General features: G+C 42.0%; 1 protein-coding gene, 1 long non-coding RNA gene and 1 other non-coding gene across 5 annotated transcripts in view; all 3 read right to left on the bottom strand.

The window, feature by feature from the left end:
- Window positions 1–8083: 8083 nt before the first annotated feature.
- E2F3 (E2F transcription factor 3) lies at window positions 8084–98136 on the bottom strand. 3 transcript variants are annotated; one of them, XM_036448132.2, is made up of 7 exons: window positions 97297–98136; window positions 21433–21544; window positions 20044–20245; window positions 18596–18754; window positions 15082–15196; window positions 13707–13842; window positions 8084–11603 (listed from the first exon to the last, which is right to left on the bottom strand). In XM_036448132.2, exons 1-7 carry the CDS (start codon window positions 97705–97707, stop codon window positions 11341–11343), a joined length of 1398 nt encoding a protein of 465 aa, XP_036304025.1. In that variant the 5' UTR covers window positions 97708–98136; the 3' UTR covers window positions 8084–11340. The 3 variants fall into 3 exon arrangements, with proteins under 3 accessions (XP_036304025.1, XP_036304024.1, XP_045440279.1); XM_036448131.2 differs by having other exon boundaries at window positions 20044–20263; window positions 97297–98135; XM_045584323.1 differs by lacking the exon at window positions 97297–98136 and adding an exon at window positions 96060–96341.
- Window positions 98137–130331: 32195 nt separating this feature from the next.
- On the bottom strand, window positions 130332–130516 carry LOC118724956. The gene has a single exon (XR_004989742.1). It is a non-coding gene; the product is annotated as a U2 spliceosomal RNA (small nuclear RNA).
- An 81774-nt stretch (window positions 130517–212290) lies between these two features.
- LOC123652789 overlaps window positions 212291–220000 on the bottom strand; it is a 9093-nt gene continuing 1383 nt past the window's right edge. Inside the window, exons 2-3 of the long non-coding RNA XR_006742280.1 lie at window positions 218051–218055; window positions 212291–212301 (exon numbers count right to left, since the gene is read on the bottom strand). This is a non-coding gene — a long non-coding RNA (uncharacterized LOC123652789). The remainder of the gene's footprint in view (window positions 212302–218050; window positions 218056–220000) is intronic.

The following is a 220000-nucleotide window of genomic DNA, read 5'->3' as shown; positions in this document are numbered from 1 at the left end:
GATGCCTTGTTCAGAGAGGACTGCTCTTCAGAGAGCCAGGGAGATGGCAACCACCTGGAGCACTAGAGCCTTCTTCCCATTGCTCTGACTTCATCTGGAACTTCAATCTTCCTCTTTTTCTCAGTTGCAGCCACAACACTGGAAATGAAATCGGGAGCTGTTCTTAGGTATCCTGTCTTTTCTCATGTGCATGCTCTTCAGTTTTAGTTTTCACCTCAGTTTTCTTTTTTACACTTCTGGCCTTTTGGATTTTCTAAAATGTTAGCAACACAATAAGATTATTTTTCCCCCAAACAGTCTAGATCAGGTGTCGGCAACCTACGGCTCCAGAGCCGCACGCGGCTCTTTTGAAGCTTTACCGCGGCTCCGACAACTTGCAAGCCTGTGTGAAAATGAAGGTAAAGTCTTACAGCCCTGATGTGCTGACACTGTGCACTGAGGTTCAGGAGCAAAAATCCCATTAACCAGGTAAATTAAATATTTTAATTAGCTATTAATTTGCAAAAATATATTTTTCATTGTTAAGTGAAAAAGTCCTTTTTTTCTTCATATTGACAGCTAACTGCACGATCTGGTATATAGCATTAAGGTAAGAAACAATATATGCAGTGTTATATTTGTTTTAAATGTTGCAATGGTTTTGCGGCTCCCAGGTTTTTTTTTCCTTCGGAAATGGGTCCAAATGGCTCTTTATGTCTTAAAGGTTGCAGACCCCTGGTCTAGATGTTTTGTAAGAGGCGCTATCTAATCTGCCCTATTGACTGAGCAGAGGTCCGAGCCAATCTTTCTTCTGCACTTGCAACTAACTTTGGCTGCTCCATTTGCTGGTTTAACTCCTTCCTGGGACCAGGTAAGTGAATTATTTCTATAGTTTCTACTTTCTCATTTCCTTCATTACAGTCTTCCTGTTCTTCTCTGTAGCACCCACTTCATTCCCTTGATACCCAAACCCTGAGTCAATGGTGATGGCACTTCTCTTTGGCTAAAGGAACACCTCTCCTTTGGACTCATCAATGACAAAATTTAGCTTGTGGCTCTTTTGGAGTATCTTGGGTCTCCTGTCTCCTTCTATTTCTAAGTATACAGACCTTTATTCTTATGCCTAACTCATTTAAACAAGCTCTTTTTTGTTGACATGATTTAATTTTTATTTACTGATTATATTATTTCAGGTCACTTCTGTGGAATTGCTTCTTGGGTCTCCAGAGTATGGTTTAACGCTAACTGCTTTTCTTCCTCTGTTTACATCACTGCCCACATGCTGTTCTGTCATTTTTTAGATTGATTAGCTACTTCTGCAGCTGTTGCATCAGTTACAAATGGCTTTAGATGAAGAAACAAGGGACATAAAAATACTTTGTCAACTGTAAAGCCCTGTACAATGCTGAGGACTAGTCAAGGATGAGATACACAGCGTTTTAAAAGGCTTCTGAGGCTGAAGAGTGGTCTGTACAGGAAGAGAAGTCTGAGTTTTTTATAGGGGGAAATGGAACATCCTATTTAGAAGCTGCTGCCAATTTGATTCTTCCTCTATTTAAATAGAGCACATCTATTTTTAGCAAAGACTGGGAACAAAAGAATCACTGAGAAGTTCTCCAGATTTACATTTCCAACAGCTTCAATCTCTCCCTATTTGTTGTGGATGAGAGCATGCACCCATGACATGTGGTATGAACAGTGCTAGGGGACAATATGATGGGGATCTTTCGGAAGATATGCTAATTCAAAATGATGAATTTCCATGATAGCCGGTCTATGGTTCTAGGGCCAAGACTGAGAAGAGGTAGGTTTTTGGTGTGCATATCTGAGCAGGGAAACTAAGAGACCTTATGGATACAGCAGGAAGAGTGTTGGTCTAGGGTTCTGGAGACTATTTTCTTAGAGTGGGGGCGGGTGATAACTGAATTGTCACCTGATGAAACCAGCTTCTTGTTGAATATGAGGTTGCCTTCCAACTCAAATTTAGTGATCCTGTGATCAGTACCAGGAAATGGCTTAGGCTGAGTTGAAAAACTAGGCCTTGATTAATGTTTTGGTTTGTCTACTAGAATTTTAATTCTGGGGTTTGAATCCTATATTTCTGCGTTCCTGACTTGAGTGTACTTAGCTACTGAAGTTGATGTAGGTAAGAAAAGATACATACATCCTCCCTTTTCCTAGGAACTCATGATCTACTGTGTTCTAGGGTATACACCCAAGTTCTAAAACATCCCAACAGAAACACCCCTGGCATTTCATGCTGTTTTTGAGGCACATCTCTCAAGACACAGGACTTTGTCCCTCCTGTTTCCCAGCACTTCCTGACACTCCTGCACAAGGAACTCTGCCACTTTTTCATTATACTCCTCACACACAGGAAAAGCATGATAGTAATTTCTGATCTTATAAACATTTCAGAATACTTTAACGAATTGTTCTGTTTGCTGTTTGTCTTTTAGTCTTCAAGTCCCAGATTTCAGGGCACAACGAAAAGTTTTCTTTTGCATTCAACTTCCTGCTATGCATGTCACTTCTTTTAACTTCTGATTGATTCCTGGCTTATTAATTCGAAGTAGCCAGTGCAGGCATTCTCATTAACACCCCAATGCATGATCAGGATGGTAGGCTACACCTAGAGTGAGGCCTCCAGCCCCCTGGCTCCTAGAACATGCATTATTGATTTACGTTGGAATTGTGCCTACTCCGCAGGCTCCTGCAAGCGCGTGTGCATCCAGCTGCACAGGTCCCCATCTGCACCCCAGTCTTGCCTGCCTTGCAGAGGCTTCATCCTTCCTTCACTTCCTCGTCTGCCTCTAACCATCTGTCCTTCCACGTCTTCCACACATGGCTTCAGAAAGAAAAGTCGCTTATTCAATATCCGGCCCTCAGTATTTACTTCTCCTAGCTAAACGTGTTTCTCCCCACTAGACTGTAAGCTTCCTCTTGCTGACAGGAACTATGACTCTATTTAGACTGCAGCACTTACAACAGTCCCTAGTATATCGTAATCACCTCATGCTTGTTCAAAGAATAACTGAATAAATAAATGAACATGTTTCTCTCTCTCTCTCTCTCTCTCTCTCTCTCTCTCTCTCTCTCTCTCTCTCCTTTTACTTTTATTAGTTTTTATTTCATGATGAAGTTACTCTGAGGCCATAAGTTTTTGTTTCTTCAGTTTCTTCTGGGATATCGTTTTCTTCTGTGCAGCTTCCTCTTCTGGTTTAGGAACCACCTGCTCTTCCTCATGAAGGATCCTCTCAGTGTAGAAGGGAGTGCTCCTATGGGGTAACCCACCCAGGAGCTCTGTAAGTTCTGCGTTGCATCTTGGGAGCTTTATTCACCTGGATGTACTCAATGACCAGAAAGTCTGCCTCTAAACCCTTAAGCTCAGCATTGCTCTCTGCATTTTTAAGCACGTGCAGCAAAAATTCAGCACATTTTTTGGGCCACGATCCTGTGTCCAGTCCCACTGTTTGGCCTGGGCAAACCTACTGACTCAGCCATTGTAACGACGGAATGGCATGCTCTGCTTCTTTAAAGTGACATCCTTCAGATGCTTGGTGACTTTTCAAATATGCATACCCTTGATGGCCTGAATTTCATGTGTGCTCTTAAAGTGAACACGAAGATTTGAACCTCTTGATTTGCATGATTATGTGTAGTTTTCTGGGTCAAGTGAATAGCAAACCATTTTCAGAGGTCACCTCTGGCTGCTTTAGGGAAGAGCTCTCTCTTTTTTAAGGAGTTAAAGGAAACATTTATGGTGTGCTTACAATGTACCATGTTTTCTTTCTTTGTTAGATTTATTATGGTAACATTAAACTGGATAACATAAGTTTCAGGCATGGATTTCTATGATATAAGATCTGTATATTGCATTGTGGGCCAACCACACAAAGTCAAATCTTATTATGTCACCATATATTAGGTCCTTTCCACCCTTCACACCCTTCCTCTGACAAGCACCACACTGCTGTTTGTGTCCATGAGTTTCAGTTTTATATCTCACATTAGAGGCCCAGTGCACAAAAATCATGCACAGGTAAGGCATCTAGGCCTGGCCAGCTAGCAGGGCCGATCTCTGGGATAACTGGCAGGGCAATCGGAGGACCCCTGCTTACTCCCACCTTGGTTGGCCTGGGGCCTGTGGGCTGGGCGCAGCTCCTGAATTGAGCATCTGCCCCATCATAGTGACCAGTTGTTCCATCGTTGGTCAATTTGTATATTAGGCTTTTATTATATAGGATGAGTGAAACCATATGGTTTTTAGCTTTTTCTAGCTGACTTATTTCACTCAGCATACTATTCTCAAGGTCCATCCATGTTGCTGCAAATGGCAGTATTTCATCCTTTTTATGGTTGAGTTGTATTTGATTATGTATATGTACCACATCTTCTTTATCCAGTCTATCGCAGGACACCTTGGTTGTCTCTGTGTATTGGCCACCGTGAATATGCTGCAATAAACATAGGGATGCATATGTCCTTGCAAATTCATGTTTTTGGGTTTTTCAGGTAGATACCCAGGAGAGAGATTGCTGAGTCATAGGGTAACTTTATTCTTACTTTTTTGAGGAATCACCAGACTGATTGCTATGGTGGCTGTAACAGTCCACATTCCCACCAGCAGTGAATGAGGTGAACATGTTTCCCGTAATGGACATTGTATGAGTGAATACAATTAACTTACCTATAATGGTTTTCTTTTCTGTCTCAATAATATTATTCCCAGAATAGAATTGTTCCCAGAATAGAATGAGCCCATTTCTGAAACTACTCAAGTAAGGTTCTGAATTATAAAATATTTACATAGCTTAGTCATACATTCACCTTTTTAAAGGATGCAGCCCTAACATGACTCACATTTATCTTGCCTGCATTTTTCAATTGCTTTTGTATATGGGGAATTCTTGTTTTATTTACTAGCTCTCACCATCCACTGCCTTCAGTTGTCATACCTGGAAGAAGGAATACATCTTTGTATTATTTTGTTCAGATTTTGTCACTGGCTTAACTATGGACAACTGCTGACCAAAGGTACAGATCCCTGGATAGACAGTAGTTATGTTGGACAAGAGAATTCAGGTTCCCAAATTCTGGGAAAATAGGACTCCTAGGCAAAACTAAGGATGAAAGCAAAAATGCAAAACAATAGTAATAAAAATTTCAGTACAAGGTACAAAATGAGGAAGGTGACAGTAAAGGTGAAAAAGCTTTGAGCTCATTATATCACTGTTGCCTTTGGGCTTTAAAAAAAAATTCTTAAATCTCACTCTTCATCTACAAAATAGGAATAATTCATTAAAAAATGTATTAGGTATTAGAAATATGTATTCTAAGAACTGCGGACACAGTAGTGAACAATACAAAGGACCTCTCCTCACTGGGCTTACATTCTGGGAGAGGCAATAACATGTAGCTAGTGATGTATGCACTCAACAAAGCACTTACAATAGTACCTGGCATTTCAATAGCCAAAAGGTGGAAACAACCCAACTGTCCATCCACTGATAAATGGATAAAAATGTAGTAGTACCATACAATGGAATATTATTCAGGTGTAAGAAGGAATACAGCACAGACACATGTTGTAACATGGATGAATCTTGAGGACATTATGCTAAGTAAAACAGACACAAAAGTTCACATCTTATCTGATTCTTTATAATGAATGTCCAGAACAGGCAAATCCATAGAAACAGAAATCAGATTAGTGGTTGCCAAGGGCTGGGAATAGAAGATGGGTAGTGATATCTCAAAGGGTATGGGGTTTTCTTTGGGGATGAAAATGTCCTAAAATAGTGGGGATCTTACACAATATTGTGAATGCATTAAATGTCATTAATGGTTCATTTTGATATATATATTTTTTTACCTGGCTAATATAAATAGTACCTGGCACTCAATGTTATTATTTTATAGCAAAACAAAATTGCTCAAGCCCTTGACCAGTGTGGCTCAATTGGGTGAGCATCATCCTATAGACCTAAAGATTGTGGATTTGGGACACAGACAATAGGGTGCTCAAGGCCTGGGGTGGGAATGAGGGGAAAAGGGAGACAAATATAATACTTTGAACAATAAAGAATTATAAAAAAATAAAAACATTAAAAAAAAAAAAGTCATGGATTCAATTCCTAGTCAGGGCATGCACCCACTAGATTGCAGATTAGTTCCCAGCTGTCATGCGTGTGGGAGGCAATTGATCAATGTTTGTCTTGAGTGGATGTTTCTCTCTCTCTCTATCCCTTCCTCCCTCTACAAATCAATAAAAGCACGTCCTACGAAATATTTCTTTTTTAAATCGCCCAAATAGGAAATTACTAGGTTAATAAATTTTTAAATTTTTAAATTACTAAAATGTTATAAAGCCTTTGAAGAGAATGAACATGATCTAGATGTACAAATATGGAAAGATGTCTAAGATGTAGCTAATAAAATAAATAAATAAATAAATAAAAAGCTAAAGATCAGTATATACTTGGTATGATTTGTTAATACACATGCACATGCCCTAACCGCTTTGCCAGAACATCAGCCTGCAGACTGAAGGGTCCCAGGTTCGATTCCAGTCAAGAACATGTACCTTGGTTGAGGGAACCTCCCCAGTAGAGGGCATGCAGGAGGCAGTTGATCAATGTTTCTCTTTCATAGATGTTTCTAATTCTCTAACCCTCTCCCTTCTTCTCTGTAAAAAATCAATAAAGTAAAATTTAAAAAATAAATAAAATACACATACACAGCTCCACCATCATAGTTGAGTGGTTGAGTGACCTATTAACCAGGTCACAGTTCAATTCTTGGTCAGGGCACATGCCCTGTAGGGGGAGCAGTTATAGGGTTAAGCCTGGGACTGATCTGATGGCAAAGCTGCAAACAAGTCCCAGCTTGGAGGGCACAGCCCTCTAAGCATAATTAAACTTGATCTTGCAACTGCTCCCTAGGTCTTTCCTGGGAAGCTAATGGGCTGTGGGAGGTGCAGCAAGTGCTGCCAAAACAAGCGAAACTTATAAGAACACTGTAAATTACCTTGTTTACCTCTGACTATAAAATAAAGCATTAGCTTTGCAGTCTGAATCTGTTCTGTGGCCTCAGGAAGGCACATAAGATCCACCTAGACCCAGCTTATTCTCTTTGTCTGTCTTTTCTTCATCCTTCACCAGCCCCTCCTCAGGCTCACTGAACCCTTGGCTGTGCTGGCGCGGCACAATGCCCGAGTTGCGGGCACAATCCTCAGTGTGGGGCATGCAGGAGGCAGCCAATCAATGATTTCCCCTCATCATTAATGTCTCTATATCTGTCTTCCTCATCCTTCCTCTGAGATCAATAAAAATATATTTAAAAAAATACACAAGCACACACACGTTTATATATGCCTAGGAAACAACGGGATGTGAAGAAATATGAAAATAGCGGTTACTTCTGAGGTGAATAGACTAGTCCTGGGTGGGGATTCTTTTGGTACACATTTTGAAGTTTTTAGGTGAGCTTAGAGTTCAAGGAGTGACATAGCAGTCAAAAAAGCATTAATATGGCATTGTAAGAAATACAGAATCTTGAACGAGGAAGGTCATTATCAAAATTGAGAAAGAAAATGTATTGCTTTCATATACCTTATAGAACTTGACTTGTCACATTCTGAGTGTAAAAATCCTTTAATACCTGAGAGTGGTCTCTGCAGGTGGTCAGAGACTTAGCAGGTTCTTGTGCTTCCCAAAGTGGGGAGTACACCACAAGAAGATATTTGTTCAGTGTTCCTGAGGTCCCAAATAGCCCAGCGGGTGTGGCTCAGTGGTTGAGTGTTGACTCTTGAACCAGGAGGTCATGGTTCAATTCCCAGTCATGACACATGCCTGAGTCATAGGCTCGATCCCTAATGTGGAACGTGCAGGAGGCAGCTGATCAATAATTCTCTCTCATCATTGAAGTTTCTATTTCTCCCTCCCTTCCTCTAAAAAATAAAAAAAAATTTTTTTAAGGGTAAGGTATATAGTATCTTAAGCTTTTGTGCAAACTTTCCCCTTAACTTCTTAAAGCATGTCTTTAAGAATGAGATTAATATAGAAGCTTCAGACCATTGTAAGAAAATCCAGCCACAAATCTCAACTCTTAAAAAAAAAAAAAAATCATTTTATTGATCCGTTACCATACAAAATTTATTCAAATTACACCCATTTGAAGTGGTAAGATCACAGCTAGAGAACAGGTTACCCTGTAACAAATCTATTTACAAAATCCATCATAAAAGCTTTTTTTTTTTTTTTTTTTTTTTTTTTTTCATTATATTACACATTTTCTTTTTTTTTAAACTAGCATACAACACAAAGCTAAATTGATTAGTAGTTTGCCTTCTCCCAATCTTGGGAGAAATATTTCCCTTTGACAAAATCACGTACCCCACAGGAAAAGAAATTCCCACACTCTGACCATTGCCACCTGACTGACTCTACAAGGCATCTTCCCTCAGACCTCTCACACACACGAGTTGCCATGCACACGCCGAGTTCTTTCTTCTTTTTTCCTGACAGCTAAAGCTTTAAATACTGCAATTCTATTTACAGATCTACACTTGAAACAAAAATGAAAACAAGAACCACAACAAAAAACAACAAAATATAACACTCTTAAAAAATTACAAACCAGCTAGAAAACATTCTGGCAGTGTTTACAAATTAATTGCTATCTTTGTACAAAATTGCTAGATAATGAAAATGTGAGTAGACTACATATCAACTTAAATAAAACAATTGCTATGCACAAGTCTGTACATATAAACACACACCTTAACACTGTTTGACAGCTCATGTGTTGCCCTTTATACAGTTTATTTTCTAAGGCTCACGCAGTCATAATTCGCACACTTGTAACTTTTAGCCATTTCATGTGTGAGCTTTAATAGCAGCAACTCAATGGTACCAGGAAACCGGCATACTCTGACTTAAAGTAACACAAATACTGGAGAATTAACCCACTTTGTGTGCCGGATACTATGTTTAAAAAAAAAAAAAAGACGAATGCAAACAGAACGAAGTATGGACATTTCATTAATGTACCCCAGTTAAGCCCATTAACTGGAGAAATCTTATGCACGAAGGAACTTTTAAGACTTATTAGTATTCCTTTCATTCTAAAACAATAAATACGGCATTACATTACGAAAAGTTTAAGGAGAAATTCAACAAAACACATAACAACCTAGCCAGGTGAGCTCAGTCGTTAGACTTTGGGAAAAAAATGAGCTTTGTGCAGCTGGCAGAGAATTACACAAAGCTGGAAGCAGAGGCAGCTAACCAGATGAGATAAATATGGGAAACGGGGGAAAAGCTTGGCATAAATGGTTTCCTATACAGGAAAACACCCCACAGTGCATTTCCAGTAGGCACTTGACACAAAGCTCCCCTCCCCTCCCCTATCCCAAAGCTTCATCTCGGACCACATATTTGTACCAAGTCCAGTGTGTGAGGGGAGGAGGCTGGGGATGGAGGCTGAAGAAAAAGGAGGGTAATCTGCACCTTTTGTTTTTCTTCCCAAACACACGTCCACGCATACCTACACAAATCGTTTAAAGTGCTGGTGTCATGGTTTTGACCCCCACCACCACTTTGCATATTGTGGAAATCTACCTAGAATAAACTGGCTGGGGTGTTGGTGGTTGACCGTTTTGTGTTTTTCCTAAGGGATATTTTCAGTTCGATTACACACGTGAATAGAGTGCCTACTATGTGCCTACCAGTGGGCCAGACACACGGCACTTCAGTTTCTCTGTTCCTGCTGAGGTTGTTTTTTGTTTGTTTTTAAAATAAGACTCCCTCATCCCCACAGTCTTTAGCATCCAAGGAATGGGTATGAGGTACTAAGTCCCATTCCCGGTGGGAAATGGCCACCTCCCCGGGGCCAATGGGAAAGCCGCTCTTGGACATAACTGGTAAGATTTGCAGCTGACACAAAGCTTCCAACCCGGGACACCATTCCTGAAGAGTCGAGTGGGCAAACACCCCGGCATTCTATCGCTTTATTTTCTACACCTACACTTCCCTTGGTCCAACTTACTCCTTCATCGAGGAAGGGGGACGGACGGGTTGTGGCCAGGGGTATTGCAACCCCACCCCGCACAGTGGGAGCTCCCTGGTCTCACCGACCGGAGCCAATGCCGCCGGCAGAATGCCACTCACACAAAGGGTTGTCTGTGTCCCTGGGAGCCTCTCCATCTGACCGCATCCTGAGAAGTGGCCTCCCTGAGTGCAGTGGTAAGAGAGCCCTTTCCCCGGTCACGGGGCCACGGGGAGCCCAAGGACAGAGGGACCCACACCTGCTGCTCCTTGGGGCTGCTATGTCATCTGACCTGGTTCTCCTTTCCAAGGGGCCAGTGCTCCCGCAGAGGCTGTTAGACCTTAGGTCACACTCATTTCGATGCTCTGATCAGAGAGGTTCTCTATCTCTGCTTAAATAATTCGAATTCGCAAAAACCGCTTCAAAGTAAACAGTTACAAACTGTAATGGTGATGGGTGCCACAGGAATGCTTAAATGGCAGCTAAAAAGTAAAAATAAAAAATAAAAAGTCTAAAACAATCCACAAAGAACTCCTCAGTAGGCAATTGCTACAAATCAACTTTAAACTCACAAACATGTTGGGGGCAGGAGAGTGGGAGTGGTTAATGGAGACAGGAAAATCCACAACAGCTTACAGTGGCAGATCTCAACTATTCTTCTGTATCTGCAACAAGTATTCGAAAACAGGTTCTTCATCCGCAAGGCTGTGGAGGTTCTCTTGACCTCCACGTTGGACCCATGGCCCATAGCTTACACTGAATTATGACAGTAATTTAAATATTCCTAAGAAGAGCTGAAGACATCCGTTTCATACTTTTGCATGACTTCAAGTTTACAGTTCCTGCAGTTCCATTCCATATTAGCAGACCCCAAAGACATGCATTCTGCAGAGAAGGCACGGCTTGAAATGCTATTAAGGAAGATTGCTGTATTCCAGTGGCCCAGGTGGCCAGACCCCGTCCTACAGCCCATCCGTCAGGCACAGCAAGCCAATCCGGGAGGGAGGGAGGAGGAAAAGTATGGGCGAGAGACACCTGATTGCACATTTTCTCACTTGCTGACTCATCCAGGAGATTTTGGAGCCTGGGGCAAAGCAGGGTTTTCCCAAGGGAGCCTGCAACTGTGCGTTTAGACAATTTCTATATAGATATATAAAAAATTCGTTAAAATGTCAGCTTTGTTCTGAAGTTTGTCGTTTACTTCATGATACTATCTCGGAGGAAGAAGGTAGGAAGGGACAACACTGCATGACAGATGTTCTGGTTCCATAATAAAAAAATATCGGTTTGTAAGGAGTTCACAAAGCATAATCAACTACACATGAAGTCTTCCACCAGCGGGAGCTTTTCCAGATCGTAAGCATCAAAGAGATCGCTGATGCCCTCTTCCTCCCCGAGGCTTAGGAGATAGTCTTCTTGGAGCAGGGGAGGCAGTAAGTTCACAAATGGTCCTTCAAGGTTGGAAGGAATTTGGTCCTCAGTCTGCTGTAAGAGGTTGGCTGGGGAGGCCAGAGGAGAAAGGTTTGCCATAGAAACTGAGCAATCACTATGTCCTGAGTTGGTTGAAGCCAAGTCTGAAAGGGGAAAAATGGGTGGAAACACAAAAGTGAGTTAGGATATAAAGTTGCTGTTCTGAAAGCTTTCACCCCCTGCTAATGACAATCAGGCAGCATTATGATACAGATCACCTGTGGGCAGTCTCTAGTCGCTCACTCATCTTTTAAAGTACCTACTGTTGGCAAACAAGGCTTTAATTAGCTCCGAAGATTAGAGGTTAACAAGTTAAAAAAAAAACTTTTCTCTGATATCAACTGGTCATTATTTAAGGAAAAACAAAACATAAGGTAAACACTATAAAGTTGGCTCCCTAGTAGAAACTCACTGATTTTTACTTAGTCTTTTTGAACAACCAGCTTATTTTATTTAGTGATTTTAGAGAGAGAAAGAGAGACAGAGAGAGAGAGAGAGAGAGAGAGAGAGAGAGAGAGAGAGAGAGAGAATTTGTTGTTCTACTTATTTATGCATTCACTGTTTGATTCTTGTATGTGCTCTGATTGAGAATTCAACCCGAAATTTCGGCATATTGAAACCATGCTCTCACCAACTGAACTGCCTGGCCAGGGCGAGCAACCAACTTATCAAGGTTACCTCTAAAATTGCAAAAAGGAAGATATTTACTTTGAATAATTATGGGGGGAAATGGTCTTTTGTTTTACTATTTGACGTGCTATATAGTAAGCAGTTCTACCTTATCTGTGGTTTTGCTTCCCCCAGCTGCAGAATTACCCATAGACAACTGCGGCCTGAAAATTTCAAAAATGAACAACTCCTAAGTTTTAAATTGCCACAGTTCTGAGTAGGGTGCTGTCCTGCTCCATCCTGCCTGGGATATGAATCATCCCTTTGGCCAGCATCTCCTCACCTTAGACACTTCATGCCTGTGAGCCACCTAGGAACCATGTCGATTACCAGATGGCAGTTGTGGTGCCGCCATGTGCCTGACGCTACCTTCCAATGCCTGTCATTCTCCTCCCTTCATCTCCTCATGTAGGCACTGTATCATTTCACATCATCACAAGAAGGCTGAACACAGTATACAGTACACGGTAGTTTGCGAGACCACATCCACATAACGTTTATCACATTATATTGTTATAATTGTTCTATTTTATTATAGTTATTGTGGTAAATATCATATCAAGCCTAGTTTATTAAGATTTTCCATAGATACCTATATGAAGGAAAATACAGTGTATATTTGAGCCTTGAACAACATGGGTCCACTCATACTCAGATTTTTAAAGACTTGTACTGCCTTCAACCCCCAGCTGGGAGTCCACGGAGGTCCCACATCCAATCCTCCGCATCCCAAGGAACAATTTAAGATTTGGGGGCGTCAAAAGTTATAGGTGGATTTTCAACTACGTGAGGGGGTCAGTGCCCCTAACCCTATCATTGTTCAAGGATCAACCGTATAGGGTTCAGACATCTACTATGTTTTTTTTTGCTCAGTATTAAATCAGTCCTGTTCACTTAAATCACTGCTATTCCTGCTGCTATATTGGGAGGTAGGGGAAAAACGAAACACATCCCCCCCTATCTGAAACAGAAAAAAAAAAAAAAAACCGCAAAGAGCTTCCTTTGCTCCAGGGACAGGGCAGGAAGAAGTTAGATTTATTTGGTTGGGGATTTCCTACCATATCTTCTCCCCATCACATTGGGGGTGGGAGGGTGGAGGGAGGAGAGAGGAAATTAAGACAAAACTTCTTTGATAGAAGGCTTTTCTCTCCAAACACTTCTCTCTCTAAGGATCTTGTAGCATCATGGAAAGGTGTGTGGCCAAGGATAGCTGATGATTCACTCAGCTTCACTCCCCACTTCGGGTGGGTTTCCAAACACTGTAAGGAAATGGTTTCTGCCAATAGCCAAATCCTGAGGGACTCCATTCGTGGGTGGAGGAATCATTAGCCCAAGGTCATTATTTTATTCTGCAAACCAGTGAGAGTGCCTTTAAAAGAAAGTTCCCTTCATAACAATAATAATAACAGAAGGTTTTGTGTCTTGCCTAGACTTGTGGTTCTGATACAGAATTCTTCCTGCCTGGTTGGCATGGCTCAGTGATATAGTCACCTTCATATTTAACATAGTTTTCAAGTGACAGAAACAAGAGTTTTTACCTTTGGAAGTGGGTTTGGAGATATTCCCATTGTGGTCTTGGTTGTTTGTTTTCATTGGACTGTGTGTTTCAGTCTCTTCTGGACACAAGTAAACCTCAATGGGCCCTTGAGTACTTGCCAAGTGTATTTGCAGGCTCTATGAACAGAAAAGAGTGAGAAAGGTTCAAAATGAAAGTTCTTTGGAAATGAAAGCAATAGCTATTTTCATCTAAACATGTAAGATAAGGGTAGTTTTCTTAGTTCATTTTGCTTTGTCATAGCTACTCTACCTTTAACCAGTGATTGCCATCCCCAGAGGACAGGTCAGCAAACTATAGCCCAAGACCCAATCCAGTCCAACTGATTTTGTGAAGCGTGTTACTGGCACAGCGTCACGCCTATTCCCATTACTGATGCATGGCCTCTGGCTAGGTGGTGTTTTTTTCTCACACACAGAGTTGGGCGGTGAGCAGTCCCAACAGAGACTGTATGGCTCACAAAGCCAAAAATATTTACTGTCTGGCCCTTTAAAGAAAAAATTTGCTGACCCCTGCTCCGGAGAAGGTGAATTATGCTCTCTAAATATATATATTTTTAAAAAGCAACACACAAACTATTAAAGGGTGCTTTTAGTGTTTCAAATACAATATTTCCATGTTATTATTCCTTTATGGCAGGGCTTTTTTAATATTGAACTTTAATAACCACTGGAACTGAGTTTAATAAGAAAATGCAGCACACTAATATTTAAAATTCCTCTTCATCTAGGTCATAGAGCTATTATTATCACTTAAGGTGAGAACTCTACCCTAGATGAGAGCTTGCAAATTTCATTCTCTTTTTACTTTCTATGCATATTCTTTTTACTACATTTCTTTACCTTGGAGTTATAGTCTGGGCCTATTATTAAACTATATCTGAAACCAATCACAAAAATACGCACCCTACTTTCTTACAAAAGTCCCATTTCATCTCTTTAAAGTAAACAGGATACAAATGATAAATTCTTAAATGTGCTAAGATAAGTCAGAGAGATACTTTATAGAATTTCTATCTCTTTTTGTAGTGGGAACTATATTTAGAGCAATCAACATAAAATTCTCCAAAATCTTAAATTGATTGGAAACATCAAATTATGAAAAAAAGAAAGAACAAGAGGGACAGGACATCGTATACCACCTTGAGCTGAGTGCTCTGCTTTGTTAAAATTAGATTTTTTGGACACTCAATATATATTGAACCGTTGAAATATTTTTAAAGTTAGTGTTAAGTAAAATAGATGGGGAAAGAACTTTCTAGTTTTCAGGAGAATATGAACTTTAACCATGAATCAATGATTCTTTAACTTTAGGCATTCTAGAAAGATATCTGCAGATGAACAAAGATGTCTCCTTACCTCTATTGGGTCAGGCACTTCAAGTCTTGTTTCTGGAGGGGCTTTCACAACTATAACAGTTTGGTCTTTAAGGCCACTAATTTTTCGAATATCTTGATATGTAGCATAAGCTAACGTAATAAGTGTTAAGGAAATCTTTCAACTAATTGTCTCAGATGTAACCATTATGAGATTAACAAAATAGACGTGTGGAAAATTTTGAAGGATTTTGTGATTTATAAGAATATATCTGTCTTGCTTTCTAGATCTTTAAATATATGGGATCTTCCACAAATCTTTTTTCTGGGTGATATCTTAAACAAAATAAATGCATACCTTTTTCCTGCCTGTTTTTAAAAAGCCCATGGCTATTTGAAATATTAAAATAAACATAGAAACAGCATAGTTAATTTATTAAAAGAAAACCAAGACCCAGCTGCGGCAGTTCAGTGGTTGAGCATCAGCCTATGAAACCAGGAAGTCATCATGGTTCGATTCCCACTCAGGCCATATGCCCAGGTAGCAGCTAATCAATGATTCTCTCTCATCACCTATTTTCTATCTATCTCTCCCTCTTCCTTCCTCACTGAAATCAATAAAAACATTTAAAAATAAAAAATAAAAACATTAAAAAAAAAATAAAAGAAAGAAAGCCAAGACCCATTTGGTCCAGGATTTTCAAACCAGGTTCCTCTGGAATGCAAATATTCCCTGAGTTTCCATGAAGTATGCTATCATCCAAATCGAATGACGGCAGATTCCAATTTACAGGGAAAAAATTTAAGCTCTATTAAACATAATTTTTTGTAACTTCCAATAACTTCTATCTTTTATTTGACTATTAGCAAGTGTCAGCAGTCACTCAAATGCATGAATGAATGAATTAGTAGCAAATATCAATAGATATATTAGTGGAAGAACTCAGAATACTGCAGAAGCAGGCAACATATTTTCTTAAGTGTGCCTGGGCTGGTTGTGATTATATATTAAGAGCGCCAGTCCTTCTCAGTTAGAAAAATTACTTTATATGATATTATTAACTCTACCAATATTTCAGTGTTCACTAGGAAGAAAGTGGCTTCTAGATGGTCTGCAACCTGAATGAATATGAGAAACACTGATTTAGAAAAAGAGATTAAAATAATATTTCAGTACTCTAGGTTGTTACTTCTGAGCACTGAACAGTTTCTTTAAGGGCCTGGGCAGCCAAACCTATAAGGATGTCATGAAAGAATATGGTACTTTTTATACGATAAAAGTATCCATGCAAGCTTGCCTAGATAGACAAGCTTTTTACTTGGCACTAAGAGAGAACATGGCTTTCTTATAAAGGGACATGCAGTAACATAATGTACAATGTCTTTAGCCAGCATTTAAAAAATAATAACCCACCAAAAAATGCACATAATAAAACAGCAAATCATAATTCAATGAAGGCATTTCTATGGGTAATATAATATAGCTAATAGAGTCTGTGATCTAACATGTTTAACACAGAAACAGGACTTAGTGAACCTAGAGAAAATAATATCCCTTAGAATAGTAGCTTTTTATTAGAATTGAAGGAAGCTATGAATCCATTCATCGGGAAAAAAAGCACATCCACCCCAATCTGCACATACATTTAGGGGCATTTGTCAAGACGACCTTCTTTAAATCTCAATAATTGAGACAACAGCCAATTCAGAGTTGAGCTTAATTGGACAGCTCAAGCAGGATTCCGGGTTTTAGGTCACCATTTATCTCCTCAGGAAAGACCACTGGTACCGTTATAAAGTCCTGACATGCCTGCCTGGATGGCTCAGTTTATTGGAGCATCGTCCAGTATACCAAAAGGTTGCAGGTTTGATTCCTGGTCAAGGTATATGAGGGAGGCAACGGGTCCATGTTTCTCAGAACAATGTGTGTGTGTCTTTCTAACAAAAGAAACATATCCTCAGGTAAGGATTAAAAAAAAAGAAAAAGAAAAAGTCTTAGAACAGCTCTGAATTTTTACTGAGAACACTGGGAAAACTGATAACCAGGTACTTACACCATAGCCCGCTGTCAAAAAACTACGTGACAAGAACTCAGTAAAATAAAAACTCATCTACAATTACTCAACATGCTGCAGGAAAGAAAATTTCAACACATCTGTGAACAAGCTGTACCAAATTTGGAACTGAATGGCAAATGGAAATAATGGTGCAAACATAGTCTCTAATCTTATAAATTTAAAAGTGCTTCCACTGTGGCTCCCTCCTGAATTTGCTTCTTGGGTTAGCAGCCCCCTGCAAGGAAGCTTTCATTCCCTGCAACAAAGGCTGCAGAGAAAGCTAATGGAGGTGACAATGCCATCAAGTACAAGCTGCCCATCATGGGAAACCGCCATATCTCCTCGCTGGGGCTCCCAACTACACAATGAGTGAAACAGTCCAACGACAGCCATTCTTGTTTCTTCCCTGTAAGCCCACTTTGGCCACAATTAGGGGTTCATATCAGCACAACTTTCTCCCTCTCACTAATCATCAGCTGACAAGGTTAATCTTTTGGTCAAAAAGGAATTTGCTGTTTCAAAAAAAACAAACAAAAACGACCTGAACTGGAAAGTAAATGTTTTCACGCCCTCCAAGGGAAAGCCTGTTGGAGAGGAGACACCAGAAGAAAGTGGGCAGGAAACACTTTCTTCCCTGTCTCACAAAGGTAAATGTGGAATAATCAAAGTCTGGAATTAAAATTAGAGATGGGGTAATTTAAAATATTGCATTTGCCGTCCACTAATAACTGAGCATGTTGCAAAATCTTTTTGCCAAAACAACAAAGCCATTTCCCCAATCTTTTGTCTGAAGTGAGATGATGAACAGTAAGCTGTACTGAGATGGTCACCAGACTGTTAGCCTACAGAGAAGAGGATGTGGCTTTCTATATTTTTATTTCCAAGAACTTACTGTTTACAGATGAACAAATATACTGAGATTTGTTGGGCCTTGTGGTTCTTTTGAAATCAGTTTTTGATGTTGTGAATCAGCTTAATGCTTTTTAAAACGTATAGAATAGTGTGTTTTTTTTATATTCAATTCCTTCAGTTATGTATCTCAATCAGACAGATTTAACATATTCAATTGCTCCAATAGCTGATGAAAAGAAATGTAGAATGTGAGAACCACAACAGTGACAGCTAACACCCACCCAAAATCTGGGAAGCCAAAGATGAATCTGTGGAATGTTGTCCTTAATATTAATACTGACACCATTTGTATCTTATAATAGTGTTGCCTTATGCAATGAATGTACCATATGTGTCAACCACACATGAATTTAAAAAGTTCCCTCCTTGCTGTAAACTAGACATAATAGATGATTATCTTTCCATAACTACTGACTTCTAATACAAAGTGGGTTCACACACACACACACACACACACACACACACATGCCTCACACATGTGCATAAAACCAAAGTAAAAGTCTACCTTGTGCATAAAAGTCAGATTGTCAACCCTGGAAATAGTTTAGAAAGCACTAACCCCCCATGACCAGGTGGCACAAAGGATATCTTTGATTCTCTGAATCCTCGGTTAACAGTTTGAGGTCCAGGGTGCAGCTTTGGATCAGTTCATCTAATTTCTTCTCTTCCTGACTGAGCTCGGTCACTTCCTTTGACAGGCCTTGACACTGGGCCAGCATGCCCCCATCCTCAGACAGACTGCAGCCCCTAGAAACCCAAACAGACTCTTCATGGCTACTCGAGAGGCCAACGGGAGCAGGGAAGTGAACAAACAAGGGCGGGCAGGGAGAAATGATACCTAGGGGAGATATCCCTTTCTTGACATAGGAGATCCCAGGGATTGTTTGCTAAGTGTTAAAATTAGAACATTTATACATACATATATTTATACATATAGTCCTTCACTTTTCATATCATAGAAATTAAGTGAAAAACCACTAGTATTTCAGATTTCTTTCCTACAGAGGAGGCCTGTGTCTGCAGAAGGCTCAAATTCATAGGCAAAGAGGCAGCTCCTTTCTGCCACATGCCTCCCAGGGGTGGAAAGCAGGTAGGAAAACACAGAAAGATAGAAAAATTGGAAAGAAAATATAGAATGATTCAAATTCAACAAAACATCATCCAACAAGCACAAAAGGCCTAAGTAATTTATGGGAGTCTTATGACAACAACTGAAAAGGAAAAGCAGGTTAAGGAAACAGATGTACGTGCTGCTTGGAAGAACATAGACCAACAAGTTTCTCTAAACCACAGACCAAAATGGATTAATCCAATTGTCAAAATTCCAAAAAGAGTACAAAAAGTTACCTGTTCAACTTATCATGTTTGAAGTAGTATTTTTTCAAGCCCCATAATGGATTTATTCCTTCCAATATGCTTTAATAGCTGCTTCTAAAATACTGGCTATTCAGGTGCTCTGTTCATAATTCACAAATTTAATCACATATGTGGGTATATAGGTGATATGCATTACCATCTCTACTTTCTAGAAGGAACTGAGACATTTGACACTTGCTTTAATTTATTCAGAAAGTGAGTTAATCTGCTCTGAGAACCATGGTTAAAAATATTGGGTGACTGTGTGTATACAGAGATGTGTTAATACACATCCATAGTTAATTTCCAAATTCCTGTTGGAGTTAAGACATGTGCAAGCATTTATGAGATTACACACATGGTCTTCACCGTATTAAATGAACAGCATTCTACTTTACACCTGTAGGACCCTAATTTATCTTAGGATCCCCTTGCTTGTAGCTAATGGAACAGAAACCCCTTTTTGTTGTTGTTATCTCTGACAGTATCTAAATAGGTCTCTTCCTAAAGAGACTTGGAACTTGTGGCTAAGGAGTTGAGAAAGGAGAGAGAGGTGAGAGAAGAAGAGAGTAGGAGAGCAAAACATTTTCATGAATGTGAAAGGATGGAGAGGGAGCTCAATGTTTGAACAGACCCCCATCAGAGCCAGGGAATGGGGTGGGGGTGCGACTCATACTCACATCCATTGCACGTTGTTTTTAGACTTCTTCTTAATGAGGTGGATGCCTTCCAGTACATTGGTGATATCATAAATCCTTCTCTTTTGCACTTTCAGCACCTCTGCTGCCTTGTTCAAATCCAAGACCCCATCAGGTGACTGGCTCAGTAGCTGAATGAACTTCTTGGTGAGCAGACCAAGTGATGTATCATACCGTGTTTTTTCTGAGGGAGATTTTGGAGCTTAAAGAAAAACAAAAACCCGAGCGGGTGGGGGGTAGGGGGAAAGGTAAAGAAATGAGGGGTTTCTTTGCAGCTGAGCAAGCCCCCTCTCCCAATGCAGCCCAAGTATTAGTATCAGAAGCAAAGCTGTTTCTGTGCAGTTACAGAGAAAGCTACGAAACTGCTTTATTAGAAAAGGAAAGGTCAGTTAAAATTCCTGTTTGTGAATTTCTCAGTGGTTTGTACTTTGGTTCATCCTATTCCCTGAAACTAGTAAAGTATCTCACACACAGTAGGTGTTCAAAAACATCTGATGACTGAATGAAAAAGTACGGTAGCCCCATGGGATCAGCACACGTGGAGTCTAACCCCATGGGGACAAGTGATGAATCCCCCCAGCATTTCATGCCGGGCTCAGACAGACCCACTTCAACTGGCCTTCCAGGCTCCAGGGTTGTGTGTGTATGTAACTTGTTCACCAACGTATCAAATGATGCTTCATTTAGATGAGTTTTTCAATCAAGTCTCCCTATCCCACTTGAATAAAATTTCTTTATTTAATATTGTACCTATTCTCTTATAGGTCACAGGTCAAGGATTTAATGGAGCAGTACACACAGCCTGTGGATTTTGTAATTCATAAACTACAGGAAAGGTGAGAACAAAGTCTAACGAGGCCAGAGCCATAAAGGACTAGCTAGCCATCTCCGACCTACTTTCCTCTCTCCCAGAAGAAAACGATCAAATCCATTGAAAGGGAAACTAGCAGCAATTCATTGGACTCAACCAATTCTTATGCTGAGCTAGAGATTTAGACCGACACACATTTGCGACTCCAGCACAGTTCGTCTACACTCACTTAGCCTCGGTCTCAGAAATAATGTGCGCTAAAGAAAGTTAAAATTAATTTGATTATAAAACGGAACAAGGAGCTTATCTTCTGAGTTGAAAAATGAAACTGCACACATTTCAAGAGGCCTCCCTTAAGTCAGTACGTAGGCACTGGAGTGACTCGGTAAACCTTTAGCTGGGTGTCTGCAGACACTGTATTTACTTTTTGGATAGGCACAGAAAGAAATGACAAAGAACAAAACATGGCAGAGTTATTCACACCTTGGCATCCTTCCAGCCGCAAGCTTTGAAAGTTGGGAGCCCACACCACAGAGAATCAGTGATGAAAGAATCCTTACTTTTGGGACTGTCTGGACTTCGCAGTGCAGCTCTCCCTTTGCCCTTTGGGGTTTTTAAACCATCCGAGAGGTACTGATGACCGCTTTCTCCTAGCTCCAGCCTTCGCTTGGCCTGGAATAAGAAAGTACAATCATTCGTCCCGGTCACATGGACAGTCACAAGCGAGGCTGTGTGGGATCTGGCCCCTGCCCAGTGCTGCAGCCTCATGCCTGCTCTCACACCTTGGCTCCGCTCGCTCAGGGTCTCGCCATTCCCCAAGCTCTCTCTCCATCTGCAATGATCAGCTGTATACACTCAGATGGACAAATCCAGCAACCCTTTAGGATTAGATCCAGAAGCCACGTTGTTCATTTATTCATCGATTCAACACATGTGCCAGGCATGAGGCTAGATACTGAGAATCCAGCAGGCACCATGGGACTGAAATTAACTTTCCCCCATGAGCCTTTGTTGCCCCTCTCCATCTCTGAGCTGGGCTGAACCCCCTTCGTCCGTGGTGCTTCCCCAAACGGCCTGTGTTTATTTGTATCATAACACTTATTAGATAGAAGACTTATTTTACTAATCTGTTTCTCATTTCCTTCCAGGCAAGGACTGTTTCCCATTTATCTTTGTATATACCTAGTGCTCAGCACAGAGCCTGGGTTTCTGTAGGTCTTCAATCACTAAGTGACGGTGGTAACACAACTCGTCACAGATTACAGATGGTCATTCGTCACAATAACAAATATTGCAAATACTCCATCTTGGGCTTCAACTAGTATTATTTCCACCATTTAGTCACCAAACTTGGCATTTAAATGAGAAGTACTCACAAAAGTTTTAAATTTATTTTCATGTCACTTTAAAATTATCCACTTAGTGTCTTCTATGTACTGGGCACCGGGCTTAGGGAACAGAGGTAAGGAAGATACATGAGGCCTTGCCTACCTAAGGCACAGAGTCCACAAGAGAAGACAGAGAATTAAAGAAATGATTGTTGAGTACTAACTGTATGGGCGTGATGGGTGTTTCAGACAAAAGTAACACCAACAAGACACTATACACGGCAAAGTGTATTTAGGTTTATTTTAGGGCTGGTTCTCCTAATGAGTGGTTCACAATAACTTCCCATGACACAGAAATGGAAATAATAATTTATCAACTGATGATAAATATTCAGCTTCTCTATGAAAGTTGTCAGCAGTTTGTGTTGTTCACTACAGTAAGCAACTAGCCACACGTGACTCAGTTATTAACACCAAAAGGTCACTGGTTCAATTCCCAGTCAGGGTGCACACTTGGGTTGCAGGTTTCATCCCTAGTAGGGGGGGTGCAGGAGGTAGCAATCAGTGTTTCCCCCTTTCCCTCTTTAAAAAAAAAAAAAAAAAAAAAAAAAACAATAAAAACATATCTTTAAAAAAACTGGGGGAAAAATAAAATGCTCACTGGATTTTGAAGACAGTACAAAAAAGGGGTAAAATATCTTAATAATTTTAAAACTGATTTAAAAAATGTACAATAGTATTTTGACTTTATAAAATAAGATATAAATAAAGTTATTATTTTACCTCTTTCCCTCTCTATTTTTTTTTACTATGTGGCTTAGATTACCTTACTATTGGCAAAACATTACTGTAAAGGCCTGCTAGTAAGAATGAAAATTCACAAATTTTTTTCAAATTCATTTCCCCCTCCCAAATACTGTCCAATCCTGTGTGTGCTTGTTGTTATGTTTGGCCCAGGAAAATTCCCTCTTCAACAGGCAAATGCCCCGATTGTTCTTCGGGGAGTTCCCCTTCCCAGCCTCAGTGCACACAGGTCTGTCTGGTCAGTCACTGTGGTCCGTTCTCCCTTCCCTCTTCCCTTTACCCACAGTGGCTGGTTAAGGCGGCACGTGACCAAAGCCAAGTCCAGGCCTTGTTCTGGAACTACTGGCAAGAAGGGGGGGATCTTCCCGGTCAAGTTGATAAGCTGGAAGCCAGGAGCTACCTGAGAATGGAAGCCCCACGGGGGAAAGCAGAGTGGAAAGATGGAGGCGAGGGGGCCCCACACTTTTCAGTTAATTAGTCAATCAAGGTGGCCTTTTTGCTTAAAGCACTTTGAGTTGAGAACCTGAAAGTGTGGTGTGGTAAGCAATAGCCTGTGGATTAGCTGAGTATGGTGGGGCTGGCAAGGCTGTTAGAGTGGCAGTTGTGCCCGTCACTTCATTGGAGGCTGGCTTACCTAAGAGGAGAGAAGAGCATTGCCATGGAGGCCATTTTTCTCTGTAGAAAGTAATCCAAGAGAGAGAGAGAGAGAGAGAGAGAGAGAGAGCGAGCCAAGTTCTCTGCCCATGCTAAAGTCCACAGAAGGGAGGCAAGTGGGAGCAGCATTTGGGGCCTGGAACTCTTGTGCCCCTAAGGCTGTATGCTCCTGAATCCTCACAATAGGGAACTAACTACCACTGGCCAGCGCTTTGGCAATATTACTTTTGCCAAAGGCCTATGGAAGCAGTAAAGTGTAGGCTAGAAACTGAGATGGAACCCTAGGAACCAGGACTACTCATGATGTATCCTGGTCACCAAGCACCGAATGTCAGAGTTCACCAAATCTAAATAACTAGACCGAAAAGTCTCCTTTATAAAAGCACTTGTATCGCCAGAGAATCTCTACATCTAGAGATTCTCAGCTTCCAAGACCATCAACCACCGAAGCCTATAAATCTATATAAAAAAATTCCAAACTTTGTTTGAGAGGGTAGAAATCAAGGTGGCCATATTGATTCCACAAGCAAGCCACATCTCCACCAAATCTCCAAGTGCCAGCATTTCCTGATGAGGACATGATGTGCTACAGGAGGCGACCACTGCGTGCTCCTTTTCTTTTCCAAATGGATGTTTCTTTGGCTTTCCTACCTGTCTCCCACTGTTCAGTGAGCAGGAGCTGAACGGGACTTGCGAGGACACACAGTACTTGCAGGTCCTAGATCAGAGGATGAGTGTAGTAACTGGATTCTTTGGGGAAAGGCTAAGAATTTTTACACATGCAGGAGTGGTATTATTTTAACTTAGCAAACTCAAGCACAAACACTTGCTGAGACAAATCAAAAACTAGGCAGGAGGATTTAAATAGTGCAGGTAGTCTCTGCCTACACCTCCCTGCCCTGGGCTGAGCACCAGGTCAGATTAAAATCTATTCTCCTTGGTCATCTTATTAAAAAAAAAAAAAAAGTTTATTGATTTCAGAGAGGGGGAGGGAGAGAGAAACATCAATGTGAGAGAGAGTCATAGATTGGTTGCCTCCCCTAGACCAGGGGTCAAACCAGCAACCTTTTGGTGTATGGGATGACATTCCAACCCACTAAGCTACACCAGCCAGGGCTCATCTCAAGTTTTGGTTGCTCTTAATGTGAACATCTTGCTGAACTGAGTTACCGTATTTTTCGGACCATAAGACGCACCGGACCATAAGACGCACCAGTTTTTAGAGAAGGGAAATGAAGAAAAAAAGATTCTGAAACAAATAGTGTCCTAAAATATTTTATGTGCATTAAAACCCAACATCACAGTCATAAACACATGTAATCAACCCTGTGAAGTAAACAGCAGCATTTAGAACCATTTTAGAGCCGGGCAAGCACACAGAGACCACACAGAGCCGGGCAAGTAAAAAAACTTTTTTTTTAAAGTATATGTGTAGGCTATATTTGGACCATAAGACACAGGGACTTTCCCCCCCCCACTTCTGGGGGGGAAAAAAGTGCGTCTTATGGTCCGAAAAATACGGTACTCAGTTTACAAACAGATTTTCATATTACATGCTCCCAACTAGTCAAGCAACTAATCTTTCTGGTGCTCCACAGAAGGCCCAGCCATTTGGTCTTGAGCAGGAGTCAAGGCTGGACATGAGAGATAATCTACATGGCACCTTCCTGGACCTCAGCTCCAACCAAGACCACCTTCCTCAGTAACGAATGATTGCACCGATAAGCCTTTCTGAAAACACAAATATGAAAATAACGGGTTAATGGTCAGGGGGCCAAGCTGTGGGCAACATCCCGCTTCTATCTGCCCGGCATTTGTTGCCCCTATTTTTGTTGTTGTTGGGGAAGGTTTCTATGTCTCCAAGCCTGAAAACAAAGGTTTACTATGACTCAACATCTTAAACTGACCCTTGCCATCAAGGTTACAAAGGTGAGGACTGTAATCTGGACCTACCAATCAGTGCATTCCAGTTCCTTAACTAGGTGACTAGCTTGGGGATGGGCCCATGAACAAAGTGGACGAATACATCAATCCTGGAATTTTTTTTTGAAAAGTACCAAGTTCTTCTCACTTGGAGCTATTAGGCAGAATGGTGTAAGTCTGGAGCTACCTGGCAAGTGAGCCAATAGAGAAGGAAGTAAAAAGCTGGAGAAAGGCTGAGCCCCAATACCTTTAAGGGAGGTGCAAGATACAGCCATGCCGAAAAGCATGCAGGTTTTCATTTCTGTGAGCCAACAAACTCCTTTTGTTAGAAGACCACTGAGTTAGATTCCTACCACTGGCCACCAAGAATCTGCATAGATATGGCTCTTTTATTAACTATAACACAATGAACATTTGAGTGCTTACAGTATTTCAGACACTATGTTAATTGCTTTCCAAAGGATTGTATTATCTCATTTTCACACAACCTCACAAGGTAGTTTCTATTATCTCCTCCTATTTTGCAAGAGAAAACTAAGGTTTAGAGTGTTTAATAACTTTTCTAAGACCCCACAGCTAGTAAGTATGCCTACACCAAAGTCCATGCTTATAGCCACTTTATAAAAATTATTGTAAAAAATTTCTATATAAAAATATTTGAGCTCAGCCTATGAAGCTCAGTGGCTGAAGGTCAACCCATGAACCAGGTCTCAGCTTGGTTCCCAGTCAGGGCACATGCCGTACAACCGGTACTTATGACGTGCACTGACCACCAGAGGGCAGACACTCAACACACAGGCATGAACAGACTGATGAATCTCAGGGAGAAGGGGGAGGAAAAGATTAACCAAAGATCTTATATGCATAAATCCATGCACCAGTGGGGTCCCTAGGCTTGGCCGGAGGGGATCGGGCCAATTCCATGCACTGGGCCTCTGACATCCCCCGAAGGATGCCGGATTGCGAGAGGGGGGACCCCACTGGGCCTTTAGTGTGTGTGTGTGTGTGTGTGTGTGTGTGTGTGTGTGTATGTTTTTAAGTTATTATTTTTTTAGTATTCCCCTTACACGTTGGTAATGTTAGAGTTTTGTGATTTACATGCCCAGAAACTTTGGGAATTTATTTCTTGGTTTCATTCGAAATAAACAAGTTAATTTGCATGAGTTCATGCCATATGCAAGGCTCTGGAGAAATTTAGCTGCTAAAAGACCTGAGCTTTTGGTCCAGGGAGAAAAACTGGAGCATGTGTTATGATTGGCAGTCCAGAAGTTGCCTTGACAGCAAAGGAGAGGGATCCCAACCAATCTAGGGAACTGCTCACTAACAAATTATTTGAACAGACATAGGTTCAAATCTTGGTATGTGTGACTTATAATGGAGATTATAGGCAATCTTTCACTTACCTGCTTAAGTACAAGATAGGCTATGCCATCATGAGTATTAATTGGGAAAATGATTATAGAAGTGTTGAACATCCATTAGTAGGATTCTCATTAAGTAAACAAGTCATTGTATAGTAATACAATATTATGCAGCTATGAAAAATAAGGTCATTTTAAATATTACTGCTAGAAATCAAACCTTAAGATGTGTAGTAAGAATAGTATGTGGTTTACTACCATTTGTGTAAAAATTTTCTAAAGGTGTGGTTGTGTATATTTTTTTAAAAAATTGTTTTAAGGTGTGGTATGTGTATTTACATAGACTATCTAAACAAATACCAAAGTAACTTAATAATGCTTGCCTTTAAGTAAGGAAATTAGGGATCAAGATTAGGAGAAAAATATGCTCTGTGTATACCCAGTTGTGTTGTTTGAGTTACAATGTGCATTTATTTTTAAAGGAGAGGTATTTTTTTAAAATAATGAAAGTTTTAAAAAATATCATAAAGATGATATCAATATAATAAATTGTTCAAATATTTTTAATATGTTTTATTTATTTTAAAGTGGGGGGTGGGGGAGAAACTTCGATGATGAGATGAGAGAGAATCATTGCACATTTCCTACTGGGGATCAAGCCCACAACCCCGGGCATGTGCCCTGATTGGGAACTGAACCGAGACCTGGTTCATGGGTTGACCCTCAACCACTGAGCCACATAGGCTGAGCTCAAATATTTTTATATAGAAATTTTTTACAATAATTTTTATAAAGTGGCTATAAGCATGGACTTTGGTGTAGGCATACTTACTAGCTGTGGGGTCTTAGAAAAGTTATTAAACACTCTAAACCTTAGTTTTCTCTTGCAAAATAGGAGGAGATAATAGAAACTACCTTGTGAGGTTGTTTGAAAATGAGATAACACATAATAAATGCCAGAACACTTAGCATATTAGCCTTTCATATATATATAGATATGTGTGTATGTATATATAGGTAGGATATATATTTATATGTCCTGGAGATTTATTTCTAGAGGGTGGGATACAAGTAGGTTTACAGGTGTATGTAAAACACAGTTTATTCTTGTATTATTTTCCATATGAACACTACTTTGCCCTACCTTGTATTTGGAAATACTTTCAAGAAATATAAAGGGGAAACGTTAAATTGTAGAAAGATATGTATAATATGATCACACAGGGATAAAAATTATAAAACTACAGATCTCCTGACCTGGCTGGTTTGGCTCAGTGGATAAAGCGTTGGCCTAAGGACTGAAAGATCCTGGTTTCGATTCTGGTTGGGGGCACATGCCCGGGTTGTGGGCTTGATCCTTGGAGGGTGGTGCATGCAGGAGGGAGCCAATCAATGATTCTTTCTCATCATTGATGTTTCTATCTCTCCCTCTTTGAAATCAATAAAAAAATATTTTAAAAAATTAAAAACAAAAAAACCCTATAGACCTCACTATAAAATTTTCTGTATCTAGAAGAAACGTCTGAAATGATCCACATAAATTGTTAGAGGAGATAATCTCTGAGAACTAAAATACGGGGTGTTGACTTCATGTTTATAGTTCTGTAGAATTTGATTGTATTTTTAAGTGATGTGACTATTATATACATGTTACATTTATCCCTTTCATCCTGGCAATTCCACTTCTTGAAGTACAATATATTCTGGGAACATTTGTGTTGTTTCTAGGGCTTGTTTGCTAAAAAACAGCACAGACAAGTGAGTGTTTTGAATATTTACATTTTTCCTCATGTGTCAAAAATATCAGAGGAATAATTCAGTATGTAATTGTACATCTATGTACTAGAATGTTATGCAATGATTGTCAGATATAAAGCTATACGTAAGTTTTTTGTTTTTTTTAAAATATATTTTATTGATTTTACACAGAGAGGAATTGAGAGGGACAGAGAGTTAGAAACGTCGATGAGAGAGAAACATCGATCAGCTGCCTCTTGCACACGCCCTACTGGGGATGTGCCCGCAACCAAGGTACATGCCCTTGACCGGAATCGAACCCGGGACCTTTCAGTCCGCAGGCTGACGCTCTATCCACTGAGCCAAACCGGTCCCGGCTATACGTAAGTTTTTAAAAAATAGATGATAAAGTAGTAAAATTGTATTTTTGTAGGGAAATTAAATACATAGAAATAAGATATTAAGAATACATACCAAATAGTTTGGTTATTAATCTTTCGGTAAGATTATGGTTTTATTTTCTTCTTAGCTTTTTACATTTCTAAAGGTACACATGGGTTACTTGCTTTACAAGACAAAAACAAAAAAACAAAAATCATTCCCATTTGAGGTGAAACGAAACAAGTCTGGTGATTTACTTTTAGACTTGAAAATTTTATGTGCCGTTCAATGTGCCCAACAGAAATGGGCTGTGATTCAGAGAGAGCGTCCCAGCCTCACAGGGAAGACAGTGTTGTTTTCATCTACCGTTCAACGAAGCCGCCAGAAGATTAAGTCAAGAAAAAGGCCCGGCCTGCTGTAGGTTAACAAACTGTGAACACTAAAATAAACTCCCTTTACCTCAGTTAATAGGAGAACTGGGCAAGGGAAACAACTAGATATATGATACATTTCTGTCTCAAAGCCAAACATGAGACAGGCATTTTGAACTAGGAAAAAGGGAAGTAGAAGAAAATGGGAATTAAATAAAAGGAATGAAGAGCAGTTTAAACACATTAGTGAAATAATCCAAAGAAATTTCCATTGGGAACCCAGGCCACAGCTGGATTTCTTTTGGATTCTGGCTATTGGCTCAGCAGGTTAGGGTACAAGCAGTTTAAGAAAAGAATATCTGGCTTCCAGTTGTGATTATATACTATTAGGTCTGCACCCTCTAGCAACCCGGGACCCCTCAGGGGATGTCGGACTGTGGGTTTCCACCTGATCCCCGCAGGACAGGCCAAGGGACTCCACTAATGTATGAATCCATGACCAGACAGCTAGTCTATCCATATATATAAAAATCTAAGCGACTCTTACAACCAGCTGACTGGTCGCTATGATGCGCACTGACCGCCAGTGGGCAGATACTCAATTCAGGAGTGCTGCTTAGCCAGAAGTCAGGCTCACAGCTGGCAAGGGCGGCTGCGGCAGCAGGAGCCTCTCCCGCCTCCTTGGCAGTGCTACCAAGCAGTGAGTGGTGGCAGCGGAGGCAGGCACAGCGGGGGCTGGGATGAGCAGGAGTGGCACGGTGCCTGGCCCTGGCTCCTCCCCTGCCACCTGCTGCTTTGTGCACTGCTGCATCCCTCAAGGGATGTTGGATGCACTACTGCATCCCTCGGGGCAGTCTAATACCCCCCAAGGGATCCCAGATTGCAAGAGGGCACAGGCCAGGCTGAGGGACGCCACCAATGCACAAATCTGTGCCCCGTATATATATATTAGAGGCACAGGGTCAGGGGCACATGCCCAGATTGTGGATTCGGAGGCAGCCCATCAATGATTCTCTCATATCACTGATATTTCTATCGGTTGCTTAGGCTTTTCATATATATATGAAAAGCCTAAGCAACCGTCTGTCCCTTGGTGGTCAGTGTGCATCATAGCTAACAATAGAAGAGTGGCTTAGACTTTTATATATATACCTGAGGCCCAGTGCACAAAATTCATGCAATGGGGGGGGGGGGGGGAGGTTGTCCCTCAGCCCAGCCTGCACCCTCTCTAATCTGGGACCCCTCGAGGGATCCGTCTCACAATCTGGGTTGCTGGCTCCCAACTGCTTACCTGCCTGCCTGCCTGATTGCCCCTAACCGCTTTTGCCTGCCAGCTTGATCACACCCTAACCACTCCCCTGCCAGCCTGATTGACACCTAACTGCACCCCTGTCAGCCTGATCGCCCACAACTACCCTCCCCTGCCAGCCATTTTGTGACCACATGGGGATGGCCATCTTGTACAAGGGTGTCAGTCAATTTGCATATTACCTCTTTATTATATAGGATATATATGTAGATATATTAATGTGGCTAACCATTTTTTTAAAATATATTTTTATTGATTTCAGAAAGGAAAAGAGAGGAAGATAGAAATATCAGTGATATGAGAGAATCATTGATGGGCTGCCTCCTGTATACTCCGAATCCACAATCTGGGCATGTGCCCCTGACCAGAATTGAACCCCGGACCCTTCCATCTGCAGGCCGATGTTCTATCCACTGAGCCAAACTGGCTAAGGCACTGACCATTTTTTAAATCAATTCAATTATTTATTAAGTGCCTGCTGTGTACCAGGCCCTGCAAAGGTGACAACTACAAAAGGCAATACGGTTGTCCTGCTACATAAGAGGGTCCAGGCAAATAAATAACAGGAAATGCATGACCAATACTGAACGAGCCCATGGTTGGGTTCAGGAGGGCAGGAAGACGGGCTGGGAGGAGAAGTGGGTGGGGATCTGGAGAGAGCAGTTAGAGGTGGCGGTGCTTGCGCCAAGTCCTGGAAGGTCAATGGGCTCTGTCCTACAGAGAAGTGAGTGGAGTTGGGGGGCTGAAGCGGCTGTCCAAGCACAAGCAGAGGCACTGAGACTTAGAGGAGCCCTGGTTCAGAGGTCCTGGCTGTAGGGAGAGACCTGCTGCACAGGATAAAGAAGGGCCAGACCATGGTCCCTCACTCACCATACTATTAGCCACACCCCCAACGTCAATCTTTCTCCAAGATGGGTTACCTAAGATGAAGAGCTCTAAGGCCATCTCCGGCTCTTGAGGCGAGAGGTCAATTCATAACCTAACATGAACGGTGTCTCTATGAGCCAATAGGTAAGAAGCCTAATCAGAAACCCAATTATTTCAGAAAACATTTTATTTCACTGCCCAGCCTCTAAACTAGGGGTGTCGAACTCAATCAGAGAAGGGGCCAAAATCTAAAATCCAGCCTAAATCGCGGGCCGAATGGTTTACTGAACAGTCATAAACTGTCATTGTGATGGAAACGCAGCAGAGTGCAGTGATGACAGCGCGGTGCGGGCCACATTGCAAGGCCTGGCGGGACGGATTTGGCCCGCGGGCCTTGTGTTTGACACATGTGCTCTAAACCTACCCCCCTATCACTAGAAGTTTACCAGTTTGTCTATATTGGTGGGAGGCACAGCCACCTTTCTATCACAGAAGCTGAAGAGCCAGTGGCATTTCTCAGCTTCCCTGAACCTTAGTCCAGAGCCGTTACTTAGGCTGGCACAGGCAGGCACGCAACCCTGGACTTGGAGTCTAGAGTCACTCCTGCAAGGAAGCAGACCAGTGGTGATGGCTGGGGAGCCTGGGAAGAGAGACTGGTGATGCTGGACTAGTTTCTGTGATTTGATGTTTTAGATGTGGTTCTGGTTATTGATCCTTCCTTCTTCCTGCCTATTCTCCAAGCTTGATTCTTTAATCGTCTTGACAATTTAGTTAGTTATTCAATATCCTCTAAATAAATTCCTTTTCTGCTCAAGTCAGCCAGAGTTGATTGCATTTTTATCAGTTGTTTTTCTGGAACACATCTGAACGATATGGAAGAGAAAACTTGCATCCTTATACATCTGAAATCTGTATTGCATCCACACTGGATAGTTTGGCTAGGTAAAGAACTGAAGGCTGAACACCACTTGTCTCAGAACTGAAAGCACTGCTCCAGTGATGAGAAATCTGCAGCTAGTGCTTCTCACTCCTTAGAGGCTATTCAATTTTTAACCTCCCTGCAACCTCCCAGGCCTGTCTTACCTTACAGTAAAAATCTCTTATGTATTCAGATGTGCGTCTTTTCTCACTCACAGTGTGAGAAACTCATGGGCTCCTAAACACTACGTTTGGATACTTATGTTGTAAATCATTCCTTCACTGTCTCTGTCTAATCTTTCTAAAATTCCTATTCTTTTTGGATTGATACTTTAAAAGTTCTTAGCTTCTATTTCTTTGTTTGTTTTTGGTTCTATTTACTTGTGTCCTTACATCAAGTTCAGCTTCCACTTTCTCACTTTAAAAAAAATTGGGGTAACTATATTTTTAATTTCCAAGAACATTTGTTTTACTTTCTGCTGAATCTATTTTATTGCATCTTGCTCTTGTTTTATGAATAGGACAGCTTCTCTGATACCCCTGATTATTTCCTTTAAAGTTTTCTTTTGTTTCCTATTTAATCTGTTTTCTTTATTGTCATCTTTTTCTAACCATTAAACAAAAACAAAAAACAAACAAACCAAAAAAAATCTTGACCCCACTATAGAATGTTGTAGTCTTTTCTCAAACATCTAGTCAGACTTTGTGTCTGTTCATATTTAAGAATAAAGCAACACACTGACATGTGGGAGCTGCATGATTCTAGTTGAGGTGATAATTCTATGCCAGGCAGAATGGAGCTAATTCAGCTATTCTGAGGTTTCTCAAAAATTATTTGTCTCCTGGATTCTGGACATTTATCCTGTATGAAGACCTTCACATGAATCCCTCCTGTACTCTTGGTTTTGCCACAGGAGATGCTGTAGTTTTCCAGAGCAGACCAACACTCTCTTTGGCCGCAGCTTCTGTTCTGCTAGACTGCTTGTCACGCCCCCATTCATTCTCTATATTCCAGAAATCTATTGAATTATCTTGTTCACTAAAGTCCCCACTCTCATTTTTAATGACGGAAGCAAAACAGTTTACTATTATTTTCATAGGGTTTCCAGGAGAAGAAGATAAATATGCATGACAATCTGCCTTTCTGAGCCAGAATTGGCCCCTATGTATTTAATTCTCATTTATCAGCAAGTGGTACTGACAACTATGTGTAAGGCACTGTGCTAGGCACTTAATATTAGTAAATAAAGTAAACAATGGTTTCTTTTGCAAATAGAAGCTGAAGCCCTAATATTTTTCCTTCCGAGGTCTCTATTCCAATAATTGAATATTGATCTTAAAAAACAAAACCCCCTGAAAACATATATATACATATATATACATACATACATATATATATATATGACTTTAGAGAGGAAGGGAGAGAGAAATCAATGATGAGAAAGAATCACTGATTGGCTGCAGCCTGCACAACCCCCACTGGGGATCAAACTCGGGACCCTTCAATACACAGACTGATGCTCCATTCACTGAGCCAAACCAGTTAAGGTCCTCTGAAAACCTTTTATAGGTTAACTCTCTATCTATCTATCTATCTATCTATCTATCATCTATCTATATTTTTACATATAATCTATACCAAATTAAGAGTGAAGAAGCACATGAGAAAGGCATGATTAATAACTTAGACCTATTGTTACTCAGGTCAAGTAAGAGAAAATGAGTAATATTTTTAATAAAAGAAATGATATGATAACTCTTTATATCTGTGAGTCAGAGTGGTCTCTAAATCTAAGCGGGCTAAAGTTTTTATCATCCATATAATGTTTAAGCTTTATTATTCCCTTTGAACTTTAAATTTTATATTCTTTTACAGAAAAATAAAGAGCAGGGAAAACTGAAATTAAACCACTAATTTAAAAGAGGGTTTTTAATTTATTTATATTACCAAATTCATAATGTTTCTTTTATTTCAATTATTGCTAACCTTAAATACGTAGTTATTGACCATAAAATGGAATTTAAGAATTATTCCCTTGAGACATCTGAATTTCCAATTTGGAGGTTGGCAAAAACATTTCAAGTACATTTAGTGATCGGTTATGAAGCTTAGGCTCTAATTCAGCTGCTCAGATGCCTCCCACAATAGTATACTTGAATCTCCCACCAGAGTATTATTTAGTTTATTTCTACTTCCCTTTCCAATTTCTAGTTTTCAGTCTTAATATTTTATTTTAAATCTGCACGTAAGGACATGATTAGAGAGAAGAAGACAGCGGGGAGAGAGAGAGGGAGAGGGAGAGGGGGAGGGGGAGGGGCAGGGGGAGGGGCAGGGGAAGGGGGAGAGGGAGAAAGAGGGAGGGGGAGGGAGAGAGAGGGGGAAGCGGAGAGGGGGAGGAAGAGAAGGGGAGGGGGAGAGGGAGGGGGAGGGGGAGGGGGAGGGGGAGGGGGAGGGGGAGGGAGAGAGAGGGGGAGAGGGAGATCAGTTACCTTTTGTATGCACCCAACCAGGGAAACCTGCCTCTGAGACTCAGGCAACCTTTTGGTGCACAGGATCATGCTCAACCAACTAAACCACTGTGACTGGGTTTGGGCTTAGGCTTTTACCTCATTTCAACACCAATGGAATACATAAGTTCACAAACATTTTCTGTAAAAGGCCACATATCAACACTTTAGACCTTGTGGGATATAGTTCGGTTGTAGTTACTCAACCCTGCTATTGCAAGAATACATCAGTAAACGTTCTCCCATTGAGGTATTAGTGAGTTTACTTTAGAACCCAGTTGCTAAAATGGCTTTCAGCATAGTGCTAGCACCTGAGGTCTCGGAAAAAGCATGTATTTAATTATCACTCTGGCTCCAAGGGATAGGGCACCTGGTCCTGGTGAACATAGTTTCACAAACTATCTCCTGGTGCAGGAGCATGATAAATGAAGTAAGAATACTCTTGAAAGACTATCAACATAAGAACTAATATGTTCTTACATTTAAATATCTTTAAAAGATAATTGACTATCTAAACCAAAACAGTAAATTGTATTGTGGAATTTATAACAAAGCAAAAAATACAAGATAGTAATAACATAATGTCCAGGAGATGAAAAATAAAAGCATTTTATTGTAAGATAAGTGGTATAACTTAAGCATGAATAGGTTAAGTGCAAAGAGCCAAGAATAACAAAGACAATTTTGAAGGAAAAAAAAATGATAAGAGTAGGGAGACTTGCCCTACAGATATCCAGATGTTTACTATAAAACTGTATTAATTAGTGAAATGTGTACTGGCCAGGATTAGGCAAATAGACCAAGAGATTAGAACAGAAAACCCAGAAACAAATTCACACATACAAGTTTAATGTCAGATATTACAAATGGGACACTGCAGATCACTAGAAAGGATGACTAGCTAATAAATGGTGCTAGGAAAATTATTTATCCGAGAATAAAATATGTAATTGTACCCCTAACTCAACCCACACAAATTCAACTCCAGACCTATATAAAGTTTTGCTCCAAACTTTAAAGCTGAAGTTATGAAATAAAGAAAATATTCCACTTCATAGGAGAAGTTTTCTTAAAACAGAAATGCACAGATCACACATGCACAAAACTGTTAAAATTAATTGTGATTATCAAAAGGCCATAATAAAATAATGAAGTCAAGCCACAGATTTGAAGAAAATATACAGGGTGGACAGATTATTATGATCTCTGAACGCATAATAATCTGGTCACTCAGTGTGAGTGTGTGTGTGTGTGTGTGTGTGTGTGTGTGTGTATTAGAGGCCCAGTGCATGAATTCGTGCATGGGTGGAATCTGGACAGCTTGGCCAGGGAGAGGGAACGTGTCTGGTTGTCCAGACTGCCTGCTGGTCGAACTCCTGGTCGAGGAGATAATTTGCATGTTAACCTTTTACTATATAGGATATACACTGAGTGGCCAGATCATTATGCGTTCAGAGATCATAATAATCTGGCCATTCAGTATATAGAATGCACATAACCTCCTTGGATTTATTATCCAGAATAGATAAGGAATTAGTAGAAATCAAAAAGACCCAAGTGAAATTAATAGAACCCAAGAGAAAACTAGGTAAAAGATGGGAATTAGGCCAAAGATGGTACTGAAGAGGCAAAATATTAAAATATGTATTCTGGGAAATGTGAATTAAAATTAAATAATTTTCATACTCATCAGATTGGCAAAAATTGCAAAGTCTAAAAAGAACAAGTGTTGAAAACATGAAAAACTTCTACAACCTGCTAATGGGGTGGTGGTGGAACCCCTTTTGAAAAATCTTTCACTAATATTTAGTGAAATCATGTAGCAAAAGAACACAAGTACAATACATATACAGAAAAGCATAAAAATACAGGGAAATAGAGAGAAAAAAGGGACCATACAATTGGGCAAGGAAACAATCTTCAACTGTACCGTTAATGTCATTGCATGGTGCTACTCTATGGAAACACATGATGACGGAACAGCTTCCATTTTTCTAATTACTAAAGAGGCATTCTGTTTCTGGAAAACATTTAAAATGCACTACACACAATACAAGATTAACCCCGTTGTAATGAAGAGTTTACCAACATGCCTACTATTTTTGAGAAATCTAGGCTTTAAAGGATGGAATGGAATCCTTGGAAAATGAGTCAAGTAATATTGATAAGACATGCACTGGTTCTCAGATGAGAAGTGAACACACAAACACCATACACGCGCGTGCGCACACACACACACCTTAAATTGGATTTAGAGAGAGAGAGGAAAGAAGTAGAAGCATCCATGTGAGAGAGAAGCATTGATCAATTGCCTTCTGTACAGGTCCTGACCTGGCACCAAAACTGCAACCCAGGTATGTGCTCTGGCCAGGAAATGAACTGGCAACCTTTTGTCATGCACAGTATGACAGTCAACCAACTGAGCCACTCTGGTGGGCAGAACACTAGTGAACTTCCTAAGTCTGAGGAAATGGATAAGGGAGGAGCCACACCGGGTGAGCGGGCAACACTGACAGCTGCAGTGATTCCACTATTAGGTTCTGCTTGACCCAGGATTTAAAGACCCCTTAATCTGGACTGCATGAAGTATGCATCCTCTCAGTTTAGATCTTCAGGGCAAAACAACACAGCTATCGACATAGAAAAGGCACAACTCCTTGAAAGAAATCCAATTCCTCCACTCTCATTCTGCAGTTTTATGACTCCCCAGGTTCTGGCACACAAATTGGACTTGAACTCCCTGTTATACTCACGTGGGCCAACATTTTGATAGAGATCATGATTCAGAAGCCTCTCACCCACTAAAGATTCACAATAAGATCTTGGCTTTTTTCTACTTCATAAGCTACTGCCTCTGAGGCACACACATGCGCACCCATGCGTACACACACACACACACACACACACACACACACACACACACACTAAAACAGAGAAGCCTATGGCAGCGATTGCTAATGAATATGAAGTTGTTTCATTTTCAAGGGCACATAAAAAAAGCTTGGAAACATACTAGGAATAAATGCTATGAAGATGTGGGATGGAATAGTGGTGCTACAATCACTCTGAATATATACAAACAAATTTGATGATACTGAACTCAATGAACAAAGAAAAAAACGTTCTTTACCTAAATAAGCTTTGGGGGGAAAAAGCTAATATGTTGTATAGGAAAGGGATGATGATAATGCTAACCTTTATTAAGGATAAAAATGAATAACAAACAATAAAGTTTATCAAGGACCTGACTTGATTCAGCAGCTCAATAATTAGAGGAAGAGCAACAGCTGATTTGAACAGGACTTTCACTCATGTGGAGCGAATCAGGTTCTTTTAACCAGCAATGGTGAGTGGCAGGAACAGCTAAGTTGCTACACTTATAGCATGTTTCCTTTTCTTACCAGTGGTTTTTTGTTTTTTTTCTTCTTTCTAACCATTTATCTCTTCACTCCCTATAGCCTATATACCTTAAAACATTTCTAGGCACCAGCTGTTACCTCAATAGGTATTTATTTATTAATTGGGAGACTAAGGATCTCCAAAATACTCTAGGTGAACCTGTCACTTTGGAGGACAATTTCTCCCTAGTCTATCATTATTCCCAGATGCAGGCGAGTGAGTGAAGGGGAAACATTCTCCTCACCTCTGAAGCCCCACATACATCAGATCCTCCCTCTGCCTCTCCTGCCACTGGTTCTCAACCTGGAAATGTCACCGGTGGGCAAAGTGAGTTCACAAACTGGAAATGCATTGCTTTTCTTGATGAATAACCCCAAGTGAACTTCAAAGAACACAGCAGGAAGTCTTACCTGAGAATTCACCTAGAGGATTCCATTACCAGAGTTAACGTTTTTGCAATTAGTCATTACAAATGCAAAGTAAGTACCTGGTAATTAAAAATAAAAAACAAATGTTTATCTGTGTGATAAACAAAACGTCAAGATCTCTACAAATCAGTTAAAATTTACAGACCTGAGAATATTAGTGGCTTTATAAAATAACTAACCAATCCAAAAACCCTTATTAAACATATGATTAAAGAATTTGGGGATTACTTTGGTACTTTTTTCAATTAATAGCCTGACATTACCTTTTTACAAAATCTATTTCTATCTGTATTCAGACATTGCATTGCTCATTAAAATGTGTGTTTGCAGTTAATTACTTCATAAAAAGCAAGGAGGAAAACAGACAAGGACCATTTGAACCACAATTTAGGAGAATTCTCTTTAGGATGTTCTCAGAGTGCTAATTCTTTTTCTCACTTTGCAAAATATAACTAAAAATGTATATATATTTTAAAGTGAGATTGTGGAGAATGGCAAGAAAAGTTGGCCAGGTTACAGAGCCAAAGTGAGTGGAACTAGAAAAATCCCCAGAATACTTTCTAAGACCCAAACGCCTATGAGGGCCCCTGAAGCCTCACCTGCTAATCAAAGTTTCCCACTTTTGTCCACTCACACACCCCTCTGAGCAACATTCCCTGGCTGACCAACACCTGACAAACACTGAATTCACCAGAAATTTTTATTAGAATACAGTTAAAAACACAGGGAAGGTAAATACACTTCAAAAACCATTATAGAACCTTAAACAAAAGTTTAATACCAAAAGACACGATTTCTTCAAACACATAAGCTCCATCCCAAGCCCCTGCAATTGTTAAACTGGCTCTCCTGTTGCCTGGAGTTATAAAAGGGATGACAGAAATTCTTTCTCTCCCCACCCTATTGCCACTCTGTTTATGACCCACTGGCACCCCTGTCAAAGCATCTGGGGCACCCTGCCCCGGGGCCAATGCGGAAGAATGTTCCCTTTATGATGAGCAGGGCCCTGCCTCCTTCAGAAAGGGTTGAACTCAGTCCTCATCTCCCTTTCAGACAGCTGTGACTTGCTACAGGGAAAACTGTACAGCAGGGTCAACTAATAAAACGATGGGCTACGAAGGAGGGTTTGTCAACTACTGCTGTGGACAAAGCAATATCTGATGGTCCGGAAGGCAGGAAAGGGTCTCAAAAAATTCCGTTTCTTTCCCAGCTCTCCAAGACAGCAGAAGCTTCTAGAGGTCCAAGTTTCCAAAGGGGATTTGAATCAATCTGCTAAATGCATCAAAGCAGAGCCAATGGGGAAGTCTAATACTGACGGCTCTAGGACCTTTGTCACTTGCTCTGCAGCCAACAAAATCCACAGATGGTGACAACGAAACAGAGGATGCAGAGAATCACATGCTACAACGTGGGTTCTCCACACAATGACAAAGTCATGCAACTAGGAGGCAATCTAAGTTTCAAGCTAGCTGCTGGTTAAGCAATAAATTTCTTGTTCTGATTGTATTGGATATCTTCAGAACCACCATCTTGCATGTTGTAGTCCTCTTATTATTTTTTAAAAATATATTTTATTGATTTTTTACAGAGAGGAAGAGAGAGGGATAGAGTTAAAAATATCGATGAGAGAGAATCATCGATCAGCTGCCTCTTGCACACACCCTACTGGGGATATGCCCACAACGAAGGTACGTGCCCTTGACCGGAATGGAACCTGGGACCCTTCAATCCGCAGGCTGACGCTCTATCCACTGAGCCAAACCGGTTTTGGCAAGTCCTCTTCTACAGTGCTTTTTGTTAGAACTGAAATCACTTTCAAACAAATGCACACATCCTGGTTCTCAAACGTAGATACACACTGCAATGGAGTGGGAAATTTAGAAACTTCTGATGACTGGGCCCTAGCCATGAGATATTTATTTAGGATAGGAGTGTGGTCTGAGTGGCAGGATTTAAAGCTACTTGGCTAACCCAAAGGTCCGGCAAAATTTCAGAAGTACTACTCTAAGCTGGTTGGCAAATAGATTTAGAAGATACTACTATTTCTGGGGAGTCTGCCATATCCTGCCAAGCACACACACTAATTATGGTGTGGCTAGCAATCATAAAAGGTAAATATGATTCTGTTCTAATATCAAATTATTTTCAAAGGCAGAGGGGCAAGTGACAAGAAGGAACAATGATGCTTTTGTAGGGTACGAGAAAATTTCAATGCTAAAAAACTTCCTAGCATATCATAGAAACCAGTTTTGCTGATTTTTTATTATATGATAAAGGGAAGCTTTGACCCAATCTGTAGAATTTTAGAGGTATGATGTACTGGTCCAAAGCACCAGTGAGATATCTTTGTGACTCCTGGAAAAACCCAGAGAAGTTTCCTACGCTAAGAAAACTGCCGCCAAAGAACAGACATTGTCATTTCCTGAGAGTCGTTACATGTTTCCATATCAAGAAGATAAGGACCTCCAGCTAGAGGGCAGCACTCTAAAATTGTAATTTGCCATTAAGAGATTAAATATAACTTGCAAGGTCATGACCTCAAGCTTCAGTAGCTCAGAACCACCTGCAGGGCTGTTAAATGCAGGTTTTGGGGCTCCACCACACGGTCTGACTCTGTAGGTCAGGGATGGGAGTTTCCGCCATGTTCCCAGGGGAAGCTGCTGCCGGCGTGGGGACCTCCCTGAGGGCTGCTCTACGGCCTCACAAACAACGGCATCCTCTTCGAGTGACTAGAAAGGTTTCTATCCTGCTTTAGGCTTTGTGATAAAGGGACAAATTGCTTTGAGTTAAGTGAGACATTGTCTTAAGATAAATCTTGAGATTTATGTCATGAAGAAAAATTTTATCATCACTCTAGAGAGGAGCAGATGGGTTCAGTTAAATTCTTTCATTCACTCTGTAAACATTACCCTTGGAGGAGAAAGTTCAAGAACTGCCTTAAGTTAAAGAAGAAGGACCTAAACAGCCCTTACCTCAAAGCTTGACTCGTGGTTTCTTGTTTCCCAAGAAAATAGTGGGTATTTTTCATTTATAAAATGTTTAAATGGGGGTAAAGTTGGGCTTTATCACTAAGTAGTTAGGTCAACTGAGTAACATCTGGAAAAAAATAAAGTTGAACCTGAAGAAGAGTATAAGCCTCAAATAAGCCTCAAATGGAGCAAAATTTAGATCCTATATATTATAATAAAGAGGTAATATGCAAACTGATCCTCATGCTCTTGCATCACAGATGGTCACCCCATGTCATCACAAGATGGCTGCCTCCACATTGTCATAAGATAGCAAGCAGGGGAGGGCATTTGGGGATGACAGTATGGGTAATCGGGCTGGAAGGGGAGCAGTTAGGTATCAATCAGGCTGGCAGGGGAATGGTTAGGGGGCTAGTAGGCATAGTGGTTAGGGACAGTCAGGCAGGCAAGTGGTTAGGAGCCAGCAGTCCCAGATAGGGATCGTGCCTAAACTGACAGTCTCTCCCCAGGGGTCCCAGATTAGGGAGGGTGCAGACTGGGCACGAATTTCGTGTGCCAGGCCTCTAGTGTAAAATAATACAGAAATCCTACCCAAAAAAGGGTTGTTTGTGTCAATTTCTGCATGTAAGGGGAATAGTGGAGGATGCTTTCTATGATTCAAAATCTGAAAGCCATAAAGAGAGAATAGAAAAAACATGCTCTGTAAAAATAAACTTCTGTATGGGGCAAACAAAAAAACTTCAAAGATTGAGAAGAATGCTAACCTGGCATGGCTCAATGGTTGAGTGCTGACCTATGAACCAGGAGGTCATGGTTTGATTCCGGTCAGGGCACATGACCAAGTTGTGGGCTCACTTCCCAGTGGGGGTGTGTGTGAAGGAGGCAACCAATCAGTGATTCCCTTGTATCATTGATGTTTCTACCTCTCCTTCTCCCTTCCTCTCTGAAGTCAATACAAATATATTTGGGAGGGGGGTAAGGGAGGGAGAGAAACACACACAAAAGAATGCTAACCTGAGAAAAATATTTGGTCTCACGGTCTTAGAGCTAATTAATCACCCTATAAATAAAGAGCCCTACAAATCAGTAAGAAAAAAAAGACCAAAAACCTAATAGAAAAGCAAGTTAAGTTCAAGAGCATAGTTTGAAGAAAATAAATACAAATAGCCTTTAAAAGTATGAAATGTCTGACCTCACATTTTTAAAAAAGCATGCAAATTTAAAACATATTGGGATATTATATTTTGCATGTCGGATTGGCAAAAATCTAAAAGTGTGATATCCACTCTGTTGAAGTTCTCATAACTTGTTGGTAGGAGTATAAAATGAAACAAGCCCTAATAAGACAATGGATAATATCACAAGTACATATGCATATGCATCTGGTCAAATTAGAATCCTCCTGTAGGAAGCTACCCTGCAGATACACATAGACATGTATGAAGTAATACGTGTGCAATTTTGTTTGTACTAGCAGAAGACTAAAAGAATCTAAGGGCCTATTCATAAAAAAATTGGCTTAATAAACATCGACCCACCCACCCATATGATGGAATATTATACAGCTTGGAAAAATACAAGGCAGTACTGTATGTTCTGACATAGAAATCTTAAAGTATATCATTTAATGTTAAGAACAGGTAAAGAATAGTACACATCTGTCATCGTTTTTAAGGAGAATAAGATTTAATTTTTGAATTTGAATAAAGTGAAAAAATTCAAAAGAAACTAATGGAAATAATGACCAATAAAGAGCATAGGAGGGTAGAGTGGATGGGAACTGGCCTGAGAGCAAGATTGTCAAGTATACTTTCTTATAAAACTTCCTTGGTAATTGCTATTGAGATAAAATTGCAGAACTATATAAAAATATGAATATTCCATAAGATGGTGGCATAGGTAAACCTGGTGCTCACCACCTCCCACAACCACATCCAATTACAACTAACACACAGAATAACCATCATTCAGAACCACCTGAAATCTAGCTGAAAGAAAGTGCTACATCTAGGAAATTAAAAAAGCACATCAAGACTGGTAGGAGGGACAGAGATGCAGCACAGAGTCGCTGATCCTGCAAGAGGGATGTCTTGGCTGTGAAGGTTTCCCTGAGGAGTGAGGAATCCCAGTCCCACACCAGATCCCAAGACCTAGGGTTCCAGTACTTGGAAGAGAAGTCTCCACAACTTCTGGTTGTAAAAGGCAGTGGGAATTGTGGCTGAGTGACACAGAGGCTGCTGTCCCAAGCAGTTCCTCTTAAAGGGCCCACAGGGACTTACTCGAACTCACTCTCTGCGAACTCCGATGCTGGGGTAGCAGCTTGAAAGTAACCAGGGACATTTGGGGAGGAATAAGGGCAAGAGCTGGAGGGGCAACTTTTCCCCAGAGAGAAGTGCTGGTAGAGGCCACTGTTCCTTTGCTGAGCCCTCCCTGCCATAGAGCCGGCAGGTGGTACACCACGTTTCCATCAACCTGGCTCACACTTTTTGCCCTGCCCTGGTGATCCCCTAAGAACCGGCCTCTCCCTATTTGCAGGCTCATCCAAGCCATTTCCAATGGCTTTTCCATGCTACTAGCCTCTTTTGCCTCATACTTCACACTTCCCTAAAATCTCTCAAACAGGCAGCAGCTGGCCTCAGCATGTCCTTTCAATAAGTGGCTGAGGTCTGGCACTACCAGCAGGTTGCTTTGGTTCATAGCTTGGCCTCTCCTGTCAACCTCCAAGCTCAACACAAGTAGAGGCCATTTGCAGATTGCTTTGTAGCTGCGTGGCCCCGGACAAGGCACAGGCAGTGTGGTTAACTTTGCACCTCCAGGGAGGCTCCAGAACCAGTGTACCGTGGTCAGTTTCAACCACATCGGATTACAACTCTATCACCACCTCCATGAGTAACACACTCAACGGGCAGACTCAGTGAGCACCACAGCCCCACTGAAGCAAGCCCGACTCCATAGGTCCAGTTCCGTTGTTATTCCAGCCGATCCACACAACTGATTGGCGGGTGTGTGTGTGTGTGTGTGTCAATCCTTCTCAATGACACTAACATCAACCAAGGCTCAACTACAATATGACAGTGCACAGAGCTCACACAGGGGTGCACCTGGAGTGCCCAATTCAAGTGACTGAGGAGGCTGTGCCGCTGGGCATTACAGAACACCTACTACACAAGGCCACTCTACCAAACCTGGGAGGTACAGCAGACCTACCTAATACATAGTAACAAACACAGGAAAGCAACCAAAATGTGGAGACAAAGAAACGTGTCACAAATGAAGAAACAGAATAAATCTCCAGAAAAAGAACTAAATGAAATGGAAGCAAGGAAAGTACCAGATACAGAGTTCAAAACATCAGTTATAAAGATGCTTAAGGAACTTGTTGAGAACTTCATGGAAATTAGTGAGATCTTCAAGGAACTTACATCAACAACATAAAAAAGGGCCAGTCAGAAATTAAGCAGACACTAACTGAAATAAAGGATAATTTATAGGAATCAACAGTAGAGGACACCAAGAATCAAGTCAAGAATTTGGAATATGAGGAAGCAAAAAACATCCAATAGAACAACAAAAAGAATCCAAAAATATAAAGATGATGTAAGGAGCTTCTGGGACAACTTCAAGCCTACCAAATTCGTATCATGGAGAAGCCAGAAGGAGAAGAGAGGAAGCAAGAAATTGAAAACCTATTAGAAGAAATAATGACAGAAAACTTCCCCATCCTGATAAAAGACATAGTCATATAAGTCTAGGAAGTACAGTGTCCCAAACAAGAGGTACCCCAAAAGGCATATAATCATTAAAATGCCAAAGGTTAAAGACAAAGAGAGAATCTTAAAAGTAGCGAGAAAAAAAGCAGTTAGGCTGAGACTGGTTTGGCTCAGTGGATAGAGCGTCGGTCTGCGGACTGAAGGGTCCTGGGTTTGATTCCGGTCAAGGGCATGTACCTTGGTTGTGGGCACATCCCCAGTGGGGGGTGTGCAGGAGGCAGCTGATTGATGATTCTCGCTCATTGATGTTTCTGGCTCTCTATCCCTCTCTCTTCCTCTCTGTTAAAAAAAAAAAAAAAAAAAAAAATTTTTAAAGTAAAGAAAAAAGCAGTTAGTTACCTATGAGGGAGTACCCATACAACAGTGAGCTGATTTCTCAACAGAAACTTTGCAGACGAAAACAAGTGGCAAGAAATACTCAACATGATGAAAAGAGAGGACCTACAACCAAGATTACCCTACTCAGCAAAGCTATCATTTTAGAATTGAAGATCAGATAATGAGCTTCACAGACAAGAAAAAGCTAACGGAATTCATTACTACCAAACCATTATTACATGAAATGTTAAAGGGAAAAAGAAAAAAGAAGGAGAAGCAGGAGAAGAAGAATAGAAACAATAAAATGGCAATAAATACATATCTATCAACACTTGAATCTAAAAATCAAAATAAACAAACAAGCCGAACAGAAACGGAATCACAGATACGGAGAACATTTTGACATTGCCAGATGGGAGGGGGGTGTGGAGATGGGAGAAAAAGGTGAAGGGATTTGGAAGTACAAATTAGTCATAGCCCATAGACAACAGACAGGTGAAGGCCTGGGATGGGGTGGAGGGGGAGTGGAGGAGGGTAAAGGGGGTACATCTGTAATACTCCCAACAAGAAAGAAAAATTTTAAAAAATAAGAAAAATTTTGTATGTGTGGACATTTTTCCTTTGATTTTTTTTTTTTAGCACAATTCAAAACCAAATTTTTAAGAAGTACTTAGTAAACATGAGTCAAGTAGAGCGAGGCTGAAGTTATGGGCCTCCAGGGGCCAGACATCAGATGGCAAAGTCCACTTTGGAGGCCAGGGCTTTTCAGAACAACATTTACTACAGCCGGTCTCTGAAGATGGAAGAAGCCAGGCTTTAGTTTCACTGGATCATTCAATTTCTATAAATACCCTCTTCCAATTAAAGCCAATGAATTTACATTTCTATGCAGCCCTCGCTTTTAAGAGAGGTTCACGTTTGCCATAGAATGTTTCATTCTGTAGCAATCTCTCCCACCTTTGTTTTTAATAAATAAACTATAAACATAAGCACCTGAATATAGACTTCAGGAATATAAAATTTCCTGGACAAAACAAGACATACCCTCTGTCTTTCCCCCCACTGCTCAAATCTGGATTTTATCTAATTCAAAATGAGAAAACAATCTTAGGTGCTGTGCAAAGTAGACCCATGGAGTGTATACAAAGTCATAGTACCCTCGGGGTTTCTGTACCTCAAAGTCTACCTGCAGAGATGCCAGCCTTTATAGGTTTCCTAAAATATCATTCTTTAAAATCACCGCTTGTGGTCAGACTGTTGTTAAACAAAATTTTTGAAAACTTAATATAAACTTTATATAAATGTTATATACTAAAAAATAAAGAGGAATGCATTTAACTTTGTCTGGGTACATCCCAAGGCCCCAGAGTTATATTTCTCTGATTGCCTATCAATTGTCAACGAAAGAAAACCAGTCTGCTGATCTCTCCTGTACTGACTCTCGTTGCCAGGAACTTACAGAAGGCCATTTATCAGCAAGCACAGGGACATACCGGTCGGAATCACGCACCTTAGAGAGTTGATTATCATTTCTCTGGAGGTGTTTCTAAGCTATGCATGGAGAGCACTCATGGCAACCAAACCAGAAAAAGCCCAGGGCACAAATGAGATTTTCAGCATCCCTGGCTCAGTTTCTGAAGTACCACCTGTAATCTACTTTGGAAAAAATGATGGTTTGGGCAGTTGGAACACCTTGTGGGGCAGGGTTTCAAGAATCACTGGTTTTCTAGTCCTCATTATGCCCCTCTCTCTGTGTGACCCTGGGCAAGTCACTTCCCCGCTCTGGGCCTTCATTTGCTCATCTCCACAATGTGATGGTGGCACCAAAGGTCTCAAAAGATCTTTCCAAGCACTCATAAACGGGGACTGGAACTTTAGGCTACTTAATTCCAGTAGCTTATTCGTCTCTTGAAAACCCAATTTACTGGCAAGAATAAATTACAGCGATGACTGTGGGTTCTTCTACGGTGAGTGCTTACAATGAAATGAATGTGTTATAACCCTACTCATGGACAAAATGACTTCACGGCCTAATGCTTTAGATTTTCTGACTCTTGATTATATAGCAGTCTCTGTACAAGATGATATGACTTAAAAACACATTCTCTATTTCATCTGCTCCCCTGTTCTTAGAGCCTGGATCAGTGCAATCACTTAACATTCAGAAATAGAGAATTGCCAATGACAGCGTGGGTCTCAAGTCTGCTGCACTGGAGAACTGCCTCCGAGTTCTGCTCTAGTTTAGGGCACCTAGCAGAGAGCAGTGTTGTGGGTTCATGGCAATGTTCCTGTGCTGAGGGCTGGTTATCGGATATAAAGAAAAATAGTAAAACTTGTGTTTATGCCTGTTCTTCTCCGTCTTGGCGCGCGCGCACACACACACACACACACACACACACACACACACACCCCTAATTATGCAGTACTGCCTGGCTCATTTGTCCTTTGGGCAAAAAACCTCAGGAGAGGCGTGCTCTTTCCCCTGTCTGTCAAAAGCTGCAGAACACCAGGCCCTGGCGGGTCCTAGCCCCTTCAAAATGTCATTAAACAGGATAACTAAGTTCCTCGCTCCTCTGTGCTGAGGCCCTATCCATTTTCCTGACATGAAGACACAAGCTAATACGTTAATCTAACTTATTATACTGCAGCCTGATATCACCCAAGAAATACGATTTAAAAAACTATCATCTTCTGGGTCCAAGGTGGCTGTATTTCTTTATAAAGATGCAGTATAACAGTGACATTTTATGAAACTGCTTTTGTTACTGTGATTTATTTTTTACTTTCCACTTCCTGGGTTCCCTCTAAATGTATGAGTTGTCTATCCTGTCAAAAATAATACAGAGGGCAGATTACAAATCTCACTTTTCATATCCCAGTCCAGGAACAGATGTTTACATCAGGGGTCAGCAATGCTTCCAGCCAGGGATGCCGCTGTGGCGTCACACAGCACCTGCGTATGAAGTAGGGTCTCCTAACGCCTTCCAGTGTCAAGTCCCTAACCTTGCGGTGAAATAATTATACATACTAGGTATTAAGTCTCTGCTGAAAGTCGAATTTCTGTGCTAAGCAATATCATTTCATCTTCCCTCAACTTCTATGTCACAGATGAGAAAATCTGATGTCATCTAGAAAGTGGCAAAGTGGAGACTTGAAAATGATCTTTCTAATACCAATTTACTTCCAAGAGTGATGAGAAAAATTCCTTGGCTCTAACAAGGCACTGATTACAAGATATAGTAACAACGATGTGCCACCATTTTATAAACAAATGTAGAGGCAGATCAATGGTAAGATGCATATGAACGTGTGAAAGAAAAGCATGTCTTAGAATACGGAGAAATACACCCATTCTTACACAAAAGGAACAATTCATCAGGACCTGCTCCCCGCTTCCCACCCTGACTGAGGAGGAACCTGAGGCCAAGGTGTAGAGGGGCCAAGGCAGGTCAGTTCAAAAGTTGGCACTGAGCACCTGCGAGGTGACAGGAACAGTGCTGGGCCTGGGTCCTCAGCATGATCCCCACCCTGGAGGAACTCAGCATCAGAGCAGAAGCCCGGAGGCCCTAATGCCAGAGGCTACGCCTCATCCTCCCACCCTGTCCATGACTCAGGGGGAACTTCCCAAGACCTTTAGACTGACTTGCAACATGTCTCAAGACTTAGTAATAAATAAAGCCTTGAATCAAATGGCTGAGAAAATATGTTTTCTCTGTTCTTTTCATTATTTTTTTTATTTTGATATAACATTTCATTTCCAAGGACAATGCATTTGAATGAGATGTGAACATTTGTGCAGAACGATAAGGACAGCATTCACCCTGCTTCCCTGGGTTTTCTCCCAGGTATACTAGGTGTACCAGTTAATAATGGCGGATCTTGTAATCAAAGAAAACAAAACACGATAATTTCAAGAGAAACATCAAAAGTGCTTATTCAAAGCAATGTCCATTGCCAGCTATACATTTCCCCCCATCTTTCAGGTAATTTGTGAATACTCTCCCAATAGAACTTTTCTTGTTTTGAGGCAAACCATTCAGAGACTCAACTTTTCACTTCTTCATATGTTTTGAAGTGCTGCTCAGAAGTGCATGTGCCATCAACTGGAACTAGTGGTAATCTGAAGGAGCAAAGTCTGTGAATACAGCGGGTGGGTTAATACTTCCCAGGCAAGATCTTTTAATGTGTCTTTAACTGGTTTTGAAGTGTGTGATGGTGTGTCATCAAGCAAAATTACTTTGCCGTGTCTTCTGGCACATACTGGTCGTTTCACGATCAAAGCGTGGTTCCAACTGATTACTTGTTGACGGGAGCGATCAGTATTACCTACACCACACCTTCCTGATCCCACCAAACAGAGCATTGTCTTCTTTCTGAAGCAATTTGGCCTTGCAGTTGATGTTGATGGTTGACCTGGATCAACCCATGATTTTGTGCATTTGGGGTTCTCAAAATAAATCCGCTGTTCATTGCCAGTCACAATTCAATGCAAAAAACTTTCTTTAATGCCGTTGAAGCAACATTTTACTGATGACTTATCGGTTTTCCATTTGTCTTTTGTTCAGTTGGTGTGGCACACATTTTCCTTTAAAATCGTTCCCATTGCTTGTACATGATCAGAAATTGTTTGCTGAGCAACATTTAATTTTTCTGCAAGTTGTTTTTGAGTTTGACACACATCTTCATCCAGTAATGCTTGTAATTGTTGGTCTTCAAACTTTTTCTGTTGACCTGGACCTTGTCTTTCACATTGAAATCATCACTCTTAAAGTGTTTAAACCAGCGTTCACAAATATCTTGAGATGGAGCATGTTCACAATAAGCTTCCCAAAATATATGATAACTTTCAGCAGCACTTTTCTTCAAAATAAAGAAATGAAATCAAACTTCCTGCAAATGCTCTTTTTTTCGGGCTTGACATTTTTATGTGTAAGATGTTAAACACCAACAAATTTGCATTATGAAGTTTTGAAGCTTGCTGTCAATACAACAAAATAGCATACCTATCAACTCGCATATATGTCAACATATGTATAACTCCATCTATCTAAAAATCTGAATTAGCCAAAACCGGTTTGGCTCAGTGGTAGAGCGTCGGTCTGCGGACTGAGGGGTCCCAGGTTCGGTTCCGGTCAGGGGCATGTACGTTGGTTGCAGGCACATCCCTGGTGGGGGGTGTGCAGGAAGTGGCTGGTCAATGTTTCTCTCTCATTGACGTTTCTAGCTCTCTATCTCTCTCCCTTCCTCTCTGTAAAAAATCAATAAAATATATTTTTTAAAAATAAAAAAAATAAAATCTGAATTATTAACTGGTACACCAAGTAGCTATGATAGGGAACTCACAGACCAACAACTTGACTTGAGGTGGAAACTATTATTTTTTGAGAGTCTGCTAGGGATCGTACTAGATTCTATATGCTTTGAGAAGGAATGAACTCAGAAACAGACAAACTTTTAATTTGTAAAAAATTGTTGACTAGATTGCTCTACTGAAAAATGGACATCTCCAAGATTTAAATAAAGTTTATTTCACGAATACTGAATTTGTTATGACTCACAAGTAGCTAGTAAAAAAAAAATCTCCTTATCCAAAAGCAATGCATCCAATCATAAATACATGGTGTGTACCTACAGTGTACAAGATACTACAGGAACACAGATACATGTATCTCTGAAAATCTTTCAATCTAGCTGCAAAGAGCATTCTATGACTTTAAAAGCAGACCAATAATAAAATACCTGATAGAAAATTAAAGTAAAATAAGTAAAAATAGAACAATTAATTTCAATTTGATGGAAGATATGCAGTATAAGTAAACACAATTAACTGTCAAATAATTTCCATAGGCAATAAAGCTGTTGGAATCCACACAGGCCACGACAATATGAAGAATGGCATTTTTCAAAAAATGTTATTTATAACTCCACACGGGATACTGGATTAAGAAAGTGTGTATTTTTTAAAAAGTGATGATATGGGGAAATTAGGAGTTGGTATGCTGGATAGGTAGGTACACACCCAACACAATAACTCCATTAAGAGAAAAAGAATGAGGATCTGTGAAGGCCCATTCATGAGGAGAATCACAGAAATGAAAGCAGACATCTCTGCCCTAACCCATGGCCCCATATTAGGCAGCAGTGCCCCCCACCCCACCTCATATTGGCCACTGAGCCATTGTACCCAAAGGGGACTTCGTGGGCAGGCCCAGCTTTCCTCATTGACAGACATGTTCATTTCCTTAACTGCCAAAATAAGATAATGGTACTCATGAACCACCTATTTCACACAACTATTAAAAGGTTGAAAAAATGGATTTGAGCTTTTTACAAAAATGATTATTCAAGAAACCTAAATGTTTACTAAAGATTTTTGTCTATATTAGTCAATGAAAAGAATCATGTCCAGATATAAACACACACACACACAAAGGGGTGAGAACAATTCTAACAATACTAAATTTTGCTTTAACTTTGTTATGCTAAGTGTCTGTCCGACCAGTCGCCATGATGTGCACTAACCATCAGGGGGCAGACCCTCAAAGCAGAAGCTGCCAAGACGTGCACTGGCCATGTACAGAGAAATGGCAACACAAACCTGGAACCCACAAAGTAACACTCAGCTTCCCCCAAGTGGGACACAGATCCCACCATCACTCTGGAGCGACAGCCCACCAAATCACAACCAATGCTGCCGAGACCCCATGGCAAAATGTGGCCCACAGCCCAGCCAGCCTGGAAATGGTTGTTTTGGGCACTGCGTAATGATGTCTGTAGCAATGCCTGGCTCCCTCTCCCTAGCAATTACTAGCCTCCTTGGAATTTCTTCAGCCCAGGAACACGACTTGCTTTAAATCCAGCTGCAAACATTTCACACTTTAACCAAATGTCTTTAAGTGTTTTCCCGTGCCTCATCTCATTTGATCCTCACAGAAGTCCTAGAATAAGTAGATAGGAGACTCGGTGGAATTCTATTTTTTTTTCATTCACCGGAAAACAAACATTTAGAAAGTTTAGATTCTTAACCCAAATGAAAAGAAGAAATAGTAGACCTTGAAAATTACTTCAGATTTTCTCACTGTGCAGAATATAGTCAAACACTGCTGCAGTTAAATATTTTACCCTTTGTTCTCCCTGCATGATCTACAATAATAATCTGCTTCATGTTGATATTTACTGTTGTGTTGCTAACAGTTACCTGAAAGAGAAGTTGGGGTGTTTCCCTGGGCTGGAAAAAGTTTAGCTACATCAGAAAACAGGTCTAATTAAGCAAGTTTATTCTATATCTAAAAAAGGCTAAGTTGACTTGCACATGCACAATAATAGAAAGCTCTTGCTGGCACCAATCGCAACTGTGTATTTTGATCTGTCATTGTCAATCATGAATTTGGTTGACACTTCTATTGTAAAGATAGGGCAAACAGCAATATTAAAATATTTCTTCTAATAAATTTCCTTTTGATGTGTACAAATTTGTTGCCCCGGGCCACTAGTATAATGATAAAAAGGGTATTAGAAAATTGAATGTAAAGAATTGGCATTCTCTTAAAAAGCTGAACGTTATTGAAACTCAAATAATTCTAAACTCTGCTTTAAAAAAAAAAAAACCACAAAAATTACCAAGATAATTGGTAGAACAATATCTGACATGTGAGGAGCCCTTCCTTTGGGTAGCCAACACAAATAAATGTTTCCTGCAGCTATTGGGTTCATCTAAATGAATAGATGGCTACCAGGAGAATGAAAAGCCTCCAAGGCAGACTCGCTGGAGGCAGGGTGAGCGCCCATCCCCATGCTGGCTCCCTTTACTGCATGTAACACAGAGTGGCCCAGTGCTGGACACTGTGGCCACAGGAAGCCTTTCTGTACACCTCATAAAGAGGCTGGCACAGCCAACCAGTAACACAAAAGAAAAAGAATCCTTCCCCAACCAAAGTGAACTCATCAACCAGCAAAAACAGTCACTCATGGAAGACCCCGTAATGAATGACACTACGGTGAGCAAATTAAGAGTTAGGTGAGATTCGGAGGGGTCAAAACAAGCGTCTCTGCCTTATACACGGCTGGCTTGGGAAGGTAAAATGGTGCAGCTGCTGTGAAAATGTTTGGCACTTCCTCAAAAAGTTAAACACATTAAAGAAAAGTTAAACATGGAATTACCCTATGATCCAGCAATCCACTTCTGGGTACATACCCAAAGGAATTGAAAGCAGGAACTCAAACAATGCCTCGACACCAATGTTCAGAGCAGCATTATTCACAATTGTCCAAAGGTGGAAACAACAGAGTCCATCAACAGATAAATAACCTGGGGTATATGTACAAAGGAATGAAGTTTTGATATATGCTACATACAACATTGATGGCCCACACAGATATGCTAAGTGAAAAGAGGGCAGATTCCCCTTATATGAGGCAGCTAGAATCAACAAATTCATAGAGAAAGTAAATAAAATAGTGGTTACGAGGGACTAGGGGAGGAGAGGCATAGAGAGTTTCTGATGGGAATGGATGGAGTGGTGATGGTTACACAGCATTATAAATGTACTTAATGTCGCTGATTACCTACCTAAAAATGCTAAATTTTTTTACATATACTTTATCACAATGAAACAAACAAAACAAGGGTTTCCAAAGGATGCCCTCACACTGGATTTGCAGGGTCTTCCCATTCCTACCTCTGACTGCTTTCCCTCTCCTTGACCATATGTATATTTCCCCCTTTAAGATGTCCACTGAAATTACTCCTGGCTGAAATAGGTTCAAGTAAATATGGGGACCAGAGTTAAAGAAGGTTTATGAATCTTACTCTTGATGTTTTACTGTTAGCTCCCCATCCAAAGGAAAATCATTCTTAATGAGTTTCCACAGAGACAGTAACTACCAACAGTTAAGAACATTATGGAAAGAAAACTTCAGTTTCTCCAGTGGATTCCAGAGAGCAAACCAAATCCCAAGGAAAATGGACTTTTTTCTACTGACTTCCTACCAAGAAACCCAAGAGAGAGAAAAGAGACAGCACATGATCATATCAATAGAGGCAGAAAAAGCATGTGACAAAATCCAACACCCATTTCTGGTAAAAACTCTCAGCAAACTGGGAATAGAGATAATACCTAACATAATAAAAAAAATAAAAAAAAAAAATCACATACGACAAACCTATAGCCAACATCATACTCAATGGCAAAAACTAAAATCATTTCCCCTAAGAATAAGAACAAGATAGGGATATCTACTATCACCACTCTTATTCAACACTAGGGGCCCAATGTACGAATTTGTGCACCTTGAAGGGAATTGTGGGCCACGAGGTTGCGGTGGGCACAGGGGCAGGTCTCGGCCCATCCTCTGCACTCCTGCCTGGCCCTCTTCCCGCCACCATCTACCGGCAGCCCCACTCCCACCCACCGATGGTGTGGAACTATTGGGGCTGGTGTCAGCAGTGGGTGCAAGCAGGGCCAGCGTCACCAGCGGGTGAGAGCACCAGGAGGGAACACGGCCCCAATCGCCCGTCAGAAACAGGGGGAGGTGGAGAAGCCCTGAGGGACGATTGGGGCTGGCAGCCGCCACTCACACCCACTGATGGCACCAAGCAATCAGGGCCGGCACTGGCAGCAAGTGCGAGTACCTGGTGGGGCCATTGCATGTGGGAGCAAATAATTTTCAGTAACCACCAGAGGCTAGCCCTGATGACAGCAACCAGTGGCCCAATAACAGTAACCAGTGCCCTGCCTTGATCTGGTGCCCGCGCTCTCCTGCTCCATCATCTTACCGCAGCTGATGCCCGCCATGTTCTGCACGCTCCCCCTGGCGGTCAGCGCATGTCATAGTGACTGGTTGTTCCACTGTTCTGTCTATTTGCATACTAGGGTTTTATATATATAGTCTAGAGGCCCGGTGCACAAAATTCGTGCATGGGAGCAGGGGAGAGGGGAGAGGGTGGTCCTCTCTGCCCAGCATACACTCTCTCCAATCTGGGATCCCTCTCACAATCCAGGACCACTGGCTGCTAACTGGTCACCTGCTTGCCAACCTGATCACCTCTAACTGTCCCCCCTGCTGGCCTGGTCATCCAAACTGCTCCCCCCTCCCCCCCCACTGCCCTGGTCTCCCCTAATTGCCCTCCTCCACTGGCCTGGTTGCCCCTAACTGCTCACCCCCCCACTGGCCTGGTTGCCCCTTAATGCCCCCCCGCCACCCCCAACTGCCCCCCCCACCCCTGCGGGCCTGGTTGCCCCACACAGTCTGCTGCTTGGTCATTTGGTTGCCTCTCATTTAACTCCCCTTGCCAACGTGGTCACCCCACGCAGCCTGTTCGGTCATTTGTTTGGTTGCGATGGTCACTTAGAGGCTTTTATATATATATAGATAGTACTGGAAGTACTAGCCATATTGATAAGAATATAAAAGGCATCCAATAAAATTCTCATTACTCGCAAATGACCTGATATGTAAGCAGAAAACCCGAAAGACTCTATAAAAAAACTACTCGATTTAATAAATTAATTTGGCAATGTAGCAGGATACAAAATTAACACCCAGGAATCGATGGCATTTTTACAAACCAATAATAAATTCTCAGAAAGAGAAACTAAATAAACAATCCCATTTACCTCTGCAACAACAAAAAATTAAGATACTTAGGAATAAACCTAACCAAGGAGGTAAAAGATCTGTAATTGGAAAACTACAGGATATTGAAAAAGAAATAGAGTAAGATATAGATAAGTGGAAGAATATACCGTGTTCATGGATTGGTAGAATCAACATCATTAAAATGTCCATACTCCCAAAGCAATCTATAGATTCAGTGTAATTCCCATCAAAATACCAACAACATATTTCACAGATCTAGAACAAATACTCCAAAAATTTATATGAAATCAAAAAAAGCCCCTAAATAGCCACAGCAATCTTGAAAAAGAAGAACAACGTTGGAGGGATCACAAGTTATACTACAAAGCCACTGTAATTAAAATAGCCTGGTACTGGCATAAGAATAGACATATAGATAAATGGAACAGAGAACCCATAAATTGATCCAAGCCATTAAGCTCAATTAATATTTGACAAAGGAGGCAAGAACATACAATGGATTCAAGACAGTATCTTCAATAAATGGTGTTGGGAAAATTGGACAGACACATGCAAAAAAATGAAACTAAACTAAAAAGGAACACCACACACAAGAATAAACTCAAAATGGAAAAATACTTAAATGTAAGACGTGAAAGCATAAAAATCTTACACAAAACTATAGGCAGCAAAATCTCAGACATATCTCGTAGCAATATGTTTATGGATATATTTCCTAGGACAAATGATACTATAGAGAAAATAAACAAATGGGACTATCTATAATAATAAAAGCATAATATGCTAATTAGACCGGATGTCCTTCCCGACGAAGCCAGGGCTGTGAGGGAAAATCCGGTCCTGGGTGCCAGAGAGAAGCTGGTGCTGGCAGCCACGGGAAGGAAGGCCTACTCTTGCACAAATTTTGTGCATCAGGTCACTAGTATCAAAATAAAAAGCTCTGCAAAGCAAAAGAAACCATCAACAAAAGGAAAAGGGAGCCCATTGTGTGGGAGAACATATTTGGCAGTGATACATCTGATAAAGGGTTAATATCTGAAATATATAAGGAACACATACAACTTAACAAAAGGAAGACATACAAGTCCAATTAAAAAATGGACAAAGGACCTAAATAGACACTTCTCTAAAAGGAACATACAGATAGCCAAGAGACATATGAAAAAAATGCTCAAAGTCACTGATCATCGGAGAGATGCAAATTAAAAAGACAATGAGCCCTGACCAGTTTGGCTCAGTGGATAGAGCGTCAGCCTGCAGACTGAAAGGTCCCTAATTTGATTCTAGTTCGATTCCGGTCAAGGTTATGTACCATATTTTTTGGACCATAAGACGCACTTTTTTTCTCCCAGAAGTGTGAGGGGGGGGGGGCGGGGGGGGAATCCCTGCGTCTTATGGTCCAAATATAGCCTACACATATACTTTTAAAAAAAAGTTTTTTTACTTGCCCGGCTCTGTGTGGTCTCTGTGTGCTTGCCCGGCTCTAAAATGGTTCTAAATGCTGCTGTTTACTTTATAGGGTTGAATACATGTGTTTATGACTGTGATGTTGGGTTTTAATGCACATAAAATATTTTAGGACACTATTTGTTTCAGAATCTTTTTTTCTTCATTTCCCTTCTCTAAAAACTGGTGCGTCTTATGGTCCGAAAAATACGGTACCTTGGTTGTGGGGACATCCCCAGTAGAGGGCGTGCAGGAGGCAGCTGATAGATGTTTCTCTCATCAATGTTTCTAACTCTCTATTTCCCTTCCTCTCGTAAAAAATCAATAAAATATATATATTTTTTAAAAACCGATGGGGGGCGCAAAACAAACAAACAAACAAAAACAAACAAACAACAACAAAAAAACAATAAGAGATCACCTCACACATCAGAATAGCTACCATCAACAAATCAACAAATGACAAGTGCTGGTGAGGATGTGGAGAAAAGGGAACCCTAGGAGACTGCTGGTGAGAATACAGACTGATGCAGCCATTAGAGAAAGAGTATGAAGTTTCCTCAAAAAATTAAATATGGAACTGCCATTTGACCAGTGATCCCACTTCTAGGAATATACCTTCCCAAAGCCAATCAGAAAGAATGTATGGATGGACCCCTATGCTCATAGCAGCACAATTTTATAGCTAGTATCTGTAAATAGCCCAAGTGCCCATCAGTAGATGAACGGGGGGAAAAAGCTGTGGCAAATACGCACCAAGGAATACTATGCAGCAGTAAAAAAGAAGGATCTCTTTTGAGACAGTGTAGAGGGACCTGGAGAGTATTATGTGAAATAAGCCAGTCAGAGAAAGACAAGTATCACATGATCTCACTCATATGTGGAATCTAATGAACAAAATAAAGTGATAAACAAAACAGATCCAGAGACAAAGAAGCATGAACTAAACTGTCCAATACGAGAGGGAAAGAGGTGGTGGGTGGGTAGAGAACTTGTATGCAGATATGCATAACCCATGGACACAGACAATAGTGTGGTGAAGGCCTGTGGTGGGGGACAAGGGAGAGCTCGAAGGAGTCAATGGGGGGGGGAAGAGGACTTATGTAATGCTTTTAACAATAAAGATTATAAATAGGTAAGTCAGTAAATAAGTAAATAAATGGGGGGAAAAAGACCAAGGCTCCATGTGCACATGGGTGAATCATTTGCAGCCAAAATTTCCTCTCTCTTCTTTGGGCTGATGGATACAATTCTCCAATTATAATTGCCTGGATAAGAAGCAGGCTGGGGCTCAGTGGTTGAGCGCCAGCCTATGAACCTGGAGGTCACTGTTTGATTCTGGTCAAGGCACATGCCAATAGGGGGCGTGCAAGAGGAATCTGATCAATGATTCTATCATTGACATTTTTATCTCTCTCCTTCTTCCTTTCTCTTTGAAATCATTAAAAAAGTATTGTTTTTTGTTTTTTTAAATCCACAGCCCCTATTTGTTTTCAATGACTAAGTTTGGAAAATGTTAAATGTAAGATACTGTGAACACCACTAATATAAGTTATTATAATTTTTCTAGACTACCAAGTTAAATTACTATGATTTCTTTGGTAGTAATGTGCCTGTCCCACAATATTCAGTGGCATGAGGAATACAATAAAATCAACTCCCTCAAGCAAATGATAAGTTCAAAATATGTGATGAAGCTCATAGTTCGGTAGCACGAGTAAATCCTGATACATAGTAATGGGAGTTTGAGAAACTGTGACGGGCCTGGTAGCATGTAATGTGTTGATAAGGAGAATTCATGACTGGCAATGAAGAAGCACTGGCTGGGCTGAGGTGCTACTGCTTTCTTCTCTAGAGTTGATCAACACGAACATAAACATACAGAGAGAAAAGTATCAATACTGGTCATAAATTTAAATATTTTATTTATATTATATATATTTAAGTAGGATGACATTTGTGAGCTAGTGAAATGTGAATTCACCTTTCTTTCTTACTTTTTAAAAAAAAAAAGAAAAAACAGGAGCGCTGGCCGACGTGGCTCAGTTGGTTGAGCGTTGCCTTATGCACCAAAGGTCACCCACTGGTTTGATCCCACCAGGGCTGGACCTCCAGTAGGGAGCAGTCTATAGATGCTCCTCCTACATCAATGTTTTTCCCTCTCTTTAAAAATATCAATAGAAACATATTTTTAAAAAATGAAAAAATAGGACGTAAAAATAAGATGGTTGCAGAGGGACACGTCTCTGCAGTTGAGAGTATATGGAAAACCTGCACTATTAAAATTGGAGAAATTGGCAAATAAATTAAGTAGAATAAAGTCGCAAACAAAAAGAAACACCCGAGTATGCTTCCTCCTCCTCCCCAAAGGGCAGTTTGCTTCATCAGCCAGGCTAAAGGGTGGTCTCTACATTCTAGCACTGGGTTTAGACTTTGAGCAATTCTGCATTCTGCTTCATACCGACAAAGTAGTTCTTTGCTGCTACTTATTTATAATTTAATTCCCCCGATAGTTCTAAAAACAAGGGATGAAATATTTTCAAAGAAAATCATTATTTATACAGCTGGCGTTTCCATTTAGTTAGGAAAATTAGTAGAGAAATGTCTGGTCAGAATTTAAGGTAAGTTTTTGCATGTTTCACAAAACCTCATACTATCACAACCCCCAAATCTCTTTTACTATGGTTAAGTTTTTCCCAAAGTCAACAAGGGAAGCCCCAAATCAACTAGTTAGTGGGCTCTGAACTAGGCACTCCTTTGGCAAGAGGTGGAGGACCTTTGAGTCAGCAGCAAAAATAGTTCAATTAAAATATCACTCTAATATGCAGTTCGTTTTTTGTTTAAAAATGGAAACCAGCAACTGGCTTGCATGAGTAAACAGAAGATAGTTATTCAGGCTGGGGTCTACAGAGCAAGAGCAAAGGAGACAGATGGCAATTATCTGGCTAACTTAACCGGATAATTCATGCCTAAGTATCCACTCTGGTGCCCAAATTGGCTATATTCATAGAAGAACTAAAGAGTGTAATTACCAAATCTCCTTCCAATCTGTGCTGCCAAGGCCTAGGTGGGCTGTTTTGAGGTGACGATTGTATCACAAACTGTTCTCGATCCTCTACATGCCCAGTGAAGAGTATGCTAAGATTTTCACAACATAAATTTGGATATTTGCTTCAGGGTCCTATGGCCCTAAAGGATGCAATCATCATATACTGAATCAAGTGTCAAAAACTTCATGATATCATTCCTAGCACAAAGAAATTCTAAAGGGAAAAAACACTCAGTGTAAAAACAGAAAATTTTAAAGAATATGCAGATTGGAGAAACCAAAATTTAAATGTCTTTTTAGCCTATCACCAAACATGTGTGAAATCAACACCCTTATGTTTATTCAGCACTTTATACTTTTACAAAATCCTTCACAATTGTGTAAGGTAAATTGAGTGAGATTATTATTCCCGTGTTGTGGATTAACAAAATAGGGCCCTCAGATTTGCTGAAGCCAAGCTAATGTCAAAGCTGAAACCTGAACCCAAGCCTTCTGGATCCAAGTAGAGTGCCCTTTCCATCGCACCATGCTAAAAACTAAGGTTAACTAAAAGCTAATAGAAAAGATCACATTACCCAGTCAAATTCTGCGGTATTCACCATCACAAACAGTCTTAGTGTCAACACATGACATTAAATAAATCTGATAACCAAGCTTGGCCTGAGAATAGACTGCGCGGGAAGGTAGTGCTGATGAAAAGGCTGCTTTCCCCAGGCTCTGTGTGAGCTTGGGCAAGGATTTCTCGTAGACTTGATTTCCTAATCAGTAAAGTGAAAGGACTAACTAGAGAACCTCTAAAGTCCCTTCAACACCAAGCTGATTAGGAAACTAAGTGGCTTCAGTTTTTTTCTGTTCACGCCTACTCAGAATTCAAAGGGTCAACTTGCTTCCCCCTCGGATATCAGATGCTTCCTCAAGTCTCTCCACTCTCTCTAACTAAATAAAGACAGGGTCCTAACATGCATTTTACCAATGTCTGCCAAGCTTAAGTAAAAACAATATATAAACACTTTAGCACAAACATGTTTAGAATTATTTACTGTTTTCTGTAGGTTACAACACCGCTTAGTTCCATTTCCAAATGTGGTTTACATCAGCCAATCTTTCTACTCTCTAGAATAGATCAAGGGTATTAGAAGACAGAAAAAGAAATAATCTTGCCCTAGAGACAAAAACTACTCAGCTGAAGCTGATGATAAATTCATTTCAAGTGCCGATTAATTATATGCAGAATTTTCAATCACCTATAGTTGGCCATTACCAATATTTTACTTTCCATATAAGCTAGGTCCAACCAAAAGACTTTTATTTCTCACTTGGAAATAGTGGTTTTTGATGTGTTAGAAGTTATGAAAGACTTCCCCACTCCCTAAATGGGCTTAATTGTTACACTTTCATAGAAGTTCATATCAGAAGTTTACTGTAATTCAAGGCCTTAAATTACAAGCAAAGTATTCCTTTTGTCTGTCCTAATTCCTGTCAGTACTTCTATTTAAGGAAGGAGGGAAAAGGGGCTACTAATGAGGGAGAGCATCTGAAGCATGAAAATCGAGAATCTCCATTCTATCGTAATTGGAGAAAGTGAAAACATTCCTTTTTCATAAAGACAATTCTGGAGTTTGGTGAAGGTCTATTTTTCCTCCAGGGTAGATTGAAAAGGAGACAAGAAATCAAGGAAAGAGCTGTACTGATACTAATTATTATTATTATTATTATTCTGTAACAACAAAAGAAGCCCATTCTTCTAACCTCCTGTATCCCTTTAATTATGGCATTCAGCAATTCAGTGAATTTTCGTAATGTTCATTATTTTTTAAATTTTTTTAAGTTAATAAATTGGCTTGGTAAATAAAGTTCTAAAACTTTTATTATGCTATAGGGGTCTGATCTCATTATCCAATACAAAGACCGAGGAATACTCATCTTCCAATATTTGGAGTTGACTAGGTATTAATTTTTTACGTAACTTTGGGCAAGTTATGGCCAATCTAGGTCTCCAGTTCTTTCTCTGTAAGTGGACACACCACTAAACTTCAAAGAGCTATAGCTGGGAAGAACAAATAAAAAACATCTTGAAATATTCTGAAATAATCCAGCAGGACCTCACTCATGTGAAGCCACACCCATTGACACGAGTGCTGTACAGAGCACCTGGGGCAAGTGCCAACTGTTCTGGCTCTGTCACCATATTGCTATGCCCTCCTCTTCAAGCCTATGCCTGGAACTGGTCACTCCAGATTCTCCACCCCCTCTCCATCTGCCAAGCTGACAATATATGCATGTGCTTGTGCTAACTTATTTTTTGACGAATAGTTCGTTGATTTTTAGAAAGAGAGGGAGAGAAATATTAATGTGAGAGTACAGTGCAGGCCCCCTACCCGGATCAAGCCCACACCCTGGCATGTGCCCTGACTGGGAATCAAACTGGCAACCCTTTGGTGAAACCAACCGAGCCTCATCGGCCAGGGCTGCCTTTGCTAATTTTGAAGAGCCGAAGTAGTTGGTCCTGCTCAGTGAGTGTTGCCCATGGTGCAGTCCTCCACTCATATCAAGGATAACCACAAGCATTATAGAGCTTGCAGCAGTGGGTGAGCTTTCTGGGCAAGGAAGGCATATTCAGCTACCTCGTCCTAAATGAAATAAAGACATGACTCTCCAAGGTGCAACAAACATAATAAATAAGAGCATTGGAAGAAACATGTGTTCCTCTATATACTTTCTAGAAAGAGCAAGCAGTACACTGTTGGTAATGCTGGAAAATCCAGATTCATTTAGACGCTTTCAATGTTTCTAAGATTTAAGTGGCATAGGAGAACCGAATCAGATGCATTAAAATTTTTTCTTCTGGCCCTAGCTGGTTTGGCTCAGTGGATACTGTGTCAGCCTGCGAACTGAAGGGTCACAGGTTCGATTCCAGCCAACAGCACATGCCCTGGTTGTGGGCTGGGTCCACAGTGGTGGGCGAGCAGGAGGCAGCCAATCAATGATTCTCACTGATGTTTCTACCTCTATCCCTACCCTTTTCTCTGTGAAATCAATAAAAATATATTTAAAAATTTTTTTTTCTTCTGCCCAGCCAGCATGGCTTAGTGGTTGAGCATTCATCTATGAACAAGGAGATCATGGTTTGACTCCTGGTCAGAGCACATGCCCAGGTTGTGGGTTCGATCCCCAGTGGGGGCCGTACAGGAGGCAGCTAACAAATGATTCTCTTTCATCATTGATGTTTCTATCTCTCTCTTCCTCTCCCTTTCTCTCTGAAATCAATAAAAATACATATATTTTTAATTTTTCTTCTGACACCTTGATATCACAGTTTAAACTATATCCAAGTATGCCACAAAGGGTAGTGTCTTCAAGTTCAGAGATTCTTAGATCTTAGTGACCAGACTGAGATCTCCCTTGGGCCAAGTTCAGAAATCAAACCTCCCGACTCCCACTAGAGTGTTCCTTTCTTTATATCACAACAGCAATTTGCTCATGGTTTTAATAAATTCTTGCCACAAGTGAATTTAGGCTGTTTTTAATTAAGGTCTTAACCAGAAGATCACTTGAAAAGCTCTGGCTCTCCCACAAAGCAGGACAAGCTTGTTTTGACCAGCTGTCTTAAGATTTTCCTGCTCAATCATCAAAGCTTGCAATATCTTCTTACAGTTCTGACAAGGTGAGTACCTTTTCCAAGCAAACTGAAAAAGAATCTCTAAAAAAAGGCACATCCTGAAATTTACCAAAGATCCAGGGGCTCATATTCAACAGAATCGCTACTAATGCAGTTTAGGCTAAGGTGATAGGACCTCTCTTTCTACATAATTCTACCAGGGATCTTAACCTTTTTTGTACCACAACTCGGTTCCCCTATGGACCCCATTCACAGACTAATGTTTTTATATACCCGATGTTTGCATATACTAACGCTTTTCTTTCTTTTGTAATGAAGGAAACACTTTATTAAAATTTAGCTATTCCAAGTGTTAAAAAAGAAATCTATAAAACAGTAAGTACTCTGTGTGCTTTAAATAAAAAGATCCAATAAAGAAAATAGATACAGAGACATAGAACAGGCTGCAGAACCTCAGAGGGTAGTTGGGGAAGGGTGGGTTGGTGGGAAGAGATCAAAGAACTTGTATGCATATATGCATAACCCATGGACACAGACAATAGGGTAGTGGAGGCCTGGGATGGGGGGGTGGGGGCAGGCTGAAGAGGGTCAATGGGGAAAACGGGGACATACTAATACTTTCAACAATAAAGATTTAAACAAAAAGATCCAATAGTGGGTTAAAAAATTTACTGTAATTTTGAAGTCGTGATGAACATATGCAAAGTTTTAATATATCTGCAGTGTGTAACATGATATGAAAATATCTGGAATTTCTGTGGGTGACAAAGTTATAGGTACTACAAATCCTACTGTGGTTTATTGCCTATCCTCATAATGGGAGGAAATTCTAAATTTCCGTTAGAAGGTGGTAAAAATAAAAAAGTAATATCTAGAACTCTAATCAGGGACCCAGGCTCAGAACCATACACGGATATCCTTAAGGCCTTTAGTCATCATCGATTCTCTGAGATTTAATCAGTATCAAGCATGGCACAAACTAGGCACTCAATCAAGTGAACTGAGTCAATCAATAGAGATCTTGACTTAAAAAGCCACCAGGAAGGAACTGAGGAAGCCTATTGTGACATTTCAAGCTCCCAAATCTCAGCCAGTCCACTAGGACCAGTCTGCTTGGAGCTGTTCATTCATTTAGCAAATATTCACAGAGTGCCTAATAAGTGTCAGGTAACATTCTGGGTACTGGATGAACACAGATCCAAACTTCAGATAGTAATAATGTTAAGAAAATAAACAAGAAAATAGGATAAAGAGTGACTGGTGGAGAATGGGGCATTGTAGACTGGATGGTGGTAAAGAACTTTTTGAAGTTTCAGCTGAGTCAGTGCTGATAAGGAGCCAAGAGAAGCCTGCGACTGGGCCATTCTAGACAGAAGGCACCACATGTGCAAAGACCCGGGGGAAAGAAGCCAGCCACAGATCTCTCTCATCTCCTAACTTACCGTACTCTCAAGAGCCGCAGTCCTCCCGGGCCCTGTCTTCCCTCCAGCACAACACTGTCCAATACATCTTCCTTAAACACTGTGGGGCCCTTGCTGAAACATATAAAATGTTCCCTATTCCCCAGTACACCTGACCATACCACACCTTGTTCAACATTTCCTCCCAGTCCTTTACATAAGCCCTCTGTGAAGACTCTGGAAGAGCCAGGCCTGTGTGGCTCAGTGGTTGAGCATCAACCCACGAATCAAGCGGTCACTGGTTCGATTCCTGGTCAGGGGCACATGCCAGGGTTGCAGGCTCAATCCCCGGTAGGTTACATGTAGGAGGCGGCCAATCAATGTTTCTCTCTCATTAATGCTTCTATTTCACTATCACGCTCCTTTCCTCTCTCTCTAAAAATAATGATAAATGAATAAAAACGTGACTTTAAAAAAAAACAGACCCTGAAAGAGGTGCTATTCATTTCTCCTATACCATTCCTTTCTTTCCTCCACTATCATATTTTCAAATACTCCAGACCACACTGATCTCTCAGTAAATTTCAGGGCAGAGATTCCATAAACTATCTAATTTTTCCACACCCATAATAATCTGACCATTCTTTCAGTGATAAGCAACTCAACCCCACTGAAGCAGTACGTCTCCTCTAAACTTACAGTGTGTGCCCTATAGCTTATCTCAAACAAGCCTAAACTGTTCTCTGCTCATAAATGTCTAATGGTCTCAGCTTATTTAGACTTTAAGCTCTTTTGAGCTAGCAGTAACCTTGCCTTGTGTTATCTTCAGAATGTCCAGAGCAGAAGAGGCTGCCCATAAATGTATCTGCCTATAAATTCAGACCCATCTCCCCAAGGCCCTATGGTAGACAAGACGGAAACGTTTTGTAAAAACATTTACAAATTTAAGACTAATTAAGTTGGGGTAGTTTGTGTTCCAGATGAAATTTTTCTTCTTCACAGGTATTGTGAGCTGAATTGTGTCCATCTCAACATTCCTACTTTGGAGTTCTAACCTCTGCTTCCTCAGAATGAGACTGCATTTGGAGAGACGGGCCTTTAAAGTGACTGAGTTGAAAGGAGGCTTGTAGGGCAGGTCCTCATCCAATGTGACTGGTGTCCTTATAAAAACAGGAGATTTGAACACACAGAGGCAGACACTGCACAGAGGCCATGTGAAGAGACAGCAAGAGAGTGGCCACCTGCAAGCCAAGGAGAGAGAACTGGGAGGAGACCAATCCTGTTGTCCTTGATAGGACCCAACCTTAACCTTGGGCTGCCCAGCCTTCAGAACTGTGGAAAACCCATTTCTGTCGTTTAAGCGCCCCTGTCCGTAGTATTTTGTTATGGCAGCCCCAGAAAACTAATACCACATGTGTTTAAATTTCAATTATTAAAAAAAAAGAGAGAGACAAGATAAGGACTGGGGTGCAGGTAGTTTATTTGGAAGCGTCCCCAGCAAGCAGAAGTGAGGGAGCAGGAAGAACGAGGCAGGTGAGTTATTTAAGGGCACATGAACCACGTCATGGCTATAGGTAATGGGAGCTTAATTCTGTTGGGGCCTCCCTGGAATCATCGAGAGCGTCCCTTAAATTATTCCGAGAGACAGGGATATTTACCCACTCACTGGCTTCTTCCGTTCCCAAAGGGCGGAGGGATGCCCCTAGGAGGTAACTTCCTTGACTTGCGGCTGCATGTGGGGGCAGAGGCACTAGATAAGCTCCTGGGAGAAAGCATGAAGGCAGTGCCGCCTGCACCTGGGGCGAGGTAGTGTTAGCACTCGGCAAGTAGGGGCAGACTGAGCTCCAAGGACACCGGCAGACACAGCCAAGGAGGTGGGCTGCAAGGATACGGTGTGGGGCAGAGGGAGTTGTGGTTAGCTGACCACAGTTGACACAGCTGATTCTTTCTCCAGAGGCAAAACATTGTTAGGGCAGCCAAAGGCAGCAAGATTCTCTGATAGACCAGTTGATACCACAGAGATGTATAGATGCTGGCATCCTATGACATGCCTTCCTCCCAAAGGTAAATATGGGTGTCGAGATAATGACGAGGAATGTTGAAGAACACTCACTCGGGCATGCTCACTTTCAGCCATGCTCCCTTGCAAATGCTGTGCTAATATTTTAAATAAGACTTTTGGTTGAACTTTTCTGCTATTTTCCCAGCTAATTGAATTCTTTTACAATCAACCTGTTCCAGTTGTTGTAACTGGCCCTTCAGCTGTAAAATGAATTCTACTGCTTGTGAGCAGCAGAAAGAGTTTAGATGCTATGTAATCACCTAATTCAAGTTCTAGGTAATTCCTGAAAGTCCAACCATTGAAAGCAGTCTCTTCCCCTCTCCCCATCCAAGTTTTAGCTCTAGAATTGAGTTTTTAGGTTAAATATATGGTACTTCTGAACAGCAGGTAAGAGATTTCTAATTCCAGTTGATTCAAGCTATATTAGAGAACAAATTTTAAAAGTTACCTTCAGCCGGGACCGGTTTGGCTCAATGGATAGAGCGTCAGCTTGGGGACTGAAGGGACCCGGGTTCGATTCCGGTCAAGGGCATGTACGTTGGTTGCGGGCATATCCCCAGTAGGGAGTGTGCAAGAGGCAACTGATCCATGACTCTCTCTCATCGATGTTTCTAACTCTCTATCTCTCTCCCTTCCTCTCTGTACAAAATCAATAAAATATATTTAAGAAAAAAAAAGTTACCTTCAGAAAACAATGTTCTTCTTTTAGGCGAACAACTGTTTGAGATTTATTATTTAACACTTTTGTGAAATACAACATCTGAGATGAAGTCATGCAGGAAGATGTCAGACTGAGCGGCATTTCCTGGTGTTTTCCAATTACCCAAGTCCTATCTTTAGGGTTGCCAGATTTATCACATAAAAACACAGAATACTCAGTGGAATTATAATTCAAACAAACAAATAATTTTTATTATAATTATATCCCAAATATTGCATGGGATATACTTATACTAAAAGTACAAGTTATCAATGTGTTATCTGAAATTCAAATTGAATTTGGCATCCTATTATCTTAATATTCCAGAACGAAAAATTAGCAAAATTAGAAATTAAAAGCTTAATTTCTATTTAAAGTAGAAACTTCCTGTTTTTACTACAATAAACCACAGCAGACTGCTCAAAGCATGACTTAATTAGAACAAGCTGCTATTCTGACAGGATTCATTTTAGAACTGATGGTTCATTCTAACAATTAGGATAGCTCAATTTGAAAGAAATAAGAGTTTAAAAACAAATATTAAATTTCCCCGAGAAATCAACATGCAAGAATAAAAGCCAAGTTGCCGAAACCGGTTTGGCTCAGTGGTAGAGCGTCGGTCTGTGGACTGAAAGGTCCCAGGTTCAATTCCGGTCAGGGGCATGTGTTAGCACTCAGCAAGTGGGGGTAGTCTGAGCTCCAAGGACACCGACAGACACAGCCAAGGAGGTGGGCTGCAAGGATATGTGTACGTTGGTTGCGGGCACATCCCCAGTAGGGGTGTGCAAGAGGCAGCTGGTCGATGTTTCTCTCTCATTGACGTTTCTAGCTCTCTCTCTCCCTTCCTCTCTGTAAAAAATCAATAAAATATATATTTTTAAAAAAAGAATAAAAGCCAAGTATTATTTGTACAAAAAGAGCAATTAATATGTAGTAAAAATACATTTTGTTTGCAAAGCTTGCTACTGTTTATTCAGTGCTTATAAAAACTAAAACAGCAATGTGGATTATGTGATACTTGGTGGGGAGGGGAGGACCCACACACAGAAAAAGCTGTTATGAAAATTTCTGATTGGATCCGAAAGCTTTATACTAGTATACTTCAAGCTATATGAAATAGTCCTAGATTTCCAGGATTTTGAAGGTTTTTCATATGGAAACCCAAAATACCTTAGGAAATGAATACACCTTGTTTGAAAAGACTTAACTGACTTTGCAATAATGCCTGCTAGCAATAGGAACAGAATTAGCTGAGAACACAGCTTCTAAACTTGCGTACTATTGAGATTTTTGGCCCCAAAATTTTGTTGTGAGGGGGACTCTGCCTAATAGATGTTAGCATTCCCTCCCAACCACAGTTATGACAACCAAAAATGACTCCAGACATGGCCAAAAGTCCCCTGGGGGGGGTAGTTGTAGAACTGTGCCCAGTTGAGGACCACTGGCCTAGGAAAACTTTAGTCTTGGCCTTCTCCTGGCAATTACACTCTGGAGTCCCCAGCAATTTAAAATACACACACACATATATATATTTGTATTGATTTCAGAAAGGAAGATAGAAACATCAATGATGAGAGAGAATCATCAATCAGCTGCCTCCTGCATGCCCCCTACTGGGGATCGAGACCGCTACCTGGGCATGTGCCCTTGACTGGAATGGAACCTGGAACCCTTCAGTCCACAGGCTGACGCTCTATCCACTGAGCAAACCAACTAGGGCCCCAACAATTTTTAAAAATATTATTGCAGGGCAGCTTAGAATAACAAAAGAAAAGAAAAATGCTATAACAAAGTCTCCATCAAATCTATGTTGACTGAAATTGTTCTAAATACATTTGAATATAATGCAAAGAAATAGATCTATTTATCTAAATTTGCTTCTAAATCCCTTTCTGGACAGGAAGTTGTGTGCTAATACAGGAATTACAGCAGAGAACAGTTTTTAGTCCCAGGTCTCCACTTGCTCAACATGTATAATATATAAGGTGGGCAAAAGTAATTTAAAAGTTCACAGTCATGAGTACTCAGAACAGCGTTAATAATGCCATTGTAATAAACATAAACATTATGTCTTTTATCATAAAAACAACCCTAAGCCTAATTTTGCTCACCCTTATAGAAGAACTAACCTTTCTGAATACTTTCCAAGTTCCATGCATTCTCATTAAGTGTGTCCCTCCATCAATCCTGAGAGGTAGGTCATTAATTGTCCCATGTCATGGGTGAGGAAACTCAGATCTAACAAAGTGAAATAACTTGCCCGAGATCCCACCGGGTGAGACTGTAAACCCAAGTAATTTCAAAGTCTAAACCCTTAACCAGCTCTCTCATTGGGGGGGGGGGGGGGGGGGGGGGGGGGAGGGGGGGGGAGGAAGAGGAGAGAGGAGAGGAGAGATGGGGAGGAGAGGAGAAAGCCACTCAATGTCTCTGACCTCATTGTTTCCTCAACTGTAACCGGAAATAACGTTTCTCAGTATTTCTCAGATTCGCTGCAAGAACTAAGGCAGTAAAGTGAATTGTTGGAGGGTAAGAACCAAAGTCCTGGTAACCTGCAGGCAGTGACATTCCGATTTTGAAGGGCTGCAACAGCCTCCAACAGCAGGAGAACCACTCCCTGATCCTGAGGTCTACTTAGGCTTGAAAATGAACTGGCGCCAACTCCCTTTGAAAGAGCACTATCAGGAATGCAAATGTAAACAGTAAACATCATAATTAACCCTTAGGACTTTGAAAAGAGAAGAGAGAGACACCAAGTCTGGCTGGGAAGGGTATGGCAAGTAGTGGGAGGGAGGCCACTCCCCGTGACACTCCCTTCCTGGTACAAGTTCTGAGTCATCCCCAAAGATACTCCCTTTCCTGGTGCACGGCACGGCGTGGCCGGCTGGCAGAATGGGCGGCCATCTAGAGCTGCAAAACCTCCCCTGGGCTTGGAGGGAGTCATGGAAGGCCTGAGTGGAAGGGGGTCATAAAGATGACTCACATTTGACAGGTAAGAAACTGGAGCTGAGGTGAAAGAACTGATCCACCTCATCCAGGCTGTGACCTGTGCCAGGTTCCACGTCCCCGAGTCTGACTTACACAGCAAACCCTGCTGCTACCCAGGCCCCACCAACCCCTTTCCTAAGCAGCCTCCCGTTCCAGGTAAGCAATCCCCACATAGCCTGGCCTGCCTCCAGCACGGAGAGTCACATGTGCCATGTATCTATTTTGCAGGAGTAGTTTCAGGACCAAATTATTGTTTTTCTAAGAACAAAAGGACCAAATACAAAGTGTGTGTGTGTGTGTGTGTGTGTGTGTGTCCGTGCGTGTGTGTCTGTGTGTGTAGCTCAGTCCAAGAAACATAAATGAAGTGGTTAATCTTTGGGTTACAAAGTCTCATCGTTAAGGTAAGAAGCAGCTGTAGGAGTGAGCACAGGGAGGGTTCCTGATTCCTGTTACATGATAAGAAATGCAATTAGGTTGAAGTCTATTCAATATGCTTGGGGAAGGCAGGCCGCAATGGTGGCGAACATCTCCACTTGATTATAGATGCAAAGGAACAGCCAACACCCTCCCGCCCCCCCCCTACAGAACTTTTTCATTCTAAGTCACTTTCAGACACTAGTACACACATCACCCATTCCCCCTCCCAACAGCACTGTGGAGAGAAAGGTACAGGTGGGCGATGGTGTGGGGATGCCAGCACACTACAGACTGTTTTGAAGAGAAAAATCTCTCACCCATCGTTTCATGAAGCCACATTTAGATTCTAGGTCTAATTTCAACAGATATCAGCATAGCGGAGCTACAGTTACAGTGGACAGATCATTTGTCAAGAATGGAAAAAGCCAGAATGCCAGGGCAGTTGCATGGGGGGCGGGGGTGGGGGGGAGAGGGAGAGAAGGAAGAAGTGAAAGTCTGTTTTAAAGGAAATATGGAGAAAACTGCTAACAGAGTGGGCAGATGAAAGCTGAAGCCCTGGGAGTGAGGGAAAGCCCAGGTCAGCCGAGGCAAAGCCATGGACAGCAGGGTTCCCAGCGCCCGCGGTCACACAGGCACAGCCCGGCGGGCTCACCTGTGATCGTAATCCCCGAGCGACACTAGGTGGTGATCAGAGATACCAGGAAGGGGAAGGCTGGGAATGAAGTAGATGTACCAGCCATAACTACAGACGTAAAAATCAAGGTCAGGCATCATGTGCTAAATAAATTAACAATAATTATACATTTACCTTTCAACCTGGAAGGAAACCTTGTCAGCTTTCGTAAAATGAAGAGTGCAGTCATGCAGTAAAAAGGAGAATTCTTTGATGAGGTGCCTTCTATTTTATAATAATAGATGGGGCAATGTGGACTGATTAAACAAATAAGTGAACAAAGTACGACTGTGTATTATAAAGGCCTATAAGATTTAATAGATATTCCTCCATGCTTACCCCAGTGATTCTTAAAGGAAAGGTAAATGAAAGGATTTAGAATGTGAAAACAAATTTGACCTATTCACTGCCAATTTAATTACACGCATTCGAGAAATTCACTAAGCATTCTAATCATTTATATTCTGGGGTTGTATTCTGCACAGCTATTCTGTTAGATATTTTAAATTATAATTTCAAATACACTCATTGTCACAGGCCTCTGAGTCCATTTTTACACACAAAATCAATATACTACTACTAGTAAATAGGATTACTTATCCAAGGCTCCCACCCAGAACTCAGCTGGACGTCTGTTTGGGAGGCAGTTTCAAAGTTCGCCAAAGAAAATTACTTCCACCCTTGAGAATCAACAGAAAGCACCTGAGAGAAACTTACTCTAAAGGCAATCAATCACCTGCGGAATGGGAAGGTTTAGGCTGGCAGGGGGATTGACGTAGACACAGAGGAAAAATGCACCTCTCCAGCACAGTGCTTCCATTCCAAACCCACTGCAGATCTGGGTCCCTCCACTAGGGAACTAACGTGTGTTGCCTTTTCTTTGAAAAGGTACAAACTCCTGGGGTTGGGTATGGATTTTGCCACCAGAATGCCTGGTCCTTTGATGTCCAGGGCTGTGTCTTCCTCGCCTTTGTGTTCCGAACCACAGCCAGACCCAGGCTCTCCGAGCTTAGGGAGGACTAAACAAGTGTTGGGCCTAAGAAAAAGCATCTGCTAAATGACTTCCCTCCCCTCTCACTTATACGTATTTTATACTGTGGTCCCACCTGGACCCATGTTCTAAGTTAGAACAAATTCCCTTGGCAAAGTTGACTTTCTCAACTCTTGTGCCCCAAAATGTGAGTCCTCAGGAGAAATCGTGTTAGGTCTTCCATCTCACATAATAAACACTGGCTGCCCACAGAACACAAAGGCACCTAATAACCATCCTAGACAAAGGCCTATAAACAACTGGTCAGGAGTCACCAAGTGTCAGGGAAGCATCAGAGTTAATAGAGAGGTTTGAAATCACTTGGTCTGGCTCTCTCATTGTCAAGAAGAGTAGCTTGGAATACAGGGCTTACCTTCTGAGCCTCACTTTCCACAACTACAGAGGAGAAAGTATTGCAGTATTAGATGAAATAATATATGTAAAAAGCTCATTACCATTCCAGTGCACACAATCACCAACGAGGTAGGCAATTAATAATCTTTCTTATTACCCTAAGTTCACAGTGGATGGGAGAACCTGTAAATTTTCAATCTACACTAATAGAAGAGAAAGATGCAAATTGGCCATATCTCCACAATGCCCACCAGCCAATCAGGAGTGAATATACAAACTGAACCAACAAAGGTGGCAGGTTTCCGTATTTTTCAGACCATAAGACGCACTTTTTTCCCCCCAGAAGTGGGGGGAAAAAGTCCCTGTGTCTTATGGTCCAAATATAGCCTACACATATACTTTAAAAAAAAAGTTTTTTTACTTGCCCGGCTCTGTGTGGTCTCTGTGTGCTTGCCCGGCTCTAAAATGGTTCTAAATGCTGCTGTTTACTTTACAGGGTTGATTACATGTGTTTATGACTGTGATGTTGGGTTTTAATGCACATAAAATATTTTAGGACACTATTTGTTTCAGAATCTTTTTTTCTTCATTTCCCTTCTCTAAAAACTGGTGCGTCTTATGGTCCGAAAAATACGGTAATTTGCATACCCATGCCCTCATGTTCCTGGGACCATCACCAGAGGGGAGGTAAGGGAGGCACTGCCAGGCCATGCCCATAGGCTCCCAGGACCATAGCTGAGCCCTGAAGGTGAGGGCAGTGGCGTCAACAGGACCAGGCCAAGCCCTCAGGTGTGGAGAGCAGAACAGGAGAGCAGGTGGAGAGTGGGTGGCTTGGAGGGCATGGCTCCCTTGGTTACTCCCAGCTTCCTCATCTGTGCAAACTGACAGCAGGGAGGAGGAAGTCCCACCCCCACAGAATCAGCCACTGGTCAGACAGCTCTCAGCGGCTTGGCAGCCAAGACTCTCATTCACCTGCATCTCATAGCATGACAGTAGAGAGGTGGGACTATGTCTAAAGAACAACTGACAAAAAATGTCTGAAGAGCAACGTGCATCTGATCTTAAAAGTAGGTGGTGCCTGCGACAGAATGTATCTGAAGAATAGCTATTATAAAAACAATGCTCTGAAGCCAAAAAACACTAGCATCATCGACAGAACAGTCATCAACAAGTACTACCAATATTGGTAGGAACTGCCTTCTCAGTGAAAATGGAGTACACGAGGATGCAATTCTCGAACATAGTTGTGGTGGAATGACTGTTAGATGTAAATTTTGCCTATCACTAAATTTCTCTGATGAAAAACCATCCGATGAAAAATTTACTCGATGTTGTAGCAAAGGTAAAGTTTGTCCAAATGATATACATTTTCCAGAATACCTGGCATATTTAAAATACTAATGACAAACAAAGATTCTGACAGTAAAATTTTAATGGAAAATATTCATTCCATAAATAGTTCTTTGGCTTTTGCTTTCATGGGTGCAAATATTGAATTACCATCAGGATATGGGCCATACTGTTTTAGAATACACGGACAAGTTTATCACTGTACTGGAACTTTACATCCTTCAGATGGAAGTTTGCTCAACTCTATATTTTGGAATCAGCCAAAGCTACATATAAAAGATTAGCAATGCAAGAAAACCAGGGCTGCTCAGAAAGACTCATGATCAACATCAACAACCTCATGCATGAAATAAATGAAAAAAAAAAATTGTACAAGATGCTACATGAGGTAGAAAAGGAAGCCCAATCTAAAGCAGCAGCAAAAGGTATTGCTAAGAAGTAACAATGGTAATTAAATACTATTGTAATATTGAACCAGGTAGATATAATTCTCCCCGTGTAACCTAGGTTGCTGTCATATTCAGAAACTAAGATGGAAACCTCCTTTCTCATTCATTGTAAACCAGATCCCAATAATCCAAATGCCAATAAAATGAAACAAATCAGTATCCTGTTTCCTACGTTAGATGCAATGACATATCCTATTTTTTTTCCACATGGTGAAAAAGGCTGGGGACAAAATGTAAGGACACGAGTCACACAAATGCAGAATTATGGATTTCACTTTTCTGTGTGGGTCACGTTCAATCCTATTTTAAATGCAGGAAAATTAACAGTTTATTGTGGATTCATATTAAAAAAATGGAGGCCAATCAGATAAAGTTCATCAAAGCAAATCAATCTAAGTTGAGAGTTGAAAAATATACTGGTTTGATGGATTATCTCAAATGTAGATCTGAAAATGACAATGTGCCAATTGGTAAAATGATAATACTTCCACCATCTTTTGAGGGTAGTCCCAGCAATATGCAGCATTAACATCAGGATGCTATTTGCAATTGTAACAAAGTATGGCAAGCCCGATTTATTCATAACCATGACATGCAACCCCAAATGGGCAGATACTGCAAACAATTTACAACGCTGGCAAAAAGTTGAAAACAGACCTGACTTGGTAGCCAGAGTTTTTAATATTAAGTTGAATGCTCATTTAAATAATATATATAAATTCCATTTATTTGGCCAATTAATAGCTAAGATTCATGACATTGAATTTCAGAAACCAGGACTGCCTCACGCTCACATATCATTGATATTAGATAGTGAGTCCAAATTACGTTCAAAAGATGACATTGACCATATAGTTAATGCAGAAATTCCAGATGAGGACCAGTGTCCTTGACTTTTTTAAATTGTAAAATCAAATATGGTACATGGACCATGTGGAATATAAAATCCAAATAGTCCATGTATAGAAAATGGAAAATGTTCAAAGGGATATCCAAAAGAATTTCAAAATGCACTGGAAATTTTGATGGATATGAATAACAACTGGAAATATTGATGGTTATCCCAAATACAAACAAAGATCTGGTAGTACCATTTCTATTGGAAATAAAATTGTCAATAATATTTGGATTGCCCCTTATAATCCGTATTTGTGCTTCAAATATAACTGTCTATAAATGTTTAAGTCTGTGCATCAATTAAAAGAGACAAATATCTATCTATCTATTTATTTATTTATTTAATATATTTTATTGATTTTTCACAGAGAGGAAGAGAGAGGGACAGAGAGTTAGATACATTGATGTGAGAGAATCATCGATCAGCTACCTCTTGCACACCTCCCATTGGGATGTGCCCACAACCAAGGTACATGCCCTTGCTCGGAATCGAACCCTGGACCTTTCACTCCGCAGGCCAACACTATCCACTGAGCCAAACCGCTCCCAGCTCAAATATCTATTTAAATACATCTATAAAGGGCATGATTGTGCAAATATTCAAATTTCTGAAAAAAGTATTATCAATCATGATGAAGTACATGACTTCATTGACTCCAGGTATGTCAGTGCTCCTGAGGCTGTTTGATGACTTTTTGCAATGTGAATGCATGACCAATCTCATGCAATCACAAGATTAGCTATTCATTTGCCAAATGATCAGGATTTGTATTTTCATGCTGATGGTTTTGCTGAAGTTTTAGATAGGGCTAAAAGACATAACTCAACTTTGATGGCTTGATTCTTATTGAATAGAGAAGATTCTGATGCACGTAATTATTATTATTGGGAGATTTCACAGCATTATCCTATATAATAAAATGTTAATATGGAAATTGACCAAACAGCAGAACAACCAGTTGCTATGACATGCACTGACCATCAGGAGGAAGGATGCTCAATGCAGGAGCTGTCCCCTGGTGGTCAGTGTGCTCTCCTATGGTAAGTGGGCCTTGAGGGCTCCTGGACTGTGAGAAGATGCAGTCCAGGCTAGGGACCGCCTTCCCTCCGAGTGCATAAATTTTGTGTACTGGGCCTCTAGTAAAGTATAAGAAAATAAAGGCATAATGATAAACATTATAATCCTAATGAAAAAATAAAGTGTAAGATGAAAGGGGGCAGGATTTTCCCTATTTATAGCAAAACGCACTGCAAAGCTACTGTATTTAAAGAAGTGCTGTTTCCTTAGAAAGAGAGAAAGATACCAATGGAATGGAATAGAAGGTCCAGACACAGACCAACACAGATCCCTGCACACATGTGTCTTAGTGCTTGCTTCAATGTGATACAAGTGGCATTTCTGATTCATGGGGAAAGGCTGATCCATTCAATTAATGGTACTAGTATAACTGGCTATCCATTTGGGAAAAATATAAAATCTGATCTTTAAAACACAAACACCCTTCTGCCTGGCCACTGTGGCTCAGTGGTTGAGCACTGACCTATATGAACCAGGAATCAAACCAGGAAGTCACGGTTTGATTCCTGGTCAGGGCACTTGCACAGGTTGCAGGCTCAATCCCTGCTAGGGGTCATGCAGGAGGCAGCTGACCAATGATTCTCTCCCGCTCTCTTTGAAATCAATAAAAATATATAAAATAAAAAGACTTAAAACACAAACATCCTTCCAAAGACATTAATGGTCAAAATATTAAAACTATGAAGTCAAAAGAAAATATGGAATATTGTTATAATTTGGGGACTAGCAAAGGCTTTCCCAAAACAAGCCACCAAATTCAAAGATTATAGTTTTATATTTCTTAAAAATGAGTAAAACTTCTGTAGAAAGATATACATCTCACAGATAAAATTAAAAGGAAAATGACAAAGAGGGGAAATACTTACTATACTACATATACACATATACACTTGAGAAAGTCCAAAATCTGTAACCCATTAAAAGTTCCAATAGTTCATTAAGAAAATTATAAACAGCCTTGTAAAACCAATACAAAAGTAAATGTACTAATCCATTTCTCATTCTGCAAAATGAGGACAATAATCGTACCAAATTCACAGGGATGTTGAAGTTTAAATTTCACACAACGCGCTTAAAACAATCCTGGCATATAAAAACTGTCAATAAATGCTAGCCAGCATCAGTAACAGCAGTACCAGTGGTGGTGGTAACAGTAATAATTGTGAAAGAAACACAAAATAAAAATGAGGAGGTACCATGCCATCACTAGCAAAAGTGCAGAGACTAATGTTATCCAGTACTGGAAAGAGGATGAGAAAGCAGAACTGCCTCCACTGGTGATAGGAAGAAAATTGGTTCAGCCTTTTTGGAGGACAATTTGGCCTACCCACCAGCATTTTACTACATGTGCCCCAGGGCAGAAATTCAATATATAGAAATCTAGCCTACAGAAATACACACATGCACAAAAATATATATTCAAGGATATTCAATGTAGCACAGCAAGTAATACTGAGAGTTAAAAAGAGAAATAACTGTCAGACAGGAAGAGTGAACTACACTTGAGCACATATCACGGGTGGGAGTGCAGCTATTACCAGGAAGAATGACATCGTATGAAAATATGTGTAACTCCTTGCTAAGTACAAACTGCAAGCCACAATTTTTATATAAAAGAGTGTATTTGCGAAGGGATATAAAAGGGAAAGGCCAAGCTGTTATTGTGGTTACCTCTAGGAAGGAAAGCAGGGTTATTTTAAATGTTACCCCATTGACATATATTCTTTGATTTCTTTAAATAGCAAGCATGCACTAAAAATACATATTTTCTTTGAAAGAAAAGTAAAAGGGCAACAAAATCAGGGTTTCATAACAGTCAGCGCTGGACCCCGGACTAAATGCCAGTATCCACTACGTACCTTAAGCAGCCAGCAGGACCCGCCTCTGCAGGTAGGATCCAAAGCAGCTGTCGCCGCTGGAGGACACTAACAGTCACTCAGCTTCTTCATTCTGACTCCGCTAATAATCTCCCGATCGGGAACACAACGCAATACCAATTTCTGCAACTGTTTACTTGTCAGGTAGTATTATTTCTCCAGGTGAATTAATAAGTTCTCGCTCTAGTTCATTGGTCTTCAGAACTCTGATGAACACAAAGTAGTCCCCCTGGACAATACGGCGGAGTTCCTAATCGTACTAAGTTGGGGCCTGTATCTATTCCTATTGAGGTCTCTTCTCTAAGGTGCAAAAATAGCAGGACCTTATCCAAAAGGGGTAGCCAACCGGCGGGCCGTTTTAACACTATTTTACATGATGGTAAAGGAAAAGCAAGACTCAGAAGAGCTCAACACTTGGCAAGTTGTCACCGTCAAATGTGACAATATATGTCTAGAGCCATCTTAGCAAATATTTATATAACTCAGCTGCGTGGACAGCATGGCTCTATTCCCATTCCTCTGACTCCTCAGGGCTCAGGGAAGGGTCACACTCTGGTCAACAAACCTGATTTTGAAAAGGATGGCAGTGGCTGAGTCACCCTGGAAGGTCAGAAGTGGCGGACATTTAAGGGCCACACCTTGGCCACCTCGCTATATAGAGCAGCAAATTTGAAACTCAAGAGCTGAGAAGAGCTGATCCTTGCCTTCTCAAGCAAGGCAGGAAGCAAGAAATGAGTGTGCTGGCCTGACTTTCCCAACCTCTATATTACAAACAGCCACAAAGAGCAGACTTCAAACTGTCCCTGTGACCAGAAGCTGTTTTGCCAGAAAGTGGATGGGAAGGGAAATGAAATGCCCACCATTGGAAGGAGGGACATTTTTAGAAGAGAACCACCAAGATCAACCTAGGTCATAAAGCCTTGTAATCTCTCACAGGCATTTTCAAGACACAGCCTTTCACCAAAGGAACTAGCCATCCATCCCAAACACTCCTCCGAGCACGAGCACGGCAGTAACTGATTAGCGTTTGTAAACTGAAGATGGCTGTTCCATTGACAAGTTTGGGCTGATGCAGAAGTAAAGAATGTCTGCCAACCCAATTAAAGTGTTTCCCCCCATCCATTTTTATGAAAACAAATCAGGTGACATCGATTAAGTGTTTTAAGTCTATGTAATTACATATGAATTTAGTAAAAGTTTTAAATAATCAAAACTTCTGATTCCATGATTTTGGTTATAATTTACACAATGGGTCATTCACACCCATTCAAACTATAGATAGTCAAGAACAGCAGTGTTTATTCTGCCCTTACTGGTTTCATGAATTGGGGGTAGGGGCAAGAATCGCACCGTCTGTCTGTCGAGTGGCCAGTGTCTGCCGAGTGGCCAGCCGCTCTGTGTACAGCTCCGGGCTGGATTCTTTCCACGGTCTCTCGTTCCATTTACTTCTTACCATCTCTTTAAATGCCCAAGTCACCTAAGGAGAGCTACCGTTTAATTTGTACATCTGGCTGGCTATTTGATTATAGGCATAAAGATTTTTTTAAAAAATATATTTTATTGATTTTCCACAGAGAGGAAGTGAGAGGGATAGAGAGCTAGAAACGTCGACGAGAGAGAAACATCGACCAGCTGCCCCTTGCACACCCCGTAACTGGGGATTTGCCCACAACCAATGTACATGCCCTTGACCGGAATCGAACCTGGGACCTTTCAGTCCGCAGACCGACGCACTATCCACTGAGCCAAACCGGTTTCAGCGGCATAAAGATTTTTTTATGGTGCTAGATAAGAGGATGATTAAGAGAGAAGAAATCAAAAGAAGGAAGGAAAATAGTTGTCAAAGAAACATGTCTAATTCTCTAGAGAAAAGGGTGGAAGGAAGCTCCCTGTCCACTGGATGATGAAAGCCTAAGGGTGGCACTCAGGCCCTCCCATCTCATGGAAGGAGGGGCGGGGGGGGGGGGGGGGGTAGGGAACGGGAATGGGGACTGCAGGCCCAGGGAGAGATCCCAGGGCACTGCCAGTTTAAAACTATCTTCTCACACTGACAACCAGCTTTCGTAAGCTCTGCTGTTATTAGAACTGCACTATGCGAGCAACATCGTTTTTGATGGCACCATGTGTGACACCGTAGCCCAGTGAAGGCCATGGGCCTCCCTAGTCCTGGTTGAATAGTGGCCCTCAAACTTGTTGCATAAGAATGGCCTGGGGGCCTGTTAAACCCTATACTGCTGGCTCCACCCCAGGGTTCCTGACTGAGTATGTCTGGGGAATGACCTGAAACTTTGCATTTCTAACAAGCTCTCAAGTGCTGTGGGTCTGAGCCCATCATGTAATAACCACTGTTCTAAAAACACAGACCAGAATAACTTATATGCATATTTGCATAATTCATGGACACAGACAAGAGTTTGGTAGGCTGGGGTGGAAGAGCTCTATGGGGGAGAGGGGGGACATCTGTAATACTTTCAACAATAAAGAAAAATTAATCTATAACAATAAAAGCGTAATGTAATATGCTAATTAGACTGGAGTCCTTCCGAACAAAGCAGGGCTGTGAGGGAAGCCCAGGTCCAAGGTGCCAGAGGGAAGCCAATGCCGGCGGAAGGAAGGCCTACTCTAGTATGAATTTTGTCCTATATAATAAAGAGCTAATATGCAAATGGCCATCAAACCCTCATGGCTCAGACACTCGATACTGGGGAGAGAGGAATGGGACCAGCCAGGCACAAATGAGCTTGCGAGAGAGGAATGGGGACCAGCCAGGTTGTGGCCCAGGAGAGGGACAAGCCGCACACCCCACGGTCCCCACAGTCCCAGTAGTCAGAGGCTGCGTCTGCACCTGCAACCCAAGAGAGGGACAAGCCGTCCACCCTGCAGTCTTGGGCGCTAGTGCCTGTGACTGCAGCCCAGGCAAAGCCACCTGCCCATGGTCCCCTGTGGCCGTGGCCGTGGCCGACCCGGGCAAAGCTGGCCCAGGTCCTGAGTGCATGCGGTAGGCCAGAGGGAGGGAAGCCCAGGTCCCAGGTGTAAGATGAGACAGAGGCCATTAGGGGAGATCAGGCCAGCAGGGAAGCAGTTAAGGGCAATCAGGCAGGCAGGCAGGCAGTCGAGCAGTTAGGAGCCAGCAGTCCCAAATTGTGAGAGGCCATCGGATACCCCCCAAGGGGTACTGGATTGAAGAGGGTCCAGGCTGGGCTGAGGGACAATACCCCTCTCTCCATACACAAATTTTGTGCACAAGGCCTCTAGCAAGTAAATAAAACACAACAAGAATCCAAAGACATAATTTGGAACAGGGCACTTATTATGTGGCAAAATCTTCATCAATTATGACCCAAGCCACCACACAAAGGTGCCGACCCTGTTTCCCCAGCACCTACAGTAGGGGCTGGCACACACTAGGTGCCTCAACTACTCGTGCTAAATCAACAAGTCAAGTGAGTCAGGATGTCCCTTGGCAGTGGCAGAGACTGCTAGCATGGGGTGGGATGAGCAAGATAAAGGAGTTGCAGATGCATCAGCAACAACGGAAATGGCTGTTAATAGTTTCAACAACAACAGCAATAATACAATGACAATAGGCATTTGGATGTATCTAGCTAGCACTGACCAGCCCTGGGGCCAACATGTCACAGGCACCATGGCATTCCATTTTCACAACAACCCTATGAGATGAAAATTCTAATTACCCTCATTTAAGAATCAGAAAACAGGTGAGTGATGTGCCCACATCACCAACTAGCCATGGTGAAGCTGGGATCAACAGCCATGCCGGATGTTAGTCCTGAGAAGAAGGTCTCCCTTAATGACCCAGTTGAGTAAATGATAAATTCGAAACTTCCTTGGCCTGCCCTGAACTGCAGACTTTGATCCTTGCTTCCCCAACTTACAGAAAAACTCCGAGTGGCCTAGTCATAGATCGCATGACCATAAAACAGACACGGAGGGCTTTGGCTGGCTACACAGGGCAGCTGTCCCAGCTAGGAAGAGTGGGATCGGTGAAGCACAGCTCCCGGGTTCCACGGTTAGGCATGCAAAGGAAAGTGTCTGGGTCAGTAGGTCTGAGAAACAATGGGAGGAGGGTTGATTTTGCCTCCAGGGGACACTTGGCAATGTCCACAGACAATTCTGATTGTCAGAAGTGGGGTGCTACCACTGTCATAAGTGGGGTGCTATCGGCATCTAACGCGTGGAGGCCAGGAATGCTGGCCACTGATCACCCCACAATGCACAGGACAGCCTCCACCACAGAGAATTTTCTGGCCAAAATGTCAACGGTGCCAAAACCCTTCACTAGTTTCAAGCTTCCTGAAGCTTTCTCTGTCTCCCTCCCTGGCCCCCATCTCCCCATCCCCCGCTTGGATCCCTAAGACTTCATCATTATTTTCTTATGACCATCATTGTCCTTCATCTTCAGTTCCTGAAGAACATGTTTCATCTCTCTTTATGTGCTGATAAACTCCTTGCGGGCCAGAGCACCTTAATCCCCTTGGTAAGCCCTGGAATTCTGGGAGCTGCATTCTGCACCAAGCAGGTGTTCAAGAAGCGTTTGTCCAAATTTGTTTTCCCTGAAGCGGGTAAAAATGCTGAGAATTTAGATTCAACCAACACTTTAGAGTTCTTACCATGATAGGTGGCACACGCTAGTTAGGAACAGAGTACATTTCCTATAAACACTATCTCACTTAATCCTTGCAACCATCGGAGAAACAGGGACACTATTTTAGGTGACTACAGCTCATAGATATAGAAGTTGTAAAAGGTCACAGGCTGGGCTGGTAAAGTGACAGCATGTTTCTGAAGCCAGATCTTCAAGTCCTAAGTGCCTTCCATACCCACCACCACATCCCTGGGCTGAACCCCATCCAGAATGATGGTGTCTGAGATGCAAACAAGTAAAACGGCAACAGGAAAGGTTGGCAACTTCACCACCACAGTGTGATTGTCGCAAGTGATGCTAGTTAATATAACAACAAAAATTGGTCAATTCAAGGCATGCTGCAAGTAGGGTTAGACACAACTTACATGTCCAAAAATCAATTATAAAAATACTTAAGAATTTACATAGCTCTTTCCTCAGGGACAGTACTCAAAGACTCTCATTTTTAAACTTTAATATGCTAACAATTCAAGGTTTTCTTGAATCAGCAAAGTCAGAGAGCAGAGGACATAATGGTTGAGAGAACCATCTTTGTTCAAGACGATTGTGACCTTTCTTTACACACAGTACTCTGCAGCTGGCTCTCTGCTTTGAGAGGCTGCAAACTGGGCTTTCTCAGAGCACACAGGAGCCAGCCCAGACCTGCTAACACACCTGATCAATAACATCCGATGGCTCATCTCTGGGAGCCCTGACAATATTGATCCCCCAAAATCTACCTGATGAATCTGTCTGGTTTTCCTACCATAGAGGGAAAAGTGAAGATGATGAAAGGTTTTGTGGCACCTCCATTTTTTTCTTAAGCTGGAGAGACCAGTTCTTGGCTTGTGATTGCACATTCAGACTTCCACTCAAACCCGCATGCCAAAGCCCATTTCCAGCGCTCGGTCCTAGCCTCTTCAAAAGCCGGATGGCCTCTGATGTCACTCACTACCAACTCAGACCGAACGAACTATCCCCTCCACACAGCGCACACCCTGGCATCGAAAAAGCTCTCGACCTCATCCATTCTTTCAGCCCCAGGAAATTAAAAGGAGCCAAAGGTTTCCTCTATCTTTACTCCCTCAGCCTGTCCCTCACTTCCATCCTGACTTTTCCCACGGTCCCTATAGCTGTCCTGCTCCCAGACCTGTCCAATTCACGCACCCATATTCTAATGGGATGCCCTGGTTCTCCTCCCAGGGAAATTCCTGGCCTTTTGATCACTTGGTAACCTGTTCCAGGCAGGCCCAGACCTGACAGAATGAAAAGCCTTCCTACAATAGGGTCAGGTACACCCTCTGAGAGCAGGGTGCCCAGAATTATCGCCCAGGTTCCCAGCTGGTGGTGGTCCCTGGAACACAGCAATAGTGCTCACGGGAACCCCCTGAGCTAAGACTCTCAACCCTTTGGGAACCCCTTCTTGTTTCACCTCCCTTGGGTTTTGGGTAACCCATCTTTGGATGGCTTCCTCAGCAAGGACCTGGAAATCCAGACCTTGGTACCACAAGGGCGAGTGTGGGGTACCCAGGCATCCACCCAGGTCCCTGGGATCCGCAGGGCTGTTCTCTCCCCCGAGGAGAGAACATCCCCTGGTCATTCCAGCTTCAAGAAACCTTTGCCTGTGCTCAACAACCTACAGCGGTTTCCAAGTGCTGTTTCCAAGTGCTCGACCTTGGTGCTTCTCTGATGGAGGGTAAAGGTGGGTGGAGCCTGGAGATGGGCTACAGGGAATTCTTATTATCAGGTGAGCGTGGAAAGCACTGGATTATTTTGGGGGGACAGGTATCTTGGGTCCCTACCATGTAATTCATACAATACCAGAGAGCAGAGGATAGAAACCAGGAATAAGCTTAGACTTTGGAGCCAGCCCCTTAGCCCCCCAGGGCCAGTTTCCTCCTGTGCAGAACAAGCATGGTCATAATACCCACTTCACAGGTTGTTACGGGGCTAATGTGCTAATGCGTGTAAAGTACTCAGTTCAGTGCCCTCCATACACACAGGCACTTGATAAACATTAGCTATTATTATCCAAGAGAGACCAGAGACTGCTAAGTGGCAGCCCTGAAGCCAAATCTGGCCTACAGACCTATTTTGTTTGGCTTTCCCTTTTTCCTTTTCAGTGGAGCCAACATTTTTTTAAAAAATGGCTAGATTTCTGGCGCTTTAAGGTTGAAAATCTGGCAACAAATTAGGTCTGCTTTTCCCTCTGGCAGTGATGGCCTGGGGCAGGGTCCCATGGCCCCTATTTGATAGGGCATTTCTTCTTTGTATGAGCTCAAACCCTACCTACTTACCCATCCCCCAATTCCCTGCCCGGCCCTTGCAGGAAGGCAGTCTATATTCTAGACCAATTTTACCAACATAGCCAACGTTGGGTCCTAAGATTTCCCCCAAATCGACTCCAGTCCAACTGGTCCTACTCTCTGCCTCCCTACCTTTGCCTGATGTTCCCCCAGCCATGAACAACCTTCCCAGTTTTCACACTCCGCTGAGGCTCAATTGAACGAGTGCATTAAGATGACCTGGGACACTAAAGAAAATACCCATGTCCAGACCCCGCCCCCAGCGGTTCTAATTAGTCTGGATAGGGCCCATGTGAGTATTGGTAGTTTTTAAAATAACTCAGGTGATTCAAACGTGTACTCTAATGTACAGGGAGCCACGGCCGCCCCATTCCTAAGGCCCAGCTGGCACCTCCTGCTGAAACTGTCCAGCTGAGGACTAGATGGGTCTTGCTTTCCTCCTGCCGCCTGTCTCCCCAAACAGCCTGCAAACTTACTCCAACTCCTTTTACTCTTTTTCCCCCCTCCCATTCCAAGAGTGGGCGGTCACACCTCCTGCTTCTTTGCATCCTCACAGGATGACTGGGGCCCCAAGCACACTGTAGGCATCTGACGAAAACGCCTCTACTGCAATTTCTGAGAGTCTACAACGCAGAAGGCACTACAAGGACTACATGATGAGAAAATCCGGCTGGTTTCCTGCAACTTGCAGATATGAAAAGTCAAGAACGCCAATGGTGAGGAGAGGAGGCAGACTGAGATGTGCTACAGGAAAGCAGACATGTGAGGGAATCAGGAAGCTCTGTGCAGGTTTCTTTGATGGGCCAGTGGGAAGGATGGTAGCCAGAGCCAGGGAGAGGTGCCTCCCATACACACAGGCAGCGAGGGAGGAGAAAGAACCCATGAGCAAATAAAGGCACCAGAAGGAAACCTTGGCCAGTGGACCCACTGAGCCACGCCAGCATCCAAGTTGGGAAGAACGGGAAGCAAAATGGGAAAGACAAGATTGCACCTTGCGTCGAACACCAGGGAAAAGGCTGTAATTAACGTGGTAAGTCACGGAAGCAGCCAGTGAAAAGGCTGAAATTCTGGCATCCTTCTAAAAGCCAGGCAGAGGGACGGGTGAGGGGTAAGGGGAAGAACAGTCATAACACAAAAAGTGAGGGATGAGAGAGATGACAATGGGGAGGAAGGCTGAGGCAGGTTCCCTGACGCAGGAGAGCAAGACTGCCACTCCCCCTCTTCTCCCCCCGCCCCACACACATGTGGGGTGGGGGTGGGGGGTGGGGAGGAGATAATAAAGCACAAGGAACCCTCCAAGGGCCCAGAGATGACAAACACCCAGATTTCTGCCATTCAGTCTCAAGCCACTTTAATGTGCAGAAGTGAAGTCATGTTAACAGCCCAATTAATGTTAACAGTGCAACTGTATTAACATGTTTAATCACAGAAATAAAGACTTTAGTCACAACACTGTTACTGCTGGAAGTGCTATTATAAAAAGTTTAATGGACAGCAGCTTATAAAGACATGCAAAGATCCTAAAGAGTAAGTTCGGAGAAAGCCACCCCATGGGGTACAACTCCTCCCCTTCACCGTCATTTTAGCAAGATGTTTTGGGTTTCAGTGAACACTAGGGCTAGTTTGGAAAATAAACCACAATGCCCCGACTGGTGTGGCTCAGTTCACTGGGCATCATCCTGTGCACCAAATGGTTACTGATTCAATTCCCGGTCAGGACACATGCCCAGATCCCCAGTAGCGGGGCATGCAGGAGGCAGCAGATTGGTGCTTTGCTCTCACATTCATGTTTCTCTTTCTCCCTCACCCTTCCTCTCTAACAATAAAAAATATTTTTAGGAAAAAGAATAGGACAGCCGGTATAAGGCTGTGGAAGGGAAAGGCAGTGCACCAATAACCTATTATTGAACACTCGTTCATCCTCCCACGTGGCAGCGCTCCACAAATGTGAACTCACATCCTAAGCCCATGGAGGTACCTACAATTGTTTCCCCATCTTCCAGGCGAGGAAATTCAGACACAGAGGGTGACTTGCCCGAAGACACAAAGCTCAGTAAGCAGAGCGGGAATAAGAACAGGTACCACAGGCTCCAGGTGCCATGGTCTCACGCTTACACTCGGCTGCCCTTCGCGTCACCTGTGTGGTGGAGGGTGTGGGTCACGAGTCTGCTCTTCTTCTTCTTCGGGCTGCCAGACCCAGAAAGACTAGAAGTACGGGGCTACAGGACTGCTGCTCTAGTTTTATACTTCTAACGCCTTAAAACATGAGAAACAGAAAAGGGCAAAGCAGGGGTGACACTATAGGGCAGTGGTCGGCAAACTCATTAGTCAACAGAGCGGCAAACCGCGGCTCGCGAGCCACAGTTTGCCGACCACCGCTTTAGGGGGTCACTTTCCATGACCCCCAGTGTACAGAGCCACAACCTTCAGGATCCTGAAAACGAGTGAGGCGAAGCCCTTCTCAGCAGTCAGAGGAGCCAAAAGGATCTCTGGGGTAGCCAGGCATGAGCTGGCTGGGAGGACCAAGGGCATTTAGTTCCTCCACTCCTTGAAAGATGGACTCTGTCCACTAAAAACCTTCCAGGGGACACCAGCTCCCCTGGTAAATAGAGCTCTCATCACTAATTGCTACTCCCCGCTCGCTGGCTGCAAGGCCGGACCTACACGTGGCTCCCGTGGCTCCTCTTTGATTTGTGGATTAGAGACGGACATATATATATCCCTGCGCCCCTCATGCGTTGGTGAACTACAGCCACCTTGGATTATGTTTCACTTTTAGGCTTCAGGACTTGAAGTGATTCTATTTTTAAGCTTTCTCAGTTCTACAAGTAAAAGAAGACTTTTTAAGAAAATTAGTTCTGGCTTTCAGTGGATGGTGGCTTCCTCCTGGGGGAAGGGACCTAGCACCATGTTGGCGGGCAAAGGCCCAGGGCCCTCTGAAAGCCACAGCCCTCGGGACATGCAGGGCCCGGGACAAGCCCTCTAATTCCAGAGCTACACGGCGCCTCTCTCCTGAAAAACCGTCCAAGTCCTTTTACGTTCTATTCCATGAGGTATGTTTCACTTTTGAGCACCAGAAATGTGGTTTCCACAGAAAAGAATCATATTTGCATATAACGAACCTTTAAAAAAAATACAACTATTTATTAAGCTCAGTCATTCCTTCCATTTGAAAAAAAAAAAGTTGCCTTGCATTTAACAACTAAAGTAGCTTCGCTTCTTTTGTATCTTTGAGAATGAGCTGTTACTCGAAAAACGATTGGAAGGACACTTCTGTGTGTGTGCATTTTAAAAAATGTAACCGCTCCTGAAAACAATCTAAAATGTATTCCACACACCCCAATTTTCACATATAGGGACATGAGACACAGCTAACCTTCTCTCTGGATGAATGAGGCTACTTCTAACAATTTGAGTCTCCAGTTTCAGTTCTGACTCGGGCACTAGCTAGCCTGTGACCTTGGACAAGTAACTTAACTGCATTGGGCCTTAATTTCCTCAGCTACAAAACGAAAGGGATTGGGTCAAAGGAGATGACTTGCTTTACAGCTCTCAAAGGTTACGATGTGAAGACCATTGGGAACATAGATTACCGCCTACCCTAACCTCAAGTATTGTTCTTAGGGACTGTCAAGTTATAGGAACATTGCCTGGACACTACAAATGGCCTCAGACAATGGGGATACTAGAAATTGGAAGCAAGCTAAAATTCATTCCTTTTATTCTTTTTATCTCCTCCCATCCCATCAGCTGTCAATTCTCACCGCTCTCCACCTTCCAATGACACGAACCACTGCCTTAGTTTTCAAAGCTAAGCTGTGGCCTGCTTCACTCAGGTTCTCTCAAAAAGCAGAGAGCATGGGGGTTTGTGATACAATCTGGCAGCCAGTGGGCGTTATCTCTTATCGTTCTAGGTTATATTGCGGACTGTTGTGGCCACAAGACCAACCCCCAGTTGAGGTTGGGAGAAGAATGAGAATGCATTCCTGTAACCTGCATATTCTCTAGTTCTAAAAGCCACTGCTTTGTGGGGAAGAGTTCTTGAAGCAAAAGTGAGAGCAGAAAACAAGCCAAGTTCCTTCTTACTAAAGCAAAAGCTGCAGGCCTTATCCCTCTACATCTACCCCCGCAACCTACTCCCTCCAAGTTTCCTGTCCCCATCTCAGTTGTTGCTTTTTTGTACCTTCTGCTGTGTAACTTTTCCTTGTGTAAGATACATTTTTCAAGTCCCTCTTTGAAGCCAAAGAGAAGATCAGAGTAGGAGGAAGGAGATACCATTAGTGATTTCCTATGTTTACCGCTTTCCCAGTTATCTTACCTTCTTAGTCCCGTGAAAAATGATTAGAAAAACGAAAAGAATGCTTCTTAGCAATTGTAAATATAGTCCCTGAAACGCTATTTTTAAGCTGCTAACAAGCATGAAAATATGTATTAAACCACATGGTTAGTACTTCAAAGAATTCAAGGAAGTTCTTCTTTTTAAAAACTAAAATGAGCCCTAACCGGTTTGGCTCAGTGGACAGAGCGTCAGCCTGTGGACTCAAGGGTCCCAGGTTCGATTCCGGTCAAGGGCATGTACCTTGGTTGCAGGCACATACCCAGTAGGGAGTGTGCAGGAGGCAGCTGATCGATGTTTCTCTCTCATTGATGTTTCTAGCTCTCTATCCCTCTCCCTTCTTCCCTGTAAAAAGTCAATAAAATATATATATTTAAAAACCCTAAAATAAAAAAAAATAAAAAAAAGGTAATCTGTTAAGAACTGAAATCTACCTTCTTTGCCTGGCACTATCTCGCGCTATTTCATGGGAATCTATGAGGGACTTGATTTGATGAGCAAAGGCAACTAATTTTCACTTATCCTAATTTAAGATGTTAGCAGTGATTAAAAAGGAAAGGGAGCCCAGCCAGTTAAAGGTGTGGACAGCTCTAGCAAGTTTGGCTCAGTGAATAGAACATCGGACTACGGACTGAAGGGCTCCGGGTTCGATTCCTGTCAAGGGCACATGCCTGGGTTCCAGGCTCAATCCCCAGTATGGGGCATGCAGGAGGCAGCTAGTCATCATCATTCATGTTTCTCCCTCCCCTCTTCCTTTTCCTTCTTCTCTGAAATCAATAAAAATATTTTTTTTTGGGGGGGGGGGGAGAAATAGGGAAAGAACAATAAAGATTAAAAAAAATAGAGGTGTGGATGGTCTGACTATGGAGATGGCAATAAAGACTGAGTGAGCATTGACCTATGCCCAAGGAGGTCACGGTTCGATTCCTGGTCAGGGCACATGCCCGGGTTGCAGGCTCAATCCTATGTGGGGTGTGCAAGAGGCAGCCGATGGATGATTCTCTTAGCATTGATATTTCTATCTTTCCCTCTGAAATCAATCAAAATGTAAATTTTTTTTAAAAAAGGAATGGGAATTGGTCTGCCTGGAAAGTGGATATAAACTGGACCTACAAATGGAATAAATATAAATCCATTAGAAAACCAGCCAGAAAATTAACTGAATATTTGCAGCTTTGCCTTTGAAGGGAGTTAAAGGCGTGGATGGTATGTCTATGGGGATGGCAATATAAAGACCAAAGAGTTGAAAGAAAACTACTGTCTTGTATCTCTGAGAAATGAGAATAAAAGCAACTTTTCCACGGTCTTTCAATCTCCAGGTGCTGCTAGCCATGCCTAAGCTGAGAGTATTATTTTCTGTTTTCAAGTTAGCTTTACACAGCACAACTTAATCTCAGCATCTACTCTTCCAAGTATTACACAAGGTGAGGATTTATAGGAAAACAAAAAAATCCTTTCCTGTTCCCAAGCTTGGGCTCCTTAGCTCCTGGAACCACATTTAAGTAAGGGTGCTTTGTTTCAGAGGGTGATTAGAGTGGCGCCCTTGGTACTGATTATGGCACTGAGCTATTTGTACTGCCCAAGTCTGAGCACTGCATTATATTAAAACTTCGATTATGGGGTCGGTAGTGATTAAAAATTATCTCCTATCTTAAACTTAGCATCAATCATATATCTCAGCAAAAGAAAGACTACTGAGTATGGAACCACAGGAATCTGGCACTTTTCTTCTTTTATACTTGCACAGGAAAAAAAAAGAGAGACCCCGCAATAGCACCCATGGTTCCTCCATTCTTACATGGAAATTTCAAGCATTGTGAGCTCTTTACCAAGTATAATCAGTGGGTTGCTATGACTGCACTACATTAAATCAGATGTAACCGGCCACTGTCTCTTGCATTAATAGAGCCCAAGTTTTCTAGAAGTAGAATGAAATCATTTCAGTTTCTTTTTAGGAGGCAGAAAAAGAAGCCCTTTCTGTTCCAGAAAATAGCACCTCTGACTGTTTCTCTAGACGTAGGGGTGTCGAACTCAATCAGAGAAGGGGCCAAAATCTAAAATCCAGCCTAAATCGCGGGCCGAATGGTTTACTGGACAGTCATAAACTGTCATTGTGATGGAAACGCAGCGGAGTGCAGTGATGACAGCGCGGTGCAGGCCACATTGCAAGGCCTGGAGGGACGGATTTGGCCCGCGGGCCTTGTGTTTGACACATGTGCTAGAGCTTTTCCATTTCCAACGGTTCACCATCTAAAATTGAGTGTTCAGTTATCTAAAAGCCTCTAAGCATAGATGTACTCAAAAGCTGGCATGTACATGAGTTATGGGTGGAGTGGAACTCAGCATGAGTTAGTTGGATGAGTTAGTTGCCTACATTTGTCACAAACAAGGCACAGGCTCATGCTTGGACAGTTCAACACCATCACCGCTACCTAGGCCTGTCAATACTTACATGTCCCTACTTTACCCAGTGCTATGATAGCTTTATTCTATAGGTTTAAAAAAAACAGATTAACTAGATAGAAATTTTTAATTACGTTTCACTTTAGAAAACATTTAACCATTTTCCTCAAATGTGTCAACAAAGGGAAGGTTGTACACATGGTCTTATGCTATTTCTCTAAGTTATAAAATATACTAGAGGCCTGATGCATGAAATTCCTGCATGGGAGCTCCCGCCCCTTCACCCCAAAGGTTATCTGGAGGGACATCCAGTCTAATTAGCATATTCTGCTTTTATTATTATTCCTGCACACTCATCTTATTGGGTGTCTATTATTTGTCAGGCACTGTTCTAAGTGTTTTGCATGCATTATCATATTTAAACCTAAAAAATACCCTTCAAGTTAGTATCTTTACTGTCCTTATTTAACAGAAAAGGAAATTGTTTACGTTTTTTGCCTAGGATCATACAGCTTGTAAATGAAATTCAGTCAACTAGTAAGAGAGAAATCATATATTTTTTTCTCATTTAAAAAAGATGGAGAATCTCGCCGAAGCCGGTTTGGCTCAGTGGTAGAGCGTCAGTCTGCGGAATGAAAGGTCCCAGGTTCGGTTCCGGTCAAGGGCATGTACATTGGTTGCGGGCACATCCCCAGTAGGGGGTGTGCAAGAGGCAGCTGGTCGATGTTTCTCTCTCGTCGATGTTTCTAGCTCTCTATCCCTCGCTCCTCCTCTCTGTAGAAAATCAATAAAATATATTTTAAAAAAAAAGGAAAAAAAATGATGGATAATTTGCTCCTGGTTAAGTTCTCAGATGTTCCTGAAACAGAACATGAATGGAATAAGATCCAGGTGAGTCTGCAATCCTGGTCACCTGAGCACAAGTTCCCAACCACTTCTTGGACACAAAGTGTTTAAATTGTCTCTCTGCTCTGCCAATCACTTAGCTATCCCCATGTTGTTGTTCCTGCTTAGGGGACAAATATCAGTGAACTTCAGGAATTAAATAAAAGTCTAATGCAGTTTTGATAAGAAAAAAGCAAACTTTGTTTTCAGGGCTCATGACTTTAGAATTATATATGTTCTCATGGCAAAATTTTGAAATAACTTGGAAGGTGGTGAGGGTAATTTTTTATACTTTATACACTTAAATACAACAAACTACATATAACTACAAAACTACAGACAGTTTTGCAGATCTGGTCCAACAAGCAGGCTAAGGGGGGGGCCACAACTGGTGGTCTCAAATTCCTATTACCAAAACTACCCTCTCATAAATCTGAATCCAATCCAAGAAGTCTGTTAATAGCTGGTTGTTTAAGATTAAGTTTGCGATGTAGTAACAGAACTGTGTAGGGGGCAAATATGCTTACAATATGTCCAAGCAAGTTTCGGTCAAGTCAATAATAGTACTTAATGCTAATAAAAGTACTTGTACTGTTTTCCCTCTGCTGGCAGACCCTAGTCACTTAAAAAAAAAAAAAAAAAAAAAAAAAAAGACTGTATCACACATCCCCAGCAAGTATCTCTGGGGCTGTAAAGCAGTTAAGATCCAACAAGGGGAGAAATCGGGAAGCATAAAGAAATAAAAATTTTCATTATTCCAAAACCCATCTCATTTCCCAAAGTACTGCTTGTGTGCTGACTTTCTTAAAGACCCCGTGCAAAATCTTGATCCTCCAAAAAAATAAAAAATAAACCCATTTGGAGCCAAGACAAGATGAAGTCAACGACTGGTACCATCAACCATCCATTTGTTTAACTGAGTCTGGTTACGTTTCTAGCCTCGTGGGGGCCAAGCCGGACCACGAGGGTGAAGACAGGAGGCATGGAGGAAGGGAATGAAGAAAAGGAGAAGGGTGGGGGTGGGGGTGGACGGACCTCCGGGCCACACTTCTTTCTAGTACCAACAGAAAAGAGGAGCCGAATACTGACCTAAATCATCTCTCAAAGGCGCTTTATAAATTACAGGGACAAAGGGTGGGGGTGGCGGGTGGCCTGGGAATCCTTATGGACACCCAACCCTCTGACCCGCCCCCTCCCCCTCCAGCACAAGGGAAGGAAGACAGAAAGCAGAGCTCAACTCGGCCATTGGCGAGAAGCCCCCTCCGGGTTCCAATCGCCCATCCTCAGGCCCCCCTAGAAACACACACACACACACACACACACACACACACACACGTAAACATCAAACCACCCCCCCTCCGGGGCGGACACCCGCGCCCAGAGAGGTCCCTAGAACCGGAGGCCGGGGCATTTACTTAGTTCGATTTTTCTTGCTTACTCATTTCCCTCCAGCACCCAACCCCCCGTTCCCACTCCAAAACCCCGCTCAGCCGACCGCCTACCCTCTCGGCTGCAGCCCCCCAACAGAGCCCGGGGCCCCCGTGGCGGCGGCGGCAGCCCCCGCGCGGTCCCGGCCACTAACCTGCTGCTGTAAGGGCATTTCCGAAACCAGCCAGGCTCCGGGAGAGGTGGGGGGCCGGCGGGAGAGGGGCCCGGAGGGCCGAGCAGACCGGCGGCGCCGGGCGAGGGCGGGCGCCCGCGGGGGGGTGGGGAGCGGAGAGGGAGGGTGGCCGTGCCGGGGGCGGGTGCGAGGGCGCCGGGACCGTCCCGAGCCTGGGAGCCGGCGAGCAGGAGGAAGTGGGTGCCCCCTCTCCCCCAGCAGCGCCCCCTCCCGCCGCCGCCTCCTCCCCAGTCACAGGCGCGTCCTCCGCGCACGTGTGCGAAACGTCACCGGCGGGTCCCGGGGAGAGGGACACAGAACCGGGCGGGCGGCGGGACGGGAACTCGGCTGCACCCGCCCTCCGTCGCCGGGGGGCGGGGAGGGGGACAGGGCGGGGAAGGAAGGGGTGAGGGGAGAGGCGGGTCAAGGGCAGGCCCGGGGCCGGGCGAGGAAGGCCCGGGCGCTCGGGCCACGCGGGCGCTACCGCTGCCGCCGCCGCCAGGATGCGCCCAGGCCGGGGCGCCCTCTGGCTAGCCCCTCGCCCCCAGGCAGCCCACGCCCCAGCCCGCACCCGACTGCCAGCTCCACCGCCTGACCTACCAGATCCACCCCAACTGCCCCCAGCCCCTTTGTTGCCCGGAGTTACAGATCCCAAAATGTGACAAGCGCAGCCCCAACAGAACCTCTGCGCTCCAAGCAGCACGCCTTAGGGATCCCCCGGCCGCCCACAGGCCTTGGAGGCCGGCGAGGGGCGATCAGCCCAATCGTCCCCCTGTCCCCACTCCCCCAGGGTCCCCCGACTCCCCAGTTCACTGCTCCCTCCCCCACCCCCTTCTTCTCCATCCGGGGCGTGACCCCATCCTACGCCCGAGAAAGAGGAAGCTTCGAGTTGGAGGGGAGGGGAGAGTGGGGGTAGGGAAAAGTGCAGGAAAAGAAGGGGGGCCACGAAGAAAAGTTTCAGAGTGTCTGAGGTTCTTGGCGCCAAGGCGATCCCCACGGCCCCGCGCATCTCGCAGAGCCCCCCAGCCCCACGGGCGCTGAGGGTAGCACCCAAGTCTAACAATAAACCCTCGTGGGAGGGCCAGCCCGTAGGCCCACGGGGCTCGGCCTGCGTCCTCCCGGGGCAGCCCGCAGCGCGCCCACCAACCCGCGCGGTGCGAACCCGCAGCCACCCTCCCCCCCACCTGGGCCGGGGACAGTGGGGACAGGAGGGCATTACCGGAGGGCCGCCGCCGCCGCTGCTGCCGCGTCCCAGCGCTGGTGGCTGCTGCAGCAGCCCGGCTCTGCCGGAGGGTCCGTGCGGCGTGGTGTAGAGGAGGCTGCCGGCCGTCAGCTCCGCGCCGGGGGCACAGGGAAGGACAGGGCCGGCGGCGACGGCGCCGCTTTGGAGGGAGGAGGAACAGGAGGTGGTGGACGTGTTCGTGGTGAGGATCTGGATGTACGCGCCCGGGGCGGCGGCGGCGGCAGCGGCTGCAGCGGCGGCGGCGGCGGGGAAGCCGGGGCTGGCTAGCAGTGCCCTTTTGTCCATGGAGGCTGCAGCGGCGGCGGCGGCGGCGACGACAGTCGCCCCCTCCCCACCCCCGGCGGTCACCAGGTACTGCTCCAGGGCGGGCTGGATCCCCTTTTTCATCTCTCGCTCCTGCTCTTTTTTTTTTATTGCTAAGATTATATTAATGTATTTTTTCAAATTTCTTTTATTATTTGCAGTCGGAGTTTCCAAGTCTCTCCTCCTTCTCCCCGCCCGGCGCTTCCGAGCCCCTTCTCTCTCTTTTCTTTTTTTATTTTTTCGGCACCGCACGGGCCCCCGGGGCCAAAAATAATCGGGGCTCTGGAGAGAAGAGGGTCCCGGCCGCACGGATATCGGGCCCCGAGGGAGGATGGAGGCGTCGGGGGCGGCCGATGCAACGGATTGCGAGGCGGCGGCGGCAGCCCGGCTGCTGCGGCCGGCAGCTGAAAAATGGCTCCAGGAAGCTGCTGCTGACAATGAATGAAGGGATACGGTTTACGCGCCAAGGTCCTCCCGCGAAACTCAGATTTCCCGCCGGCATTTCAAACCATATTTGCATATCCCCGCCCCTCAACCCGCCGAGGACCGTTCCCACAGCCCATTGGGTCTATGGCTCCTTACTTCAGTCCCAATCGTAGAGCCGGAGCACGAGCGGATGGTTCCCATTGGCTAACGTGCATCATGGTTACCCGGACGACAAGGGCTTATTTGCATAGGCCACCTCGATTGGCTGGGAGAGAGAAGGGGGTGTTTTAGAAGGCGGGGCCAAGCTTTGCCTTCTCTCCCACGGAAGGCCACGCCTGGTGCAGGCTCCGCCTCGTCCCCGCCCACCAGCCGGATGGGCGCTGCTGACCTGGGCAGGGACTCCGCGCCCCGCAGACTCAGTGTAGCTGATCGAGAGCGCAAGTTTCGCTTTTGGAAATTGTCAAGGTGACTAAGGGGACACCTCCGGAAACTCCCTTTCCTTTTACCAGTCGGTGTAATAGATGAAGAACCACCGAAGATTTCCCCAAATATGTGCCAAAGCCAAGTGGAACCACGCGGACCTGGCAGGTGGAAGCGGAGCCCTTTAAATCATGGGTTTCACTCTTCCTGAATCCAGCCAATGCCGGGACGAGAGCTGATCCGGAGGCTGAGGCTGACAGACAGAAGCATGTGGGCCGACGGAAGCATGGGGGCAGAAGACTGGACTGACGGGATGGCGGGCAACGTTTAGTTAACATTATTGATCATTCTTGGGAGCCTCATTATTAGTCTAGATTGGATTTAAGTAAAAATAAACTCTATTTTGTCGAGTGGAATATTGGTCTGGATCTAGCAAACAACTCACGCTGGCCCAGAAGCACCCGGGGCAGTTAATCAGGGCTAACCTAGGACTGACTGATCTGCGGGTTTCTATCATAATCCGCCCAACAGTAATCCGAAGAAGTACACGTTTCCCCGCGATGGTGTCTTGCTCCCAGCCAACCCTGCTGCACGTCCGGGCACCAGCACTTTACAATCCTGGTTTCCTAGCAAGTGCTCTGACTAAAAGCAAACTAGACGACCCAAGTCTATTTCAAAATATTAAAGCAAAAAAAATTTTTTTTAGTTAACTAGAAATTGTCACCCCAAAAAATCAAATTATTGTCAATGACATTTGTATTGGTGCAAGTACTCATTGCACCTAAAATTGAAGAATGCTCTATGAGACTGAGCAGGAAAAGGAACTCCTGCAGGAATGTGAGGAATGGTGTATGCCATGAGTCATATACACTGAGAACTGTGCAAAATTGTTAGTGAGCTGGTGTTCACTGGGTGATGAGGATTCAATACCTCAAGCCCTTTCCCCAGATATCATTATTATTATTATTATTACAATATTATTATTAATTTCCAAAAACTCATATACTCAATCTTACGAAAGGCCTGAAAAGACATGTCAGTTCAGGCTCAAACTCCTTAATATTCCAGTCCTATTACCTTGTCTGAAACAGAATGAGCTAAATATAACGTTAAATTTTGCACCAGATGTTATATTTTGGTGTTGCATTTAAGCTAGTTAAGGATCCATGCATGGCCTAGTACCAAAACAATTATTGACCCAAATATTTATCACAGATAGAACTGACATTATCTTTAGGACAGATCAATTCCTGGTTCAGGTAGAGGCTAATGTGTTATCAACTTCCTTGATATTCCATCAATGTTGCTTTCCACTGTAGGTCCCTATGGGAAAACTAGTAATTACTTAGATATGACCACCTGCAAAACATCACTAATAGCATGCAGTTAGTGGTGGTGGTGAGGGTTGTGGGTGGAGGATGCTACAATGTACAAACCTCGGAAATGGGACTGTGTACAAGATCCCTGCTAGAGCTTCCATGATGGACACAGCCACAGGGGAGCAAGTGTTCACAGTCCAAATCCACACCTGTGATTCAGGTTCAGAAGGCGTTGAAATATTTACCCTTCTACCTTATATAAGTTATGTTCTTTAATGTAGGGTATTTGGCAGAGAAACACATGATTTGACCTTTTTATGTCCAATGAACCCCAGGATGAGAAGGTAGAGGGAAGAGTTCAAAGAGAAAAGAGGAGGTGTTGGAAGACAGGATGCTAAAATTTGATGTAGGCTATTAATTTGTGGAGAGTTAGCCTGCTTTATTAGAAAGATAATGGGCTTTGGAGCCAGAATAATCTGGGTTTAAATTCTGGCTCTGACACTTACTACAGTAGCTATATAACTTTCATCTTTAAAATCCTGTTTTCTCATGTTACATGGGAACCCATATTGCAGTACCCATAGGAAAGGTTATGATGAAAAGAAGCAAAAATAAATGCAAAGAGCCATCATTTTTATTAAGTGGAAGCTATTTATGATTCTACTTATTTGTGTGGTTGTGCTTTGCATCTCTTTGTAGTCCAATCTGACTCCTAGCCTCTAATCTACCTACTGTCCCTGGATATCCACTTGCTGTGACAGCTTGGCTTTGTCCAAGAGTAGGAGCACAGCCGTGTCCTGGCTAGTAGGGATTATAGAATCTGACTCAGAAGTTTAGGATAATAAAATAAAGTCAACTCTGCTGCTCTCCCTCTCTAACCTGCTCATCTGTTAGTGGCCAGCTTCTGGATGGCTCGTAAGCCTGAGCCCTCTTGACCTTCCCTTAAAGGTTAGACTGTTCCAGCACTAGAGCCAGACTGCTCTTGCCAAACACTACTCCCCTTTCCCTTGCTCTGACAGTGGCCCAAGGCAGACAGTTGTCCCAGAATTGGCCTGTGTAGTTGATTGAATGGTCTCCACCCCTTCCCAAACACATTTAAGTCATAACCTCCAGGACCTATGACTATGACCTTATTTGGGTAAAGGGTTTTTGCAGATACAACTTAGTTAAGAATCTCTAGATAAAAATCATTTCAGATTATTTGTATCCAAGGAAAAAGTAAAATATACTGGATTGAAAAGAAAGGTGTTTCAAATGTGTGTATTTCCTTGCCTGTTTTTGAAACAGAACTTTATGGTAAAATAAAGATCCAGAAAACCAAATAAAATATATTTGGGTGAACAAATTATTATTATAAAGTGAACACTCTTGTCAACCACCTGGTCAAGAAATAGAACTTGATCTGCACCCATTTCAAATGCCCCATTCTCATTACACCCCTTCTGAAGTTTCATCACTTCTCCAAGTCCATTTAAAACATGTTGGTACTTTTTTAATTATCTTAACCTATGGTTCCTCATCCACCTTTTTTACTTACCTTAGAACGTATCTTGAAGAATGTAATGAGTTGAATGGCAGCCCCTCCCAAAAGATACGTCCCCTGGAAACTGTGAATTTGACCTTGTTTAGAAAAGGGGTCTTTGCAGAATAGTTAATGTAAGGATCTCAAAATGAGGTTATTCTGGACTAGAGAGGAGCCTAAGTTCAATGTCATTTGTTTTAGAAGAGCAGAGGAGAAACACAGAGGAAATCATGTGAAACCTCTTTTAAAAATTTATTTCAGAGAGAGAAGGGAGAGAAACATCAATTTGTTTTTCCACTTATGTGTTTATTGATTGATTCTTGTACATGCCCTGACCTGGGATCGATCGAACCCACAACCTTGGAGTATTGGGATGATACTCTAACCAACTGAGGGACCCAGCTAAGGCCCCTGCTGACATCTTGATTTTGGACTTCCGGCCTCCAGAACTGTGAGAATAAATTTCTGTTGTTTTAAGCCACCAAGTTTGCAGTCATTTGTTATAGTAGCTCCAGGAAACTCATTTAAGGAATTTGGCCGATTGCACACTCATGGTACAGTTGATCATTTTCTTCTGTTCTCTATTTCCTGAAGATTTGCAGCTGGATCCACAGTCTGGATCAGACTGGTTTTATTCCTCTGGTAAATCTGAGGCACATGTTTGCTTGTCACTTTTCGATGATCTTAGCAGTCATTCATACTCTTTGCTTTCTTTTTTTCTTATAATAGTTATATGTGATATTTGTCCTCAATATTCTTCTGTTGCTCATTTGCATGTGAAATTAGTACTCCTGGACTCCTAGAGTGAGAGGGTTCAGATAAACTTGTCTACCTTCACAGAGGCCCATGTTCTAATGAATATGGAAGCTCTTGAATATGGAAGCTCACTCCCTGATATTATATTTCTTTCTCCTGCCCTCTGCACTTCCTACTTCAGCCTATTGTGCCCTCTGCACTTCCTACTTCCCTTTCCTTCATCTCTCTTGTCCCTATCCTGATGAATTTGGGTTCCTTTGTCAGCGGTTCCTTGATGGTGCCTTCCTGTCTTAAAAGGGAGCCCTCAGGGTCAGTTTTGAGAGGGGCATGTGAAAATTCTGCAGTCCCTTCAGACTTCCTTCCTTATCCCTTGCTCTTGCCTGCTCTAGGAGGCCAAACGCCTCTCAGTTTCAGCTGCCCTTCCCACATCAGTCCACTCTCACTACAGTGAAGATCTGCTGGCATGCATATATATATAAATTTAATAATTTTATTTATTTATTTATTTATTTTGCTAATTCTTTATTATTGAAAGTATTAGGTATTCCCCCCTTTTCCTCCACTGACTCTTTCCAACCCCGCCTCCCCTACCCCCTCAGCCCCAGGCCCTCATTGCCACATTGTCTGTGTCCATGGGCCATGCCTTCCCTCTGAGATTCCTCACTCTGATCCATGTTTCCATGTCTCTGGATTCACTCAGTTCATCAGATTATTTTGTTACTTAGATTCTAAATATGAGTGAGATCATGTGATACTTGTCTTTTTCTGATTGACTTATTTCACTTAGCATGATACTCTCCAGGTCCCTTCATGCTGTCTTTTTTACAAAGCTTTTTATCCACTCATCTACTGATGGGTACTTGGACTGTTTCCAGATCTTAGCTGGTATAAAATTGTGCTGCTATGAGCATAGGGGTGCATGCATTCTTTCTGACTGATGTTTTGGGTTTCTTAGGCTATATTCCTAGAAGTGGGATCACTGGGTCAAATGGCAGTTTCATATTTAACTTTTTGAGGAAACTCCATACTGTTCTCCACAGTGGCTGCACCAGCCTGCATTCCCACCATCTTCTGGCTCTTTGGGGTTCCTGCTGTTCTTAGGTCCAACAGGCACCACTCAGTTCTTCCTTCCTCATACCACACAGTTGGTGGTTTGCTCCAGTTAGTATTTTGGGATTGTGAGGCTACTCTGTTACCAATTTGTGTAGCAAATCTTGTCCAGGAATTTTTGGTTTTATAGATGCCCTTTTTCCCCGTGAGGGTAAGGAGAAATGGAAGAATGCTGCTGCCTCACCACTGGCTTTAGGTGTCCTTTCCCTTTTCTTTTCACTAGTTTTGAACATAACACATTGGATTGGCATTGAAACAATGCCATGTAGGAAAACATTCCCACAAACAAAAGGAAAGTTCTGAGCTACATCCTTTTCCATTTCTCAGGAAAAAAACAACAAACAAAACAAAACAAAAAAAAAAACACAAAACAAAACTTGAAAATGCTAGCTGAAGAAGAGAAGTGGAGTCAAGATCCTCTGTTCACATAGGCAGTGATTGGAATGAGATCCTGAATGGGAGGACACAGCGGAACACAAGCTACCTTTGCAGAGTTGGTAGTCTGGTTATACCTCTTTCTTGTGGGTTTTAAATAGGGAACATTGTTGGCAACTTACTATAAATGGGCCTGTGGGTAGAAAATTGCTTTTTCTTCTCCACCTTGGTTTCCTTGACAGCACTACCTCTTGTTTACCGTTTTTCCCCTGACTTTCTGGATTTTTTTTTTTGATGGCTTTATTTTCTTTTTTATTCTCTTAAAAATCTATTCTTGAGGTTTATTATCATTATTATTAAAGCAAAATACACATAGCACAATATTTATCATTTTAACCACTTGTAAGTAAATATGCTCAATGTTGTGTAACCACCACCACTATCCCCAAACCCTTTTTGTTATCCCCTCCCCAACAGAAACCCTATACCCATTGAACAATAACTCCCCCCGCCCCCCGAGTCCTTGGTAATCACTCTTCTACTTTCTGTCTCTGAATTTCACTACCCTAGGTATCTCATAAAATGGAATTATACAATATTTGTTCTTCTGTGTCCGCTTTATTTCCCTTAGCATAATGTTTGCAAAGCCCATCTCTGTTGTGAGATATATCAAAATTTCATTTATTTTCATGACTGAAATAGTCTATTGTATGTATACACCACATTTTGTTTATTCATCTGTTGATGGACTCTTGGGTTACTTTCACCTTTTGGCTTTTGTCAATAATGTTGTCATGACCTTAGTATACAAATATTTGTTCAAGTCCCTGCTTTCAACTCTTTTGGATATATACCTAGCAGTGGAATATCTGGGTCATATGGGAGCACTACGTTTAACTTTTTGAGTATCTCCCTGGATAATCTTGACCTTAGCTAAACTTCAAGATTATCCAGGGAGATACTCAAAAAGTTAATGCAGTATTTTCTAATAGAACTTTCTACAACAATGAAAATGTTCTATAATCCTGCACTATCAAATACAGTAGCCATTTCCCCCAAGTGGTTGATGATCACATCAACTGTAGATAGTGTGACCAATGAATTGAACTTTTTGTTCTATTTACTTATTTTTTGCAATACAGAATTGTTAACTATAGTCACCATGCTGTACATTACATCTCAACAACTGGAAATTTGTAGCTTTGATCCCCTTTACCCATTTAATTAATTTAAATTCAAATTTAAATAGTCATATGTGATAGCCATATGTGACTAGTGAATCAGACAACGTATTATCTATAGGGTATGGCTTCTTCTAATTCTGTATTTCCAACCTGGCCACTTTTCCTGAGTTTCATATATACACTTCCACTATGTTTCACTAACATTTTCTTTCTTTCTTTCTTTTTAAATCTTACCCCCAAGTTTATGTTGTTTTGTTTTGTTTTTAATCCTCACCCAAAGATAGTTTTTACATTGATTTTTAAAGAGAGTGGAAGGGAGAGGGGGAGACACAGAAAAGACACAGAAAAACACTGATGTGAAAGACACACAATGATTGGTTGCCTCCTGCATGCCCCAACCAGGGCTTGGAGCTGCAACTAAGGTATATGCCCTTGACTGGAATCGAACCCGGGACTTTTCAGTCCGCAGGCCGATGCTCTATCCACTGAGCCAAATTGGCTAGGGTCTGAGTATACTAGTTTGTTTTTTATTAATTTTAGAGAAAGAGACATCAATTGGTTGCCCCTCATATGCACAGGGTTGGAACCTCCAACTTAGGTATGTGCTCTGACCAGGAATTGAACCCACAACCTTTGGTGTATGAGATGACGCTCCAACCTACTGAGCCCTGGGTCAGATCTCACTAACATTTTCTTAATTCACGTGTTCTTTATTTTTTATATGAACTGTTGCTGCAGAGTCCAAATTTATTTCCTAATGTGAAATTGGCATTAAATTCCAGTCAACTCTGTCGAAATCGGTTTGGCTCAGGGGATAGAGGGTCGGCCTGCGGCCTGCGGCCTGCGGACTGAAAGGTCCCGAGTTCGATTCTGGTCAAAGGCATGTACCTTGGTTGCAAGCATATCCCCAGTAGGGTGTGTGCAAGAGGCAGCTGATCGATGTTCCTCTCTCATCGATGTTTCTAGCTCTCTATCCCTCTCCCTTCCTCTCTGTAAAAAAATCAATAAAATATATTTTTAAAAAAAGAAAAGAATTCCAATAAACTCTACTGCCAAAAATGATCTACTCTATTTTATTCCAGAAACTTTAATTTAATTCTAGACTATCTACATGGGAAATGAGATCTCTGTGAACTTTCTAAATGTAAACTTAACAATTGTTGTCTTTCTAGGATTCCCCATTATCTAAAGAATTAGAGCTGAACTCCTTATCTTAGCCTGTAAGTTCTCAGTTAACTCTGCAGTCTCATTTCACATCAAGCTTGAAGATATAAGTTAGCAAGTAGGGAATTACAATAATGGTATAACTTGCCTGGCTGGTGTGGCTCAGTTGTTGAGCATCGACCTATGAACCAGGAGGTCACAGTTCTGTTCCCAGTCAGGGGACATGCCTGAGTTGCAAGCTCAATCCCCAGTGTGAGGTGTATAGGAAGCAGCCAATCAATGATTCTCTCTCATCATTGATGTTTTATCTTTCTCCTTCTCCCTTCCCCTCTGAAATCAATTAGGAATATGAAAAAAATAAATAATAGTGTAACTATGTATTAATAATTGTAATATGATAAGTGCTGCAATGTGAAGCAATACACAATGCTATCAAAACACTGGAAGGACACCTAATCCTGGCTTGAGGCAGAGTTGCTTTTTTATTTTTTTTAATATATTTTATTTATTTTTCACAGAGAGGAAGGTAGAGAGATAGAGAGCTAGAAACGTCAATGAGAGAGAAACATCGACCAGCTGCCTCTTGCACACCCCCCACCAGGGATGTGCTCTCAACCAAGGTACATGCCCTTGACCAGAATCAAACCCGGGGCCCTTCAGTACGCAGACCGAGGCTCTACCACTGAGCCAAACCGGTTTCGGCTTGGGGCAGAGTTTAGGGAAGGTTTCCTAGAGGAGGGAATTGGGAGAGGAATGAGTGGCAATTATTTAGGCAACATTGAACGGGAGCAGGGAACATGCATGGCTCATTGAAGGAAATGAAAATGATTCAGCAGGGGATTGTGAAGAATCTTTTTTTTATATAAAATATGTTTTTATTGATTTTAGAGAGAGAGGAAAGAGAGGAATAAAGAGATAGAAACATTGATGAGAAAGAAACATCAATCAGCTGCCTCCTGCATACCCCTTTCTGGGGACCAAATCTGAAACCTGGGCATGTGCCCTGACCAAAATCAAACTGGGGACCTCTTGGTTCATGGATCAACACTCAACTACTGAGCCACACTGGTCGGGCAAGAATCTTATAAATAGTCATCAAGACGTTTAGAATTTAACCTGAAGGCAACGAAAAGCTCTTGCAACAGAGTTATAACATGGTAAGATTTGCTATTAGCAAGACTCTGGCTGAGGTATGGGAAATGTATTGGAGAGGCCAGGACTGTGACAATCATCTAGGTAAGGGATGGGCAAACTCGACCCTGGGCCAAATCTGATCCACAGTCCGTTTTTGTACAGCCTGTCAGCAAAAATGATTTTTACACATTTGACATTTTTGAATGGTTGGGAAAAAAAGAGGAATATATTCCATGATACATGAAAAATTAAATGAAATTCAAAGTTTGGTTTCCATTAATAACATTTCATTTAGATCACTAGAGGCCCGGTGCATGAAATTCATGCACAGGTAGGGTCCTTAGGCCTGGCTGGTGATCAGGGCTGATCTGTGGGGCAACCAGTGGGATAATTGGGGGGGGGGGGGGGCTGCTGGCACCCCCCATGGCTGGCCTGGTGCCACCTGATCACTGGCCCTGCCCCCTCCACCCCCCCCCCCCCCTACCAGTTGGGGCCTGCTGGCTGGGATTAGCTCCTGCATTAAGCGTCTGCCCCCTGGTGGTCAGTGCACATCATAGTGACAGTCATTCTGCAGTTTGGTCGATTTGCATATTAGGCTTTTATTATATAGGATAGCCAAGTACATTTGTTTTTATATTGTCTATGGTTGTTTTCAGGCTAGTAGGGCAGAGTTGAATAGTAGTAACAGAGGCAGTTAACTTGTAAAGCTGAAAATACTATCTGGCCTTTTTCAGAAATAGTGTACCCACCTCTGCTCTATCTGAGTGAGACATCACAGTGAATTAGACCAGACATCCCAGATAGACTTAGATGTCTTCTTCTCTCCTTTTCCAAAGCATGTGAATTAAAATGAAACTCCACTAATTTCTTATTGTTTTCTATTTTTCTCTATTCCATGAAAATGTGAACATCTTGAGAGTAGGTTTCTTTATTCAGTCAACTTTGTGGGGGTTTGTTTGTTTGTTTTGGTGCTTAGCACATACTACATGCTTAGTAAATGTTTGTTGGGTAAATAGATGTATGTGGGTGTGGTAATCTTATGCAGATACTATCTAATAAAGACGGATTATGCTAATTGACCCTCACACCATCACAAAGATGGTGACGTCCACAGCCAATAAGGAGGGAATATGCTAATTGACTGTCACGCCCTCAAAGATGGTGGTGCCTACAGCCACAAGATGGGAGCACCCAGTTCCCTTAGTTCCACTGGGGCAGCAGGCATTCACCTGCCTCCAGAGTCCCCCAGTCCTCTCAGTCCCCCAGCCACCTAGGGCCAGCCTAAGGTGCAGGCAAGCTTCAAATGGCAGCTGCCCATGGCTTACAGTGCTGTCAGTGGCAGCAGCAAAGGTGTGATGGGGTGTCACCTTCCCCTGATTGCCTGGTTGCCTCCCACCCCTGAGGCTGTGAAAAGGGCAGGCTGGGCTGAGGGACCCCTCTCTAGTGCATGAATCTTCATGCACAGGGCCTCTAGTATACATATAATAATGCATTTTCTGTTTTTGCTTTCTGGTCCCTCTTCCCCACAGCTATGAACTATGTGATTTAGTTAAAGCTGACCCCTTTTATCTCTACTTTAAGGTTAGGAATGTGATCCAGGCCTGATTACTAAGTCTTTAAGCTCAGGGGGACATCTTCCCCTGTAATTTCATTTAGCCTAGAGTTGACCTTACTTTCATCCTGCCCAAAGCTGGAGAGATATCCATAAGGAGAAGTGAGAGTATATCCCTTTAGGTGCTCCTTTGTCTGTGTGTATATGCATGTGCACGTGTGCGCGCGCGCACACACACACACACACACACAAAAAATAAAAATAAATAAAACCTTCAGTCAAGGATAGGCATGTAATTTAGAGCATCCTGTGTGTTTTCAGGAATGCCCTTAAGTGAAGAAGAATCCCTAAGAGAAAAAACAATAGAAAAACAAATGTAAAAGGTGAAAGGTAAAGGAGGAAAAGAAAGAAGTAGAATATGGAACTGTGAGAATGCTATGAACAATTGTCTCCAATGCTTTATTCATACAAGTGAAATATAAGGTGGTAGGCACTTTAAAAGAAATAGTAGTATTTTTAAGTCATCGGGTATGCTTTATTAAATATAATGGCATCTTAATTTGTGAGTACTTTGCAGATTATAAAGCCTTGTGCTTTATACATTAAAATATTTTAATTTTTTACAATATGTATTCTTGTTTTAAAATTCTAAAAAACATTTATAGTGAACAATTAGGCTAGGAGCTTTTACCCTCTGTAATACAATATATAGATGCTTCTAATGTTCTGAAAAACTTGACATAGAGAGTTACACATATTAAATGCCAAGCTCTAAGTGTCACACCTGTTAGGTGGCTGAGCTGAATTTCTAACTCAAATGTTCATACTCTGATTCAATTATCCTTCTACAGTGCATGTCACTCTAAATGGGAGTCCAGTGGCCTATGGATCACTGGTTTCAACTGAGTAGCCAACTTCTCTAGACAACAAGATCTAGTTTCCAAGTCATTCTCAAATAAAATCGCAGATCCCAAATGTTATGGGTTGAATTGTGTTCCTCCCACCCCCCAAAAAAGATCTCAATGTCCTAAACACTAGTATCTCAGAAAGTGACCATTTTGGAAATAAGATAATTGCTGATATAGTTAATTAAGTTAAATAATATCATACTGGAATAGAGTGAGCCCTTAATCCCATATGACTGGAAGCCTCATAAGAAGATGGCCATACAAAGACACAGAGACACAAGGAGAATGTCAAGGCAGAGATGGGAACATGTAGCTACAAGCCAAGAAATGCTAAAGATTGACAACTACCAGAGGAGGCAAGGGAGAGTTTCCCTAAAGGTTTAAGGAGCATGGTTCTGACAACAAGTTGATTTCAACTTCCAGCCTCCAGAACTCTGAGACAATAAATTCCTCTTATTTTAAGCCACCAAGTTACAGCAGCTCTAGAACACTAATATATCAGGTAAATTCTATGTTAGAAAGGTAACCACATTTGCTAACAAGTTATTCATAAACTAGAGGTCTGGTGCACAAAATTTGTGCCAGCCAGGGCCTCCCTTCCTCAGTTGCTGGCTGGGGTCTTCCTTCATTCTACTCCACCTCCCGGTAGTCAGTGCACATCATAGTGAGTGATCAAACTCCAGTCAGTCGAACTCCTGAGGGGATACTTTGCATATTAGGCTTTTATATATAGAGATAATGATCACATTCTTTTGGTCAGGATAAATTTTTCTGTTTATATCTTAAATTCCTCAAAACAAAATTAAAGCTTTTATGAAAAGCCAGAAATACTGTGATTTTTATCTTTCAGTTACTCAATGATTGTTTAAGGGATCAAAGAAAAATATTATGCCCTTAGTTTAAGAACAAATAATTGATATTTAATCCCTAAGGTTATTTTCCCTAAAATTTTATTAGAAAAAAAATTTTTAACTCCAAGATTATTTTATTGGAAACGTATAGAGAAATATTTTCACATCATAGTAGTGGAAATATTTATCTATATTTTTCAACTTAAACTATGGTGGAAAGTTTATAAAGCATGGATACTTTTTGGAGTATATATTAATTTTTTTTCTTTTCTGCAGAAGAAGGCTTGGAAGAAGGTCAGTAAATTTTTTTATTGAAGTAGTTTGGGGTTGGGGATGGCCTGTTGTAGGGAGTTTGGTCACAGTGGGCTGTTGTGCTCTGAAAGAACCTGATTTGGAATTTGTGGGGTGATCTTAGAGGGAGAATCCAAGAAGCAGACTGATATTTAAGTTACCTAACCTACACTAACCTCTTTCTCATGAGTTTTAGCAGCTGCTTTTTGCATGCATCTATATTCTGCATTTCCTATTTTGAAAAAACATTATTATGATTATTTGACCTTCTTTCTTTTTACTTCACCCTCAATTATGAATGAGTAATATTAACATACCTTTGTATTCTAGCTAAAAATTCCAAATTTAGAGGCTAAATTTGGTGGTGGTGAAATCACAAGAAGATCTTGCAGGATTGTTGGAGATATTGGTAGACTTCTTACATGGACAGTGGTCATTCTCTATCAGGGAAAGGCATCTTCTCTCTTTGACAAGCTACATTCTAGCTGGATCCACCCTGTTAATGAATGGAAGTTGTGAGTAGGTATGAATGCTGAATCCTCATACTCTAGTACAAGCATGTCAAACTCAAAGGCTACCATAGCCCAAATAAACAATGTTTAAGTTTATGTGGGCCATAAAAAAAACCAAAAGCTTCAATTTTCATAGAGACATAGGTTTATTTCATTAGAGACATGCTGAATTCAAAGGGCTGAAATAAATGAGTAACTGTTAACATAAAATAATAGAACATTTTAATAAAAATTAGTATTTTTCTTGAACATTAACTTACCAGACACTGAATAACTGCACAAATTAATAAGTGTAATGCAAATAAACCTATTTTTCTTGTTCTCCAAAAGCAAACTATTTCCTGTTGCGCACACCAAACAAGTCAGTCCAAGACTAATGACATGGCAATTGGCTGCTAAAATATTCGCTGCTAGTATTAGTGGAGAGAAATAGTGCACCTGCACACAAGGTGCATAAGGGAAATGAATGCAACATGATTATAGTAATCAGTCATTAGTGAACTTTGTAGTTAGTTATTAATAATTATGTATAACAGGATTTTGTAAAAATAAAGTTATGAAATTTTTTATTAAAATGTTTCTTACATACCATTATATTACCTGGGATGCAAAAATATTCATTGTGGGCCGCATGCGCCCCAGGACTGGGAGTTGGACATGCTTGCCCTAGTAAGAAGGCAGGACACATAGCCAGGTCTTGGGGAACAGTTTTCTAGGAACAGAAGAAAGATGGGTGTTGGGGCTGATGAGGCCACGAGAAAACCCACCTGAGGGGGAGCAGGAGAAACAGAGGACAAAGAGACACTCAGAGGACCACCTTCCCTTTGAGTGGTTTATCTAGAGTCAACCTTGTTTTCATCCTGCCCAAAGCGCGTGCAATATCCACCAGGAAGAGTGAAAGTTTATCCGTCTAAGTGTCCACTAGTCCTGTTCTTGCATCACACACGGAACCTAATGCGAAATTGTTCACGCTGAGGCAGTCCCTTTGGCTTTGGAGTCCAAGAAGAAATAATTTACCTGTAACTTTTAAAATCTTCCTTCTCCTCTTCTCAAATTACTGAACAGAGAGAGTAGGTCACGGGCACCTTTACTGAGTTGTCCCTCACAAGAGACTTGATATGCTTCTTGAGAATGAAGACATTGCTTTCCATGTTCAATAATGTCTCCATATGTATTTGTTGATTGATTGCCTATGTCTATGTTGCCCATCAAATCATGTCTACCCAAGGTATGGACATGTAAACATCCTGCACTAAGACATATTTCCCACATGTCATACTGAATATAAAACAGAAGAAAACAAAACAAGGGAACAAGCACATGTTACACAGACATACTTGTTTGACTATACCGCCTGGTTCAAAACCAATGGCAGAAATATGAAGGGACTAATATACTTCAGATGAGCAAATGTTACAATCTGTGTTTGTGACTAACTAGAAATGACTTTCTGGAGAGGGTGGTAGGAAGGGGGTGAAGTAATAAGGAATGTGTGGAATTATGGGAAGGACATCTGGTTCAGTTAAAGAGTAAAACCTAAAAAAATCCACCAAAAGCTGGAGGCCTGGATGGCCAGTGTTTGTTAGTGATAGCTTCATAAGAGCTGGAATTTCACTGTGTTCACCGCTGAGACCCTAAGGCCACAACAGGCATCCAATAAACATGTGCTGAATGAATAGGTGAATAAATTAATAAATGAAAGTCTAGAAATAATTTCCTGACTAAGTGGAAGCCATGGTTTTCCAAGGTTTATTTCATTTTAGATGTTCAATTCTCTGTTCAAACAAAATCTTGCTAGACATAAATCAGGGCACATGGACACTGATGCAAGTTCAATGGAAAGTCCAGTGACATCATCAGATCTCCTCTCCTGGTCTCTCCTCTTCATTCCATATGCTCCGGTCCACTGGGTCTGGGAGAGATCCCCTGAGATTGTGTTGTTAGGAGGCTTCCTAGACGATTCTGATGCAGAGCCAGGCTTGGACACTGCAGCGCCAGGGCTCTCCAGGGCACTGGACTGGATGCTCCATTAGAGCAGGACTCTACTTTGCATCCCTCATGACTAGATGGCCACATTCACCCTGGACCCCAGCACTACTTTCCCTACTTCTACTATTGCATTTGCGTGCTGTGGTCTATAAACTACCCTCAGAGCTGGTTTGGGAATTATAATAGACACATGGTGAATATCTGTTGATTTTGTCTAGCTTTTTCAGACAGTTTGGAGATATGAGATGGATTTTCTTCCTTCTCTTCATCTGAGACAGGGCTTTCCCCCTTTGAAATTACATTCTCTGACATTTTTCTTCATGGCATTTCAGTGGGTGGGGAAAGACAGGCATTTTAATTCTTATTTTGTAGATGGGGAAATCGAAGTCTAGGAGTATTTATTTATTTTCCCCTTGCCAAAAAAGACAATTCAAAGCAGAGCTGGAACTAGCTTCCATGAACACATTAAAAGTGATTGGCTCTTCTTAAGCAACAAAAAGGAAGATTTTTTTTTTCTCAAGAGAAGAAATTAGAACAAGCCCTTAGATAAATGTCTTCTGCTTAGCAGAAAACTGATAATGTATGGTTACAATACAGTCTCGTGATTTTGTTGAGCAACAAACACAATCTTATATTTTATTTCAAAGATTATAAACTTTACAATTTTTATACATGTTGGATCCTTCAGCTCCTTTCAAAGAACTACTTAGAATCTTTCCCATTAGCAGTATTTCTGCACTGCATTTCCCATTTATTTTCATCAAGCCCATTCTCTCTAAGATTCTAATAAGCTGCCCTTGCAACTGAATTCCTTTATTTCCTCCCCAGTACCTATTACAGAACAGAACTTCTCTGAAAGGCACAACATTTAATGCATTAGCTTACATGTTAATTCTCAGACTTTTTGAGATAACCTTGAAAGAGTATCATCAGCTCTATGGCATTCTCTAATGAATATCATGGGAACACACACGTTTTGACCCAAACCATGAGAAGCGTTCCTTTGGAAGTAATCCCAGATTTGGGTCTGCAGATCATAAGAATGAGTTTATTTATGGACAATGATTATGTGAAATCTTCTGTAAAAATACAGAAAATTCTAATCATTGCCTTACTCTTGAGCATCTCTCTTCAATCTGAGCATAATTTCAGTTTTGATCAGGGCGTGTGATGCATAACTAATGGGCATCCCACTGCCATCTGGCAGACTGTGTGAGTTCACAGCTCCCATCATGGCAGAGGCAAGATCACAAGCCAAATTTAAAGTAAAAGTGGGCTACAGGACAGTTGGACACATACAAATGAATTCTTGTTTAGCTCTATAAATTCTTTCTGGTGGTTTGATTTTGTAAATTTCTGTAGGCTTTCTTACAGGGCCCTTTACCTGCTCTGGCAAAGGTAAACTTGAGTTTCCAAATTGCTTTGTTACCAAAGAAAAGTTTGCTTATTTATAGCGCTTCCAAGTTTTCTTTTTTCATAGCTTACTTTAGTTTAATCATTCTTTCATCACTGATGGTTAGAATACAATTTAATTATATTAGGAGGATGGATTATGAGGACTGGCTAATTCTTGAAAAGATGTTTATGTGTATTAATCAGTATTCAAAATTATGTTTGAAAATTATAGGAAAACATCTTAATTCACTTGCTTGAAACTGTTGTTACTGTCTTTAATTCTTCACCTCAATATGGGTCACTAGAGTACCTCCAAGTAATATGGAGCAAATGGAGACACTGACAATTACTTCAAGTAATTTATGTTCTTTATAATCCTTGCATGAAATAATTTCTCCCTGAAGAAATAGTTACTGCTATGTCTTTTCCACAATATTCTATTCCCAGGTCGGAAGTTATCTTTGCATTCATATTCACACATGTAAGTCTATACTATATTAGTTATTCTTGTGATTGTAAGTCAAGTAAGCCAACTTGAATTTGCTTAGATGCCAAGGAGGAGTTGAATAACAGCTCTATTTCATTAATTGTAAAAATTTGCATTGCAATTTTATGGTGAGGAGGTGAAGGGCTAGGGATCTTCATACACTGTTTGTGGGATTATAAATGAGTGCTAGAGAAAACAGTATGGAGATTCTCCAAAAAATTAAAAATAGAATTGTCATATAATTCAGCAATTCCACTTCTAGGTATTTATCTGAAGAAAACAAAAACACTAATTCAAAAAGATTATACACCCTTATATACATTGCAGCATTACTAGTAATAGCCAAGATATGGAAGCAACCTAGATGTCCATTAATACATGAATGGATAAATAAGATGTGGTATATATTCAATGGACTACTATGCAGGGGATGTGGGACTGGTCAACCTCCCACAGACCCTTCTTCTGCTAGCCCGGCCCCAATCTCCCCCCCAGCCGCCCCGCTTCGGGGCTGGAGCAGGCCGACCAACCTCCTGCAATCCCTCCCCGCTGCCAGCCTGGCTTCGACCAGTCCCCATTGGGGCTTTCCAGGCGGACCCCTCCCATGCATGAATTTGTGCACTGGGACTCTAGTCTCTGAAATAAAATGAGTAACAATTCATAGCACATTATGCTTTAATTACAAGTTGATTTGTATAAAATACATATATAACATAATGGTGCATATAAAAATATTTTCTTTTTAGTTTTAGAGAGTGTAAAGGAGAAAGAGAGAGAAACATTGACTTGTTATTCCACTTATTTATGCATTTATGGGTTGATTGTTGTATGTGCTCTGACCAGGAATGGAACCCACAACCTTGGTGTATAGAGACAATGCTCTAACCAACTGAGCTACCCAGCCAGAGCCTATAGTGGTACATCTTTTAACTGATGGTGTCTTAAACTTGATCAGATATGGGATGTCACAAGAGGTTGTCATGTAGCTGGGACTTAGAGACTCTTGAACCAGAAGCTTGAACACTACTGGAACTTTCTCTCCTTGCCTGCTTCCCTCAGTTGGGTTGGCTTAATTTCTTTCACTGCAGACTGGCTTCCTCGACATGCAAGAGATGAGGCTTCCAATAGCTCTTCCAATCTTTAGTTTCATATCTTATGGGTTCCACCAGTGAGTCACAAATTCAAAACTACTAGTAAAGGCACTCATTGTCTTAGCGTGGGCCAGATGCCTTCCCCCAGGTTGGTCAAATTTGTCTGGGGGGTGGTAGTGGTGCACAAATTATAAAGAGCATGAATAAGTAAGGAAGGTCCTATAGCACCCATAGATGGGAGTGAAGGCGGGAGTGCATTTCTCAGGACCAGAGAAGTAAATGCTGGAGGGATAATGCCACTGATACTCACCACTGTGACATCTGCATTAATGTGTGGTCAGTTATCTTGGAAATGTTGTCTATACTGGTTTTCAGTTCGATGTTTTGTTCTCCTCACAGCTGGAGCCACTAGTTCTCACTCATTGCTTTGCCCTCATTTGTATGACAAATTGCAAAAATAAAGGCATATTAGATCACATTGTTTTTATCATTCAGAGGACAAAACTTTATTGAATCCTTAGAGAGAAAAAGTATGTTTATAATAGTCTTCCCTTATTCACACTTTTGCTTTCTGTGGTTTCGTTACCAATGGTCAACCAAGATTCAAAAATATAAAATGGAGCCGAAACCGGTTTGGCTCAGTGGATAGAGTGTCGGCCTGCGGACTGAAAGGTCCCGGGTTCGATTCCAGTCCAGGGCATGTACCTTGGTTGCAGGCACATCCTCAATGGGGAGTGTGCAGGAGGCAGCTGATCAGTGTTTCTCTCTCATCGATGTTTCTAACTCTCTATCCCTCTCTCTTCCTCTCTGTAAAAAATCAATAAAATAAAAAAATTAAAATAAAACACCCAAACATATAAAATGGAAAATTCCAGAAATAATCAATTCCTTAGTTTTGAATTGTGTGCCAATTCAAAATTGTGTGATATCTCTCTTGAAAATTCTGTAAACTCAGATAGCAATGATAAATCCATTTCTGTTGAAACTAGACTAATGGATTCTACTGTCTGCAATTTAGATCCCCAACTGATACTCTCATGTGGTCAGCAAGAATGTCAGAACTTTTTGTTTAGTCACAAAAATATTAAAATTTGCATCTACTAGACAAGTGGCCACATGGAGTCAATTTTCTAATCTTTAATCCTTTACATCCACTTGGAGCTGCCAGCTCATCTATTATGTTCACCCACATTATTGACAAAATATATAAATCCCTAATATTACTGAAGATGTGGGGAAATAGATACCCTTCCTTGGAGAGGCACATGGTTAAGGACATATGTTTTGGTATCCGATTTACTAACCCATTATTTTGGTCAAGTTATTTTAGTTTCTAAATATTATGTAAAATGATGATAAAAATACCCATACTAAAGGGTCCTTTTAAGGAATAAGTTAATCAATCCATGATAAATATTTGAGAAGTTCTCTTGGGTACAATAAGCTTCCAATCAACATTGGCTATCATATCATATTTGGAGGACAATTTGGCTATATCTATCAAACTGTCTATATACTTTGGCTCAGCAATTGCATCTAATCTACAGAAATACATTTGCTGAAATGTTTATTAGTAGGGAAATAATTAAACAGATTATGCTGTACTATGCAGCCAATTAAAAGAATAAAGGAAATCTGTATGTTTTGTGTGGAAAGATCACCCATATGTTGTTTTACTTATTAAACAAATATTTATTGAGGACTTACTTTGTCCTTCCTGCTCCAGGTGCCTAAAGTTACAACTATTAAATTATGGCTTAATCTATGTAGTATGATCAATGAGTGCTAAACAATATTCTGCATCTGTGTATAAATGTATATTGGGCTGTGGTCCCCTCTGTCCTGGCAGTAGAGAGGTCGCAAGCTGGTTCTCCTCAGAGCACCTCCTATGGATGCTGGGGTTTGCTTTACCACATCAACTCTTCTTATGTAGCCTGGCTCCACTCTTCAGCTTAAAAGCCTACAAACAGCCTGGGCTTTGAAAAGGGCAAAGTTGTGGGGCATGAACAGCTATCATATCTGCTGGATAACTTGTGGCTGTCCTGGGCTGCTGCTTTTAGGGCAACCAGAAGAACAGCTAAAGTGTTTCTTGGTTCTGCTTCTTCAAATGGCTGCTGCACCCTGGGCAGATACTGCCTGGCCTCTTGCTGGCTCTCTGCTGCTCACAGAAAGGAAGGTGGATTCTCCTCTTCTATGGGTGTGGTTGCTTCCTCCTGTCTGTCATCCTGAGCCATATAAAAAATACCCCCGCCCCCACCTCATGTTCCTTCTATCACTTGACTTCCTATCTAGTCTCTGGTGCAGGAAATTGGACTTCATTCATTCTATTTCCAAACTACTGGTCATGCCATGAGCTTTAAGCACCAAATATTTCAGGGATTTGATTTTTATCCATAACATCAAAATTTTGGAACTGAAAATACTTTTCTTTCAGGTCATCAGAATCAAATGCTTTGGTCACGAGTAGCCTTAATCCTTAGGGTCCTTTTGTCTACGTAAAACTAAAAGAGTCAACAAATAAACAAGAATTACCCCCCAAAATTATCAATGGTTTGTCTTTGACAAATATTGAAGATAAACCATTCCAATTAATATACCACAATATTATTTCACCACACATAGAAGAAAATCTGGGAAACCTACCTGGCTGTTAGCAGGCTTTATCTCTGAGGAATGGAAGGAGATTGATAATGAAGTGAAACATTTTCTATTTTTATTCCAAAAACCTCTTTTAGTTTTTTTGAATTATTTACAGACATGTTTTAATGGTATCTTTTGTAATACAAACTAATGATAAAAACAATAGTGTTTTCTAAGCAGGTTACAGTGTTTGGAACTTGCACCATGGGTTGGGTGAAGGGGACCTATGCTTTTATCCTCTTTAACCTTCTTTTCTTTTCACTGTACTTCAACTTTAGGCTGCCCTTCTTCAATTGACTGACTCTTAGGATATCTCAGAGACCTTAACTCCTCAGAAAGTCTTTAGTTAGAAAATTTTTCCTTTGGCACCCCCCTCAGACCATAAGACTTAACAGGTAGCTTTGAAATGCTCTGTTATGTGTTGGTCTCCCTCTATCCCATGTGAACTTTTCAAGGATAGAAACTGTCCATTCATTCCTGTGTCTCCATATCCTATCACAGTTCCTGGTATGTGGAAGTGTTCAATACAGTGTTTATTTTAATTCTGTTCCTACATCTAAGTGAGAGAATTGCTGCACTGACATACTATAAAAATGTAAAAAAATACTAACATCAACTCAGCTTTTCCTACTAACTGACAGTTCTTTTTTCTCTATCTTCCATTTTTCACATTAATTGTTCCAACCTTCTTATACATTCCAAAGGTGAACTTATAAAGCTACCAGGAAGATTTAGACCATCCCTTCTTTTCTAATCCTAATCAATTCGGAGTCCCCCTGTAAAGACTAATCCCCTAACTCTGAGCCTCCTTCTATCTCCTCTTGAACCTAAATTTAATTTGTTCATTAATTACTACCACTTTCTGTTATCTCAGACATGGTTAACTTCAGCAGGATGATACATTTTTTTTTCACCACTTATTCAACTATTATTGAGTAACTACTATATGCCAAGCACTGTGCTAGATGTGAGGCTCCAGAGATGAGTAAGAAACCATCTTTGTCCTTGTATCAGTTAGGATCCCAGCAGGAAACAGATGGCACCTCAACTTGGGTCATTTGAGGATAATGTAGACAGAGTTAGGGAAATCACATGGGATAATGTAAGACTAGGAATAGTGGAGATCACCATCCATAGACCTGAAATGGGGGTTGTTGTTGGTGGTAGTGGGGGCATAGCTCCTGGAACATGGGAAGTAAAGGAGGAGTACCAGCATGTAGAGATGCTTTCTGAAAGGAGTGGCTTTTAGTCAAAAGCACAGTTAACAGATGGCAACCTAGCAAGGAGGGAGCTGGAGAATAAATACCTGAACCTCATTCTCATTACCCCTTCCAAGCAATTGCAAGTCAGTGGGAGGAGGAAGCCATTTGGTGCAATCTATACATCAGCTTCCTGGAGCAGAGATGAAGGAGAGGTATAGAGTGGATCTGGTATCCGGCAAGTCTCCTATAATACATTATGGGATGTAATGAAGTAGCTGTGTAAAGTACACTGAAGCAATTATTCTGAGTATTTTACCTGCATTATCTAAAAAATAAATAAATAAATAAATAAATAAATAAATCCTACAATATATAAGGTATTGGGGAGAAAGCTAGCCTCAAAGGATAAAATAAGCTTTTTGAAGAAAGTAAAATGGAAATGAGTCTTAGAGTAGGAGAGTGAGATGTCAGGCTAAGCTGGGTGTAAGGAGGGACAAAAGCAGAGATACAGAGGAATAAAAAACGTCATGTGTACCTGGGAACTCATGAAGTTCATTGTCATTGAAGTTTGGGGAAGGAGCACTGAGAAGAGACTGAAGAGGGAGGCTGGATGATGAAGAGCCCATTGAGATTTTATCCAATGGCTGCTGGGCAGCAAATGGACTTTTTTTAAATTTTTTATTTATTTTTTTTTTTAGAAAAGAGATATAATTTACATATAATATTAGATTAGTTTTAAGTGTATAACATAATGATTTGATATTTGTATATATTGTGAAATAATTAACACATTAAGTGTAGTTAGCATCCATACCATACATAGTTACAAATCTTTTTTTCTTGTGATGAGAACTTTTAAGTTCTACTTTTCTAACAACTTTCAGATATACAATATAGTCACCATGCTGTACATTATATCCCCATGACTTATTTATTTTATATCTGGAAGTTTGTACCTTTGACCACTGACACTCATTTTGCCCGCAGCCCGCACCCCCACTCTCACCCCCCTAACACCCTGCCTTTGCCAATCATCAATCTGTTATTAATTTTTATTAAAATGTTCTATTATTTTATGTTAATGGTTACTCATTTATTTCAGACCTTTGTATTATATTTAGCATGTCTCTATTGAAATAAGCCTAAATTTCTATGAAAATGAAAGCTTTTTTTTTTTTTTTTTTTTTTGCAGCCCTGATAAACTTAAATCCTGTTTATTTTACCCTTGTTAGCCTTTGAGTTTGACATGCTTGTGTTAGAGAATGGTGAATCCAACTGAGAGTTGCAGACTAAAGAGAAGAATGAAGGATTCAGTTGGGTCTGTGGGACATCCAAGTAAAAATGCTAAACAACAATAAAAATTTTGTTAAAAATAAAAGAAAATGCATAGCAAGTATAAGCTTACCTTGTTTTATTGTGTTTCACTTTATTGTGCTCCATGGATGTAGCATTTTTTACATATTGAAGGCAAGACCCTCCACACCAAAATGATTATGCCTTTGCTTTATTGGGAGACTCCCTTTATTGTGGTGGTCTGGAAATGAACCTGAAGTATTTCTTTTTTAAAAAATATATTTTGTTGATTTTTTTACAGAGAGGAAGGGAGAGAGATAGAGAGCTAGAAATGTCAATGAGAGCGAAACATCGACCAGCTGCCTCTTGCACACCCCCCACCGGGGATGTGCCCGCAACCAATGTACATGCTCCTGAACAGAATCAAACCTGGGACCTTTCAGTCCTCAGACCGACGCTCTACCACTGAGCCAAACTGGTTTTGGCGAACCTGAAGTATTTCTAATGTATGCTTGTAGTTGAAAAAAATGATCCTAAACTGTAGTGGGAGGTATAGGCAGAAGGAATAGACTTGGGACTGAAACAATAAGAGTAAACAATGGATTATTCAGTAATGGATTGAAGAGTGAGAAGATCTGAGGATTTCTTGTTGTTGTTGTTGTTGTTGTTAATCCTCACCCGAGGATATTTTCCCATTGATTTTTAGAGAGAGTGGAAGGGAGTGGAAGCGAGAGCAAGTCACTGATGTAAGAGAGACACATTGATGGGATGCCTCCCACACAGGGCTGGGAATTGAGCCTGCACCTGGAGGTACATGCCCTTGACAGGTAGGTGCCCTTGACAGGAATTGAACCTGCAACACTTCAGTCCACTGAACCAAAGCAGAGGGGGTTGGGACTTTCTTTTAAGGAAGAGTATGTGTGGTTGGACTGTAGCTGGGGAGAGATCCTGAAGAGAATCTGAAGAATCCAGAAAAACACTTTTTTTTTTAAAGAGTGGAATGTTTCAAGAAGCCTAATATTTGGACACCTTTACCTCTCTCCTTTCTTTTTGAAACTCTCTACTCTCTTGGCTTCTGTGAAATTGGTTTTATCCTAGTCTTTCTCGTTCTGCCCTTCCTATTCTCACAAGTTTTCCATCCATGCATACATAAAAAAAATTTAGAGAAGGACTAAGGGACAATTAAGATAGAGAGGAACTAAATAGGGAGGCAAGCAAATGTCAAGTATGACATTTGGGCCAAATGCTTTTGCCGCCTCGTTGTAGGCATTTTATGTTCCCTCGAGCTCCTGAGCGGAGGTTCCTGATTTTCTCACTCTTTCCTATTCTTCATTTGAGGAGACTTTAACAATTTAGGCACTTTCTTGAAGTTATCAAAATTTATCATCTTTCACATGTCGGAGTTACTTAAGGTGAAGAACTAGAACACAAGATACTGAGTCCGCAGGGCAAGTGTCTGGAGTCACTGGTTTGCAGGCCAAATGCCTCTGTGGAATCAGCATTTGGGCTTATCATTGAGATTATTGTTAACTGGTGGAATGTTATACTCCCCACAGCGCATGTAAGACAGAGCCCTCGCTTCAGAAATTCATTTCAGTAAGTAGCCATGTCTGCCTTCTGTTAATTTAACCTCCAATTCATTATGTGCTATGTTAGCACTGCTCTGGTGAAAATGGGTGTCATCCATGCTTATATAACTTCTGTTTGAGTGCTTTATACTCCAGCCATGCTTATTTGTGAGTCATAATTATGTCTGTGTTAAAACACTGCTGCAAGCTGTGTGTACCTGTGTGGGTGTTTTATGTAGGGGTGTAGTCTACAGCCTGGGAAGCCAAACCTGTTGGTGATGGAATTTTCATTTACCTAAGAGAATGATCTGAACACTTAGTAAAGATCAAGTTAATTTCAACTGGTTCTTTACACGTAAAATAAGGCTTGTTAGCAAAATAAAATGCCTTCCTCCTTCCCAGCTACTCCTGAGCTGGGAGGAGAATCAAAGAACTCCGAATTTCTCCAAAACTGGGTAGTAGAGTTAGCCTTCTTATCTGTCTACCTGGTAAACACCACAGGCTCCGGAGAGCGGTTGAACCTGTTTTGAGTAAAGAACTGAGGGAATATCATCATGGATAAGAGGGTAGATTCTGGATCCAGACCATCTTTTTACCTGTGTGGCCTAAGGTTAAAGCTTACTTATCTGTAAAATCGGGTGATAACAGTATCTACCTCTTCCAGTTGCAGTAAGGGTTAAAGGAGGAAGTACATGGGGATGGGTGAGTGTGGAAGAGGGCATAGAGGGGATAAACGGTGGTAGGGGAAAAAAGAAAAGAGTTTGTACCTAACACACCGTGGTGCTCTAATAGCTGTCATCTTTCTAAAGAGCTCAGTGCGGGTCCTAAAGCTGGAGCTGGTTCGCTCTGTGGAAATAAGTCCAAACCTGTAGATAATTTTTATAGGCGTGTAATTGAGACAATACTTATGACAACTTCAAGAGCTGCTTTTATGCATTTGGAATTAAGGAAGGAATTTAGGGAAGATTACAATGAAGGTGGGAGAAAGCAAGGCAGGGATTGGCTAGATAACAAGATGACGTGTTGTCTTCAGGGTGGTTTCACTTATTTCAAAGGTAGTTAACCTAGATACACAAAAACAATGGACAGGGCTTGCTTAAGGCAAAGAGAAACCTTTTAGTGGAAAACTTAGATACATGCCTGGGGACTGACTACCCTCAGAGACCTGCCCAGGTACACATTTTTGGTCAAATAACCCTAGGAGGCTACTTTTTGTTCACAACTCCTGAGTCAAGCAAAGGAATCACGGGCTGGGCCTGCTGCTTCCCTTTAACCCTTCCTCCTTATGGTAGTCTTCACCTGAAGGTCCTGATCACCTGGTGCTTCTGCCTCATCCTTGAAACTCTGGTAAGGACAGTTCTTTCGCTGGAGTTAAATTTCATGCAGGCTGCGGTGTGTTTGTCTTCTGTTAGACTCCGTTCCACCCACCCCCACTCCACCCCCAGCCCCGCAGGCGCTGGTGCCTCCTTGCCAGGGCTGATTCTTTTCATCTTGCTCTAGTTCCCTGTTTGCTCTGATGGTGTGGGTGACTTTGTGACTGCCTTCCCTCCTTATCTGAGGCCAGTTTGTTTTCCCCAAAGTGGTATAATTGGCAGGCTTGATGTTTCCTGTGTTGTTGGTTTTTTTGTGTGTGTGTGTGTGGTTTTTTGTGTGTCCTGTTTGGTGGAGGGGCTAGCTGAGGTTGTATGCACTCATCACTAAAATCTCTAAGCTCTGTGCTTATTTCTGAGAATTAATTTCACCTGGTGCACTCCATTCCCACAGGCTCGGATCCCTCTCGTATTCAGAGGGTAGCTTGCAGCTCTCCCAGCCCTGTGTCTCCATTGTCTTGTTTCACCCAGTTTTGCAGCCATTTGCAATCAGAAAGCAGAAAAGATAAGGATAACCTCATAGATCGGCTCTTTGGAGATTTCAGTATTGATGGGAATGCTTAGGATTTTATAACTTATGACAGGACGAGTTGGGACTGGCAGTCCTACCAAGAGGCTGCGTGCTTGGCTTCTGGTATCTTGTGTCCTTTCTGGACTACCTTTCTGATGTTTATGTTTGTAGAGTGTGTACTTTTCGCATCTGATTGCTGCTGGTGAATTTTTTAAAAACTTGCTTTTTAAAAATTATTATTATTTAGCTATGAGGCAGCTCTATTCCTCCATATTAATCCAAGTTGGATTTTTTCCCCTTTTAACATGAGTAAGTCCTTATTCTATATATAGTAGGGTTTTATTAGCCTGAAGTTAGTAGGCTATAACACATTTTTCTCTTTTCTGGCCTGGCTTTCAGACATAGATATAGATAGATATAGATATAGATATAGATATAGATATAGATATAGATATAGATATAGATATAGATATAGATATAGATATAGATATAGATACAGATACACACACACACACACACACACACACACACACACACACACACGAGGCCTGGTGCATGAAATTCGTGCACTGGGTTGAGGGGAGGGTGCCCCTCAGTTCAGCCTGCATCCCTCTCACAATCCGGGATTGTTGGCTCTTATCTGCTCCCCTGCTTGCCTGCCTGATTGCCCCTAACTGCTCCCCTGCCAGCCTGATTGCCCCCAACCGCCCTCCCCTGCTAGCCCAGTAACCCCCAATTGCCCTCCCTGCTGGCCTGTTCACTCCCAACTGCCCTCCCCTGCTGGCCTGGTCACCAACAACTACCCTCCCCTGCCAGCCAAGTTGTAATGGCCATCTTTGACTACATGGGGGAAGCCATCTTTGACCACATGGGGGGCAGTCATCTTGTGTGAGGGTCAATTTGCATATTACTCTTTATTATATAGGATAATTGATTTCAGAGAGGAAGGGAGAGGAGAGAGAGAATCACTGATGGCTGCCTCCTGCACACTCCCTTCTGGGGGTTGAGTCTGCAACCTGGGTATGTGCCTTGATCAGAATCAAACTGCAACCTTCTGGTGCACAGATGACACCCAACCAACTGTACCACACTGGCCAGGGCTTGATAGAGTTTTTTAATATGAAGGCAAATGTTCATATTTTAGTTTTAAAAGGTAAATTAGAATTATTATTGTATATAACATATAATCTAAAATATTTTTAATCTAATTTATTAAAAATTACATAATCCTGTCTGGTTTGGCTCATCACCAACCAACTGAAAGGTGGCAGATTCAATTCCTGGTCAGGGAACATATCTGGGTTTTGGAGTTGATCCCCAGTCAGGGTGCATATGTGAGGTAACTGATCAATATTTTTCTCTCTCTCTAAAATCAATTTAAAAATTGTATAGACAAAGGAAAAAAGGAAATATATCAAATACTAACAGTAGCCATCTTCAGATATGAGATTATCAGTACTAAAATTTTTTTCTTTATACTCTGCTATTCCAAAAATTCCTACAATTTGCATGTACTACTTATGTAATTAGAAACTTAAAAAAAATAATGCAATATATTTAAGGTATTGGAAAATAATAATGACTCTTAACCATTTTGTTTGATATATTCAACTGAGTAAATACTTGCTGACTTGATTAAAACTTTTATTTATATCACCAAACCCTCTGGACTCCAAAAGGAGGATAGACTAACTGAGCAGTAGCATATTTGACTGCATCTTTCTAAATCCAGTTTAGCCTTGTTCATGCCACTTTCCTCAGCCTGTCCCTCTATTTTTAGGATTGGGAGATCTCCTCTCCCCTCAGAGTAGTTGAGGTCTGTGCTTGACACAGGACATTTCCACCTTTCCTATCTGGTCAGTGAATAGAAGACAGGACCAAGAAGTTAAACCCCAGCCTCTTACCCCTCCACCTCTGCAATGAACTTTCATCTTCAGTATACATCCTTCTCTGCTACCCCATGCACACAAGTCCTTCCCTGCCCAGATCCCAAGATGCCTTTCTCAGGGCCTCAGGACGTCCTCTACTGCACCCTCCACTGGCACAGCTCCTCCTTCCAAGAGCTGCAAACTGTTATTTCTGGAGTCCCATCATTTGTCCCTCTTTTCTAGTCCCATGCCATATGCACATTTAACAGTGAGTTGATGAGGTTGGAAATAAATAAGCATAGGTATCTAGGCCCATCAGAGATCATCTCTGGAGACTGTCTGCCTGAAATCTGTAGCTTCCAATAGGACTTAGTTGGCTCTCTTTGCTTCTCTCTCAGTTTCCACCTAAGTCAAGTGTATTTTACAATTGGGTTCCAGTGGTACCCAACTTGTTCTTGACTCAGGTGCCCTTTGATGATGACTTATTCCATCTTTCTCTTCCTTAAGGTCTCTCAGGACCTGTCAATAAATTAACAGATTGATGTACCTTAAACATACCATATAGGAGCTACAGATGTAGCTTCCTTATATATACTAATAAAAGAGTAAGATGCAAATTATTGACCATACATTTGTGATGCCCACCAGCCAATCAGGAGTGAGCATGCAAATTAACCCAACAAGATGGCTGGACACTTGCGTTGCCACAAGCATTCTGCCCAACCCCTGCCACTCCGGGCCTCTGGTCATCATGGGAAGGCAGAAAGGTGGCTCTAGACCTGAGCAAAAAGGTGGCTCTGGCCAGAGCGAAGGTGGTGCTGCCAGCCAGGGGAAGAAAGGCCCAATCTTGCATGAATCTTTGTGCATCGGGCCTCTAGTATTCTATATAATATATTACTTTTTTAAAAAGACCTCTAACATTTAATCAGTTAATATATTCAGTAGGCAACACTTGAAATAAACTGGTTCCAATGCTACATGCTATTATTGGTATTATTTTCATAACAGTTTCCTGGTCAGACTCACTGATGATCATGCTCTAATATTAACATTCAGTTCCTTGGGGTAATTTTTAAAACAGTTTAAATAATCAAAACTATTCATATTTGGTTTTAGATCATGTAGAATGAATAATACTGGCTTTTTAGGTTAGCACAAAATGGTCTTCTGTGTGAGTTGCCAGGATCAGTTTACTTCCTGGTTTGTGTGATGTTATATGAACAGAGGATTAGGGAGAGGGACAAAATCTAGTTTAAAATAGAAATGGCAATGATTTATAATGCAAACTCTGACTAATATGGTTAAATCATTTGATCCTCTTAAAGGATTTGCAAATTGAGATTTTATTCTCAACCCAAATTCTACTACTAAATTGTTTGTAGATTCAAACAGAAAATGTCTCACCTTTACCACAATTTAGATTGGATTTATTTTGTGCTCTTGCCTATGAAGAGTTAAGTGGATATTTTTCAGTATTTTGACTTTTGCTTTTTTCAAGGTGGTGGTGATGATTAACAAGCTTCTTTAGAGAATGCAAGAGACATTGGTAACCAGCCTGAGCTGAGTGAACGTCTGTGAATGTTTATGAGTACACACACATAGTGTTAAGTGATCATTGGAACTTAAGCTGGTACACATGTGAACTCAGACACATTGGGATGTATGTGAGTCTTCTAGAGTTGAGCCTATGATAATGAGAATAGTGGCGCAATATCCTTTCTAGCCTTCCACCCACCATTTCACTCACTCCTAGTTATAGTACATGGTCTAATTATTTCTGGCTTCTTTCATGTGGTGACTTGGAGACCCCCAAGAAGGTAGGCACCCTTCTTAGCATTTTGGTCCTATGTTCTTCAGTCTGTGGTACTTTTTATATAATAGCCAGTCTAGGGATAGTATTCCCTGTTTCATTCCCCATTTAATAAATATTTGCTGAGCAATTGCCATGTGCCAAGAGATATGCCAGGTGCTAGGGATCCAATGTAAGACAGAATTTTGTCTTTAAAGAGTCTGTAGGCTCTTAAGGACCATGGAAAACATGCATAGCCCCTTTAGGAAACTAACCAAGATGACTCTGAAGACTGTTGAAATCTGAAGTCCACTTCCCACCTTCCACTTTCATAGTAATCATTAGTGCTATTCTCCAATATTTCTGGTTCTCTTCCTTCAGGACACTTGGTGGAGTTGCACTTTCCTCCTCTTTGAAGTTAAGTGGAGCCATAGGACTTGTTTTAGCCAATGGAATGTGAGTGGAGAGCCAACTAAGTATGCCACTTCTGAGTGAAAGTCTTTATGAGTGAGTGCATGATTTGTCATGGTAGTGACTGGCCATGTTTTGGAGAGTGAGATTCTATTAGCCTGGGCCCCCTGATAAGGGTCAGTTTAAGAAGAGCCACCTATTCTGAGCCTAGATAGACAATGATGTAAACATGAAAATAATTGTTGTTTTAAGTCACTGAAATTTGGGAGTGTTTGTTACCTCAGCATAACTTAGCCTTTCCTGAGAGATACAATATACATCTCCCAGATTTGGCAAGAGGTTTTGTGGCCCTGGTTCAGGCTATGTAGTCTGATTTAGAACTGTTGGTCCTGGATGACATATAACACTAAATTAATAAAGATAACATTAAGAAAAGTCACAGAGCTCACATATCCACACTTCACATCACATTCACTCTCAGCCTCCAACCATGCACCTCACCTCCCTAACCACAGATACACATCCAATTAAATTAAACACCCACACCATCCAGACATATTCTGCATAGATAACATGTTCCCCACCCCCCCAAAAAAACAACCCCATAAAGATAACATTGAACTTGGTCTAGCTGGAATTCCCAGAAGAAACAGTCTTTCACATCTGAGCAATTTCCTCTTAGCCTCAAAGTGGCTGCTTACCATGCCATAGAAGTCTTTGAAATAGTAAAACCCAAGGGAAGACCTACTTTGACAATAATATGTTCATATTTGGTGAAAGAAAAAGGATCACCCCTGAGAACCAGGATTAGAATTGTCTTTAAAAATGTTTATAAGAATTTATTTGAGCCAAACTGATGACATATGCCAAGGAGCAAGATCTCGTCTAGAATGGTCTTTAACAAAACAGCATGGAAAGATGGTGAACAAGCCGGCATGCCTACAGAGAGGCTATAAACTTGAAATCTCGGCTTCCCACTTAACTCTGCACTTAGAATCAATTGCTGAAGCCACTTGTGAGATTTATTTCAATAGGAAAAATTAAACAGAGCAAGCATTACCAGAGATTAAGACAACACAAAATAAAATAGCATGACTATCTTTTTCTTCAGTTATTAATTTGGCAAGATATTTTAAATGGAAATATAAATTACTACAACCTTTCTGCAGACCAATACGAGGGTATATATTATATATATATTAATAACCTTAAAATATGTATGCATGTTAAACTCTTCAATGATATTAGAATTTTTAGCATAGCTGCTTGGAATAAAGATTATATTCCCAACTTTCCCTGTAACTAGGAATGGGCACATGAAGAAGTGCTGGCCAATAGAATGAGAACAGAAGTAATGTTTAGCCCTGAAGGGGCAGAGGTGGTCTCTTGTTTCCCCCTTTCCTTATCCTGCTGCCTGGAATAGAGATGTACCTTTTTTTTTTTTTTTTTTTTTTTTTTTTTTTTTTTTAATCTTTATTGTTGTGATTATTACATATGTCCCCTTTTCATCTCCTCCATTGCCTGCCTCCACCCAGTTCCCACCTGCCCTAGACCTTTGCTACTTTATTGTCTGTGTTCATAAGTAATGCATATGCATATAAAATCTTTTTTTTTTTTTGGATGGAGCATGCTCCTATTCCATCTCCCTGCTCCAAAAATCCATTAATATATTGTCCTCAGATAGAGGATGTATCAGATTTTAAACAGAAAGAACAGATGATTACACTTAATCTTAGCCAAAAGGTGAAAAGCTATTTTTGTTTAATCTCTTCCCGTCCCCCTGTTTCCCTCTGAGAATTATCAGTGTGTTCCAATTCCATGCCTTTGATTATATTTTATTCACCAGTTTATTCTGTTCATTAGATTTCTTATTCATTTATTTTGATTTTTAGATTCAGTCCTTGATAGGTATGTATAATATTTGTTTCCATTTTTGTTGTTCATATTTTTTATCTTTTTTTCTTCTTAAAGAATACCCTTCAGCATTTCATATAATACTGGTTGGATGGTGTTGAACTCCTTTAGCTTTTTCTTGTCTGTGAAGCTCTTCATCTGACCTTCAATTCTACAGTAAATGATAGCTTTGCTGGGTAGAGTAATCTTGGTATTAAGTCCTTGCTATTCATCACTTTGACTACTTCTTGCCACTCCTTACCTGCATAGTTTCTGTTGAGAAATCAGCTGATAGTCGTATGGGCATTCCCTTGTGGGTAACTAATTTCTTTTCTCTTGCTGCTTTTATGATTCTCTCTTTGTTTTTAGCCTTTGGCATTTTAATTATGATGTGTCTTGGTGTAGTTTTCTTTAAGTTCCTCTTATTTGGGACTTTCTGTGCTTCTTGCACTCATAAGTCTATTTCTTTTACCTGGTAGGGGAACTTTTCTGTCATTATTTCTTCATAATTTTGCTCTTCTTCTGGTACCCCCATAATGTAAATGTTTGTATGCTTGAAGTTATCCCAGAGGCTCCTTACATTATCTTTATATTTTTGGATTCTTTTTTCTTTTTGCTCTTCTGGTTGGATGTTTTTGCTTCCCCGTATTTCAAATTGTTGATTTGCTTAGCAGAATCCTCTACTGTTGAATCCCTGTATATTATTCTTTATTTTAGTCAGTTTATGCTTAATTTCTGACTAGTCCTTTATTATTATTATTTTTTGGAGATTTATAGAAGATTCTTGAATAGCCTTATAATCATGGTTTTGAACTTTATATCCAGTAGTTTACTTTCTTTAATTTCTTTCATTTGTGACATGTTTCTTTTTCTCCACATTTTGGCTGCTTCCCTGTGTTTGTTTCTATTTATTGGGTAGACCTGCTATACCTCCTTGAGTTGGTAGAGTGGCCTTGTGTGGTAGGTGTTCAATAGGGCCCAGTGGCTCAACCTCCCTAGTCACTTGAGCTGGGAGCTCTTAATACACTGTTCGCACAGTCTTGTAGCTGAGACTTGACTGTTGTTGGTGCCACTGAGAAGAATTTACCTCCAGGCCAATTGGCTGTGAGAACCATCTGTGACTACAGTGGGAGAGCTGTGTGCAGGGGACAACCCTATGGAGCAGGACTTGTTTCAGTGGGGCTTTGGTGCTCACTGAGTCTGCCCCTTGAGTGTGTCACTTATGGATGTGTAGAGTTGTAATATGGTATGGTCTGACACTGACCACTGGGTTCACTGGCTCTTGGGTCTTCAGGGAGGTGCAAAGTCAGCCACTGCCTGGGGCCATCCAGAAGGAGCTATAGAAAGATATGCAGAATCCTTCTCTTTGTATCAGATTTGAAAGTGCCCAGATGAGTTAGCTACGAAGCAAGACAGGCTAGTACTAGTGTCAGATCTTGGGCTTTTTATTGATAGGTTTGGGGATCCCTTGTTTTAGAGATTTTAGCCTGAGCAAGAACTGGCCATTCATATGCAAAAGTTGCAGCACACAGCTTGGGTTGTAAATTGGATGAGATGGGGTCTTAGGGAATCTCCAGGACAGAACAAACAGAAATAGCTGCCAGTCAGTCCTGTGACCTGGGAGTTCCCAGCAGAAGAACAATGATCCCTGTGAGCACCTCTGTCTGGGACAAAGTTGCCCCCAAGTTCCTGCCCCAATTCCAGACAATCCAGTTCCTTCTCATATGTGTCTCTGTTCCTCATAACATTACCCTAGTGCTGGAGTTCAGAGGAAGCACGACCTCCTAAGTTCATTTTGTGGTTCCAGCTTTTTACGAGGAGCAGCTAGGTTTTTAGCAGCCTCTGTGTCACTGAGTCCTAATCTGCACCATTTTTTAGGGACTTCTTTTCCTGGTCTGGGGGTCTGGTGTGGGGCTGGGACTCCTTGGTCTGGGGGTCTGGTGTGGGGCTGTGACTCCTTGCTCCTCCAGGCAGCTTCTGCTGATATGATCTTCCTCCCAATTAAAAAAAAACTGGACCAGACCGATCTGCACTTCCACACCTCCTACCAGTCTCAGTGTGCTTTCTTCTTTACTTCTCTAGTTGTAGGACTTCCATTCAGCCAGCTTTTCAGTGGTTCTGGATGATGGTTGTTCTGTATTTTAATTTTAATTTTGACGTGGTTATGGGATGCACCTTGTGGTTCCCTGTCAAGCCCCACTGGGCAGGGGTTGCAATCTGAGATCCCCTGGCCTGTTGCCAGGGGGGGGGGGGGGCAGGGCCTGAAGCCCCCTGTCAAGCTCCACCTAGTGAGGTGTATGGCCTGAGGTACCCTGGCTTGGCACTGAGGCAGGGGGAGCAGCCTGAGGTCCCCTAGCCCAGAACCTTGAGGTTCCTCATCAAGTCCCGCTGGGTAGGAGGCACAGCCTGAGGTCCCCTGGCCTGGCACTGGGGTGGGGGGTGCAGCCTGAGGTCCCCCGGCCTGGTGCTGGGGCAGGGAGAGTAGCCTGAGGTCCCCCGGCCTGGTGCTGGGGCAGGGAGAGTAGCCTGAGGTCCCCTAGCCCAGCACCAGGATGGGAAGTGCACCTTGAGGCCCCCTGTCAAGCCCTGCTGGGTGGGGGGCTTGGCCTGATGTCCCCTATCAAGCTCCATGGGGGAAGGGGAGGGCATAGCCTCAGGTCCCTGCTGATTGCTGGTTAAGACTCCTTATGGGAACTTGGCCTCAGCTGTGGGTGCAGCCATCTTTGTGATGGAGTGATAGTTAATTAGCATATTCCCTCTGTATTTGATAGGATAATTGAAACTTTGTAGCCTTGAATGGAGGACTGGGCCAGCCAGGTTGTGCAGAAAGCTCGGCTTCCTCATTTCTAGGGAAATCCAAGCTTCCTTCTTGTTCCATTGCCACAGCCATCTTCGTTGATTAATCTGCATACTCGCTCCTGATTGGCTGATGGGTATGGCTTGTGTGTAGCAGAGTGATGATTAATTTGTACATTACTCTTTTATTAGATAGGATTATATTACTACGGCCTGGTGCATGAAATTCATGCACTAGGGGTGGGAGGTCCTTCAGCCCAACCTGCCCCCTCTCACATACTGGGACCCCTCAGGGGATGTCCTACTGATGGCTTAAGACACAGTCTGGCCTCCTCTTGTGGGAGGCAACCAGGCTGATCAGGGGAAAATACCAGCCCCATTACCCAACTGCTGCAGCCTCTGCCAGTCACCACAGCCACCAAGGTGTTTTCATCAACATGAACTGCAGTCCCTTCACCAAGAAAAAAATGACAACTTTCTTTGGGCCTTTTTAAGATGTGTCTTTCATAGGATATGCACTTCCTTCCTTCCTTCCTTCCTTCCTTCCTTCCTTCCTTCCTTCCTTCCTTCCTTCCTTCCTTTCCTCCCTTCCTTCCTTCCTTCCTTCCTTCCTTCCTTCCTTCCTTCCTTCCTTCCTTCCTTCCTTCCTTTCTTTCTTGTCTTTTTTTTATCCTCACCTGAGGATATTTTCCATTGACTTTTAGAGAATGTGGAAGAGAAAGGGAAAGACATAGAGAAACATCAAAGTGAAAGGAACACTTTGATTGGTTGCCTCCTGCATGAGCCCTGATCTGGGCCCCAGCCAGGGAGGAGCCTGCAACTTAGATACAGGCCCTTGATCAGAATCGCTGAGGTATTATCCACTGAGTCAAACAGGATATGACATTGTCAGCCCTCCAGCAGTGGACTTTCGTTTTTTTCTTCAGAAGTTTGGTGGAAAAACCCTAGATCACCTTTTTGGATTCTTATTACAAAGAATATTACCAGTGGCATACAGGAAGCTTAGCCAATGTGCAGTCAGAAAAGGTGTTTCCTCTATAGTTTATACCATTTGCGGGCTGGACCCTGCCCAAGCCTAAAGCCTCTGGCCAAAGCTTTAGGCCTGGGCAGGGGCCCTCCAGCTCCCTCTGATCACCGGCTCTGCCCTTGCCCAGGCCAGCCCTCTAGCAGAGGCTTTTGGCCTTGGGAGGGCAGGGGACCCCAGGCTCACTGTGATCACAGGTTCCACCCCTTGGGCAGGGCACCCCCAGCTCCCTGCAATCTAAGGCTCCGCTGCTGGTCAGGAGCAAACCCTCAGTTCCCTGCGATTGCAGGCTCCGCTCCTGCCCGCTCCTACTGATTGCAGTAATGATCCTGCCCAGGTTTTTGCTAGTCTATCTCCATTTATAATTAAAAAGAAACACTAAAATTTATTTTATCAATGGTTTCTGAGCCCAGTTAATAAAATATATTTAATCCTATCTAATAAAAGAGTAATATGCAAAGGCCCTTCTCAGGCTTCTCTGGACCCATGCGGCCTTATCTCACAGTGACCTGGGTGTGATGATGTTCCTGGGACACAGGTGCTGGGTGCCTATGTATGCAAATTAACCACCATCTTTTTTTGGGTTAATTTGCATACTCACTCTGATTGGCTATGAATGTAGTGAAGGTACAGTCAATTTACATGTTTGTCTATTATTAGATAAGATATTATTATATTATGTAATATATTATTTAAGCCACTGTATGTCACACGTGGACAAAAATATCCTAACTAATGCACCAGAATCCCTACTTTGGGGGATTTATCCTAAATCAGTAATTGAGGATATATGTAAAAATTTAGATAAAAATGAACATTACTTTTATGTGAAAGTTAAAAATTAGCTAATGGCTTAGTTAAAGACATTATAATTCATCTATACAATAAAATAGTATGAAGCCATTCAAAAATATATAAAAGAATTTATTTGTGTAGAAAAGCATTCATTAAAAAAAAAATGAACGTATAGGACAAGAAAATGGCCCCAGTGATTGAGCATCAACCTATGAACCAGGAGGTTATGGTTCAATTCTGAGTCAGGGCACATACTCAGGTTAAGTGCTTGGTCCTCAGTATGGCGAGGATCAAGCACATAAGGAGGCGGCCAATCAATGATTCTCTCTCATCATTGGTGTTTCTATCTTGTTCTCTCTCTCTTTCCTCTCTGAAATCAGTACTATATAAATATATATTTTTTAAAAAGACAAGGAATTGATTGCTAGTATGTGCTATCTCAGTTTTCTCCTTTCTCCTCCTGAAAAGAAGAATTCAAATTTTGCCCAGTAGGTTTCTTTTCCCCCCTCATTCTCTGTGAAAGGAACTGCCTTGTCATATGAAATCCTTTGAGCTATCCTGATGAGAATTGAAAGAAAAAGGCGGAGAAGTAGGAGAGGTACATTGTCTAGAGCTAGGAGCATATTTTCTGAAGGTTTTGAGAAGTGAGAGGTGAGCTGTTGTGTGTGGGAAAGTGGGTAGGAGATTAAAAGGTTTTGGTGGTGTATTTTTTTAGTATGCCTGTGGACCATATGCCTCTTCAAGATATTTGGGCTGAAATTATTTCAGGCTGCTACTATATGCAGGCATTGAACCATATGGTCTCTCTATCTTGGACATAGAAATGGTTTCTGATGATACATATCAAGTACCCAGGATTCTTACTGGCTTTTCCTCTGGTTGGATAGAAAGCCATTATTTGCTTTTTGGTTTTCTCTTGTCTCCCTCCATTTGTAATTAAAAAGAAACACTAAAATTTATTTTATCAGTGTTTCCTGAGCCCCGTTAATAAAAGTGGAGGCATAAATTCATGCTAGCCTTGGCTCACATAGAGGGAAGACCATGTGAAGACACAGTGAGAAGGTGATCTTCTACAAGCTAGCAGAAAGTCCTCAGAAAGATCCAACTCTGCTGATACTTTTATCTTGACTTTCAGCCTCCAGAACTGTGAGAAAATAAATTTCTGTTGTTTAAGCCACCCAGATAGAGAATTGCAGCTAAAAAGAGATAGCACAAACACAAGGAATTAGTGAAGAGTGTAGGCAAGGATAAAACAAACCTACAAGAGATGGTAAAGCAGCCTGGGCTAAGAAAGAGCAAGATGTTTCTACTACTAATAAGACAATAAAGCTACTCAATGATATGATCAACACAAATGAAGGAGTAAATCTAACAAAGACAAGATACAGGAAGTGAGAAATCAGGGAATCTAACATAGAGGAGAGGCAAGGAATCCAGGATGATGGTGAAAGGGAATCCTAGGATGACAGCTGTGTACCAGCCACAGAAGGCAAGAAGTCCAAACAGGACAAAACAGTAACAATTTCTTTAAGAAGATAGATGAAAAAGATGAACAATTGATTTGTCTAAACATATGAAGATAGTATTTATACATCTATCGATAGTAGAGTTTGGGATTGAATTAGCAATACATACATGAAAACCTATGCAAACAAAGTCAGTTATTAAATCAAGGAAATGAAAATGCTATATATAAGGGGGTTGGTTGGGTGAGAAAGGTGAAGGAATCAAGTAAAACAACCAACCAACCTCACAGACACAGTCAATAGTATGGTGATTACCAAGGGGAGAGGGGAGGGAGGGATGGAGCTAAGAGAGGGTAAAGGGGGGAGGGGAATAGTGATGCAAGGAGACTTCACTTTGGTTGGTGATGTATTATAGAATTTTACGCTTGAAACCTATATAATTTTATTAACCAGTCACACCAATGATTTCAATACAAACTAATCTAGCCTTTTTCCTAAGCATTGGGAGAGGTGAAGAAAGAGGAGGTAAGTTCATGCCTTCACTGTTCTTGACTCACAGCAACACACCCCAGTCTGCAAGAAATAACCATCTGCCTCCCCCAAGGCCCTGAGCCAGTTAGAGTCAAGTCAGGAGGAGCATGTCAGCAGCTCCCCGCTGACTCCGGGAGAGGATGAAGGAGCTTGGTAACAGTCTGCTGCTTTATCATACTTCTGGGGGAGACAGGACTTAGACATCCTATGGACATATATTGCATCTGTTTCTATCTAAAGGAATCCTCATTGTAGGTGGCCCATGCACCAACAGATCTATTGTTCCCATTCCTAGTGTTCATTCCTTTTTTACTATTTTTTTTTATTAGTTAAGGTATTACATGTGTCCTTATTCTCCCCTCATCTATGCCCTCACCCCCCTTGCTGTCTGAGTCCATTGGCCAGGCCTACATGCATGCATACAAGTCCTTTGGTTGATCTTCCCCCCTTACCCCCACCCTCCCCTACCTTCCCTGAAGTTTGACGTTCTGATGGATGTTTCTCTGTCTCTCAATCTGTTTTTGTTCATCAGCTTATGTTGTTCATTATTTTCCATAAATGAATGAAATCATGTGATGTTTATCTTCCTCTGCCTGGCTCATTTCACTTAGTGTAATGCTCTTCAGCTCCATCCATGTTGTTGCAAATGGTAAGAACTCCTTTTTTACTGCAGTGTAGTATTCCATGTGTAGATGTACCACAGTTTTTTAATCCACTCATCTGCTGATGGGCACTTAGTCTGTTTCAAAATCTTAGCTATGGTGAATTGTGCTGCTATGAACATTGGGGTGCATATATCCTTTCTGATTCATGTTTCTAGTTTCTTGGGATATATTCCTAGAAGTGGGATCACTGGGTCAAATGGGAGTTCCATTTTTAGTTTTTTGAGGAAACTACATACTGTTCTCCACAGTGGCTGCAACAGTCTGCATTCCCACCAGCAGTGCATGAGGGTTTCTTTTCCTCTGAATCCTTTCCAGCACTTGCCATTTGTTGACTCGTTGATGATAGCCATTCTGACAGGTGTGAGATGGTACCAAATTGTTGTTTTGATTTGCATCTCTTGTATGATTGTGACTTTGGGCAGATTTTCATATGTCTCTTGGCCTTCCTTTGTCTTCTTTCGAAAAGTATCTATTTAGGTCCGTTGCCCATTTTTTTATTGGGTTCTTTATCTTCCTTTTGTTAAGGTGTATGAGTTCTCTGTAAATGTTGCAGATTAAACCCTTATTGGTGATATCATTTGCAAATATGTTCTCACATGCAGTGGGCTTTCTTGTTGTTTTGTTGATGGTTTCCTTTGCTGCACAGAAGCTTTTTATTTTGATGTATTATAATCCCATTTGTTTATTTTTTCTTTAGTTACCATTGCCCTAGGAGCTGTATCGGTGAAGAAATTGCTTCGGCATATGTCTGAGATTTCACAGCCTGTGGATGCCTCTAGAATTTTTATGGTTTCCAGTCTTATGTTTAAGTCCTGTATCCATTTTGAGTTTATTTTTGTGTATAATGTAAGTTGGTGGTCTAGCTTAATTTTTTGCATGTATCTGTCCAATTTTCCCAGCACCGTTTATTGAAGAGACTGTCTTGACTCCATTGTATGTTCATGCCTCCTTTGTCAAATATTAATTGAGCATAGTGGTCCTAGTGTTCATTCTTGATAGGACTGAAACTCAGCCCAGCTGGTTGGAGACCTGATTATCACCATGCCTATATCTATAAAGGGAATGAACTCTGGCTCAGGAATTCCTGATCTATAGTTATGGTACCTTCCTGATAGCTTGAGCATTCTGTTGACCAGGATTATCTATGGGGAACAATGGGTGTAGTCCCAGGTTCTGGTAATCTCAACACAGAAAGATAAAAGAAAATGGTGGTTTGTCCACATTAGTGAGAGTCGATAAGATCACTCACCTGATCATTTTTAGCTATCTATTGATATGTCTTCAGAGAGGCATCCTGAGGTTTTCTGAATAGTGTTTTCTGACATAGAAAGAGTATGACAACCAAGGTCATTTAATCTATAGAGGATCCCCTTTAATTGGCTGCATTTTTAAAAAAATATATTTTATTGATTTTCCATAGAGAGGAAGGAAGAGGGATATAGAGCTAGAAACGTCGATGAGAGAGAAACATTGACCAGCTGCTTCCTGCACATCCCCTGCGGGGGATGTGCCCGCAACCAAGGTACATGCCCTTGACCGGAATCGAACCTGGGGCCTTTCAGTCCGCAGACTGATGCTCTACCACTGAGCCAAACCGGTTTCGGCAAATTGGCTGCATTTTTAAAGAGACTTCATACAAAGCCTTTGCCCCATTAAGTGTGACCCAGAGTCTGAGATAGAGTTTTTGCTATAGGCACAATTGTAGTTCTGAGGTAAATGAGATGGTTGGATGAGAGAATCCATAATTACCATGGAAGGAATATTTCAGCTGGTCGTGTGGAAAGTATTAGTCAGATGTGGGCCACTAAGCTCTCCCATTATCTGGGTGATATGTGGTATAATTCTTGAGGAATTGATTCACAGGAATCTAGTCCATTTAATCATAGCATTGTAGGTGCTGGGCAAATGATGCATGGGCTTGAGTGATAAGTTTTAACAAGACGCCCCCAGGAGTCTAACTAGATTTATAATCATCTGGCCCAGGACCCCATGGGGCTAGAACATTTCCCGGCTGAAAAAGGCCACTGTCCTGGTGGCCATCTGAGGACATGTATATATGATAATATATGCCATGTTTTTGTGTTTTTGTTTTTAATCAGAGGAATATAGTGTCATTAAGACAAAAATCTGTTGGTAATAAAAGTTTTTCATGTTCTTCCCAAAATTCTCAGAAGACTAGGCTAAAATGCTATCTCTAACTTTATTCTAATTAACCCTGGACATTTTAAAATCAAATTTTATTTCTACCAAATCTTACCAGTAGGGTTAATTATATAAATAAAGAATGCTTCTAACTGTAAGTAACAGATACTTTGGTATACAGTGGCATAAACAAATAAGAGCTTATTTACATCCCAAGGAGTCTGGAGATGGACAATTGTGGATGTTGGCTCAGCAAATCAAGAATGTCAAGGTCAACATCATGCTTTCACCACATGGTCTTAAGATTTCCCTCCATTTCCACTCTGCTCAGTTTCTAGAATCTAGACTGGAAGAAGAGAGAAAGGGTAATGTCAGTCATATCCACATCCTGTATGTAAAGTAAATCTCCCCAAAGCTATCAATAAATAGCATGAAAACAATAATTTTATTATGCTCACAGATTTTGAGGCATGGGGATTTGTGTAGAGTGCAGTTGGAAAAAGGTTGTCTCTGCTCCACAATCTCTTGGGTCTCAGATAGGAAGACTTGATGGCTGGGCATGATTCAGTGGTGGGAGCTGCAATAATCCTTACTCAGATGTCTTATTGTTGATGCTGACTGTTGACTAGGACCTCCACTGTGCTATCCTGACCAGGATTAAACCTGAAACCTTGGTGTATTGGGACAGCACTCTAATCAACTGAGTCACCCGGCCAGGATCTAGTGGTTTCTTGACATAGGCTAATTTGGGCTCCCTCATAGCATGGGTGCTGACTTCTAGAAGTAAATATCTCAAAAGAACAAAGTTGAAATGCATGGCGATTTTATGACCTAGCCTCAGATATAGTATCACGACCACTCTACTCTGTTGGCTAAGACGATCACAAAACTCACTCTAGGATCAAGGGAAAGAGGACATTGACCCTGTCTCTTAATGGGAGGAGATTTAATATCATACTGTAGGAAGAGCATATGGAGCAGGAGATATTGTGGCCATCTTTGAAAAACACAATCTGTCATGACTCCTAGCAAACTCACATATATCTTTTTTTTTTTTTTTTTTTTTTTTTTTTTTTTTTTTTTTTTTTTTTTTTTTTCTTTTTTTTTTTTTTTTTTTTTTTTTCTTTCTTTCTTTCTTTCTTTTTTTTTTAGAGAGAGAGAGAGAGAGAGAGAGAGAGAGAGAGAGAGAGAGAGAGAAGAAGAAGAAGAAGAAGAAGAAGAAGAAGAAGAAGAAGAGAAATATCAATTTGTTTTTTCACTTATTTGTGCATTCATTGGTTGATTCTTATATGTACTCTGACTGGGGATTGAACCCACAACCTTGACATATTGGGATGTCACTCTAACCAACTGAGATACCCTGCCAGGGCTACACATATTTCATTGAACACCTCTATGTCATACGCATGCTTATTTGCTAGGGAGGGTGAGAAAGGAAGTTTTTTACTTTTAAATCTATTTAGTAGGAGGTGATTTGGGGGAAGAGGAAAAGATGATAGGCAGGTAATAAGCAAAGTTTGTCACACTCATCGCCCACACTAGTCTCAACCACTCCCTCTTCTGTGCTGTGTCTTCTCCATGTATGCTTCTCTATGGCACCTATAAAACTTTATCACATGTATTTATTTGTTTCTTTTTGGCTATATTCCAAGCCTTTTATAGGCAGGGACTCTGAATCATTTGTCTTAACATCTCCAAGCTCTCCAAGGTGCCTGACATAGAGGGACATTTAATAAAACCCTTTCTTAATAAATGACTAGAATTTTCTGAGTAGAATAACTTCAATTTTACATGTTTTGCATCTAAGATTATAAATATTTTTAATGAAAAGGACAAAAAAGATCACTACCTTCAATACCCACAATAGCTAGGTTGCCTGATGGTCTATAGATAGCAAAGCAGCCAAAGATCTCAAAGATATGTTTGAATAGAGTCATGGCCACGTGAAGACAATTCAGTTAGTGATCATATATATGACGGCGGTCCTCTAAGATTAAAATGGAGCTGAAAATTATCATTATCTAGTGACATTTTAGCCAGTGCAACATCATAGTGCAACACATTTCTCATGTGTTTGTGGTGATGCTGGTGTAAACAAACATACTGTACCAGTTGTATATGAGCATTGCACATTCAATTATGTACATTACATACTACTTGATAATGATCCTGTATAATAAAAGGCCAGCGACTGTAACGGCATAATGATCCAAACGACCGATCGACCAGTTGCTATGAGGTGCATTGACCATCTTTCGGTCCCTCCCCCAACCCATAGGCTCATATGGCCAATGTGGAACCATGGGGAACCGGGGTGGGTGGAGGTGGCAGGGCAGGGCAGGACTGGGGACTGGTGAGCAGGCAGAAGATGGCCCTGATCGCAGGGTAGTCCTAAGGATCCTACCCACACACAATTTCATGCGCTGGGTCTCTAGTAGTAAATAACCATTACTGTTTTATGTATTTTACTATCCTATACTTCCATCATTATTTTAGAGTGTATTCTTTATATTGATAAAAAATAGTTTGCTATAAACAGTATGCTATGTTACACTGACAGCAGCCTCATACATCTCATGTTTACTATGTCTCTTGATCGCAATATTTCTCTTGTACTTGATTTAATCTCTATTTTAGAGTAACATGCTGTATACTATTTGTATAGTAACACACTGTGCAGGCTTGTAGCCTAGAAGCAATAGGCTATACCTATCACTCAAATACGTAGAGGGCTGTAATATCTGGGTTTGTGTAAGTGTTCCCCCAATGACAAAATCACCTTTCTCAGAATGTAGCCTGTTGTATTCCCATTGTTAGGTGGCGCATGACAGTAATAATAATTACAAAACCTTTGTTTTATATAAGGTGGTTTTATCAATAAAATACTATTTGTTCCTCATAACCACTTTGAAAGTTCAGAAGGGCAGTTTTTATCACTCCCATTTTGTAAAAATAACTAAGGTTTAGCTTAAGTGACTTGCTTATGCTAATATGTGGAGGAAAAGCATAGTAATCTCTTTCTAAATTAACCACACACACACACAGTTTAAACCTGGAAGTCTGTGTGACACAATCAAAGCACTTACTGCCTCATTACAGTCTCTCTAATTATGGTGCAGTCTCTGAAAATAACCATGAAATTAGAAATTACAAGTTTCCACACACACCATATTATGCACCAGGACTCACACACATACCCACACACACACATCCTTGAATAATGCTATTTTGTTCAATGTTATTTCATTATAACAATGTAAGATCCTAACTTGTTTATATTAATTAGCCTATAGTAAAATTGGTTTAGTTATGTCATTTTACTTAAAGTCACAGAACCTATTGACAATGTTAAGTGAGGACATATTCTGTGTGCATTATGAAACACACATACAATCAAGTACCATTTACCTTGAAGTTATATGTCAGAATTATGTAAGATTAGAGGCATGGGGGCAGGAGTCCCCTCAGCCCAGCCTGCACCCTCTGCAATCTGGGACATCCTTCTCACAATCCTGGACCTCTAGCTCCTAATCATTCACTTGCCTGCTGGCCTGATCGCCCCTCACTGCCTCTGTATGCCAGCTTGGTTGCCCCTAACTGTCTCCCCTGCCAGCCTGGTCACCCCACACAGCCTGCTTGTTCAGTCATTTGGTCATCCCTCATTAACTCCTCTGCCTGCCTGGTCTTGGGCAGCCAGCCATCTTGTAAGGGTGGGAGGGTCAATTTTCATTTTACCTCTTTATTATATAGGGTTACTCTTTGATTGGTTAAGCAGACAATGACCAGTCAACCAGACACTTACCATATTAGACTTTTATTATATAGGATGGTATCTTAGAGAAACAGCTAGGATTTCCTTGAACATAATTTTCTCTCAAAAGTTGGGGTAGAGTGTTATCTATTTGGAATTTGGTTTCATCCAGTTCTTGAATGCCTGGCTTAGTGCTTGGCGGTAGTGGAGACATGTAAGAACACTAGTCTCTCTCAAGAGGAAAGAGTGGGAAAGACTGGAAAGGATGTTATCTCAGCACCACGTGGTCTTTGCTAAGATCCCAGGGATCATCCTCGGGAGAGGAGAGTCACACATGTGAATGCTGAGACTTAACAGTTGAAAGCTTTTGGGCAATGCAGTGCTGAACTACTAGAAACCAAGTCATCAGAACGTGAAAAAGGAATTCTGCAACTAAAGAAACAAAAGCTACCCATGGTCATCCTAAAAATATCCTTGTGTTTCCTCAGGAGTTATGTCAGTCTTTTTGTGTAAGTTCAAACACAGGCACCAGAAGTGGAGGGACAAGAATGATGGTGACCAGAAGAACGTGTCTGGGTTCATTATGAAGGAAGTGTCTGAAGGTACAGAATACTCAGTGAGTCAGTATTCCTCCTCCTCAGTTTAAAGAACAAGTGCTTGACGTTTTGTAGATAGAGTCATTACTATTTCAAACAAGTAATTTAGATCTTTATCATTTCAACCCAATAATTAATGGCAAACTTTGTGATCAAGTTGGCAGCTCTTTACATTTCTTTTATAGTATTTACCTTGGGTCTCTTGTGTAAGAGTAAATGTACATACCCTAACTTCCAAGACTGTAGCTTGCTGGATGACAGGGCCTAGGTCTTATTTCTCTTTGTGTCTAGCCAAGGCCCAGCACAGAGCTTTGTACTTATTAGTAGCTTAGTAAACGTCATTTGAATTGAATAGCTCTGTGTAGAGGCTGCTAAGGCAGATAACAGAGAGCAAATCCCTGACTTAATTAGGTTCAATCAATATATCATAAAATTCCCAGGGAAATTCAATTATAGATCCTGGCTAGGAAGGTAAGAACAGTGTCTAAAATAGCTAGGATTATTATCTATCTCTTTGGGCATTCAGAACAAGTTGACCTCCATATTCTGATGACCATAGGGGGTTATAAAAAGGATCTGGCTGGGAATATAAGGGAGAACATTCTGCAGTACAGCCTGAAATGCATTTTTAAGAATGTTCCATTGCTTTGGCAGCTTTGTAGGCACAGCAATATCCATCAACAACAAAAAAATATTTCTCATAGAGCTTTTAACCTGACCAGATCTTTGAGACGGCATAAAATAGAATTACCAGTACCCAGAAGTCAGATGCATCACATGCAGAATACTTTCATGCCTCTGACTGGCACTTATAATGTTGTGTGACAACAGTGATAAGAGTGCATGAACTTTGAACTGGCTGGCAAATGAAAATTACTTTCAGTTTCCTGAAATCTCTGGACAGATGACAATGCCTCAGACTCATGTCTTCTTCCTTATTTGATTATTATGATCCTTGACACCTGAATATTAGGTCAAAGTTCAAAAACCTAATTAACTAGCACTACTAGTTATTGTGGAACCCACTGATGACAGATCAAGCTGCCATCCTTCCAGTTGTCCTGTTTGTCATGGCTTCAGCTGCCACCTATGCAAGTGGGCTATGAACTCCATCTCTAGTATGAACCTTTTGGGTGAGATCAATCTCAATTATTAATTCATTTCAAATTTATTTATTAAGAATCTAGTTAGTATAACTGGTGCTGGAGACATAATAAGACACAATGTCTTTCCTTAAAAAGTTCACAGACTGTTAAGGAGACAGATAGCCAGTAATCATGTTATAGGGTTATCAGGGCTAGGATAAAAGCACAACCAGAACATTCTGGCAGCACGAGTTGGGGAAGGGGCTTTCCATAGATGATCTTTTAAATGGTAATTTCCAATTACTTAAGACTCAACATCTTATATAATAATATGCAAATCGACCACACTGCCTAACGATTGGTTGCTATGATGCCCACTGACCATCTGGGAGCAGACACTCAATGCAGGAGCTGCCCCCTGGTGGCCAGTGTGCTCCCACAGAGGGAAAGCCACTCAGTCAGAAGCCAGGCTCATGGCTGGCTAGTGCAGCAGGGGTGGCAGGAGCCTCTTCCGCCTCCACAGCAGCACTAAGGATGACGGACTGCCAACGTAGGATGTTCGATGCCAACTAAGCTGTCAGTGGGACATCTCTTGAGGACTCCTGGACTGTGAGAGGGTGCAGGCTGGGCTGAGTACACGAATCTCATGCACTGTGCCTCTAGTTTCAAATAAAGAATTAATAATTTCCTCTCCCAAACTCTCATTTTCTCCTAATGTGTCCATTTCTGTAAATAGAATTATTATTTATTTTCCCCAGTGACACAGATTTAAAACTTGATGCTTCTAGAACCTAGAACCAATTAGCCATTAAGTTTTGTCAGTTTTCCCTTATATTACAGGTCCTCAAATCTCTGGGTACAATAACACCAGAACCTTTGTTTTCTGCCTCCAGCCATTAACTCCTAGTATTGTGATGAATAGAGGCAGAAAACAAAAGACACCTAGTATTATTGAAGTTAAAAAAGCAAAACAACCCCACTAACTCAAACCACCTGCTAGTTACCTCACTATGGAGTACTGAAGTAGCCTCCTGCTGAGCACCATCACTCCTGGCTACTGCTACTAAGAAGATATTTGCCTGGAGTCTTGCTGACTTGAGCACGTGGCTTTAAGATGAAGAGAGCAAGAGGAAGAAAATGTTCACACAAACCTGTGAAACTGGCCTACAATAAATGAGTGGGTATAACATCAAGAAGAGTAAGAGAACAGGAAATATCTGGCAAGTCACTAAGAAAGCCAAGAGGGAAGCAACGATGACCTGAAGGGACGAGATGTCAAGGTGAAGAGCAAGGTAATTGCGTTCATTTCCTGTGGCTGTTGTAACAAATTGCCACACATTTGGAGGGTTAAAGCAACAGAGGTGTATTCCTGTACTGTTCTGGAGACCCAGACATCTTAAATCAGTACCACTGGGCCCAAATCAAGGTGTCACCAGGGTCATACTCTGCAGAGGCTTTAGTGGAGAATCTGTTTTTTGCCTCCTCCAGCTTTGGGTGGCTGCTGGTGTTCCTTGGGCTGCAGCTATGTCACTCTAATCTCTGCCTTTCCCTTCCCTGTACTTCCCTGCTCTTCCCCCATTTTTCTCTTATAAAAACACATGTGATTGCTAGTACCTTTAAGATCCACCCAAATAATCCAGGATAACTTCCCCATATCAAAATCCTTAATTTAGTCATATCTACAAAGTCCCTTTTTGCATAAAGTAACACCCTCAGATTCTAGAGGAAAGGATGTGGATATCTTATGGGGAGGGGGAGGGGTGTGTGTGTGTTATTCAGCCTGCGACAGTAATAAACATTTGAAATCTCGACCCATGCCTATAAATCTTGTCTCATGGTCAACCTATAACTAGAGCTGGGTTTTAGGTGTGGATGAGGCACAGGGCATATCTTTCTAGGGAAACAGCATGAGCAAAGGTCAAAGGGCAACTGTGAGGACACAAGATAGAGAACAGGGACTAGGCCAATTGGACTGAAATGCCATATGTGATATTTTGTTGTAGTATGAGATCAGCCTGGATACAGAATTAAAGAGGGACCAAATAACAGAGGAGATGGACAAATGGATTGCTCCTGACAGAAGGAGAATTCACATATAGCCGGAGTGGGGCACATCTGGCCCTGGGGCTATATAAGGGTTTCATTTGGTCTGGCCCTGCCCAGGCATTAGGGGCGAGTTAGTTAAATATTTGAGCAAGTATAGCAGGCTAATTTTTTAAAAAAATATATATTTTATTGATTTTTTTACAGAGAGGAAGGGAGAGAGATAGAGAGTTAGAAACATCGATGAGAGAGAAACATCGATCAGCTGCTTCTTGCACACCCCTACCGGGGATGTGCCCGCAACCAAAGTACATGCCCTTGACCAGAATCAAACCTGGGACCTGTCAGTCCGCAGACTGACGCTCTATTCCTGAGCCAAACCGGTTTCGGCTAGCAGGCTAATTTTTAAGTTGAGAATTTTGCATGGCCTGGGAACGATGTTATAAATATCCTAATGGCCTATGGACTAAAGGGGTCACATGCTAACCTGACAAGCTCAGGAAAGGCCTGCATGGTGGTCTTGCAAACTCAGAGACCTAAAGTAATCACAAAGGATGGCCTGAAATTAAACTTCAACTAAAAGCAGTTATGGTGTGTAATTATGTCCTAGGCTGGTATCTTCACTGACAAGGTCAACCTTTGCCTTAACTGAGCCTATCTTTTTGCATCTATAGTAATATAGCCTTGAAATGTCTAAGTAACTTGTAACTTCCCTTTTTCTGGATCCCTTGGGGCACAACCTAATGTGCCTGGGTGCCAGGAGAGATACCACAAATTTCTTGATTGTTATTATGGTACTAGAGGCCTGGTACATGAAATTCATGCACGGGGCAGGGGGTGGTGGTCTCCCTCAGCTCAACCTGTGCCCTCTCCAATCTTGGACCCCTCAAGGGATGTCTGACTACCCTCTTACAATCCAGTACTGCTGGCTCCCAACTGCTCGCCTGCCTGCCTTCCTGATTGTCCCTAACCACTTCTGCCTGCCAGCCTGATCACCCCCTAACCACTCCCATGCCAACCTGATTGACGTCTAACTGCTCCCCTGCCAGTCTGTTTACTCCCAACTTCCCTCCTCTGTTGGCTTGGTCACCCCTAACTGCTCTCCCCTGCAGAGTTGATCACCTCCAACTGTCCTGGAGCCTCCCAACTGCCCTCCCCTGCTGGCCATCTTGTGGTGGCCATCTTGTGTCCACATGGGGGCAGGACCTTTGACCACATGGGGGCAGCCATATTGTGTGTTGGAATGATGGTCAGTCTGCATATTACTCTTTTATTAGATAGGATAGAGGCCTGGTGCATGGGTGAGGGGCTAGTTGGTTTGCCTGAAGGGTGTCCTGGATCAGGGTTGGGGTGCCCCTGGGGTGTAGGGTGGCCTGAGTGAGGGGCCTGTGGTGGTTTGCAAGCCAGCCACACCCCCTAGCAACGCAAGTGGAGGCCCTAGTATCTGGAATTTATTTACCTTCTATAATTGAAGCTTTATAGCCTGGAGCCGAGCCTAGCGTTCTGCTTGCTCCATGGCTGCCACCATTTCTGTTTTGATTTATTTATCTTGTATAATTGAAACTTTGTAGCCTTGAGTGGAGGCTTAGGCTGGCAAGGGCAGGTAGAAAGCTTGGCTTCCTCCATTGCCAGAGAAACCCAAGCCTCCCTCCTGGCTCTCTGTGGCTGTAGCCATCTTAGTTGGGTTTATTTGCATACTTACTCTGATTGGCTGGTGGGCGTGGTAGCGGAGGTATAGTCAATTTGCATATTATTCTTTTATTAGATAAGATGTGTCTATCGTTTTACCTTTTATCCAATCTCAGGAGGTTCCCCTCCTTTCCTTTCTCCCGCCTCTCCAGTCTATCACCAATGGATTTCACATAACCCACCTATGTCTCTTTCTTTGATTGCACTGTACAAATATAGATGTAACCTGCCATTCTCTGGAGCATTATCTCAATTCGTTGAGGCTCTGCTTCCCAGAAATTGTAGACACATTGGTTCAAATAAACTCACAAAATTATTTACAGGTTTGAATATTTTTATGTTAACAGGCCCTTGGCAGAAAAAAGGTTCCCCACCCCTACTATATAGGAAACAGCATCTTGGAGGCCCTGCCATAGGAAGATCAATCTAATCTCTCCTGGAACAGCCACTTTGTTCCTAACTAAGAAGCTTCATGCAGAAGCTTAAATTAATGGTCTAGAAATCCAAATTCCATCTCTGGACACTTTCTCAGATATTCCTCTCAACCTGCTACTAATATGTCTAGCCTTAGACAAAATTGTGAATGAGAGCTAAATTCCACCCTTTATGACTTGTTCTCTGGATACCTGGATACCTCTTAAACATCATCTCCTATCATTTTTCTCATTACTCTGGTCTCCTTTCAATTCTTTGAAGATATCAAACTCATTCCTGCTTCAGAATCTTTGAATATGTTACTTTTTTTTTTTTCTCTCCGAGAATAGTTTTTCCCCACCATTTGCAGGGCTGGTCCCATCTCCTTCTTTGAATCCCAAACTAAATGTAATTTTTTCCAGAAGATCCCCTTTGACCACCCTATTTAAAGTAGGTTCTCTCTGCCCTGGCCAGTTGCTCAGTGGTTAGGGTGTCAGCCTGCACATACCTGGGTTTCAGGTTCAATCCTCAGCCCTTGTTGGGGTGCATTCAGGAGGCAACCAATCAATATGTCTCTCTCACGTTGATCTCTCTCTCTCTCTCTCTCTCTCTCTCTCCTCCCTCCCTACCTTCCACTCTCTCTGAAAAAACAATAGAAAAATATACTCAGGTGAGCGTTAAAAAACAAACAAACAAACAAACAAACAAACAAAGTAGGTTCCCCCCCACTGCATCTGTTGGCTTCCTCACAGCACTCATTATATTTGTAATTATAAGTATTTATTCTTTTGCTTGTTTATTGTCTACCTCTTGTAATGATAATCTTCATGAAGGAAAACCATTTCTTTGCTTTCATATAGTCAATAAATATTTATTGAGCACTTACAATGTGCCAAAAGCAGCACTGGATACTGGCAGACAGCAATGAACAAAAGGATACACTCCCTATTGTCAGAGGACTCACATTCTAATGTGAGGCAGGCAATCAGAAGGCAAGTGAATGAATATGCAAACTATCAGGTGATGATGAATGTAAGGAAGCAAAATTAAGCAGGATGAAAGGATAGAAAGGCCTGGTGCAGAGTGCTACTTTGTAAGAGGTGGTTAGGGAAGGCCTCCTGGAGAAGGGGACATCTGAGCAGAGACCTGAAGAAAGTAAGAAAGAAAGACATGCAGATATAGGAGAGAAGAATTTTCTAGGCAGAGGAAACAGTAAATTAATTCAACACTTCTGAAGTGGGAGGTGGCTTGTTTGAGGAGAGCAAGGAGATCAGAGCAACTGAATTGGAGATAGCAAAGGAGTGTATGCGAGGCCTGGTAGATGCAGTAAATACTGGGGATTTCACTTAAAAGAGATTGAAGTTGTTGGAGGGCTTTGAGCAGGGGAATGACATACTAGAACTTAAGTTTTTTTAGGATCACTCTGGCTTTTGACTTAAGAATGGCCTACAAAGGAAGGAAAGGATAACAGGAAGGCCAATTAGGAACAATTGCAAATACTCAACAACAGTGGCTTAACCCAAGGGAACAAAGTTTGAGATGGAGAGAATGGTCAGGATGTGGATAGATTTTGAGTAGAACTGATAGGATTTGATGACAGATTAGAAGTGGGATGTGAGAGAAAGGAGTTGAGGATGGTTCCAATATTTTCTTTTCAAAATTAGTAAACTTTATTTAAATTTCAAAAAATAAAACAGAGAAAAACAGTTTTAGCTTTGTTCTTGAAGATGAAATGACCCAAGAGCAGGAACTACCTCTGAGACGTTAATATACCCTTTACCCACAATCAAGCCACAGGCAAGGAGGGATCCTGAATTTAGGGACAGACCTGGGTGAGTGGGGTAGGAAGGAGAACTCCAAAGTCAGGTAGGTAGGTTTTGAGACACCACAAGTGGAGAACAACACAAAAGCACACCAGAAATAGGACCAAAATTTCAATGGGTAACCAAGACTTTCTTTTTACCTAAACAACCAGAAGAATGGATTCTCAATATACAGTATTAGAGCAGACTTTAGAGGGAAAACTAGTGTTAAGCTTTGGTTACCTTTGAGATTCCTAGTAGACATGCAGGTGGAAATGTTGAAGAGGGAGCTGTATATGTGAGTCTGGGATCCAAGAGTCTTGGGACCAGGCACTTGGCCATGGAGAAGATGAGGCAATGTCAGTGTATGGAGTGTATTTATAGCCACTGGAACAGAGTGACAAGGTGGGGAGTTTGTGATGATAAAAAAGATGAGGCCTGAAGATGGAGGGAACACCCATATTCAAAGATTTGGAACTAGTTAAGGAGATGGAGGAGTGGACAGTGAAATAGGAAGAACTAAGATAAAGAGACATTGTAGGGATTGCGGGAAGTAAGTTTTTCAAGAGGACAGTGATGGAATGGACTCATCAGATGCTGCTGGTAGAGCCAGATGTCTGCAGCACTATCTCTTTTTTTCAATGCTGAGCAGATAGTAAATGTGACACAAATATGTGTTGAATGAACAAAGAAATAATGTGAAGTTTGTGTCCTTATTAACCTAATAAATGTTCTGGTTTCAGAGGTGGAGCTAGAGCAATTTTTTGGATCTACATAAGAGAGAACAAGCTGGCAAAGAAGAGAGTTCAGAGTTTCTGTTTATCCACACCAGTAGGAACTGAAGGTGATAATGGTGGTAAAGGGCTAGGAGAGAGTCTCAACTGCCTGATTGCCCTTTGGGTCTGAAAAGAACCAGGACAGCTCTTCCCTAACAGATCCCAATAGTAGGGACTAGTTGGTTACCTTTGGCTTTGGCTGTCTGGAGTCACCACCTTCCCTCTCACCAAAGAGTTAACTCCTCCATGACAGGGCAGAGGTCAGGTCCCTATCAGACTGACAAATTACAATGGGGATGCCAGACCTTCAGGGGCTGGGTGGAGCTCCTTGGGCAAAACTAACTCATCGATTTGTTTAAAACAGTGCTGTCCAATAGGAATAGTATAATCCAAGTCACATATAGAGTTAAAATTTAGTAATTACTTTCAATGATATTGATTTCAATGATATATTTTATTTAACCCAACACATCCTAAGAATGGTCATTTTGACTTGTAATCAATGTACAAAATCATTAAAGAGACATTTTACATTTGCTTTATCTTTGTGAGGATTCTTTGAAATCCAGTGTATATTTTATACCTATAGCTCATTTCAATTTGTACCAGCCACATTTTAAGGGCTGGGAAACACATGTGGCTTGGACCACTGTGTATTACACAGCACAAGTCAAAAACTTAAACCTTTGTAAGACAATCACATCACACTCATACATTTCCAATGTAGCTTTGGTGCCTAAATTCAAAGCTGCCTCAGCCAGTTTAATGTCCATGGTTCATAGATATGAGCTTCTTCAGGGAAGTCTGTAGATCAAAAGAAGAAGGTCCCATTAAGGGGTTTGGGCCCCAGGGCAAAGAAACTGTGCACCTTTCTAGTTCATCTTCTCTGGGACCAGATGCAGTAGTCCTCATGATGCTTAGGGCCCTCTGTTCCATGAAGAGAACTAAATGTGTAATCTACATCCCCTGAAATCTTATTGTGAGCAGGAAGCAGAGAACACTGTGAGCATCCATCCTTATGCAACTTCCCCCCAAGTCTTTATACTGTGTTTCCCCGAAAATAAGACATCCTCTGAAAATAAGACCTAGCACATGGAAAGATAAGACATCCCCTGAAAATAAGACCTAGTGTAACTTTGGGAGAAAAAATTAATATAAGACACTGTCTTATTTTCGGGGAAACAGGCTAGATCTGAAGGTGCTTCCGCTCCTCCTCTGGTGCTGGCTGCCCCATGTCTGGGGAGGGTCAATAACCACATGACTCCTCTGGGGGAGTTACAGGCATCTCAGCAGATCATGGACTGGAAACATGAACCATGAGTGACTCAGTGTGTTCCACATCCTGTACTGTTTAATCTGGGACAATTATGCCTGGGGAGAAGAAGAGTTAGTGCAAATGAATGAACATGTAAGGAATTTTAGGTACTGTACCATCAGTACTGAACTAAGAGGTGTGGGCATGGGGATAGGACAGGGTACACTGGCTCTCAGTGTAATAAGCTGGCTGGTTGTCTAATCCCATATCCCTTCCCTCTTTCTGCAAAGGTTGTTAGGACCCTTGTGCTAGAAACAGAAGCCAGTAAATGAGTACCTCCCAGCTGGTTTTTCTCTGAATCTGAATTCCAGTTCTTAGAAAATGGGTCCTTGCTCTTTCTGTAGGACCGAGCCCACACCTTCTCCCTGCCTATTCAGCACTATGAAACTTCAAATCTCGAGGCTGGACATCATCCATTTCCTGTGGTGATCTGGACCAGCCTGGCAGTGTAGTGAAAGCTCCATCTGCTTCCCTTCCAGTAGGTGTGGGTTGGATTTAGACTTAATGATAGTAATAGTTCTGTTTGTGGAGTTTCTGTAATGGTGTGAGGCACCAAGCGTGGTACGTCATCTACATTACATCACTTACTGTTCACAGTAACTGTGCCAAGTACATGTTGTTATCCCCGTCTTAAAGATGAGGCAACAAACTCAGAGATGTTAATTAACTAGCTCACAGACTCACAGCCGGCAAACGGTGGAACCATTAAAACCCCAATTAGTCTGAGTCCAGACCATAGACCAAGCTCCACCCCACCTCCCCACAGTTCTGCTGCCCCTGATCAATAGCTGGTTGGCCTGGTCTAAATGCTCCTACTTCCCATCTCACCTCATGCATGTGTGCCTTGTCTGGGTGATTGTCCTGGATCCTGACATCTACTCCTGGACTGAAGCCCCACCCTGACCCACAGTACTTTTCCCGTGGCCCTCACACCCTGTCTCAGGCCTTGACTATCTCCTGTCCTGGAGGGCTGCACTGTTCCCTCCAGCTGCTAGATGGAGTCTTATCTCAATTGTCTCGACTCTCTCAGAATCATGAATCTTTCTCCTGCTTGACAACATGCATGATCTCTACCAGGAAATGGTGGTTGCCATGCGCCATCAGCTTTTCTCCCATGGCTCAAGCACATCTATGCCAGCCCATGTTGGGACTGCTGTATATAATAAGGCCACCAGAGGGGTTTATACTTTGTCATGAAGTTGTCCTGGGAGATGTCCTGTGTGCCTTGACTCTCTACTCTTTACCTTTCTTTCTTTCTAGTTTCATGATCTCCCATTGGGCTCTTTAACTCAAAAGCTATTCTTAGTCAAAATCCTGTTTTATGACCCAGTTTTGAATTGGCTGTCTAAGATCTAATAGGATTCCCAATCTCTATCTTCATCCTCTATAACTATTGCCCTGGGGAGGACGTGCCATGTCCAGTGACCTATCTTAAGTCGTGGGATTTTTCCCTAGTGGTTTTGCCTGGCTTCTGCCTAATAGGAGAGACAGGGATTGGGCTCCTGCTGGCAGATTTGAACACTGGCACCAACCCATGCCAGATCCTAGTTTGTGGTTTGGACAGCTGGCTTCTCTCCCTGGGGCCATGCCCAAGACCAAATTAATCTCTCTTGCCTGGACACTGCCAATTTTCAGCTCATTCTTTGAGTGCTCACCCACCATTAGTATCCCAGCATGCCCTGTGACCAAGGCAGCCCAAATTATTGCATCCAGTTTTCCCCAACTTTCAGAAGGTAGTTGCCTAAACCACTGTGTCCTATTCTTGTCTCAGGACTCACTTTTCCAGGGTTGGAGGCTACATGGGTTGCCAGGACCCAAGGCCTGGCTTCTCCACCATGCTCTCCCCACTGCTGTTGGTCTATCCACATATGGACCTTGCTGACACCAACTGCCCACCTGGATTGCTGCCATTGCCTCATTCTGTGGAGCACTGTCAGTGGCTAGACATCTAACCAGGCCTGCACCCTGCCTCCCTGACACTCACTACCTTGTAACCCTGTTGCTCCAATCACATATTCCATGTGGTGGTCTGTCCAGTGTCTGGTCCTGTCCTCTCCTCATCTGGCCTTTGTCCCTGGCTCTTCTGTTCACAATCTAATGTGCTGTGATGGGAATGCAGCCTGCAGTACAGAGAATATGGCGTCTATCTGTGTCCCTTCTTGTTTGTCTCATAATTTACCCCCCTTCACCACACACTGGTCTGTACTGATTTCTAAAAGCTTCATATATGTTAGTCATCTCTTAAATTAGATTTTGAGCCTCTTTAGGTTAATAAACATTCCTTATTCTGAGTTAATTTAATATACATTGAGTCCTTAATATGGCCTTGGTCTTATGCTGGATTCTTTGGTGGGGGTAAGAGGGTAAGGTGAAGCACAATTATAGCATCATGTAGCAAAAAGCAGCCTTATATCAAGGGAGGTCATATGATTGGTCATCCAACGTGGGAGACTTTTGAGAGTGCAGGTCCTTAAAATAATTAAGTTAATGATTTACAGCACATGTGAGCCAGGATTACCATGGGAGCCTGGGAAGCATGGTCAAATTCCTTATACACTGTCCAGTTCAGCCTTTGCAGGCCCAGTGCACTGAGTGGGCTCATACCTAAGTTCTGGCTGGTGGCAGTGGCAGGCCCAGAACCTGTATCTCCTGGCTCCTAGACCTTGCTGTGTCTGTTGTCTTTCATTTGAATCTTTGTCCTTGAGGAATTTGTAATCTGGTTAGCAAATCCATAAGAATCAGGAAAAAACATAAGACAATGATGCCGATGAACTGCCAAGAAAGTGACATAGGCAAGCATTTTTCAAATGGTGTTCTCTGGGAGCCCAGGGCTCCTTGGGTTCTCAATGGGAGGTGCCTAGGATACCCCATCTTTGCTCCTGTGGAGTCCCTCTGCTTACATCTGGTTTCCACTCGGCTTCTGCCAAAGCTTTGTCCTCAAGAAAGAGTTTCATGGCTTTAAAATGTATGAAACCTTTTGGTAGACAATAAATGGAATGGAAGGTCAGGGGAGGGAGAGATTCCTTATGTTCTGGTAGGTTTCTAGAAGCCATGATACTTTAGCTAGGCTTTACAACATGGGTGGGATGTAGATACTTCTAATGTACTTCCAACCACAGCCAATTCAATATTGTGATCAAAGTTGTTGCTTAATAGGCACTAGTTGACTTTTTTGGCCCTTATTTATACACACAAGTACATTTTGTGGTTTTAAGAAAGGCAAATAATAACAGCTAACCAACATTACCTCATGCTTATTTCTCTGCTTCCTACTTCCTGACTCATTCCACATCCTCACTCTTCCCACCTTTTCCCTAAGGCTCACTTAGCATGGCTGTTCTCAAGTAATGACGGTGTGGGGATCTTCCCCCAACGTGGAGGAGTCCTATTATTGATTTGCTTCCTGGTGGTAGTGGTGGCCCTGTGGTAGGGTGCCATGGTGCTGCTTGTCCATGGGCAGCCCAGCTGGTGGGGGTCTGTGGTTTACAGGTAGTTATTGGTCTGACTGGAGCTAACGGATTCCCATCAACAGAGCACCATGGCCTTGGCCCTAGTCATACAGGAAATGGAAGCTCCACCCATGCTGAGAGCACTAGCTATCTGATCAGCAGGGAATCCACAGTGCTCTACCCACCTATGACAGCCCGAGGGAAAGAATTGGAGGTTCCCAATAAAGCCCTGCTCCTGGCAGCTCCTGGTCATCCCAGATGGGTCACAGGGTTTCCCTGTACGTTTGTAAAATGCAGCGGACAGAAAAGGAGATGGAGAGAACCTCACTTTGGGTTACATCCAGGTCCTGGTGGCTCAGCTGCCTTTCAGCCACAGTGGTGTCAAGGGATACATAATGGGCTCCAGTTCTAGTTCAGTTTTTGCCTTAACCTTGGAACTTCAAATTAGAGCATTTGCAAAAACTGTTCAATTCTATCCCATGTACAGAGATTTTGTATTTTAAACAAAGGTGGCCAGAGCAGTTCTCCAATCTTCCAGGGTATACCTCTCTGTGACCCTGGAGGAAGTGGAAGGAACTCTGTCTCTTTGCTCTTTGTACAGACAGGAAATCAGTTCTCATTTCTTATGGGAGCATACAGCTCTACCGCAAGCAGGTCAGAGAACCGACTGTCTGTACTCATTCAAATTATAAATGGACACTTGGTGACTCACCACCTTGCCTGATATAAACCAGTGCATGTCCAATGGACAGAAAAGGATGCAGGATTCGAGTTATCACTGATCATCAGGGACAGAATACTGGTCATCGCTGTGAACACTCTCAAACACCCAAGGGCAGTTAAAAGACTTATTTATTTGTAAACATAACTTCAAATAATTGTTATTCATTGAGTTATAATAAGCACTTTACACACATCATCTCATTTCAGCATCACCTGGACGCTAGGAAGTAGGTATCACGAGGTTTTACAGGTGAGGAGACAGGAAATCAAGAGACTTTCCGAGGCAGCAGAGCTCAGCTCCGAGTCCATGTCTCTCTGAAGTCCATGCTGTCAATCAGTATGATCTACCCTCCTACCAAAGGCCTAATCAAATATTGATTCTTTATTCTTTGTACTTAATTTTCAACAATATGTTTTCGATTAGGGAGACGTGACCTAGAAAACCCTGTACTCTAGAAGACAATTCATGCTAAACAAACACGTCCCTCTCAGAAGCTGCAATCTGCATGAGAGCAAATGGCATGATCAAGAAGGGGTTCAGTGTTTAGCACAAACCATAGGAAAGCATCCTGAACATTTTCCCTATGCCAGAAGCATATTCAAGAGCCAAAGACTCAATTTTCTGTCACCTAACCATGATAGGCATTGCAAAGACCTTTCACTACAACCCCTAAGAGAAGTTACCCTTCTGAGAAGTTAGTCGTTATTTAAAACTGGTTGAGAAAATAAATTAATCATATTTAGACTTACACCAGGGAAGGGCAGACATATGTCTCCTGGAAATCAATGCTGAATAGCAAGCATCAAGCCTGTATGCTGGGCGCCCTCCAACCTTGGTATTTTTATTTTGCCACATTTCGCGCTCCACTTAACAACTTGACTGCCTTTCAATGTATGTCACAAGGATTTTGGCTCATGTCTTTCAGCTGGTAAAATAAACGCACTCATGAGCTTTAGGAACACAAACAGGAGCTCCATTTATACTGAGAGAAAAATAAGGATTAGAAAATAATTTTCTGGTATCAGGAGGAGAATTGGCATCTGAGAAGAAATTAAGCTCAGGATTTCAGAAAGACAGAAAGAACAACAGTGTTAGGCTAACACTTAACAGCCAAGCTCGGTGGGTCTTGGCATCTAAAAATAGGAGTAGGTGAAGTTCTGGACTGACTGATAATTAAGAGTAGATTTGATTCCCAGTGTTATCTCTGATGTATGTGATTTTGAGAAACTCAATGATTCTGTGCCTCAATTTCTTTATCTGTAAAATGGAGTCATTGACTGCCTGCTCAGATCCCCTTGTGGTTATCAATATTACCGAGATAAGAATGAAAAATGCTATGAAGCAGTACACTGCACAGATGTGGTCTACAGCTCTTATTATAAGCTCTGCTATATTTTACTTTCAGTTTCCTCTGACTGAAGTGCACTCAAGTAATATTCCAAGAGAAATCCTCATGCACTCATCAACGCTCCCTGCCCTGGATAACTAATTCCTCCTTCTCGTTCACAAGTTCTTATTTGGAACATATAAGAAACCAAACGTTTATTAGTTACTCCAAGCTTCATATATGGTGCCTGAACTGGAATGCATAGCTACATTTAGTGTCTTAAATTTCAGGTTTATTTAAAGGATATGGGTGGCAAAAGTAAGAAATTGAATTTTTTATCTTTGGAGCATAATTTTATGATTAGTTTAATCATTATTATATACAATATAAATTTTTAAATGTGTATGTAGTAGGTTAGAAAGAAAGATAGGAAAAGGTAATTATAGGAAAACAAAGAGGATTGATTGCTTGCATCCTGTTATGCTGACCTCACATATTAATTTTATAATATAAGAAGACTGAGTGAAGTCTTTGGGAGAAATAGAAGACTGCTTCCAAAATCACAGCAACTCGGCCTGGTTTGTGTGAGTTAGTGGTTGACTGTCTACCCATGCATCAAAAGGTTGCCGGTTCGACTTCTGGTCAGGGCACACGTCCAGATTGCAGACTTAATCCCTAGTAGAGGCATGCAGGGTTGGAACCTGTGCCTCAGGGCTGGCCAGTCACCCACTGAATCCTCCTAGTTAGTGATTGGTTCAGAGGGGGCTGAGCCACTCATCTTCCTCCAATCAGAATGAACCCAGGAGTTAAGAGGGAAGCACCAGGAAGATACCTTTCTCCTGGGATTGCTAACAGGAAGAACGAAGTGAGCCTGGCATGACCAGGAGCAGCTACTAACCCACACACTGTGGGAGGCAGAGCTAAAATGGAGAAAAATGGAATCCTGAAGATATTATTAGAACCTCTGGATCCAGGCGAAATCAGTCTGGCACTGGCCCTGAGCATTCCAATTTTATGAGCCAACTCATTTCCTTTTTTTAAAAAACCTCCCTTGGTTTAAACTAGTTGAATTTGCTTTTGCCACCAACACTGAAAGTTTTGAAAGAGACATTGATGAAAAGACATCGTTCCTAATACCGAGGCAGCAGATGTACAGTAGAGGGAAAATTTAGAGAGATGTTCTCAGTGTGATGGGGTTGAGCAGAGAGGGAGCACTGATTCTGTCTGGGGGAGTAAGTTTCCTGAGCCTGGGGGGTGGGGGGGGAGACAGTTGGTGGAGAGCCTACACTCCTACTGACCGTAAGATGTGCCATCTCTCTTCCTACGTGCCCCAAGCTAATTAGTTCTAGGAGGATCTAGTGGTCTGGAAAAAATTTCTGGCAACTCCTTTCTATCTCAAATTTCTCCTAGCCTCACATTTGCATTAAGTGGTGGATATTGCTGAGGGCCCTACAATATTTTTTTAAAAAAATGTTTTTATTGATTTTAGAGGGAGATGAAGAAGGAGAGAGAAAGAGAGAGAGAGAGAGAGAGAGAGAGAGAGAGAGAGAGAGAGAGAGAGAGAGAGAGAGAGAAACATTGACAAAAGAGAAACATCCACGATTGGCTGCCTCCTGCACTGGGATCAAGCCTATAATGCAAGCCTGCAACTCTGACCGGAATTAAAACACACCAACCAGGGCTTTAATATATATCAACACTAATAAAAGAGTAAGATTCAAATTGACCATACCTTTGCAATGCCCACCAGCCAATCAGGAATGATTATGCACTGCCCTAGCCACTCTGGGCCTCTGGGCAGCATGAGAGGGCGGAAAGGCGGCTCTGGCTGGAGTGAAGATGGTGCTGGCAGCCAGGGGAAGGAAGGCCCGTTCTTGCATGAATCTTTGTCCATCGGGCCTTTAATATATATGTTCCTATAGTCTTAGTTAAAGACTGAAGAGGTGAAAATGTCAAGAGAAATATTTTTTTCTCTCTTTAGGGAATCAGTAGTTGGCATTAAACCCCCTTCATAACAAGAGTAGTTCATAGAAATTACAAAAATATTTCTTATGGCTGGATATACTCTAGAGAAAAATACTGAAAAACATTAAAAACCTATATCCTAGAACTTCTTTGCTCTCTTTCAAGCTAGGCAGCCTACTTCAGCTGTCATCAACAGTCCTTGTGGGAGGACCGCTGTGGCTATGTTTTGAATTTGCAAGGTTTGCTTGATAAAGATTGATACTATTCTCTAGGTAAACTATTTTGAGTTGCAGGCTGGCATGGAGGAGGCAGAACAGTGAAGGGAAAGAGGGTGGCCTTGGTGTCAGATAGATCTACTTTGATTTCTTACTGCACCCCATCAAGATAACTAACTTCTCTTAACATTGATCTTTTTGTAAAATGACGATAACAGTACCTCACTTCCAGCATTTCTGTGAAAAGAAAGATCAAGTGCCTGGCACGTTGCTGTTCCCATTCTATGTTCATTATAAAAAGAATGGTTATAGTCAGTGTATATTTTTAATTGTATTCTGTCTCTAAGAAACCAAGGTTTTCTAAATATTTAGCCAGTCCTCTACTTCCCCTTCTCTAAGCTCAGCGTACCCCAGCTTACTCTCTTCCCTTCCCAGAGCAGGAGGGCTGGAGATCCTAACCCTAACTTGCAAACTCTGAGGGAAACTGGTGAGCCATATGTCTAGCTAGGATCACAGGGGGGAGGGCAGATTAGAAAATGACAGCTGGCCTGAGAGGAGCCCACCTAAAAGGATCAGCGACTGTGTTCCAGGCCGCAGAGCCTTCATGGCTGAGGGCAGGTGGCAGATTTCTTCTCCCTTTTTTCACCTGCTGTAACAGCTCAGCCTCTTTGCAGAGACCCCCCTAACCCCCCTAGAGTGCCTGCACCTTGAGGGCAGGAACCTGACCTCCCATTCACTTCTGAGCCTCCGTGCCTAGTCAGTGCCTGGCATGCAGTCTGGCTCTTCAGGAAGCACTGTCTGGGCAATGAGACCAGAGCGCTGACCATTATCCTTTCCTCAGTCTCTCCTGAGGGCTCTGCCTGCATTTGTGAAAATATGAAGGGACTGATTTGAATGCTCTGCTGGATACTAGGGCTAGGCTTTACTCCCTAGTCTTGGCTACCCTGACAAGCATCCTGAGCCTTATACTGACTCTAAAGGTGGAGGGGGGGGGGACTTCTAATGGTTCAAAGGAGATTAGGTGGGGCAGGCGAAATGGCCACGTTGGTACCTTTCCCAAGGGCTAAGAAAAACATAAAAAAGTTAATTTCCAGCTGGATATTGTGTTACATTATATTGTATCATTAAGGAACTGAAATCCCAAAATATCAGTAGCTTAAGCAAGACAATTTTGTTTGTGTCTCATATAAGGCTGGAGGCAGGTAGTCAGGGCTGCTGAGATGGCCCCACAGGGGCATCCATATCCAGCCTCCCTGGCTCTCTTCTGTGCCATGCTTAGCATATGGCTCCCACCTTCACCAACAGCCACTGCTGCTGAAACATCCCATTCAATTGGGAAGAGGAGGTCAGCTGAGCAGACCCCTTAGCAAGCTTTCCCAAAGCCCTGTCCAAAGTCTTCCATGTCACCTCTGCAAAGGAAGATGGAAACAGAGCATATGCTTTTAGAGCCTGACATATTTACACCTCCCAAATATAGAAGTTCGTGAGGAAAAAACTGGGCAGGCAATTAGCAGGTTCTGACCAATTATCGCATTACAGTACTCGAGATGAGTAAATGAAGATAACAGAATCCATCCTGTAAACTTAGGGAGAAGTTGTTGGGAGGATGGAAGAGCAGACTTGGTGAGGCTGGGCTGAAGGAACAACCTCCAGACTCACACAGTAGGACCTGCCCACTTTCAGGCCCCAGAACCACCTGCCTCTGCATCAATCAGGGTTGCTGACTAAGAGGAGTCTAAAGAGACATGACAACTAAATGTAAAGTAACCTGGATGAGATCTTAGAATAGAAAAGAACATTAGAGGAAAACCACAGAAGTCTGAATAAAGTATAACATCTCTAATAATAAAAGTGTAATATGCTAATTAGACTGAATGTCCTTCCGGATGACTTTCTGGACAAAGCTGGGGCTGCAAGGGTGGCAGCCATCACATGGGTGAGGGCTGAGGTAGAGGAGGCAGCCACCACAGTGGCTGTAGGGGCTAAGCCCCTTGCATGAATTTCATGCTTCGGGCCTCTAGTCTACACTAATAAAATAGAAACATGTAAATTAGCCACTACTCTGATACACCCAAAAGCCACACCCACCAGCTAATCAGGTGTGAGTATGCAAAGTAACCCAACAAAGATGGCAGCCAGCCACAGAACTGGGGCAAGCAGGAGGCTTGGTTGTCCCTGGTGTTGGAGGAAGCCAAGCTTCTTGCCTGCCCTGGCTGGCCCTGGCCTCTACTTAAGGCTACAAAGTTTCAATTATAGAAGATAAATAAATCCTAGATACCTGCTTCCAGCCAGCCCTGGCCTCTGCTCAAGGAGGCACTGGAAAAATAAATAAATAAAGGAAGGAAGGAAGGAAGGAAGGAAGGAAGGAAGGAAGGAAGGAAAGAAAGAAAGAAAGAAAGAAAGAAAGAAAGAAAGAAAGAAAGAAAGAAAGAAAGAAAGAAAGAAAGAAAGAAAGAAAGAAAGAAAGAGAAAGAAAGGAGGGGCTGGGAACTTGGGTTGCCAGGGGTGATCAGGCCAGGATGGGATGGCAGGGACTGCTGGGGGTAAGCAAACCAGCAGAGGGACCAGTTGGAAGTGAGCAGGCCAGTGGAGGAGGAGGGGCAGGCAGTTTGGAGGGAGCAGGCCAGGGGGGTGGGGGGGGGAAGGCACACAGTTTGGAGGGAGCAGGCCAGTGGGGAAGAGAGGTGGGGGTGATCTGGCTGGTGAGGAGGCATTTGGTGGCAAGCAGGCCAGCAGGCAGAGTGGTTAGGGGCAGGCAGGCAGGCAGGCAGGTGTGCGGCTGGAGCCAGCAGTCCCGGATTGTGAGAGGGATGTCTGAGTACTGGTTTAGGCCTGATCCCTGTAAACTGGCAGAAGGACATCCTTTGATCCCTGTAAACTGGCAGTAGGACATCCCTGGAGGGGTCCCAGATTGGAGAGTGTGCAGGCCGGCCTGAGGAACACACACACACACACACACACACACACACACACCCCATGCATGAATTTTGTGCACGGGGCCACTAGTTAGTTAATAATAATGTATCAAGCCCTGGCTGGTGTGGCTCAGTTGGTTGGACATCATCCCATGCACCAAAAAGTTGCGGATCAATTCCCATCTGGACACAGGCCCGGGTTGGGTTCAATTTCCAGTAGGGGACATGCAGGAGGCAGTCGATCCATATTCCATCCTCACATTGATATTTCTCTTTCTCTGTCTCTAAAAATCACTAATAAAAAAAAATGTGTCACACATGGTTCATTAAATTACAAATATACAATAGTAGTGTCAAGAGGGAAACTGAGTGAGGGAGTAGGAAAATACTCAGTACTATCGTCATAATGTAAACTTCAAACTGTCCTAGAACTAAAAAGTTTATTAAAAACAAACAGTGATGATCAAAAGTATTCAACATGTGTTAGCAACTTTATTCGTGACTGCACAACTTCATATGAATATTTTGTGGGAAAGATAAGAGAATAAATGGATGATAGAAAACAGACAGTGGATTAAGGGCCCAAGTTCTTTTTTTTTTGTGTGTGTGTGTGTGTGTGTGTGTGTCTGTTGTTATTGTTGTTGCTGTTTTTAGCTTTATAGACTGCCTAAATAGTAATTCCATTAATTTAGGTAGAACTTGAGTTATAGATTTACTCATGAGAAATAATTAAATTCATGCTTAAAATCCTGAAAACAAAATAAAAACCAATAGTCGTGTCCAGGACCCTTCCCAGACAAATTAAAACCGAATCAATAAGAGGGCCGGGCACTGACATGTTGGGAAAAATTTCCAGGTGATTTCAATGTGCATTTGGGACTGAGAACCAGTGCTTTGCATTTGGCAACCAATTCATATATTTTAAAAACACTGTGATGGTAACACAAAACATCTGTGAGGCCATATGCAGCCTGTCGCCACCAGTTTGGGAATTCTGTTCTACACTTTTAGGGCAATTATAGCATAGTTAGGGAGAAACATATATAATCAGATACAGGAGCAGTGACTGAAATTTGTCCAGCGCATAAGGAGTTTCAAAGGAGCAGTGGGGTTGCAGTGGGAGAAGGAAAGGTGGTGGCCATCGGGGTGACTGATATTTATGGAATACTTCCGGCCTCTTTTCCCAATGCTCCCTCTTTTCTTTCCCTGTACCTTGTCTGCTGTTATTGCCCCAGGGAAGTGGAGTGGGGGAAGCAAATACAATTCAGTGAGAGAGACTGGATCAGCCTCATTTCTCAAAGGGGGTCATTGATGGGCAGCACCCAGAAGCTTGTCAGAAATGCAGACTCTCAGGCCCCATTCCACAATGATTGAATTAGAGCAGTGGTCGGCAAACTGAGGCTCTTTAGCCCCTTAAGTGTTGCTCTTCCACAAAATACCACGGCCTGGGCGAGTCTATTTTGAAGTGGCGTTAGAAGTTTAAGTTTAAAAATTTTGGTGTTATAAGAAGTTTCAATCATTATACTATTGATATTTGGCTCTGTTGACTAATGAGTTAGCCGACCACTGAATTAGAGTCTGCATTTGAATAGCACCCCCAGGTGATTTATATCCACATCAACTCTGAGAATTAGAAACCCCTTCCAGCACTAGGGGAAGGCGCTGAGGAGAAAGGAGGAGAAGGGCAAGAGTGTAGTCATGAGTATTGGACTCTCTTCAGGGTTGGAAAGGGTGTCGAAACAGCCAGGTAGTTTTGTAGCCACCAAGAATGTTGGGGCAGTTCCTTGTTTCTTCGGGTGTTATTCAGGATCTAGTCATTGCACAGACACATTCAACCTGTCAGCAGAACAGTAGATGAGCACTGACTGAGGATGGGTCTACTTCGGTGAGTCTGAGACACTGCTCCAGGTGCCTGCAGCCTCACACAGCACAGGACCCCCAGAAGCTCCCTATGCCTCAGAGCAGGCTGTTCAAGGGCTGAAAAATTAGGTGACTGGAAAGATCTCTGGGCTCAGCATGCGGAGGCTTCCTCCTTGGGGATGAAGCCAGAGGTCACACATGTTTGCAGCTGGTATCATCACAATGTCCAGAAACCAACTTGAACAAGCCATGTCTCAGCAGCCACCAGTTCAGTACCTTCAGAATCCTCATTAGGCAAATGATATCTCAGCAAGTCCAGGGAGGAGACTGAGGTGTGTCACCTCACCTCAGTTGAAGATGTGTATTTCCCTGCATCCAGCTGATCTCCTGGGAAATGGGGGCGGGGCGGTGGTGTGTGCATGAGTTCCTTTGCAAGGGAAGAAGTTGTGTCATGAAGAGTTGGAATCTTCCCGAAAGTGATAGTTTTAAACCTAAAAGACTGAATTGCCTTTTTTTTTTTAAATATTTTTTTTTATTGATTTTACACAGTGGGGAAGAGAGAGGGATAGAGAGTTAGAAACGTCGATGAGAGAGAAACATCGACAGCTGCCTCTTGCCCACCCCCGACTGGGGATGTGCCCGCAACCAATGTACATGTCCTTGATCAGAATCGAACCCGGGACCTTTCAGTCCGCAGGCCGATGCTCTATGTACTGAGCCAAACCGGTTTCGGCTGAATTGCCTTTAATTGGCAAGTAGGGGTGCTCCTACTCCACAGCTCTTATCATTAGCAAGAATAAAATAATATAGAGGAAATAAATACAGTAATATATTTTTGCATATCTGAGATGAAGTGCATGCATTTTAACCCTGCTATATCAGGAAGGATTTCTTAGGAAGTGAAGCTTGAGTTAAGTTACAAGATAAGGAAGATTATAAGATAGCAGAGGAGATTTTAGGCAAAGACATAGGGTTGTCAACACAATGTTGTACTTGAGCGGAAAATTGTCCAGATGGTTAGAGAATAGCATGTGTGAGGGGCTGGGGCTAGGAGAGTGGAAATAAGTTGGTAAGTAGGGTCGGGTCTTGGATGACAGCTATTTGGATTTTATGTTTCTGGGCAATTGTGCAGAGACAGGTGGGCCTGATAGGATTTTGAGTAGATTCAAGTTTCAGAATTCGCACCCTGGCACCACAACAGAAAATGAGTAGTTCAGTTGGTTAAGAGCATCATCCCAATACACTAATATTGCAGATTCCATCTCTGGCCAGGACACATACAAAGAATGAATGCATAAATAAGTAGAACAATAAATCGATGTTTCTTTCTCTCAATTTCTCTCTCCAACCAATAAATTAAAAATAATGAGTTGGAAAACTGTGACATTGGAGGCTAAGACCACTTAAAAAGCTAACAGAGGCGGGGAGGGCCAGAATAAGGTATAGAGGGAAATCTTAGGTTTCTTTGTTGGGTTACCGTGTGGTGATGCTGTTATTCACCGAGAGAGGGTGTGAAAGGGTATCCCAGGTCATTCACCATCATCTGCTTAAGCCACTACTTACTGTAGACTCCATGGTATAGAGCACATGTGTCAAACACAAGGCCCGCGGGCCAAATCTGTCCCGCCAGGCCTTGCAATGTGGCCCGCACCGCGCTGTCATCACTGCACTCCGCTGCGTTTCCATCACAATGACAGTTTATGACTGTTCAGTAAACCATTCGGCCCGCGATTTAGGCTGGATTTTAGATTTTGGCCCCTTCTCTGATTGAGTTCGACACCCCTAGTATAGAGAGTATTTGGGCTACGTGTAATATCTTGCCATTAAAGCGCTGCAGTTGAACATTCATATATAAATTGACATTTTTAAAATTTGGAGTTTTACCTTAGCTGGTTTGGCTCAAGGGATAGAGTGTCAGCCTGTGAACCAAAGGGTCCTGGGTTCGATTCCGGTCAAGGCATGCACCTGGGTTGCAGGCTCCTCCCTGGTTGGGCCCTAATCAGGGCTCATCAGGAGGCAACCAATCGATGTGTTTCTCTCACCTTGATGTTTCTCTCTGTCTTTCCCTCCCTCTTCCACTCTCCCTAAAAATCAATAGAAAAATAGCTTCGGGTGAAGATTAACAAAATAAGTAAATAAATAAAATCTGGAGTTTTGAGGGGAATGAAACTATATCTACAAATTAGTTGTGGCTATTTTGTCAACATGCAAACCAATTTAATAATGCTTTAACATATTGTCAGATTGCTTTCTGGAAAGACATACTATTTCATAGCTTAACAACTATTATTAGTGTGCCAATCTGTACACAGTCCCAGTGTATTGGATTTCTATTATATAAATCAATTTTACCTCATTTAAAAGGGGGACCATAGAGTTATTTACATTTTGATTTCCATAATGAATGGTTAGCCTGTGAATTGTGTATATGTTGTTTTGTTGTATTTTTTCATGCTTCTTTGCTATCTTACCTTTGATGGACAGTGGTGACCACTAACTGTCCTTGGCTGTAACATTCTCAAAGCTTCATGTTTGTAAAAAAAGGTTTTGTATTTCATTGTACAAATAGAGTGATAATTCACATAATTCTTGATATTGGTATCTTGTTATCCCAATAATATTCACTAAACAGTGACCCATTTACTCATTTGTGTTCTTTTGGGTTATTACTGTTTTCTTGTTTCTAGAACGAACATCTACTACATCTGCCTTATTGGTTGTTTTTAAGATATGTCATTAATTTATGGCAATTCAGCTAAAATGTATGGATCTTCCTTATAATCTACTTCTTTGTGAAATTCATTAATATTTTATAAAAATTCACAATATTATTTCCTTTTTCTATAATTGCTTCTCTTTGATTTTAGTTAAAATGACAATGGACAACCTTTCTAGTATGATACTAGGTAGGATTAAAGACAAAGGGAGACTTGATATACACCTATTTTCCAGTTGAATGTTTCTAATGTTCTTGCTAAGCGTGATAGTATCAGTTTTAAAATGCACACTTGATCAAATTAAGAAAGAAAAATTCTTAGTTTTAACCAAGAAAATATTTTATATTCAATTAAATAATGTTTTGTATCTATTCATATAATTATATGATCTTTACTCTTTCTTGTTAATATGATGAATCATCTTGATAGTGTTTTATGTGTTATAATAATCTTGCATTCCTGGAATAAGCCTAACTTGTGGTCATTTGTATTTAGATGTTTGGAGTAATTTAATTTTTTCTTTCATTCTGCCTTTGCTTCTTTACTTCCCATCTTTCTCCTCCCTCTCTTTTCTTTCCCTTTTTCTCCCTTTGCATCTATGCTGATAATTATAATGTACCGTTTTGATATTGGCCTTAGGATTGGGGGGGGGGGGTGGGATCCATATTTAATTTATAAAATCAGTTCAGAAAACATATTGTCTTTTCCAGTTTTTTGAAACAACATGTAACAGAATTATTTATTTGAAAGATCTGCCAATTCAGCAGGGCCAGGTGTCTTTTTTCCTCCTCCTCCGCCTCCTCCTTTCGTTTGATTATGTTGAAACAGCTTTCCTGTTTAGTTATGTTGGCTTTTCCCTCCTCTATTATAATAAGTCTATTAAAATAAACTATCTCCAGTAGTTAATTTTTTACTCGAGGGTAGAATAACAGAGGTAATTGGTGCCTGTAGATGACTTTTTAAAAAGTTCTCAGAAAACCTCCTAAGATGTTCTTCAGGAGGCGACACAGGGAAGGAGGGCTTATATTTCTGTTAGCTTTACAGTTACATTTTTGAAAGCTCATCCATTTCATTTGAGTTATCAAGTGTTTTAACATATAATTGAAGTGTGTATGTGATGTGATGCAGATAATAGGAGATTATTTTCCATAATGTTCAGATGAGAAGTAGATTTTGGTTTCAGCATTTCCATTTTTAAAACATTTTTGCAAAGGAGTCTTGATAATTAATACTTACTTGTTCTAGTTTATTAGTCCAATAGTGTTTGCCTGTGAATGTCTATGGACAGTTTTTATAGCACTTTGGCAGTGCACTAAATATTTTCCGCTTTGAAATGTTTCTGTAGTGTGTGTCTTGGGTATACACACACATATTTTTACAGTGGTTGTATTCATTTATTGAAGAAGAAAAATTAGTCATACTTTTGTAAATAAAAATTATATATATATATATAGATAGACTATAGATATAGATATAGATATAGATATAGATATAGATATATGTGTGTGTGTGTATACTAGAAAATAACATTTATCCATTTCAGTGAAATAATTTTTTATTTAAATTGTAGTAGTTTTATTCTGTCACTGAATAAAATATTTTTGTTTTCCTCTTATTTCAATGATTAATACTTTTAAAAATGTCAAAAAAGCTCTTGTTATTGAACCTACAACTTTTTCCTACTTTATTTATTCTTAATTTATTAGTTTATTAGTTATCCTTTTCCTAGTTTCTCTTGATGCTTTTCTTCCTTTTCAAAAAGCAGATGATTTAGAAAATCTATAAAATAAGAAAAATTAGGGCTCAGTCTCACAACTCAAATAAAATTTTGATGCTTTGCCGAAGCCGGTTTGGCTCAGTGGTAGAGCGTCGGTCTGTGGACTGAAAGGTCCCAGGTTTGATTCCTGTCAAGGGCATGTATCTTGGTTGCGGGCACATCCCCGGTAGGGTGTGTGCAAGAGGCAACTGGTTGATGTTTCTCTCTCATCTATGTTTCTAGCTCTCTATCTCTCCCTTTCTCTCTGTTAAAAATCAATAAAATATATTAAAAAAATTTTCATGCATTTACTTGCACATTGTTTATATAATTATGTCAGCTATGTGCACAATTTTATATATTGTTGCTCATATGTCTATATTGTATAATATAAATATACTGTTTTAAATATATTAGAATTACAAGTTTATTTCTTCTCTGATGAAGGTTATGATTTAAGAGATTAATTTAAAATTTTAATTATTTCTGCTATTGTTCTTTATTTCAAATTATACTCCTTTTTACTTTGGGAATGTGATAATAGAACCTCTGTCTTTTTTTTCCCTCATATGAAGAAATTTTTTTGTGCCTTGTTTGATATTTTTGGTGACCCATTACACTGGAAAAAATGTCTATTAATTCTATACTAATCAATTGCACACATCATTAAATCTGGATCCTCCTGATTTGTCAGGTAGGACACTGACATTTCAAATGTCAATTCTATTTATATATTTTTTTGCATGGTATTCTGGTATTCCCAGTCTTTTGTTGCGTATTGTACCTTTTACTATTATTATAGTGACTATATTTATTTCACTTTGAAATCAAACAGTGAGATATTAACTCTTACTTTAAAACATATTTTTTTAAATTGATTTAGAGAGAGGGAAGGAGTCGGGAGGAGAAAGAGAGAAGGAAGAAACATAGATGTGAGAGAAACATCAATAGGTTGCCTCCCATACACACCCAGACTGGGGACCAAATGCACAACTGGGGCACATGCCCTGACTGGGAAGTGAATCAGTGACCTTTCAATGCATGGGAGGATGCTCCACCAACTGAGCCACACTTTTATTTTTCTTATAAATAATCAAACAGGCACACCACGCTCACCCTTCTTCAGTATTTCCGCCAGCATGTTTGTTGGCACACGAATTGGTACCCTGGACCTGCTATAACAAGCACCCCAGAGTAAGAGGCTTAAACAATGGGAACTTATTGCCTCCCAGTTCTGGAGGCCAGAAGTCCAAGAGCAAGGTGTTGGCAGGTTGGTTCCTTCTGAGGGCTGAGAGGAAAGGACCTGTTTTAGGCCTTCCTCCTTGGTCAGTAGATGACCATCTTCTCCCTGTTGTTCTGCCTATTGTCTTCCTTCTGTGTGTGAATCTTTCAAAATTTCCCCTCTTTGTAAGGACACCGGTCATATTCCTGATGACTTTGTTTTAAGTTGATTATCTCTGAAAGAGCCAGACTCCAAACCAGGCCACATTCTGAAGAATCAGGGGTTAGGACTTCAACACAGTGATTTAAAACGTTAAATACTCAGTATATAGTGTTTTTAGGGGACATTTAATTCAATTTCATTTAATTCCACTAGTCTTTATTAAGCATTCAATATGCATCAGGTCCAATAATTGAGCTAGCCATACTCTTTTTTTTTTTTTTTTGCATCTTTCTGTAATATGTATCTTTATTTTTACTATTCTTTCTTTGTTTGTTCACAGGATTTTAAACATATGTTTCAAACTATGTCTTTTTGAAATAATAATGATCTTATCTAACTTGTTTGCTTTTCTAACATTTTATTTATTTATTTATTTATTTATTTATTTTAAAAAAATGCCAAAGTAGTTTTTATTCATAATACACAGCCCACTTGTTAAAGTTCTCTTTTCCTTTTTTTTTTTTCTTTTCTAACATTTTAAAACATTAATTATTTAACCTAGGGTTAATTATTTACCCCTAAACATTTTTCAATAGACTGATGAGCTTTCTCTTCTTCTGTGGTGATAAAGAACCAAAATATTTTCTGTGGAAATGCCTCAGGGACAGAGGCACAGGCAGGCCCATCTACCAGCAGTGTGTGTGTGTGTGTGTGTGTGTGTGTGTGTGTGTGTGAATATGTGTGTGTGTGTGTGTTTCTTTACATCTTTTAGGCTTCCAGGTAAGTTTTGTTTAAAGAAAAATCATCAGCTTTCTAGATTCCCTTTAACAAGTCTAATACACCAATCCCCCAGCTGCTATGACCAATAGCCTCATGTCCAAGCAATTGCCCTTAGCATGGACCCACTGGAAGCTAACAACCCCACTCAATGCCTTGAGCCAGTGACCAAAGATCAGGTACAAAAAGCTGTCTTTTCTAGGGGTGATGACTCTGTAGTGCAGATGGGCTCCTGGGCTCCCTGGAGATCAGGCTGATGTGGCTCCAGCTGAGACCAGGTCCTTAGTCAGCCTCTTCACCTTGCTCTGTGCTGCATGCGACTGTCTCTTGAGGAGCCTTCCTCCACAAATCACCTGCACAAGAATCTCCATCTGAGGTTCTATTGTTAGGGAACTTGCCTTAGACCAACGGGTTCTACAACCAAATCTCATGTAAAAATCATGAGTTTAATTCAGGCATGCTGTGATACATCTACCAGGGCAAGTAGAACCCTGGTGGCTCTAAGGACAGAAGTAGAAATTCATGGTTCAGTGATTTTCTTGCTGTCTTCTGAGAAAGATTCCACTGAAGACTGTTTTATATATATATATATATCTTATTAATTTTTTACAGAGAGTAAGGGAGAGGGATAGAGAGTTAGAAACATTGATGAGAGAGAAACATCGATCAGCTGCCTCCTGCACACCCCTCACTAGGGATGTGCCTGCAACCAAGGTACATGCCCTTGACTGGAATCGAACCTGGGACCCTTCAGTCTGCAGGCTGAAGCTCTATCCACTGAGCCAAACCAGTTAGGGCTGAAGATAGAAGACGAATACCTAACCATATTTTTGGGAAGCTCTTGGCCAGTGGACATAATCCAGCTGAAGCAGATGTCTGACTCTGAAAAAAATAAATTGTTAAATATCTTCTAGGGTAAGCCTATTATTAATTTTTCTTCTTTCTGGTGTTTTTGTTTTTATTTGCTTCATTTGGTGGGAACTAAAGAACAGAGGCTGGGAGACCTTGGACTCAGGAAAGAAAGAGAACAAGGAGGAGAAGATAAGCAGGTGAGAGAGGCATATGGCAGGACGTGGGCAGCTGGGGTGAGATGGAGAGGATGACCTCCAACTGGATATCTCACGGGTCCTTCACACTCAACATGTGCAAAACAGAAGCATCTTGCCCCAAAGTCATACCTGCTCTTCTCCAGGTCAGTAGATGGTGTGACCATCTATCCACACCTTCAGGTCTCCTCCCAGACTGTTCATTCTCTTTTCATTCCAGTCTTCCTCATATCTTTCTCACTTGTACCTTCTAAATACTTCTCAAATCCACTCACTTTTCTCCATCACTTGTGCTACCAATCCTCTCTACAACATCATTACGTCATGCTTGGATATGTGATAAATCCCGGACTTACATCTCCAATGCATTCTCCGCCCTGGCCAGTGTCTTCTGGACCACAAATCTGAACATGCCGTCCTCCTGCTTCAGCCCTTTGGAAGGCCTCCATTTGCCTCAGAATGAAGCTTAAAATCCCGATCATGGCCCACACGACCCCACTTTATTTGGTCTCTGCTAATCAGCAACGTTTTATCAGCATTTTTAGCTCTCCTTCTCCACATACCTCTCATAAAGGCACCCTTGCCTTTGTCAAGGCATGTTCCTTTCATTTCTCCTAGCCACCCCTCTTCCTGCCATGCTCTCCCTCCCACCCCTCTCCCTTTCCCCAGCTAAGTTCACTCAGCATTCAGGTTGCAGCCTCTTCTGACTGTCCCACCATCCCACTGATAGGCGTTCTTGTCTAGTTAATGCCAGGTGATTCCTTTTGCCTTAGAGTCTTTGGGGAGTACAGGCATATCTCAATTGTCTACACCACATGTGTCAAACACAAGGCCCGCGGGCCAAATCCGTCCCGCCAGGCCTTGCAATGTGGCCCGCACTGCGCTGTCATCACTGCACTCCGCTGCGTTTCCATCACAATGACAGTTTATGACTGTTCAGTAAACCATTCGGCCCGCGATTTAGGCTGGATTTTAGATTTTGGCCCTTTCTCTGATTGAGTTCGACACCCCTAGTCTACACAGATGTAATATTTTGTACAAATTGAAGGCAAGACCTTCCAGCAGCAGAAAGATTAGGACTCTTTATTGCGCTGGTCTGGAACTGAACCTGTACTACCTCTTAGGGACACCTCTTGCCAATCCCACCACTGTGCCTAACCGGTCGTCTGTGATTTTTGCTCTCCCCTTCTGTTCGTAATTCTTTTAAATGAATTCCTATAATTAAGACATTTAGAATTGAAAGCTTGACTTTTTTTTTTTTTGTCTTTGTTGTTAGTGTGTTTTTCTTTTTTCCAGCAGAAATGACAAATGTGTGTATGTGTTAGTAAAGGATTTTTTCAGAAAGAAGTGACCTGCAGTATTGTTCACTGAATTCATATGGATATCTAGCATGAAGAAATTGTGTAAAAACGTATAAATGTCTAGGGAAAGATTGGAATCTTCAATTCATTCTCTTTATCACATATCTTATATTAATTACCTTAATTAAAAAGGTTGTTTGTTACTAGAGTTTTATCATTTATTGATCATGTACTATAGTAGAAATTGTTGAATGATGGCCTATGGGCAAATTGGCCTATGACCTGTTTTAGTGAGTAAAATTTTGTAGCAACCCAGCCTTGCCCACTAATTTAAACCCTATCCATGGCTGCTTTTGTGTGATGGGGGCAGGGCGAAATAGTTGTGACAAAGACCATATAGTTTGCAAAGCCTAAAACATTTGCTATCTCTTTATTTTTTTCCCTACTATCTGACTCGTTAAAAATGAATTTGCTGCCCCCTTTCCTAGTCTCATTAGATTCTACAGCAGCCTTGTAAGGCATGTGACAGCACCGCTTTGGCTCGGAGAGGTCACATGATTTGCTCCAAGTGACATAACTAGTAAGCAACAGCGTGAGGATCTGATCCCAAGTCAGGGACTCCACTGTTTATGCTCTTTTATGTATAAAATCTTTTAAACCTCTGAGAAGTCCTCTCATTCCTCTTTTTCCAGACACGGAAACCAAGGCTTAGTAATCTGTTCAAGTTCCTGCAGCTGGTGAGTAATGGAGCCACGATTTGAACCTACATCAGTCCAGAGTCTGACTGCTCAGCTCTTTTTACCAGGTGCACTGCCTCTAAATATTATATTGTTCAATGTATTACTTCTCAAAGATTGGTTGAGAAGCAACGATTTGATCCCAGCTTTAAAAACTTTGTCATAAAAATGATCCTGAGGCCAATCCCCTTCAGAAGAAAAAGTTAGAAAACTGGGTTGACATTGACAGGCCCGCTTTTGTCCTCCTGGCACCGTGTTTTTCTAATCCTTAAAGCATTGGAGGGTGTCATCACCTAACAAAGTTGTTAGGTGGGAACGTGGGAAGCCTGAGCTAATTCCTTGCATATGGCACTATCATTCCCCCCACTCTCCACCTGCCCCTCAGAACAGTGGGCAATAGATACAACATTACTTCTTAATAAATTCACTATGTAATTCCATTAGATTGACTGGAAGCATAAAAAACAACAACAACAACAACAACAACAACAACAACAAAAACAACTGGTCAAGATTCTCCCTCCTGTATTTCTCTTCTTTTCTTTTTTCTTTTTTTTTCTTTTCTTTTTTTTCTTTTAAAAAATATATTTCATTGATTTTCCACAGAGAGAAAGGGAGAGAGATAGAGAGTCCAAAACATTGATGAGAGAGAATCATCAATCAGCTGCCTCTTGCACACCCCTCACTGGGGATGTGCCCGCAACCAAGGCACATGCCCTTGTCCGGAATCAACCCGGGACCTTTCAGTCAGCAGGCCGACGCTCTATCCACTGAACCAAACCGGTTTTGGCCTGTATTTCTTTTTGAACTTTGGATACGCAACACTAAAAAGTAGTCATCATTTTATGGTGGTCAAAGATTCTCATTTTATCAAAGTACAGATGGATGTATAGGACAGGTAGGTAACCCAGTTCAGACTGTGTGGTGTCGGGCTGTAATTCCATCTGGCTTTGAGGGAAGGAATTGGCAGCCAGATGGAAGTTAGTAGAACTAGAGAGATGCAGTGGCAGCAGGAACAGGTAAAGAGGCTGCCCTAAAGACAGAGAGAGAAAAACAGAAATTCCTCTTGTAGATTTCCATGTGGGTCTTGCAGATGCAGGCAAGTGAAGTGACACAGACACAGGCAGGGTCACAGCTGCCAGGTCAGGCTTGCTGGCTACCTAATGTGTGAGGTTATCGTTGTGCTTGTTTCACACCTGGAAGCCCAGAGGCCTCCTGTGAAGTCTCACTCGGGGAAGTAAAGGGGCAAAGGGCTCACAGCAGGCTTGGTAACAGGACTGGATGTGTTGGAGCACCTTGCCGTAACGTGGCAGAGCGGCCTCTGAGAGGTAATCTTCCATCCACGGTTCCATGTGCCTGGCACTGCATTTTGTTTACACATGGTTTGTTTTTATCTCATAAAAACGGGCTTGTTTTGCATCGCAGACAAGAATACATTTGCTTGTTAGGCTTCTTCTAAGAGGCAGCATGTTTAGGCTGGGAGCCCATTCTACAGAGAGCAAGAAAGAAATAGAAAAATACTCATGGGACAATGGGTCTTTTTCTAATTATATTTCTGCAAGTCTCCTGCTGTCCTGAATCAAGCCCGGCGTACTAACAAGTGGCAAGTAATTCACACCAGGCAGTCTGTGGGGCTGGGAAGTGATACCAATAATTCCCAGTGGGCTACTTTTGCAAAAGTGTAAAGGTGATTTTCTTAAAATATGTTGAAGCCAGTTCCTGTGATTTTAGAGGCTCTTTTAACAGGACCCCAAGATCTAGCAGAAGATAGGAGAGGAAAGGGTGATTGTAAGGACTTCTGAAATTAGTTATGACATCAGCCTCAAGTAACCTCAACGTGGCTATTGTAGTTGTACTTCTTTCTTTGTGCCTCTGCAGCAGGACAAACACTCAGCAGATTGCTTACTTCGTCAGCTTCCACATGCCACTGAAAAATAATTTGCAGAATTAGTGGGGGAGCCTAATGATGCATTTAATTAGAGAACAATCAGGTGATGTTTTATTTGTATTAAACAGAATAAACAAAGAAACTCATTCATGAAACACAAATATAGACTATGTCACAGTAGAGCACATTCATGCTCTAAGAGACCAGCCCGATGACCCTGGTGACCCCAGAGAGAGCTGCTGATCTAAAGAAAAGTGGCCCAATGGGGCTGCGTGTAGGCTGTTTGGACAGACAGCTCTGCCTGTGTGTGGTCCCAATGGTGTGGGAGAGGTCAACTGGTTGGGTGAGCTTCTAGAATTTCCAGCGCAGTGAGCACTGACACCGTTGGCTAACTTATATGACCAGCAGAGAGGATGATGACTTGATTTAAAAATTTGCTGATAACTAAGAAGAAGACAAAAATGTGCATGGCTTGTACGTATTTTTATTTTGTTATTTTTAAGTGCTAGAGTAATCGCCATGTCCCACAGGAGTGAGAATGCAGAGGCTCGCTAAGGAAGGCAGGCTGGGGTCCCAGCAGCCGGCCACTGGCCCGAAATAGTGCCATCAGGTTTATTCCTTTGGATAAAGGACCAGTGCTCAGATGATGTAAAAACTTAAGTCTAGACCAGTGGTCGGCAAACCGCAGCTCACGAGCCACATGCAGCTTTTTGGTCCCTTGAGTGACTCTTCCACAAAATACCACATACCCTAATTAAGCTAATAACAATGTACCTACCTATATAGTTTAAGTTTAAAAAATTTGGCTCTCAAAAGAAATTTTAATTGTTGTACTGTTGATATTTGGCTCTGTTGACCAATGAGTTTGCTGAGCACTGGTCTAGGCTACCTTGTTTGTGAGGTGCCACTTTTCCTTTCCCTAATGTGGCAGATGATTGGCTTGGGCATAAGTGTACAGACTTTCCTGGAGTAGGGCAGTGGGGGTGGAGGGGGAGGTTCTGGGCAGGCAGAGAGTCACTGGTGGCCTCTGGGAGAAAAGCAAACAATGAGGGTACTAAGGGTGTTTTAACAGAGTCAGGGAGGGCCAACTCCACCTGCTGTACAGTGTTTCCTGGGCTGGTGGAAAATTTAAGAAGGAAACAAAATATTGTTCAGGCATCTGCCCAACTATTTCCTGTGAGGTTGGTGAACCAATGAAATGCCTCTGGATTTCAAAGGCCAACTATCAATATTGTTTTTAAGACTGGGAGGAAAACCACAAAGGATCTGAAACAGCCATGTTGGCAAGATCTTGACTTTTGAACTGACTAACATTTGTCAATCAGGGAGCTTTGGCCTCGGCATAGTAGAACAGATTGAACTGTGATCTCTGCAGAATGATGGATGTGGGGAAAGCTAGCAGAAGGTTCACAGTGCTGTGGCCCAGGCACCAATAACAACAGGGCTCACAAGTGCTTAGGGAGCTGAGGCCCCATACATAGCACAGACAGGGGAGTGGGCTGTTGCAGGGTCATATGAGGACATGAGTGGAATCTGGGGTGGGAGGGTGAGGGGGGGAGGGGAGAGGAGCCTGAATCCTGGCTGGACAAAGCAGATTTCTCCTAATCGCCTCAGCACGTGGTCACAAATGCTCTATGAGTGTCTCTAATGGTTTGCATAATTTTGTGCTCCTAGGATAGTTTCTGAAATCTTTTGGTGCTACCCAGAGCTTACCAAATTAGAAACGTTTTCACGTGTACAGAAGTTGTTTTCAGATACCAACTTTCTACATCCTTTCTTTTTTTCATAATTGATTGTGGCTGTGAAAAATAGGTAAAACTGGGCTGATTAAGAAAACCTTATAAAGTAGTTCCCCATTGGGAGCAGAGGTATTGGGGGGACTTTAAATGTGTGTGTGTGTGTGTGTGTGTGTGTGTGTGTGTGTGTGTGTGTTTCTGGGTCCTACCCACAAATATGCTGATGGGCCTCATCCCATTCTCCAGCCACACTGTGGGGTTCCCTTGGCCTTTTTCTTCATAAGTGTGAGAGAGCTGCTGTGGCTCAGGCCATCCTCTTGTAAGGAGGAAAGAGGACTGGGACAGAGGGTCATGCCAGCAGCGGACAGGGAGGACATTTTCTTCCGTCTCTGGCTCTATGTTGGGTCAGCTGACTACTTGCAGCTGCTGCAAGGGAGGATCTACAGTAGAAGGGGGCAAGAAAAGAGGTTGGGAAGATTTTGGGGTGGCCATTCAAAGTACCTGCCACAACGAGCTTCTACAATGGACAGAAAAATTACTAGCTCTGGCTGGCTGACCATCACAATTGAAATGTACTTTCTTCTGCCTCTAAGGTAAGATCTTCACTGCTGGGAGTGGTCTCTACATTTTGGCCCTTAAGGACACCATCTACATGCTTTTCCATGATTTAATAAACTCATTCAAGGAAACCATTAAGAGGTATCAAAGTTTAGCCTTTAAGTCAAGGCAGAAGTGGCTGTAGTTTTGTAATGTGAAATCCAAACATGCCTTGGAAGTCCTATCTTTATTCTCAAGCAGTTTCACTGCATATTCAGTGAGTTAAGCTTTGCTGAAGAGTAGTAAAGGGTGAAAACTCAGTGTCTGACAGCAGCTTCCCTGAGTGGAACAGGTGTGTGACTGCAGGATGTCCGGGTGGCTCTGGTCTTGGTGAACTGCAATGCAGTTGTGATGTGCAGTTTTGGAGTCCCTCCAAGGAAAGACCAAAACAGAAATCGAACAAGGTGCCCACCATTATGAACTACTTAGAAACAGGAGATCTAGATTCTACTCCAACTGAGGCAAGCAGTAATCTTTGAGGGATTGTATTTCCACACCTGTAAAAGAATCAAGTTGGATTAGGAGAGCTCCTTTAAATATAAAGGACAATGAAGTTTCCATAAAGGCTAAACATTAATTTGTATATTTAACTAGATAGTCTTCTGAGTACGTGGCTCGAGGATTAGGTATCCTTATTGAAATTGGCCCACTTGAAGTGAAAAAAACAAAACAGCATTGCTCTACTTTAAATTAAAAACAAACAAACAAACAAAAAACAACAACACAAAAACGCACACACACAGAACTCAGTTTTATTTTCTACATTCCACACAATTTTAAAGATATGACCAGCTTGGCTGACTGTGAAAACACATGAGTCTGAAATTAATTGGCAGCATTGGATATGTACATTCAAAAAGTATAACCTACAACTAACTGCTGCTCAATAGTTAACAACATTTCCAGTAAGATTATTTTTATGAACTGCTGAATCTGTGCTCCCAGCCCAGATCTCTCCACTGAGCATCTCTAACTGCTCATTCGACAGTCCATTCAATGAGCTTAAAAACGAGCTCATCTTCCCCACAGATCAGTTCCTCCTCCAAAATTTTCTATTTGAGGGAATGAACTCTCAATCCAGCCTCTTGGTTATCTCTTCTAAGTATCCATCTATCCCTAACCCTCTCCGCCCCACTGCCCCTGCCCTGGACGTCACAGCTGCTTGTGTAATGTCCACAGCAGCCTTCCAGCTGGTTCCTCGTAGTCTACCTTCCACTGCAGTCCATTTTCACAATCTTTCTAAAACACAAATGCAATCATTCTCTCATTCAGCAAATAGCTACATGCTGAATTAGAGTAGTAGACACCATTCTAAGCACCGGGGATTCAGTAGTGTACAAAACCAAGTCCTTGCTTTCATGGAACTTACATTACAGAAGAGGCAGACAAAAATCACATGAATAAGCAGCTCTTAGACTTAGGATCAGTTTACATCGTAAATTCAAAATGTCCTACATCAAAGATGGAGCTAATACGCCTAACCTACCGAACATCATAGCCTAGCCTCGCTGATCTTAAGCATTCTTAGAACACAATAACCAAACAATGATGGCAACACTGTAGAGTAGGGGTGTCGAACTCAATCAGAGAAGGGGCCAAAATCTAAAATCCAGCCTAAATCGCGGGCCGAATGGTTTACTGAACAGTCATAAACTGACAATGTTAACCAGAAATGTGAATTTAAAATGAGTGGAACAATCTTTTCCTTAACAGTGCTGTTAACCAACTCACATGCTATCAAGCAAAACAGTAATATTGGTATCAAGCAAACAGTAATATTGGAATGTACCTAAAATGCTCATTGTTTTGTTTTCTGGCTAGATGTCTGACACTGTTTTCCCCGGATCAATGAGTCAATGTTCGGTTTTATTTCTTAGGCTGTAGCAACCCGCAAAACAGCATGGAGGTTGTCATCGGTAATGCATGATCTGTGCTTGTTTTTGTTCAGATTCATTATTGAAAACATCTGTTCACAAAGATAGGTGCTCCCGAACATGGCTAGAATACGGGCAGCATGAAGTCGGAGCTCTGGCATTGAGTCAGGGGGCAGTAGAGGGTAGAAGTCCTCAATTTCAACATCCTGAAACCTTGATTTCAGGCCACTGTCAGACTGAAGCTCGATTATCTCCATCTGAAGGTGATGGGGCACATTGTTGACATCAACTGTAAAAGGATTGGCAAAGATGTCAAAGCCTGAGTGCTGTGTTCTAAAGTCAGAGAAGCGCTGCTCAAATTCACTTAGTAAACGGCTAACTTTGGTAGCCAGCCGACTGCAAGGAAAAGTACCAGAAATAGTGGTTGAGATACTCAAACAAACGGGAAAGTGGGCAAGATTGTCCTGTTCCAGTTGGGACTTCCATAGTTGAAGTTTACGCTGGAATGCTGTGATCATGTCAGACATCTTCGTTATGACTTGTTTGCATCCCTGCAGCTTCAGATTCAGTTGGGCGAGATGCTCACATATGTCACACATCATAGCAAAATCACATAGCCAGGCGGGATCCGACAGTTCAGGCAAGGGCTTTCCTTTACTTTCCATGAAAAGAGCAATTTGTTCTCTGAGCTCAAAAAATCTTTTGAGGACTGCGCTCTTGCTCAGCCATCTTACTTCTGTGTGGTATGGCACGTCTCCATGCTCTGCACCCACCTCCTGTAAAAACTGCTGGAACTGGTGATGATTCAGGCCACGTGCCCATATAAAGTTAATAGTTTTAATGACTGTGGTCATTATGTCATTCATGTCCAGAACTTTTCCACACATAGCCTCTTGGTGGATAATGCAATGATAAGTAATCAAGGGTGTGTGGCAGTGACTTTTTTGCATTCTTTCCTTCATTAGTCCAACCAAGCCTTTCTTTTCTCCGCACATTGAAGGTGCGCCATCGGTAGTTAGCCCCACCAACTTTTCCCAGGGTAATTTAAAATTATTTATAGATTTCTCCACAGCCTCAAATATATCTCTACCAGTCGTTGTCCCATGCATGGCAGCTACATCCAAAAGTTCCTCAGTGACAGAGAGGTCGGTCTTCGTAGCACGTATAAAGATGGACAGCTGCGCTGTATCAGTGTTGTCTGTGCTTTCATCGATAGCAAGTGAAAAAGCGAGATAACTGCATGCCTGTTCGGCCAGCTGTGATGATAGATTTCCTGAGAGTTCTTGAACTCTATCTGCAATGGTGTTTCTTGACAAACTGACATTTTGAAAACTCTGTATCTGGTCTGGGCATCCTTGCTCACACACTTTTAGCATGCATTGCTTCAAAAAGGCACCCTCTGAAAAACACCTTGAAGTACGGGCAATTTCTTCAGCCACTATAAAGTTTGCTTTCACTGCAGCATCATTTTTCGCTGTAGCCTTTGTAAACATTTGCTGCTGTGATTGTAGTTTGCCTTTTAGTTCTTTAACAATTTTATGCTTTTCTTCCAAAGTATATTTGCCATACTTAACATTATGTTTGGTGTCAAAATGACGACGTATATTGTACTCTTTCATCACCAACACTGTCTCATAACACAATATACACAATGATTTGCCCTCTCTAAGCACAAACATGTATTCATTTTCCCATTTGTCATTAAATTGTCTGCCTTCACTGTCAACTTTTCTTTTCCTGGACATTTTGGGATCAATATTGGCAGTAAAAGATGTAGTTTATTGGAAATCTGCGTTAGAAGGAAAAAGTTGAAAACTGCACAGGGATAGCTTGATTTGGCAGATGGAGTGGAGAAAAAAAAAGTCAGTCAATAAATGCCTGGCTGGGTACAGATAGCAGATTCTGTTGCGATTTTTATGCCTGCACTTTATGCCAGGAACTGGCAGCTTCTGCTGTGTATTTTTTATGCCCGCACACTCACTCTCTCCTCTGCTCTGCCACCGGCACAACCACATCGGATGCTGGACTATAGGTCACGCCTCCTGAATCTCGTGTGACTTGTTATCTATGCGCATGCGTAATAGATAGCAAGTACGGCAGCCGGCGAGGCGGCCGGCGAGATCACAAGCCTCCTATGTCACCGCGCGCGTCATTGTGATGGAACGCAGCGGAGTGCAGTGATGACAGCGCGGTGCGGGCCACATTGCAAGGCCTGGAGGGCTGGATTTGGCCCGTGGGCCTTGTGTTTGACGTGTGCTGTAGAGCATAGGTTGCTGACCCCTGGTGATCATGGAGCTGACTGGGAGCTGTGACTTGCTGTCACTGCCCAGCATCACGAGAGAGTATTGCACCACATATCGTAGCCTGGGAAAAAGTCACAATTCAGAATTCAAAGTATGGCTTCTACTGAATGAGCATCGCTTTTGCCCTGTTTAAAAAAAAAAAAAAAGGAAACAAAAATCATGATTCGAACCATTTTAAGTTGGTGGTATTTATGTAGATACTAAAATAATGGATGGGCTAAATGCTACCTTTGTATAAATATACAAATTAATGTTTAGCCTTTATGGAAACTTCATTCTCCTTTATATTTAAGCTAGAGGCCCGATGCATGACATTCGTGCAAGGGGCTTGGTGGCTTACCTCGGCCCTTGCAGTCCTAGTTTCATCCTGAAGGTTGTCTGGAAGGATGTCCAGAAGATAGTTTAGCTGTCTGGTCTAACTAGCATATTATAGAAGAGCTCTCCTAATCCAATTTCATTCTTTTACAGATGTGGAAATAAATCCCTCAAACAGCCATAGCCAGTTTGGCTCAGTGGCTAGAGCATCAGACTGTGGACTGAAGGGTCCCAGGCTTGATTTTGGTCAGGGGCACATGCCTGGGTTGTGGGCTCGATCTCCAGTAGGAGGCAGTTGATTTTCTCTCATCATTGCTGTTTCTGTCTCTCTCTCTCTCTCTCTCTCTCTCTCTCTCTCTCTCTCTCCCTTCCTCTCTGAAATAAATAAAAAATATATTTAAAAAATAAAAATAAAATCCTTCAAACATTACTGACCTACCTAAGTTGGACAGTCAGGACTATAAAGTAAGGAAAAAACTTTTTTGGGTTGGGTGGCAAAGAAAGTTGCCAGTGGGGTGATAATGGGGCAGAATAAAGTGAAGAAGCAAACTAGGGGAAATCAGAGGAACGAATGTTCAGGGTGAGAAAGCCCTCAAGTGGGAGCTTGTTCACAGAGTCAGGATGTTCACAGAGCAGCAAAGAGGCCAGTGGGGGTCAGGGGGAGCGAGCCAGAGTGGTGGTGAGGAGATGAAGCCAGATTACTCCCGGCTCACCTACCATTGGAAGCTCTTCAGCAAGGCAGTGATATGACTTCACTCGCATTTCAAAACCATCACTCTCCGTGCTGTGTAGAAAAAGAATGTGAGGGATAAGAATGGTTACAGTGAGACCAGTTGGGAGGCTTTTGCATCGTTTTATCAAGAAATGGTGGATAATTTATTTTCTTTTCTTATTGTGGTACAGTAAATAACATAAAGTTTACCGTTTTGACCGCCTTTAAGTGTAAAGTTCAATGGGCATTACATACATTGGTGTGCAACCAAAATCACCATCCATCTCCAGAACTTTCGCATCTTCTCAAACTGAAACTCTGTCTCTGTTAAACAGTAACTCCTCACCTTCTCTCACCCCTGTCCCCGGCCACCACCGTTCTACTTTCTTTTTCTGTGAACCTGACGGTCTCAGTACCTCATGTAAGTGCGACCATATATTTGTCTCTTGTTTCTGACATTCTCGTAGTGTAATGTTATCAAGTTTTAATCATGTCGTAGTCTGAGCCATTATTTCCTTCCTTTTTAAGGCTGAATAATATTCCATCGTATGTATATGCCACATTTTGTTTATATACTCATGCACGGTGGACACTTGGGTTGTATCTGCCTTTAGGCTGTTGTGAATAATGCTGCTGGAGGCATGGGTGTGCAAGCATGTATTGGGAATACCTGCTTTCAGTTCTTTTGTGTGTATACCCACAAGTGGAATTGCTGAGTCATATGCTAATAATTCCGCTGGAATTAACTTGAATGTAGACAAGAATTTACTCCTCTGCTTAAAATTTCTCAGCGGTTTTCTGTTGACTTCAGGACAAAGTGCAAAGTCAGTTTCACACAGTTCAAATATCCTGCATGATCTGGCTCTTGCCAATCTTTAACAATCACCCGCCCCCACATTCTAAATTCTAGTGAATTTCTTTGAATTAAGCCATTCTGTTTCCTCTTCTGAGAGCTGCCCCCACCCAGCTGATTTGTACTGACACTTAGTTCTCTCTGAAAGGCCCTTCCCTGTGCCGCGGAGTTCAGATGGGGTTTCTAACCCACTCCAGTGCGCTCCCTGCAGACCCTGCTCTCCCCACGTGTGCTCATCCCACAGTGCTGGCCTAGACGGGGCTGTGCGGCCTGTCAGATGGTAAATGGTGTGTCTGACACAGAGCTGATAGCTCTCAGGTAGAATGAATATTACTTGAGTAAAGGAATAAAGATATATAATAATAATAATAATTATAATAATATTGTAATCAGTCCAGTCCTTGAGAACATGAGTTCAAAAAATACCTCCAGGAGCCAGATAACTCCAGTGTGTGACACAGAGAGTGAGGTGATCAATAAAGAAGAGAATCGTGGGGCCCAGGGCCCTAGAGATATTCTAGACAATAGTGTCTCTACTAGCCAATGTGACTGTTTAAACCAGGGGTCGGCAAACTGCGGCTCATGAGCCACATGTGGCTCGAGAGCCGCGATTTGCCACTCTGTTGACTAATGAGTTTGCTGACCACTGGGATAGGGGCTTAATCACAAGTAACAACAACAGCCTGTAATTATTGGAATTGAGAGTCTAGGTCAGTGGTGGGCAAACTTATTAGTCAACAGAGCTGCAAAACAACAACAACAAAACCACAGAACCACAGTTTGCTGACCACTGGTTTAAACGAAAGTTAATTAAAATGCAATAAAATTTAAATTCAGTTCCTCCATCGCACTAGCCACACGTATTCAGTAGGCAGCCACATGGGACACTGGGAGTGCAGGCAGAGAACAATTCACATATTGATAGTTTTCTATTCGATAGGGCCATTCTAAGAATGTATGTCCCACCTACAGCATTCAAATAAATTTTTATTTTATTTTATTAATCCTCACTCGAGGATATTTTTTCCATTGACTTTTAGAGAGTGGAAGGGAGAGGGGAAGAGAAAGGGGGCAAGACAGAGAAAGAAGCATCTATGTAAGAGAGCCACTTCAATTGGTTACCTCATGCACTCATCTCAACTGGGCCTGGGACTAAACCTGCAGCCCAGGTACATGCCCTTGACTGGAAATCAAACCTGAGACCCTTTGGGGTCCGGGCGAAGCTCTCACCACTGAGAATCACCACGCTGGCCAAGCAAAACACTTTATCATCCTAGTTTCTTACCCCCACTCTCAAAAACGAATCTCCTGATAAAGCCAGCCACGTGGAGGTTGCAGTTCAGGGACGCATCTTTGCGGAGGCGAGTCTGTCCTGTGGATGAGAGAATGGCGTTCAGGATGTTGCTTATTACCCACTTCCTGAGAATCCTAGAGGAATGTTCTCTGTTGTGAGTGTTGGGAACGGTTGTATGTCTTTTACATCACAGGTTAGTTCTGGAATCGATCAGATTTTCCCTTTTGCACTGCCTGCTGTAAGTCTAGAGCCAGCAGGTGAGCCATCCCTGATTCTGTGCATTTTAAAACCCTTAGCTTTATCTTATTTTTCCTATTCTACCTTCCTTTAAGAAACCCTGTGGCATATGTCTTGTGAATACATTTCCCCCTAGTGAACCTATTTATTTATTTTGGCGCACTATAGTATTTTGTTGTATATATGCTCTATAGTTTAATCCTCCATCCCTGTACTGCTTTATCCCTTTAGGCATTTGTTTCTGTTTTCTCTGTTATATACAAGGTGAATGGATGTCCCTGTGCAGACATCTTTGCCCTTCGTGTGAGAGTGCTGAGCGAGGGACCTCTTTTGTTACTTTTGAGATGTTGCTAGATTGCCCCCAGAGCTGTTGCTCCAATTTACATTCCCACCAGCTCTGCACAAGGGCCTCACCCTCAAGTCCTGCTCTCATTTGGAATGTTAACATTTTTGCCAATATAATGGTTTTGAGATACCTCATCGTTGTGTTGTTTTGCATTTTCCCCAACCACCCTTGATACGGGCTCTGTTTTCACACTTACATGCCTAATTGTGGTTCTTCTATGTGACTTTCCAACACATATCCTTTGCTCATTTTCTATTGGATTGTTTATCATCTTATTGTCTGATGGGAACTATTAAAACACAGCTTTATTGGGATATAATGTACATAATCATAAAAGTAACCCTTTTATTAAAGTGCACACTTCAGAGGTTTTTAGTATATTCGCAGAGTTGTGCAACCAACCACCTAATTTTAAAACGTTTCCACTTCTCCCAAAAGAAACTCTGAACCCATTAGCAGCCTTCCCCCAACCCTCCCCATCCCCACCTTCCCGCCCCAGGCAACCACCGATCTACTTTCTGTCTCTATGCTTTTGCTTATTCTGGGCATTTCATGTAAATGGAATGATATAATAAGAGCCATTGTGAAATAAGATGGAGGTATAAATAAATAGTTGGATGAATTATAGGGTTCATTTGCACTTTTGAATTATGTAAGTGGCCCTCCATGCTTAGAAGCTTTTTATTTGCATCTAACTCTTGTGTTTTTCTCTAACATACATTATGAATGACAAATATATAGATCTTAAAACCCTGCCTTCCCGATCCCTCCATCTTTCACCTTCAAGGATTCCCAGAGATCGAAATCTTCCCTTTGAAAAGCACTGGCCTGGAGCAAATCATAGTCTAAACACAGCTCTTGTAAGAGCAGAGCTAAAATTCAGTTTTGTTTACATTCTGCTGAACTAAAAGGGGTCATTTCAAAAAAGAATCAAGGACTAGAAGAGGAAATGGCCTGGAAGGAGTCTAAAAGATTTAATGTTTAAAAATTGGGGAACTCTAAGGGAAGTAGGATTCAGCTATTATCAACTGCATGATTGAAAAGGAATCGGGCGTTTGGGTGGCCAGCCAAACCACCATTTTTTAAGGCCAAACATCACAGTCTGTATTTGTGTCATATATAATACAGTGTACAGTGTGGAAATGAGAACATAGACCACGAAATTCCTTGAAGTAATACGTTCTTTGAGAGTTGAAGATGGGGGAGGCAAAAAGAAAAGGTGGTCCATATTGAATGAAAACCTTAAAATCAGAATGTTCAGACCCCGTGAGAGAGAAGATTGGGTTAAATGGAAATGAGCGTTAAATCTAATCAGTGCATCAAGTATAATGTTCGCATAGTTTGTTTTTCTAATCTTTCCAAAGCAAACAATGGTGGTGGTTAATTGATTTTTCTTTCACATTCTGATAGGCACAATTGTGTTTTTAATTTTATGGATTAAAAGTTCAATATTGCGTTATTTTCTGTGGGAGTATTCTTTCAATTTCTTAATGAGTTTTAGAACTACAAGTTATTCGAACATGCCTTTCAATGTTAATGTAGTGTCATTCTACCCACCGTCCCCCTCCAAAATGTAAACTCTTAAACTGGCCTAGAGGCTTTGCAACACATCTAGCATTTCACATATGCCCACAAGGGCTTCACCAATGGCATTTGCTGCCAAGACACAACCTGGCATCTCCCGGAGAGTGTATGCATAGCAGGATCTTTGGGTATGAGCTAGATGTAAGCGTCAGCGTGATTATAAAATAAAAGCAAGATGTTTGTTTGACTTGAAACGTCCACTTATTTCTCACTGGCTAGCCTCTTCTATTTATCCTGCTTGTAAGGAGAAAATTGCTAAATCCTCTCGTGGTTTTCTGAAGTAAGAAGCAGGCGATCCATGAACCATGGGCGGTAACACCTCAGTAACCTCAGCTTACGGTGGGAGCACAAAATAAACCTGAGAATACTCTTAAAAGAACTGCAGTTTATGACTTTCAGGCGCGCACGTAAACTGGAGCTGCAGGCAAGATATTCCAGGTCCAGGGCCTCCAGGTCTGTGTGATGGACAGTACAGACACCGACACGCAGGGCGTTGGGTACACGTAGGCTGTTTGGGCAAACAGACGTGAAAATACGAACAACCTCTTATTTTCTTTATTAATTTGCATATCAAGGTATTTTAAAAACATAAGCCACAGTACAGTTTCTTTGGTAGGCCTACACACTTCAAAGTGTTTGAATTATCAAAGTTCAGTTAATAATACCAAAGGTTTGCACCCCAGGCAAGCTCTGCCCTTAATTGGCTGCCAAGAGCACAGCGGAAGCAATTAATATCAAGAGGAGCAGTTTAAAGGACAAGTTAATTATTCATTTTCCTAAATCCCTCCATTTTTGTTTCTGCATTATTACATGACCTAAAAGCAACCATACTTTTCTATAGGCGAGGTTTTTCCAACTTTGATTGATCCAATTCCAGGGCTCTGTCCCCCCAATTCTGATTTCATTGGTCTAGAGTAGGTTTAGGAATTTGTATGTGTGTTAAGCAGCCCCATGTGATTCTGCCCATGTTGATTCCACTGACCCTGTTTGAGAAACTGGACGTGAATACATCAAGTTTTCCCACCTGTGACGTTCTGGTAGATTAAGCTGAAGGTAGATATAATGCAATTTCCTATGAAGGGATTTTTCGCATCCCTTGCAAAATTTATTTTCATGATGTTATTCAATATTTCTTTTATGTAAGAGAAATTATGTGACACATTTACTTGAGAATTTAGTGACAGGGAATTTTCCTTTCCACCCCCAAAAAAACAAATTTCCCTCAATTAACAACCAAAAGAATAAAACTTCTCTTTTTTCCTTGGAATATGTACAGGAAGCTCAGAGAACAAATATGCATCTCATTTCATGTTCCAGCGCAATTTTTTCTTGCTTTGTCCTCACTATGGCTTCTGAGTTTTCTTTCTGATTTAGGTTTTAGCTGTTCTGTACAACTAGCTTTTTGTTATTATAACACTTTTTGCGGAGTGGGGAGAAATGGTAAAAAGGTAAGTAGGAAATGGAATGTGGTTGTTGCTTCCTAACGTTACCAGCGGCTGGCTCCCTTGTGTTGCCTGCACTCACCTGCAAGCCTGGGCCCAGGGTGGCGCTGGGCTGCCTCTCTGGGCCTTAGGGCCCCTCAGTTGGTGCCTCTCATTCTCTGGGGTGGGTGATCCTCACTGACGTGAACTTTCTCTCCAGTCTCCTGATAGCCCTTCGTCACTGACTTTCTCAACAGTGTTGCTTGAATCTGTTGTTTTCAATAGTGTTTAATATTTTATGTTTATTCATTGGGAGAATTGCATTTATTTTCCAAAAATCTTCATTGCCAAAACTGGAAACAACTTACATGTTTTTCCATGGGCAACTTGATGAATGCATGGTGGTCTCTGCACAGCAGACCTCTGCTCAGCCTTGTGCCATGTGAAAGAAGCCAGTCTCAAAAGATCAAGACTATAGGATTTCATGTATTTGAGATGCTGGAAAAGGCAAAACTATAGGAACAGAGAAATGGTTGCCAGAGGTTGGGGTGGGAGCGGGCTCTGACCAAAGGAGGGACATGAGGGAATTCTTTAGGACCCTGGACCGTCTGCATACTAATATTGGTTGTGCTAGTGGTTACAAGAATCTATGCAGGTATTAAAACGTATAGATTGTACACCAATGTGAATTCTATTGCATGTAAGGTTTTTAAAAAAAGACAATTTACAGACTAGGAGAAAAATATTTGCAAAACATATATTTGTTAAAATACTTGTATCCAGAAGTATAAAGAATTCTCAAAACTCCATAGAAAACAATTAAAAATGACAAAAGAGCCCAGCCAGGTGTAACTCAGCAGCTGAGCATCGACCCAGGAACCAAGAGGCCACTGGTGCAATTCCCAGTCGGGGCACATGCCCAAGTTGTGGGCTCGATCCCCACGTGGGGGGCATGCAGGAGGCAGCCAATCAATGATTTGCTCTCATCATTGTTTATATCTCTCTCTCCCTCTCCCTGCCTCTCTGAAATCAATTAAAAAGAAAAGTAAAAATGACAAAAGATTTAAATAGACATTTCACCAAGGAACACATACAGATAGCAAGCACATGAAAAGATGCTCAACATGGACACAAGGAAAATGCAAACTAGAACCACAAAGAAATATACCTATTAGAGTTGGTAAAATAATAAAAAAATAAAATAAAATAAATAAAAAGATGACAATACCAAGTGCTGGTGAGAATCTGGAACAACTGGCCCTGCATTGCTGGTGGGAAATTAAAATGGTTAGAGACACTTTGGGAAATAGTTGGGCTTTTCCTTAAAAAGTTAAGCATACCAGGTATGCTTTTAGGTATTTATCCAATAAAAAGGAAAGTATATGTTCACACAAAATATATGTACAGGAATGATTATAGCAGCTTTATTTACAACTAGAGGCCCAGTGCACGAAATTCGTGCATGGGGGGGGCAGTGTGTCCCTAGCTTAGCCTGCACCCCCTCTAATCTGGGACCCTCAAGAGATGTCCGACTGCCCGTTTAGGGCATTCCTCTCACAATCCAGGACTGCTGGCTCCTGACTGTTTGCCTGCCTGCCTGCCTACCTGCCTGCCTGTCTGATTGCCCACAACTACTTCTGCCTGTCAGCCTGATTGCCCCCTAACCACTCCCCGGCTGGCCTGGTCCTTCCCCAACTACCCTTCCCTGCAGGCTTGGTGACCCCAATTGTCCTCCCCTGCAGGCCTGGTCCCCCAACTGCCCTCCCTTTTTGGCCATCTTGTGATGGCTATCTTGTGTCCACCTGGGGGCGGCCATCTTTGACCATATGAAGATGGCATCTTATGTGTTGGAGTGATGGTCAATATGCATATTACTCTTTTATTAGATAGGATTGCTCCTAATTGGAAACAATCTAAATGTTTTTCAGTTGCTAACTTGGTAAATAAACTCTGGTCCATCCATATAATGGAAAAAGCAGCAAACTATTGATATATGCAACAAAATGAGTGAATTTCAAATATATTATGCTAAGTGAAAAAAAGCTAGCCTCAAAAGGTCATGTAAGTAAAGGGGAAAAAAAAAAAAAAAAAAAAAAAAGATAGGAACAGAAAACAGATTGGTGATTGCCCAGGTCAGAGGGCGGGGTTGACTACAAAGAGACATAGGGAATGTTTTAGACTGCTAGGCCCTAACTCTTCTACATCTTGATAATGACCATGGTTACATAATTTATCAAAGCTCAGAGATTTGTGCACTATAAAGCGTAAATCTTCCTGTGTATGAATTATACCTCATCAAACCTGACCCCCTAAACCCTGACCATTGTGGTCCTCAGAGCTGGAAGAACTTGGCACTCTGTAAGTTTCACTCTTTCTTTTCTTTCAATTTTCTTTTCAAATACATTCAACAACTATTGAGTGTTTACATGTATCCTTCACCACGCTAAGCATTTTTTGGACTACAACACATGTCTAAAACAAGGTTTTTGACCTCAAGTTATTCACAATTATGAGGACAGACATTGCAATTTTGACTTTTCTGGTAAGTGCCAAATAAATGGCCATTACAAGTCTTTAAGCAGAGAGATGACTAATGAAGGCAACACCTGAGGAAGGTCAGTCAAAAGGCTTGTGTTATGTAGACTAGAGCTGGGAGGTACTCAAGCAGGAGACTAGTTAAGAAAAAACTGAACTAACTTGGAAGTGAGGTGGGCAATAAGGTGGCAGCTTTGGATACCTGAGAGGCAGGTTAAGCACATGCTCAGGAACAAAGCATGGTCCTCAAAAAATATGAGAAATCCTTACCTTTCATAGTTTTAGAAACCTTTGCAACTTTGTCTTAAGGACCTAAAATAAAGTCCATTCAATGCTGATGCTACTGGAACTGTTTTGTGTGAGCAATTCATTTGGTTTCTGTTTCACCCGACAGGCAGGGAAATTTGTCCTTCTTTATATACTATCTCTAAGAATTCATCTTAGAAATGGAATTGGACACACACACAAAGGTATTGGAGAAAAATCTGAATTTGCTCGGCTGTTTTTACCAATTCTAGCAGCAGCCCCTAATGATAAAAATCCTCCCCACCGCTTCAGACAGGGATTTACTCTTCCGGTGCATCTTTAAGGCTAGATGACCTTTCACTCCCTTTGGATGGGCGCCCTCTCGTGGTGAGTCGTGAGCGTGCACAGCTCCACCTTGCTACTTGTCCTTTGTGCGGCGGCAGCGTGCTGCCTGAGCATTCTCGGACATCCATCCCTGGTGAAGGGAAACATGTCCCATGCTTTACTTCCTGAGTAGCCTCTGGGTGTTCTTTACACAAAAGGGAAAATATGCTGTTTTATTTCTAGACTTTATTTTTCACTGCACATTTATTGTATATGCCAGCTGCTGTTACTGTGACCCATTTCAGTTATAATTATTTTCCTTGTTTTATGGAGGGTAGTTGGTGAATAGCAGAACATTTTAAATAGGTTAGAAAAGGCTTTACATTTTAAATTCCTTCCTTACCCAAACAACTCTGCATTTTTGTGTTAAAACCATACTCTGAGTTTAAGGCTAAGAAATAAGAGAATGTCTTGGGATCGTGAACTCATCTCATTTCACAGCTGACTGCAGTCAGGGAGAAAACGGCAAGGCCTGGGGAGATGGAGGAGGAGGAGAATTGTCAGCCCTTACAGTGCCTCCCGGGAATGGACACTTAATAAATAGGCCTCCTGGAAAAATGATAATAGTACGTATAAATCCCTAGTCCTGCTTTTAATTCCATAAATTGACTGCCATTTTAATTTCACTAAATCAATAGACAATGTCATGCTTATTTCAAGATAGTACCTTGAAAAGATCTTGGATCTTTGGAGTCAAACAGAATTTAATTTGAATCCAAAGTCTTTATATGTAGCAGTGTGACTTTAAGTGAATTACTTAATCTTCCTTATTGCAATAAAGGGAAACCATTTCCCACTTTGAAGGCAACACCTGAGGAAGGTCAGTCAGAAGGCAGGAGAAACACAGGGTGTAAAGTTTCACCCCCGCCCTTCGCATGGAAGGCATTCCTCTATGAGAACACCCACTCACACTGATTTATTGTAGTCTAGTTGGGATGACAAGACACACACTGAAATACTGAACAAACAAGATTATAGCTTGAACATTATTTGGTGTGTACACCAAATTTTCCTTATTATACTATCAATTTTTCTTTATGTTTGGAGGCTGTCTCAATAAAAGTATATACTTTTAGAATTATTGTATCTTCCTCATTTGGTAACAGTTAATAATGTTGTATGCCTTCAAATTATTTTGTTTGATATTACTACAGGAATACCAGTTCTTTTGGCTAATATTTATCTAGATCAGGCCCATAATTCTATATCTGCTATTCTGAAAACCAAATAGTAATGAAAACAAAGTTTTGTGTGTTTTTAAAAAACTCATTCAGCAGCAAAACCTGATCTATGCTGATATGGAACTATTTATAGTCTTGGTTTATTCTATTTAGTGTAAATATTTATATGTTCCCTTAGAAATATTACTGTGCTTGGTTATGGGGTGTTTCTTCAAATTCCACTTGGGGTATTAACTAATATATAACATATACCCTTTATTAATATCTGAAATTAAAATTAATCTGAAAAAAATTAATCTGAGTTTGGAAACACATTTGATTTCAGGGTTTGGGTTACGGATATGTGTATATGTGTAATTTCCACCCCTGTGTTCTTATGTTTCAGATGTATATTTTTTCAGTAGCATTTAACTGGATTTGTTTTTAATCTTATATAATAATCTGTCTTTCAGGGAGGGATAGAGTGGGAGAGAAAGAGGGTAAATGGGGACATCTGTAATACTGTCAACAACAAAAAAGTAAAGTTAAAAAATTGTAAATAATGCTGTGATATTATCTTTTTAAATTAGTGTTTTCTTTTTTAAATCCTCACTTGAGGATATTTTTTCATTGATTTTTAGGGAGAGTGAAAGGGAGGGTGGAGACAGAGACATCGATGTGAGACACATTGATCGGTTGCCCCTTGCTTGAACCCCAACCAGGGCTGGGGATCAACCTTGCATCCCAGGTAGGTGGCCTTGGCTGGGAATCAAACCTGGGACCCTCCAGTGCACAGGCCAACATGCTAACCACTGAATCACTCAGGCAAGGACAATTTTTTCATATTCTTAGGATAAATATCCAGAAATAGAATAGCTGGATAATATAATATTTTTATTCTTATTTTTTTGAGGAATCTTCATACTGCTGTGTGTGTATGCATAGTACCTGTACCAATTTACCGTCTTACCAACAGCATATGAGGGTTAACCTTTTCTCCACATCCTCTCCAATACTTGTTATTCTGTATTTTTTTATAATAGTCATTCTAATAGTTGAGAGATGATATCTCATTGTGGTTTTGACTGTATTTCCCTAACAATTAGTGATATTGAACATGTTTTCTGTGCCAGTTGGCTATCAGTTTATCTTTAGAAAAATGTCTATTCAGATTTTCTGCCCAGTTTTTAAGGGGGTGTTTTATTTCTTTTGTTGTTGAGTTGTGTGAGTTTTTAAATACATTTTAGATATTCACATCTTTGCAGATATTTGATTTGCAGATGTAGTCCCATTTGTTTATTTTTGTTTTTGTTTAGCTTTTGTTTGGAGTGAGAGCCACAAAAACTTTGCTAATTGTAATTTTATTTACTTTCACTTGTTTTGTCTTTTAATCTGGATATTTGCTTTATATGTGATTGATTTGCTACATTTACTGTATATTTACCTTTTCAAGTGATATTTTAACTTTTCAAGTGTGTTTTTTTTTTTTTTATTAATTAGTGCCTTTTTTTAGCTTAGAAAAGTTCCTTTAACATTTCTTGTAAGGCTGGTTTAATGGTGATGAACTCTTTAAGCTTTTGCTTATCTAGAATACTCTTAATCTCTCTTTCAAATGTTAATGTTAACCTGTAGTTAGAGAATTCCTGGTTGGAATTTTTTTTTTTTTTTTCTTTCAGCCCTTTGAATATGTTATGGTACTCCCTTCTGGCCTATAAAGATTTGCTGGAAAAAAAAATCTGCTGATAGCCTTATCCTATATAATCTTATATAATAAAACTCTAGCATGCAAAGCGACTGAATGGCAGCAAGACCAGCAGAATGACGAGTTGCTATGATGTGCACTGACCTCAGAAGCTGCCTCCTGGTGGCTAGTGCATTCCCCCAGGAGGAGCGCTGCTCAGCCAGACGCCAGGCTCCTGGCACGTGAGCGCAGCAGCAGCAGCGGTGTTAGCCTCTCCTGCCTCTGCTTCAGGCGGGCGGCAAGGAGCAGAGAGTCCTGGACTGCAAAAGGGTGCAGGCCGGGCTGAGGAACCCCTTCTTCCTCCTCCCTTCCAGTGCTCGAATTTTGTGCACCAGGCCTCTACGCTCTTAAGATTATTTCTTTACCCTTAACTTTAACGTTTTAAAATATATATACTTTTTATTGACTTCAGAGAGAAAGGGAGAGGGAGAGAGAGAGAAACATCAATGATAAGAGAGAATCATTGATCAGCTGCTTCTTGCATGCCCCCTACTGGGGATCGAGCCCACAACCCAGGTATGTGCCCTTGACTGGAACTGAACCCAGGATCCTTCAGTCCACACAGGCCGATGCTCTTTTCCACTGAGCCAAACCAGCGAAGGCAGCTTTTACATTTTAATTACAATGTGTTTTGATGTGGTTCTTTTTTGTTTCATCTTGTTTGGAATTCTGGGCTTCCTTTATGTGGGTGTCTGTTTTCTTTCCAAGATTAAGGGAAGTTTTTGCCATTTTTTCTTTAAGTAACTTTTCTGGCCCTTTCTCTCTTTTCCTTTTGGGACCGCTTGATGTTGTCACAGAGGTGTCTTGAGGTAGCTTCTCTTTTTAAAAAAGAGAAGCTGCTCTGTCTGGGTGTTTCATTGCTTTCTCTTCTTACTTACTGATTTTTACTTCGACTTCATCCAGTTTGCTGTTGAACCCCTCTATTGTATTTTCCAGTTCAGCTATAATTTGTTTGGTCCTTTTTTTATATTTTTCATCTCTTAAAGTTCTCATGTTCATCTGCAGTTCAGTGAGCAATTTTATGACTATTACTTTGAACTCTTTGTCAGGTAAGTTGTATATCTGTTAAATTAAGGTATTTTTTTCTGGATTAATTTTGTTCTTTGGTTTGACCCATATTTGTTTCCTCATTTTGCCTGACTCCCTGTGTTTGTCTATATGTATTAGGCAAAATAGTCCTGAAGGAGTGACCTTGTGCAGGAGATGATCTATGGGACCCAGCGGTACAATCTGCTCTTGCTACCAGAGCCAGCTGCTCAAGGTGCATCCCTTCTGTGGGCTGTGCTTACCTGTGGCCTGTGGCAGGGCCAGCTGCAGCTGAGATGGGCAGGTTGCAGGAGCTCATCTGGCCTGGCTGTGGTGCAGCTGATATATGGGGAGGGTGGGGTGTGGTGTGCTTGCCTGGCTGGTTATAATGTGGCTGCTGTTTGGGGTGCTTGACTGGCGTGGGGTAGGAAGATTGCTCTACCAGTGCCGGCAGGCTAGAGGAAGGGTTACCGGCAAGTTAGAATGAGATTGCATAAAGGGTGCCAGCCAGAGCCTCTGTTCCCCGGGAAAGTCGTAGCAGGCTCTTGCTTCTCTGGAGCCAGATTAAGTTGTAAGTGGGTCTCCCTCACTTATGGTCTAGGCTTTTTCAAACTGTTGCATTTTGCTCAATCTCAGGGTGAGTGGGTCTGCACATGAACCCTTTAAGAGCAGATTCTCCATTCCTTACAGCTCTGTGTTTCTTGTGGACTTAATCCCCATTGCTTTTCCAAAACCAGACATTTCGGGGACTTGTTTTTCGGTGTCAGATCCAAGAGTTGGGGAGTGCTTACTGTGGGGCATAATCCCTTCACTCTTCCAGGGAGAATTCCATATTTTTCAGTATTCCTCTGGTTGTAGGTCTGACACCACATCTGGAGTGGGGACTCCGGTGTGAACGTGTCTCTGCCTCTCCTACCCATCTGGATGCATCTCTTTTATCGTTTGCTGGGGAGGTGCTGTTCCTCTAGCTCTTGGGTCCTTTTCAGGAGAAAATTGAATTTGTTGTATCTGTGAGAGGAGGTGAGTTCCGGGTCTTCCTATTCCTGTCCTAAAATAAAATCTTCAGTTTTAAATCTTGATATCCACTGTTTCCATGAGGCACTAGTTGGCTCTGAGCCAGCCGCTGGCTTATTGCACTTATTTGTGGCCTGATGCATGAATTAATGCACATTGAAAGAAAACTAATTAGAAGAAATATTTTAATACCTCAGCAAGCTAATCCACGGCCGATTCTGTGAGGAGTTGGGCTCCCTTCTTTTTGGGTCTGGGGTGCGAGTGAACCAGATTCAGGGCCAACGGTCCCAGGAGCAAGCTAACCCAGGGCCAGCAACCTAACCTACCAGTTGGAGCATCTGCCCCCTGGTGGTCAGTGTGCATCATAGCTACTGGTCGAACTGTCGCTTAGGCTTTTACATATATACTAGAGGCCTGGTGCACAAAATTTGTGCATGGGACAGGTGTCCCTCAGCCCAGCCTTCTCTAATCTGGTACCCCTCGGGGGATATCCTTCTTGCAATACGGGGCCGTTGGCTCCTAACCACTCACCTGCCTGTCTGCCTGCCCCTAACCACTCTTCCTGCTGGCCTGCTCGCCCCCAACTGCCCCCTTTGCCAGCCTGCTTGCCCCCAACTGACTCCCCCCAAACCCCCCACCAGCCTGATAACTCCCAACTGCCCTCCCCTCCTGGCCTGATTGCCCCTAACTGCCTCTGCCTTGGCCATGCCACCATGGCTTTGTCCGGGGTGGTTTATAGGTGTCCCAGTCTAATTAGCATATTACCTTTTTATTAGTCTAGAGTAGGGGTGTCGAACTCAATCAGAGAAGGGGCCAAAATCTAAAATCCAGCCTAAATCGCGGGCTGAATGGTTTACTGAACAGTCATAAACTGTCATTGTGATGGAAACGCAGCGGAGTGCAGTGATGACAGCGTGGTGAGGTCCACATTGCAAGGCCTGGCGGGACGGATTTGGCCCATGGGCCTTGTGTTTGACACATGTGGTCTAGAGAATAGAGGCCTGGTGCTTGGGTGGGGCCTGGCTGGTCTTCCCTGAAGGGAGTCCTGTATCAGGTTGGGGGTCCCCTTGAGGGGTGGGGCCGGCATGGGCAGGAAGCCTGGGGCAGTTTGCAGGCTGGCCACACCCCATCGGGGTGAGGATCCCCGCTAGGGGCTGGCTGGGCCTGGGCAAGGGGCTAATGGCCATTTGCTACGCCCTCATTGGTGTGAGGGTCCCCTCTGGAGGGCATGGCTGGCCTGAGCAAGGGGCTGAGGACTGTTTGGGGGTGGTTTTCAGGCTGGCCAAGCCCCCGGCTTTATCTGGAAGGACATCTAGAAGGTCTCCGGAAGGTGTCCTGGTCTAATTAGTATATTACTCTTATTAGTATAGACTGGAGGCCCAATGCACAAAATTTGTGCATGGGTAGGGTTGCTGGCTGCCAGCTGATGCCTCCCTTCCTCTGGCTGTCTGCCGCCACTGCCCCCTGGTGGTCAGTGCACGTCTGACTCCCAGTTGGTTGAACTGCCTGTGGGGACAATTTGCTTATTAGCCTTTTATTATATAGGATAGGTGTTAGCACTTAATTTTATGCTGTTCTTTTTGTAATTAAAGTATATATGTATTGTTGACTTGTCTCTCCCAGTACAGGTCTGGGACCATGTTATACTACCTTAGTGATTCTTACAATCCATTAAATACTTCGTTGTATATCATTTGTTTCTTCTCTACTCTCATAACTTTGTGATCAAGTTTGTGTTGCTGCTAGTGTTTTTTTGTTTGTTTGTTTGTTTGATGCCTGACTTTTTTATTACATAAATATCCAAATATTCTAAAGTGGGTAGAATTGTCTAATGAACCCTTCCTTATGTCCATGACCCAGTCTCAACATGTGATCTTATTTTATTTATTCCCCCGTTTAGCACCTTCCTAAATGTGCTAAGTCTTCTCCTCCCAGTTGCTTGGTAATTTTGGAAGCATCCCAAATACCTTTCGTCTGCAAATACTTCAGGGTGTATAGTTTTTCTTAGTAATTTATCTCTGGCCAGGGCTTTTTCAACATTTTATCCAATCCTAGTTTCATTGATATCTTGTACTAGAGGCCTTATAATCCGGGATTCCCCGAGGGATGCAGTAATGTGCGAAGCAGCAGGCAGCTGGGGAAGAGCCCGAGCCTGGGCTGTGGCTGTGCCTTTCCTGCTCATTCTGGCCCAGTTCCCGCAATGCCTGCCGCCACTGCCACTCCATAAAGCTGTTGTGGCGGCAGGAGAGGCTCGCACTGCTACAGCTGCACTTGCCAGCAGTAAGTCCCGTGTCTGGCGCACATCAGTCAGCTGAGCGGCACTCCCACTGTGGGTGTGCACTGACTAACAAGGGCCACTCCTGCGTTGAGCATCTGTCCCCTGGTGGTCAGTTCCTCTTTCCCAGCATTTCCTGTCCTGGTTAATGAATGACCATCATTTGTTCATCTGAGCCAGAAATCAAGGAGTCATGTTAGATACTCCTTTCTTATTCCTTACTATCTAGTCTTAATTGCTGTCAGTTCTACCTGAAGAGTCCTCATTTACTCCTCCTCTTCCTCTGTCATTATTGCTGTCCATCTGGAAAAGGAAGTTGTTCTCCTAATTGCTCTACCTGTCTAGAAGCTTGTCCCTTACGGATTCATCTCTACCCTGCTGCTGAGAGGGCAGGGCAGGGCGAGGATGAGCTCCCGACTGCACCCCGCAGGGCGGAGTTATCCCTAGCCCTCACCCAACCAATCAGGGTTAGCCGAGGCAGTGACATCACCACCGACTGGAGTAAAACCCCTGGACTGGGAGAAGTTCGCTCTCTCTTTCGCCATGCTGCTGGTGTGGGTGGGAGGAGCCCATGCTAGCATGGAGAAGGCTCTTTTGTTTATTGCATCGGACTCGGCTCCCTGGTGGTCCTTGGGGATCACGAAGTCTGGGCATAACAGATGGGGGAATTCGTCCGGAATCCCCGGCCAGGACCATTAGGGAAACCCCGATCCGGAGAGCCTGACTGGCCGCGGTAGGTGTGTGCGTGCTCTGGAGGGACGTAAAACCCCTCATGGAATTGGTGCCCGAAGACGCCTGGTGGACGCACCATGAAGGCCACGGGCAGGAGGATCAGAAGACTTTCTGACCTCCCTGGAGGGCCCGAGAGGGACCCTCGTGTGGGGAGAGGGATAAGCCTCTCCCAGGACGAGGTGAGTGGCGTGAGCCGTTGCCTCACCTGCGGAAAGTGAGCCTTTCCCAGGTCTGAGTTTGGTATCTGTGGGCAACATGGCGCCCCAGGATGGAGCCGGCAAAGTGTGGCCGGCGTGGTGGTGCGGGGCCCCCTGGCGGCGTTGGGTCGGAGGGGGGGCTCCCGCGGGGCTCAGTCTGCGCATTGGAGCGCGGCTGGGCAGTGGTGGCCTCGCTCGGTTAGCAGGCACCTGGGTTAATTTGCTGGCTGCCTGGGGAAGGGAAAGTGGAGCCGGGAAGCCGCTGGGGCGACCCGCGCTTTCTCCTCGGGGCCGCCTGAGTAGCTTGGCTGGGGCTGCGGCTGAAGCAGCCTCACTCAGGGGGCCTGGGCCCGAGGGGCCTGGGCCGGCGTGGAGGCATTTGGCGCGGACATTTGGGCTGTGCTTAAAACTTTTCTGTGTACAGAATGAGCTTTAAACGTGGTGGAGATAACTGGGAGATAAATTAAAACTGGTTTCCCAAGACATTGTAAGCAGCTTTTGAAATTCCCAGCCATGAGGCGGTAACTAGAGGGTAATGGTAACAAGTTTACGAATGGTGAATGGCCATGAATGGTGGTGAATGGCCGGGAGTCTTCAGCTAAAGAATGTGTTCATTTGCATTTGAATGCTGAAAAAAAAAATGTGTTGCTGAAACTTTACCCTAAGTAAGCAGGATGTATTAAAAATGTAATGTTATTAATCTAAGAAATGCCAAATTTATTTGACTTGCCAGCTATAAAGTTCAAAGTATAAATTGAATTAGGAAAAGTTAATTGCAGTAACTAGATGCCTAGAATATGGCAGGCTAAACTGTATTATAGGTGTTAAGAATAAGCAGTAATGATCAAAGATCTCAAGGATTGATTTATTCTCATTTGTCAGATGAAAAAGTATGTAATGCTTACACTTAAAAAAATTTATTTTAAGTCAGTGATGCAGTATTTTTTTAAGTCAGTTTTTCTAAAGTAATGTTTAATGTAACATATGAAACTTTTATATTTGATTTGTTTTGTTTTGCTTTTCTCATATGCCATTGTTGTTGAATTTGGGCTTGTATAATACCTGCATCTTGTATTTTGTTTAAACTTTGGGAATCATTTTTGGTTTCAGTCATGTGTACATATTTAAGTAGACTTCATCACAAAGGTTTATAATTTATTTAGAATTGTGTTTAAACAATGTGAAAACAATTATTTGTATGATTTAACCCCCTGCAACTGCTTGGACAATTTTCACCGATGTTCTGCAGGGGGAAGTAGAGGGGCTTAGAAATGTAGATAGATCTGTATCTGTAGGAAAAATGTGGCATTTTAAATTTTAAACGGCTGGAAGCCTGGGAACAGGTACTGGACCTGCTTCCTCCTCCCTTGCCTTTTCTTTAAAATTTGAGGCATGGTTATGTATTTTTGGAAGATAAGATTTTTATAAAAATTATAAAGAATATGTCCTGGCAGGTTAGCTAGGAGAGGCAAGCCTGTTAGTTTCCTGATGGGCATTGGGGCACACTATTTAGTCTTGAGAGAGCCAATAGGACCCGTACATCAGCCCAGGAAGCCACCGGACAAACTGCCTGTTTTCCTTGGACATCAAGAAGGACTGTTGTCCTCGGAAGGAACACGTACTGGGGGAATGCAGCTGTTGAACTGGTCCAAAGTGGAACAATGGGTCTTTGAGGAGCTAAAGAAGGCTCTCATCTCAGCAGCTGCCCTAGCCTTGCCAGACGTCGCGAAGCCCTTCCACCTCTATGTGAGTGAGGTAAGAGGCATTGCCAAAGGGGTTCTCACTCAGACTCTAGGTCCCTGGAAGAGACCTGTTGCCTATCTGTCTAAGAGACTGGACCCTGTGGCAGCAGGGTGGCCAGCGTGCTCCCAGGCAGTGGCCACCACAGCACTGCTGGTGAAGGAGGCAGATAAGCAGACTCTGGGCCAGGAGCTAAGCTTTTCTCCAGCCTGCTTCCAGATGATGATGGAGGAACCCATTCATGACTGCACAGAGGTAACAGACGACAAGGTACTGTTCACGGATGGGAGCAGTTACATTCAGGATGGGACCTGATATGCAGAGGCAGTGGTAGTTACCCTGGACCACACCATTTGGGCACAGTTCCAGAACTTTTGGCCTTAATCCAGGCCCTTTGATGGAGACACTGTGCCATCCACAGAGAAAAGAGGGTTACCAACTGCAGCCAGAAGGAATTGGCTGACCAGAAGCAAGCCACTGAAGGACCAGATGGTTGACAAGACTGTTGGTCCCAGAGGCTCTAGGTCAGAGTTGCCCGGTGACACCAGGTTAAGTGTCACCAAGACTTCTGAACACCTGTGAGGCAGAGTTGCTAGAAGTACTGTCTGTGCACAGGTAAATGCTAAGCAAGGTAAGGGAATCCCCCCTGGGAATTCGGGTCCCAAGGAACCTCCCCAGGAGAGCATTGGTAGGTGGATTTCAGAGATTAAACCACCAGCATTAAGGTCTAGTTTTTATTGACACTTCAGATTAGGTTGAGGTATACCCCACCATCAGATAACAGCCCCACCTTGGTAGCTAAGGTATCTCAGAGTATAGCTCTAGCCTTAGGACAGGTGAGACTCTGGAAAAGGGGGTTTAACTAAATGTGTCTTAGAATTGGTGAAAATTGGACCAACCCCCTGTCCTTTGCCCTCTTGAGGGCCAGGTGTATCCCTTACTGGAACAAGTTTCTTTTTTTTGAGAGGGGATCATGTATGGTAACCATTTCCTTGCTCAAGTCCTTACAGGCTCAGCAGTTTGCTTGTTCCAGATGCACTACCAGTGCCCACTGCAGACCCGGTAGCCCCAGAACTCAATGTAGATAAAGAAATTCGCTGCCCAAGGACTCAAAGGGATGCTGCACTGTTATCCTGAGCACGCCCACTGCTGTTGAAGTAGATGGCACCTAGACCTGACTACATGACTCCCAGCTCCTGCATGGCCTGGATCCTGGCAACTATAGGCCAGGAGGAGAACTGATGGCCTGGATCCTGGCAACTACAGGCCAGGAGGGGAACTGGACTTCAGTGAGGACAATACTGATGGGAACTGTGGTACTAAGGGTCTTGGTAACTGTATTTGTTGTTTATGCTAAAAGGAAGTAGGCTGAGTCAATGATTTGACTAGGCACATTAGACAAGGGGGGAATGAGAGGGCAGGGCGGGGCGAGGATGAGCTCCCGACTTCGACCCGCAGGGCGGAGTTATCCCTAGTCCTCACCCAACCAATCAGGGTTAGCCGAGGCAGTGACATCACCACCGACTGGAGTAAAATCCCTGGACTGGGAAAAGTTCGCTCTCTCTTCTGCCATGCTGCCGGCGTGGGTGGGAGGGGCCCATGCTAGCATGGAGAAGGCTCGTTTGTTTATTGCATCGGACTCAGTTCCCTGGTGGTCCTTGGGGATCATGAAGTCTGGGCATAACACTGCCAGAGTGAACTTAATTTCACCTCTTACAATTCCTCAGTGGCAAAATTCATATTCCTTAGAATGGCTCTCAAGGATCAGGGCCTCTGCCTACTTACCCTTGTATTTTGCCACTACCCATGAAATGGGTAGCTAGTGCTTTAGCCAGCCCGAATTACTACAGTTTCTCATCCACACTGTGTACATTTCTACCTTGCCATGTCATGTTCTGCTGCCTAAGGCCTGCTTGGTAAAGTCCTCATCTTTTAAGACCCAGCTTAGTCATTCCGATGAAGCCGTTTTTCTCGCACTCAAATAAAGCTGATCGTTTCCATTTTATTACTTGTCTACCTGGCACATGCGTAATTTTTACTTTCCCTACTAGGCTGTGAGCTCTTTGAGGGCAGGCCCATGTCTTATGTAGGATTTATGTGCACAGTGCTTGTCTGATAAATGGCTCACAAATGATACCTTGTCTCTCCAGGGTCGCTGGTGATCAGGAAATTAACTGTAAGGCTTATGGTTTAATAATTTTACTTATCTTACTATCATTCAGTTCAAGGATTTAAAGCTAGCTATGATTTAGTTGTTCTCTTATAAAAATTAAATATTTACTTAGTAATCCCTTTTGATTCATGTAATTATGCTATAATAATTTTATACAAATTAACTCTTGATTAGTTATCAAAAATCGTGCTGTTTAACTTCTTCCTGGTTTATTAGTGCTTTTTCCACGTAAGTAAATTTTGATATGTCTGATCAACCCCAATTGACTTAAATTCATTAGACAGTCTCAAAATCTAAACATGATAATTTTCTTTTAAAGAAGATAAACTGAGTATTAGCAGAAATATTTCTCAATAGGCTAATCTTTTATATTCTTCCTGAGATAGAATGAGTTGAGACAGGAGCCAGGATAAAGACATCAGACTTTTTCTAATTTCTCCTCTGGTTTTAGTATTCTACTTGAAATGAATTCTCTGATCATCAGCCATGTACGTATATTCAAAGTTAATTTTAAAGTGGAGCTCCAAAGTGGAGCTTTTAAAAAATTCATTTTGTTTATCCCCATCTCAATTTAGTCCCTTAGTTTTAATGATGCGGTTTCCATATTTACTCTTTAAAAATAACTTTTCAGTTCTAAATGCATATTTTAATTTGCCCTGGTCTGTATCTGTTGTATGAATTATTATTTTAAAGCTCTTCTATTAAAGTGTCCATCATTTATGACAATTTTTATTTTTATCCCTTTCATTTCAGGGTTGGGGAAAGACATCATAGTCATAAAAGAAGAAAGCAAAAAGTATAAATTAAGTATTCATGCATGTGTTAATTATGCTAATGGCAAGATAACCAATATGCTGATATTTTCATTATAATTGCTTTGACTAGGGGAAATGTTTATCTGATCTGTTTAGTGCTCAGATCACTATTTTTCAGTAAGTGTTTATGTCTCAAACCATAAGCACTATAACTTTGTTTCCCATATATTTTAATAGATGACGGCTTCCTGTTACTAATTTTGTTCTTTTTTTCTTTTTCAATAATTTATGTATCAGAAAATTCTTTAATTCAGTACTTAAATTATTTAAATAATACACGAATGCATTCTCATTGTAAAAAATTAAACCTTACAGAACACCATCTCTCATTCCTATGGCCACCCCAGTGGTAACTGCTATTTATCACTACACTGGTGAGTTGTAATAGAGAAAAGCAACCTAAATATCTGTCAGGAGGGGAAAGGCCTGGCTAAATAAAATGCACTATTGTCATATAACAGATTATTTATATAAGATTTTAAAAATAAACTTTATATGAATATGGATACATTTCAGAAACATAATGTTAAGTGACAACAGCAAGTTACAGAAAGATATATACAGTATTATACATTTTCAATGGCTACATATGTATGTAAATATATTTTTAAAGGTTCAGAAGAACCCATATCAAACTCACAGCAGTGATTCTTTGGGGTGACAGGTAAGGGGTGTCAGTGAATATTGGGAGGGTGGTCAAAGGAAACTTTAACTTTACCTGTAATACATTAGTTTCTTAAAAATAAGATAGGTATTCAGCCTGGCCAGTGTGACTCATGGTTGAGCTTTATCCCATGGACCAGGAGGTCATGGTTTAATTGCTGGTCAGGGCACCTGTGCCAATAGGGGGTGTACAAGAGGCAGCTGATCAATGTTTTTATCTCTTCTCCCTTTCTCTGAAATCAATAAAAACACATTTTTTAAAAATGAAAAAATAAGTTATTCATATTTTACTTAATTAAAAATTGTCATTTTCTTCTTTCTAAATGAACTCTTAAAATATACTGTCATTTTATTTAGTTTGTAAATGAAATTTATTGAGGTACTGTTTACATAAAATAAAATGCATCCATTTTAAGTGTAATTTTCATTGAATTATTAGAAGGCACACATAGGTTTTTATTAGAAAAGTAAGTGGAAAAGGAGTGGGATGGTGGGGTTTTGGAAAATTGAATAGATGATCTAAGATGCAACCAGAATTCTTTTGAAGCATCCATCTTATATAAAAACTGCTGTTTGATATTTTAACCCTACTAATTTGGCTCCTGTAAATGCTTGCTTCCTTGAATAAGAAGGAAATAAGGCTACTCTAGAGAGATCATAACCTTCCCCCAGACTAAGTTATCAGTTCTGGCACCAGGGCAAGCCTTTGGTTGAGGTCTCAAAGCCCCAGGACATAGGGCTGTTTAAGAACTTGCAGAGGGGACCGGAAACATCCCATATTTGGGAGACAAAGAAGGTAAAAACATATACTGAATAAGGAAAGTTCCTCCATGTTGGGGCCAGAATTTGAAATACAGTTTCTCTCGGCCTGCACATAATAATAAAGTGTACTCCATCTCTCCAAGCATTGCTTGGTTCTTCTCCGGTCTTCTGTAACACTTTGAAGTTCAAAATTTTAAGTAACTCCTGCAAGCTATCCTATAAAATGTGGAATTAAGTAAGAGGTATTTGATCCTTGAACATATTACTTTTCCGTGCTTACCTATTTGTGTTTCGGACTTCTTCATCAATATAACCCTAATGCCCTGCATGTAATAGTTGTTAATTAATTTAAAATTTTGATGAGCATTTGAAGAACCCTTTCACCTAACATCAGACTTTTTATTCATAAAGGGCTGATGTTAATAATTATTATAATTGCTATCCATCTTATTTATCCTCTAAGTCCCAGCTCAGATAACATCTTTTCACCTACATTTCTGATCTAAATTTTCTCTCTTGAACGCTTTCAAAAGCACTAAGGATAGTTAATGTTTATTGATCATTTACTATTGAGTAGATTCAAAACCCAGGAGAACATGGTAACCATGTGCTTTGCCTCATAGAATCTGGCTATAAAATAAAGAGGCTCACAGGCTGTGACACTGTTGCTAGCTCTCCATCGGAGAGGATAGCATCCCACTGAGACCCAACTTTTTTCTCTTGTCTGTCTTTTCCCAATCCTTCACCACCCCTTCTCAGGCTCACTGAACCTGGCTGAGCTGGTTCCACACAAAAAAATAAAATACACTTTAAAGTTACCATTTTTAGAGGGTATAGTTCAGTGGCATTACATACCTTCCATTGTTGTACAACCATCACCACCATCCATCTCCAGAATGCTTTCATCTTCCCCAACTGAAACTCTGTGCCCATTAGACAATAACTCTCCATTCTCTGCCCCACAAGCCACTGGGAACCACCATTCTGCTTTCTGTCTATGCATTTGTGCCTGGCTTATTTCCCTTGGCAAAGTGTTTTCAAGGTGCATCCATGTAGTGTGTGTCAAAATTTCTTTTTAAAATTAAATATTTCATTGTATGTATGTGTCATATTTTGTGTATTCATCTGTGCACGAAAATGTGCTGCTTCCACTTTTTGTTCCTTCCACACTACTGTGAACGTGGGTGTAAAATACTTGTTTGAATCTCTGTTTTCAATACTTTTGAGTACATACCTAGAACTATAACTGCTGGGTCATAATATAACTTTAATTTTTTTGGGAAACCACCTTAATGTTTTCCACAGTGTTTGTATATTTTCACATTCTCATCAGCAGTATGCCAGGGATCTAGTTTCTCTACATCCTTTTCAACATTTGTTATTTCTGGTGATATTTTGTTTTTTTATAATAGCCATCTTCGTGGGTGTAAAGTGGTACCTCATTGGTGGTTTTGAGGAGCTCTTTCTATTAAATTTTCTTAGTTTTCATAAAACACTCATGTGTAAATATTATCACTATTTTAGAAATGAACCTAATGCTCATGAGTTAAGTAACTTGCTCTACTTCTCAGCAAAGTGGTGGAGCTAGAATTTCAATTTAGGCAATCTTCTCCAGGGTTCACACTTTCAATCCACCCTCCCTCTTCTCCCCACCTCATCTATATATATATATACAAGACTAATATGCAAAGTGTCCCCTCGGGAGTTTGACCAGGAGACTGGGAGTTTGATCGCTCACTATGACGTGCGCTGACCACCAGAGGGTGGCGCGGAATGAAGGAAGAACCTGACTGACGCCTAGAAGGCTCCGATCGACCCTGATCACCAGCCAGGCCTAGGGATCCTACCTGTGCACTTGGCCTCCAGTGTATTGTCATTATGTACTGTTTCTTATGTACTACTGTCTCTAACTAGGTTTTAAACTTTAAAAAAAATAAAATATATGCCAAAACCTGTTTGGCTCAGTGGTAGAGCGTCGGTGTGGGGACTGAAAGATCCCGGGTTTGGTTTCGGTCAGGGGCATGTACCTTGGTTGCGGGCACATCCCCAGTGTGGGGGTGCAAAAGGCAGCTGATCAATGATTCTCTCTCATTGATGTTTCTAACTCTCTATTCCTCTCTCTTCCTCTCTGTAAAAAATCAATAAAATATATTTTAAAAAATAAAAAATAATAAAAAATAAAATATATGATGATCTTTGAATCCCAAAGGGCTTAGTATAATTCTTGAATGATAGGGGTGATAAATGTTTATGGATGAAGAAATATAGGCATAGAGATGCTTAGTTATTTCCCTAACACACAAGTAATAAAACAAAGATTGGAACTAGAATCCTTGCTCTTGATCACTGTATAAACCATTTTATTAACTGTGAACCCTTTTAGTGGATTCTGACATCATGGTAGTAACTATCATTTCAAAGCAGTCTTCATATCCACCAGAGTTCTTTCAACTCCTTTATAAAATTAAAAAAGAAAAATTGAAACACTTTACAACCTGCCATTTTGTTAAACTCAAACTGAATCATAAATAAATTTGGATTATATCTTGAGGCCATTTGGTTATTCACCAAAATTCACTGCATTGATTAATTTGGCAAAGCAGGATTTCACATGAAGAAGTGAAAAGAGCTCACAGCACCTCCTAAAATTAAGACTTGCTGGACAATTAAATGCCTACTTTCTGGAGGAGTCTCAATCAGCATAAGGAAGTTGGAATCAGCTGAGGAAAAACTGAAATCTTTATCTTCCTGTCCACTTTACCCCATTTGCTCATTCCAAGGAGAAAAATATGTGTGTGTCTTCAATCCGCCATCAGAAAACATTGCTTATTGAAGTTCAAGAGAGGAGGCATTTGTGAGCAAAAGCATTGAAGGGATCTTCTCAGATACTTAGACTGGCCCAGTCACTTAAATGTATATGTTGTTAAGGCAGCTGCTGCACAGAGCCCAGGGCACTGATAAAATGAAGTAAGAAACTGAACTCTGTCAATGATCTCTGCCATTTTTGAGTAAGACTGGATAATCTCAAACTTTTTAGTGAAAATTAGTTATCAAATGGTAAATTGGAGGTAGAATATTTTAAATTGGTACTGAGAAAATACTTTCTTTTTTAAATCTAAAAAATATAGTCACCTATGTACTCTATATTACAGAAATACTTATTTAATACTATAAAACTGCATACTGAGGGTGCTTTTTTTTTTTTTTTTAAATGTTTAGTGACTTTATAAAGGTCCAGTCTTGTTAAATTCTGAGAGTAGAAAATAAAGTCCATCCACAGTTGAATATGTTTATGAGGCCAGCTTTTTTTTGTGTATTTTGCTTTTGAGTTGCTACACTAAGCCAGCAGGTGTGTTTATTATTAAGCAAAGGCTCTTTTAAACCGCAGTAGTTTTATTACATTAGTGATGATACTTCCTACTCTGGTCACAGATTTGGGAGTTTGGTGTTACGGAAAGTCCTCACAGCTTTTGTGTATTTTGACTGGGACCCAGTAGTTTTTAGTGCTCTTTTCCAGAAAGAAAAAAAAAAAAAAAAAAAAAAAAAAAAAAAATATATATATATATATATATATATATATATATATATATATATATAATTTGTCAGACTTAAAAAGCTGTAAATGGATTCATCATTGAGCAAGCTGAGTCACTTTCCCACTCAAAAAACAAGTAAGGCCACATAAGAGAAAGGATGCTACCCTAAATAGAAAATGTAAACTCACTTTATTTTTGATCCTTTGATGTAGTAATACAAGGCAGGAGCCACTTTCAGTTTAAAGCGCTGCTACCCATATCACATGGATGATATTGAATTAGGAAAGGCTGCAGGCTCTGGGCGTCCTGCCTTAGGATCACTTCTGTGGCACCAATGAAGGGATGTGGAGTTGGGTTGCTTGAGTGCTAAGTATTTAGGAAGTGGATTTCCCACACGCATGGGGCTTTAGTAACCCATCTTGTTCCTCCAGCTTCAAGCCATGATTCCCACTGTAGACTGAGAAAGGTAATTAATGGAGGTGTCAGGAATAGAGACATGAGGCATGAGCCTGGGCTTTCTTCGGTATCACTAACACTAGTGCAAATTAAACCCTTTTAAGTGACTAAATTCTTCACATATTGGAAGGAAAAAAACCTTGATCAAAAGGAGCAATGGAGTGAGTCATAGATATAATATAGGTTCTTCGCCATATGACCCTAGGCAAATTCTTGATCTTACCTCCTAATCCTCATCTATAGATTGAGAAAATAGTGCATTCAAAAGGTTGCTAAGAGGTGTAGAGATAGATGACAAGTACTAAAATACCGGCCATTATTGATTTATAAGACACTTGTAAGCTCTTTTCTTTCTGCTCTGCCTCCTATGTTTGACTCTGCTGATGGATCAACCTCTTCTTGTGCCCCAGAGAATTCTCTCACACTGTATTAGCAAACATGCCATAAATTGTTGGAGACTCCATAAAGAAGTATGTGTCGGGGGTACTTCACTACCTCTAGGACATAAACACAACTGGTGTGCATCTGAATGGCCAACCAGTGTTAAAATACCGAATTACTTCTAAATTGCTTAGTAAACAACTACTGTCCTGAACCTTACCTTCCCTCTCCCTGTCTTAGCCCTGGAAGTGCCTGGCCCTCTCCTAGACACTACCATGACCCAGCAAATAAAAGGCCAATGCTTGGTGCAACAAAGGCCCTTGAGCACCTGATCCAGGGATAAGGCTGGTTGGTGGCTGTTCTGATTAATTTGTGACTCTGCAGTCAGTCTCTCCCTAAATAATATTACTAACATGGGACATTATATTCCATTTCTTTCTTTGCCCTATTTGGTGGGCCCTGTTGCTGTGTTGTGGGACTATTGATCATGGACATAGTTACATACACTTGAATCAGCCAAAGCTGTATGTAGACAACAGTAGTACAAAGTGTAAATGAGGAGTTAGAAGTATATTGTTGTAAGGTTCTCACACTCTACATAGTGTGGTGTATTATTTGAAGATAGACTATGATAATGAAGAGTGTATATTACAGCCCTAGCCGATTTGGCTCAGTGGAGAGAGCATCGGCCTGTGGACTAAAGGGTCCCGGGTACAATTCCGGTCAAGGGCACATGCCTGGGTTACGGGCTCAATCCCCGGTGGGGGTGTGCAGAAGGCAGCCCATCAATGAGTCTCTCTTATCATTGATGTATCTATCTATCTCTTCCTTTCTGAAATTAATAAAAAATATTTTTTAAAAAGTGTATATTATAAACCCTAGAGAAGCTACTAAATAAGTAAAAAACGATTTAGTTAATAAGCCACAGTAGAGAAGATATGGAATAATTAAAAAGTCTAAAAAAAGTAGGAAAGAAGGAAAAAGGGAACAAAAGAACAAATAAGACAAATAGAAAACAAATATTAAGAAGATAGATTTAGCCCACCATATTGACCATATTAAACATTAATGTAAATGTTTAAACATTTAAATCAAAAGGCAGAAATTGTTAAATTGGATGAAAAAGCAAGACTAACTATATGTTGTCTATAAGAAATGCACTTTATTTATTTATTTTTAATATATTTTATTGATTTTGTACAGAGAGGAAGGGAGAGAGATAGAGAGTTAGAAACATCGATGAGAGAGAGTCATCGATCAGCTGCCTCTTGCACCCCCCTCCCCCCCACTGGGGATATGCCCGCAACCAAGGTACATGCCCTTGACCGGAATTGAACCCGGGTCCCTTCAGTCCCCAAGCCGGCGCTCTATCCATTGAGCCAAACCAGTTTCGGCAAGAAATGCACTTTAAATATGAGGATACAAATAGGTTAAAAAGAAAAAGATGACAAAAATGTATTATGATAACACTAATAGAAAGAAAGCTTATTTTGCCATTGCTGGTGTGGCTCAGTGGCTTGGGCATTATCCCTGCACCAAAAGTTGCAGGTTCAATTCCCAACCAGGGCACATGGTTGCAGGCTTGATCTTTGGTAGGAGGCATGAAGGAGACATTGATGTTTCTCTCTCCTTTTCCCTTCCTCTCTCTCAAGAATCTAAAAAAAGAAAGAAAGAAAGCTATTTTACTATCAGATAAAGTAAACTTCAGAACAATCAATAAAGGAATAAAGAGGAATATTTCAAAATGTCAAAGAGTTCAATTCATCAACAGGACACAACAATTATAATGAGACAGGTTTAAATACATAAGCAAAGACTGCTTCATGACTGAAGAGAGAAATATGCAAATTCAGAGTTTTTAGGTGGGCATTTTGACACTTCGCTCTCACTAATTTATAGCACAAGTAAACAGCAAATCCATAAAAAGATAAAAGACTTGAACAATACTACCCACCAACTTGACCTGACATTTATAGAACATTCAACCCAGCAACCAGCAGTATACATGCCTTCCCAATGCACTTGTGATAGTCATCAAGATAGACCATGCTCTGAGCCATAAAACAACTCTCAATACACTTGAGAGGAATTAAATCACAAATAACTAATATTAAGAATGAATATGGAGATGTTGCTATAGATTCTACAGACTTTAAAATTCTAAGAAAGGGAATATTATAAACAGTATTATGCCAATAGATTCAATAACTTAGATGAAATGGATAAATCCTTGCAATACACAAATTACCTAAAGAAGAAACAGATAATGTGAAATAATCATATATCTATGAAATATATTGAATTGATAGTTAAAAACCTTCCCACAAAGAAAACTCCAGTTCCTGATGACTTCACTGCTAAATTCTACCAAACATTTAAGGAGGAATAATATCAATTATTCACAACCCCAGATAATGGAAGAGAAAGGGAAATTTCCTGGCCATCATTATCCTGATACCAAAACTGGACAAATAAATTACATAAAAATTACAGACCAACATATCTCATGAACATAGATACTGTAACAAAAGTATGGCAAATTTTGGCAAATAAATGAATCCAACAATACATTAAACACACACACACACACACACACACACACACACACACATGCACTTTAAGACTTATTTCAGGAATATAAGGTTGGTATAGCATTGAAACTCAACATAATTCACCTTTTTTGACAGACTAAAGAAGAGAAAGTCACATGTTCCTCCATAGATGTAGAAAAGGAATGTGATAAAATTTAATACTCCTTCCTGGTTAAAACAAATAAACAAAATCATTCTCAGCAAACTAGAACTGGAAGGAAATCTCCTCAACCTGATAAGGGACATCTACAAAAATCCTAACACTAACATTATTCTTAATGGTGAAATATTGAATTTCTTCCTATGACTGGGAACAAGGCAAAGATGTCTGCTCTTGTCACTTATATTTAACAGTAGAGGCCTGGTCCACAAAATTCATGCACAGGGGAGGGGTGTGTCCCTCAGCCCAGCCTGCACCCTCTCCAATCTGGGATCCCTCTCACAATCCAGGACTACTGGCTCCCAATTGCTCACCTGCCTGCCTTCCTGAGCCAAACTGGCTAGGGCAGGATGACATTTCTTAGCCTCTTCAGCAGTGGACCTTCATTTTTTCCTCCAGGAATGTGGTAAAAAACCCTAGATCACTGTCTTTGATTCTTATTACCCAAGTTACCAAGAACACTGCAAGTGGCTTACTAGGAGCTTAGCCAATTAGAGGACAGAAAACATCTGTTTTCTCTGTAGCTCACGCGCAGAGGTGAGATTGCTGGTGCATTGCAGCTGGAACAGCCCCAGGCCCTCCTGTCAGTCTCTGCCCTAGGCCCCCAGTCAGTGTTGGCTCTGGGGTGGCCCCCCTGTCGATGTCAGCTCCAAGGCAGCCCTCCTGTCAGTATTGGCTCCAGGATGACCCAAGCCGCTGCAGTTCAGGCCCTATGTCTCTGTCTCCACTCTGGGCCTCACCTGTGCACACAGCCTCTTTCTGACTGGTCATGACTGTTATAGTGTCCTGGCCTAATTTGCATATTACCTCTGTATAGCCTATCTAATAAAATAATAATATGCAAATTAGCCATAACCCTGCTACACCCACAAGCCACGCCTGAAATATCTGGCCAGGACAGCCGCAAGAGCACCACACGCAGGCGGACTCCACACGACTGCACTGCTTTGGTGCAGGTAGTTCTTTTTAAAGGTTCTGAGAAGGAAAACCCCTATTTTACAACAAATTTTGTTTAAAATTTTCTGCTGTTCTTCCTAGACAAAATGTTGCTGTCTGACTTGTAGGCCAGAGACCAGACATGCCCACAATCTCAATACCATGCCAGGTGCACTTTTTCAATTGGATAGAACTGTATTGTTTTTAAGGCCAGCATCAAGATAACCACTAGGTGCACATAGGGCTGGCTCTTTAATAAAAAAAATAAAAAAATAAAATAAAAGTTCTGCCTGTAACCTTGCTTAGAATTTGAATTCATCCTCCCTAGGCCCATCGAGCGATGAACAAAGCAAGTCTCTCCAAACTCTCCCCCTGCACCATCCAACCCCTTGGGAACTCTGCAACAGTTCAAACCACAGGAATTTTCCTTTGTTCTAAATTCTAAATCCTAAAGACTATATTCTAAAAACTGGGGTCAGCCCACAGGGTCGTTCCCTGTCACATCCTGCTAGACATTGGAATGTGGCCCTATCTTGCAGAAGCAGAATTCAGTGGTTAATCTCCAAAGGTTATCTATAGTTTCTACCCCTGAAGCTACTGAGTCAGTGGGAATCAATATCCTGTAACTACCCTATTGTTTAAGCAAGTAAGTGAAGGTCAAAGTCAGAATAGTAGGGTTAAAATTCAAACAGCAGTTTTTACCCAAGTATGATTGCTACCATATTTCAACACCCACCAGCCAATTAGGAGCAAGTATGCAAAATAACCAAACCAAGATGGCTGTGGCGACAGAGAGAGCAGGAGGAAGGCTTGGGTTTTCCCGGCAATGGAGGAAGCCAAGCTTTCTACACACCGGGCCAGCCCAGGCCTCTGCTTAAGACTACAAAGTTTCAATTGTAGAAGATACATAAATCTCAACAGAAATGGAAGCAGCCACAGAGCAGGCAGAAGGCTTGGCTCCGCTCCAGGATACAAAGTTTCAATTGTAGAAGAAAATAAATCCCAGATACCAGGGCCTCCACTTGGGTCATGCCGGAGGCATGGCCAGCCTGCAAATCACCACAGGCCCCTCGCCCAGGCTGCCCTATGCCCCAAAGGAACCTCCACCTTGATCCAGGACACCCTTCAGGGCAAACCAGCCAGCCCCCACTCATGCACCAGGCCTCTATCCTATCTAGTAAAAGTGTAATATACAGATTGACCATCACTCCAACACACAAGATGGCTGCCCCCATATGGACACAAGATGGCCACTATAAGATGGCCAGCAGGGAAGGGCAGATGGGAGGGACCAGGCCTACAAGGGAGGGCAGTTGGAAGTGATCAAGCTTGAAGGAGGGGGCAGTTAAAAGTGACCAGGCCGGCAGAGGAGGGAAGTTGGAGGCAAACAGCCTGGCAGGGGAGCAATTAGACATCAATCAGGCTGGCAGGGGAGTGGTTAAGAGTGATCAGGCTGGCAGGCAGAAGTGGTTAGGGGCAATCAGAAAGGCAGGCAGATAAGTAGTTGGGAGCCAGCAGTTCTGAATTGTGAGAGGGATATCCGACTGCTCATTTAAACAGGAAGTAAGACATCTGTCAAAGGGTCCCAGATTGGAGAGGGTGCAGGCTGGGCTGAGGGACACCCCCTTCCTGTGCATGAATTTTGTGCACCAGGCCTCTAGTATATAGATCACATTCTATGAAATCAGAAAAGAGCCCTTCAGTCCCAAACTCACTGAACACATGTGCTCCTCCTGTGGCCCTCCCTGCACCTGGGTCTTGGAGGCAGGCCTTCACAGTTTACCTCTCAGGTGCTGTGAGGAGCTGGGAGACAGGTGAACAAGAACTACACTTTATTTGAGAAAATACTCAGAGCCATGAAGAAAACGCTTAGGTGCTGTGACTAGGAAGCAACAGGGACTGCCTTGGTTTTCTGTTGCTGCCCTAACAAATGACCTCAAATGGAAGAGTGATGGCAGGTGCTGTGGGTAGAAACCCGAGGCAGATGCTTTGAGCTGTGCTCCTCCCTGTAGGCCCTGGGAGACCCAGCCCGACCCCTGCTCATGGGTGCTGACAGAATCTGCTCCCATGGGACCATTCTGTTCCATGTCTCTGCCTAAGCACTGCCAGCTGTCAGGGGCCTCCAGAAAACCTTGGTCTGTGATCCCTTTCTCTAGCCTCAAAGCCAGCAATGTGTGTTAAGTCCCTGCCATGGCATCCCTGATCCACCCTCCTGCCCACTTCCCACTTTCAAGAACACCTGGTCACTGAGAGCCAGGACCTCAGAGTGGGGCCACAACTTCTGCACTTTCAGTACAGGGTCTGGGATTTGGTGCTCAATAAATGTCCAATCACTGATTTAAAAACAAAGAACACCTGGTTAACTTCACCACCTGCCTAACCCAGGACAGTTGCCAGGTTACCTCTGTAACCTGCCTTACCATTGTGACCTGTCTTAGTTCTGTGACCTGTTGCCACATGACACCCCACCAGGCTGGGCTGGGGCCACTGCAGGGTGACTCCCCTGCAGGCTCAGGAAGAGCTCCCCAAGATCTTGTCATATTTAAACTCAGACTCGGCTGTTGAGACAGAGCTGGCCACATGGAGAAAGGGGAAGCCACCACCAAAGGGGCAGCAAGTGCCCCCGGGCAGGGAGAACCAGGTTGGCTGGGTGCAGGAGAGGACGGGTGAGTAAAGGGCCCTTGTGTGGGGAATGACATGATCAGGTTTATATATTTTAAAGTTCACTGTTATTTTTGGCATTTAAAATTATATTTGAGGGGGTAGAATCCATACAGATGAAGAGGGTGAGATGTACTTCAGGTACAGAGAGTGGGAACATGGCCTGGAGGCAGGAGAGATGAACACTGGTGACCTGAGCACACACCTCTCAGAGGCCGGTGAGTGAGGGACAGGGCAGGGAAATAGAAGACCCTCCATTGAGGGTGCAGGGTATGGGGGACAGAAGACCCTCCATGGGGGGTATAAGGTAGGGGGGGGTAAGAGACTCTACATGGAGGGTATAGTCAGGGGGTAGGGGACTGTCCAATGGAGGTTACAGGGCAGGGGGAAGGGGACCTTCCATGGAGGGGGGATTGTGGATCCTTCCTGGATGTGGCAGGACAGAAAAACAGGGGACCCTCCATCGATGAAGCAGAGCAGCAGGGACAGGACCACCTCCATGGAAGAAACAGGGCTTGGCATTGGGTCATGGAACCCTCCATGGATGGACAGGAGAGTGGGGACATGGGAATCTCAGGGATGGGCAGGGCAGAGGGTCTCCGGTGCCCCCTGTCCTGCCCCCTCTATGGAGTGGGAAAAGCAGGTGGAACAGTGGACCCTCCACGGACGGGGTCTGCCAGAGCAGACAGGGGATCTTTCATGCAGGGTTCAGGGCAGGGAGGACAGGGGACCTTACATAAAGGGGGCAGGACAGGGGGCACTGGAGACCCTCCATGGAGAGGGAAGGACTGGGGTTAGCGGTCCCTCCATGAAGGGCTTAGGGCAGGAGGGACAGGGACCCTCCATGGAGGGGGCAGAGCAGGGAGGATAGGAGAGGAAGGAGGTGTGAGATGGGACACTGCCCCCTCCAAGGAGGGTCCCCTTTACCCCCAAGAAGGT

Source organism: Pipistrellus kuhlii, unplaced genomic scaffold, assembly GCF_014108245.1.
Source record: "Pipistrellus kuhlii isolate mPipKuh1 unplaced genomic scaffold, mPipKuh1.p scaffold_m20_p_2, whole genome shotgun sequence".
Taxonomy (NCBI): Eukaryota; Metazoa; Chordata; class Mammalia; order Chiroptera; family Vespertilionidae; genus Pipistrellus; species Pipistrellus kuhlii.
Note: the sequence above shows the minus strand (reverse complement) of the source record. Positions and strands in the feature narration are given on the sequence as shown.

Bases quoted from the DNA above. Each gene is read 5' to 3' on its own strand.
- E2F3 (XM_036448131.2), bottom strand. From the start codon at position 97,707: ATGAAAAAGGGGATCCAGCCCGCCCTGGAGCAGTACCTGGTGACCGCC. The intron at 15,197-18,595 runs ATATCCTTTGTG...AACACTTATTAC, and splicing joins GAGGATTCAGAGAATCAAAG to GTTAGCTTATGCTACATATC. The intron at 13,843-15,081 runs GTAAGGAGACAT...TTCTGTTCATAG, and splicing joins AAGTGCCTGACCCAATAGAG to AGCCTGCAAATACACTTGGC.